We start from the raw sequence: 280248 nt of genomic DNA, 5'->3' as shown, positions 1-280248 counted from the left end.
TTTTAATTCACATTTTTCATACAAATATTATATCATTGAAATGTTCAAGTTATGACGGTCTCAAATATGTTTTCAAAATTGAAATCGGTTAGAAACTCACTGAGATACATCAATTTCAATAGAGCGCACTTCCTCACCTCAATGCGTCCTCTAACTTCAAAGCCCTCTATTTCAGCGAATTTCTGTCGAATCAGAAAAATTCAAACGGATTCTGAATCCTCCTTATATTTTCTGACAAAAACCAATACAAATTTTTTCTTATTTTTATATCCTAGAATCCCTTTTTCCCAGTTTGTATCCCGATATTCATATGGCACTAGACATAAGCCAGACACCCTACTAAGTTGTTTTCCGGTGACTGGTGTCTCCAGGTGACTCCTAGCAACTCCCCTCTATAAGGGGAAGAGGGGCTCTTTTCCTATTTCTAAGAGCAGGGCACTTATGGATTTACATGTGCTCTTTTTCCCCTCCGTAAGAGGATTTTTGTTGTTAGATTTTATGTGGGCCAGGTCACACTGACCAGACTGGAATAATTGAGTTAAGTTTTGAGACTGCTAGATTAATTTTCCATGTCAAATGTTTATATAAATGTGTTGAGCAAATTAAGAGCTCTATTTTTGTAGTTGACAACTTTTTGATAACTCCGCCCACTTTTGAGATAAGGGGTGTTGAAGTTATACGCACTACCTACCAGTAACACCCCGTATCTCAAAAGTGGGCGGAGCTATTGAAAAGTTGTCAACTACAAAAATAGAGCTCTAATCTTGGTTAGTATACATACGAAATATTAAATTTGTTGGGATTAGGAATTTTGGAGTGGAGCAATAGAGATTTGTGTGAGCTCTTGTGTGATTGACGTCAGTAGTTAGAAATAATCCTTTTCCTCGTTTTTCTTCGTAGTTTTATTCATTTTGTCCATTTTCAAATTTAAGATTAGAAAAAATTTGTGTGACTAGTAATTTTTCTTTTAAAAAACCAATAATTTTCTTTTTTTGTAATTGTAAGAAGTGTGTCTCACTAGTCAGCGCCACTAACAAGTAAGTGGTGATATCCTGTATCTTCACACTATTGGAAACGCTATATCTTAAAAGTGGGCGGAGCTAGAAAAAAGTTTTCAACTTCAAAAATGTAGCCCGTGTCTTGTTTAGTATACAGTATACATACCAAAAATTACGGTTAGGGAGCTGAAACGGGCGGCGCTAGACACTTCTTCCCGGACATGAGGCTCGGCTCCCCTTGTTGACCGAGCCTCTAACTCCCTCACGCTATAATAACCGCTATAACTCCTCAGGGTGGTGTCCTATCAAAAAGTTGTCAACTACAAAAATGTAGCCCGTGTTTTGTTTAGTAAACACACCAAATACTGGAATAATGGGGTAAAAACGGGCGGTGTGGCACCAACACTCCTGAACGGGCTGTGGCTCCCCCTTTCTTCATACTGCTCATTACATTCCCTCACTTCCCTATGCCATTATTCATCACGGTAGTGTCCTACAAAAAAGTTGTTAACTAAAAAAATGTAGCCCGTGTCTTGTACAATATACACACCGAAAACTGGGATAATAGGGTAAAAACGGGCGGTGTGACACCGATACTCCGGAACACACGGCGACTCCCCCTTTGTCACCCTGTCTTCCCTTGTCCCTCACTTCGCTATTCCATAACTCCTCAGGGAAATGTTTTACAAAAAAGTTGTTAACTAGAAAAATGTAGCGCGTATTTTGTTTAGTATGTGTGCCATAAATTAAAGAGATTCAACAAAAAATAGCAGCGGGATACCCTTCCTGCCAAGCATACGGTGGTTCCTCCTTTGTCACCCAGTCTTCCCCGGTTTTTCACTTCGCTGTGTCATAACTCATCAGGGAGGTGTTCTATCAAAAAGTTGTCAACTACAAAAATATAGCCCGTGTCTTGTTTAGTAATCATACCAAAGGGGGGATAGAATCCTAAACTCCGCCCACCCAGCTCCTTAACTTCAATTCCTCTAACATCTCACTCATCGTCACATTCAAATTGTACCTTATTGTCGCCAAGCAACTCGGCAGAACCCCGCATCAGGCACGCAACATTTACCCGTTGAGCAACAGGCGCGCAACACTGCAGCATCAGGAACGCATCATTCAAACGCGCTTCGTTTTCTGAAACGTGTCGGCAGCACGTGTGCAGCAACTAGGATGCGGCAGCGTATCCGCAACACTGCAGCAACAGACCCGCTGCTCTCCAGCAGCACCTAGGCAACATTCAGCAAGTGCGCTCCATCTTTTCCAGTTACGAAAACTTATAGTTTTATTCACTTTTTTCCTATTTTTCTGTTTTTCATACAAATGTTTTCTCTGGATTTATTTTATGAAAATAATTCTCCCCGTTTATTGGAATAAAAATACGTGTGTCTATAGAAACAAAACAATCACATTTCAGCTTTCAACTGCTAAAAAGACAACATCACCGCCAGTCGAGCCTAATAGGATTTCAGGAAAAATGAAAAGGTGAGATTTTTTCAATACTCTATATACAGTGCGCGTCATAAATATGCGCCACCCCCCAAACTCGGTGTTTTCGGAGAAGCGAGTTATTTTTCTGAGAAATCGTTATTAAAATTGAATTCAGCGTATCAAAAAACCTATATTCCCAAGTTTTGAGAAAAAAATGTCGAAAAATACGTCCAGACCGCCAAAGAGTCGCTAAAATGGCCGCGTCATAAATATACGCCACCTCCCAAAAAATGAGAAATAGTTCAATTTTTTGCAATTTCATTTAAATTTTTTGTAGAAATTTGTTCATAAAACAGAATCTAACGATGTTTTTGAATACTTACTCGACAGTTCTCAAAAAACTCCCTGTGATATTTTGAAATTTCCGCACTTTTTGGCAATTTTCACGATTTTTGAGAAATTACCGTTATTTTCTGGTCTCGAAATAAAGTACCTGTCTGTATTTTAACATTTTGCAAACCTACAACACTCAATCTTCCTATTTCAACCTTATTTGAAGCCAGAAATTGATATTGCAGGTCTTAATTTAGTCGATTCAGGTAACTCGAGTCAACTAGGTCTGTAAGCATTGGAAGTTGTAGACTAGAAATGAGATTTCTGGCGAGCTGGAGGATCGAGTATTGGGTGAAACCGCACGAAACCCCTGCTTCCTAATTCAAATAACTCGAAAAATTCATAATTTAATTTGATTCGCCTCGGAGAAAACCCCTAGCTCTCCACAGGTTCATTGTAGTTGTCATGAAAGAACTCATCTAACTGAGACAGCTTATCTCACCTTGTCACTATGCTTATAAGCAAAATATGTCATTATTCACTTACTTTTAGTCAAATATGCTTGTTACCATAACAAATTGTGAGTCTGATAAGAATATACAGACGATTTCTAGGCCGAACAGGTGTGAAACAAGTTCATAGCACATGGCAGCTTCTCTTCTCATTTGAAAGGTTCTCAGTGGTCCTTACCAAGGGTAGATTTCAAGATATATAGGCAAATTGAAAGAAAATAATACAAAATTAAGGGTTTCGTGCGGTTTCACCCAATACTCGATCCTCCAGCTCGCCAGAAATCTCATTTCTAGTCTACAACTTCCAATGCTTACAGACCTAGTTGACTCGAGTTACCTGAATCGACTAAATTAAGACCTGGAATATCAATTTCTGGCTTCAAATAAGGTTGAAATAGGAAGATTGAGTGTTGTAGGCTTGCAAAATGTTAAAATACAGACAGGTACTTTATTTCGAGACCAGAAAATAACGGTAATTTCTCAAAAATCGTGAAAATTGCCAAAAAGTGCTGAAATTTCAAAATATCACAGGGAGTTTTTTGAGAACTGTCGAGTAAGTATTCAAAAACATCGTTAGATTCTGTTTTATGAACAAATTTCTACAAAAAATTTAAATGAAATTGCAAAAAATTGAACTATTTCTCATTTTTTGGGAGATGGCGTATATTTATGACGCGGCCATTTTAGCGACTCTTTGGCGGTCTGGACGTATTTTTCGACATTTTTTTCTCAAAACTTGGGAATTTAGGTTTTTTGATACGCTGAATTCAATTTTGATAACGATTTCTCAGAAAAATAACTCGCTTCTCCGAAAACACCGATTTTGGGGGGTGGCGCATATTTATGACGCGCACTGTATTGTCGCGACAAAAAAGTTCCGACATTTTTTACCGACGCGTGTTTGCGGACGTAGTGCTAAATTATTAAATTTTGCACTGAGTCCGCAAACACGCGTCGGTAAAAAATGTCGGAACTTTTTTATTTCGATAATAAGGTTTACGTCTTTTTTCAGAAATTTGAACGATAGGAAACGACGAGGATTTCAAAGCAAGCTGAATGCAACATCATCGAAAATTAATTCATAAATTGTACTATTTTTTCACATATGTATACATTTTCGTGAATTGTACTATGTTCAGATTTATGTACATCTATTATAGGTTGTAGTTGTATTTAAGTTTTGTAAATAAATGTAATTAAATAAATAGTAAACTGTCTTCGGTGCAAGAAACTATAGCAAAGGAGGCAGCGGCCTAATTTTAGCAGCGCCAGAGCAGCACAGCAGCAACCTTTCCGCAACACGTACGCTACAGTACCGCAGCACAACCGCATCAGGCACGCACTCTACGCTTGCCTGATGCTGGACTGCTGCGAGCCTGGTGCGGGTTTCTGCCGAGAAAGATCAAAAATCTCTTCCCCTCCAGTAGTCTCAAGACAAATTTGTAAGAAGAGAACCCATCTCATTCTCTTTTCTTTTCCTTACCCCCCCCCCCCCTTACACTCTATAAAATTGGCCCCCCTCCCCAGTTCTCTCCTTCATGAAGACACCACCAGCGACCTCCAACCAACCAAAAAGAAAAAAGAGACGCTTCTCTTGTCTCCTCTATACATTTCTTTCTTCTGGCGCCTCGCTCCCCTGTTCTCTGACTCTCTATGTCTCTTTCTCTCTCTCTCTCTCTCACTATGATGTCCCCTTGCGTCGTCCGACGTGGGTTTATATCGACTTCTTTTCTTTTTTTTATATATAGAATTGTTTTATTGTTGATAGATAAAGATAAGTTAAGGCTACAGTATGTTGTGTGCAGAAAACGCAAAAACGCGTCTAGGGCACGCCAGCTCCGCTATTACTGACTTGACATAAATTGTACTAGCGTTTCTCCAGTATTTGAAGCTCTAATCTTGTGAAAATTGATAGAAATACTAAATAAGAAATTCTAAACAAGAATATCTAAAAGTTGATCTATGTTAGGTGTATGGTTATTAAGATATGGGGTGTAGAAGTTGGGGGAACTCACCACTCTTCCAGTCTTAACTATTTCTTAATTACAATTACAATTTGTCATCGATTGTTCTTGAAAATTGGGTAATAGACTAATTTAAACATGCTGAACTAGAATATTATTATTTTAACATACGTTGCAGGTTTGGTTTTTGAGATATAGGACTTTAAAGCTTGTAGGGGGACACCCTACTGCTCTATTATTCACTTGACATAAGTTGTACTCCCATTCTCCCATTTCTCCAATATTTATAGGTTGAATCTTTTGAAAATCGAAAGGAATACTAAATAAGACATGCTGAACAAAAATATCTTCAAATTTAATATAAGTTCATAGCTTAGATTTTAAGATATAGAGATTTGAAGCCTGTGAAGTGTGCGGAATGGGCATTTAGTCAGTTTCTCGAACATTATCCGGTGAAAGTCTCTGAAAATTGGTAGGAATAGTAAAAAAGACATGTTGAACAAGAATATCATAAAATTGACATAGGTTTGTAGTGTTGTTTCTGAGATATAGAGCCTTCAAGGTGCCAAAATCAGGACACCATTCTTTGAACTCGACTTCCCATGGCGCATTTACATTGAAAATTGGTATATGAACTAATCAAGACATGCTGAACTAGAATAAAATGAATATTTTTTTGTATCGTTCCTCATTGAATAGTACCATCTGAACTTTTGTCAACCTATGTACAGTACCGGACAAAAAGGTATCAACTTTGGCTGTTTTCAGTGGAAAATGACCAACTTTGAAAGTGTGCCGTAGTAATTCTGATTGTCCCACCAAGAAAACTTTTAATGGATCATACAGATCAAGGGTAGTACTTCCTTTTTGTAATTGACAACTTTTTTGTACGGACACTCCCTAGCAGGTTACATACCAACAAAGTAACAGAGTGATTTTTGAGGTGTCGTCTTAAAATGACCATAACTCTCTAGGGAGCGTCCGTACAAAAAAGTTGTCAACTACAAAAATGGAGCTCTACTTTTGATCTATAAGATCTTGTTAAAATCTACTTGATGGGACAATCAGTATTACCATAACACACTCTCAAAGTTGGACCTTTTCAACTGAAAAAACCAAAACTTAATATACTTATGAGCGGTACTGTATGTAACTGCATTGTGAAGCATCTCCCTGAAAATAATCAGTAATTTTTATCAGTTTCCCGACTATTTACATAACCCCTCCGGTCTCGATGTGGTGAGAGTGTAGATTACTACATATCAACGGAAAATTCGATTTTCATGTCGGCAATTTGTTAGACGTTCTGAAAAGACATGAGTACGACATTTTATTAGTAAACGTTGAGTTATTGACTTGTAATCGGGTTACATTGACCACTCTTCTCAATATTTTCAATGTTTTTAAAACAAATTGATAAAGTTTTAATATATTTCCGTCTAAACCGTTCATTTTTTTTCCAATTTTCATGACCATTAGGCCAACACTTTTCGAGATACAACTGTTTGAACTTGTTGAGCCGATTATATTTGCATTCAGTTGGATATGTGATGACCTTTTGAGCGACTGATGATGAAACTTTGAAAATTTTTGTTCAGCACGTTTTGTTTAGTTTACGACAAAACGGCTATTTTGATACTGAGCATGCGCAGAAACCTGGAAAAATTGAAAAAAAAAAGTGAGAAGAATCGCTAAAATCGCAAAAATCAACTTTTCTCACTGAAAAACGCGTCGAAAGCGCGCCAGACGGTCCGAATTAAGACTGGCGCGCCTTTGTCGCGCCTTGAATGAAAAATCCGCGTCAAAGGGACGCCAGACTCCACAAAAACTTGTCTGGCGCCTTTACCGCGTTTTGAACCGAAAATTCCAACCGCGATTTCAATAGGAAAGGTTGGAAAAGTTCTCGTCAACATTATGTCTTGTTTACTACCTGTATTAACTAATTTCTAAAAATTTTTGCCACTAATTGGTTTTCGATGTTAGTAACCGATCGTCAACCTGTCTACGCTACCTTATGATATTCTTGTTACAGTCTGCTAATTAGTTAATTACCTTCGTGAAATTTATTGGAATTAGTATGTCACACCAAGAAAACTTTTGATGGATTAAACAGATCAAAAGTAGAGCTTCATTTTTGTAGTTGACAACTTTTTTGAACGGACACTCCCTAGAGAGTTATGGTCATTTTAAGACCATAGCTCAAAAATCTCTCTATTATATATTGCACTGAAAAAAGTCGATTTGAGGGAGAAATTACTTCGACGATATGTAACTTGCAGAGTTGCGCGGAATTCCGACTTCCGACTTCCGACTTCCGACTTCCGGGCATTTTTTCACTTCCGACTTCCGACTTCCGACTTCCGTTTTGAAAATTTTACTTCCGACTTCCGACTTCCGGATTTGGAGTTTCACTTCCGACTTCCGTCATTTCATAAGAGTGGAGATTAGGAAAAGTAAATTTCTCAGAAATACAAGGAAAAATGGTCTAAAAGGACAGAAAATAGGCTTTTCTTCAGCCAAAAACTAGTTTCTCACTGATTTTTGTGAATTTCATGATATTTTCTTTTGAAGTTTTTAAATATTTGCGAAGAAAATTACTTCCGACTTCCGGCTTCCGACTTCCGACTTCCGACTTCCGGGCATTTTTTCACTTCCGACTTCCGACTTCCGACTTCCGACTTCCGTTTTCAAAATTTTACTTCCGACTTCCGGATTTGGAATTTTACTTCCGACTTCCGACTTCCGACTTCCGGATTAGGAATTTTACTTCCGACTTCCGACTTCCGACTTCCGACTTCCGGATTTGAAAAAATCACTTCCGCGCAACTCTGGTAACTTGCTAGGGAGTATCCGTACAAAAAAGTTGTCAACTACAAAAATGAAGTTTTATCTTTGATCTGTTTGATCCATTAAAAATCTACGTGATGGGACAGTTAGTTTTACCGTAACACACTCTCAAAGTTGGGCGTTTTCAACTGAAAAAGGCAAAACTTAATATACTTTTGAGCGGTACTGTACATAGAACTCGCCGAGATCTACATTTTGGTATATTTTTCAGCTCAAAATATGGCGTTTTAAGCGAGTTATGCGCCGTCCTGGATTGCAAGTATTTACGCTGTCACATTACGATAAACGGTTAACTATTACTGTATTTTAGCGTGAACTGTGATGTCTGAGATACCATAACTAATGGTATCATAATTTGTTTACCGTGTCTTTTTTTCTGTCAATTATTTTAGGTTTCCTCGAACCGCCCATCTTTTTAACTACCATCAGTTAAGTTCTCTTCACCGATTAGTTCCCCCATTATGACGTTCTTATAACCTTCACTAAATTCTACCGATTCTCCTCCCTTCTTTTCTTTCTTTATTCAGTTTTCTCGGAGATTTTCACGTTTGATAATACAATAGACCATTGCTTCCCTTCCGAAAAGAAAAAGATTCAAAAAAAGAACAATTCTCTCTAAAGACACTCGTGATCGGTTGGGGGGACAGACGACCTAAAAAAGAGAAGACGTTTGCCAAAAGACATACTTGAAACCAAATTAAATAAATAATTTTCTTTTTTACCGTCTTGTGAAGGCAAGGATATTATAGGTTACCAAAAAACTTGCTGAAATAAGTTTTCAACACAAAAAACTGCGGGCTTAAAAACAACTCTCCTCTCCAGCACCCGTAGCTCCGCCCTCTTTCACCCACGCTTTCCTATTTTTGATATATACACCAAACAAACCCAGGGCTACATTTTTGTAGTTGACAACTTTTTGATAGGACACCTCCCTGATAAGATATAGCACAGCGAAGTGAGGAACCGGGGTAGACTGTATGAAAAAAAGGGATCAACCGCCCGTTCCGGAGTGTCGGTGTCTGACCTCTCTCTGTGTCTCTCTTTCTCTTTATAGTGGTTTTAACTAACCGAAACTTAATACTATATACTTTATTTAATAAAGATTTTCAGTCAGCTCTGCTGACCTTGTAGCTTAAAGGGATAGTGTAGCTAAAAGTCAGAGAGTCTTACTTTGCTATGCCATAACTCATCAGAATGGTGTCCTACAAAAAAGTTGACAACTACAAAAATGTAGCCCGTGTCTTGTTTGGTGTATATGCCAAAAATCGGGGTAATGGGTTAAACGGGTGGTGAGATACCCTTTCTGCCAAACATGCGGCGACTCCCCTATTGTGTCATTCTGTCTTCATCAGTCTTTTACTTCGCTATGCCATAACTCATTAGGAAGGTGTCCCACAAAAAAGTTGTCAACTACAAAAATGTAGCCCGTGTCTTGTTTAATATATATACCGAAAATTGTGATAATAGGATAAAAACGGGCGGTGTGGCACCGGCACTCCGGAACTGGTGGTGTCTCACTTTGTCATCCTGCTAGTGTGACGGGCTCTCCATTTTTTGTGTACATTGCTCTTTTTCTCTTTTTAAACTATTTCTAACATACCATCGACCTATCTATTCCAATTTTCAGTGTTCAAATGAACCGCGAGCACGTGAACCCATTCGGCGTCGTCCTCTCCACACCACGTCGTCAATACCAAGTGGGGCGTATCATCAACTCCAGCTTCCCCACCCCATGGCGTCCGTTCCTCGAAAACCGTGACAGCCCGATGAAGGCCCTGATGGCATGGGTTTATGATACCGAGCTGAAAATATTCCAACGGTCGGCGTACTTGGAGGATTATAGTCGAATGGTGGGGGAGACAATGGTCGGAGCGATTGGGGTGGATCAGGAGATTAAATCGCAACGAGTCGGATCATTTGGAATGATTCATCCGAGTAGTAAGTGCACATGCGCTCTATTGCATACTTTTCATGAAAAACGTGTTTAGACCCCGCCTTCCAACTGTCCCAACTCCTCTGCACCCTTATCCAATTCTGTCGGAAAACCGATCACACCGAGTTGGCCGATTGCATGCTCCATGCCACCTGTGGTATGATGGTCCTCCCTCCGCCCTATCGATCCGTACACCGGATCCGTGACGGTTATGACATAACGGAGCTGCGTCAAAGTACGGTATTCCGACTGCTCAAGTACATCTTCCCTGAGCCGTTTGACGACGGAAAGCACTATGTGACGACGGAACTCATGAAGTTTGGATATATGGTTGAGAGACAGGTGTTTTTGAGAGCGGAGGTGGAAACCGATTACCAGGAGTCGATTGATCATATTGTAATGCAGACGAAGAAGTTGAAGGAGGACGAGAACGTGTATTTGGATCAGATTGCTCGTGAGTTTTGGAAATGAGTTAAAAATGGGTGCAGGGTGGTGCGCCTGGCAAGGGAAATTGTAAAAATGTTATATGATTGGAAACCTGAAGACGTGAATTCTGGGAATTCTGAATCTGTTTTTAAAATTTTGGTATGTTGAAAACTCGCTGAGATATGGGGGAGTTTGTGCTTAACCTTGAAGGTAGAAAGGTAGAAAATATACTTTTCTTTTCGAATCTTATATGACTGAGAAGCTGAAGACGTGACGATTCTAAATCTGTTTTCTAAACTAAAATCCGTCGAAAAACTTCTTGTGCAGCGCACTTTTCTTTCAACGCAACTTTTCCCAAAACCCTTGTTCAGTTAGTTTTTGTTGATTAAAGAAAAGTTTGGAGCGCTATATCTCAAAAATGGGCGGAGCTACAAAAAAGTTGTCAACTACAAAAATGTAGCCCGTGTTTTGTTTAATATATGTACTAATAAATTAGAAGATGGGAGTAAAAGGGGGCGGAGCTACGGGTGCTCAAAGTTTTGTAGTGGTGAGTTGTCAATGGAGCGCGGTTGCAACCGTTTTTTGTGAAGTTTTCAGTGATTTCAACTAGCTTTTGGTTTTTTAAAGATTGAAAACTTATTTAAGCAACTTTTTTGTTAATATGCATATTAAAAACTAAAAAAATGGGGTAAACACGTAAAAACGGGCGGCGCGACACCCTTCCTCAAAACCTTGGGAGTCGGCTCACTTCCATATGTCATAACTCATCAGGGAGGTGTTCTACAAAAAAGTTGTCAACTACAAAAATGTAGCCCGTGTCTTGTTTAGTACTTTTACCAAAACTGGGATAATGGAATACAATGGGGACCCGTGACGGGATCTTAAAGTTGGACAATTTTTCAAAAAAAAATTTTTAAATTTAAAAAAAAATTTCCAGCCTACCCAATAGACCAGGAGCTCGTGGATCGTATGGAGGCTCAAGCATTTGCTCAACTTCGTGAAATGATCCGAAGGCAACATGAACATCATCAACAATATATGGCACGTATTCAGGCAGTGGCGCTGGTGGATGAGGAGGAAGAAGAAGAGGAGGAAGAGGAAGGAGATGAGGAAATGGAAGAAGAGGAATTGGAGGAGGGAGAAGTCGGCCCACAGTACTTTGATTATTGACTTAATTAATTATTGTCTTAATTACCTCTCCCCTAATTATCTCATCTATACGCACCCGGTCAATGTTTCAGTAGTGTTTTAGTACTTGCCTCTAGTCTAATCCCCCAGTTGTATCTCTATCGCTTCTCTTGTCTGACTTGAATTCAAAATGATATGTTCTTTATAAATTATTGTATCAATAAACTTTATCTTTCTAAATAGAGAATTTTCAGCTAGTGCGGTAGAGCGCGATAAAAAAATTGAAAGAAAAATTGGAGATTTGAAAAACTTCCAACTTCTCCGCTTTATAACTTCATAGGGTGGCGATCTAGTAAAAAGTTGTCAACTACAAAAATATAGAACATGAAATTCTAAATGTTTTTGCAGTGATCATTTTTTTGATAGCTCCGCCCACTTTTGAGATACAGCGGCTTGAAGTTGAGCGGCGCCTCGGACATCGACAAGAGAGAGAGAGAAGGTGAGGAAGGAGAGGCAGAGAAGCTAGAGTTTCTGCTTTCTCTGCGTCTCTTTCTTTCTGTTTTGATGTTTGATTTTATCGATTTCCTCCATTAAAATATACTTTTTCTGTGAGAAAAATTCATTATTCATGAGACAAACTTGAAAAAAAGATGCTATGAATTTTTTACATTTTCCTATAATTTTCTATGTAAAATGTTTATACAAGTGTATAAACAGGTTAAGAGCTTTATTTTTGTAGTTGCCAACTTTTTCATAGCTCCGCCCACTTTTGAGATATAAGCGCCTACGTGAAGGCTCCTAGCTGTCTGCTATCCCTCGTTCTTCAACTTTAAAGGCGCATATCTCAAAAGTGGGCGGAGCTATCAAAAAGTTGTCAACCACGAAAATGTAGCTCTACTTTTGATCTACATAATGGTAGTAATTTCTTAGCAATTGGAGTACAATCAGCAATGTTACAGAATCTCAAAGTCAAGCAGTTTTCTCAAATTTTGAAAAATCTCAAATTTTAAATCTTCTTTAACTCGCTTATTTTTTAACCAAATTTGCTGAAATTTATATTTTCAGAATCAACGTTTCAAGACGGTTTCAATGAAATACCTTATAACAACTGATAATTACAATTAAGTAATTGTTTATTAATTAAAAGGAAAACCGTCTTAAGAATCGAATCAAGTAATGAGACATTTTTTGGGAAAAAAGAAAAAAAAATTTAAAACCGATCGATTTTCCGATCGACCTCCAATCCTCCGAAACTCGCCGACTTCTTCGTTTTGTCCTTTGTGGATGGATTTGAACTTGCAATCGTTGTAACCGTCTGACTTCTCGTCGCCCGATCGATAATCGAATTCTGATCTGCACTCGACGAGCTGTAGCTTTGTTTGAATGTTCCACGCTGGTGATCCCCAACTTTCCTGCCCTGACCGAACAGTTCCAGGAACCCGCGACGCAGCTGGAAAATAAATTTGTGATCTACCGTTCTTACTGTAGAAATTACCTGAAAATCAGTGATAAACGAGAGGACTGGGTCGAGGATGCATCGAATGACTAGGAAGAGACGGATACATCCGAGGAGACGCATCATTTCAGAGTAGTTTCGTTGGAAGAGACATGGGTATGGGTTGAGGAACAGGCCGATGCACCTGGAAGATAGTTATTATAGTTTTTTAGAGAGGTAAAAAGAAATAAAAAATAAAAAATGGGGAAGAGGAATTGAACCAGGAGCCCCAAAACCGTTCGCTTGCCACACAGACTCCTTAACCAGTAGGCCACACGGCTGCTTGAAAACAAAGAGGGTGCAAGGCGTAGAGATGGCGGCGGGAACTAGGAACTCCACATCTTTTCTAATTCATAAAATGATTTACTTTGGTGGAAAGTTCTAGTCAATTCCAACACGCTCAACCCAAATTTTCTATTTGAAACCCTTGAAAACCCTCACCAAATCGCATAAGGAACGTTCAAAATCGCAAAAGTTCCCACATTCAACGCCAACTTCCACAACGGGAACCGCACCATCCGTATCCGTCCGCCACCGTCCTTCTCGCGTTTTTTGAATGAGTTACTAAAGTTTTGAGCTTTTCGTATGAAGAAACAAGTGATCACAAAGACAAGTATAGTGAAACAATAGACGGATGCTGTCATCAGGTTGCGAGATCTGGAATTTATTTTTGATTAGGAAAAAATCGAAATTTTAGGACATACCTATACATATTCCTGAGACAAGTCTCCGCTTTACACCCTGACCATGCGTTGAGGTCTGGAATTTTGACAAGAGCCGAGACGGCTAACGTGTAACTGACCATTAGTACGAGGATCGTCCAGCTGAAATTATTCAGTTTATTTGAAAAAGTGTCTCCACCTCTACGCCCTGCACCCCACTCGTTTCTAAGCGACCGCGTGGCCTACTGGTTAAGGAGTCGGGGCGGCAAGTGGACTGTTTTTGGGTTCTTGGTTCAATTCCCCCCTCGGCTATTTTCTTTTTTTCCTTTTTACATTCTTTTTACCTACCTAATAATCATCAAATTAACACATCTCCTCATGGTAAACCATTTTCTATAATGAAACGGCTTCCAGACAGCGAACAACTTCAATAAAGACAAAGAGCAATAGGAGACCATTGCCGACCAGAAACTTCCGATGAAGAACGACTCGATGACCACTACCATGTCTCGGCTGGAATTTTTAATTGTATTTTTCATTCTAAAAGTCGCTTATAAGACCCACTTGATATCATGCCACGTTAGCACATATGCACAAGTCACCAGAGCGGAGCAACATGTGAGAGCATCTCCGATTGCACGATTCATGAGGAGAGCGTAGCATTTTCGGGATACACGGCGCGCTTTTATGGCCTGGAATATATAAATGACAGAAATTGCAAGCAAAACTTTCAAAAATTATGAGAAAAATTAAAATTTCAAAAAAAAAATTTTTATTAAAAAATTTCTATTTTTCTATTTTAGTGAACGTTGAGATTCCGTTACGACCCCAGTTCTTATTTATGCTATAAAAAATTTATATATTCTTGTAGATCACATCTTGGGCTACATTTTTGTAGTGAACAACTTTTTTGTAGGACGTCACCCGCAGGAGTTACAGCCTCCCAAAAATCGTCGACTTACACAGTAATAGGAAAGGGGCGTGTCTTCCATAGCGTGTATCTCAAAAGTGGGCGGAGCTATCAAAAAATGGTCAATTACAAAAATGTAGCCCAGAATTTGTGTTATAAAATGATATAAAACTCAAAACAAAAAAACGCGAAATTAATTTATTAGGAATGTTTAAAGCTGGGTAGTTTAGATTTTTCAAAAAATTTCAAAAAAAAGTTTTTGCTTTCCGATAATCCTAACTTCTTCATTTTTCAATTTTTTCGATTTGAAATTAACATTTTCAAATTCAGCGTGTCAAGACGCTTCCAATGACTATAAGGGAGAGTGGAGACGCAGAGAAGGCAGACACTCTAGCTTCTCTGCGTCTCCCCTCCTTCCGCCGCCGCATCTGAAAGTTGCTTAACTTTAAAGACGGATATCTCAAAAGTGGGCGGAGCTATCAAAAAGTTGTCTACTACAAAAATGTAGCTCTACTTTTGATCTACATAATGGTAGTAATTTCTTAACAATTGGATTGCAATCAGCAATATTACAATATCTCAAAGTTTAGTAGTTTTCTTCAAATTTTGAAAAATCTCAAGTTTTAAATCTTCTATAACTCGCTTATTTTTTAACCAAATTTTCTGAAATTTATATTTTCTGAATCAGCGTTTCAAGACGGTTCTAATGACATACCTTATAACAACTGATAATAAAAATAATGGTGGCAATGGCTCCACAAATCGCCAGCGGCAGCATCGCCCACCCGTAGAACGTTCGGAACACATTCTCCACACGTAACGCTTGTCGTCTCTGGAATTTTTCAATTTTAAAATTATTTATTTCGAAGAATATAAGCTCCGCCCACAAAACAAGAAACCCCAGAGCCCGCCCCCAAAAATTTGACCTACACGAAAAAGATCGATGCGTTCGGGTGTGGTCAGATTGAAGAAGCAATCTGTTCGTTGATTTGCGCTCATGTCATCTGAATGAAATCAATCGATTGAATTTCTTGAGAGAATGAGAGAGAAGGGAGACGCAGACAGTCAGAGAGAGAGATAGAAACGTCTTCTGATGAGATGTATCTGATAAGGATAGGGGGGACATCATATGTTTTGCGATGTGTGTAAAAATAATTATAAAAATGGAAAGTGCGACCAAAAAACTGTATTTTTACAGTAAAACTAAAGAAGAGACGCTGAGAAACGAGAGTGTCTCGTTTCTCTGCGTCTCCTCTCTCCCCTGCCGCACTTCAAAATTGTCAAGCTTTGAGAGCGCATATCTCAAAATCCTGCAGAGCTACAAAAAAGTTGTCAACTACAAAAATGTAGAGCATAAAATTTTCAACATTTTCGTAGTTGACAACTTTTTGATAGCTCAGCCCACTTTTGGGATACAGTGGCTTGAAATCGCGCGATTTTGAAGTGCGGCGGCGGGGAAAAAGGGAAGACGCAGAGAAGCTAGAGTGTCTCGTTTCTCTGCGTCTCCCTTCATGTTTATAGTCGTTAGAACCGTTTAGACATTCTAAATTCAAAAAATTTAATTTTTATAAGATTTGAACAAAATCTGAGGAAGTTATTGTCGAAATAAAAAAGTTCCGACATTTTTTCCTCATCGGTGTTTGCGGACTTAGTGGAAAATTATCAAATTTTTATCAAATTTTCCACTAAGTCCGCAAACACCGATGAGGAAAAAATGTCGGAACTTTTTTATTTCGACAATATGATGGTTTGAAAAGTCCGAAAAATTCCAAAAAAATTATGAAAAATTGAAAAATGTCCAACTTCTCCGCCTTATAACTTTGTAGGGTGGCGTCCGAGAAAAAAGTTGTCAACTACTAAAATGTAGCCCTTGATGTGTTCTATAAGAATATACACATTTTAAATTGTGAAAAGCAAAACTGAGGGGAGGAGAGGATCTCCAACTTCCAGAAAAAAGTTTTAAGACAACAATTTTCAGAATTATGCCTGTTTTTGATCTTTCTAACGTACAAAAGACCATTCTGACTTGCTAATCAAAAACTTTCTCTTTTATTATCTCTTTTAATCTATCTCCCACACCAATCACGTCATTAACCCGTTATCCATTACCCTCCGACTTCTTATTAGTCATTAGTCTATGATCTTTCCAGAAACTTGAAAATTAGAATCAGAATTTTCATTCCTATGGTTTTCTACCTCTAGATCACTAAAAATCAAAAAAATTGGAAGAAATAAGAGAGAAAGAAAAAATGTTTGTGATCTCTCTGTCTTGTGCCCTTCTTCTCCCCGCTTGATTTGGTCTAATGTACTATTTTTAGAAATTTGGATAGTTTTTTGAATGTTTTTAACAAAAAAAAAACATCAAAACCATAAAAAATGAATTAAAAATATATTATTACAAAAAATTCAATGATTTGGAATAAAAAGCAAAACATCGGAAATTTACCTAATTCAAGATTCCGTCACGGACCTGTTTTCAAATTTTCTATTCAAATTATTATATGGTCGAATAGAGCAAGATTAGAGCTAAATTTTTGTAGTTGACTATTTTTTGATAGCTCCGCCCACTTTTGAGATATGAGCGAACATAAAACTATCATATCTCAATATTGGGAGGAGCTAGTAAAAAGTTTTTAACTACACAAATGTAGTCCTGGGATAGATCTAGACAATGGTATAAATTTTTCTGAAAACTGACAATTGGGGGCGGAGCTACAAAACGTCAAACTTCATCAATTCGCACTCTGGTGGTAACAGTGGGAGTTGACCGGCCCTGTTCCAACGAGTATATCTCAAAAGTGAAAGAAGCTATCAAAAAGTTGTCAACTACAAAAATATAGCCCGTGTCTTGTTTAGTATATATATATACCAAAAACTGGAATAATGGAATAAAAACGGGTGGTGTGGCACCGATACTCCGGACCAGGCGGCGGTACCCCTATGATCATCTTGTCTTCCCCCGTTCCTTACTGTGTTGTGCCATAACTCTTCAGGATGGTGTCCTACAAAAAAGTTGTCAACTACAAAAATGCAGCCCTAGAGTTGTTTGATATACTTACCAAAAATTAGAATGGTAAAACAAAACAGAGAGCCGTGACGGCATCTCAAAGTCGCGCGATTTTCAAGAATTTCTTGATCTTTGAAAAACAAGGTTTCATCAACAGAGGCAATACTAATATATCTAAAAATAGACATAGAACATTTTTAAATGTATAATAACACAAAAAAAAACAGAGAATGTAGATTTTGAAAAAAACGTGATAATAGGGGAAGGATTTAAGGCAAAGAGGGATGACGACGGAAAAAAAAGAAAAAACAACTGATTTATGAATGTGTGAAAATAAGAGAAACCAGGAGAAGGAAATAGAAGATGTTGCAATTCTAAAAAATTTAAAAATTTGAGAGGAAATTGTCAACAGAGCGCGATTGCAACATTCTAGAATCACAGATCGAGTAGGATCGAGGGGATGATAGGGAAGGGTGACAGGAATTTTCAGATTTTGAGGTTTAGGCTAAAAATCAAGGAAAAGTAGTATTTTTAGACCAATTTTTACCGTAAAAACCGAAAAATCAACCAAATATTCTTTTGGAATCCGATTTTTGGCAAAATTTGAGCTCTGGGGCTCCTTACCGTCTGGAATAACAGGAGGTGCCCTTCTAATAGAGTTCTTATACAAATGTCAAAGAGAATAAAAAAATTGGGCAAATATTATGGAACTGTCTTCTAACAATAACTCAAAACACGCAAAAACATTTTTTTTCTGAAAATTGAAAAAAAAACATGAAGGACAAGCAAACAAACACTACTCTAACCTACTACTGTTTATTTATTTAACGTTCAAGGTTTTTTAATGGACGACTACCACAAACCCCATGACCAAAAATGTGAGATTTTTATAGCGATGTGTAGATCAAATAAAGGGCTACATTTTTCTAGTTGACCATTTTTTGATAGCTCCTTTCACTTTTGAGATATACCCGTTGGAACAGTCAATTCCCAATGTTACCACCAGAGTGCGAATTCCTGAAGTTTGACGTTTTGTAGCTCCGGCCCCAATTGTTAGTTTTTAGATAAATGTATACCATTGTTTAGATCTATCCCAGGGCTACATTTTTGTAGTTGACCACTTTTTGATAGGACTTTATCCTGGGGAGTTATAGGACAATGAAAATTTTTTAAAAACATTTTTTAAAATCTTGCAGGGTCTAAGAGAACATATGTATGTATTTGGTGAACTTATGTTATTACGTAATTTAGAATTCTTTGGCGAATGAATATACGTGTTTTTGGGATGGTCACTTTTCTCTCGTTTTTATATAAAATAAAAACAAGAATAACACATTTGGGAAGACGATAAGGACGAGAATGTACTTGTGTTATGTATTAGGATGGAAACTTTGAAATACAGAGAGGAAGGAACTGGTAAATCTGAAAACAATTATTATCAGTATAGAGATCACGTCTAGAGGTACATTTTTGCAGTTGACCATTTTTAGGTAGCTCCGCCCACTTTTGAGATATGGGCCTTTAAAGATTGGTTCATGGAGTTTGAGGGGGAGGAAGGGGGAGGAGAGTGGGGCTTATATCTCAAAAGTGGGCGGAGCTATCAAAAAATGGTCAACTACAAAAATGTAGCCCTTAACTTGATTAAAATACACGTTCAATTTCTAGGTATTGGTTCTGTCTGGCACGGTGGTACGGACTCTCTAGCCCCGCCCATTACAGTTCAAAATAACACAGTCAAATAAGTCCTTGAATTGCAGGAAAAGTAGCAGACGCCCTTTTTTCTGCGAAACATGACTCATTTTAATCCGTAAAGTGTCTTAGTACCTTTTCAATAATCCTAAGGGGTTCCCTGAATACTTGACGAAGAAAAAAAGCGGGAGGAGTGGACTGGAGGACTAGAAAAGTGAATATGAAAAGGACGGGCTTTGAGATCCCGTCCTGATAATAAATCTTCAAAAAATGTTATATGGTTGTATAGATCAAGATTAGTGCTCCATTTTTGTAGTTGACAACTTTTTGATAGCTCCGCCCACTTTTGAGATATGAACCTTTGAAGTTCAGCGACTTCGAAGTACGGCGGGAAAAAGGAGACGCAGAGAAGCTAGAGTGTTTCGCTTCTCTACGTCTCTAATCTCTACCAAGTCATGCTTATAATGGTTGAAAGTGTCGTGTTCTTGAAAAAACTTAATTTAAAAATGAGAAAATCAGAATTGAAAGAGTTCTTGGAGATTGAAAATAAAATTTATAGAAAAAGCTTATTTTTTTGAAAATTTACAAGATTTTGTGTAACTCTTCAGGGAGGTGTCCTATCAAAAAATGGTCAACTACAAAAATGTAGCCCTTTTTATGATCTACATAATGGTTTATATTTCAAAATAAACTAACAATTCGGGGCCGAGTTACAAAAGGTTAAACTTCAGGAGTTCGCACTGAGAGGTTACTGGTGGTAGCTGTGATGGTTCTGTTCCAACAAGTATAACTCCTCAGGGAGGTGTCCTACAAAAATTTTTTCAACTACAACAATATAGCCTTTGTCTTGTTTAGTATACATTCCACAAATTGTAGTAATGGAACAAAAACGGGCGGTGTACCACGCGTCCTCCTTAACTTGTTGCAGCTCCCCTAGTCAAGCCACCCCTTACTTCATTATGCCATAACTCCTCAGGGAAGTGTCCTATCAAAAAGTGGTCAACTAAAAAAATGTAGTCCTTGTTATGATCTACATAATAGTCTATATTTCAAAATAAACTGACAATTCGGGGCGGAGTTACAAAAGGTCAATCTTCAGGAATTCGCATAAGGAGATTTCAAGTGGTGGTAGCTGTTCCAACAAGTATATCTCTTCAGGGAGGTGTTTTAGAAAAAAGTGGTTAACTACAAAAATGTAGCCCGTGTCTTGTTTAGTATACATACCAAAAGTTGAAATGATAAAACAAAATAAAGAGCAGTGACGGGGTCTCAAAGTGAGGCGATTTTAAGAATTCCATATAAAGAGGATGTTCTTCTCCAAACTAAGTAAGAACCTCTAAGAACCAAAACGAAACAAAAATCAGGTGGTCAAAACCGAATGTATGTGAGAAAGGAAGAAAAGAAGAATAAGAAATCAATTCGCCCCGTCGGAAACTTGTTTTTTTTCTTCTCATCCCTCCACACCGTCACGCCTGACGAGACGACGTCATTCCCCCCCTTCTGAAGGTCTCGTTCTTAATACAGTTGGTATACTCTTCTACTGTCTGGGTCTTACCTTGGTATCAGGTTGGAAAATCTAAAAATCTTACAACCTTCTTTGTTTCTTTTTTTGGTGTTTGGACTTTTCAAAACATTTTGAAAAAAAATTTTTTCAGAATTGTTTTTTTCAAATTTATGATCCCGTCACGGGTCCCCATTTTATTCCATTACCTCAATATTTGGTGTGTATACTGAACAAGACACGGGCTACATTTTTGTAGTTGACAGCTTTTTTGTAGGACACCTCCCTGATGAGTTATGGCACAACAAAGTAAGGGACCGTGGAAGGCTGAATGGAGCCACCGCCCATTCCGTAGTTTTGGTGCCACACCACCCGTTTTCACCCTATTACCCCAGTTTTTGGTATGTATACTAAACAAGACAAGGGCTACATTTTTGTAATTGAAAATTTTTTGATATGACACCTCCCTGATGAGTTATGGCATAGCGAAGTGAGGGATCAGGGAAGACAGGATTATCATAAGGGTGCCACCGCTCATTCCGTAGTTTCGGTGTCACACCGTCCGTTTTTGTTCCAATATCCCGATTTTTGGTATGTATACTAAACAAGACACGGGCTACATTTTTGTAGTTGACAACTTTTTTCTAGAACACCGCCCTGGGGAGATATATCTTGTTGGAACAGAACCAACACTTGTAACCTCCGACTGCGAATTCCTAAAGTTTGACGCGTAGTAGCTCCGCCCCAAATAGGCCGTTTTTAATGAAATGTACATTGTATTGTAGATCACAACAAGGGCTACATTTTTGTAGTTGTTAACTTTTTATTAACTCCGCCCACTTTTAAGATATAGCGTTCCCAATGTTGCGCGCTCCCCCACCTCCCGCCTATCTCCCAGTTCAAATTCCAGAAGTTTGTCATTTTGTAGCTCCGCCCCCAATTTTCAGTTTATTCTGAAATCTATATCATTATACAGATCTATCCCAGGGCTACATTTTTGTAGTTGAACATTTTTTATTAGCTCCGCCCACTTTTGAGATATGACAGTTTTAAGGTATGTGAAAGTAGATGTCATCAAGTAGGTGTCTGTAAAAAGAACGTCTTCTGAAAGTCATCTGGATTCCAGAATCGTTTTGAATTCTATATGTATAGATAGAGAAACTCCAGGACTACATTTTCATAGTTGACCATATTCGGATAGCTCCGCCCTCTTTTCAGACATGATAGTTTATTTTCAGAGGAGTTTCAGAGAAGGAATCGACGTCTTCTGAATGCCATCCAATTCTGAATGTCACCTGAATCACCTGAACATTACCTAATTGGTAAAAACACGATCTTTGATACTCTCGCTGTCTTCCCGTCTGTACTTTGTTATTATCGGGACGTCGTCGTTTTTAGGGAAGACGACGAAGACGTCACGATGTGTGAATTTTAAAAGATTGGAAGAGAGACAAGAATGCAATAAATAGAAATTCATTTCACAGAGAATAGGAAAATGAATTCCTCTATAGCGGGTAGGTAGCGGGGAGGGGGGTTAACTATTTCGGGGGGTTCACATAAATAAATAAGTTACAAAAAAGAAAGAGGCGGTTAGGAATGGAGGAGGTGTGACTCTTTGGTCGTTTTGATTTTCTATAAGGGGGAACTCCAAAAGGAAAAATGCTTACGGATCGAAGAAACGAGGGGATCGAACAAAAAACACACGGCAAACATCGAGAGAGAAAGAGACATATCACATTGAAAGGGGGAAACGGGTGCAGCTATAATTAGAGAAGGGGGGGGGGGGGCATTGACTGTAAATGGGGAAGGGATCGAAAATGGAAAGAAGTCGAGTATTTTCTGGAGCAAAAGAAGCGAGTAATTGAATGAAGACAAGTTATGATTGGAGAGCCGCGATCTGCTCGTATTGCTTGTCGGCGAGCTCACCAATGTGTTCCAGTTGTTGGCGCTGAAAATATGTATGAGTAATGTGTGAGACACTAAGGACCTACCAAGTCAACAATAGTCTTGCGGAGGAAAGCAGCTTCATCACTACTTCCACTTTCAGCAGGATAAGGAGCCGCTGCGGACTTGGAGGACTTCGAAGCCTTCCCCGACGCCGCCTGAATCTTCTCAGCCAACGCCTTCTCAACAGCACTGACAGATTCCACGAGATAGTCGTAGTACGCCTCCTCGTCGTTGAAGTTCTTGAACTGCTTCTTCGTCACCTTCGCCAACTCGGCGACCACTCGTTTTCTATCGCTAACCAATAGATTTGGTGTCGCTTCAACCTTCTCCAGAATGCTCATGTTGCGTTGGCGGAGCTCCTGCAAATCATCACAAATTTTCAGATTTTCACTGGCATAAACCTACATCATTCTTCTCCTGCAACTCCTTTACTTTGTCATCAGAAGACGTGCCTGGAGCGGCTGCGAGATCAACATTCGTCTTTTTGAGCTCGAAGACCTCCTTCTCCTCAACTGGAGCAGGAGTGTTCAACGGAATCTCAACGGCACGAGCCTTCTCCTCATCCAACGCCGCTCTAACCTCCGCCAACATCTGTCTCGCCTCATTCACCTGTTGCTGAGACTTTTCAAACTTCTCCTTCGTCTGAAGCAACTCTTCACTACGATCCGCGTCCTTCGCTCGGAGGTCCGCAACAATCTTCTCCTGGTCACGTTTGCTATAACGAAAATTCAACGAATTAGTATAATAATTAGAAACATTATCTACTTACCATGCGTGGAACTCGGCGATATCATTGTTGAGCTCCTTGACGAGCTCCTCCAATCGTTCGTACTTCTCCACCATCTGCTCCTTCTCCGACAACCAAACTTTCTTCTCCTCCTTCAACACCTCCATCTCCGAATCCTTCTTCTCATTGTCATGCTTCGCCTGGTTACTCAGAGCAAGTCGCGTGGCATTCAGAGTGTCTTCCTGCTTCGACGCCTCCTCCTTCAACTTCAGATTCTCGGCAGCCAGCCGACGAATACGATCCGTCTGATCAGCGATCTCATTGCTAGCCGATTCCAATCTCTGCTCAGCCATCACAACCACATCGGTAAGCTGTGTGATGCTCTCCTTCATCTTGGCGCTTCCAGCCTCACTCGCTTCAAGATTCAATCGATGTGCACGTGCCTGTTCGTCCAATTTCCCTTGAATCTCTCGAGCCTGTTGTTGAGCCGAACGGAGTTGTCCAGCACTGCGATTGCTCGCCGACTTGAGGTTGTTAACCTCCGTCTCGAGTTGTTGAGCCTTGGAACGAAGCGTTTGGGTGTCCTTGGTGTGATCCGCATCCTTGGCTTGAAGTTGAGCATTCGCAGCCTGAACCTGTCGGAACAACTCGGACTCACGCGCCTGGAGGGTTTGAACTTTCGAGCTAAGCGAGGCTCTTTGAGTTTGCTCATTCTTCTCTCTAATCTCAAGCGACGCCTTCTCCTTCTGCAATCTGTCATTCTTCTGTGACGCCTCCGACAATCTCTTCTGCAGTGCCTTCACCTCACTCGTCAATCCATTCTTCTGGACATCAGTATCACGGAATTGCGAGGAGAGCCATTGCACATAAGCCTCATCGAGATCCGCAAGAGACGAGAGACGAGCGAGCACCTTCTTCTGATCCAAATCCTTCACATTCACTGGTTTCGGCGACTTCTTCTTTGGAACATTCTCCTTGGGAGTCGTCTGTGGTGCCTGTTGTGGTGGTGACAATTGCTTCTGGACTTGTTGTTCTTGTGGAGCTTGTGGAGATGGTTTTGGAGCGGGAGACACCTTTGGAGATGCCGATTGAAGATTCGTTTGAACGGTAAGAGTGGCTGGCTTCTGCTGCTGAACTTTGTCGTCTTTTGGACTATCTGGAGAGTTCTTCTGCTGTTTCTTCGCGTCCTTCTTATTGTTCTTTCCCTTCTTCTTCTTTTCCGCTTCATCCAGGGCGGCCATCGCGGCGAGCGCTTCCTGGAAATAGAGAAATAGTCTTTTGAAATTCAGAATTTCGCTCAAAAAACCGCATTTTCTAGCGGCAAATTGCAGTTTTGACGACGAAAATCTACTTTTTCTTGATTTTCATCGTCGAAACTGCAATTTGACGCTAGAAAGTTCCGTTTTTTTCTCAATTTTTTCTCTCCTACCTTATCAAACGAATCGTCACCCATCTCGCGGCAATACAACAAGTAGAAGACAGCGAAGACTGTCATGCTGATCGCCATTCCGACGTACATCATAAATTCATTCATGTTGTCGCCCTGCTGTAAAAAATTCGCTGTCTATAAAGGTAAGGAGCAGTTATAAAGGACGAGAACAACGAGCAAACGAACGGTGATGGTGCAACTGCGCCCATCGCAAACGAGTTTTTTCTCGCTTTTCACAGTTTTTGACCTAAAACACTATGAAAAAATGCGAGAATAGGTCAAAAACTCTTAAACTCTGCGTTTCTCCCCGATACTCTCTCGTTTACGGTGGGGCGCAGTTGAAAGAAGCGATGGGCTGCTAATAAATGTGAATTGTGATGATTAAAATGATAATTCTCATCACTTCCGATGATTTCTCGCGAAAAAGATAGCGGAGACTCTCCTCTGATTGGATCGGTTTGCAGAAAAGAATGTACGGAGGCGCCCCGAGGAGATCATATTAAAAAAAATGTCGGAGAGATGGAAAAGTGCACGGAATCGAGGTCAAACACAGTGAGAGAGACAGCAAGACAGCGGTCTATCACACATACTCGAGTTTTTATTTGATGAATAGGCGGAAGGAGATTGAGGAGATACAGCTGATTTTTTCGTATTCTAATAAATTACTCGGGAGAGAAAAGTTAGATGAAGATATATCTATTATATTTGTAAAAAAGAGTAGATTTTAATGACATTTTCAGCTGGAACTCACTCTCGAGTGTCTTTCGGGGCATTATTGCGACGAGACATCGAATTTTGAAAGGACTTTTCAATTCCGTAAACTCAAACTCGAAAACCCATGTTTGTAACGGTGAAAAGTGTGCTTATCAACAGATTTCGTACGTTTTAAGCCGGAAATTGACAATTTTTGATGGGAATTCACTAGAAAAGAGGGTCTTGGCCACTTCCAGACATTCGGAACTCGAGAATCGTCGCCTCCGTTTGCAAAAACTGCAAAAACTAGAATTAGCTCAAATTCCGTGAAAATCTGTGCTTTCGGAGGATTTTTGTGAGCTTTTTTGCAACTAACCCGGGGATTTTTGAATTCCGCTGGTTGCCATACTAATGTATTGCATTTTAGTGCTCCCGGAGTGCTCAAAACTAGTGAAAACATGACTGAAACTCGAAAACACCTAATTTGTTCATGAGAAAAGACTAAATACCTGAAAACTCCATCTGGAAGCTGAAAAATAGCCTATCAGGGCTAAAAAACTCTATTTTTAACACAATTTCTCGTAAAATGTGATTTTCAGCGGACTTCGGACGTTTTAAGCCGGAAAATGGAGAAAAAAATGACGGATATGACTACTTAGACTAACAGAAACCAAACTTGGTGATTGAATACCTGAAAACTCCATCTAGAAGCTGAAAACTGATCAAACAGGGCTAAAAATCGACGAAATCTCTATTTTTAACACGATTTCTGAAAAATGTGCTATTCAACGGATTTTGCACGTTTTGAGCCGGAAATTGAACTTTTTCCGCGGCGAAATAGGAAAAAACGACGACAATGGGTACTTATACCAGCAGGAACCTTAGGAAGTGACTAAATACCTAAAAACTACATCTGGAAGCCGAAAAATAGCCTAATTTTCTTTATCGAAGCTAAAAAATCGGCGAAAACTGTATTTTTAACACGATTTCTGGAAAAATCTGCTTTTCAGCGGATTTCGCAGGTTTCAAGCCGGAAATTGAAAATGTTCGATGGCGAAATAGGAGAAAATGATCCCATAGACTAACAGAAAGCTAGCTTAAAAGACTAAATCCATGAAAACTCCATCTGGAAGCTGAAAAATAGCCTAAAATCGGTGAAAACTCTATTTTTAACACGATTTCGCGATTATTTCATTGCTAACTACAAAACCGGCGCCTGATGCGTCACCACTGTTCGTCAAAGTTGCAACATGTAGTGGGTGTGCCCCGTGAAATCATGCAAAGACTAAAACAACATCTACACAACATCAAGCATATCACAACGATATATTCAGGAACGTACCGATGAGCTCTGTGACTCAGTAACGCTACGAACGGTTTTTTGATGGAGAGCCGATATTTTCTCTTTCACAACTCCGTCCATTCCACAGAAGGGGCTAAAACTGTGTGACGTTTCGGCTGAGTTGGCTCCTTAGAATGAGGGAAAGGACCAAGAGACGGAAAAAAATGCGGATAGAAAAGAGGGTTAACCAGTGAAAGAGAGACAGCGAGCGCCGTCGCCACGTCGTTGTGTCGCGCCCACTCTCCTCAAGACCAATTCTCTCTCGAGACGCTGTGTCCAACAGGCGCCGGGCGCCCCCCTCTTTCTGGCTCTATTCAGTGGGAAATAGAAATAGTGTGTCGTGAAGAGATGCGCAGAGACACTACACATACTATTTGACCCTCCCTTCTTTTCTTCTCAGTGTCTCATTTAATTGCCACTAATTCTGCGTCTCTATGCGCGTGCGCTTGGAAAGCAAAAAGAGCCCAAGAGCCCCCGACGTCTTCTTGTTTATTCAGATGAGCCTTCATCAATATCTCCTCTTTTTGCGGTGGCTAATGAGAAAATTTCGAAAAAATAATGAAAAACAATGAAACTGGGCCTAAAATTGAGAAAAATGCGATGAAAAAAGTGCGAAAATGACCTTGAAACCTGGAAATTAGCGAGGGAACGGAAGAAAACAAAACATGAGAAATTAGAAATTCGCGGGCGGTCGGTATTGGTCAATTAATTGCAATTACCGGTGATTTTAGGAGAGAGAATTGGATTTTCTCACAGAATTGCATCATATTACCTGATTTTCGGGTGATTTTCAACTTGAAAATGTGTTTTTTTCAGCGAAAAATCAAAAAATCTCGTGGGGAAATCAGGAAAAAAACGTGGCAAAACTAATGATGACAATATTAAAGGCGCATGGAATTTCTGAGCGATGAGGGTCTCGGCACGAAAAACTTCTTACTGTAGGGAATTTTTTATATTTATGCGGCGGCTGTGTTTTTGAGTATTTTTTGTGTTCTCAAAAAGGAAAAAATTCTAGAAAATTCGAAATTTGTTCAAAAATTTACATTTTCAACAAATTTCAGCCTAAAACTGAAAAAAAACCTGCTTAATGACACAACAGTACTATTTAAAGGAACATTGAGCTCTCAGAGAAACGGGTCTCGACACGAAAATTCAGCTTCGTGGATTTTTTCTGCTGTTTTCAGCCGAATTTACCTATTTTAGGACTTTTCAGACGAAAAAAACCACAAAAAACTGCAAAAAGTCAAAAAAAAAAAGAGCAAAAATTGTAGTTCGTATCACTAAGGTGTCAATCAACAACGGAGGGAGCGCTGAGTTGTCAAGGAGATAGTGGGAAAATGTGGCGAAAATTGAAAATTTCGGGAGGGAAAAGGAGTAAAAGTGCCAATCAGGCGGGGAGAAAAGGGTGTGTGTGTGGATGACGTGGGTATTTATTTATTCAGAGGGCACGGGAAAAACAATAAAATACGTATTTTTCTTTTGAAAGTCGCGGTGCCGCGCAAAAATTTAAATAAAATGGTTTTTTTATACACAAAAAAACGGAAAAAGGGGTAAAATTCAAATAAAATCGATTTAAATATCGCCCAAATCTTCGATATAGTTTTGTCCACTCGCCGACTCGAAGCTCATATTGAAGTCGTCGGAGATCGGGCCGAGCGCTCCAACATCATCATAATCAAGCGTGTTGCGATCGGCGCGTCCATCCTTCTTCCGCTTCTGGCGAGTCTCCTTGTCGCTAATTGAGTGAATATTGGCACGCGCCATAGCCGTCTTCCACAACAGCGATTTCGCTCGGAGAATCGAGCGATCGCATGTCTCATTGACTCTTCTCAGCGTGCTCTCCTCATCCCTCTCATCAATCAATCGAATGATCCCCGCGTTCTGATCGATTCTCAATTGGACATGCCCCGCCTCCACCAATTCCAACAACGACAGCTGCAAGTCTGGCATAGTGGTAACCAAAGCCTCGCACATCGTCTCCATCTTAATCGTCGAGTACGGTCTCAAATATTGGATCACACATCTCTGACGGATTTTCGAGAAGAGCTCATCAACATTCCGGGATAAGAATGGATCCAGAAGAAGACGACTTCTAACACTTTTCATGATTTCAAAGCATTTTCCGAAACGACTCGAGCTATAAGCGTTGAGGAGCTCGATGAAAAGTGGCTCCGACTCCAGAAGCTTCCGAATCGTCGGTGTCGACGAGACCATCATCTTCAAACACTTTCGAGCCATCGTCGCCATGGAGCACAGTAGAATATAGATTCCCAAGTCAGAAGACGTGACGAACCACTTTTGTTGGAGACTCTCCACTTTAATCTGAAGAATCGTCTCAGCTACTTGATGGTATTTCTTGTGTTTCAACTTCAGAATCACTTGAGCTGCGAGACATTTCGCTAGCGCCGTTTCGATGAGTTGACGGTTCGTCAGAGAGGCGACCGCCGCGTTCGCGTCACGCTCCACCAGATATGTCGAGTTCTCACCGCGTGGTTGTTGAGCGTTCTGAAATTTGGAAATTGTGTGAATTATAGGCTTAAAATGGGCTTTTTTCAGATGAAAATGCGTTGATTGTAGGCATTTTCAGCTCAAAATTCATAGATTTTCGATCTGAAAATGGTATCTAGGCTATAAATGGGCGTGATTTCAATTTCAGTAAAATTCGAGACTATTTTGAGTTGAGTGTTCTGAAATTCGAAATTATAGAGTAAGTGGGCTGAGTTTGCAATTTTTTTTCATTTTATGCAATTTTTGCCGCAGCTTTGAGCAGTTTCTCAATGTTAAGAATGCAAAAGTGGGCGTGGCATGCGCTGATTTTAAGAAAGGGGCGGATCTTGAGATAGGCTTAAAATGGGCGTGGTTTTATCCAATTTTTCAGTTTTTCAGCTCAAAATTCATGGTTCTTCGCTCTGAAAACGGTATAAAGACTGTAAAATGTGAGAAAATCCGTCAAAACGCGTCAAAGGCACGCCAGATTGGACAAAATTTTTTCAGTGAAAATGTTCAAAACATCTAAATTTTTAATGAAAAATGTCTCAATTTTTCAAAAATTAGCTGTCTGGCGCACCTTTGACGCGTTTTGATTAGTTTTTCGAGATCTTAAAGATTCCAAGTCTCTGGCGCGCCTTTGACGTGCTTAGAGCGGAAATCAGCCTGAAAATGAGCGATTTTCACCAAATTTTCACATTTTGACACATTTCAGCCTATTTTAAGTGGATTTTGAGCGTTTTTCAGTCTGAAAACTGAAATTTTCAGCAAAAATCCCACCTTCTCCGCATCATCCGCATCCTTCAACGATCTATACGCGGTGGAGGTGATATTCTCGAGTTTCGCCCAATCGTTTGCACAAATCGAGACCTCGATCCAGTTGAGCCACATCTGGAAATATAAATTGTGTTAAAAATGGAGGAAAAAGGGTGAAAAAAGCAAAAAAAGCACAAAAATGCGATTTTGGACATTTTTTCGCTAAAAAGTGCAATTTTCGGGGGTTTTCACAGAAATTAACTCAAAAATAGGGTTTTTGAACAAAAAATCGAAAGAAATGGAGGATTTTAAGCATTTTTCAGCCAAAAACTTAAATTTTCAGCACTGCAGTTGCATTGCGTTGAAAATAGTTACAGTAAGAATGGGCAGATACAGTACTCCAATGTTATGGAATTCTAGGATCCGGCTACAGTAATCATACAGGATCGAATCCTAGGATCCCGCTACAGAATCCCATAGGATCGAATTCTAGGATCCGGGTACAGTAATCACATAGGATTGAATCCTAGGATCCGGCTACAGAATCCCATAGGATCGAATCCTCGGATCCGGCTACAGTAATCACATAGGATCGAATTCCAGGATCCAGCTATAGTACCCTATAGGATCGAATCCTAGGATCCGGCTACAGTACCCTATAGGATCGAATTCCAGGATCCGGCTACAGTATCCTATAGGATCAAAACCTAGGATCCGGCTACAGTATCCCATAGGATTGAATCCTAGGATCCGGGTACAGTAATCACATAGGATTGAATCCTAGGATCCGGCTACAGTATCCAGGATCGAATTCTACAAAACTCACATTAATAGAATGCTTCAACTGTGTACAATAGTCACGAATGCCTCTAGAATACAGTCTGAAAGCCTCTTCAACCTTTCCAGCACTAACAAAATGCTGAAAGAGGTCTTCCATAGCGCGTCTCGTCGATTCCTTGACTCCCTCATCCTTATGTCTCTTATATTCCGCCTGCAACTGATCCAACGTGATTTGCCACGCACCGCCCGTCTCCTCAATCCATTTGGCATCTCGAATTGGCAGCTGGAGATTCACACACTTTGTCTTCGATTTGTTATCTTTTGAGAGTTCTGTCTCCAGCTCATTGAAGAATGCCATGTAGTGAGTGATATCAGTTGTATGGGCTTTCAGATGGTTGATCAACACGATATAGGCGTCGGCACGAAGTGGTGGACAGTGTTTTGCGATGAATCGACCTCTGAAAGTGGGAAAAATTGGGGATTAAAGGGTCAAAAATGGTCAAAAACTGTCATTTTTCGCAAAAAACGTCGAAACGCGCCTAGAATCAGGATTTTTAACTGGCAATGGTACAAAAATCGTCAAAAGGAGCCAGAAAAACGAGATTTTCCCTCTAAAATTGGTCTTGGAGCGTTAAAAATCACTAAAAATTGCCCAGAATCAAGATTTTTAGCTGAAAATGGTCTCACAATAACGAAAATGCCAAAAACTTTTCAAAATTGGCTTTTTCAGCTGAACATGGTACCAAAATATCGAAACATGCCAGAAATTGAGATTTTTCTCAAAAATTGGTTGGAGAGCGTAAAAAATCACTCAAAATCGCCTAGTCGGCCGCGCCGCTCAAACACAAGTAAAACGCGTCAAAGGTGCGCCAGATTCGTTGAAATCTTCATATAAAAGAATCTTGGAAGCTTAAAAACGTCAAAAATGCAATCAAAGCGCGTCAAAGACGCGCCAGACAGCTCCTATGACGGATTTTTCTGGAGTTTTTCACGAAAAATAATGTTTTTTTGCAAATTTTCACTGAAAATGAGACATTTTCGAAATCTATCCATGTTCAGTCCTAGCTGGCGCGCCTTTGACGCGTTTTAAACAGATTTCATTCAAAGCGAGCAAATTTTTAACTCAAAACCGCTCGAAATCTCGCAAAAATTCGAAAAAACTCCAAATTTTCACGATTTTTTGTCAAAAACCACTCAAAAACTCGCTTTTCCCTCTACAAACCTGACAAAAAACGCGTTTCCATCATAAGAACACGCCAACGACTCCACATCCACAGCCGGCTCCTTCACCGTCAAATCGTACGTCTCATCGAAGTTCTCCTTGTCTCGTTTCTCCTCGAGACGTGTCACATGTGCTGAAAATCGATCATTTTTTGGAAAAATTGGTAAAAATCGGTCATTTTTAGCTTTAAAACAAGTAAAAACGCGTCAAAGGCGAGCCAGATTCTTTGAAATCAATAGAAAAATGTGAAAATTTGGTAAAAATCCGTCATTTTCAAGCAGATTTCCACTCTAAAACAAATTAAAACGCGTCAAAGGCGCGCCAGTTCAGTCTTATCTGGCGCGCGTTTGACGCGTTTTAGACGAAATATCGACTAATTTCTCTTGTTTTTTCTTGTTTTTTCCGAGATTTTGACAAAATTATTGAGATTTTGAAGTCATTTTTAGGCTAGTTTCCGCTCTAAAACAGGAAAAAACGCGTCAAATATGAAAATTTGTCAAAAATCAATCAATAAATGCCCACATTTAACCGCATCAAGCGGTACTGCATCGTGCTCAAAAACTGGTGGCGCTGGATCCTCGGCTCCGGCGATTTCACGTGTTACACTCGATGATTCGCCCGTCTGAAACTATTTATAGGTTAAGTAAGTGATAAAAATCGATAAAAATCCCTACCGGTGCTCCTGTATCCATTGGATCGTCGAATTCGGCGACGTTTGACATTTTTTATGCTGGAAAAAGTCAAAGTTAAGTTTTGCCTTGATTTTACCATGAAAACCAGCGATTTCAACGGTGAAAATGGGTGTTTTTTGAAATCAGAGAGTTTTTTAACCTATTGTAGCAAGAAAAATCACAAAAAAAGACAAAAAACGGCCGAGAACTCAATGGAAAACACTCAATAAATTGCTCAACGTTCGAAAAATACGTTCGCCTTGGAGCGCGTTTGCATCAATTTTTCTCTGCGTCTCCTCGTTTCCTACAGTGTCTCGCCAGGATTTAAATTATTTTTTATTTGTCATTGTTTCCCAGAGAATTTTTGTGGTTTCTAGGGTTCTCTGGGAGGATTTTTGTGGTTTTAGGTTTGAAAATCGATAATTTCACACCTTATTATGCAATTTCAAGTGAAATCATCATAAAATATGAAAAAAATTGCAGATGTCCAAGTCCGGCGAGGGATCCTCAATATTCGGAAAAATGAGTGGGTTTTTTGGGTTTTTAGAGGTTTTTATAGGTTTTTGGAGTCTCCAGAACCGTAGAAACAGGTTTAAAGGGCTCTAAAGCATTAGAAAATCCCCAAAACTCGATTTTTTCCCGCTCAAAAACTGAAAAATCGAATTTCCAGCCACCCGACCAGCGGGAAAGCGTCAAATCAAGCCAACCGCTATCCTCTACGCAACTCTTCACGAAAATCACAGTTCCGACGAAGAAGACGAGGATTTCGAGATGAAACCATCGGAAATCGGTGGAAAATCGAATACCGACGATTCCGACGAGGAGGGCTCATCAGAAGACGAAAATTCTGATGAACAGGAATCAGAAGACGAGGAAAATGAGGACGAGGAGCAAGAAGAAGCTCAGCGGACACCGTCTGTCGAAAAAGATTCAGTCGTCGTGTGCGGTGTGTGTGTCAATCAGCGGAATGTGGTCGTCGCTGGGGATTTTATGCAGTGTGATAAGTACGAGCTCGAAATAAGAATAAATATTTCAAAAAGTGTAGGAAAAACGAGAAAAAACCGTCCAAAACGCCCCAAAATGTGAAAATTTGGTAAAACTCTATCATTTCCAGACTGATTTTCGCTCAAGTGAAAACGCGTCAAAGGCGCGCCAGATTCCTTGAAATCCTCATATAGAGACTTGAAATCTTTAAAAACGTCAAAATTTCAATCGAAACGCGTCGACGGTGCGCCAGACTACTCAGGACCTCAAAAACGACGGATTTTTCTGAAATTTTTTGACAAAAAACGACGTTTTAGTATTCTTTTCACAAACAATTGAAACATTTTTATTAAAAAATTTTGATTTTTTTTTGATAATTTTCACTGAAAATTCCTAACTGGCTCGCCTTTGACGCGAATTTTTTCTGAAAACGCGTCCTTAGAAGAAGACGAATTTTTTGAAAGTTTTGACAAAAAATGACGTTTTTAGTTTTTCTCGGAAAATTCACTGAAAATTAGACATTTTCGAAATCTGGCGCGCCTTAGACGCGTTCTAGACAATGTTACGCTCTGGGGTCAGTGGAGGTCTGCTTAGACTAATTTTGGAGCGGCTTATTCATTCCTGACGCTGCTGGCGCGCCTTTGACGCGTTTTTACGCGCTTTAGGAGCTTGAAAACGACCGATTTTCACTAAATTTTCACACATTTCTATTGATTTCCAAGATTCTGGCGCGCCTTTGACACGTTTTTACTTGAGCGGAAATCAGCCTAAAAATTAACGATTTTTATCAAATTATCACACTCTGAAACGCGTCAAAGGCGCGCCAGATTTTGAAAATGTTTAATTTTCAGTGAAAATTCCAACAAAAAAAAACGATTTTTTATTGAAAAAAAGTTAAATTTCTACAATTTTCTGTAAAAAGACTAATGTTGTCACTTATCGCTGTCTGGCGCGCCTTAGACGCGTTTTTCTTAGTTTAGAGCAAAAAAGGCCCAATTTTTACCAGATTTTGTTAAATCTGGCGCGCCTTTGACGCGTTTTAGAGCAAAATATGACCGATTCCTGCCGAATTCCAGTAAATCTGGCGCGCCGTGGACGCTTTTTTCTTTGTTCAGAGCAAAAAACACTGATTTTTCCAAACTGGCGCGCCTTTAACGCGTTTTTACTAGTTTTTCAGCAAAAAATACCGATTTTTGTCAAATTTTTCAAACTTTCCATTTCCAGATGCGGCATCCACGTGAAAAGTTACTAAAAATCCCACATATCGCTGTCTGGCGCGCCTTGGGCGCGTTTTTGACGGAATGTTACAAAAAATTTCACGTTCTGGGGTGCCTTTGACGCGATTTGTACGGTTTTTTCTTGTTTTTTCCAAGATTTAGGGGAATTTATTCTGATTTTTAGAAAAAAATCAGCCTGAAAATGGCCGATTTTCACAACATTTTTACATTTTCCCATTTCCAGATGCGGAATCCACGTTCACGAGTCATGCTACGGTGGTCTCCCCGTTGCCGACCCGGAAGAGACCCGTTGGTTCTGTGAACCGTGTCAATACGGTCTCATCGAACCGCCTCACTGCGAGTTCTGTCCCTCCCGATTCGGCGCTTTCAAGCGTGCCGATATCCCGGGTCGATGGGCTCACGCGGTGTGCTCTCTCTATACTCACGGAGTGACGTGGAGTCAGGAGCACACGACGACAGGCGTTTCATGGGAGAATCTAGAAAATTCTGTGTTCGGAAGACGTGTCTGTACCGCGTGTTCTGATAAGATTGAGGCGAGATTCGGGGTGGCGTCGAGGTGTGAATCAGGAATGTGTAAAGAGTATATGCATGTGACTTGTGCTCAGAAGCTGGGGCTCTTGGTAGATGAGACGGATGAGTCAGATGACGTCATCGTCGCTGTCCCTCGCTACTTTTTCTGTAAGAAACACACGAATCAAGAGAATTTGAAGACGTTCCAACGGAGATTTGAGCAGTGGGAGAAGGCGGAGGGTCGACGGATTACGGTGCACCGCCGAAAGAAGGCGTTGAGTGGGGCGGAAGACGCGTTGAGGATTCAGATGAGGGAGACGTTGGAGGAGACGATTCGCGAGGAGGATAGGGGGAAAATGAATGGAAGTGTGGCGGGAGGGGAGAAGATTAAGCAGGTAGGGACTAAAAAGGGGAAAAAAGCTATAAAATTAAGGAAAAATCCAATTTTTTAGGTTTAAAATCACTATAAATAGATTAAAGTCGTGATTTTTGAGCGAAAAATCCATTTTTCAACATAAAAATCGCCAATTCCTAGAAAGGATCTTGATAGTAGCTCGCCACACTTCTTACAACTGCGCTCCACCGAAATACCCTTGAAAAACGCCTCTTTTTCTCTGAGTCTCTCAAATTCGCACACAATTTTTCTGGTTTCGGTAGAGCGCAGTTGTAAGAAGCGCGCCGTGCTAATAGATGAAAATCGGGGTTTTAGACCGAAAAATCGCTTAAAATCGATTAAAATCCTAGATTTTAGTGCGAAAATGCATTTTTGTGTTTAAAATCACAAAAAATTCAACTAAAATCACGATTTTTGAACAAAAAATCCAATTTTTCGGCTTGGAAATCGCCAATTTCTGATACTTAGAAGGTGCCGTGGGAAATATGTATGGAAAGAAGAGGAAATTGGCAGGAAAACACTTTTTTAAAGAATCTGGCGCGCCTTTGACGCGTTTTTACTTCTTGGTTTAGAGCGTAAAGTGATAAGAATCGGTCATTTTCACGCTGATTTCCGCTCTAAAACAGGAATTAAATACGCGTCAAAGGCGTGCCAGATTCTTTGAAATCAATAAAAATGTGAAAATTGAGTAAAATCGGTAATTTTCAGACGGATTTCCAAAAAAACTGGCGCACCTTTGGCGCGTTTTTGCTTTTCGAAGAAAAAACGAGATAAAACCGTCAAATTAGTAGATATAACGCATCAATGGTGCGCCAGACTTGGCGATTTCCAGTGATTTTTGACGCTCTCCGATCAGTTTTAGAGGAAAAACCTCATTTTTTGGCACTTTTTGACGATTTTTGACGTTCTAAGACCAATTTTAGCGGAGAAATATCTTTTTCTGGTACATTTTGACGAATTTTGACTCTCTAAGATCGATCTGGCGCGCCTTTGACGCGTTCTACGTCTACATTTTTCCAGGCTCGCCTTCTCAACTCGTCAACCGAGTTCTTCGATCGTTTCGAGACGAAAGCCGAGGATTCGGGACTGTCGAAAAAAGAGTTCCGTGATCCGTTCTACGATATTAAACTCACGAATGCATCACATGTTCCCATCGGATTCTCCAAAGAGTATATCGAGTGAGTTTGAGTCGGCTGGCGTGTCGTTGACGCGCTCTTTAACATTTTGAGATTTCCAACCGGTTTTTCGAAAGTCTGGCGTGTCGTTGACGCGTTTTTGAAAACAGCGGAATTTTTCAAGATTTTGACACATTCTGAACAAGTCTGGCGTGTCTTTGACGCGTTTTTGACCGATTTTAACTCATTTTGAGTGAATCTGGCGCACCATTGACGCGTTTTTGAGAAATGTGACATTTTGGAGATTTTGAGACATTCTGACCAGGCTGGCGTGTCTTTGACGCGTTTTTGACAGATTCCAACTCATTTTGAGTGAATCTGGCGCACCTTTGACGCGTTTTTAACCATTTTCATTGCAGTTTCATGCAAATCCGTGACTCTCAAATCATCCCAGAAGAGGAGGAAAAATTGCGAAAAGCCCGCGAACTTTTGGCTGAAACGAAAACAAGACAAGAGAAGAAATCGGCGTCGAAGCAACTATCCGATCGATTTCATTCGAATGAAGAACTCATTGAAAAGAAATTGGAATCCCTTGAGAAATTGCATTCACTGCTCGCGGAGCTCGGCGGTGACGGCGGTGTTTTGTCGCAATTTTTGTCGCGGAACAGTGTGGATTGCACCAGGAATTCGAGGAATTCTCCAGTGGTGTCCAAAAAAGAGAAAGAGCATTATACATGTGTCGTCTGCAAGAAAGCGACGGAACAACACAAACAGACACAATGTGATCAGTGTCATAAGAGTTATCATATCGGATGTCTGTCCCCACCGTTGACACGTCTTCCGAAACGAAATAATTTCGGATGGATCTGTCATGAATGTAATGAGTCGAGTGATGATGAGCCGGAGATTCCCATGGAGACGGAGGATGCGCCGAGAGCTTCGAGAAGTCGACGACCGCCAGCGAGACTTTCCGCCTTTTTGAGCCAATAATTGTTCGATTTATCGTGTTTTTTGTGTTTTTTCACCCCGATTTCCCCCTGCAAGTCCCCATTTCTGGCGTACCTTTGACGCATTTTCGATTCCCTTATATTCCTCATTTTCTCACTTTTTATGGACTTTTGATCCCATGTTCTGCCAATTTCCTGATTTTTGGTACGATTTTCCTCATTTTTTCTCTAAAATCGGTAAAAATGTCTCAAAATGTGCGAAACTCCTTTACTGGCGTGTCTTTGACGCGTTTTTGAATGAACACTCTGTTATACTATTTCCCGGAAGCCACGCCCCCTTTTTCCGCTCTTTTGAACCCGTTTTCTCTCAATTTTCTGATATTTGCCCCGATTTTCCGCTTTTTCCTCTAAAATCGGCTAAAATGTCTCAGGATATCTCACTTTCCCGATTATTTCCCCCATCTGGCGTACCTTTGACGCGTTTTCGAATTATTCGGTTTCTCTGAAGCCACGCCCCTTTTTTATCTCATTTTGTCACTTTTTACGATCTTTTGAATGCCCTCTTCTGTCAATTTCCTGATTTTCTCCCGATTTCTTGAAATTCTGGCGTACCTTTGACGCGTTTTCAAATCCTTTACTGATGTGAACCCACGCCTTCTTTTAGCTCATTTTACCCCATTTTCTATCACTTTTCCGATCATTCCCCAATCTGGCGTACCGTTGACGCGTTTTTGAGACAATAATTGTTGGATTTTTTGTGATTTTTACTCAATTTCACTCCTGAAATCTTCTTTTTTCATCTTTTTCTGTCAATTCCCTGGTTTTTGCCCCAATTTTCCGCTTTTTTTTTGGTACTTTTTCCTTTAAAATCAACTAAAATGCCTCAAAATGTGCAAAAAAAACCGTTTCTGGCGTACCTTTGACGCATTTCGAAGACCGAAAGTGAAAATTTCCGACTTAAACGCATTTTGAACCAGTCTGGCGCACCTTTGACGCGTTTTCGAATTCAAAAACTATAACACGATTCTCCTGAAGCCACGCCCCTTTTTACCTCATTTTTGTCATTTTCCCGGCCTTCCTTTTTTGTCAATTTTCTGAGTTTTCCCTATTCTGGCGTGCCTTCGACGCGTTTTTACCCCAAAACCCTCTATACCATTCGATAGTGCTGAAATTGGGGATTCTGGTATTAGCTCCAGAATCCTCAATTTTAGGCCACGCCCCTTTTTTTGCTCGTTTTGTGTCAATTTTAAACATTTTATTGTCTTAATTACGCCCGCACATCCAATTTTTACAAACAATTAAAACTCCGCCATTTTTCTATTCCTTTGATGCCACCACCACATCCATCAGCTCCACCTCCTCTTCTGATTTTTTGACGCCTTCTGAATCAGAATTCGTGACGGTGGGCGGAGCTTCCGAATGACACCCTCTGAACAGCGGTCCCGCATCGAAATCATCAATATCTTCCGGCAACTTTTTGTTTTTGGTCTCCGGTTGGAGGAGTACTAAGCCAGCCGCGATAAATGACATGATGCATATCACGATGGCTGGGGCGTCCTGGTTTATGGCCGTCTGGAATTGAAAATATGATGTCTGGCGTGCCGTTCGGCGCGTTTCCTTACCAGCCGATTCATATAAGGCGCTCCGATGGATCCCAACTCGCCGAGGAATGACACAACACCGCTGAACACGTTTCGGATGGTTGTTGGGGTGCCCTGAAGTATTAAATATTTCAAATTTCTGATTTGCCGCAATTACGCTCTATTGCTCACCTCAGAATACAGTAACGGCTGTGACGCCCATACTATAGAATTGGTGGATTTCGCAAGTAGAGGGAAGATCATCTTCCAATTGCCATGCATCGGTATCCAGACCGTACAAATCATAAAAACGGCGGTTAGGACCAACGAGCCGAAGGAGACGGTCTTACGGTCGAAAATGATGAGAAGGATGACGGATAGGAAACCGGCGGGAAGCTCGACGAGACCTGATAGGAAGTAGCCGGTGATCTCGTCTTCGGAAAGCTCGGTGGAGTAGAGGGAGAGTGCCCAGTAGGTACCGCTCATGACGATTCTGGAATAGGCACCATTGGATAGTGGGAGTCGCGGGCTACATTTTTGTAGTTAACCGTTTTTTGATAGCTCCGCCCACTTTTGAGATATAACGCTTTGAACGCTGGCGACTTGTGGGGGCAAGCGATCAGATCCGAGAACTTTGAGATCCAGTCTCAATTTCCCGTGTAATCCCAAACCCCACAATTTCAAAAATTGTCACATATACTAATCCGGTTTCGGGCTACATTTTTGTAGTTGACCGTTTTTTGGTAGCTCCGCCCACTTTTGAGATACGCGTCTTTAAAGATGGGCGGCTTAGAAGAAGGAGAGACGAAGATGGCGTTGACAGGCCCTAGTTTCTCTGCGCTCTCTTCAGTTAGAAACCTGAATTTAAGTTTGTTGAAAAGAGGAAGTTTGGACGGTTCTAAGGAATATAAAATTGATATGGTTTCAGTGAGAATTCTAAAATTTTCAGACTTGGAAAAAAAGGTTGTTTGATATTTTCGAAAAAAAGGTCAAATTTTGAGATTCCGTCACGACTTTCACTGTTACCTCACTATTTCAAGACTTGGCATGTACCCTAACCAGGGTTCGGGCTACATTTTTGCAGTTTACAACTTTTCGGTAGCTCCGCCCACTTTTGAGATACGCGTCTTTAAAGATGGGCGGCTTAGAAGGAGGAGAGGTGAAGAGGGCGTAGAGAAGCTCTCGTTTCTCCGCGCTATCATTAGTTAGAAAACAGAAATCAAGTTTGTTGAAAAGAGGAAGTTTGGACGGTTCTAAGGAATATAAAATTGATATGGTTTCAGTGAGAATTCTGAAAATTTCAGACTTTTCAAAAAATGAAAAAAAATTATTTCTAGAATTTTGAAAAAAAAAGGTCAAATTTTGAGGTTCCGTCACGACTTCCACTGTTACCCTACTATTTCAAGACTTGGCACATACACTAATCAGGGTTCGGGCTACATTTTTCTAGTTGACAATTTTTCGGTAGCTCCGCCCACTTTTAAGATATGAGCCTTTTTTCTAGACCGCTATCAGCCTCCCATTACAAGTAGACTGAGACAGGCATTTGAGATCCCGTCACGACTTCTGTTGCTAATCAATTATTTTGAGATTTGGTATGTATACTAATCAGGTTTTGGGCTATATTTTTCTAGTTGATCATTTTTTGGTAGCTCCGCCCATTTTTGAGATACACCTAATCAAAGTCAACCGACTCTAACAACCCCATGTGAGAAAGTGAAATCGGTATATCTCCGTTAGATTTAACTCTTCCAACTCAGAAATTTGTGGGTGAACTCACAATATATAAGAGTTGATTAGGACATGCACAAAAATCCTGGGAATAAACAAATCCCTGAATGTCCTTGTCTTTTCGCTAGTCTGCTGGTTTGCGGATCGACAATCGATAAGGCTGATCGTCTGCTTGTTGAATGTCACCGATTCGTTGATATATCTGGAATTTAGGGATTCTTGGATTCACAATGCCTCGAGGAATTGACTCACTTCTCAATCTTCCGATTATTCTGTTTCGTCAGTAACCAATGCAACGATTCCGGTGTGAACCAGTAAAACGGGATGGTCAGCAACCCCGGCACCGTCGCCATCAAATATAACATCCGCCAATTCTTGAAGAACATATAGAACACCCCAGCCAGCATGTAGCCCCCAACCCAGGAGATAGTGGTGAGCACCGGGATGAATGATCGGAACTCTACGGATACCGATTCCATGCAGAGCACGAATCCGGTCATGGAGAAACTGGTCGTGGTGACACCGGAGATGAAGCGGAAGAGCAAGAAGATCCAATAATTGGGGGCAATTACGCATATCAAATTAGCAATTACACTGATATACAAGGGGATCAAAAACAAGGGTCTTCGACCCAACAAATCCGATAGCTGACTGATAAACGGTGACACAACCATCCCGCCGACCAGGAATATCGATGTGGCGTGCTCCGCCATACCCTGGTGCTCACACACCAAATCGAAGTCACTGGTTATTGTAGACTTCTTGTCGAGCTCGTAGGCATAACTAGAAGAAGAAATTTGCTATCATAGAGAAGATCGTCGCTTACCTCGCCCCTGGCACTGCTAAACACTCTATTGTAGAGTTGTACTGCATATCCTTGACATGACAACTGTCACCGACGAGTGGGGAGAAGTACTGAAAGTTTGAGATACTGTGGGTTTTGTAGAGTAAGAAAAGGGCTATATTTTTGTAGTTGACGGTTTTTTGATAGCTCCGCCTACTTTTGAGATATAACGCTTTGAACGCAGTAGTGGGGGAGTTCCTTGGCTAGAGAGGAGGAGCTTCTCTGCGCTCTCTTCAGCTAGAAACTTGAAATTTAGTTTTTTGAAAAGAGGAAGTCCAGACGGTTCTAAAGAATATAAAATTGGTATGGTTTCAATAACAAATTCTGAAAATTTCAAACTTGGCAAGAAAAAGGCAAAAAAATCCTCACATGGGGTTGTTAAAGCCGGCCATCTTCAAAGCCGCATATCTCAAAAGTGGGCGGAGCTATCAAAAAGTGGTCAACTACAAAAATGTAGCACAAGACCTGTGCTAAACACTTACCGCACTATCCGGTGTCTCCCTATCCGGTAGATCACACAAAAAAGTCATGGATTTCGTGATGAATGGCATGATCATCATGTTCAACGCGAACAACATGTGAACTGACGTGGTGATGACGTAGGCGAGCATCTGAATGTGTTTAAATTTGATTATTTAAATTAAATTTGATTAATTACATTAAAAAATCGATAAAAAGAGATTTGACCTACCTGATACCTTCCATATTTACCAAACGCTGAGAGCACCTTGTCGGCGTCCAAATGGAGGTAGTTGATGGTGGCGGATATTGAGTTGGCACGTACCGGGGGAGGTGATGGTGACTCGTCGTTTGTCATTCTGAATTTGGGGAAAAATTGAGAAAAATTTTGGAAAAAAATCGGTTGAAATTGAAGGAAACTACTTCAGAACTAAAGAGTTTGAGTTTGAGAGCCCATTACAGTACCACTGACTGTCACAATGATTCCAAAAGTATATTCACTGTGTAGATCACGTTTAGGGCTACATTTTTGTAGTTGACAAGTTTTTTCTAGCTCCGCCCACTTTTGAGATACGAGGCTTTAAAGATGCTAGGAGGGTGAGAGAGAGAAAGTAGAGAAGCGAGAGTGTCTCGTTTCTCTACGTCTCTTTCTTGCAGAGATATCAAAAAGTGGTCAACTACAAAGTTATAGAGAATTTTATGCTGATCATTTTTGTAGCTGACAAATTTTTTCTAGCTCCGCCCACTTTGGAGATAAACCTCCTGGAAGCTGAACAACCCCCCCCCCCCCCCCATATAAGGAGGTAAGAGGGCGCGGCGACCCAAAACGCGTCAGATTTTGTGGTACACTAAAAACGGAGGAGGGAGCAGAAGTGTATACTTTATTTCTAAAAACATACAAAAAATACAAAAAAAACCTAAAATTACCGAAATTGGGCCACTTCTCTAGTAAGCTTGTCTCTTATGACCTATAAACGCGTCAACGGCGCGCCAGTTAGATATTTTAAATATTTTTTAGAATCGTTATGGCGGAGAGTAATTAAGTAATTAAAAATTCTCAAAAAACTATGGAAACCGTCATGAACGGCAATCTTATCTAGCTGACTTACATAAGCTAGTTATCTGGTGAAAACGCGTCAACGGCACGCCAGACGCTCTGTCATAGAACCTATCTAACCTATTCCAGTAGTTTCTAGAAAAAATTCAATAAAAAACAAAAAATCTGTCAAAATGAAAAAAAGTAGAAATTTGACAGACACTTCCTCCTCTCACAATTTTAAGTCGATATGATATATATGGAGAGAGTTTCAGAAATCGATGAGTTACAGACAACTAGACGATCTTTCTTTCCAATTGATAAGACAGACTTTACATATACAAGTGAGAGGAGCCCTGGCTATTTCTCCCTGATAAGACGTCAGTGAGACGATAAGGGAGGCGAATTTTGGTGAGAAGAGCGGTGCGGTTTAGGATGGTGCCAGGTAGTGGACGGGGTAGTAGGGTTGGAAGAAAAGGTGTTCGGGGGACTATGTCAGATATTGCCAGATAAATAATGTCAGAATGCCAAAAACTGAAAAATCTTGGTTAAAAGAGAGTAGAGCCTAGAGCCTGGAGCCTGGAACAAAGAGTCTGAACAAAGAACGCGGCCATTAGTGGAAATGGCTAGGAAGCATAGGAAACGTTTCTAAGCGGTCGGGAGAACAGATTTTCTAAATGAAAATCAAATGAACGAAAAGTAGAAGTTACAAGGATTCAGAATCTGTATTCAGATTCCTAATGCGTCAAAAACTGGCAGAGTTACGAGAGAACGGAGGTTGGTTGTAGCGGGATGATTGGAAGTTAGGAGGAATATCATGATGGCAGCGGCTTTAATTTGAATTGAGTTAAACGAAAAGGCTCTATTACAGTTTAGATGTCCTTTGAAAACTTGAACGTCCCAAAAAACACTTAGACGTCCCTTGAAACACTTAGACGTCCTTTGAAACATTTAAACATCCTTTCGGATCCCAAATATGTTCAAAAATGTTTAAACGTCCCAAAAAACATTTAAACGTCCCAAAAAATGTTTAGACGTCCCATTAAACATTAAAACGTCCCTTGAAGTCTGAAAATTTGGTTTTAAATAATTAGACGTCCCAAAAAACATTTAAACGTCCCAAAAAATGTTTAGTTGTCCCTTCAACACTAAAAGCCACTGAAAATGTTCAAGGGATGTCTAAACATTTTTTAGGACGTTTAAACGTTTTTTGGGACGTCTAAACTTTTGAAAGGACGTTTTAAAAAAATTAGAGTTTGAAAGGACGTTTAAGTGTTTCAAGGGACGTCTAAGTGTTTTAAGGGACGTTTTAGTTTTTAAAGGACATCTAAACTGTAATAGAGCCAACGAAAATTATACCGTTGGAAAGCTAAAAACATGAGGATTCAGAATCTGTATTCTGATTTTTTGTAAGTCAAAAACTGGCAGAGTTATGACACAACCAGTAAAGGGTGGCTTTGAAATTAGGAAGTGTGAAAAGGTACAATGGGGACGTCGGAAGTGATTTGAAATTTAGATGTGAAAAATGAAGAATATATCATTAGAAAGTAGAGTTTGTGAGGATTCTGAATTAGTTTTCAAAATTAGATTCTGACGAAAACTTGTTGAGATATGAGGGTTTGAACTTGAGGTACCTTTGGCTTACGATAGTGGAGTCGAAACAGATGCGGTTTTCGACGAAATGAGCTGGAATACAAATGCTCTATATTGACAAATATTATATGAAAAGAAAGCTGAATTTGTGAGGATTCTAAACCTGTATTCAGATTTTTAGTGTGTTAAAAACTGGCAGAGTTATAAGAAAATTAAGGGCACGGAGTTGCGATTAGTGGTTAGAAAGCGTATCAGGGACAAAGCGATTTTAATATGTCAAATGAAAAAATATACCATTGAAAAGCTGAAATTGTGAGGATTCAGAATCTGTATTCTGATTTTTTGTAAGTCAAAAACTGGCAGAGTTATGAGGGAAGAAAGAACGTGACAGTCAGCAGCTTCAATTTAAATCGAGTTAAACGAAAAAATATACCATTGGAAAGCTCAAGACTTGAAGATTCTGAATTAGTTCTCAAATTTTGATTTTGACCAAAACTCGGCGAGATATGACCCATTGATCTCAACACACTTTAGGCTTATGCTAGTGGAACTGAGACACCTGTGGTTTTCGACGTAGTGAGTCGGAATGCAAATGCGATCTACTGGCAAAAATTATATGAATAGAACGCTCAATCTATGAGGATTCAGAATCTCTTTTCAAATTTATTGTGCGTCAAAAACTGACTAAGTTACAAGAAAACTAAGGAAGGAAGCCGAGGCTTAACTATGTATGAAAACTTGGTAAGTTCTGAAATTTATCAAATAGCATTTAGACATTCTATATATAGCTGAAACTACGGAAATACTCCAAAAAACTCTCTCAAAATCGTTGTTTTTCAGGCACAAAGTACATCTAGTCTGTCTTATGACGCTTTTTGATATTATTCAAAACAGAAACATACGGAATCGATATGTTTACATATGCATGTGCCGTCTTATTTTTGTGAAAAGAATCGTGGTGAAGAAAATAACTGTCTTGTGACTGGATGCGATTTTTAAAAGTAAAGAAAAGCTCTCAGCCGGTTGGTTAACACTATAACAGGCACCTATCTTTCAAGGCGCATATCTCAAAAGTGGGCGGAGCTACCGAAAAGTTGTCAACTGCAAAAATGTAGCCCGAGACCTGATTAGTACATGTGCCAAGTCTTGGATTAGTGGGGTGACACGAAAAGACGTAGCGGATTCTCAAACCTTACCGATTTCAGTGGACACAGTTTTCAAAGCTACATATTCAGAGCTACACAAGAAATTCCTTTAAAAATCATTAAAATCAACTACAAAACATGGTAAAACGTGCTCTCACACACACCCACCAGTCTCCAAGAAAACTGTGGAAAGAGGCGAGGTTTGCAGAGAGTCGGTGTCACCTCTCGGTTCACTGTGATAAGAAGAGGAAATCATAAAAGTTGTCCTCATTTGACACTTTCTGATAAAGAGTTGACAAGAGAAACGGTGTTAAAGGGAATATGCACTTAAAGTACGAATGTCGCTAAGACCAAGGAACCTTGACCCTGCCTACAGGGCTCTTACAGTAAGACTGTTCCGACCTACAAAATCAGTCTTATAAAAAAGCGCTAAAGATCTCAGTGAATTTCCATGCAGTTTTTCTCAAACTTGACACATTTATAGAACTGATTACGCACTTTCCGATGAACCAATTGGATTTTCAATATTCGACCTACCGCCCGAGTTATAGCCTTTTACAGACAAATGGACACCAATTCCGGTTGTTTTACTTACCAATACTGGAATCGCCACATTTCTAATGTATCCAACTTCTTTCTCATCGTTGCATCCAGTTTGTAGTCCTTGCCACTGAATCCCATCCCTGATTTTCTATACTTTGATTGAAATTCTCAAATATTCGAGTGACTCACGTCATTTCTCCATCCCGTTTGTTGGTCCATCTGTGTGTTGCAGCCGTGTACTGTACCGGATAGTGCTGACCGACTGAAAATATGAAAAAAAAATAGTTTGTGAAATTGATCAGCTTGCAAGAAGAGGTAACTAAAAGATAAAAGGTAAAAGGTAAAGGTAGTACAAGGAGTAAAGACTGCAGAGTTGGATGGAATTCCGACTTCCGACTTCCGTCATTCCAAAACTGTGGAATTTACGAAAAGTACATATCGCAGAAATACATTGAAAAATGATCCTAAAAACTTTTTTTCCACCGATTTTCGCGAATTTTATGGTATTTTCTCTTGGATTTTATGAACTTTTGCGCGAAGACACATCATTTCAAAGCTCAACCAACATTTACGCCTTAATTATAGCCTCTTACCAATTTTTCTCAACATAACTTCTCTTCAAACTTCTTTTTTCTTCCATTCTCCAATGCCTCTCTACCTCGAAAACTACTATATAGTCCGTCCGGACGACCATTTCATGACAAGTTACATGGTGATGGATAACGGAACCGTCATCACACTGACCTACACCTTCTACTCGTGGCCTGTACTTTTCCCGAATTTAATCAATATTCTGGATATGATAGTTCAATTGGCAGCGATTCATTTTGTGTGGACTGGGAAAATGTTTAGGAAGGTAAGCTAGTACCGAGAACAAAGACAAAATTGTTTTAATTCCAGACAAAATTCTTCATGCTACTTCTCATCTTCTCCACCACAATCTCTTGGAGATCCTTCACTTTTATAATCTGTACCACGTTAGCGTCATCGATCGGAACTGGAGTGATCTACCGTATCACCACGTACATATCCCTCTACACGGACGCTATCACTGACTATTTCTCTATGCAAATGATATTTTTGATGTCTTTAAATAGATGTCTCAGTTTTACCAGGGATACCTGGAATTCTAGAATCTTCGGAGGGTCTCGGTATATTCTTACTGTAATTGGCAGTGGGGTACTGTCAATAATTAGTGCAATTAGTGGGTTAATTACCTCGAAAGTTTATCGACACTTTAATTATCAGTATGGATTTGTAGACTATGGGTATAGTGTGGGCATACGGGCGGTGAGGCGGTGGCTAAATTATTTAAATTATCTTTAAATTTCAGGAAATCAGCCGGCTATATTATACATTTCAAATTAGCTCTGTTTTCTGTTATGCTATTCTATATTATTATTTGAGAAAACAAAATAAATCGATCAGCAATCAATCGGCGAACACGAACCAGGGAGAGAAAAAGGTTTTCGTGCAGTTGTGTGTGGCGGTTGTTTTGGAGGTGGTGAGTAAAGAATTTTGAAAAATGATTAGTGTATTCTAAAAACTAAAGACGTGAGGATTCTGAATCTGTTTTCAAATTTTGATTTTGACAAAAACACAGCGAGATATGAGGTTTTGAAGTTTAGGTACTTTTGGCTTAAGAAAATGCAACAAGTGTGGTTGCAGTCTTAGACGTAATGGGTCAGGATGCAAGTGCGCCCTATTGACACAAATTATATGAATAGAAAGTTAAAGACATGAAGATTATGAATCTGTTCTCAAATTCCGAATCTGAGATAAACTTGCTGAGATATGACGCATTGAACTCAAGGTACTTTTGACTTATAATAGTGTAACTAAAGTGGCTGCTGTTTTGGTAGCTGTAAACTAAGATGGAAATATGCTCTAACGACCAAAATTATATGAGTAAAAAGCTGAAAACGTGAGTATTCTAAATTTATTTTCAGAATCAAATTCTGATAAAAACTTGCTGAAATATAAGGTTTTAAACTAAGGTTACTTTTGGCTAATGATTGTGCAACTACTGTGACTGAGTTCTTTGTCGTAGTGAGTGAAGATGCAAATGCGCTCTATCAACAATATTTTTAGGTAAAAAAAGCTGAAGACGTGAAGATTCTGAATCTGTTTTTAAAATTTGAATACGACTAAAACTTGCTGAGATATGCGGTTTTGAACTTAAGGTACTTTTGGCTTGTGAAATTGCAGCTTGCATGCCTGCAGTTTTTTAACGTAGTGAGTCAGGATGCAAATGCGCCCTATTGACAAAAATTTTATGAGTAAAAAGCTGAAAACGTGAGTATTCTAAATTTATTTTCAGAATCAAATTCTGATAAAAACTTGCTGAAATATAAGGTTTTAAACTAAGGTTACTTTTGGCTAATGATTGTGCAACTACTGTGACTGAGTTCTTTGTCGTAGTGAGTGAAGATGCAAATGTGATCTATCAACAATGTTTTTAGGTAAAAAAAAAGCTGAAAACGTGAAGATTCTGAATCTGTCTTTAAAATTTGAATACGACTAAAACTTGCTGAGATATGACGCATAGAATTTAGGGTACTTATGGCATTTGATAGTGAACCTGAGATGTCTGCGGTTTTCGATGTAAGTCAGTATAGAAATGGGCTCTAGTGACAAAAATTATATGAAAAAAAAGCTAAAAATGTGAGAATTCTGAATCTGTTTAAAAGTTTTGATTTTGATGAAAACACGGCGAGATATGACGCATTTAACTTAAAGCTCACAAAACCCATCACATCTCACCTAGATCTTGTCAAAATTGAAATTTGAAACCAGATTCAGAATTCTCACGTCTTCATCATTTCAACCTTACCATTCTCCACCAATTTATATTTCTTTCAGACCCTCTCAATCTTCTACGAATGCAACCTTCTCCTCGCCCGTCTCGATAGATCCCAAAAGACCAGTGGCTTTGGGAACGACACTCTTCAAGACACCGCAATGGGAATACTAAATGTCACTAATTATTTTCCAGAGATCTCATTACCGTTTCTTATGTTAATTAGTCATTATCGCGTGAGAGAGAGGATTTTGAACTTTATATCTCCCAGTGGTAGTACAGTAGTTGTCGGGAGGAGAGTCATGGAGACCAGGGTATAAAAAATAAAGATTCAGAATTCTTACGTCTTCAGCTCTTCACAAAATTTAACACAATTCTATCAAATTTGTGACAAAAAACTTGGATGAAAAATGAACTATTCATGTTTATAGAAATTTTGGTATTATTTTGTGGAGAAAAAAGGGAACACATAGTAATAGGTTTGTGTGAAATTGGGAGAAAATAACATGAAAAATGGGTGATTACATGAAAGAAATTATTAAAAACAGTGGAATAGAAGGTAAAGGTAAAAACTACAAAAAATTTAAATTGCCACGCGATGGCTCCGGGGGAAAACGAAGATGAAGAATCTGGAAAAAAGGTGAGAAAGACGTACCTAGTTTTGGCACTTTATGGCAAATGTGAGCTCCCCGCGAAATCCGGCCAGACCACCAAATGAAACCGATTCAATTCGTGGCTTCTGTCCAAAACAGTCGCAGTGACTCCATCAATCGATCGTTGAATATCCACACCGCCTCTAACAGTCCAAGGACGGTTCTCATGATTGACATAACTCCTCTTGAGCTCTCTATTCCTATTTATAAATTGTATACCATTCATCACAACTTGGTAATTAATAGGATTCATAGATGAATCCATGAAAATCACAAGTGATTTCAATTCGAAGCATCCTCCATTCATCCAATGTTTCAAGAAAAAATTGATGTCCTCGCTACTCAATTTCGAGTCTGACAGCACAATAGTCCGTGCGTTCATCGTTAATAAATGATCCAGATGAATCCAAAAACTTGGGTAAATGGAAAGGTGGATCACATTGAAATTAGGCATTTTAGTCGGGCGATAGTTCTCAGAAGGTTTCACAAAAAGTTGAAGACGTTCAGTGTAGTTGCATGCTTCCAGTATGTCATCAAGATCTTTATCGGTTTTAGGTTCGAAATTGCAGCACAAATGTTTAACTTGTTCATTTTGTGACGCCATAAGCCAACCCACCGCCCGTCTATGATCATTCTCTTTGTGCTCTTGTCCAAGGAGCAGTTTATGGATATCTCGATTGAAAACGTGGCGGATATAATCTCCAAGTATAGACATCCCGACCATACGATCCTCCCAATAGGTTTTCAGATACCCATTTTCATCCATCTCAACTGGAATTGTCTTTTCGAAATTTCCGATTCTTACTGCATCCAGTTTTCGGTCAACTTTGGTAATCTCTGAGACACTCAGAAGCCAATGTTTTTTGAAATTAATACGATATAATATGCAATCATCCCTACCAAAGTGTATCTCAATTTTTATACTTTTCGACGGACCTCTGTAGGAAGTCGCCATATTTCTTGATTTTTGAGAGCATAGGGAGAAGATTATTCTGGAAAAAAGCGGATGATTGAGGAAGTAAAAAAGAAAAAACCACTCACATTCCATGGGGCCCAAAATTGTCAAAAACTTTTTTGAGGGGTAGATAAGGGAGAGAGAACAGAGGGAACGATGACGTAGACATGGGGGAAATATGGAGGAATGACTAGCCTAAAGGAATCAATGGGTTCTCACAGTAATTAAACAGATGTGCCACCAGAAAATGTACAGTATGCCAGGGTACTCTTAATACAGAGTTTGCAGAGGATTCACACCGTTCTCTATCTCTCTTCTCTTGGCCAACCTGGGTTACTGTACATCTTCTGGTGGCACATCTGTTTAGTTACTGTGGGAAACCCCCCGCACTCTATTGATTCCTTTAGTCATTTCTTACTATTTCCCCTATGTCTTCCACGCCGTTCCCTCTGTTCTCTCTTCCTTATGTACCCCTCAAACAAGTTTTTGACAATTTAGGACCCCATGGAATGTAAGTGGTTTTATCTTTTTTATTTTCTCTATCACCCCGCTTTTTTCAGAATAAACTTCTCCCTATGCTCTCAAAAATCAAGAAATATGGCGATTTCCTACAGAGGACCCCCGAAAAATATAAAAATTGAAATACACTTTGGTAGGAAAGAGAAGAAGGATTGCATATTATATTCTTCAAATTTCGAAGAACATTGGCTTCTGAGTGTCTCAGAGATTAAAAAAGAAGACCAGGGACTGGCTACAGTAAGAATTGGAAATTTTGAAAAGAGAATTCCAGTTGAGATGGATGAAAATGGGTATCTGAAAACCTATTGGGAGGATCGTATGGTCGGGATGTCTATACTTGGAGATTATATCCGCCAAGTTTTCAATCGAGATATCCATAAATTGCTCCTTGCGCAGGAGCACAAAGAGAATGATCATAGACGGGCGGTGGGTTGGCTTATGGCGTCACAAAATGAACAAGTTAAACATTTGTGCTGCGTTTTCAAACCTAAAACCGATGAAGATCTCGATGATATATTGGAGACATGCAACTACACTGAACGTCTCTCACTTCATGTGAAACCTTCTGAGAACTATCGCCCGACTAAAATGCTTAATTTAAATGTGAGCCAACTCACCTTTTATCCAAGTTTTTGGATTCAACTGGATCATTTATTAACGATGAACGCGCGGACTATTGTACTGTCAGACTCGAAATTGAGTAGCGAGGACATCAATGTTTTCTTGAAGCATTGGATGAATGGAGGATGCTTCAAATTGAAATCACTTGTGATTTTAATGGATTCCTCTATGGATGCTATTAATTACCAAGTTGTGATGGATGGTATTCAATGTATACAAAGGAATAGAGAACTCAAGAGGAGTTATGTCAATCATGAGAACCGTCCATGGACTGTTAGAGGCGGTGTGGATATTCAACGATCGATTGATGGAGTCACTGCGACTGTCTTGGACAGAAGTCACGAATTGAATCGGTTTCATTTGGTGGTCTGGCCGGATTTCGCTGGAAATTGACACTTGACATGAAGTGTCAAAACTAGGTGCGTCTTCCTAACCCTTTTTCCAGATTCTTCATCTTCGTTTTCCCCGGAGTCGTTTCTATATTTTCAATGTTTTAGTAGTTTCTTTTATGTTATAATATTTCTAATCATTTTTTGACCCATTTTTCACGTTGTTTCCGAAATTTCCGATATCAATCTTCCTTAAATTTTTTTTTGAAAAATAAATGTTTATCAAATATAAATTAAATCGGTGAAACATTAGTAAAAATAAATAGTTTAGACTTTTAGACTCCTTGGAGTAAACAATATAAACAACATCCCCGCTCATCTCGATTTCTTTTCAAATACTCAATCGGTGTCTCCATGAGATCCTCTCCTCGTGGTGTCTCATAGTAAGTCTCAAAGAAAATGGTGTCGATGGAACAAGTGGGGGCTCCGGAGAGCTTGATGAGCACTTCCCGAAGTATTCTGGTCACCGTTCTCCAGTAGATTGTCTTCAGATGGCTCTCTTTCGAATGGAAGATGATCTCGCTGAGAATCGAGGCGAGTATGAAGGTCTTCTCCTTGATCATGTAGGTGTTGGGAGAGACGTCGAGCTCAGTGGCACAGGCTTGAAGGAAGCGGCTGAAATTGAAGGAAAATAATGTGAAATAAAAAAACCTTTAAAAATCGGTTAGAAACGGCAAGAACTACGAAAGACGCCTGCTCTGAACATTTGAGAGCGCGTCAAGGCTTCATTTTGAAATTTACAATTTCAAAATTGTATGCACTGTGTAGAACAAAACAAGGGCTACATTTTTGTAGTTGACAATTTTTTGATAACTCCGCCCACTTTTGAGATACAAGTCTTCAAAGATGGGCGGCTCACTTCAGAGTAGACGAGAGTGAGAGGAGTGAAGGAGGGCGCAGAGAAACGAGAGTGTCTGACTGTCTGCGTCTTCCTTCTTTTCCTCTGTCCAGCTTTAAACTTAAAGAAGTTTAGAAAAATATAAAATATGTGGTAAAATTTTAGAAAAAAGAGATTTTGAAACAAAAAAAAGTTGCAGTCTTACTTGAACTTGACATCTTTGAGGGCATACCGTAAAAGTGGGCGGAGCTACAAAAAAGTTGTTGACTACAAAAATGATTAGCGTAAATTCTCTACAACTTTGTAGTTGACCACTTTTTGATATATCTGGAAGAAAGAGACGCAGACAGTCAGCCTCACCCTTCCACCTCCTCACATGGGGTTGTAAAAGCCGCCCATCTTCAAAGCCGCATATCTCAAAAGTGGGCGGAGCTATCAAAAAGTGATCAACTACTAAAATGTAGCCCAGGATTTGTTTAATATGTTTGACAAAAATTGAAATAATGGGAAAAAGGGGAAAGCAAGGGCGGGAAGTTAAAGTTGGAAATTTTCAAAAATTTTGGAAATTTTGGAAATTTTGAAAACCAAGATTTTGTCATTTTTGAATGGATTTTGGTCAATTTTGTTTGACTTTATCAATAAATAACTGTTTTTAAACAATTTTTGGTCATTTTTCGCTTTGAAAACCTTATTTTCCCCACCAACTCACACCAATCTCTGCACATTATCCGTCTTTCCCATCTCCTGGACAATTTTCTGCTGCTTACTCGTCACCAATATCCTCAACATGCACAAGCTATCATAATAGTTGAACTTTTTCAAGTGTCCAATTAATATCCAGACTCCGCCCATCTCCACAAACACCTCCGGGCATTGAGCAACCATTTTGTATAGGATTCCGAGAACTAATCGATAAATTTCGTGGCGATTCAGTTTGTAAGACTTGTTGAGTAGATCAAGAAGGTGTCTACACGTCTGACGGTTCACGAAAATCGATAATTGATCTGAAGGACTCATTTGATCTACCGACGCCCCCATCACTTTCAGACAGCATCCCTCAATGTATCCAATCATCGTCCCCTCATCCATCACATACTCCATTGCTGTCTCGAAAATCCGGCGGTAATTCAAATTTTTGGTCATAAGGAATGAGAGGTTTTGGAACATTCTCCACACGTTGTGAATAGTTTCGGATTGCTCGAAATCTTGTTTGTACGTTGGCCAGTGGTCACAGATTGTGAAGAGAGTGTTGACTAGGTCGTGACGTTCGGAGACGGAGAGCATGTAGATGCGGGTGTCGCTGGAAATTGAAAATTAGTATACATACTAAACAAAACAAGGGCTATATTTTCTTAGTTGACTACTTTTCGATAGCTCCGCCCACTTTTGAGATATGCGGCTTTGAAGATGGGCGGCTTTTACAACCCCATGTGAGGAGGTGGAAGCGTGAGGCTAGTGTCTGACTGTCTGCGTCTCTTTCTTGCAGAGATATCAAAAAGTGGTCAACTACGAAGTTATAGAAAATTTTATGCTGATCATTTTTGTGGTTGACAACTTTTTTGTAGCTCCGCCCATTTTTGAGATATGCTAAGTTTAAGTAAGACTGCAACTTTATTTGTTTTAAAATCAAATTTTACTCAACATTTTCCCAATTTTAGCAGGTTTTATACTTTTCTGAACTCTTTAAGGTATGTTTTTATGGATTTTCAAGAATTTATTAACTCTGATCGACAAAAATTTTCGATTTGTGGAAATTTTCGAAATTTGTGTTTTTGTCGATTTTCGATAATTTTTTTGAATATTCATTTTTATCGACAATGATCGTTTGTCAAACAAAGGTGAATCATAATTGTCGACTTTTTGTCGATAATCGATAAAGAAAGCAAGATTTTCTCTCCAACTCTTGGAGACATTTTTGTCAATTTTCGATAATTACGATTGCCGACAAGAGAAGGTGACATTAAGTCGACATTTTGATACATATCGACTCGACTTTATTGATGATTTATCGACAGTGTCAACAAAAATCGACAAATTGTCGTTTTCTCCCAATTTTCTCTCAACTCACCGACACATAATTCTCAAACATTCAGTGACCAACTTGTGCAAACTCTGCCCATCCGGAAACTCCTTGATAACCCGACACAATGCATAAAAACATTCTCTAAGTGTCACCTCCGTCTCCCCGTCGTAATTCTCTACCAAAATGTCTGAAATCTTCTTTAAAATCGCAACTATCGCCGAATAATTCTTGGTAGTCGTGTAGTGGTGGATAGCTTCAATGGAGGCTCGCATCGTGGTGAAGGTGAGGAGTTTGACGTCGGGAAAATCCGGAAAGTCACGGTCTAATCCTAAAATTTTTGATGTTAGGTTGTAGATCAAATTAAAGGCTACATTTTTGTAGTTGACGATTTTTAGGTAGCTCCGCCCACTTTTGAGATACACTGTTAAAACGAAAGTCAACCTTTCTCTTCCTGTTGCCAATCTTTAGAAGCGCATATCTCAGAAGTGGGCGGAGCTATCAAAAAGTTGTCAATTACAAAAATGTAGCACTTGATTTGATCTACATTTTGCTAACAACATAAAAATGTTTTGACCCACCTATCAACCCGACTTGCTGTAGTGTCTTATGTGTCTCTAGCAGATTGGCAATCATATCAGGATTAGCAAAGTTTCCGGAACAATCGATAAATCGGAGGTCAGGGAGCACTTTGTGGCATGAAAGGAAATATTCGAGTAGGTTACGGAGACAGCAGAGACATCTGGAAAAGGGAAAAAATAGATTTTGAAAAAAGTCGATAACATTTTTTCAAAATTTTCAGACTCAGCTTATTGATAAATTTTTATACAAACTTATCAAAAAATCATTGTGTAGAGTGCCAAGACGCAAAGAAAGCAGACACTATAGCTTCTCTGCACTCTCTCCCTCTCCCCCTCTCTCTATCTCACTGTTAGAAAGTCGCGTTACTTTAAAAGCGCATACCTCAAAAGTGGGTGGGGCTACCAAAAAAGTGTTAACAACAAAAATGATCAGTATAAAATTCTGTACAACTTTGTAGCTAACCACTTTTTGATATCTCTGCAAGAAGGAGACGCAGACAGTTAGCCAGTCTCGCTTCTCTACTCCCTCTCTCCCCCTCCTTGCATTTTTAAAGACGCGTATCTCAAAAGTGGGCGGAGCTATCAAAAAATGGTCAACTACAAAAATGTAGCCCTTGTTTTTATCTACAAGATGTATAAAATTTTAATTAACAAAACTCACTCCCTACTCGACAAATCGAGTACTCTCAACTTCTTCAACTCAAACACCTCCTTCATATCAGTAACTTCTAATCCCCCGATGGCAAGGACCTCCAAATTGCTCAGATTTGATATTCCCTTCAAATCTTTCACATTTGAATTAGAAATATCCAAATTTCGAAGATTCGGGTAACACGTGCAGAGTGTGGTGAATTCCGTGGCGCTTAGCGGGCGACCAGCGATACCGAGGCTGATGAGAGAGGGGAGGAGTTTGGAGATCTGAAATATGGGGGCGTGGCTTCAGGAAAAAAAATCAACTCACGTTCTCCACCCATCCATCCAAATAGTCGTTTCCCGTTTGACTCAAATCCAAATGTTTCAACGATTTCCGCGACTCTTCATTGAGACATCGCTTCAGGAGTGCTTCGATTTTGAGAGTTGTTGAGGGTGCTGCAACAATTTATTTAGAATTAAAAACATAATAATCATATAATCCAAGTCAAGGGCTACATTTTTGTAGTTGACTGTTTTTTGATAGCTCCGCCCGCTTTTGAGATATGCGTCTTTGAAGTCGAGCGACTTAAATTGGAGGCGAGTGTCTCAAAAGTGGGTGGTATCTCAAAAGTGGGCGGAGCTAGCGAAAAGTAGCCAAACTTACGAAAATTGGCTGAAAACTAAGATATTCAAACAAGTAAATCTGGAAAATTCAGGAATTTTACTTAAATTTTATAGGACAATATTAAAAAATTAATAAATTTTTCAAAAAAATTAACTTTACAAAAAATCTCATAAATAACGGATTTTCTTTAAGGAAATGTGTACTTCAATGAAGAAAATCAATAAAATACGTTTTCATCAAAACAGAAATGAAGAGACGCAGAGAAACGAGACACTCTAGCTTCTCTGCGTCTCCTCACCCCTTACCTCACCTTCAGAGTGAGCCACCCATCTTTAAAAGCGCATATCTCAAAAGTGAAAGGAGATATCAAAAAAATAGTTAACTACAAAAATGATCAGCATAAAATTCTCTACAACTTAGTAGTTGACCACTTTTTGATATCTCTGCAAGAAAAAGACGCAGACAGTCAGGCACTCTGATTTCTCAAGTCCCTCTCTCTCACTCTTAGCATCTTTAAAGACGGATATCTCAAAAGTGGGCGGAGCTATCAAAAAATAGTAAACTACAAAAATGTAGCCCTTGGTTCAATCTACAAAATGAATATAATTTTGAAACTGGAAACTTTGAAATGAAGTCTTGACGAGCTTTCAAATTATCTTACCGGTAATCTGCTTTGGCTCCAAACACATCAAACTGCCCATCATCAACGACTCGAGATTGAGATTCTGGAGAATGAGAATCTCACTCCGTTGAACGACACAATGTCTCATATCCACTCTAGTCACATTCAACCTCGAGCATATCTCCTTCATTACACTCTTCGTGATCTCTATATCATAGATTCTACAGTACTCCTCGAATAACCGGTTGCTGATGACTGGGTCGAGTTGGTAGGCGGATGGTGGGAGGGTACCTGGAGATTCAATTATGGGGAGTAAAATCGATAATTATAGATAATTATAGATAATTATAAATACCTTCAAAAATAAAATCCATAACTTGAGAGCTGGTGAGGTCCAGTAGGGAAGGTACAGACATTTTGGGGAGACAGAGGTGACGGGGGTGAGAATACAGACTGACTGGCCAGAGGGTGTCCTGGTCTCCGTCACTGGCTATTTTCGTTGCGAGACCCATTTTATTGACTGTCCGCTGGCCTAATAGATTAAATGCCTCCTGGGAAACATGAAGAGATGCAATTGCGCTCTAATGACAAAATGTCAATCTTTGAGATTCCGTCACGTCTTACCATTTGATGTTTTTTTAAAAAAATTTATAACATAAAAACTAAACAAGACACGGGCTCCATTTTTGTAGTTGACCACTTTTTGATAGCTCCGCCCACTTTTGAGATATGGGCCTTCAACTGATGAAGTAGAGGATGAGAGAGGGGGAGGGAGTAGAGAAACCAGAGTGTCTGACTGTCTGCGTCTCTTTCTTGCAGAGATATCAAAAAGTTGTCAACTACAAAGTTATAGAGAATTTTACGCTGATCATTTTTGTAGTTTACATTTTTTCTATAGCTCCGCCCACTTTTGAGATATGCGCTTTTAAAGATGGGCACCTTAGAGGGAAAGGAAAAAAGGAGGGCGCAGAGAAGCTAGAGTGTCTCGTTTCTCTGCGTCTCTTACTATGTTAATCTACAAATTACGCAACCAGGAACACATATGTGTCTAGTCTTGTATCTTGCTCCTCTTGCTCCGCTTCACGCTACCATGACTTCAATTTTCAGAATGTGTGTGACCTCAACCTGCATATTTTCGTCTTTTGAGGAACAAAAGTGAGCAAGTTTCATTAGACATGGTCTAAATATACATGAAACGTGTAGTTTCTTGTTTTCATGAGGGAAACAATTTGAAATTTTTGTTGTTCGAAAAATGTTTTGAAACATCTCCAGGGACGGTTCCTGTTATTTCAGCGCCCCAATATTTGATATCTATATTAACCAAGTCTAGTGCTACATTTTTGTAGTTGACCACTTTTTGATAGCTCCGCCCACTTTTTTGAAATGCGCCTTTAAAGATGCTAGGAGGGTGAGAGAGGGAATAGTGAAGCGATAGTGTCTGACTGTCTGCGTCTCCAATTTGCAGAGATATCAAAAAGTGATCAATTACAAAGTTGTAGAGAATTTTACGCTGATCATTTTTGTAGTTGACCATTTTTTGAAAGCTCCACCCACTTTTGAGATATGCGTCCTCAAAGATGCTTAGGAGGAAGAGAGAGAGAGAGCAGAGAAACCAGAGTGTCTGACTGTCTGCGTCTCCAAAAAAAACTTTTTGAACTTCCTTATAATCAGCACCCCCATTCAGGAGGTGAGTAACCCCCTCGATTTCTATGGAACAATAACATGTGTGCATGTTGATCTAATCAGTCTCTCTTTTTTATTGTTATTATTCCCAGGGAGTTTTCTTGGAGAACTAGAATTCCTTGATTCTAGTCTAGTAAGAAAATGTTAAACGTGTGATATCAGAACCCGGCGGTGTCATAATTGTCACTGTCTTGAAGAAAAGAAGGGTTTTTGATTTTTTAAGGTCCCCTGGCCATTATATTGTCACTGTCTGAGTTTTCCTTTCAGATGTGATTTTGAAATTGAATCTTTGAACATTTATTTCTCAGCTCCTTTACCGTTTTCTGTTTTCTTCATAACCCTTGGTTTTCCAGCTTAAAATATGTCAGGTACCAACAATATCCCGATACTGGACTCCCTGTGGGCTACAATTGATAGGTAAGGGAACCTTTATGGTTCTTAAAAACCGGCATAATTCTTGAAATCCTGGAATTCCCAAGAATATATATTCCTATTTTCAAAAAATTCGATTCAAATTTACACCAGTCTAAACTTCCCCTCCATCAGACCTCTAATCTCATTTAAAATTCTTTTGTTTTCCCTCTTTTTATGTATTTTTATTATCTATTTTCACGAATCTCAAATGGGAGAAAGAATCCGAATCCCAGGACCCCTGTTTTCAATCAATTATTCATCCTCTCCTCTTTTCTTTCGTTTCCAAAAATTCTGTGTTCAGTCGACCGGATTCAGAAGACGATGACAATCTGTTTTGATGCTCCTGCTTCGAACAAACTTGATACACATAGGTGTCTCAGTGATGCCTACCATTCTGAAACGGGTGCGAAACATCTTGGTTTCAAAACGACTCTGTTTTCTAAGGTGTCCCAGTTTTGAAGTGTCCTAGTTTCCAAGTGTCTCAGCTTTGAAACGTCCCGGATTTTTGAAAAATAGTTTCTCAGCGTCTTTGTTTTGAGATGTTGTTTCGCCAGTTTTGAATCGTCTCGGTTTCAAAACGTCTCATTAGTTACAAAACAGGATAATATATGACATCATTTATTATCCAAACTCAACAAACTTCCGTAATCCAAATACTTCCTCCCCCAGGACTCAAATTTCTTCTTCTTCTTCTCCTGCTTCCCGCAAAAATTGTATTCATAGCTTATTTTTTCTTATTTCTTTTTTCTTATAATCTCAAAAATAGAATATTCTGTCTTAAAATTGTTTATTTACTGTAGTCTAGCACTTTCAGACAGGTGAAGTACATACTCTAACTTTGGTCTCAAGAATGAAAATATTTGTTTCTGTTTGAGGAAAGATGATTGGATATTCAAATTCACCCCGTTTTTACATTTTTTGAGATATTCCATCCAGTAAAAGGCTTATGGACACACTATCGTCTTCTAATTTATTTTGATTTTTCGCTATATCTTGTTAAGCGTTTCAGCCATTTCTCAGACACTTTTTACTTGAATTTCCTAAAACCCTGTTCAAGTACAGTCTATCAATTTCCCAGGGGTCCCATCAGTGATGCTGTGTTCTTCTCAGAACCTTATGTAAAAACAATTTAGTTCTCCTTTACTACTAATACTAGTTCCAGTTGTTTAATTTTTCATTTTCCTAAAATGTCAGACCCCGAATACTTCGAGTACGCCTATGACTATTCCCCCAACTACGATGAAAACGTCACATGGCCCCATTATTTTGAAACCATAGAGGAAGAGAATAAATGGCTGATTTTGATTTCAACTGTTGCATTATATTTGGAAAAAGCTAATTTAATATTATCAGCTATTGCTTTAACTTTCAGCTTGCTACATTTTGTGGTCATGATTCAGAAGAGGATGAGAACCTCTTCTATTAATATTCTGACAATTGGAATTTCCATTTGTGATATCATGGTGATCGGGTATACTGTAGGCATCTATATTTATGACATTTTCTATTGTGATAAGTGGTAAGTCAATATCAGCATTCTTGTCAAGCGCGTAACTTGGTTCAAATTGAGTTTTATTAGCTGAAAAATGGGCTCTGTTCCAAAATCGGAGGCCCATAAAAAAATCGGAGGCCCATGGCAGAATCGGAGGCCCATGGCAGAATCGGAGGCCCGTAAAAAAATCGGAGGCCCATGGCAGAATCGGAGGCCCATAAAAAAATAAGAGGCCCGTAGCAGAATCGGAGGCCCATGGCAGAATCGGAGGCCCATGGTAGATAGAGAATGTCATCGTTTATAAATGATGAAAAACTGCCTTATAAGCATCTGAAGTAGTGCAGAAGTCTGAAAACCATGTTGTAACTAAATGATGCGCAAAGCTGATTTTTATTTATTTTTTCATTCATTGCTAATTATAACAGATCTTTTTTAACACATTTATTTAATCAATAACATATATACAATTATTTACATGAAAAGAAATAATACATATTATACAAGTAAAAATACAATTATATACATGAAGTTATTCAGGTGTTTAAAAAAAGAGTACTCGGTTACATCTACAAACCCTATTACACGAAATTGAGTACCTAATTTGAAGTCCATGCGATGAGAATAAAATTTGTTCCAGTAATCGTTTAAAACTATCTACTAATAACCAACTTTCTTCTTTCTTCTATATCGAACAACCCGTTTTGGAACATTGAATTAAATACAAAGGCATGTAAACGAAAGCATACATTAAGGAATGTAGATTAAAACACTTACGTTCTCCTGCGGCCTGATACTAATATGTAAGGGGCGGCAAACTAGCACATTACTACAAAGTATTTCTAATTCGAATCTGAAAACAAATATTATTAGGTTATACGGAGACGGTGTACTTACCTATTCGAATAATAAGCTACTACTTGGATCTCGGAGCCTATCTCTAATTCTACCTCCTTAATAAATGTGCTGCTTGTTTTTTCGTTATCCTGGGGCAAAACCACTACCTAAAAAACATCGTCGCCTGAAAACCTAGAAATAATGTAACTTACTCTAGGTAACTTATTATCACTAAATGGGTAAAACTACGAGAGTTAACCTACTAAAACTCCTAGTTATAAAACTAAAAAACCACAAAGTAAACTCACTACTACTACTAAGAATTCCATATTTCATAGCCCCACTAACCCGCTCACAAGATCAAGACATGTTACAACAGGTCGCCCCACAACGACAAAGAAAACGAAAACATCCTCTTCGGGTTTCAAATCCCCTACAACTCCGAAGCCTCCAAAACTTCCAAAGATGCCCAAGGCACCCAAAATACAAACTGGCAAAGGCGGATAGTTGCTTCCCATTTTTTTTCCTTTAACATTTATTCACATAAATATTCGGGTAAATAAATGTGTTAAAAAAGATCTGTTATAATTAGCAATGAATGAAAAAATAAATAAAAATCAGCTTTGTGCATCATGTAGTTACAACATGGTTTTCAGACTTCTGCACTACTTCAGCTGCTTATAAGGCAGTTTTTCATCATTTATAAACGATGACATTCTCTATCTACCATGGGCCTCCGATTCTGCCATGGGCCTCCGATTCTGCTACGGGCCTCTTATTTTTTTATGGGCCTCCGATTCTGCCATGGGCCTCTGATTCTGCCATGGGCCTCCGATTTTTTTACGGGCCTCCGATTCTGCCATGGGCCTCCGATTTTTTTACGGGCCTCCGATTTTGGAACAGAGCCGAAAAATGTATCAAAATGAAGATCTCAACGAGTTCTATGTCTGTGACCTACTACAGGGTGGATGACTATTCGTTACTGTCCCACGGGCCAAAATAAAGTGGCAAAAACGCGAAAAATGCCAACCAGCTAGCTTGGTCCGCAGTAGATTAACGACTAGCCGATTTAGACCATTTTTAAACCGAAATTAATCAAATTTTGAAAATTTTCAAAGATCAAGAAGGATTCTGGAAGTTCTGAGCTATTGAAAGTGTTTAAATTTATTGCGAAAATGTTGAAATTGGAGTTTTTTCTCTCGAAAACCGTTTAAGCTTTGAAAATTGGCTTAAAAAACAACTTTACAGAAGTAAAATTTCTAGAAAATTCTCGCTGGCCAAACTTTCCGTTGGTTTTTTCAGTATTCTGCTATTTCTGGCGTTATTTTCGATAGTTTTTAGTGTTTTTCTATCAATATTTGCCGTTTTCTATCGAAATTATTGAAGAAATACAACAAAAATAATCCAAAATACCGTCAAAATTTGAAAAATCAACTTTTTCGAAGACGAATTTCTAGGCCACGGCCACCAATTTTCTTCGGCCTTCTCAATGACCAAACTTTCCGGCGCTCGCTCTCAGCGGGTTGTGGACCGAATTAAAAAATTCTTGAACTATGGAAATGAACTCGCCGAAACTCATACATTAAAATATGAAAACATCACAACAGACGACAATACGCCTTTAAACCCGTTTTTCTTTGAATTTTTCGGTTTTTGACTAAAAAAATGTGAAAAATGACATATTGCAGTGCTCGCTGAGATCTACATTTTTGTATATTTTTCAGCTCATAAAACTCAGTTTGAAGCGAGTTCGGCCCGCTTGACAAGTATGAATATCAGATGTTAGGCTTAGACTTTTGAAATTTTCCAGCTGGCCCAAATCCACTTATCTCAGCCAGTGGGTCCTCCTGGTCTTCGAGTTTCTCATCAACCTCCTGCTCCGCCTCTCCCCATGGCTAGGTCTAGCCATGGCTCTCATCCGTGCTACAGTAATACTATTCCCTTGGAACAATAAGATCAGCAGGCTTTCTAAAAAACCCACTGGCATCCTTACAACATCATTTTTATCATTTTTGAGTTTTCTAATAACTTCATTTCTAAAGGGGCGCTTTTCAATATTCAAAGACGGTTTATGGATTGCACCAAAAGGGTACGGTACATCTGCGTATCCTAATGTCCAGATGTCCGTTTTCAGATGCGGCTACCCTCCGAAATACAATCAAACGAAGTATATTGTGTTGGTTGGGCGGAAAGTGATATTCTCGGATTCAACATCCCAAAAGTTGTATGGTGTAGTGAATGGAGCTGCAAGTGTGATCCCAGCGGTACTGTACCCTGTGATAGCGATAGTTTTGTTGGTGCAGCTGTGGAAGAATGAGAAGAATCGAAATGAATTGTTTAGTCGACGAAAAAAAGAAAAGGATCACACCACGCAACTCGTTATCCTCATGACAATCACCTTCTTTATCTCCCAGCTCCCATTCGGCCTATCCATATGGCTCAGTCTCGTCTTCCCGTATCATTCAGTAATCTCATCGCTGTTAGATCATGGGAAGGAGATCACTTCTATCTTATTTACTATCAATGCCACGTGTCACTGTATAATATTTGCCACGTTGAGCGAACAGTATAGGGAAGTGGCCAAGGAGGTGTACTGTTGCAGAAGTCAGAAGGAAAACAAAATTAATTGATTAAATTCTCCGATTTTAATAAAATGCCTGTTCATAATATTTTGTGGCCGTTATAAATCCTGAATGTCAAGCCGGAAGGATTTTAGAATCTTGCAATTCAAAAAGCTGAAAATAACTGGAACCGGGGATCTCTAGATCTTATTACTTATGGACTAGCGTCCCCCGCCTCCCGACTCTTTAAAAAAAAGCATATATAAATTAGTGTCTGACAAGAAAAGTTCAAGAAGAGTCAAGTTGAACATTTTCTATAAATTTGGCCATAGATAATAACTCGGTCCACGTGAGCATTTGTGTGGTTTTACTTGCAGTTTTGGAATCCTCAGGGTCGAAATTATCTACGATCAATTTTAGAGAAACATGAACTTTTCTAGGTATTTTCGACCACGGGAAGTCCATTTCTGCAGTCAAAACCTGCTAAATGTCTCTGCGAACCGAGTTATGAGCTCTCAAATTTTTCCTGTGGATAAGCTTGTTCACATGGAATTCCAAATCGACGGTATATACTTCACTGGGCGGTTCCATTTGTGTTCCCCAGCGGTTAACCTGTGCTCGTACATTGCAAAAATATGAATATCTTGCGTGTCGATTCGGAATTCCACGTGAAAAAGCTTATCCATATTAAAAGTTTCAGAGCTGATAACTCGGCCCAGAGAGATATTTAGCAGGTTTTGACTGCAGAAATGGACTCCCCGTAGTCGAAAGTACCTATGACCTAATTTATAGGTCGTTTGAAAGTGGCGTCTCCAAAGACTTCCCTTGTGAGATCTCTAAAGTGAAAAAACGCCCGGAAATCGGAAATTGGAAGTCGGAAGTGATTTTTCTTATCCGGAAGTCGGAAGTCGGAATGATAAAAATGCCCGGAAGTCGGAAGTCGGAAGTCGGAAGTCGGAATTCCATGCAACTCTGGCGGTCACACTTCTGTTCAGCATGTTTTCAATAGAATATGAGACTTTCTGACCGAAATACGTAATGCGGAAGATACGAAAGCATTACGTTCTCCTCATTTCCGTTCATTCTTCTCGTGTTATACTCATTTCTATAGCCAATTAGTTTCTTCTTGTTAAGCAAGTCCTTTTAGCTTGCTGTAAGGACTTGCTACAATTTATTACTATTAACCTAAAACTTAAAAAAATCAAATTCTGTGTTCACTATATCTTTAGCAATGTGTCAGCCAATTTTTAACCGAACTAGGTTAAAAAACCCGTTTTCAATGCTTTTTGAACTCGAAATGAGTCTAAAAACACAATTTTTCCACATTTTCGGTAGGGAAAATCAATTATAAATGTCAAAAAGATCTGAGTTTTTCACGTTTTTGGTAACTTCTTTGTCTGAAAACGGTAGTTCACAACTTTTTGTCAAAAATCCCGTTATTTTCCTTCCAAGCTTGCGTAACTTGCTTAAAACTCAATATTGTGATCTGAAAATTATACCAAAATGTAGCTCTCAGCGAGTTCTATCTCTGTGACCTGTTACGGGCCGGCCTAAAATGGATTTTTGACAATTTTTTTGCGTTTTTGCAATTTTTTATGATTGCAAATGTGTATATTACTGGATATTTTTCCTTATTCACGGAATGCTTTAAAAACATAATTTTCCCCATTTTTCTTCAGTTTTTCTTCTTTTTTGACACTCTTTTTTGAATATTTCTACCTAAGGATGCCGAAAAATTGCAAAAATGGGAGAATTGAGATTTGTAAAGAAAATAATGTGAATAGCCGACCACCAGTTTCCCGCAGGTTCTAAGAATGTTATTTTCGTTTTTTAAGCACTTCCAAATATGTCATTCAGTTTCCTCATTCCTCATTTCTTAGTCCCCCCCCCCACGGTAAGTACTTTTTCGAAATGCATTCCTTTTTTGAAATGCACAACAATGATTCAATTAGGTGTTTACTACTACATCTCTTTTTCGAAATGGAGAACCTTGAAAAAAAAAACGAAAATGGGAAATACATTTCCTCCTCCTTTTCCACTTAATTTTTTATTCATGGCATTACTCTCCTTTTTCTCTTTTTTTTCATTTTATTGCGCTCCCCTGAGCTCAAGAGCCCCTAGATGAGGGAGTTTACCCCCCCCCCCCCCCCCATATATTATTATTCTTTTTTTATTTACCACTTTTGATATAATACTTGGAAAAAAAGAAGGGGAGATGGCTCATTAGACACGCGTTTGGGTTTCTTGATAGGTTTTTTTCCTTTTTTCCCGTTTTTTTTTGACAAAATTGGAGGATACCAAAATTTTTGACGCATTTTTCGTGTTTTTTTGTGTCAGTTACAGATGGGAATGCTTTTTAGTAATGCCAGAAAAATGAGCGATTTAGAAAAATGAGTTTGAGATCTCCGTCATTACTGATTTTCAGTCAAACTCCATCGAAATTCAAGTTTAAACTCTGAGATTCTGAGATTCCGTCACGGCTCTCCATTTAACTCTTTTGATTTTTATTTATGACATAAATATTAAACAAAACACGGGCTACATTTTTGTAGTTGATACCATTTTGATAGCTCCGCCCACTTTTGAGATATGCGCCTTTAAAGATGATAGGAGGGTGAGAAAGGGAGAAGAGAAGCGAGAGTCCTGACTGTCTGCGTCTCTTTCTTGCAGAGATATCAAAAAGTGGTCAACTACAAACTTATAGAGAATTTTACGCTGATCAGTTTTGTAGTTGACCATTTTTCGATAGCTCTGCCCACTTTTGAGATACGCGTCTTTAAAGTAATGAGGGCAGATAGCTAGATAAAGGATGAGGTGCAGTCCGCAGAGAAGCGAGAGTGTCTGTTTTCTCTGCGTCTCTCAGCTAGTAATGATTTTGACAAGTTTTGATCTATCTCCGCCCACTTTTGAGATATACTCCTTTAAAGTAGTGGTAATGCTAGAGTGAGAGTGAGGTGGAGAGCGCAGAGAAGTGAGAGTGTCTGGCTTATCTGCGTTTCTCTGATCTCACAAGAATTTTTACAAATGTGAATAATATTACGATTGAAATGGGTTTTTTAAAAACTATTTTGACACAAAAGTTATTTTATAGAAAAATTATAATCAAACACATTTCCGATCTAAAATTTTTTTTTCAATTTTTTTCGAAAATGATCTAAACCGATAATAATAATCATAAAATACAAACTCAAACTTTTCAAAATATCTGAAAAATGTTCTATGGTAATAGACGCAGAGAAATTAGACACTCTAGCTTCTCTGCGTCTCCGTACTCTCTAACCCTCTCCTCCTTCAGGCGCCTATCTATAAATGCTCATATCCCAAAAGTGGGCGGAGCTACAAAGAAGTTGCTAACTACAAAAATGATCAGCATAAAATTCTCTATTACTTTGTGGTTGACCACTTTTTGATATCTCTACAAGAAAGAGACGCAGACAGTCAGACACTCTGGTTTCTCGACTCCCTCTCTTTCTCCTCGTCTCTCAGCCACTTATTTTTAAAGGCGCATATCTCAAAAGTGGGCGGAGCTATCAAAAAGTGGTCAACTTCAAAAATGTAGCCCGTGTCTTGTTTAGTGGTCATGTTATAAATTGAAATAAAATGCATTAAATGGAAAGCCGTGACGGAATCTCAAAGTTTGAGATTGACTTTTGAAGGGTTTTGACTGTCTTTCCTAGTTTTCATGTTTAAAAAATCTTATTTTTTCTAATTTTTCAAATGTCTCGACTTCATTTCCATCCTTATTGCCTCCAGACAACCCACTTTTCATCCCGGAACCCATCTTCCTAGTCTGCCAGCCGACTTTATGACTCCCCAGCGTATTCTCTTTGGAAAAAAGTGTACCCATTTCTGTGTTGTTCATTTTCTCCACCAATGATAGTGTCGGTGTCGTAGTGTCATCCCCAACTCATTTCGCATTCATTTCATCGCAAAAAGGGGAGAAAACGAGACGGCTTAATGGGGGGAAGGGAGGTGTGTACTAAAATTGATTGAGAGTCATTGGCGGCGGAGCATAATTAGATGACTGATGAGATGCGGAGAGGTCATGTGTCTCCAGTGTCTTTGGGTCACAGAAATTGTGGTTTTTTTTTGTTGAAAGTGTACTTTGACAACGCCTTCTTGCTATCTCACATCGTCCCACCTTCCCAATTTTTATACAGTTTTGTAAATCATAACCAGGGCTACATTTTTGTAGTTGGAAGTTTTCTGATAGGTATTCACGTTCTTAAGATACAGGGCTTCAAAGTTGGGCGGCGGAGGGAGGAGACGCAGAGAAGCGCGAGTGTCTGTCTTCTCTGCGTCTCCCCCCTACACCTACTCTCTTCTCTCTTGACGCTTAACTTCAACGCAGCGTATCTCAAGATCCTGCAAAGCTATCGAAAAGTTGTCAACTAATGAAATGTAGGAAATTTTACGGTGATTATTTTTGTAGTTGAACATTTTTTGATAGCTTTGCAGGGTTTTGAGATATCAAAGTTCAAAGATAGGCGGCTCGGACAAAACAAGAGGAGACACAGAGAAACGAGACACTCTAGCTTTTTTCCTAAACTTTGACCGCCCGTATCTCAAAACCCTGCCTATCAAAAGACTTCCAACTACAAAAATGTAGCCCTAGTAATTCTCTACACAGTGAATATACCTTTAGGGTTGCTGTGTCAATACTATAACTTCCTTCAATTTCAACCATTTTTTTTCAAAATTTTCACCTTCCCAAAGCTTTAAACGCTTGTATCTCAAAATCCTGCTTTCCTATCGAAAAATTTCCAACTACATAAATGTAGCCCTGTTCATGATCTGCAAAATGAATATAATTTCTAAACTATTCCAGAATGACATCCCCAATACCAGACCCTCTCATCTTCAACTGCTCCGTCATGCTGCAACTCGCCAACTCCCATTTCCTCCAGTCGGTTCTCTACTTCAACCTATTCTGCTCTGCCGTCGCAGTCTTCTGTCTTATTCACACGTGGCTCTCAATCTGTCGCTATAAATTGATGCATTTCAATCTGAAACTCCTTATGAAGATCCATTGCGCCGCACTGCTCATCCACTGCGTCCCTCGACTCTTCCTTCATTTATTCGACCTCTACGCCTACTTTTTCGCGTCGAATTGTTATGAAATGCAGCCGGGATCTCTTCGTTGTTTCATTTTGAGATTTCCTTACATGTTTGGACTTATTTTAAGTAGCACCACCACTATTTTCCTTATGATTGAACGGGGATTCGCTACCTGTTACAGCCAGAATTATGAGCATGGCTATAAGCCGACTGGAATTGTTATAGGCTGTTGTCAGGTACCTTCTATTAGGAAAAAATCAATCAATAATAAAATAAATTTAGATTTTTTGCTCCTTGATACTTATGGCATCGGTATTCCATGAATATGACTTCAACGCCCCACATTATTATTGTTCGGTGAGAAAAACTCTTTTTTTTTTTTTAAACCATTTTTTCAGAGTATCTCTGTCAAATTCCCCCTTTGGGTTATAATCCCGGAAGTCTTAATTATTGTACTACAAATTGCTGCAAGAATTGGAAATCGATGTTTGTTGGGCCTGAATAAGGTTAGTTATGACAAGAAATTTTTTGATATTGTATATGGCAATAAAGATAAAGTCCAGGGCTACATTTTTGTAGTTTTCCGTTTTTTGATAACTCCGCCCACTTTTGAGATATACGCTTTTAAAGATGGGTGCGGAGAGACTGGGAGGATGCAGAGAAGCGAAAGTGTCTGACGGTCTACGTCTCTTTTTTTCTGATATATCAAAAAGTGGTCAACTACAAAGTTATACAGAATTTCATGCTGATCATTTTTGTAGTTCACATTTGTTTGATTGCTCCGCCCACTTTTGAGATATGCGTCTTTAAAGTAATGCGGGCAGATAGCTGGATAAAGGATGAGATGGAGGGCGCAGAGAAGCGAGAGTGTCTGGTTTCTCGGCGTCTCTCAGCTTGAAAACAATTTTTGAACGAATTCAAATGACTTGTAATGTAGTTTTGATACAGTTTCAGCATTTTAAAAAGGTATTACCGAAAATAATTTCAAAAAAACTTTGTTTTTGGAAAATTTTTTCGCTTTTTTCCCCAAAAATTAACTATTTCGTGCTGATTTCAGTAATTTTCAGACATAATTAATCCATTTTTTTCTACAAAAGTTGACCTTCTAGCTTCTCTGCGCGCTCTCTCTCTTACGATCTCTTTTTCTAGGCGCCTATTATTAAAGGCGTATATCTGAAAAGTGGGCGGAGCAACCAAAATATGGTCAACTGCAAAAATGTAGCCCGTGTCTTGTTTAATATATATATTAAACTTTGATACTCTGAAATTTATTGTTGATTGAGGATCATCGTTTTGAAAAGCTCCAATTTTCAAGACTTTCCAAAATTTTTCAATTTTTTAAAGGCGCATACCTCAAAAGTGGGCGGAGCTATCTGAAAACCGTCAACTACATAAATAAAGATTTAATCTTGCTCTATACAAATATATAAAAGTATATAGTGTACGATTACCCATTTCAATTTTTTCAGCGAATCCGTGAGCGTTCGGTCACCGCGACCCTCTCCAACCGGTACCAGCTGGAAGCCAACATGCGGAACATCCGTCTCCTCCAATCTTTTACCCTATGCGACCTATTCTTCGTCTTTACCTGCTTCACCCTTTCCGCACCCGTTCATTATTACAGTTCAGAGATGGAGAGGGCCACTTATCATGGGCTGGTGGAAGGTAAGGGGGGTTTCAGGGATTTTTCAGTAGGAGATTTGTGAAAAAATCATCTAAAACGGCCTAAAATAACCAAAAACTTGCCAAAAAAGTGCTTAAAATTGCCTAAAATCGCAAAAAAATCGCCTAAAGTATTCAAAACCGCCTAAAATTGCTTAAAATCGCTTAAAATCGTTTAAAATCGCTTAAAATGTCACTAAAAATTCCAAAACAACTTTTTTTTTGAAATTTTTTTTGGAAATAACACTTAAAAATGCTCAAGCTGTAACAAAAATAAACTAACAATAGTTCTAATCTGTTCAAAAACTGTCAAAACTATTACTACCTGAGCGACGCAGAGAAAACAGACACTCTCGCTTCTCTGCACCCTTCCTCTTTCTCTCTCTCGCCGTTTCCTAGGCGCCTGTCTTAAAAGACGCATATCTCAAAAGTGAAAAGAGATATCAAAAAATGGTCAACTACAAAAATGATCAGCGTAAAATTTTCTATAAGTTTGTAGTTGACCACCACATTTTGATATCTCTGCAAGAAAACGACGCAGACAGTCAGACACTACCGCTTCTCTACTCCCTCTCTGTCTCTCATCCATCCATCTTTAAAGACGCATATCTCAAAAGTGTGCGATGCTATCAAAAAATGGTCAACTGCAAAAATGTAGCCCTACTTTTATTCTATAAAACCGACTTAATTTCAAAATAATTAATCTGGTTCCTGCTTCAAAACATTACAATCTGAAAAATAATTCCAGTCGTCAACTTCGTCCCACTCTACTCCGTGGTAATGCCGCTCTACCTCTGGGTATTCCGCAAAAAGGTTGGTCTAATTATCGATTTGTTTTCTTATAAAACATTTGATCTACACTTCAGCACCGCGACATCGTGACCAACACCCTGCAGGCGTCTCTCACCACCTCATCCGACCACTATTTCAACGTGTTGAATCAACAATTGAGTGTACGCGAAGAGGGAGAAAAGAAACGGATACGAAACAAATTGAGAAAAAAGTGATGATAAGGAATTACGTGACTTTCAATTGGAAATAAAATTATTTAATTTATTTTTTATTTTTCGAACAAAATTTTTTTTCAAGTTTTTTTTTCAAAGCATGCCCACCAAGATAGCTGTAATCGGGGAAGGTGTTATCGGATGTTCTACAGCTCTTCAGCTATCCCTTGCACTCCCCGACGCTCAGATTACTGTACTTTTCGACCGCCCGTTTGGGGAGACGTGTAGTGCCGGCCCAGCCGGGTTGTTCCGTATCGATGATGAAGCTAATCGGTGAGTGTTCTTTCAGAGGGTGACATAGCCTCTGAAAATAAAAAAAAACGTTGAAAATAACATGAATCAATAGATCTAATTACGGGCTACATTTTTGTAGTTAGAAATTTTTTCGTAGCCCCGCCCATTTTTGAGATATGCGCCATTAAAGATGCTAGGAGGGAGAGAGAGGGAGTAGAGAAGCCAGAGTGTCTGACTGTCTGCGTCTCTTTCTTGCAGAGATATCAAAAAATGGTCAACTGCAAAGTTATAGAGGATTTTATGCTGATCATTTTTTTAATAAACATTTTTTTTTGTAGCTCCGCCCACTTTTGGGATATGCGTCTTTAAAGTTTGTTAACTTGAAAAGAGAGGGAGAGTAGACGCAGAGAAGCAGATTGCTGGTCAGAAACAACAAAAAAAAGTTGAATTCAATTGATAATAAAAAGAATTGACAAAATTTAATTTGAATTAATTGAAATTTGTTCAATTTAGTTAGAAAAGTAATAAAAAAATGAAACATTTAATAAAAAATAAGCGAATTTTGCCGATTATTGGATTTAGGGGTTCAAAAAAGAAATTGAGCAATTTTATAGGGAAACAATTTGATTTAAAAAATAATATCTAAACTTCCAATAATATAATAATAAAATCTACAAAAACCTTCTTAAAATATCAAAAATTTATTGAATTCGATCAAAAATAGGTATGAATCTGTAAAAAAAAATGTTGAAAATTGAAGAAGAGAGCGTCAAGACTACTTTTTATTTTAAAATTTCAATGTTTTCAGAGTATATTAAACAAAAAACGAGCTACATTTTTGTAGTTGACAACTTTTTGATAACGTTTCCCATTTTCGAGATATGCGCCTTTAAAGTCAGGCACCTCTAGAAGCAGGAGAGTAGGAGGGCCCAGAGAAGCGAGACTGTCTGACTGTCTGCTTCTCTTTCGTGCAGAGATATCAAAAAGTAGCCAACTACAAAGTTATAGAAAATTTCACGTTGATCATTTTAGTAGTTGACCACTTTTTGATAGCTCCGCCCATTTTTGAGATATGCGCCTTTAAAGATTCCTAGAGGTTTAGATGGCTAGAAACAAGAGCGAATATCTCCAAACTGGGCGGAGCTATCCAAAAACTTCCAACTAACAAAATGTAGCTTATATCCATTTCCAGCGCTTACGGCAAATCCACCTTCGCCTGGTTCGCCCATCTCCACCGTACCGAGAAAGGAGACGCGACGGGTGTGAAGCTCCTCTCCGGCCACATTCAATCAGACTCCCGGGAGCGTTTGGAGCAACAACAGAGGGCTTACGGAGATATTGTCTATAATTTCAGATTTTTGAATGATAGGGAGATTAATGACTTGTTCCCGAATCCGGCGCGGTGAGTTTTTGAAAAAAAAATTTTTTCGATTTTCAGAAATTTTTTTTAAAATTTCAGCCACTGCATCCACTACACCGCTTTTGCCTCAGAAGGCAACAAGTACGTACCCTACCTAAAATCTCGTTGTCTTTCCAATGGCGTCCAGTTCAAAGAGCAAAAAGTGAGCCCGGGGCTCGCGGAGCTCGCCGACTCCGGTTATGACGTCATAGTCAACTGTGGGGGCCTGAATGGTGGGGTCTTGGCTGGGGATGATGATACAGTATACCCGATAAGGGGCGTGGTTTTGGATGTGGACGCTCACTGGCACAAACACTTTAATTATAAGGACTTTATCACGTTTACCATTCCAAAGTGGGTGATTTTTTGAAAAAATAAAAAAAAAATTTTGGAATTTTAAAAATTTAGAGAAAATAGTGTGGTAATTGGCTCCGTTAAACAGGAAAATAGATTTGATCTACAAATTACGGATATCGATCGAAAAGACATTTTGGAGAGATATGTGGCATTGCATCCGGCGATGAGGGTGAGAAAAAGGGCGGGACTTTTTTTCAAAATTTTTTTTTGCAGGATCCAAAAATCATTGGCGAGTGGTCTGGACTGCGCCCCGGACGAAAATCGATTCGAATCGAGAAACAGATCAAAAAATCGGAAAAAACTGGCAAGGAGTATACGGTATGGAATTTTAGGATCGGGGTACTGTAGTTGGATCCAAGGTTCCGGGATCCAGGATATAGGATCGAGGGTACTGTAGCTTTAAAGAATCAGAGAAAAGGAAAGGAGGCGGGTAAGGATACTGTAATAAGATTGGAGTTACTGTAGCCTATCCTATGATCGGGGTTACTGTAGTTAGATTCTGGATCCTAAGATCGGGTCGGAGATCCTGGATCCTGGGATCCTAGGATCCCGGATCCGGTTACTGTAGCTTCATAGGATCAGATAGATAGAGGTGGGGTAAGGATACTGTAGTAAGATTGGGGTTAGTGTAGCTCTCCAAGGATCGGTGTGTAGGATCCGGGCTACTGTAGTTGGATCCTAGAATTCTAGGATCAGGTCGGAGATCCTGAATCCTGGATGTAGGATCGAGGGTACTGTAGCTTTAAAATATCGATTGGGAAGAAGGTTGGGGGTTACTGTAGTAAGATTAGCGTTACTGTAGGTCACTTAGGATCGGCGTCTAGGATCGGGTTACTGTAGTTGGATCCAGGATCCGGAAAAAATAAATGTTTTCCAGGTAATCTATCACTACGGACACGGCGGAAACGGCTTCACACTAGGCTGGGGGACCGCCGAGGAGGCCGTGAAGCTGGTGAAGCAGGCGATTCTGGATAGAAGAAGCAAATTGTAGATTTATAAGAACAATTTTTTTTTCTCGGAAAATTTTTTTGACTCAATAAATACATATACAATTTCTGTCTGGAAAAGGAGAAATATAAAAAACGACACAACTGAAAACTGAAAACAGGTGATTATATTTGTGTCCCCCCCTCCCCGACCAAAAAAATTTTTTTGAGTCATTTCAAAAAAAAATCTTTTATTTTTTCACTATGAATATTTTCTCAGTGAAACTTGCGACCAAGGAAGAAGTTTTGGATAGATCACGTAAGCGCGCCAACGTCACGCCAGCAATTATTGATTTTTTTTTAATTCAGAAGACACTGGAGACGTGAACATCATCTGGGTGTTTACATTCAACTCAAATCGGGATTCTACACTTTTCGAATTTTTTTTCGTCACCTTTTTATTATTGGTCTCTTTAATTATCACAATTATCGGGGTGTTTTGTATAAGTAGGTCGAAGTGAGTAGGCGTGAAGCCACGCCCCTTTTTTGCAATTTTGCCGCACACTTCGTTTTATTGTAGCTCGCCTCATCGAAACAACCGATTCATTGTGACCGCAGGTGTCTTATCGTGGTTGGAGTTATTGATTAGTAGATCACTGGTTTTTGGATTTCAGTTTTCCCGGGAAAACGAAAATTCCGAAAATTCGTCACAAATGCTGTTTTGGGCGGCACTTTTCAGATATCATTATATGTTTTTTGGTGTTCACTCATTGTTGTGTGTCACGGCGGAACGAGGGATGGCTACGGTGTTCTTGAGGTAATTAATTTTTAGTTTTCGGAAAAAAAAGCGGTTATTTGACGGAAAGCTGAAAATCTGAAAATTCGATTATTTAAATAAATTGGGTTAACCTTTGAGATCCCGTCTCCGCGCTCAATTTTAAGCCAACATTCTAGTTTTTGGTATGTATACTAAACAAGACATGGGCTACATTTTTGTAGTTGACAACTGTTTGTTAGCTCCGCCCACTTTTGAGATATGCGCCTTTAAAAATGAGTGGCTGAGAGACGAGGAGAAAGAGAGGGAGTAGAGAAACGAGAGTGTCTCACTGCCTGCGTCTCTTTCTTGCAGCGATATCAAAAAGTGGTCAATTTCAAAGTTGTAGAGAATTTTACGCTGATCATTTTTGTTGTTGATATCTTTTTTGTAGCCCCGCCCACTTTTGAGATATACGCCTTTAAAGATTGCTGTGAAGGAAGAGTGGTACTAATTCCTGGTTCATTACCCCAAGGGAGGCGTCTTAGGAAAAAGTTTTCAATTATTAAATAAAAATTAGTGACATATGTATGTGACATACTTGGTTATAAAATAATTACATATAAAACAGCTGAAAACAGGTTTTTCTCGAAAATTAAAAAATATTGGAATGTTTTTTTCAAAATTTTTTTCAAACCTTCAAAAACACCTATTTTAGTCTTTTTTTTTGTATAAGGTCATAGTTCTAACTGTAATTTTGCCGATTTTCGCTCAACAATGTAAAAAATTCACTGAAATAAAAAAGGGAAAAATTATTGTTTGCATTTTTAGTCAAAATCAACAAATTTCATCATTAAATAACTACATCCGCTATGACTTTATTATGTTAATCATCAATTATAAAGACTAAACAAAACAAGGATTACATTTTTGTAGTTGACCACTTTTTAATAGGACAGTTCCCTGAAAAGATTGGGTGCACATGACCTTCCAACCTTCTCGCTTCTAGAGCTGCATGACTTTAAAGGCGCATATCTTAATAGTGGGTGGAGCTATCAAAAAGTTTTCAATTACAAAAATGATCACCGTAAAGTTCTCTATAACTTTGTCGTTGACCACTTTTTGATATCTCAAGAAAGAGACGCAGACAGTTAGCCAGTCTCGCTTCTCTACTCCCTCTCTCACACCCAGCCTCACTTCCACCCATCTTTAAAGGCGCATATCTCAAAAGTGGGCGGAGCTATGAAAAAGTGGTCAATTACAAAAATGTAGACCATGTCTTGATTAGTATGTGTGCAAAGTATTGGAACGCTGTGGTAAAATCGTGTACCATGACGAGATCTCAAATTTTAAAAAATTCAAAAATTTCAATGTTTTTATTTTTTGTAATAACGATGCCAGCCTAACTCCCAAATCACTAATTTTTTGATATTATTATTATTATCTATATATCTATATACACAGATAATTACCAGACACTTTGTAATTAATAACTAATTACAGAGACTACGAAAACAAGCCCCGCCTCTGGATCGCCGTCACTCTCATCACCGCCAATTTTCTCATCTCCCTAACCTACGCCTTTCTCGCAGTCTTTCAACTAATTATGATGAAATTCGTGTTTACAGTATGCCTAGTGGTTACAGTATCCTCCATGGTAATTCTAGAGATAATTTATTTTTTAAATCGAAAACGACTGGCCGCTCTGGTCCGTCATGACAGCAATATAGTGTTCTACACTCTAAGTACTAAATATCAGTTACAAGAGAACGTGCAGAGTTGTAAAGTAGGTCAAAATTAATTAATTAACTTTTAATTGAGCTTATCTTAGCTTATCCGGCCCGCGCTCATCGCTGTTGGAGCCTTCATCATTTTTATGATTTTGACAGAGTGCCTACCGATTATTTTGGATTTTCCCGATGATGTCGAGCATTGGTGTAATCTGATTTTTGATACAATGGTTTATACGTGAGTTTTGCTTCTGGTTTTCAAGATTTCCAGTTCAAAGAATTAGGCTCCGCCCACTTTAGGCTCCCCACGGTTTTGACTCATTGCTGAGTAAGGTCTGGTTGCCTCTGGTGAACAAAGAAAGTGGGCGGAGTCTATTTTTTGTGAAAATGAGACATTTGTAATGATAATAATGAGACATTTGTGATGATAAATAACACTAAGTTTATGATTTTAATTTAAAATTAGGTTTTTGGAAAAAAATTAATTGAAAAAATTTTTTCGTAGAAATTTTTTAAATTCCAATGTTTGAAGATATGTGATAGTGATATGAATTGTATCAGCGTTTTGATATTTGTACCTTTATGTAGATGAAAACCAGTGCTACATTTTGGTAGTTGACCACTTTTTGATAGCTCCGCCCACTTTTGAGATATGCGTCTTTAGGTGGCTGAGAGACGAGGACTGAGAGAGGGAGTAGAGAAGCGCGAGTGTCTGACTGTCTGCGTCTCCTTCTTGCAGAGATATCAAAAAGTGGTCAACTACAAAAATGTGGAAAATGTAACGTTAATCATTTTTGTAGTTGACCATTTTTTGTTAGCTCCGCCCACTTTTGAGATATGCGGCTTCAAAGTTCGGCGGTGGGGTGACTGAAGGCACAACTGGGAGGAGACGCAGAGAAGCGCGAGTGTCTGATTTCTCTGCGTCTCTCATTTTGACGGTTTCAAGTACTTTTCTGTGTCATTTTATCTTTTATTTATCAATTTTCGCAAAGGAGACGCAGAGAACTCAGACACTCGCGCTTCTCTGCGTCTCCCCTCTCTCTCCTGTTGAAGCCGCCCATCTTTGAAACCTTGTATCTCAAAATCCTGCAACGCTATCAAAATTTTTTTAACAACAAAAATAATCACCGAAAACTTTTCTACATTTTATTAGTTGACACTTTTTTGATATCTCTGCAGGTTATTGAGATACGACGCGTTGAATATTAGCGCCAAGAAGGCGGAGAGAAGGGGAGGGGAGAGACGCAGAGAAGACAGACACTCGCGCTTCTCTGCGTCTTCCCTTAGCTTCAAACGCTTGTATCTCCTAACCCTGCACTTCTATCAAAAAACTTCCAACTACAAAAATGTAGCCCTGGTTTTGATCTACACGACCATTCTAAATTTAGAAAATTTCCGACAAGGACGGGATCTCAAAAAAACTTTTCAGAAACTCCCTGGTAGTCGTGCCCACCCTCTTCCTTCTTATGGATAGCTATCGGAAAGTGTTTATGCATTACTATCGGCAAATCAAGGAGTCAATTCATCCACCAACTCAGAATGCACATCGAAAACGATCGATATTTGTATTTTCGAAGAGAACCGCGAACGAAGGGGACGTCTATTTCGAGATGTTCAATAAAAGTGTCAGCCCTCAGATAATATCCAGGGAAACTACGTTTACATTGAAATAAATAATTGTTATTGAACTTTGTGCTTTAGACCATTGGGAACAAAGAATATCAGGAAATGACTAACCGTTCCGCATGACTAAACGGTCTTGGACCGAATCACATAGACGCGTCACCTCATTTCGTATCTCACTTCTTATTATTCACTTGGTATACTACAAGTCTCGTCTTAAATAGTGACAACGAAAAATTCCCAAAAATACAATTTCTTGTTTAAAAAGCAGAGAAAAATCCATCAAACCACCAAAAAATGAACAAGATTATCTAGTATGGCACTATTCAAGCGATTCCTGCGTATAATTGCAGGTAAGATTTTTTGAGGTAAAATTTTTATATGAGTGTTTAGATCATAACCAGGGCTACATTTTTGTAGTTGGAAGTTTTTTGATAGATATGCAGGATTAGGAGATACAAGCGTTTAAAGCTAGGGGAGACGCAGAGAAGCGCGAGTGTCTGCCTTCTCTGCGTCTCCCCTCTTTCCTTCTTGGCTCTAGTCTTCAACGGGTCGTATCTCAATAACCTATAGAGCTATCAAAAAGTTGTCAACTGAAAAAATATAGGAAATTTAACGGTGATTATTTTTGTAGTAAAAAGTGTTTTAATAGCTCTACCCACTTTGGAGATATGCGGCTTTAAAGTTTGGCGGTCTGGTGACTAAAGAGGAGACGCAGAGAAGCGCGAGTGTCTGGTTTCTCTGCGTCTCGTTTTTTCGAGGGGAAAAAAGTGGTCTTTAAATTGGTCAGACTTCATCAGTAGACTATAACTATTCGAAAAAAAAAATGAAATTTCATAGTAAAAATCATTGAATGAATTTTTTTGGATGAAATTTTATACATCGCATTTACTACATTTTAGTACAAATTATCACATTTTTATCTAAAATTTCTTTAATTATAACAGAAATTCTTAATTATAAAAGAAATGCCAGTGTTTTTCTGCAAAAACTCGGTAGTTTTACTCAAAATTGACTTAAAAAATATCAAAAAATTCCAAAAAATATATTTTTATTTTTGTCAACTTCCAAGCATTATCACAGACTACTTTTTGAAAAAAAATTGATTACATTTTATGTTTTTTATTAGATCAAATTCAGGGCTACATTTTTGTAGTTAAAAGTTTAGCGATAGCTCCGCCCATTTTTAAGATACCAGGTGCCGAATAAAGAGAGAGAAAGAGAGGCACCCACCGCACTTTGAAGGCGCATATCTCAAAAGTGGGCGGATCTATCAAAAAGTGGTCAACTACAAAAATGTAGCCCTTGCTTTGTTTAGTATACACAAAAATTTTCTTTGTTTCAGAGCCCACACCCCACCCAACTGGTACGAAAAAGATGGCGTCCCCCGCCCAATCCTCGGTCTCACTGAAGCATCCCTTGGCGTTATTTTAGTACTGATATACCTGCCAATGATCTCTGTGATGCTGGAAAAAGAGCAATTCAGCATGTCATGCTTCAAAATAATGAGTCTTCTGGCGATAGTCGACGTCTTCTCCATCCTCATCAACTGCATTATCACCGGGTGGCTCGCCTACCAAGGCGCCGTCTACTGTACCCACCCGAATTTGATCTACATCTCTGGAATGGCTGGAATGGGACTTTGGTGCTGTTCCTGTGTCATTGCAGTGACTCTGGTGACAAATCGGTTGTTGGATTTGATATTTCCTAGGATTGGAGCCATGATTTTTGATGGGAACAAGACATTTTTGGTGTTGGTGGTGTCAGTGCTCTATGGGTTGTACTTTGCAATTTTTAATACGCCCATTTTATTTACCTCCAAGTTTCATGCCTGGTTTTTTGATCCGATGATATTTGAGGATATGGAGAAGGAAGTATGTCAGAATGCTTGAAATCGCTGAAAATTAAAATTTAAAAAATGTATTTGAAAATTTACCAAATTTGAGATTGCGTGCTGACTCCATATTTTGTTCAATTTTCAAAAAATTTAGATTTCTAAATAAATCCTGTCGAGAACTACATTTTTTTTAGTTAAAAGGTTTTTTAATTGCTCCGCCCACTTTTGAGATGCAACGCGTTGGATATTAGCGCCACAAGTACCCAACTTTGACCGCCAATATCTCAAAACTGTGAATCGCTAGCAAAAAACTTTCAACTACAAAAATAATCACCGTAAAATTTCCTACATTTCATTAGTTGAAAACTTTTTGATAGCTCTGCAGGTTATTGAGATACGACCCGTTGAAGATAAGCGCCAAGAAGGAAGAGAGGGGAGACGCAGAGAAGACAGACACTCGCGCTTCTCTACGTCTCTCCTAGCTTTAAACGCTTGTATCTCCTAACCCTGCACTCTTATCAAAAAACTTCCAACTACAAAAATGTAGCCCTGGTTATGATCTACACACTCATATAAAAATTTTTACCTCAAAAATCTTACCTGCAATTATACGCAGGAATCGTTTGAATAGAGCCATACTCGATAATCTTGTTCATTTTTTGGTGGTTTAATGGATTTTTCTCTGCTTTTTAAACAAGAAATTGTATTTTTTGGGAATTTTTCGTTGTCACTATTTAAGACGAGACTTGTAGTATACCAAGTGAATAATAAGAAGTGGGTAGAGCTATTAAAACACTTTTCACTACAAAAATAATCACCGTTAAATTTCCTACATTTTTCAGTTGAAAACTTTCTGATAGCTCTGCAGGTTATTGAGATACGACGTCTTAAAGATAACCGCCATGAAATAGGAGAGAGGGGGGAGAGGGAGACGCAGAGAAACGAGACACTCTCGCTTCTCTGCGCCTCCTCTCCTCCTCTTCCCGCGGCGCCACAAGTACCCAGCTTTGACCGCTTTTATCTCAAAACCCTAAACTCCTATCAAAAAATTTCCAACTACAAAAATGTAGCCCTATATTTGATCTACACAGCCGTCTAGATTTTGAAAATATCGGACAAGAACCTGAGCCGTGACGGGATCTCAAACATCTCTAATTATCAAAAAAAATTCCCTTCCAGTACGCCAACATCCCTCACATTGTCAACAACTTTTTCGTTGTTGCCGCCACTTGTTTTCTCTACGGAATCTTCTGTTGGGCACTCTGTTCAAAACTAAAACACGTGGACACTGAATCCGAGTCTCGGAATGCGGTAAGCTACAGTAATCCTTTAAAGTAACCCAAAGAACGTTTTCAGAGCTCCCAAATCTTCCTGCAATCCGCTCTGATTTGTGCGGTTAACCTAGCCGCCGCTATCATTTATGTGATAATGAATTATATCGACATCCCGTTCTGGCTAATTCTCGTGGGGACACTTATGTGGCAATTGGGGAATTCCGCACCGGTTTTGATCTACTTGAGGTTTAATAGGACAATAAGAAATGGAATTTTGAGAAAGATCGGGGTGAAGAAGGTAGGTTTCTTGAGAAAAGAGAAAAGTTTTCGAATTTTTTTTCAGACCCCACAGAAACTCGTTCGTACAACAATTATAAGCACGTCACAAGTGGCTCCTGCCTAACTTGGTCTATCTATATATGTATCCCGGTAGATAAAGACAAAGGCTACATTTTTGTAGTTGACAACTTTTTGATAGCTCCGCCCACTTTCGACATGTGCGCCTTTAAATTTATCATTTTCAAGAGCGAACGCCATTATCACAGGAACTAAGTCCAGTGTCTGTTTGCTTCCGACTAATGAGATTTTTTCTCTATTCGCTGACGAATCTGTGTTTTGGTGTTGACTTTTTCTTGTTTCTCGATAAAAGTTTCTGTTTTTTTTTCATTTCTGTTTTCGACTTATCACTTCTTTTTTGTTTCTTGGTATTTCCTTGCCTATATACAGTTAATTTTATATTTAATGTGTAGATCAGAACCAGGGATACATTTTTGTACAATTGACAATTTCTTGATAGCGATTCACGGTTTAGAGATATGAAACCTCAAAGCTTGGAGACGCAGAGGAGCTAGAGTGTCTCGTTTCTCTGCGTCTCCTCCTCCATCTCTTGTCGGAGCAACCCATCTTTAAAGCCCCATATCTCCTAACCCGGCACTCCTATCAAAAAACTTCTAACTACAAAAATGTAGCCCTGGTTTTTGTCTACCAATTCGATTTTAAAATAATTTTCAGCGGCCGTACCCCTGAAGAATGGACGAAAAAAGATGGTGTCTCCTTAGGCCTCATATCTCTAAGCCCTATCAAAAAGCTACAAACTTCAAAAATGTAGCCTTGGTTTTTATCTACACAACCAATTTAATTTCGAAATAATTTTCAGCGCCCATACCCCTGAAGAATGGGCTAAAAGAGATGGTGTCTCCCGTCCAATCCTTGGTGTCACTGAAGCCTCTTTCCTGGCTATAGCTGATATGTTATCCATAGTAGTCGACTGTATTATCACCGGGTGGCTTGCCTACCAGGGCACCGTTTTCTGTTCCTATCCAATTCTGCTTTACTTCTCCAGAATGTCCGGAACAGGACTCTGGTGTTGTACTTGTGTGACTGCTTTCATATTGATTACCAATCGGTTATTTGATCTTCTCGTTCCTCGAGCCAGAATTTTCTTTTTCGAGGGAAACCGTACTTTTCTTGTAATTCTAGCAGCGATTCTCTATTCCTTGTACTTTGTATTCTGTAATCCTCCATGCATTTTCACTTCTAAATTTCATGCCTGGTTTTTTAACCCAATGATTTTCGAGGGAAGAGACATGGATTATGAGAACGTTCCTATGTATTTCAACAACATTCTGGTGGTATTCGTCACTTGTTGTCTCTATATTCTATTCTGTTTCGTATTGGGCGCAAAACTTAAAAATGTGTCGACAGGATCCGAGTCAAGGAGCGCGGTACCTACAGCAACCTCCACAGTAACCCAATTAGCCATTTCAGAGTATCCAAATCTTCTTCCAATCCGCCATGATATGCGCCTTTAACCTAATGGCTTCTTTGATTAGTGTAATCCCAGAGGGACCCTTTTGGTTTATCCTTCTTGGCCATTTTAGCTGGCAACTTCAAACTTCTGCACCGGCTTTCGTACATATATTTGACGTTTAATAAGACAATAAGGAATGACGTTTTGAAGAATTTGGGAATTAAGGTAAATTGTTGGTAACTTAAAAAAAAAGTAAGCAGTATGTAAAAGTAGAACAAGATAAGGGTTACATTTTTGTAGTTGAGAGTCTTTTGATAGGAGCAAAAAACTTCCAACTACAAAAATGTAGCCCGTAATCTGATCTGCGTACTTGTTATAAATTTAACATTATTTTTTCCTAACATTTTTCTTACAGAAAGGCCAGAAGCTAAGTACAGTGCGGAGGATACCCTGACATTGGCAACAACCAAAACTTGTTTTTTTTTCTGCACCAGAATCTCAGGAAATAATTTCAGTCTGGCTCCCACTAATTAATTTCTTTTCTTTGTTTACTAAGCTTTTGCTGACGAATCTGTTTTTCGGCGTCCACTATTTCATTTTTTCACTATTCTTCCAGGAAAAGTCGTAATCTCTATTCTCTTATTCTAAATTTGTGCGCCATTATTTTCCATTTTTCTAGCAAAAAGAGAAAGATTTTGGCACTTTTTGCACATTGTCTACATTTATTTTAAAAATAAGAAAAAATCCATCAAAATAATGAACCAGGTTATCCGATATGGCTCTGTTCAAGCGATTCCTATTTATAATTGCAGGTGAGTTTTGGTGTTAGAGATAGTCAAAATGGCTGAAATTTTATATTTTATTAGTAGATGGAAAGACGGGCTACATTTTTGTAGTTGGATTTTTTTTGGTAGCGATTCACGGTTTTGAGATATGAAGCCTCAAAATTCGGAGAGACGCAAACTGCTCTCGTAGCCTTAGGCCTCATATCTCTAAGCCCTATCAAAAAGTTACAAACTTCAAAAATGTAGCCTTGGTTTTTATCTACACAACCAATTTAATTTCAAAATAATTTTCAGCGCCCATACCCCTGAAGAATGGACCAAAAGAGATGGTGTCTCCCGTCCAATCCTTGGTATCACAGAAGCTTCCCTTGGCATCCTTATCAATATCTGTTACATTCCAATAATCTTTGTAATGCTTGAAAAAGAGCATTTCAAGATTTCCTGCTACAAAATCATGTCTTTCCTGGCAATAATTGATATGTTATCCATAGTTGTCGACTGTATTATCACCGGATGGCTTGCATACCAGGGCGCCGTATTCTGTTCCTATCCAACACTCATCTATTTCTCTGGAATGTCTGGTACAGGACTCTGGTGTTGTACTTGTGTGACTGCTCTCATATTGATTGTCAACCGGATATTTGATCTACTCGTTCCTCGAGCCAGAATTTTCTTTTTCGAAGGAAATCGTACTTTTCTTGTAATTCTGGGAGCAATTCTCTATACCATGTACTATGTATTCTGTAATACTCCGAGTCTTTTCACTTCTAAATTCCATTCCTGGTTTTTTACCCCGATGATTTTTGAGGGAAGAGACATGGATTATGAGAATGTTCCTATGTTTTTCAACAACATTGGAGTGGTATTCGTCACATGTATCCTCTATATTCTATTCTGTTTCGTATTGGGAGCAAAACTTAAAAATGTGTCGACAGGATCCGAGTCAAGAAGCGCGGTAAGTTGACCTAACCTACAGTAACCCACTGTGGCATTTCAGAGCATCCAAATCTTCTTCCAATCTGCTATGATATGCGCCTTTAATCTAATGGCCTCCTTAATTTATATCAGTATGAACTATATCGAAGTCCCTTTCTGGCTTATCATTCTTGGACAGTTCAGCTGGCAACTTGGGAATTCTGCACCGGTTTTTATTTATATGAAGTTTAATAAGACACTTAGGAATGGTGTTTTGAAGAATTTGGGGATAAAGGTACATTTTTGTAGTTGCCAGTTTTCAGATAGCTCCTCCCACTTTTGAGATATGCACCTCTAAAGTTCAGAAACTACAGCCTCTTCCCGCTTTCTTTAAAGGCGCACATTTAAAAAGTGGGTGGAGCTATCAAAAAACTGTTAATTGCAAACATGTAGCCCGTTTTCTTATCTACAAATTTGTTATAAATTCGACACACTTAATCCTAAAAGTGTTCTTACAGAAAGGCCGGAAGATGAGTATGGCGCGGAGGGGCACACTGACAACGTCCAAAATCCATTCGACACAAGTTACGACTATTTCATAAAGCTTGTTTTTTTTATGTGATCTGTGACTTCAAAAAAAAATTAATTTTTTTTTCACATAAGCTTGTTTTGCGTCTATCGAGTGAGAAATTTTTGCAGATTTGCGTTCTTTTTTTCTTTTCTCTGCTCATGATTTGAATAATAAATGCAATTTCAAAATATGGTACTATATAATCACTTTTTAAAGACCTGTATCTCAAGACAGACACTCGAGCTTCTCTGTGTATGTCACCAGACCGCCCAATTTTGAGGCCGCAAATCTCAAAAGTGACTGGAGCTATTAAAAAGTTTTCAACTACAAAAATAATGACCGAGAAATTTCCTACATTTCATTAGTTGACAACTTTTTGATAGCTCTGCAGCTTATTGAGATACGACGCGTTGAATATTAGCGCCAAGAAGGAAGAGAGGGGAGACGCAGAGAAGGCAGACACTCGCGCTTCTTTTTCTATTTAGTAGTTTAAAAATTAAAACATCTTCTCCGACTTCAACAGTTTGCGACGCCTTCAAGGTTGCTTATTTTCTCATAAGCTGGTTGTGATGGGGAATCTCACGGGATCTCCAAAATTCCCTGTTATTGACACAAATCAATAAGAATGTGAATAAAATATCTAAGTACACAACACATTTTTATAATAAATGCACTCATTATCATATCCAGCACTCCCTCTCTCGCCAGTTCTCCTAAAATTTATTTTCCTTATTTTCTCTCCACTGCAAAAAATGAAAATTCCCCTCTTTCTCCTTCTCCTACTCTCTTTTCTTGCGTCCGGATGTGAATTCGAAGTGGAGTACGACTATGAAACCGTTTCCCCAACGGACTGCTCAAGTTGCCCACCGTTTACAAGTCTCTTCTATTCTCATTGTAAGTTCTATTCTCGAAGTTTATAATCACGTCTCGGCTTCTGTTCTTGTCCAAAATTTTCGAAATCTAGATGGTCGTGTAGATCAAAACCAGGGCTACATTTTTGTAGTTGGAAGATTTTTGATAGGAGTGCAGGGTTAGGAGATACAAGCGTTTGAAGCTAAGGAGAGACGCAGAGAAGCGAGAATGTCTCGTTTCTCTGCGTCTCCCCCACACTCTTTCTTTTTCAACGCTCCGTATCTCAAGATCCTGCAAAGCTATCAAAAAGTTGTCAACTAATAAAATGTAGGAAATTTTTCGGTGATTATTTTTGTAGTTGAAAATTTTTTGATAACGCTGCACCGTTTTGAGATATGGGGCCTTAAAGAAGGACGGCTGCGACAGGGACGCAGGTCTCTCCAAAGTTTGAAGCTTCATATCTCAAAACTCTGCACTCCTATCAAAAAACTTTAAATTACAAAAATATAGCCTGAGTTTTGATCTACATTTTTATATAACCTGTTTTCCTAATGCCATTCAAATTTGCAGACGCCAACGCCTCCAACTCTGAGACCTACTACAAGATCTCCGATTGTGTCTACAACTACACCTGCCTCACAGTCCAGCAAAAAGAAAACTATGTGATTGTAAACGCGACGGAAGATATCAAAGTGGCCACCGGTTATTTTATGGTACGTATTAGGTCAACCGCGACGCAACACGCGACGCATTCCACATTCCAGCGCGTCCATCTCACCGACAAGCCCTATCCAGAGTACGGGGACCCGATCAACGTGTTTGATGCGCTCGGCTTCCAATGTATTGACTCAAAATGGTACGCCACTAAATTCCCATATGGATTATGGCATAATGGAGCCACTAGAAATATGTCGGCTGCTGATTTGGTGGGGATTAAGCTACCAATTCAAGCGATGAGCATTCTATGCAATTGATTTTCTGAAAGTCACAATAAAGATTTCAATTTCCCAACATTCTCTTTTTTTCAGCATTTATTTTCAGCATCAAAAAACGTCATTTCAAAACCGCTTTTCGAAAAAAGTTAACGCTTATCGCAAAATTTTATCGAAAATTTACGAAATTTTAATCTATGCTCGTTTGTGCGGTTTTCCGGGTTGGGAGAGAGAGAGGCTGGGGTGTCGTGGGCGCGTTTTGAAAAGGTCTACTTGTTTTTGAGGTACATGGAAAACGAATAGTGATTCAGAATGATTAGAATCTCAAATTTTTGAAATTCTAACCATTACAGACATAAAATGTTGAATGACAAATGTGATATATATTATCAGAACGAAAAAGTTTCAGAATTTTCATTTCTACAATAGAAACATGATCAAGACAACAACAAAAATTTGAAAGATGTCACATTTTCACCCTTTTTCAGGACGAAAATTGGTTTTTCCTATGTTTCACTTTTTTTTCGAAAACTGCATGAAAGTTGCTACAATTATGGGTAAAGTCCATTTGGAGGGAAAAAAATCAAAAAATGTATGAAAATTTTCATTTTATGAAATTTTTCAATTTTTCAAAAACCAGGTCACTTTGCAATAAAAATGCATTCCATGTGAATCATTATAACCTGAAATTTTAAAAAATATGACTTCAGCTCTCCTTCAAACCACAGTAATAAGCCAACTGGAGGCAATGCTGCCAGTTTCGAATTCTTTGAAAAATCAGGAGCTCCTCTTATCATCTCCCTGTCAAACCGTTTTCGAAACCGTGCTCTCTTCACGTCCCGGTTCTTTGTTTCGTGTCGGGGGAGAAGAGTGTGTCGTTTGCATCACCTTATCTTCGAGGTTTCGCAATCTTTTCATTTTTCATTCAAAATATTTCTGGAAATTGATAACTCGGTGAAAAATACAGACAAGGGGTAAATAATGCCAGGGTCAATCGTCAATCTCAAACCACGGAGAGCACACAAAAGAAATTTTGGTCGCTGGAAAAGAGAAGAAAAAGAGAAGAAAAAGAGAAAAAAGAGAAGAGAAAAGAGTCTATCTGATAACGAAAACGAAACTCGGTGTGGTTTGTAACAGTTGGTACACGGAAAAATGCGGAGTTTATGCTCGGAGAACAAGGAAAGTTGTAAAATTTCAATGTAGTTCATATAAGAGGAAGAATTTGGGAGTAGAGGAAAGATAACAGAGGTTTTTTTGGGTTTTTGTCATTTATTTAGTTTGTTACAGTCTTAGAACCCAGGACGTTTTAGAAAAGTTTCAAAAGTTGAGCCCGGGAGCCTTTTTCCAAACTTTTTATCCCGAAAATGGGTAAATTATGTTATCAACTGTTATTTTACTGTAGAATCGCCTTTTCGGCACAGTTTTTTAACATTTGAACTCATTTTTGTCATTTTTGCCATTTTTTCAATAGAAGTTGCAAAAAAAGTGAATTTCTTGCCTTCTAACCCGGATTTTCAGCCACAAATCCAATTTTCCGGTAAGAAATTTGCATTTCCAGTGAAAACTAATGAAAAACCCCAAAAATAGCAATCACAACTGTTTCTTTCTGTTTTTAAATTCTTTAAATATGCTAGTATCTTTGTTCACTTTGAAAATGCGTCTAAGGTGCGCCAGTATTCAAGAAGGTCAAAAACTTCAGAATAAAGAAACGCGCCAAAAGCACGCCAGTTGACAAGAATCCCATCAGAATCTCAGATTCCTTCAAAAAACGCGCCAAAGTCACCCCAGACTACTTCTAGCTCTCCTAGTTCACGATTCCTTTGATTCGAATAACGCGCCAACGACACCCCAGTCTCTTAATAAAACAGAACTTGTGTTTTGAACCACTTAACTCACATTTTTTTCTTTTTCTTCTTTTTTTTTCTGCTCAGCCCATCTCATTAGCCTGCCGGCTCCTCTTTTCTGCTCTTCTAGAATTGAAGAAGAAAAAGAAGAGAAATCCTTGAAAAAGAAGAGAAGACATCAAAAAACGGAGTTTATGCTCCCCGAGACGCGTGCTCTATGCTCCTATAAAAATGGAATGTAGGGGGGGAGGGTCACTCTCCATCTGAAATATGATATCTAGGAAAAATAGGTTTCGCAATTTCCCCTTTGTACGTATTTTGGTGGGTTTTGCATCATTAATTGATATCATTATTCGTTTCTCTAGTAGTGGTAGTATTTAGTATATAAGCTAGGTTCCAGGTTATCAGTACGCAGTCTAGTTTTGCCTGAAACCGTGCCGGATCTCAGTGGACTTATAGGACGTGACTAATATCATTGGAAAACTGGGAAAACGCTGATTCCAAATATATAGCTTGCTTTTCCCCTCGAGGTCTGGTGTTCGAGAAAAATGAGGTCAAATTTTACCTAACATTACATTACCTGAGCTTGTAAGGTAGAGAAACTTTAACCTTGGTTTTCTCGTATACCAGGCATCAAGGGGCAAAACTGAATATGTATTTGGAATCAGCGTTTTCCCAGCTTTTCAATGATATAGCTCTTGTCCTATTATTCTACGGTCATTACCATACCTCTTTACCATTACCTACCTTCCAATGGTAATGACTTGTCAGCGGTCCAAACTTTGACCTCGTTTTTTCTCGAATACCAGGCCTCGAGGGCAAAATCTGGTCATATATTTGGAATCAGCGTTTTCCCAGCTTTCAAATGATACAGGTCACCTTCTGGAAAAAAGGCGTCAAAGGCGCGCCAGACTGCATCCGTTTACTTAGCTTGGATTCTCACAGCTATAACAATGCCAATGCCAAAGTTCTGAAGACTGACAGAGTGAGATTTTTGATAAAACGCGTCTAAGTCACCCCAGACTACTACGACTCATTACCATTACCTTAGGCTAAAACCGTGCCCCTGCTCCCAGATCTTTGATTTTTTGATTCCGTGCTCTCCACAACTTTGGTCCAAAATGTGTACGTTGGTTTGGTTTTCCCTCCCTTATTTTCTATTTACTTCCCCTCCCATAGACCCTACACTTTTGTTTCAACAAACTAGAGATCTTTCGTGTGTACTCAAGGAAATGCCTCTCGATAAAATAAAAATTGAGGGGTGGGAGGGTGTCAACTGATAAAGATGGAGTCTCATTTCATTTTTCCCTTCCAATTTTTTCTGTTTCTTTGAGTTTTTTCTCTTTTCGGAGTTCTTTAATATAATTTTGTTTGATTTCAGGTAATGGGTCTGTTCAAGAAGAAGAAGGATGACTCGTCTTCGGAGGGGTGAGTATTTAAGGTTTTTTTTTCAGATTTGTGAGTTTTAGGCTCAGATTTGAGTAATATGGATAGTTAGCTGGGATTCTGACAATTCTGAATCTCTTTTTGGATTTCAATTAAGTCAAAAAGATAGCTGCGATTTTGAGGATTTTGAATCAGGTTTTAGATTCTTGGTAGCTGGAAAATGGACGGAGTTTCACACATTTTTGTATTTTGATCACAATTTCAGCGTTTTGAGCTTTTTAAATTGAAAATCGGCAAAGATTACCAGGTAAATATGATTCTAAGGATTCTGAAACTATGTTCAACTTTTATGTAGGTGAAAATTGAGCAAAGTTCATTACAGTTCATTTTGTAACTCCGTTCATTTTCATCTTAGGTAGATTTGGAGAGCAGATTCAGAATGCTCAGAATTTCAGCTTTCTGGTAATAGTAATTTGATATAAATTTATATACATATAAAGCTGAAGTTTCAGGGATTCTGAATCAGTTTTTAAATCTAATTTTTGTAGAAATTGAACCAAGTTACAGATCATCTTGTAACTCGGTTCATTTTGATCCCAGACAGATTTGGAAAGCAGATTCAGAACGCTCATAATTTCAGTTTTCAGGAACATAACAAACTGAAATTGAGCTATATATTCTTAGAACTGAGATTCTGAGGATTCTGAATAAGTTTTTAGATTTACGGTAGCTGGAAAATGGACTGAGTTATTTACACTTTTGTACTCCCTTCATTTTGATCTCAGACAAATTTGGAAAGAGATTTTGAGGATTCTGAATCTGTTTTCAAGTCTTATTTTGGGAGAAATTGAACCAAATTACAGAGAACCTTGTAACAGAGCACATTTTGATCTCAGACAGATTTGGAAAGCAGATTCAGAATGCTCACAAGTTCCGCTTTCATAATATATAAAACTAAAATTGAACCTGATTTTCTAAAAGCTGAGATTTAATTTAATTTGGTTCTGTATCATAATTCTAGGTAGCTCAAAACGGAGCCTGGTTACGGAACAGTTTGGATTCTGAATCTGCTTTCAAATCTTATTTAGGTAGAAATTGAATCAAGTTACAGATCATGTTGATTCATTTTTAATTTAAGATGTAACTATCAAAATGTATGCAAAATAGAGGTTTCTATAATAAATCGGTTTTTATAGCTCCACAAAAAAAGTCGAGGACCCACCACCGCCTAAGATCTCAATCTTCCAACTCTTCCGTTACACCAGCACACTGGATCGAATCATGTTGATAGTCGGAATCATTGTGTCATGTGCAACCGGTCTAGGTCTCCCGCTAATGTCTATTATTATGGTAGGTCTTCCAGAATAACAATTCCTACCGTTTGAGTTTCAGGGTAACGTCTCTCAAAACTTCGTAGAAATCGGCACGATCCTTCTGAACTCCACTGATCCCGCTGTCGTCAAGAAGGCCAAAGACGACTTCTCCCACGATGTCATCCAAAATTGTCTGCAATACGTGTATCTTGGCGCCGGAATCTTCGCCGCCGGCTTCATCCAAGCTTCCTGTTTCCTGGTGATCTGTGAGAATCTGTCAAATAGATTCCGTCGAGAATTCTTCTACTCAGTGATGCGCCATGAGATAGCGTGGTATGATAAGAATACATCAGGAACGTTATCGAACAAACTTTTTGAGTGAGTACACTATTATTTATGCTGAAAACTAATTTGAAGTGTTTTAGCAATCTGGAAAGAGTGCGTGAAGGTACTGGAGACAAAGTCGGTCTGGCGTTCCAGATGATGGCTCAGTTCATCGGAGGATTCGCGGTAGCCTTCACCTACGACTGGCTTCTCACTCTTATCATGATGTCTTTATCCCCATTCATGATGATTTGCGGGTTGTTCCTTGCTAAACTACTGGCAACCGCTGCTACCAAAGAAGCTAAGCAGTACGCCGTCGCTGGAGGAATCGCTGAGGAAGTGCTGACCTCTATCCGGACAGTGATAGCGTTCAATGGTCAGGAGTACGAGTGCAAGAGGTATGAGGATGCCTTGGCGCATGGTAAGAAGACAGGAATCAAGAAGTCGTTCTTGATCGGCGCCGGTCTCGCCTCGTTCTTCGTCATCATCTACGCCTCCTACTGCTTGGCGTTCTGGGTGGGAACCAACTATGTGTACAGTGGAAGGCTTCAAAGTGGAACAGTACTTACCGTCTTCTTCTCTGTTATGATGGGATCCATGGCGTTGGGACAAGCCGGACAGCAGTTCGCTACCATTGGAACGGCTCTTGGTGCAGCGGCTTCTCTCTACGAAGTTATTGACAGAGTTCCGGAAATCGATGCGTATTCTGAGAGAGGAGTGACTCCGGAGAAGGTTTCTGGAAGGATTAAGATCCAAAACCTGGAATTCACTTATCCCACTCGTCCGGATGTTCAGATTCTGAAGGATGTATCGTTGGAAGCTCAACCAGGGCAGACGATAGCGTTGGTAGGATCCTCTGGATGTGGAAAGTCTACAATTATTCAACTTCTTCAAAGATTCTATAACCCAGATGCCGGAAAGATTTATATCGATGATATCGCTATTGAGGACTTTAATATCAAGTATCTCAGACAGCTCGTAGGAGTAGTATCCCAGGAACCAAATCTTTTCAACACATCCATCGAGCAGAATATCAGATATGGAAGGGCTGATGTTGACTCGGAAGCGATCAACAGAGCATTGAAGGAAGCTAATGCATACGACTTTATCAAGACATTCCCAGAAGGTCTGAACACGTTGGTTGGAGATCGTGGAGTCCAGATGTCCGGAGGTCAGAAGCAGCGTATCGCTATTGCGAGAGCCCTGGTGAGAAACCCCAAGATTCTGTTGTTGGATGAAGCTACAAGTGCCCTGGACGCAGAATCGGAGAGTGTTGTGCAAGCAGCCTTGGAGAATGCGTCGCGTGGCAGGACTACTATAGTCATCGCCCATCGATTGTCCACAGTTCGGAATGCTGACAAGATTATTGTGATGAAAGGTGGAAAGATTATGGAAGTAGGAACACACGACACTTTAATCGAGCAGAAGGGTCTCTACCATGAACTTGTGCACGCTCAAGTCTTTGCTGATGTCGAAGACAAGCCGATGAAAAAGAAGGAGGTGGAACGAAGAATGTCTAGACAGACATCTGAAAGAAAGGGGTCAGTCCTCAAAACTCAGGAATCTCAAGTGGAAGGCCCTCCACCTGCCCCTGAACCCGCTGAGAAGGAAATCAAGCGCCTGAAAAAAGAGCTCGAGGAGGAAGGAGCCGTGAAAGCCAACCTTTTCAAAATTCTCAAGTACGCCCGACCGGAATGGATCTACATCTTCTTCGCCATCATCGCCGCTCTCATCCAAGGAGCCGTCATGCCAGCGTTCTCCCTATTCTTCTCCCAGATCATCAATGTCTTCTCAAATCCCGACAGAGAGCAAATGAAAAAAGATGGACACTTTTGGGCGCTCATGTTCTTGGTTCTTGCAGCGATTCAAGGAACATCAATGTTATTCCAGTGCGCCTTTTTCGGAGTGGCCGCCGAGGGACTCACCATGAGAGTCAGAAGCAAAGTCTACAGAAATGTGTTGAGACAAGATGCTACTTACTTCGATATGCCAAAACACTCCCCAGGACGTATCACGACTCGTCTGGCTACTGATGCTCCAAATGTGAAATCTGCAATCGACTACCGTCTGGGCTCAGTCTTCAACGCCATCGCTTCAATCGGAGGAGGTCTCGGAATCGCTTTCTACTATGGCTGGCAAATGGCTCTACTCGTCATGGCTATTTTCCCATTCATGGCTGTCGGTCAGGCACTTGTTATCAAGTATCATGGAGGAACCGCTACAAGTGACGCGAAGGAGATGGAGAACTCTGGAAAGACTGCGATGGAAGCTATTGAGAATATCCGGACGGTGCAAGCTCTGACACTCCAGACCAAGCTCTATAACATTTTCTGCTCCCATCTAGACTCCCCACATAATGGAAATGTGTCAAAAGCAGTCATCCGTGGTATAACCTATGGATTCGCGAATTCTATTCAATTCTTCACCTATGCTGCTGCCTTCCGGTTCGGACTCTTCCTGATCTTTGACAATAATGTCCACATGTCCCCGGAGAACGTGCTACGTGTCTTGTTCGCCATCTCATTTTCCTTCGGTACCATTGGATTCGCCGCCTCCTACTTCCCAGAATACATCAAAGCCACTTTCGCAGCAGGACTTATCTTCAACATGTTGGAGGAGGAGCCACGAATCGATGGGATGACTCCAAACGGTACCCGTCCCCAGTTGAGTGGAGAAGTCAAACTGAACAAGGTGTTCTTCCGTTATCCAGAACGTCCCGGAGTACCAATTCTTCAAGGATTAAATGTCCACGTGAAGCCTGGACAGACGCTGGCGTTGGTTGGACCGAGTGGATGTGGAAAGAGTACTGTAATCTCACTACTGGAACGACTCTATGACCCATTGGATGGCGCCGTTACAGTAGACAATAACGATTTGAGACAGATGAACCCGAAGCATTTGAGAAAACACATCGCCTTGGTGTCCCAGGAACCAATCTTGTTTGACACCTCGATCCGGGAGAATATCGTCTATGGACTGCAACCTGGAGAGTACACCGAGGCCGAGATCTCCATCGCTTGTCAGAAAGCCAACATCCACAACTTCATCTCAGAACTGCCAGATGGCTACGAGACACGAGTCGGAGAGAAGGGAACTCAGCTCTCCGGAGGTCAGAAGCAACGTATCGCCATCGCCCGTGCTCTCATCAGAAATCCCAAGATTCTGTTGTTGGATGAGGCGACGAGTGCGTTGGATACAGAATCCGAGAAGCAGGTGCAGGTGGCGTTGGATGCTGCGGCGAAGGATAGGACGTGTATTGTGGTGGCGCATCGGCTGTCGACTATTGTGAATGCCGGGTGTATTATGGTGGTGAAGAATGGACAGGTTGTGGAGCAAGGTTGGTTTTATTTAGTCTGAGATTTAGAATGAACGGGATTATGCTTGAAATCGCTGCTAAGCCTGAGCTTGAGACCTAAACGGAGCTTCAAATCGTGTTAAGCCTAAGCCTAAAGACTTTTTCAAGCCAGTACCTGAAAGTTAGTGAAACCTTTGCCTAAGAGTTTCATTGTGCTCCAAATTGAAGTACGCCTAAGCCTAAGAGCGTGATGATGCTCTGAATTGGGTTAAGCCTAAGCCTAAGGTTTTCCTTAAGCCTCAGCCAACAATCTTATGGTTAGGCTCAAGTTATAGTCAAACCTAATCCTAAACCCTTAACGGCGCTTTATATTGAATAAGCCTAAGCCTAAAGACTTTCTCAAGCCTCAACCGACAAATTTATGTTTAGGCTTAATTTCAAGCTAATTTTAAGCCTAAGACCTCAATTAACGGAACCCCAAAATGTGTTAAGCCTTAGCCTAAATCCTACCTCCCCCTTAAACCTTCATTATTCCAGGAACCCACAACGAACTAATGGCAAAACGTGGCGCCTACTTTGCCCTGACCCAAAAGCAGTCTTCCAATCAAGCCGGTGGTCAATTCGATACCGGAATGGCTGTGGAGGACGATGATGATGACAATGTCAAGTTCTAATGTTTTTTTGAAATAAAATTCCCATGATTTTTCCGAAATTCCTTTGTGATTAATATGATCTCGTGTTGTTTTTTTATGTGATTTTACTTTTTTTTTCTTTGAAAAATGTTGTATATTGTGAATAAATAGTTTATGTTTTTATTTCGACCTCCCAATTTTTCCCCTCTGATCTTATCATTCTCCAACTTCACTCTAGATCTTTATCATCAGAATCTCATCAGTTCTCAATTTGAAATGTCCAGTTCCCCAACAATGCCATGCCCGATGAACATGTCAAAGGATGATATTGAGCTAATACAACTCTTACAATACGGTAAAGTACCGTACACTCGTGGTCTTCTGGATATGCAGAAAGAAAGGCAGAGAGATTTTCTCACTCTGAAAAGAAATTGCAAGATGAGTGAGTTAGAATACTGGTTTTGAACCTTGAGTACTTGTTTCAGTGTTCGTGTATTATTATAACGAGAGAGACATAGACAATTCCGAGGGTTACCAAGTTTGCTGCGAAATCGCTCGAATCTGCAACATAAACAATATTTTTTATTATGAACCATTTTATAAGCAAGCGAGCTTATGAAAAATTGACTGTCTCATATTTTGTAGTTTCTCGATAGTTGATATAGCATTCGAGATAATATGGTTTCAGAACTGCATCATGTTCGCCGAAATTTCAAAAAACTTTAATATGATTGTGAAGATTGAGTGCAGGACTACATTTTTGTAGTTGAGCATTTTTGGCTAACACCGCAAGGTTTTGAGATGCGCGGCACTGAAGACGGTGCCTCCGCGCCTCGCTTCTGGGGTACCAATCTTTAAAGGCGCATATCTCAATACCTCACATCCCTATCAAAAAACGGTCAACTACAAAAATGTAGCCCTTGTCTTAATCTCCCCAACCCCCATCATAATTTCCAGACCGGGTTCTTCATCACATGTGGAGGTATTCTCCTTCTTCATATCATCGTTAGTGTCGGCGTCGGAGTTTTCATTTGTTGCCGTCGTAAGGGTAAGAGTGGTGGTGGCGGTCAACGTGCAAAAGGTGGAGAAGCTGGTGGCAAGAAGAACAAAAAATGAGATGGAAAATCGGAAAATCGAAAAATCTGATGACTAATTTATTCTTTGTCTTTTCTTTCACACTTATACACTATTCCCAATAAATGACGATCCGCGTCGAAGGCACGTAAGTTTACATTCTTCTAGCCTTTTCCTTTTTTTAAAAACAAACTTTTCTCTTTTCTTTTTTAATTTCTTTCTTTCCTCTGCCGTCATCTAATTCTCTTCTGCCCGTCCGCATCCCTCCGTGTGTCTCCTCGACACAAAATGTGTGTCGAACACACATTTCGTTCTCTAGTCACACACAAATAGCATGAGAAGAGCGGGGAGAGACTGATTTTCCTCTTCTTTTCGAAAACAACATCATATTTCTGCGAACTCGCACGTATTTTTTTTGCCGTTTTTGGGCAGTTGGCTGAAAACTAATTGTACATCGGTTTGATCTGTTAATCTTCGGGGATTTGACACGGGTTTTGTGGTCAGTATTAGTATCTGAGAGATTGATATAATTCACTAGATTTTTGAGCTGAAAACAGCTGAAGATTCAGAGGAGAACATGGAAACTTTAGAAAAAAATAAAGGTTTGAGGGTTGTTTACGAGCAATAGGCCGTACCATGAAAAAAAACTCTTATGAATGGGCGTAGGTCAGAAAAACAGCTGGAATAAAACATTTCTGAATCAGAAAATTAAAATTTTTTCAATAAGTTTTAAGTTTATTCCTCAATTGAAAAACTTAGACATTCTGAGTCAGAACTTCTGACATTTATTATTTTCATTTTTACTTGTGCCTAATAGTGAGAGTAACTACTGCCAGACTTGTCACGGGCCGGGCTGCTGGACCCGCTTTGAAAAATATTTTGAATAAATGCCCAATTTTTTTGGAAAAAGCTATTGTTTTTGACTAAAAATTTAAAATTCAATCAATAGGTGAATATGTATGATAGTTTAAGCACTTTTTTCAGAAAATTTTGTGAAAATGAATACCCATTTTTGAACTCGCGTCTGCCCAATTTTTGAAAAGTCGGAATTCTTGTTTTCTGTTACCAAACGTCAAGACGGTTTGCGCATAAATCACTGATATAATATATTTTCAGTAGCATTTTTCAGTTTTCAGTTTTCATTGGAACTTGCTACATTTGATGTTGAGTATTAGCGTTGACACCGAAGATGGGCATATTTTAGTTCAGCTTGTCTTTTTTAAATAGTTAACATTATTTTTAGACTACTTAGTTAGTAAATCTTTGAGAAATAACATTTTGATGTTGATCGAGACTCTTGGCACTTGAGTTTCTTCACTATTTCAGCGATTTTTAAAACTTGAGTTGAGAAAGTATTACCGACAACTTAGAGCCCTCATATCTTAGAATCGAAACAATCTGATAGCGTTTTTCACTATTTCAGCCAGTTTCCAGACTGTTTCATTTGTAAATTTGTTTTAAAAACTCTCTATTAGTCTGAGTGTTAACTTACAATTCCTCTCTTTTACTCCTCAAACATCATGTGTCTAGCCTCTCCAGTATTAGAGACGAGAGAGACATCGCATAGCGTGTTTTCCCAATCCCATGACTTCAAAAAAAGTGGGCGGAGTCTCAATTCTCATATATAAAAACTGGCGTCTCAGTTTCAGCCATATCATTGTTTTTCATTCCTCTCCAGTATGGCCGAACTCCCACCCCAAATCCCTGTAGTAACCCGACAATCTGACGGCTCCAAACTCCACGAGATCTCTGGTCACAAGTACAAAGCAGTGCTCCTCACCCAGCCAAGCTTCTGTTCCTACTGCAACAAGTTCATTTATGGCCTTGGAAAGCAGGGATATCAATGTCAACGTGAGTGATGGCTACAGTAATCTTCTAATGGGGCGTGACCTATATCATTAGAAAGCTGAGAAAACGCTGATCATAAATATATTTATTTAATTTTTGCCCTCGAAGCCTGGTATTCGAAAAAAAAACAAGGTTAAAGTTTACCATACCTTACATTACCTTAGCTTGTGGAAATGACTTATCAAACTTTGACCTCGTTTTTCTCTACTTTTGCAAAAACTGAATATATATTTGGAATCAGCGTTTTCTCAACTTTTCAATTATATAGATCACGGCCCGGTCATCTGAAGTCCTTCCCTAGTAAATGTGGCTACAGTAATCCAATCAAAATTAATGACTTTGCAGTCTGCGACGGTGTCGTCCATAAACGATGCCATTCGTCAGTTGTCGCGCGTTGCACGTGCGCTCCACAGGTAATCGATGCTCCGGAGCAACTTGCTTCAGACGACACCAACAATCACAACTTCTCAGCGCACTTCTATACGCTCCCAACATTCTGTGGACACTGTGGAAGTCTACTTTACGGATGCGTCCGACAAGGAGTCCGATGCACTGATTGCAGTGTGAACGTTCATCATCGGTGTCAGGAGAAGGCGATGCACAATTGTACCTGATATAATTTCCTTGCCTTCTGATCTTCTTCTGACATACATAATATTTGGTTTTTTTTACTTACTTGAATAAAACAACGAATTCTCAAAATGCAATTAAAAAAATTGGATTAACATTTGAAATCCCGTCTCTGCTCGGCAACGTTTCAGTTTTTTGTATGCATACTAAACAAGACATGGGCTACATTTTTCTAGTTGAGCATTTTTTGATAGCTCTGTTCACTTTTGAGATATGCGCCTTCAAAATGACGCAACTTTTCAACAGCGAGATAGAGAAGGGAGGAGAGCGAGAGAGCGCAGAGAAGCGAGAGTGTCTGTTTTCTTTGCGTCTCTCCTCCCACTCCCTACTTTAAATGGACATATCTCAAAAGTGGGAGGAGCTATCAAAAAATGCTCAATTACAAAAATATTGCTTTATTCTTTATCTACATAATGATGTAAAAATTAGAACGCTGAATCAAAATCCTACACAGCAAGACTGACCCAAAGTTTTTGAGTCTGTGAACTTGCTTATAATCAGCCTTCGAAGCTATCCTGTCCTACACCCTGAAAATTAAGAATGACGTTTCAAATTGCAATTTTTATATAAATCAAGAATCTGGCTCTATTTTTGTAGTGGATCACTTTTTGATAGCTCCGTCCCATGCGCCTTTAAATTCAGTTCCTTGTTTTTCCCCACAATTTTTCCAAAATCCAATCATTTTTGAGTGCCTCCTGAGTGCTCCGACCTATGATACCCAAAAGAAAAAAACAGCCTAATCCATCTTCTTTCATTTTTGGTCATCCCCCCTGCCAGTCACATCTCACCGAGCACCTCTCTTTTGATTTCTGATGTCCGCACCGCCACGCATAGATAATTGCATTGTTCACAAGGCGCTCGGCTCTAATTCAATTTGACACGGGATTCACTTGTGTAGTGGTGTCTAGGAGGGATAGAGGAGAAGATCACATGAAGGGGGCGGGGCCCCCTAAAGTGTGTGTATATAAAGGAACCTCAGGGAGGCCACACCCCCTTTCCAGTTTTCTTGAAAATCATGTCCGTCGACTCGCAGCCTCAAATGCCTATCGTCATCCGCCAATCGGATGGATCCAAGATCCATGAGATCGCTGGTCACAAGTTCAAGGCGATTGTTTTGACACAACCCACGTTCTGCTCATTTTGCACCAAGTTTATTTTTGGAGTTGGAAAGCAGGGATACAAGTGTTTGGGTAAGTTAGGAGACTTTGAGATTCCGTCATGGTCGGAGTTTTTTTGTCAAAATTTAAAATTCTTTATATGACTATACTGATCTTATCAAGGGCTACATTTTTGTAGTTGACAGCTTTTTGATAGCTCCGCCCACTTTTGAGATATGCGCCTCTTAAGTGGCGCGACTTTTCAACAGTGAGAAAGAGAGAGAGAGGAGAGGGAGAGAGCGCTGAGATGCGATAGTGTCTGATTTCTCTGCATGTTTTTCTTGCTTTTCTGTGTAATTTTATTTTTCGACTAAAATCATCCTAGGGAGACGCAGAGAAGTCAGACTTTCTCGTTTCTCTGCGTCTAATCTTTAGTGACCAGATCATCAAATTTTGGAGCCGCATATCTCAAAAGTGGGTGGAGTTATTAAAAAACGTTCAAATACAAAAATAATCACCGTAAAATTTGCTACACTTTATTAGTTGACAACTTTTTGATGGCTACTCTCACTTTTGAGATATGTGCATTTAAAGTAACGCGACTTTTCAACACTGAGATAGAGAGGGGTGGAAAGAGGAGGAGGCGCAGAGAAGCGAGAGAGTCTAGTTTCTTTGCGGATCTCTCTCCTCGCCTTAAAGGTACTTGTCCTTAAAGTGGTATATCTCAATAGTGGGCGGAGCTATCAAAAAGTGGTGAACTACAAAAATGTAGCCCTAGATTTGATCTTTATGATTATGTAAACGTTTTCCAATTCTGACCAAAACTCCGAGCGTGACGGGATCTCAAAGTTGGCTTCTAAATTTGGAATATTTTGAGTCAGAATAGAAGTCATGACGGGATCTCAAAGTTTCATCCAAACGTTTTCCTTCCAGGCTGCGAAACGGTCGTGCACAAACGTTGTCACTCCTTCATCTCGGCTCGCTGCACCTTTGGCCCATCCTCCCGTGCCCCACAGCTCCCGGAGCAGCCTCTCACCCATCGCACCCGCTCTGCGTCCGTCGACCCATCATCCAACAACCATCACTTCAACAAACACTTTTACACCCGTCCGACGTTCTGTGATCACTGCGGAAGCATGTTGTATGGTATTATGAAACAAGGGGTGCAGTGTGTGGATTGTCATGCAAATGTTCATTATCGGTGTCAGGAGAAGGCGTTGAGGAATTGTGGGATACAAGTGCAATGATAACTTGAATTTGTATATGATAATCAGTCATGTCTATTTTTGAAAATAAAGTACTCTTAATGTATTCGTTTTCGGAATTTGCATTTTCAGCGGAGGGGCAAACACTGTCACTGACCTACTACTAGACCTGTCCATGAAAGTTATTGCCTGAGACTATGAAACTATGCTAAAAGAACCTGCGACCCCCGAAAAAACCGCCAGCACTCTCACCCTCCCCGGCTCCCGTCAAAACTCCTCCGCACATCTTCAAGTCCAGCGGAGCACCTCTGTAGACGCACCCAGTACCACCAAACCACGTGTAACATATAAAGATGACGACCCCATCACCCAGTACTACCAGCGGAACCACTATACGGTGACTGGCGGGATTCAGGAGACATTCAACAAGTTGCCGAGGAATGTGTCGGCGAATAGGTTCAAAGTGGATAAGGCGTCGATTAGTCATAAGAGTTTTGGAAGGGACACCGCGGATACAGAGATGATGCAGATGTTGCCGCAGGAAAGACGTAAGTAAAAAAAATCTTGGGCTACATTTTTGTAGTTGACCAAATTTTAGTAGCTCCGCCCACTTTTGAGATACAGTTGTTTTAAGAAGACAGCTTGAAATCGGGTCACGTCTGACGAGGCACTTTGAGATCCTGTCACGACTTTTCTTATGATTCAACATTTTCAAAATTAAGTTGGTCTAAAAGAACATGTCAGGGGCTACATTTTCGCAGTTGAGCATTTTTTGATAGCTCCGCCCGCTTTTGAGATATGCGCCTTTAAAGAGATGCGACTTTTCAACACAGAGATAGAGAAGGGATGAGAGGAGGAGGCGCAGAGAAGCGAGAAGGTCTGCTTTCTCTGGGCCTCTGCGTCTCTCCTCCCACTTTAAAGGCGCATATCTCAAAAGTGGGCGGAGTTATCAAAAAGTGCTCAACTACAAAAATGCAGCCCTTGATAAGATATATACTGTCATATAAGAATTTTGATCAATTTTGAACAAAAACTGATAAAAATTTTCTAAAAACCACACAAACTCGTTAAAAGTCACAGAAACCACCGATTTTCTCCTGAAAAACCCTGAAAAGTGAAAAGAGACGCAGACAAATCAGACACTCTAGCTTCTCTGCGTCACGTCTTCCCCTCCAGAATGAGCCGCCCGACTTTAAAGGCGCATATCTCGAAAGTGGGCGGAGCTATCAAAAAACTGTAAATTACAAAAATATAACTCTATTCTTTATCTAGACAAAAAATTTAATTTCAAGAATTTCGGATTATGAAGAAAGTTGTGACGGGATCTCAAAGTTAAGCCTATTTTTACATACTTCGAAGTCGCTAAACTTTAAAGGCGCCTATCTCGAAAGTGGGCGGAGCTACAAAAAAGTTGTCAACTACAAAAATATATAGCTCGATTTTTTATCTACACAATCCATTGACAGAATTCGACAAATCCTTCTACTGGTTCGCCATGCATCGCAAAAAGTTCGGTTTTCGCTACATCGCCCTATTGTTTTTGGCGCTTGCCTACACTCTATTCGGAGCTACAGTATTCTATCTTATCGAGGGGTCCCATGAGAAATCGATACTTCGTGTGCGGGAGCAGAATCTGGATAAGGTGCTGGATCAGCTGGCGAAGGTGTTGTCAGAGGCAGTGAATGATCCGGAGCAGAGTTCGGAGCATCAAAGGATGAAAGATTTTATAAAAGAATCCTATATATCCCTCCAGAAACATGAAGAACAATACAAATGGAGCACATATTACCGCTTGGAAAACCCGGATAACCTGAAATGGTCGTTTTCCAGCGCCTTCTTTTTCAGTATGAATGTCTACACCACAACCGGTTATGGTATGTCAAAGTTTTCCGAAAATATGGAAATTTTTAAGTTTTCAGGTTCAATTTCAGCGCAGACATTCGGCGGCCAGTTGTTCACCATGCTATACGCATTCTGTTTCGTGCCGATGACCCTGGTGATTCTCAGAGACCTCGGACAAATGTTTCTGGTGAATTTCACGAAGTTGTATGCGCACGCGTTGACTTTTGTGAGGAGGATGAGGGGGAAGAGGGAGATTGACGAGGATGAGATGATACAGTTGCCCGTGAAGTATTGTATGGGGATATTGATAGGTAAGGAGGCGGATTTGATAGAATGAGAAAAATGAGGGAAAAAACGGATGACTTTGGGTTGGGGTCCGAGATTTAGGCTCCAAGATTTAGGCTTCTAGATTTAGGCTTCGAAATTCAGCCTTCAAAATTTAGGTTCCGAGGTTTAAGACTCCTGACTAATAGCTCTCGAAAAACTGCTCAAAATCATGCCCGGATTTTCAAAAATCACATTTTTTTACTCAAAAATAAGGAATCTTTGCTCAGAATTTGTAAAAAGTCGTCAAAATCCCCAATTTTTGACTTAGAAACAGAAAAAACACATGTCTGGTGTGTCTTCCTTCGAAGCGTTTATTTGTGTGAAATCTGCAAACGCGTCAAAGGTGCGCCAGTCGAGACGATTTTTCGGGTTCTGACAAGTTTTTTAACGTAAAATCCGCCATTTTTGCAAAAATTTGGGTCAAAAACCCATTTTGAAGGAATCAGGCTCTAAGATTCTAAAGTTCGAGTGTGGACAGTGCTGGAGTTGCAGCATCTGCCCAGGACAAGGGTTACATCTTCATCTTCCCACACACAAGCAAGAGAGAGCTTGTGATAGGAAAGATCAAGATGTCGTAATGTAGAGCGTGGGTGAGGAAGAAATAGTGTGGACAGTTCTGGAGTCCCAGCATCTGTTCATGACAAAGTTATATTCATACTCTCCCACACAAGCATAGAGAGCTTGGGCTGGAGAAGCTACAGATATATGAGATAACAATATAAGAATGATTGGAATATAGATGGAGGAGAAGGAAATAAGAATACACGATAATAATAATAAAAAGTAAATAAAATTAATAGAATTATTATAATCGAGTATAATATTCTCGTCCTTAGATTTAGAATTCCGGATTTAGGCTCGAAGATTTAGGCTCCGAGATTTAGACTCCAAAATTTAGGCTCCGTGATTCAGGCTTCGAGATTTGGGGCTTCCAGATCCCGGCTCCCAGATTCAATTCCCCTTATTCCAGCCTACCTGCTCCTCTGCACCACGTTCGTCTACCTCTATGACGCCATCATGGGTCCAGAATGGGACGACGGTCTCCCCTACTTCACCGCCTTCTACTTCTCATTCATCTCTCTCACCACAATCGGTCTCGGCGATGTTATGCCGAATAATGTGCCGGTAATGATAGGGGGAATTGAAGAGAACTGAGTCTATGTATTTCCAGTACGCGCCGCCCGTCTCTATCATCTTTTTCATCGGGATGGCTGTGACGAAAGTGGTGAATCGTGCCACGTTTATTGCCGTGGAGAACGGGGTGTTTGGTATAAAAACTTTCTCAAAAAGGAAGTTTTAAATCAGAAATTCAGGATTAATGACACTAGCGGAAACTAAAATCGATCAGGTGCTAACCAAAAACCCAGTTGAGGCGCGTACGGTAGCTCCAGTGAATCGTAGGAAGGCGTCGACGTCTTCTGGTTCTTCAGATGGCTCTTCCCAGTCTTCAGAGGGTCCTGGATTTGCATTGTATGACAATTCATCGACGGATAGTGTATCAGATGATGGGGTGAGTTGGAAAGGGTACTGTAGCATAGTCCAAGGATACTGTAGCATAGTTTAAGGATACTGTAGCAGAGGCTAAGGATATTGTAGTATATTCTAAGAGTACTGTATCATAGTCTAAGAATAGCTTACTAGGGAAGGTCGTGAAGTCCGTTTGGAGTTATAGGACGTGACCTATATCATTGGAAAACTGAATTCACGCTGATTCCAAATATATATCCCGTTTTCGCCTTGGAGGCCTGGAATTCGAGAAAAACAGGGTCAAAGTTCTGAAAAATGAAAAAGTAATACTTTTTTACACGCGAAAATTGCAAAAAAAAAGTGCACCAAAATGTTGCTTTTTTGCGATTTTGGCTGTTGAAAAGTTAAATAAATTTAGGACAATTTTCAGCGAAATTTCAGGATTTTCAATTATTTATTGGAGTTTTTGCTTTTGGATGAAAAATTTACGTTTTTTACCAAAAATAACTGAAAAATTTAGTTTTTGAACGAAAAAATGAGCTCCTGAGCCATTTTTAATCGATTGTCAGCTATTTCCAGTCTAATCTCTCATTCTCAAACCTATGTACATATGGATTAGAATATTTTGTCATTTTATCCGAACTTTGACCCCAGTTTTTTCGAAAACTATTCCACGAGGGCAAAAAGTGATGATTCTATTTTTCCGAGCTTTGACCTTGTTTTTCTCGAATACCAAGCCTCGAGGGCAAAAACTGAATATATATTTGAAATCAGCATTTTCTCAGCTTTCCAATGATATAGGTCACGTGCCATATCTCCCAACTGACCCTATGATCTTCCCTAGTAAGGATACTGTAGCATAAGCTATAGATACTGTAGCAGAGGCTATGGATACTGTAGCATAGTCTAAAAATACTGTAGCATAGTCTAAGGAAACTGTAGCATAGGGTATAGGTATAGTTTAAAGATACTGCTGTCATCGAACAGCTTAGACTACGGTATGCTCTCGGTTACTGTAGCGCGGTCACGATTAAGACTACTGTACTTTCCTTTCACACCGTCTCTTCCAGCTCATCAACCGCCGTCGCAACGAGATGATGAACACCTTCACCGTCCGCTCCATAGCCACCTTCATGCGATCCAACCATGACGTCTATGGTGGAGGATTCGGAAGGGTCCAACTGAGAAGAGGGGATCTCATGAATCATAATCATACCGTAACTGGAGGGACACATCGGGTTAGACCCGTTTAGATGTGTTTTTGTTATGTGGCATTGAATAAAGAAATTCACATTTACATAACAAAGAGCCGTTTCTCCTGGCCAGCGCTTCCCAGTTTTTCCAACTATTCCAGCTCACAGACATGATCGTTTTCTTCTTCTTCCTTCTCCTAACCTCCATCCGTGCTCAATCACCAACACCTACTGGCTACAGTAACCTCTGTCAGTCCTGTATGATTTTCCTGGAGCAACTGCCCGGATTCATGGAGAACTACTCGCCGGTGACAGGGATCGATGCGGTAAGATAGGTTCTTTGGAACTTTGGAATCTAAAAGCCAGATTCCTCCAAAAAAACTTGTTGAAAACGCGTTTTCGATCCAAGTGTTGCAAAAATGGCAAATTTTACGTTTAAAAACTTGTTAGATCTTCTATTAAAATCGTCTTAAAGAGCCCCAAATGCACACAAATGTTTAGTAATGCTCTAGAATGCTCTAGGATGCTCTAAAATTCACAAAAATGCACAAGAATGCTCTCGACTGCTTCAGAATGCTCTAGAATGCTCTGGAATGCTCTAGAATTCTCTAGAATTTACAAGAATGCTTTAAAATGCTTTAAAATTTACAAGTATGCTCCAGAATGCTCTAGAATGCTCTAGAATTCTCAAAAATTCTCAAGAATGCTCTGGAATGCTCTAGAATGCTCTAGAATGCTCTAGAATTCTCAAAAATGGTCAAAAAAGCTCAACGCGCACCAAAATGGGCCAAAATGTACCATATGACTTTTTTTCCCTTTTTTTTGTCCATATACCTCAAAACAACCATTTTGCGCATACGTGGCAAGTAGTAACATGAAAAAATGAACGTATTTCAAATTCCTGCGCCAATTTTCAGGAGTTTTGGATTATTAACAACGAAATTATGTCAATGCGAGGTAGCAAGAGCTCTAGGACTCCCGAATTCAACAATCTCAGAAAATTTTAACAAATTCTTATTCAACATATCTTATTTAGTATCTGAGCCAACAATTTGATTGACCAAATTTCAATTTTGGTCCTGCGAGATTCCTTTATTATTATTATCAAACTGTGCATCACTTTTAATTTTTTGGTGTTTCTGCGAACAAATTCTAGCTCAACATACCTTTTTTGGTATCTCAGCCAGTTTTCAGACAAATTGAGGCAGCAGTGTGAGAGAGGAGACACGCTCCGTCGCTCCAGTGCCAAATTTGAAACCGCGACGCGCACGCAACGCGACTCAAATATGCCACATCATATATACAGGCGAGTGTAGCATTGGCTATGGATACTGTAGCATAGGCAAAGGATACTGTACCCGCATCCCAACCAATCTCCTGTATTCCAGACCACCCTCTGCACCTCCCTCGCCCATCACATGCCATCCCTTGGCCAACCTTGCTTCAAACTCTTCGCAGAGTACTGGCCAGCCGGCACCAATGCAACCACTATTCAAATCTGTGACGCTCTTTATTTCTGTTAATTTTTAATTCCCCAAGGGCAATAAATCAGTTAATTACTTAATTACAATACATATCACAAACAGCGTTTCCAAAATCGATGAGTTGCGGGCGGAACGTGTCGAACATCGTTCCAATATTGAAGTCATTGACGAGGGCCATGCAACGTGGCTTGAGAGTTGCATGGAGTTGGAAACAGGCGAGATTCTGAAAATCGTGTTTAAAAAAAACTAAAACTAAGGGGTTCTTACCAGGTAAGCAGTGACTTCCGCCCAACTTTTCGGGACCTTCTCCTCCCAATTCTTGTTGCATGTGGAGCAAAACTGGCCCTGTGCCTCCTGGAGGTCCGTGGCGATGGTGAGCGTGATAAGACACAGGAAAATGATAGTGGAGGTCTTCATGATAAGTATAATAAGTATAGAATGAACTGATATGAAGTATAGGAGAGCAGAAGCTGCAGTTGCCAACAAATCTTCCCACCCACTCATTTGATATGCAACAAAATTTCCATATAGAAATTTCCATTTTTCACTGTGATCAACTGATCAAACATCCCCTACACCAATATGATAATGAAGTTCCCACACCCAACTTCTTATAAAAACCATCCCCAATACCTCAAGAAACCATCAAGCTGTCATGAAGCTCTTCTTCTTATTCCTCGTCTTCTTTGTCGCTACCGTATCCGCTGATGACAAATGCGGCATCTGCAAGGCCTCGGTGAAATCTATCAAGGATTCGAAGGAGTTGGCGTATACGGCGGAATTGACGACCGAGCAGATCGAGAATATCGTCAATAAACATGTTAAGGTGAGTTGGGGAGCGCGAATTTAGGATTTTAAATCTAAGAGACAGCATCTTGAAGTTGAGAAGCAGAATATCGGCTTTGGAACCTGGGAGCCTAAATCCGGAGTTCTGAATCTGAGGACGAAAATGTAGATTTTGGATTCTGAGGACCAGATAACGGGGTCCTAAATCTGAGGGCAGTAATTCAAGGCCTTAAATCTGAGAGCCTAAATCTAGGCGCCTAATTCTTGTAGCCTAAATCCGGAATTCTAAATCTGAGGGCACGAATCTGGACTTTGGAATCTGAGAGCCAAACTCCCCCAAAATGACTATAAATTATTAAAAATTGCCCTAAATATTTGCGAAAATGACGGATTTTATGTTTACAAACTTGCCAGAACAAGAAAAATCGTCTTATAAATGCGTCAAACATGTGTTTTTTCTGTTTTCGAGTCAAAAATGGGGAACTTTGACGATTTTTGAGCAAAAATCTTGGATTTTTATCCGAAAATCCACATTTTTAAAGTCTCCAAAATCTGAGAGTCTAAATCTAAGAGCCTAAATCTAGGAGCCTAAACCTAGGAGCCTAAATCTAGGAGTCTAAATCTAAGTACCGGAATCCAAGGTGTTTAAATCCAGGATTTTAGATCTCGGAGCCTAAATCTGGGTCACAGAATCAGCGCTCCCAAATCTAAGCACCGAAATTCGGAACCCTGCATCTCAGTATCAGAATCTAGGATCCTAAATCCCAGAACCTCAAATCTAAGTACCAAAATCTGAAATCTTATACCTAGAACCCAATCCTATTTTTTCCAGAAAAACTGTCACGCCCCCTCCATCTGCCAAAAACTCATCAAATCCCTCATCGAGATTGCCGATCAACTCGACGACGACCTCGATGCCACCCCAGCTCAGCTCTGCAAATTCGTCTATCAGTGTTAAAAGATTTTATTGTACTGTGCTGAATTTGAAATGAATAAATCTGTTAACAGTTAGAAAGTTAGTCAATACGTTTCGGCGCCGGCGGAAGTTGTCTCTCCTTGTCATTGTTCTAAAAAAAAAACGAATCTCGGATGGATCTTTTGACATTTTAGCTTACCGTATACTCGGAAAAGTATACATTCATTTCATTTTTCTTCCGTGGAGTTATCAAAAGCACAAGCATGGAGAGTACTGTAATCAGAACGAGGATTGTCTCACCACCAATGCTATTAGTGGCGTAGAGCTGGAAAATTTGATTTTGCTTAATTGAAAAAAAAAATCCTTATTGAAAAATCTAATGCTAGAAACCCTAAAACTCACATCCCGAACATTTCCATCAAACGAGTACTGTACAAAAAAGAGCAATGAGATAATGGGGACACGGATGAGAACAGGCATCACTTCCAGCAAATGGAGTTTGACAAGGAATCGGATGACATCGGTCAGAGCTGAGGTGAGTATACCGACTGATAGGAACAGGGGGAAGGCGGAAGCTGGAAAAGGGAGGAAAGGACATTTTGAAACCGACGGACATTTGGTGACTATGACATTTTGAAACCAAAAATTAATTTTTGTCACTGTAAGTTTTGTCAGTGTAACTCTTGTTTTTTTCACGAAATCGGTCAAATATGGTAAGAGTTGTGGTTTTTCACTTTTTTTGGCTGTCTGTGTGTCTATGCATCCGGAAAGTTTACAAAAAAGGGGAGTGGGGCATAATTTAACTTATTTCAACCCCCTAAACGTTCGAATTCCAAAAATATAAATTTCATGGGTCTTGACACGAAAATGATTGAGATATGGTAGGAAAAAACGACTGCTAGATGAGTTTTTGATCGGTCTGTTTGTGTGTCTTTCTATCCAAAAGAATAATTTCAAAATGAAGGAGAAAAACAAAATTATACTCATTCGAACCTCCTCCACTAGCTGATTCCAAAAATATAAGTTTCGTGGGGCTTGACACGAAAATGATTGAGATACGGTAGAATTATTGGAAATTAAATTTTCTATAATTTTCAAATAGTCTCTAAGGATCAAAATATCACCTCTGGGACTTTTCGTAACCGAGACATTTGGCAACTATGACATTTTGAAACCAAAAGTTTGGAAGCTTTTTAAAATGTCTAGTTTCAAAATGTCACTGTAAGTTTTGATCCTTGTAAGGTTTGGTCACTGTAACTCGGTTTCAAAACGTCTAAGCTCTCTAAACTTGAGAAAAACCACTTACAACTAACAACCCAATGCTGTGAACACTTATCCAACTCCTTAAAATACGCGGGGATCATAAAAATCGCCGACGCCAAGAAGAACAGCACCGGTATCACTATAATCACCGGCAGAATCCGCTTCTTCGGCATCAAGAAGCTCATCATAATCAGCAAGAGGCTCGAGATCAAATAAGTCGGTCCTGGAATAAGTGTCTTCTCGAAGAACATCACCTCGGCATGCCGGTTGATCTCCGCCTCCGCAAATGAGTTCACCGCCAGGCTCGCGCCGGAAATCAGACCGCACACAAGGACCTCTTGAATCAGTTTAAACGTTTTCAGGGTCTTCGTAAGAATCTCGATGGCGCTTGTGTTATTCTCAAAATTCTCGAATGCGATCTGATCGATGACTGTGTCTGGAGCCAATAGGATATCCGATTTGTCGAAAATGTGGGTGAGCCGGTCTTGCATTTGATCCGTCTTACTTCTGGCAAGCAAACTGAAGAGTGAGTCGTGGAATGTGCTGGAATTCTTAATTCTCGTTAATCCTTAGCCGCTTTTACCCACTAATAAGCCAAAAATCCCATAAAAATCATGAGGAATCCGAAGATTTCTAGACTATAGGTCATATCCAACGAGACTTCAGACGGGAGACGAACGAAGACGGTGGAGAGGGAACGGGACGCGGTGCGGACTGAAAATATAAGAAATTTTTATAACTTAAAATCGGAAGATAGACACTAACCTAGCTCTATCAGGACCAGTGAGTAGTGTTCGGGACAAAAATTCTCCCCACCCGATGAGTCATCATGAGATAAGATCTCCGAAAATGAAGGGATACACCGTGTCGGAGATAAGATCTATGGAGGGATACCCCGTAGCGGAGATTACAATCTCCGCGGTTATGATAAGTTATGATAAGTCATTATGATAATTAATTATGATAATTAATTATGATTATTAATTATGATTTTTTTGAATGAAATTTCAAATTTTTTCACAATTTATTAAAATTTTGCACATTTTTAGATTTTGGCTAGAAATTTCAGAAAAAGAAAACTTTTTACGCCTCAGGAAAAAAGTTTTTGCATTTTTGAAATTTTCACTTCATAATGCTCATGGCCTAGAAATCCAATTGTTAGGCCGAGTGCAATTGTAGGTATAATGCCCAGGTAAGTTCCTTCCAGTCGGGGATACTGTACATTATTGAAGAGACAGGAGAGACGACAGAGAAATGTACGAACGGGCACCGACACAAGATTTTTAAATTATTCTCGTGTAGGTGGTCGAGATTAAAATCTAACTCTTCACGTTGAAAAAAAAAAGACAAATCATTCAATGTCAAAAATCTGTTCGTGAGCCGACACAAGATTTTAAATGTTTCTTGTGTCGGAGGTCGAGATTAAAATCTAACTCTTCACGTTGAAAAAAAAAAAAGACAAATCATTCAATGTCAAAAAAAAAGACTGTTCGTGACCATGAAAATCTTTATTGCAAAAAAAACTTATTCAATCCAAAATTCTTGCATATCCTCTATTGAGGTCCACACATCGATTACACATTTTAAGAATCATTCGACCTTCTTCAAACGTCCAGACCAGCTTTCCAGCACAACACTTCATCACAGCTACATCCAGCTTCCCTTTTGACTTGTCAAGAACTCTGAGTGGTGTATCTGAAATATCAAGATGAATAAAAACTTTGCATACAGAAAACAAGTACCGTCAAAGCTAATTTCTCCAAATTGTTCTCGCGAAACCTTCTTTGGTTTTGTTGCACGAGTTCTCGAGACGGGAACTTTCTTGACAGGCGTTTCCAAGAGTTGTTTTCTACTCTTGAAGAGCTTCTTTATCATTGACACTGCAAAAGACAATAATTTTAAAGCAACTGGCGAATCGTTCTTACCTGAATCTTTTTGCGAGTCTGGAATCGATTCTCCGTCATGTTCAGAAACAAATTGGCTTGATGGAGGGGAATATTGGTCGAGAGGAAGCGGAATTTGCAAAGGCTGAACCGTCGGGAAAACAGTAGGACTTGGGTTCAGGAAATCCATGAGAGCAATAAAAACAGTCACCGGTTTGTATCGAGGAAAAAAAGCAAGAATGAAGCTTTTCATAACTTTACAGGAAACAATGCTGACGTCAGAAAGTGGGCGGAGCCAAAAGTGTATAAAAAATCTAATACACCAAAAATATAACTTTTTGCTGTATGCAGAATAATATGAATTCTCTGAGATCAATTAGAACCTATTCTGCGCATACAATGTGTACAAAGCCGTCAAGAAGATTCATATTTGAATTTCGAACGGACATGTCAAACAGCACCTCATTTATAATTCATTGTGAATAAAGTTCTCGTTATAAAAAATTTATTCTTTCACTATGGAAACACTCAATCAGTGAGGAAGCAGATTCAAATGAGAAAACATACAAAGAGTGCTGTATTTGAGCACATCTACTCATAGATCTACTTTTTTGTCCGGTGACGTTTTTCTCTATCAATTAACAATTTCATCTGATTGTCATACACATGTACATGTCCTCCACTTGTTTTATTCTTTCAATACTTGCTTTGACCCCATTGCGGTTTTCAATGTAGATGGTCTTCATTCGGTATAGTGGTCTGCAATATTGTAAACGGTTACTCTAGAGATTGTCTACTCATACTTTATGGGAATCTTACACTCGCAATCTTCATACACTGACATACCAGCCAAAAGTTTTTGCCATCGTAGACTGACGTAAAACTCTATTCTACGTAATTTGTCAAAGCAACCATCATACCATCTTCTCAAGAACTGATTCATATCTTCATTGGAGATTACCCCATACAGATGTATGTTGGCACAATTCATATCCAGTAAATTCCTCAATGTTCCTGGTATGATGATTTCATCCAAATCAAACACCCTCTCATAAACCAACTCGTCTAGAGTGTCCAAGTCTACAGATAATGCTTTTGAGACTTGAACACTCTCCAAAAATCGAGTCACACTGAAACTTTTGACAGGATTCTTCAAAGAGATTGAACATTTCTCAACGAATATGTTGGATAACCATTTGGTAACGTATTCAACTTCTTCTTGTTTTTCAAGATTAAGACTCAGTCTACCAATACTTTGGATAGAGCACAAATCCATCAATTGGTTTGCAATTTCAAATCCATCAAACAGAACGTTATTCGACCAGCGACAAAGACTGTTCTTTCTAGATCTTTCGTTCATTGCACCAACGCTTATGATACCCTTTACTTCTGGACACGCGTTGCGGTAAATGGTTATATCGAATTCATTATCGCTATCAAACTCTATTGACAACGAGTATTGTCGTCTTATTGCACTTTTGACATAGCCTGATGCTTTCTTTGAGCAAAATGATAATGCGACCCTGCAAAAACATCAAGTTTTTTCTGCTAAAAAATACAAACTTACATGTCATGTGGACTCATCTGCAGAAGAATATTTTTCAACACGAGGTATGGGAAGCACAAAAGTGGGAGAGGCATCGCAATGGTGTAAGATGTTGAACTCCACATAAAAAATCAAAGTCACAGACGTAAATGTGTTGTAGAACTGCTAAATGGCTAAAAATATATCTTTAACATCAGAGGCATATGGAAGCTGACAGTATCATACCGTTCGTTTGAATTATTTGAATAAATGTTTCACCTATCTCAGATCAGATCTATAGATATCCTGGCGCCCTCATTAGTGCACAAAAGAACGCTACGCACATGTCAATGATTGACACCTCCCTTCTCCCCCCTCAGGGACAATTAGGTCATTTAAAAGGAGGCTAATATGCGAAATCTTCATTTTTCCGTCAAGAAACTAGAAATGGAACCCGTTCCAAACAACTTTTTCTTTAAGATGTCGAACTCCACATAAAAAATCAAAGTCACAGATGAGTTGTGGAAATGGTAAATGACTGAAAATATAACTTTTACTTGAATCAGACGTTGTCAAGGAATAACAAATGTTGATCTAAAACTGTCATAGAACAAAAGTGAAGTACTATGAAATAGTAATGTTGCAAGTCTCTAAAAACAGCACATTCATATTCCTTTACCCCTAACTCTAGCAACACTCCAACACCACCGACCGGTAAATGAGTTGCCGCGGTGAGCGGTGACGAATGTTCGGTCTACCTAAACGGTGGTGAGTAAAACGAACCCCTTGCAAAGACTGTTCCATACTATTCTTTCTACAGAACAAGGACAGTTTTATGTTAAAAAAATGGGTATCTGAATAGATACCTATAATAATCCTAAATGAAACCACACTCAATGCGTTCAAATCAATTTCATTACTCCTTTCTTTTCCACTTTTTGTTATATTGCCAGAATAATTCCACCTTTTAAAAAATTATTTGAATACTGTTTTCACATATCTCTGATCGCATCTATAGATACCCCTCATTACAGGCGCCCTCCTAAGTGCGCACAAAGAAAGCGCTACGCACATGTCAGTGATTTATGACATTTTCTCCACTAGGTTTTTTTTTTCAGATGAATATTATTGAATCAACAAACTTTTCCGAGAAAAAACAAAGATATTCCCAGTGGATAGAATGTTGAAGCGACATCTCCAGATTATACGTCATCACATGTGAAAAGCTTACCAAATTATAAGTGTAAAAAATATACAACAAAAACTTTGGATGGTACCTTCTTCATAGTTCGCAACGTGGAATTGACACATATGGATGAGGAGAAGCAACACTTGATGGATAAAATAAAAACAAATGTGGAAGATGACGGAGAGACGCGAGAAGGGGAGCATGAGGAAAGAGAAACGCATGACAAATTTTCAAATTGCGCGCTGTCAATGTTTCCGCACCGGTTTTTCTTCTTCTCTCTCGTTTCCACACCGGTTTTCTTCTTCTCGACAAGGCGGAGCTTGGAAGCACAATAAATAAGACACAACAAGGAGGCGATTTCTTCATTCTAAGAAACACTACTGAATGCGTTTCGCCCGATTATGTATGATTATTTTTGAATTCTAATTTTATGTTTTTTTTTGCACTGGCGGTTTCGAACAATGGAGGTTGGAGGTTAGTTCTGGATCAGTTCCATTAAAAGAATAACAATATTTTACTAGACTTCAAAAAAAAACTTTTTCATGTTAGTAATAATGGACAAAGTAAATCCCGTAAAAAATATTTCATATAGGTGCACTCAGTTGCAAGAGTTTGGTGCACAATATCTCAATCTCATACTAAAGACTGGAATTAAAGCAATTTCTTTTTCTGCGCTTCAAGTCTTTCAAGTTCACTGTTATTCCAACTAAGACCTTTATTTCAGACATGTCCTCCTCTCAAAAGCTGTTCAATCACGTTCCAACTACCACCTTCGTCAAAACCGAGGATTCTGTCGATTCTGAGAATTTCCCAGTCAGGGCGATTCCATACACCAGAGAAGAGCTCTTTTCTCGGATGGAGTTCAGATGAAATCCCCGAGTTCCAAGGGTCATCGTCACCAATCAAATCAAAGAGGAGTCTCAAAACTCATTCGATGCCTTTGCGCCAAATGAGTTGTTGGATTCAGCTCCTGAAGTCACCCCAGCCATCGATGGACATCAAGAAGACCTCTTCAACTCAGAATTGGTAGAAAGAACACTTGAAATGTTCATGGATGCTGCGAGCAGAGGACAAACTCTCAATTTGGTATATTATTTTTTCTTTTTCATTAATTTTTTGACAAGACCAATTTATTGCTGAACACTCTCACTGATTTTTTCATTTAGACACTTTCAGTTTCTATCATTCAGTACTTGTTTTTTTTGTTTTGCAACTGTCAATTGATAAGTATCACTATCATTGAGTCATCCCTCCCCATATAATATTATTAAGAATAAGTGAATACACCATAATATTCATTCAATTTTACAACTTTAGCTATCAATAATTCATTTTTCAGAATCCGGATCCAGAAGAAGTCTTGACTGATGAGGACCTGTAGGAGGAAGATGCCTCAGCCAGGATACCGATCCGGATTATTATCCAGATACGCAAGAGCAGCGAGACCGTCCATCAGACTTCAGAATCCCACGTTCCGCCTCACGTGACCCACTCGATTTGGACTATTAAAAAATATTGAAATTTATAATTAAAATACATTCTGTATGTTTATAAATTTAATTTGAAAAACGATCTTATTTGCATCACTTCACCAGATTCTAACTAGCAATAAATTATTGTGAAAAGCAACAACTGTTAATTTTCTCACTGTTGAATTTTTAAAATTCATCCAAGACATTTCCACTTCTTCAGCCTACAATCCGCAGTGTACACCGGGAGAGGTCCGAATATTCATATTCGGAGGCATTTGCTACTAGAGAATGGAAATGTAGTTCCCATCTGGTTTGGATTCCTTCTTGGCTTGTCATTTTTTGGTTTGTCATTGACTTCTTTCTCCTTCACATGACTAATTGCGCTTTCGTGTTGTGATTGAAAACATTGATTGTGCAACAACGAGAGCGATCGAAATGTTCTAATTGGACAAAACACAGAGAAAATATTGCAAAATAATGATAAAAGCGTATGGCAAGAGAAGAATTCAAAAAAAAAGGAAAACGAGAACGATCCACGAATTCAACTCTACACTGCTCTGGAAAGAATTGCATCTGACCGTCTCATTTATTGTGGTAACGTGTATTTTTATAAAAAGCGAGAAAATGAACATCTTTCAGACACGGATTCTGTTATATTCCGTCAGGACAGAGGAACAGATTTACTCGGAGATTTGAAAGGAGAAAGTCTCAGAATGATGACCAACGAGATTGCATCGGGTTGTGAATTGGTAAAAGTGGTCACGATAGCATCAAAAGTATATGGAACACTGGGTAGAAGAACTGCCACAGGAGAAGAAGACTATTTCGTCAAGGCAAAAGGGGTGACTCTAAACTCGGAAACGGCCAAAAAAGTGAATTTTGATATGGTCCCCTTTCATACAGTCTTGTACGTTGGCAAGTTTCATTCTCTTTGTTCTCAAGCACGAGCAAGCAGATAGGGCAGAGCAACAGAAAGAGAAAGTAGCCTCTGTTTTTTTTTTACCGAAAATCACGCTGCCCCTTTTCCATCTTTTTCAAATCTTCTCCTATGGGCATGCATAAATAAAGAAGAGAAGAGGTCTACTGGCAGGGTTGAAAGAAGACGAAAACCGGAAGAATACGTGCAACAGAAAGTAAAAAAAGTAAATTTATTGCTTCAATGTTTTGAGATGCATGAATAATAAAGGAGAAGTTAAAACAAATGAGAAAAAAAAAACAAGAATGAACATTGAAGTTCGATGTGAAGCCAGGGTACGATTGCATCAAATCCACAATCGGCATGTCATCCGGATGGAACAGTGTGGACTTCACTGAAATTAATTAATAAGATTAATTATGCGAATACTACAACTCACTTTCGGTGACCATATAAAAACTTGGCTCTTTGTTTGTTCCCTGGAGACTTTTGACACCTTTTGATGCACCCAGAGCAGAGTAACGGCATCCATGGTCATAAGAAACCATCTTCAAACTAAAAAAATTGAAATTATATTTTCATATGGATAAAAGCAAGGTTACTTGATTCCCGAAGTATCGAGCAGGTAGTGGACACAGTTTCCAACGGTGATAACATTCTTGCTGAAAAACAAAATATAATGTTAGTACAGTTTGTTATGAACGTACTTCGAATATGCTGGTCCACTGAGCAAAAAACAGATAACAAGCAGAAGCAGAGAATAAAATATAATATAAAGGAATTATTAGAATTTCAAAATAATCAGAAAAAGGGTTTTGACGACCGCTCACATAGTCATCTTGGCACACATATCATCTTCAGCTTTCGAACGGAAGACATTTCTGAAATTAAAGATGTTCGTTGAATCGACATTGAATTTGAAAGAGTTCTATGCGCAGAAAAGAAGTGATAATCAGAGACAAAAACATAGATTCCGAGTGTCCGAAAGAATAAATGTGCAGCTGTTCTAAAAGAAAATTAATGCATTTACCCAATCAGCCAAAAACTCGACTTGCAGGTAGAAGAAAAAAACGTTACCTACTTTACTAACCCTAAAACATCCCAACACCACCGACCGGTAAATGAGTTGCCGCGGTGAGCGGTGACGAATGTCCGGTCTACCTTAACTGTGGTGAGTAAAACGAACCCCCCTTGCCGATATCATATACATTCTCAATGACTGGTAGCGAGTTAGGTCAACTATGTGAGCTCACTAGAGGAAAACACTCGTAGAGGAAACATTAGAAAAAAGAGCGGTCAGTCAATTTATGGCACATGTTAGCTACCGTGACACGGGTTTTTTTTTTGTCTGAACAGGAAAAAAAAACAGTTCATGATTTCCGTTGTCTAAAAAAAGAATACATCGAGATGGGTAAAACACTGAGACTTTTTAGAAATCTGTGCTATCAAAACTGTTACTCACCTTCAAAAAACAATTAGAAATAATCCAAGAATTCAAAAATAATCAATAATATAGTACATCGTCTCGACTCCTATTCAAAAAGAAGTCTGAATAATTATTTTTTGCACTCTAAAAAACAGAAGAATTAACCAACTCACCTAAGAATATTCCTCAATGCAAGAAGAATGAATGAGAAGATGAGCGGATGGTAGGATTGTCCAGTCTCCGTGTTCTCTGTTGTATCACGACGTTCCCGCCCACTCTCACTTTTTTTTTCACATATTGAAAATGTGTTCGATACATGTGGATGAGTATACGTCTCGTGTTCTCTGGGTCTCTCCAACTCTCTACTCTATACATCTATCAGTTCAAAGTGACTGTACATGTCTGTATCAAAATGAATGTTTAACATGTCGCTGACATCCAGATGCAAGACTGTATGGAAAAAAAACTTTCAATATTTATCACGCCGATACTGATAATTTCACACTGTATATACTGCATAGACTACAAATCCCATCTTATACACGATTACGAGTATTAATAAATTTCTTTTCAAAAATTATTTTCTTCACTACAAATAAAAATACAACTTTATAAAAAACTGTTAGTGTCTTAAATTCCAACTACGCACCCCCCACACCAAAAACAAAAACTTGGGATTACAACATAATCAGCTAGCGCAAACTATTTGCAATTCAATACACATTTCAATGTAATTCATTGCAAAATTCTGAACAACCTATAAACACCACAAAACTCGTATCATTTTCAAGAAAAATCATGACACGGCCCCTCATTTTAAACAAACCACCCCATTTTCAGACACCACGTATGTATTTTGTGCAATCCCATCAAATTTATAAGCTACCATACGTATAGTTTGTGGTACGTTCAGAACATAACTGTTAAGTTTGTCATTTGTATCTAACAAGTTATAAGCTACATCTGAATGCCCGGGAACACCATTTTTTTTTCACGACACAAACTTTTATTGTTCAACCATGTTCATAACCCCAGTCAAAGTGTCTTTTTTTTGCGGGAATTCACACATGGTCTCCCATTTTGATCTTCGCCAACCCGGGGGTCGGCATGTTTTATCGGAAAATCTCCGCGCCTCACATCAATGGACTTCTTTTCGATTCCTCTCTTGACTAATTTTTTTGTTCCCTGACACTACACTTTGCAAAACATTCTTATAACGACGATTGTATTTTTTCATAAGTTTTTTTCGATTTGCTCTCAAGTACATTTCAAGTCACTTTTTAGGACTGATTAAAGTAATGAAATGTTTTCTCGAGTAATGATTTGACTTCAGAGTTGTAAAAAATCTTTACCATCATCACTAAAAAATATTGACTGATGGATATCCTTTCCTCAAACACTTGAGACAATGTCAACGTAACATCCTTTACTTTTTGTGTCAGTAAGGGTACGACTTCTCAATGCTATGTCTTCGTGTTTTAATATTTGTGCAGGGAGGGTTCGTTTTACTCACCACAGTTAAGGTAGACCGGACATTCGTCACCGCTCACCGCGGCAACTCATTTACCGGTCGGTGGTGTTGGGATGTTTCAGGGTTAGTAAAGTAGGTAACGTTTTTTTCTTTCTTTCTTTTTTTAACACTTGTTAGGATAAAAAATCACAGTAATCAATGTTTATTGTTAATTATTAATAAGTCGTAAAGCGAATATAGATAGGTGACATAGAATGCGAACATTCGTTTATTCCTCACACAGTTAGCTCCCCCCACATACTGAAATGTTAGTATTATAATGTTTATTGGATTTTTCAGTATAAGTCTAGAAATTATTGAAAATAGACATCAATTTGATATAAGTACATGTGTATACTTCTTGATTATGTTTTTGATCTAATTACTTTTCACGACTTATTAATAATTAACAATAAACATTGATTACTGTGATTTTTTATCCTAACAAGTGTTAAAAAAAGAAAGAAAGAAAAAAACGTTACCTACTTTACTAACCCTGAAACATCCCAACACCACCGACCGGTAAATGAGTTGCCGCGGTGAGCGGTGACGAATGTCCGGTCTACCTTAACTGTGGTGAGTAAAACGAACCCTCCCTGCACAAATATTAAAACACGAAGACATAGCATTGAGAAGTCGTACCCTTACTGACACAAAAAGTAAAGGATGTTACGTTGACATTGTCTCAAGTGTTTGAGGAAAGGATATCCATCAGTCAATATTTTTTAGTGATGATGGTAAAGATTTTTTACAACTCTGAAGTCAAATCATTACTCGAGAAAACATTTCATTACTTTAATCAGTCCTAAAAAGTGACTTGAAATGTACTTGAGAGCAAATCGAAAAAAACTTATGAAAAAATACAATCGTCGTTATAAGAATGTTTTGCAAAGTGTAGTGTCAGGGAACAAAAAAATTAGTCAAGAGAGGAATCGAAAAGAAGTCCATTGATGTGAGGCGCGGAGATTTTCCGATAAAACATGCCGACCCCCGGGTTGGCGAAGATCAAAATGGGAGACCATGTGTGAATTCCCGCAAAAAAAAGACACTTTGACTGGGGTTATGAACATGGTTGAACAATAAAAGTTTGTGTCGTGAAAAAAAAATGGTGTTCCCGGGCATTCAGATGTAGCTTATAACTTGTTAGATACAAATGACAAACTTAACAGTTATGTTCTGAACGTACCACAAACTATACGTATGGTAGCTTATAAATTTGATGGGATTGCACAAAATACATACGTGGTGTCTGAAAATGGGGTGGTTTGTTTAAAATGAGGGGCCGTGTCATGATTTTTCTTGAAAATGATACGAGTTTTGTGGTGTTTATAGGTTGTTCAGAATTTTGCAATGAATTACATTGAAATGTGTATTGAATTGCAAATAGTTTGCGCTAGCTGATTATGTTGTAATCCCAAGTTTTTGTTTTTGGTGTGGGGGGTGCGTAGTTGGAATTTAAGACACTAACAGTTTTTTATAAAGTTGTATTTTTATTTGTAGTGAAGAAAATAATTTTTGAAAAGAAATTTATTAATACTCGTAATCGTGTATAAGATGGGATTTGTAGTCTATGCAGTATATACAGTGTGAAATTATCAGTATCGGCGTGATAAATATTGAAAGTTTTTTTTCCATACAGTCTTGCATCTGGATGTCAGCGACATGTTAAACATTCATTTTGATACAGACATGTACAGTCACTTTGAACTGATAGATGTATAGAGTAGAGAGTTGGAGAGACCCAGAGAACACGAGACGTATACTCATCCACATGTATCGAACACATTTTCAATATGTGAAAAAAAAAGTGAGAGTGGGCGGGAACGTCGTGATACAACAGAGAACACGGAGACTGGACAATCCTACCATCCGCTCATCTTCTCATTCATTCTTCTTGCATTGAGGAATATTCTTAGGTGAGTTGGTTAATTCTTCTGTTTTTTAGAGTGCAAAAAATAATTATTCAGACTTCTTTTTGAATAGGAGTCGAGACGATGTACTATATTATTGATTATTTTTGAATTCTTGGATTATTTCTAATTGTTTTTTGAAGGTGAGTAACAGTTTTGATAGCACAGATTTCTAAAAAGTCTCAGTGTTTTACCCATCTCGATGTATTCTTTTTTTAGACAACGGAAATCATGAACTGTTTTTTTTTCCTGTTCAGACAAAAAAAAAACCCGTGTCACGGTAGCTAACATGTGCCATAAATTGACTGACCGCTCTTTTTTCTAATGTTTCCTCTACGAGTGTTTTCCTCTAGTGAGCTCACATAGTTGACCTAACTCGCTACCAGTCATTGAGAATGTATATGATATCGGCAAGGGGGGTTCGTTTTACTCACCACAGTTAAGGTAGACCGGACATTCGTCACCGCTCACCGCGGCAACTCATTTACCGGTCGGTGGTGTTGGGATGTTTTAGGGTTAGTAAAGTAGGTAACGTTTTTTTCTTCTACCTGCAAGTCGAGTTTTTGGCTGATTGGGTAAATGCATTAATTTTCTTTTAGAACAGCTGCACATTTATTCTTTCGGACACTCGGAATCTATGTTTTTGTCTCTGATTATCACTTCTTTTCTGCGCATAGAACTCTTTCAAATTCAATGTCGATTCAACGAACATCTTTAATTTCAGAAATGTCTTCCGTTCGAAAGCTGAAGATGATATGTGTGCCAAGATGACTATGTGAGCGGTCGTCAAAACCCTTTTTCTGATTATTTTGAAATTCAATTAATTCCTTTATATTATATTTTATTCTCTGCTTCTGCTTGTTATCTGTTTTTTGCTCAGTGGACCAGCATATTCGAAGTACGTTCATAACAAACTGTACTAACATTATATTTTGTTTTTCAGCAAGAATGTTATCACCGTTGGAAACTGTGTCCACTACCTGCTCGATACTTCGGGAATCAAGTAACCTTGCTTTTATCCATATGAAAATATAATTTCAATTTTTTTAGTTTGAAGATGGTTTCTTATGACCATGGATGCCGTTACTCTGCTCTGGGTGCATCAAAAGGTGTCAAAAGTCTCCAGGGAACAAACAAAGAGCCAAGTTTTTATATGGTCACCGAAAGTGAGTTGTAGTATTCGCATAATTAATCTTATTAATTAATTTCAGTGAAGTCCACACTGTTCCATCCGGATGACATGCCGATTGTGGATTTGATGCAATCGTACCCTGGCTTCACATCGAACTTCAATGTTCATTCTTGTTTTTTTTTTCTCATTTGTTTTAACTTCTCCTTTATTATTCATGCATCTCAAAACATTGAAGCAATAAATTTACTTTTTTTACTTTCTGTTGCACGTATTCTTCCGGTTTTCGTCTTCTTTCAACCCTGCCAGTAGACCTCTTCTCTTCTTTATTTATGCATGCCCATAGGAGAAGATTTGAAAAAGATGGAAAAGGGGCAGCGTGATTTTCGGTAAAAAAAAAACAGAGGCTACTTTCTCTTTCTGTTGCTCTGCCCTATCTGCTTGCTCGTGCTTGAGAACAAAGAGAATGAAACTTGCCAACGTACAAGACTGTATGAAAGGGGACCATATCAAAATTCACTTTTTTGGCCGTTTCCGAGTTTAGAGTCACCCCTTTTGCCTTGACGAAATAGTCTTCTTCTCCTGTGGCAGTTCTTCTACCCAGTGTTCCATATACTTTTGATGCTATCGTGACCACTTTTACCAATTCACAACCCGATGCAATCTCGTTGGTCATCATTCTGAGACTTTCTCCTTTCAAATCTCCGAGTAAATCTGTTCCTCTGTCCTGACGGAATATAACAGAATCCGTGTCTGAAAGATGTTCATTTTCTCGCTTTTTATAAAAATACACGTTACCACAATAAATGAGACGGTCAGATGCAATTCTTTCCAGAGCAGTGTAGAGTTGAATTCGTGGATCGTTCTCGTTTTCCTTTTTTTTTGAATTCTTCTCTTGCCATACGCTTTTATCATTATTTTGCAATATTTTCTCTGTGTTTTGTCCAATTAGAACATTTCGATCGCTCTCGTTGTTGCACAATCAATGTTTTCAATCACAACACGAAAGCGCAATTAGTCATGTGAAGGAGAAAGAAGTCAATGACAAACCAAAAAATGACAAGCCAAGAAGGAATCCAAACCAGATGGGAACTACATTTCCATTCTCTAGTAGCAAATGCCTCCGAATATGAATATTCGGACCTCTCCCGGTGTACACTGCGGATTGTAGGCTGAAGAAGTGGAAATGTCTTGGATGAATTTTAAAAATTCAACAGTGAGAAAATTAACAGTTGTTGCTTTTCACAATAATTTATTGCTAGTTAGAATCTGGTGAAGTGATGCAAATAAGATCGTTTTTCAAATTAAATTTATAAACATACAGAATGTATTTTAATTATAAATTTCAATATTTTTTAATAGTCCAAATCGAGTGGGTCACGTGAGGCGGAACGTGGGATTCTGAAGTCTGATGGACGGTCTCGCTGCTCTTGCGTATCTGGATAATAATCCGGATCGGTATCCTGGCTGAGGCATCTTCCTCCTACAGGTCCTCATCAGTCAAGACTTCTTCTGGATCCGGATTCTGAAAAATGAATTATTGATAGCTAAAGTTGTAAAATTGAATGAATATTATGGTGTATTCACTTATTCTTAATAATATTATATGGGGAGGGATGACTCAATGATAGTGATACTTATCAATTGACAGTTGCAAAACAAAAAAAACAAGTACTGAATGATAGAAACTGAAAGTGTCTAAATGAAAAAATCAGTGAGAGTGTTCAGCAATAAATTGGTCTTGTCAAAAAATTAATGAAAAAGAAAAAATAATATACCAAATTGAGAGTTTGTCCTCTGCTCGCAGCATCCATGAACATTTCAAGTGTTCTTTCTACCAATTCTGAGTTGAAGAGGTCTTCTTGATGTCCATCGATGGCTGGGGTGACTTCAGGAGCTGAATCCAACAACTCATTTGGCGCAAAGGCATCGAATGAGTTTTGAGACTCCTCTTTGATTTGATTGGTGACGATGACCCTTGGAACTCGGGGATTTCATCTGAACTCCATCCGAGAAAAGAGCTCTTCTCTGGTGTATGGAATCGCCCTGACTGGGAAATTCTCAGAATCGACAGAATCCTCGGTTTTGACGAAGGTGGTAGTTGGAACGTGATTGAACAGCTTTTGAGAGGAGGACATGTCTGAAATAAAGGTCTTAGTTGGAATAACAGTGAACTTGAAAGACTTGAAGCGCAGAAAAAGAAATTGCTTTAATTCCAGTCTTTAGTATGAGATTGAGATATTGTGCACCAAACTCTTGCAACTGAGTGCACCTATATGAAATATTTTTTACGGGATTTACTTTGTCCATTATTACTAACATGAAAAAGTTTTTTTTTGAAGTCTAGTAAAATATTGTTATTCTTTTAATGGAACTGATCCAGAACTAACCTCCAACCTCCATTGTTCGAAACCGCCAGTGCAAAAAAAAACATAAAATTAGAATTCAAAAATAATCATACATAATCGGGCGAAACGCATTCAGTAGTGTTTCTTAGAATGAAGAAATCGCCTCCTTGTTGTGTCTTATTTATTGTGCTTCCAAGCTCCGCCTTGTCGAGAAGAAGAAAACCGGTGTGGAAACGAGAGAGAAGAAGAAAAACCGGTGCGGAAACATTGACAGCGCGCAATTTGAAAATTTGTCATGCGTTTCTCTTTCCTCATGCTCCCCTTCTCGCGTCTCTCCGTCATCTTCCACATTTGTTTTTATTTTATCCATCAAGTGTTGCTTCTCCTCATCCATATGTGTCAATTCCACGTTGCGAACTATGAAGAAGGTACCATCCAAAGTTTTTGTTGTATATTTTTTACACTTATAATTTGGTAAGCTTTTCACATGTGATGACGTATAATCTGGAGATGTCGCTTCAACATTCTATCCACTGGGAATATCTTTGTTTTTTCTCGGAAAAGTTTGTTGATTCAATAATATTCATCTGAAAAAAAAAACCTAGTGGAGAAAATGTCATAAATCACTGACATGTGCGTAGCGCTTTCTTTGTGCGCACTTAGGAGGGCGCCTGTAATGAGGGGTATCTATAGATGCGATCAGAGATATGTGAAAACAGTATTCAAATAATTTTTTAAAAGGTGGAATTATTCTGGCAATATACCAAAAAGTGGAAAAGAAAGGAGTAATGAAATTGATTTGAACGCATTGAGTGTGGTTTCATTTAGGATTATTATAGGTATCTATTCAGATACCCATTTTTTTAACATAAAACTGTCCTTGTTCTGTAGAAAGAATAGTATGGAACAGTCTTTGCAAGGGGTTCGTTTTACTCACCACCGTTTAGGTAGACCGAACATTCGTCACCGCTCACCGCGGCAACTCATTTACCGGTCGGTGGTGTTGGAGTGTTGCTAGAGTTAGGGGTAAAGGAATATGAATGTGCTGTTTTTAGAGACTTGCAACATTACTATTTCATAGTACTTCACTTTTGTTCTATGACAGTTTTAGATCAACATTTGTTATTCCTTGACAACGTCTGATTCAAGTAAAAGTTATATTTTCAGTCATTTACCATTTCCACAACTCATCTGTGACTTTGATTTTTTATGTGGAGTTCGACATCTTAAAGAAAAAGTTGTTTGGAACGGGTTCCATTTCTAGTTTCTTGACGGAAAAATGAAGATTTCGCATATTAGCCTCCTTTTAAATGACCTAATTGTCCCTGAGGGGGGAGAAGGGAGGTGTCAATCATTGACATGTGCGTAGCGTTCTTTTGTGCACTAATGAGGGCGCCAGGATATCTATAGATCTGATCTGAGATAGGTGAAACATTTATTCAAATAATTCAAACGAACGGTATGATACTGTCAGCTTCCATATGCCTCTGATGTTAAAGATATATTTTTAGCCATTTAGCAGTTCTACAACACATTTACGTCTGTGACTTTGATTTTTTATGTGGAGTTCAACATCTTACACCATTGCGATGCCTCTCCCACTTTTGTGCTTCCCATACCTCGTGTTGAAAAATATTCTTCTGCAGATGAGTCCACATGACATGTAAGTTTGTATTTTTTAGCAGAAAAAACTTGATGTTTTTGCAGGGTCGCATTATCATTTTGCTCAAAGAAAGCATCAGGCTATGTCAAAAGTGCAATAAGACGACAATACTCGTTGTCAATAGAGTTTGATAGCGATAATGAATTCGATATAACCATTTACCGCAACGCGTGTCCAGAAGTAAAGGGTATCATAAGCGTTGGTGCAATGAACGAAAGATCTAGAAAGAACAGTCTTTGTCGCTGGTCGAATAACGTTCTGTTTGATGGATTTGAAATTGCAAACCAATTGATGGATTTGTGCTCTATCCAAAGTATTGGTAGACTGAGTCTTAATCTTGAAAAACAAGAAGAAGTTGAATACGTTACCAAATGGTTATCCAACATATTCGTTGAGAAATGTTCAATCTCTTTGAAGAATCCTGTCAAAAGTTTCAGTGTGACTCGATTTTTGGAGAGTGTTCAAGTCTCAAAAGCATTATCTGTAGACTTGGACACTCTAGACGAGTTGGTTTATGAGAGGGTGTTTGATTTGGATGAAATCATCATACCAGGAACATTGAGGAATTTACTGGATATGAATTGTGCCAACATACATCTGTATGGGGTAATCTCCAATGAAGATATGAATCAGTTCTTGAGAAGATGGTATGATGGTTGCTTTGACAAATTACGTAGAATAGAGTTTTACGTCAGTCTACGATGGCAAAAACTTTTGGCTGGTATGTCAGTGTATGAAGATTGCGAGTGTAAGATTCCCATAAAGTATGAGTAGACAATCTCTAGAGTAACCGTTTACAATATTGCAGACCACTATACCGAATGAAGACCATCTACATTGAAAACCGCAATGGGGTCAAAGCAAGTATTGAAAGAATAAAACAAGTGGAGGACATGTACATGTGTATGACAATCAGATGAAATTGTTAATTGATAGAGAAAAACGTCACCGGACAAAAAAGTAGATCTATGAGTAGATGTGCTCAAATACAGCACTCTTTGTATGTTTTCTCATTTGAATCTGCTTCCTCACTTGTCGCATGTGCTGATTGAGTGTTTCCATAGTGAAAGAATAAATTTTTTATAACGAGAACTTTATTCACAATGAATTATAAATGAGGTGCTGTTTGACATGTCCGTTCGAAATTCAAATATGAATCTTCTTGACGGCTTTGTACACATTGTATGCGCAGAATAGGTTCTAATTGATCTCAGAGAATTCATATTATTCTGCATACAGCAAAAAGTTATATTTTTGGTGTATTAGATTTTTTATACACTTTTGGCTCCGCCCACTTTCTGACGTCAGCATTGTTTCCTGTAAAGTTATGAAAAGCTTCATTCTTGCTTTTTTTCCTCGATACAAACCGGTGACTGTTTTTATTGCTCTCATGGATTTCCTGAACCCAAGTCCTACTGTTTTCCCGACGGTTCAGCCTTTGCAAATTCCGCTTCCTCTCGACCAATATTCCCCTCCATCAAGCCAATTTGTTTCTGAACATGACGGAGAATCGATTCCAGACTCGCAAAAAGATTCAGGTAAGAACGATTCGCCAGTTGCTTTAAAATTATTGTCTTTTGCAGTGTCAATGATAAAGAAGCTCTTCAAGAGTAGAAAACAACTCTTGGAAACGCCTGTCAAGAAAGTTCCCGTCTCGAGAACTCGTGCAACAAAACCAAAGAAGGTTTCGCGAGAACAATTTGGAGAAATTAGCTTTGACGGTACTTGTTTTCTGTATGCAAAGTTTTTATTCATCTTGATATTTCAGATACACCACTCAGAGTTCTTGACAAGTCAAAAGGGAAGCTGGATGTAGCTGTGATGAAGTGTTGTGCTGGAAAGCTGGTCTGGACGTTTGAAGAAGGTCGAATGATTCTTAAAATGTGTAATCGATGTGTGGACCTCAATAGAGGATATGCAAGAATTTTGGATTGAATAAGTTTTTTTTGCAATAAAGATTTTCATGGTCACGAACAGTCTTTTTTTTTGACATTGAATGATTTGTCTTTTTTTTTTTTCAACGTGAAGAGTTAGATTTTAATCTCGACCTCCGACACAAGAAACATTTAAAATCTTGTGTCGGCTCACGAACAGATTTTTGACATTGAATGATTTGTCTTTTTTTTTTCAACGTGAAGAGTTAGATTTTAATCTCGACCACCTACACGAGAATAATTTAAAAATCTTGTGTCGGTGCCCGTTCGTACATTTCTCTGTCGTCTCTCCTGTCTCTTCAATAATGTACAGTATCCCCGACTGGAAGGAACTTACCTGGGCATTATACCTACAATTGCACTCGGCCTAACAATTGGATTTCTAGGCCATGAGCATTATGAAGTGAAAATTTCAAAAATGCAAAAACTTTTTTCCTGAGGCGTAAAAAGTTTTCTTTTTCTGAAATTTCTAGCCAAAATCTAAAAATGTGCAAAATTTTAATAAATTGTGAAAAAATTTGAAATTTCATTCAAAAAAATCATAATTAATAATCATAATTAATAATCATAATTAATTATCATAATGACTTATCATAACTTATCATAACCGCGGAGATTGTAATCTCCGCTACGGGGTATCCCTCCATAGATCTTATCTCCGACACGGTGTATCCCTTCATTTTCGGAGATCTTATCTCATGATGACTCATCGGGTGGGGAGAATTTTTGTCCCGAACACTACTCCAGTGCAGGCACCCGATGGAATTTTGGGACGGACTCGGCGATGGTGACAGTGGCGACGATACGGTAGATCTGAAGGTGTATTTTTTAAAGATTATGTATCTCTGCTAGTTTTCAACATATCGAAAACCGAAAAACAGATTCAGAATCCTCACGTCTTCAGCTTTCTAGCCATACAAGATTTCAAAATAAAAATGTATCTCCTACCGGTTCCCGTCAAAGTCAAGGGCTGTTGTCACACAGGACTTGAAAAGAGTGAAAAGCGCATCTCACAAACTCCCCTATATCTCAGCGAGTTTTTTACGTTTTAAAATTTTGAAAACAGATTCAGAATCCTCACGTTTTCAGCTTTCTAGCCATGCTACTTTTTATGGAAAATATTTGAAACTGGTATAGGTAGAAAGCTGAAAACGTGAGGATTCTGAATCTGTTTTAAAAATTGGTATCGGTCAAAGGTTGACCGGGGATACATCGGTTTTAAAGGGAAAGTTACAGGTTAAAACCCACAACTGTTGTCCACGAGAACTACACAAGACTAACAAAAAGATTTTTGAGAAAACTTATATTTCTAGCAAGCTGAAATTTTAAGGATTCTGGATTTGTGTTTAAATTTAATTTCTAGTTGCTTACCTCCGTAAAAATCTGCGACAAATAAATCATCATCTGCAACTGCGTCGGGAAATGCGACATGATGAAATAGCACAAACTATTCATCCCAATACACACGAGTACCATAATCCTTGGGCTGATAGTAGTCGTCGCGAACATGAACAACGCATTCATCACTATAGTAAGCTCTCCCTTTGGGATCTCCACATGCAGGAAGTCCGCTTTTTCCGCAACTTTCAGCGAGTCATCCTCGTTGTTCGGCAGACATTTCGAGTAGAAGAACTCATGGGTCCCGTTGTTTTCAGCCACCTCGTTCAGACTCATTTTCTTGGTTTCCAAGATGACACGAGACGCAAAATAGATGAAGAAGTAGACGATGCAGATAGGGAGAACGGTGGTACGGTAGTATGGGTAGCGGGCGCCTGGGAATGAAAATGGGCGGTGTCTAGGCGTCGGGGACTAACCTATATAAGTCATGACCTCCTCGAGATTCCAGAACATTCGCTGATTGTATATAGTGGCTTCAGCTTCAGAGGTGGATGGTTTGAGTGTGAGAAGGCGGTCATCCTCTTTACTTTTTGATTTAGATGTTGTTTGTTGTGGTGTACTCGAGTCCGATGACATTTTTATGAGGGAAAATAAAGGAATAAGAAAAACTTGAAAAAGAAGATACGTGGAATAACAAGGGGGGGGGTGAGGCGGGGTCACGTAGAAATTAAGAATTGCCAGTGGAGCAAACTTTCTGAAGATGATAACGGATGTGGAATGAAATGAATGAAACTGGGAAGGATTACAACTATCTAGAACGGGGTTTTAGGTACAAAACTGGTAACCAACCGCCCTAGGTCTGTTTCTGACCATTATCAGTGGAATTTCATCGTATTTCTGCCTATGTTTTGCTATTTTTTGTTAGTTCTGCATGGATACACACATTTTATTAAAAGTTCTGCAAAAAAACCAACAAAAAAACGATCAAAAACTGTTCAAATTCTAAAAACCTAAATTTTCACTTGTCCACGAGGAATACACAATACTAACCTTGTTTTTGTCCGTTTTCTGTGTTTTTTTTTCAAAATTTTATAACATTTTTACAATGAAAGCTTAGTTAAAATTGTATAATTGAAATTTTTGATATTAAAAACCGGATAATAGAACCCATTTCCAGTGACAGCATGCGTCAAACCTTCAACTTGACTTCCCAGGACTATCTATACCTATGCGGCGTCGCTTTTCTATGTGAGTTTTTGAAATTTAATTGTATATGTATATGACTGGAAAGTTGAACATGTGAGGATTCTAAATCAGTTTTCAAATTTCAAGTAGGTAGAAAGGTGGCGGAGTTACAAGACGATTAGTGCAGAGAATGAATTTTTAGCTATCCTAAGTCGCTATCCTATTTGCTATCTCCTTTTCTATGTGAGTTCCTGAAAAGTGTTGCATATGAATGAAAAGCTGAAACTATGAGGATTCTGAATCCGTTTTCAGATTTGAGATAGGTCAAAAGGGAGCTGAAATACGGGGCTCAATTCCGGGCTACTCGATTAAAAAAAAAATTTAAATTCTTTTTCAGCGCAAAAACCCAATCACCGGCATGGAATCCGCAAGCCTTCCTGATTTCCTCTTTGTGCTCAACCTGGTTCTTATTATAGTGAGTCAAAACTTCACATATTGAATTGTATATGTATATGACTGGAAAGTTGAACACGTGAGGATTCTAAATCAGTTTTCAAATTTGAGATAGGTAGAAAGGGGGCGGAGTTGCAAGAGATTTTGTATCGATGATGAATTTTCAGTTGTCCTAAGTCGCTATCATATCGGATGCACCCTAACGTTCCCCGGTGACATAGTCGTCGACCTCTCCGCCCCCACCCCCTTTCTAAACACCCCTCTGATAGCCTTCCGGTAATCCTTTATAAAATACATAGGTACCAGAGAATCTATCACAGGTTCCGTCGCAATAAGCGGTAATATCATGGCTTCAAGGGGTCCCGGCTCGAATTTGAAAACCGGAAAACCTAGAAGGACACCCGCTGGGAAAAATAACAAGAACACAGGAAACAGGGTTTGGGCGACCAGGGAACGGAATAGTTGATGCTGCATTTCGAGTGTCCGACGGGATTGGGACGGACGGAAATGGAAATGAATTTTGGTTTTGAGGAACACGGTGTGGAGTTTGAACCAGCAATATGTGATTATGGAGAAGCCAGAAGTCTGAAAATTTATGAGAATTCTTAAAGCAGGTGATGTTTTGACTCACTATAATAAGAACCAGGTTGAGCACGAAGAGGAAATCAGGAAGGCTAGCGGATTCCATGCCGGTGATTGGGTTTTTGCGCTGAAAATTTTTATTAAAAATTTCGTAGCTACCGTATCTCCGCCCCCTTAGGACCTATCTTAAATCTAAAAATGGATTCAGAATCCTCATAGTTTCAGCTATTCAGTCATATATCATAATCAATGCAATATCAAAAACTCACATAGAAAAGGAGATAGCGACTAGGTTAGCGACACTAATGGTCTTGTAACTCCGCCCCCGTTCTAACTATCTCAAATCTGAAAACTAATTCAGAATCCTCATGATCTCAGCTTTCTAATGATATACAACACTTTTTAGAAACTCACATAGAAAAGCGACGCCGCATAGGTATAGTCCTGGCAAGTCAAGTTGAAGGTTTGACGCATGCTGTCACTGGAAATGGGTTCTATTATTTAGCGGATTCTCTAAAGTTAAAAATTCAAAGTATTTAGTCAGCAAATATGCTCTATTGACAATGAGAAAAATAAAATTGACAGAGATAGGAGTCGTGTACTCCTCGTGGACAAGAGGAAATTTTGGGATTTTGAAGTTGAGGTGGGTTTTGATGATTTCGGAGTTTTTTTAAAATCTAAATTTTCAATTATACAATTTTTTTCGTTTTCATAGAAAAAGCCAAAACAAAATATTAAAAATACCCAGAAAACGGCCAAAAAGAGGATTAGTATCGTGTACTCCTCGTGGACAAGTTGAAATTTTCGGATTTTGAAGTTGAGGCCGTGCTCCCTGAGGTTTTACGCATTTTGCAATAATTTTTTAGCAAAGAGCATAAAACGGGCAAAAAATCGACTGAAAATCAACAAAACCCCACAAAACACACTGTTGGAATAGCCTAAAACGCCTAAAAATTCGTTTCCATCCTTTGAGTTGTCCTCGAGGAGTACACACGTTAACCTTGATTTTGATTAATTTTTTACCGTTTTTTTCTATAAAAGAGTTAAAATTGTATAATTGGAAGTTTTGATCTAAAAACCTGAAAACCAGTCAAAAATCCGCCTACACTTCAAAACCCTGAAATTTCCACTTGTCCACGAGGAGTACACGTCTTGATATCTCAAATTGATATTCTCAATGGAGCGCACATAACCTACCTAATATACTCCTCCACCTCCTCATCCTCCCCTGCCAACCACACCGCCATAAACCACCAATCGAAAGTAACCATCAGAAATATGCCAATCATCACCAAAAAATACGGATAAGTGAACCATTGTAGCTTATGTGGCTTACAAACAGCAAGGTATCGGTACACGAAATGAAATGCCAGAAGATAGAGAGTCATCGCATACATAGCACAGTTGAGAGCTGGAAAATGTGTATGAAAATGGAAAAACCCCGCACAAAACGTTACCTAGATACCAAAAAGACACTTTTCTGGGTAATCCCAATGGATTCTCACTAAATATTATATAGGCTGCTTGATAGAAATGAAGTTTCGGTTGACTCGTGACATTGATCACTCCAAAAGCTACACCAAACACGCTGAAAATCAGCATAAGATACTTATAGCCTCCCAGTGCCTGGGGACTTCTTTGGAGGATCAGAAAGATAAGGATGGCATTGCACAACCAGGAAAGGAGAGGGAGTAAATAGGTGAATATTTGAGATATGATGGTGGAGAGCATGGAAAAAAATTAGAATAAGATTTTTGACTCGCTTTCATTGCTTCCCCCACAAGTCCCCCCGAGAACCTTCAAAATCACCTGTCTAGCAGATGATATACTTGATATTTATGTCTGTTTGAAATTATAAGGCATCGATCCACCAAATCAACCTAAAAAAAACCGCTGGGTTCATAAGATCACTTTTTCGGTAGAGCGCGCATGTGAGTATTTGGAGGGAAATGAAAATGATATTTAAAAAAAGATAAAAAAGACTTTAATGAATCTCTGAACGTAAAATCTATGTTGACGATGTTCTTGACATGAATAGGTGATAATTCGTCTGTAAAAAGTGATGTTGGATGTCCAGGGACACTCCTATACATCAATGTTTGTCCAGTTGTCTATTTCTTCCCATAGCCAACTTTCCCAGTGAGCATTCTACACAAGACAGGCAGTTCGGGGCACATTAATTGATTCTAAGATTTTGCACCCCAAAAATTTTGATGAATTCCAAATTTCTGCTGCTACGTCTTCCCGCCTTCCCTTTAAACAACATTTTAGCTCATTTCAATGTTTTTGAGATGTACATACAGGGCCGTGCAAACGTATATGAACTTTGGACATTTTCAGATGATTGAAATTGTCCAACTTTAGGAATGTGTTACGGTATCAATGGTTGTCCGACAAAGTAAAAATATTTATAGATCTTACAGAACAAAGGTAAAGCTTTATTTTTGTAGTTGACAACTTTTTTGTACGAACGCTCCCTAGAGAGTTACGGTCATTTTAAGTGGACAGCTCTAAAATCGCACCATTTTGCACTGAAATTGGTCAATTTTAAGCAGAAAAGACTTTGTCGATACATAACATGCTAGGGAATGTTCGTACAAAAAAGTTGTCAACTACAAAAATGGAGTTATTGACTTGTTCTGTTTGGTTTATACATAATTTTCTTTATGGGTCAATCATTCATACCGTAACACCCTCTCAAAGTTTGTCATGTTTGCTCGTTTGTATTGCGTCCCCCCGAGCCCCGAGAACCTTCAAAATCACCTGTCTAGCAGATAATATACTTGCATGTCTGATTAAAATAATGAGTTAAAAAATAAATTCTTCTTTATTTTGACAGGATCTATCAACCAAATGAGTTTTGTTAATGAGATCAATTACCGGTTGATCGAATTTTGTTGAGATGGAAGAGTTTTGACAGAGATGACCAGACGGAGGAATAAAGATTATCAGTAGAGAAGTTTAGATTGCAATTGAGAAAATGCTGATGAAATAATTCACTCGAACTTGTTTTTGATCCAGATATACGGTTCTTTATCGTTGACATCGAACTGGCGAAAGTAAGAGTGTTCCTTTACTTTATTTATTGACAATTTGTCGTCATTTCGATCTAAACAAATTAAAACGAAATCCAGAATCTCCTCATAACCGTCATCCTAAAAAATTAATTTAGTGTTTTCCATAAAAACAATGAAAACTCACTTTCCGCCTAATTGAAGGTTCCCAAGACTGTATACAATTCACAAGCTGGATTTGGGTTTTGACACTCTCAAATGGGTGGGTGCCTTGCCATAATTCCATTGCACTAATACCAATGGACCACAAATCAAACTTCACATCTGGAGTCAAGAAAGATCCAATAACATCCGGATGAGTATAAATCAAAGTGCCGCCGGAATATTTCTTTTTTGTAAAATCGATTGAAATTCCAAAATCTGATAGTTTCACTTCTCCATTTTCGTCCAAAAGCATGTTGGAAGGCTTGATGTCGGAATGAAGGAGATTCTGAAAAGAAAACATGTATTTTTCTGTTTTGTGATTGGTTTTTACTTGAGTGAGCAAAAACTCTATACCACAGATGGCTTTGTATATGATCATTCTAACCACTTGCTTTGGCAAAAGCTCATTCGGTTTAATCAACGACTCCACGCTCATTTTCATAGGCTCCAGAATGAGTTTCATTTCCTTCTGAAGTACTTTTCGAATTTTCAATGTATAGCGTTTTTTAACTCACTTCCGACAGAAGATAACCAAATATCTGAATGATGAATGGAGATTTCAAACTTTCCAAAATCTTTAATTCGGTCAGAAACATTTCTGAATGTTGTGGAAGTCCGGGAGCTCTATGAATCATTTTGATAGCAACCTTCTGTTTTTTCAGTTCATACAAAAAAACGCTTCCTGACGCTCCCGTGCCTAACTCTTTAATGAACGTGTAATCATTCCAGTCGTATTTGAATTCGTTGCATCCTGAAATACAGAATGTAAATGATGCGTATGTACACTTTCTTAAAATTAAGGTATTGTCCCAGTTCATGCTTGCAACTTTAAATAACAAACGCAAGCCGTGCGACACACCTGGAAGTTTCACAAAACCCGATTTTTCGATCTTATCTTGCATTCTCAGATTCAGTGGTGTTTCATCAGAATCTCCCTCTGTGTCATTTCGTTTCGGTTGTTCCTCTTTGTTTTCTATCATTTCTCCAAGGTTGAATTGATTGCGACGGGACTCGTCTGGGATTTATTTCGTACATTTTTTTTCTCTAATTCGAAATTTACCCATTCTCAGTGAATTCTCTCTGTTGTTTTGATTGGGATGCTATGGTTAATCTTCATAGAGATTTTCCCTCGAAAACTACAGTTTTCCCAAAGTTCACGTTTTGTTTTTCCGCAAGGTTCAAGTTTTTGAAATTTGAAATATAAAATTTTCATAATTTTACATTAGTGATTCTTTAAACTCGTAACCTTGCTTCTATATAAAAATTGATACCGTTCTGATCTAATTTGCTTTTCAAAAAAAAAAACTTCCAGCAAGAGTTTCAGCCCTCGACTACTACCTTCAAATTTCTAGCAAGTTTTTACTTGTTAGCTCTACGTAATATTTTCTATAAATAAACAGTTGAGCACCTTCCCAACATGGTCTGAAAAAGCAAGATGAGTGGCATGCTTTATTAAAATTATATTAAATATCAGAAGAATACAAAAAAGCAATTTAATTACAATAGTAAGTTCGCTTATGGGAATAAACAAAGTGTCCAGCATTCGGTTCATTGCTCTGAATTATGAACCATCCAATTTTTTGGTTCTCGACAGTGACTGTTGCAATTGATTTATCGCAGCGAGTGATATTATACCCATTTTTTATAATCTCCCCGAATGGGTAGTTGCACTTGTCTTGGAATTTGTATGCATGGATGACGGGGTTTCTGAAAAGATTCTAAAATAATAAATTCTAAATTAATTTTTTGAGTAGATTTTTTGTTAGTGGGCGGAGTTATCAAAAGTGCTCAACTACTAAAATATAGCTCTATTATTTATCTACACAACCTGACCATGTTTGATGGTTATCCCATTAAAAAGACTCACATAATCATTAAATGTCTGCTATCGATTTCTCTCGCACTGAGATTAATTACAGGATCTGTAATCCATGAGTCGATATCCAGAATTTCGTTAGCTTCAATCATAATACGATTCCATTTCGGTGTCCAGCCACCTTTCCACTTCTCTACCAAGTCTTTGAAATGAAAATTTGAAAAGTTCGATCTCAGGAGATAATTGGCATTAGATCTCAAATCGAAAACCTGTTCCCACTTGACCCAAAACGAATATCCAATTTCTAGATACTCTGGAATGTTGTGGAAAGAGTTGAGATCGAATTGAAAGGTCTCGTTAGTAGGTTTCAAAGATATCTTTAGCTCTTTCGTGGCATTTTGACGTTCTAGAATTGAAATCGCAAGTTTTTGATCTACTTCTTGACTGATATCACTATCAATTTCAAAACTTGTAAGCGAGCAGTGGCATTCCATGATTCTATCGATGTCTTCTGTCCCAAAACAATTATAATTGATGGCAAGAGATGTTGCTGGGACCGAGAACAAATCGGACAGGTAAGAGACCCATGTTAATGTAGCAGAACTGGCAGAACTATTCAAATGGTGAACTGTTAGTAAATATTCCGAAACGTATGGTTTAGTGCTGAAAACAATTTTTTGTTGAAAAAAAACTCTATTAATAATGAGAAAAACAAAGTTTTAAAACAATGACGGGCGTTACTTTTTTTTTCTTTCTAATTTTTATCATGCATATCAGTCAGACCTGGAGTTACATGCTTGTAGTTGATCACTTTTTGATAGCACTTTTGAGATATGCGCCTTAAAAGATCAGACTTGTCACGGGCCGGGCCAAAATCAGGAAAAATCTCGGCCCGGCCCGTAGCCCGGCCCGGCCCGCTCGGCCGGTTTTGAAACATGTTTTGAAAACATTTTGAGTTTTTGAATTTTTTTTGGAAATTTTTGGAGATTTTTTGAACTTTTTTGAAAAAAGTATAGTTTTCGAATAAACATTTAAATATGAATCAAAATATGAATATGTATGATAATTTAAGCATTTTTACTCTTTTTTTTCGAAAATTTCCAGGCCGGGCCAGGCCGGCCCGATTTTTGACAATTCTGTTAAAGATGTTACATCCAGATTATCTGCTGCCTCTTCCCCCTCGCCCTCTCTCCCCTCACTATGGCCGCCCATCTTCAAAAACACGCGTATCTTAAAAGTAGGCGGAGCTATCCAAAAATTGTCAACTACAAAAATGAAGCTTATGAAGTCATCTACACAGCCAACTAAAAATATTTGAACTCCGAAAAATATGGGACATTCAAATTCAAACTCACAACGGATACCATTCGGCATGACCGATCGTACGACGATTTGGTTTCCAGTCCCCATTAATATACAGATCATTTTTAACATTCTTATAGTTATTCAAATGTTCTGACTCTTCCAATTTTTTCAATACAAAAACCAACTCTTGCGTCAGCGATGGATAGAATTTGATTCGAATTTTGCAAGAAGTCAAAAATTCCACATGGAATTTCTCAATTTGTTTCTTCAGTTTAGTCGAATTTCGGAATTGCATGCACCGATTTTTACATCGATTACTGCATACTGATAGAGATACTCTGAAATCAAAAGTTTATAACAATAATTTAACTGAAACTTACATCTCAAAAACATTGAAATGAGCTAAAATTTTGTTTAAAGGGAGGGCGGGGAGACGTAGCAGCGGAAATTTGGAATTCATCAATTTTTTTGGGGTGCAAAATCTTAAAATCAATAAATGTGCCCCGAACCGCCTGTCTTGTGTAGAATGCTCACTGGGAAAGTTGGCTATGGGAAGAAATGGACAACTGGACAAACATTGATGTATAGGAGTGTCCCTGGACACCCAACATCACTTTTTACAGACGAATTATCTGCTATTCATGTCGAGAACATCGTCAATACCCATTTTGGTTCCTGAGATCAAGTCTTGATTTTGAAAAAATGTCTTTAATGATGCCTTTTTGAATATAAGTTCTCGATTTTTTAGTCAAAAGTTCCTACTTTCGTGTATCTCAGATCCCCGGAACCCATTTTTCATCACCATCATAATTTCCTCATGTTCTCTCTCATTCATGCGTAAAAGAATTCATATCATCACAATAATTTCACACAAAACTAGAATTCCCATGAGAGTGTCTAGTCTACTTCCTCAAGTACAGGAACCACTGAGTTGATCTCTGGTTATGATATTTTGTTCCTTTTCGTTGATCTCTCAAAGCATTTCTCTTCGTGATCTGATCAAGAAGCGGTGAGGCGTAAACTGAAATTCAAAGATGAGGGCATAGAGACTTTGAGACCACTTCTTAGTTTTTTAAGGTAAAAAATTGTCATTTTCGGCTAAAACTTGATTTTCAGCTTCAACATAAAACTCAATTTTCAGCGCAGATTCCTAAAAACTAATTTTCAGCAGAAAAATCGGGTCTCCAACTCAAAAAAAAACATTTCTGGGCTTTTTTTTACTCAAAATTGACATTTTCCATCTGAAATCCCCATTTTAACCCAAAAACTGGAGGGTTCCAGCTATTTTAAATCTGAAAATACACATATCTCATCTGTGTTCAGCATGAAATTCTGATTTTGCATAAAAAAACCGATTTCTTGTCATTTTTCGGGACTCAAAATGCAGTTTCTGAATCAAGAACGTAATTTTGGCTAATTTAAAGGGATTGGCTCTATTCCAGTTTAGATGTCCTTTGAAAACTTGAACGTCCCAAAAAACACTTAGACGTCCCTTGAAACACTTAGACGTCCCTTGAAACATTTGAACGTCCTTTCGGATCCCAAATATGTTAAAAAATGTTTAAACGTCCCAAAAAACATTTAGACGTACCAAAAAATGTTTAGACGTCCCATTAAATATTGAGACGTCCCTTGAAGTCCGAAAATTTGGTTTTAAATAATTAGACGTCCCAGGAAACATTTAGACGTCCCAAAAAACGTTTAAACGTCCCAAAAAATGTTTAGACGTCCCTTCAACACTAAAAGCCACTGAAAGTGTTCAAGGGACGTCTAAATATTTTTTGGGACGGTTAAATGTTTTTTGGGACGTCTAATTGTTTTTTGGGACGTTTAAATCTTCAGAACTATATTTTGGGATTTCAAGGGACGTCTAAACATTTTATGGGACGTTTAAACGTTTTTTGGGACGTCTGAACTTTTGAAAGGACGTTTAAAAAAAATAAGAGTTTGAAAGGACGTCTAAGTGTTTCGAGGGACGTCTAAGTGTTTCAAGGGACGTTTAAGTGTTTTAAGGGACGCTTGAGTTTTTGAAGGACATCTAAACTGGAATAGAGCCAAGGGATTTTATATGATTTTTCAGTTTAAAACGGGACATTTTTAACTGGATAACTCAGAACTTCTTAATTTTTCATTTTTTAACCATTTTTAACTTTAAAAAAATGGTTTATGGCTCAAAAATCCTTCATTTTTAACGCTAATACCGAGCAATGCCTAAAATTATTCAGGCTTGAAACCATGATGGGGTTATTCACCTCCGGAAAAAACATTTTTTCCGGAGGTGAATAACCCCATAAGGCCTTTAAGCCTTGAATTAAGCCCCGCCCCCTTTAAGCTTAAAGTTTAAATCTGAAAGCCTTTAAGCCTAAAATCATCCAAATGGCAAGGCTAAATCACAAGCTCAACATATGCTTTGCCTACTACGTCCTATGAACTCGTTATCTTTTATTTTTTCTTTCCATCTCACCCAACCAGAACATTATAACATCACTATGTTTTTCGAACCATGAAACCCCTCCCTTGACACCAACATTTCACATTTTCAGCCAACACCCATGTTCACCAAACTCACCTTCTCTCTCATCTCCTGCTACTTCAACGCCCTGCTAGCCATCCTTGGCAATTCCCTCCTAATCTCATTAATCATCCGAAAGAGTCCTCGATCCATGGGCAACTATAAATACCTTATGCTTTTATTCTCAAGTTTTGGTGTGGTATTTGCTATCATTGATGTCACAAATCAACCTATGCTTCACTTTTTCAATGGCGCTTATATAATCTTCAGTAGGAATGTGTTAGGGTTGCCGAGAAGGATTAGTTTTTGGTATATCGGTAAGTGACACCTCCGTGTACTCCTCGTGGACAAAATAGAACAAAAAAATTACAGCCTTGAATTGTGCCTGCTACGGGATGATCATGCTTCTGCTAGTCTATCACTTTGTCTATCGCTATCTTGCTGTATGTAAGCCACACCGCTTGGAATTGTTCTCTTGGCCGTATTACAACATTCTTATTATAATTTTTGTGGTTGTTAGCCTGGAATGGTGGATCGTTGCTATATTTGTGGCAGGGGAGAATCCAGAGGTAGAAGGGCATATCCAGGAGACAATGGCTGAAAACTATGGGTTGAATGATGTCAAGGATTATACATATGCAAGTTCCTGGTTCTATGTAAGTCAGAATTTTGTTGAAATTGTTTGAAATCCAAAAATTTTATAATAATTTTAGAGAATCGATAGAATCACCGGCCAAGAGTATGCTAGTATCCCTGATTTCTTGTTTTTAGCAAATCTAGGAGTTATTATTGTGAGTTTTATTTTTTTTTGTTGCTAAATTACCTAAATTGTGGTTACAGACCTCCGGCTTCTCTACCATCATCTACTGCTGGCTCCGTCTCCGTCGGGAGCTCATCCAATCCGCACGGGAGCTCCAATCGATATCCCAACGGACGCTAGAAATGCAGCGGCAACTCTTCCACTCCCTAATCGCCCAAACCCTTTTCCCAGTGTTCCTAATGTTTATCCCGGCTGGAATTCTGTTATGCTTCCCGATTCTTAAAATGAATATGGGACCGGTAGAAGTTGTGATCCTTCCGCTGATCACTACTCAACCGTTCATGGATGCCATTGTACCAATGTGTTTTATTAAGGATTACCGGATGGCTATTTTGAATTTTGTGAGGAGAAACAAGAATCGAGCGAAAGTTCACACGGCATCGGATTTGGTCGAGGATCGGTCGGCAACTAATTCTAGAGTGTTTTCATTGAGAGCGTAATTAGTTTTGTACATAAACAAATATTCAATCAATTTTTTTCATTTATACTGGATCATTTCAAACCAGGAAATTCCTTCCAGTTCTCACCAGTTCATTCTCACGCTTTTTTTACGCATAGAACTCGTATTATCAGAACTCCCAGGCCAAATTAATCAAGTCCTGAGTTGATCTCTAAGTTTGAAAAGTTCTTGTTACTGGAGATAAACTCTGATAAGGCGGAACCAAGTACGTGGGAAATGAAGTAAATACACTTTACATTTATAAAAACCAGAGAGACCCTGAATTCAAATATGTTTTCTTTCAAATGCTCAACATGACCTTCTCCCTCATTACCTGCTTCATTAAACCTTCTTTATCTCTATGTGCTAACATTTTACTAATCGTTCTCATCATCCGAAAGAGCTCTCGATCCATGGGTAATTACAAAAACCTAATGCTTACATTTTCTGTATTCGGTGTCGTTTTTATTATCCTTGATGTTACCAATCAACTAACGCTCCACTTTTTTGATGGTGCCTATATTATATTCAGTAGGAATCAGTTAGGCTTGCCGAGAAATATTAGTTTTTGGTATATCGGTAAGCCACTCATCGGAATTATTCACTTAACTCAAATTTAAGCTCTATATTGTGCCTGTTACGGTATGATCATGCTCCTTCTAGTCTATCACTTTGTCTATCGCTATCTTGCTGTATGTAAGCCACACCGCTTGGAATTGTTCTCCTGGCCGTATTGCAACATTCTTATTATAATTTTTCTGGTTGTTAGCCTAGAATGGTGGATTGTTGCTATATTTGTGGCAGGGGAGAATCCAGAGGTAGAGGGTCATATCCAGGAGACGATGGCTGAAAACTATGGGTTAAATGATGTCAAGGATTATACAGTAGCGAGCATAAGTGAGCACCCCTTCATACTTTTATATGTAACTCTGTTGAATCGTGTCCGTTTTGCATAAACTTTTTTTTGAAAGAAAGCCAAAGTATTCAGCAATAAGAAAATAAGTTTTTTAAAAAAAATTTTCATCACTGATTTTATCGATAATCGGTTTTCCTGATATTGATTTGAAAGTTCGAAAAAAAACTTTTTATTTTTCTCTTGAAGTTATTGAGTTTTTTGTTTCAAAATGTTGGAAAACACTCGAATAAACAAAAAATTATGTTGAATCGACTTCTCAACTCCTAAGTATCGTGCTAAAGCTCCAGAAGTCAAAAGTAGTGCCTTCGGGGAAATCATCATAACTCATCAAAAAATTTTCAAAATTTTTTGAAACATGTACCAAAATACGTATCTTGAGTTTTTCTACAAACCAACATTAAAAAATTACAATTTTAGAAAAAATAATTTTTCAAATTTTTTTCACTCAAAAATAATTTTATTCTCATTTTTTCTCAATTTCCGTTATTTTCTGGCTATAAAACGTACATACGTTACAAAAACTGTATGCAAAGTGTTTTATCACAAATAACAAAACACATGTATGTATTCCTTGTTCGTGTTATAGCCAGAAAATAACGGAAATTGAGAAAAAATGAGAATAAAATAATTTTTGAGTGAAAAAAATTTGAAAAATTATTTTTTCTAAAATTGTAATTTTTTAATGTTGGTTTGTAGAAAAACTCAAGATACGTATTTTGGTACATGTTTCAAAAAATTTTGAAAATTTTTTGATGAGTTATGATGATTTCCCCGAAGGCACTACTTTTGACTTCTGGAGCTCTAGCACGATTCTCAGGAGTTGAGAAGCCGATTCAACATAATTTTTTGTTTATTCGAGTGTTTTCCAACATTTTTAAACTAAAAACTCAATATCTCCAAGAGAAAAATAAAAAGTTTTTTTTCGAATTTTCAAATCAAGATCAGGAAAAATCGATTATCGAAAAAATCAGCAAACGCAAATTTTTCAAAAAACATATTTTCTTATTGCTGAATACTTTGGCTTTCTTTCAAAAAAAGTTTATGCAAAACGGACACGATTCAACAGAGTTACATATAAAAGTATGAAGGGGTGCTCACTTATGCTCGCTACTGTACATATGCAAGTTCCTGGTTCTATGTAGGTCACAAGTTAATTGGTGGCTTAATTATGTGTAGTTTCAGAGAATAAATAGAATCACCGGCCAAGAATATGCTAGTATCCGTGATTTCTTGTTTTTAGCGAATCTAGGAGTTATTATTGTGAGTTTTGATATACTATTTCCTTATGACAGTATTACCTTAATTTTGGTTACAGACCTCTGGGTTCTTTACCATCATCTACTGCTGGCTCCGTCTCCGTCGGGAGCTCATTCAATCCGCGCGGGAGCTTCAATCAATATCCCAACGGACGCTAGAAATGCAGCGGCAACTCTTCCACTCCCTAATCGCCCAAACCCTATTCCCAGTATTCCTAATGTTCATCCCGGCTGGAATTCTGTTATGCTTCCCGATTCTTAAAATGAATATGGGACCGGTAGAAGTTGTGATCCTCCCGCTGATCACTACTCAACCATTCATGGATGCCTTTGTACCAATGTATTTCATTAAGGATTATCGCATGGCTATATTGAATTTTGTGAGGAGAAACAAGAATCGAGTTCATACAGCTTCGGATTTATCGGCTACTAATTCAAAAGTGTTTTCATTAAGAACTTGAATAAAAAAATTATTCATAAATCCATCATCCATTTTTTCTACTCATCGAGAAGAAATGTTGACCAAGAAACTCGATATCCAGAATTTTATCCGTATCCGCTCTAGAATAGCGATAGATTTTAGACTCTGTTCCAGTTCCAGTTTCCGGAAGTTCTTTAAGTTCCCATGTCTTGAGACGGGGTGCACTAAAACCAGGAGCGTAGATTTTGCATGATTCGAACTGCGGAAGAGAAATTAGCTTCTGAAAATAGTAAATTGCCCAACTAATTATAATTTGAACTTCTTACATTTCTAATAACGTCTGCTTGTTCCATTGTGAAATCCTTTAGTTCCACTTCAAAATGTTTCAAATGATAGTAATGCTTTAATTGATTGCAATCTAGTTTTATATAATCCGAGAGGTCCGCGTGAGTCGCTTGCTTCCACTGATCCAGCTCATAAATGCTGTCAGCCCAATTCGAAACGCATCTTTTTGTATGATGTCCGATAAATATATCTTCTAAGAATCCCGGTTCCATAAGTTCCAAAATTTTTGGACAATCGGTCTTCTTACTTATCAAAATGGCAATGTGACGTGCAAGGACCCGATTTTTTGAAAAATATTTAGCCAGAGTGTTGAGAAAATCCAACGGAGCGTCTTTTTCTAGGTCAATAGTCAGATGTTGGGTCCGAATGTTCAGGAAGCGAAGGGAAAACGACATATCTTGTAGAGCAGTCTCAATGAATCCAGTGCTCTCTTTTTGATCCGGTTTTCCTGGTCGCCGAATAACACAACTGTTGCTAGTGTCCTTTTGGTACTCGACACATTTTTTGTCATTTAATTTGACACAAAGAGAATTTCCACCCAGAGATACGCTTATTTGATTATACATGACCACTTGGTTGCCGATAATCTGCTTCATCCGCTTGCACACACGTCTCATGTTTATTCTGAAATATGTTGAGAATTGAGGTGTGTGTCACCGAGTTACTATGGAGATATGGGACGTGACTTATATCATTGGAAAGCTGAAAAAATGCTGATTTTGAATATATACATAAATATTCAGTTTTTGCCCTTGAGGTCTGGTATTCAAGAAAAGCGAGGTCAAAGTTTTACATGAAATGATAGATTATTACCTTTGTGATACGCGAAAATCTTTGTTCTGGAAACATAATCGAATTTTATTGAACAAAATTTCAAACATAAAAAATATATTACTCAAATCCTTCTAACTATATGAAAACTCCTCCAAATCTTAAGGTATTAATATAATTTTGAAGGTCTTGACTTGGTTTTTTGTATAAACTACATTTCAAGGTACTTGGAGCCCTAAGCCTCAAGCATTAGGCCTAAAAAGGCAATAATTTTTTACTTTTCCAAACTTTAACCTTGTTTTTCTCAAATATCAGGCCTTAAGGGTTCAAGCTGAATATATTTTTGAAATCAGCGTTTTCTCAGCTTTTCAATGATGTAAATCAGTAAGATATAAACGACTCACTTCGCTTTACAATTCAGATTTTTCAGAATCATATCATGAATTTCCGCTGGCAGCTGTGGAAACGTGTGGTGTGGTGGGTCAGTGCTCCAATCATGCTCGAAATCCAGCTCTCCATTGTAGAACCGGCAGTACCAATACTCGAAGTCATAGTAACTCATCGCATCGTCTCCGATTTTTTCACAGAAATTTCGGTAGGATTGGAAGACAGGCTTCTTGTGGAGTGCCTCGTAGAGAATGCAGGATTTCAGGAAGTGTGGGTCGTGTTTGAAGGAGTCAGGGAGGGGAGCCATGACGATTCTGGAAATGGAATCTCATTAAGGAAGGTCATGGAGTCGGCCTAGAGTTATAGGTCATGACAAATATCATTCGAAAGCTGAGAAAATTTTTTGATTTAAACATATATTCAGTTTTTGCCCTTGAAGCCTGGTATTCAAGAAAAACAAGGTTAAAGTTGGCGGAAAATAGATAATTATTACTTTTTTAGGCCCATAGCTTGAGGCTTAAGGCTTCAAGTACCTTCAAACGTAGTTTATATGAAAAACCGAGTCAATATCGTCATAATTATATTAAATTTTGATTAAATTTTCAAAGAATAAGGAGGATTTGAAGAAAAAACGCAGTAGTCATTTTTATTCAAAAAATTTCCTATAGACTTTTGATCCTAAGGCTGCACCAAAGACACAAATTTTGTGCCTATCTATCTGTCAGTGTTTCCGAAAGTCTAAATGTCTAGAAATCCCAAAATTTGGTTTGCTTGCAGAAAGTTACAAACATTTGAAAATTATAACGAAAAAAAATGCAAAAATTTGTCGCGTGTCACAATGTGTCCTTTTTGTTGAATTTTGACCTCGTTTTTTTTTGGAAACCGGGCATCGAGGGCAAAAACTGAATATACATTTCGAATCAGCCTTTTCTCAGCTTTCCAATGATTTATGCCACGTACTGAATAAAATTGAGAATCAAGGAGTCAGGTTACGACCAGAGACACGTTTGCTACGAAATGAGGCAAACGGGGGAATCATACGTTGAGTGGTAGAAGAGAGACGCAGGAGGAGGAAAACTGCATTGGTCAAACATATTTACACAATGGTCACTGGCAGACGGCAGGTAATCCGTTTGCCAGTGACCATTGGTAATCTCTAATAAGAACCGTCTTTTCGAATTAGAACAGTATAAGAATGGTTTCGATACAACTCTATTTAAGTACATACAGTACCGTACAGTAAGAAATAAAATTTGGTCTTTTTCAGTTGAAAATGACCAGAGGGTATAACGGTATCTGATTGGCCAACAAAGTAAATTATGTACAAATTATACAGAATAAAAATAGAGCCTCATTTTTGTAGTTGACAACATTTTTTGTACGGACACTCCCAATAGAAGAGTGAAAATTGATACTAGCATGTTCATCTTATTTATATAGCCTGTGAATGCAAAAGGATACCAATTAGAGGTCGTTCACCCGTAAAAAGGAGGAGACATCTCTGCCCCATCAGCTGTCTTTGCCACTAATCCTGCCTCCGAGCGTTGTCTAGATAGAAATGAAAGAGAAAGGGAGGAGACGCAGCATAAGAAACATTGTGAAAGGTTGATATTGTTCGAATTAGGCTAAATAATAATCGAAAACAAGTCTTTAAAACAAAAAAACCGATGAAAATGGGTAAAAATTGATGAAAGTATGGAAAAATCGACGATTATTGAATTGATTATTGAACTCCTAACCGCCCAACCACCAACCAATAACTCTACCAATATCAACATTCTCATTAAACGACATTGTAGCAATAGAAACAGTTGGAGGGGTACTATATTGTCAGAGTTAGGGTAAAAGAGTTTGAAAGAAGAAAGAACCACTGAAAATAGGTGAAAATTAGTAAAAATTGGTGAAAATTGGTGAAAGTATGAAGAAAATCGACGAAAACTAAATACTTCCTTTGGTGGTGAGCAAACGCGCTCCGCTGGACACCTGTTATTTCAAAAAATGTTTTTCATTGGTTTCCGTCGGTTTTCAGCATTTTTTTACCAGAGTTGCAAGATTCCGGGCCGGGCCGGTCGGCCCGGATTTGAATTTTTGAACTTTTTTCACTACAAATTTTTGTCCAAAAATTTATTTTCTGAAAATTTTTCATATTTTTCCTCAAGTATATTTTTCAAAAACCTTCGAAACCTACAAAAAATTGTTCTTAAGAAATATTTTTTCAAAAAAATCGGAAAATTTTCGAAAAAAAAAATTTGAATTTTTTTCAGTACTGAACTTCCGGGCCCACCGGGCCGGGCCGGAGAAATTTTAATTTCGGCCCGGCCCGGCCCGTTGTAAGTCTGCTTTTTACTCACGCTTTCCCCAAAAATTGTTATGACATGCTTGAGTGTTGCGAAAAATTTTCAGATTTTAAGTTTATGAGAGTTCTGGGTTACGGTTAACCGCCACTATGCCGCCCCCTTGCCCTTTCTTGTCACCTTTTGAGAAGTGTGCCTGCTCTTGGCTCCGAGTATGTCTGCTTTTAAAAAGATGACTGCTATCTGGCCACTTGCTCAAAATTCTGCGTCTCCTCTCTCTCTTTCTCTTAATCCGTTGCTAAGCTCCTGAGTCTTCTCTATTCCATTCTTCCATTTTTTTCCTTTTCCATCGATGGAGCTACTCGACCTACCGGATGACATGCTCTCAGAGATTTCTGAAAAACTTGACCTTCGTGGAGTGTAAGTATACATTAAGAACTACTTCCAGATCCATGTTCATCCAATTTCAGCTCAAACTTCCGAAAAGTGCATCCCCGTCTTCGCAAACTCCCAACCATCACCAATAACTTCTTGGAAATCTCAATTATAAAGGAAGATGACTCGATTTCCGTGAATTTTGAGTCAGATTGGGAACGCCAAGGGATATTATACAAAAAAACTGGAGATGGTTGTTTGGTTAACCAGAAGACGCTCGTTGGCGAGGATTTTCTGGAGATTGCTCTCCAGGATTTTGCAATAAGTCTACGTTATCAAAAAGGCAAATTGAGAGAGTTCGTAGTGGAGGACGATGATAATAATGAAGTCGTTAAAAAAGTCTCCACTATTCTGAAGTCACGAGTCAAGCCACTGGCCACAAAGAATTTCGTGTTGCGAGTACCCAACTCAAATGAGGTATCCAACTTCCTCCCGTACTTGGATGCAACCTCTCTTAGGGATATTTGCCTGAACTGCAAAGAAAGGGACATCCCACTTCGATTCGAGGAATTTGAGCATTTGGAGCAATGGAAGACCGCGGAACACTTTTGTTGTACGGTCTATCTTGGGGATTCCGAAGTTCTCTCACGTTTGATTCATTTGGATACTGTAGACGTTCATGTGCACAATCTTTATATGAAGGACCTACTCCCTCTAAGAGATGTTAGTAGCCTACAAAAACTTTTGATATATTTCAATTGATTCCGGTTCCAGGTCATTCTCAACGATGTCTCCAAATTCAGCATCTTCACTGTAAACTATACAAATTTCGCTGAAGAAGAGGAGTTTGTAAACTTGGTAAAAATGGAGAAGGATAAATGGCCTACTGTATGTTTCACACACCGAGAGAGATTGGAGACGACTGAACCTTCCCCACAGAAATTTCAGGCTGTTTCATTACAGCAAGATCTTCTTTAACTTGGTCTTTTTTTGAATATTAATAAAGATCACGATCATTTTACATTGTGCTCAAAATTTGTGACCTGTATCCATGCAACCCTCGAATTTACTACAAAATGGTCAACTACGAAAATGTAGAGAATTTCATACGCTACATTTTTGTAGTTGATAACTTTTCGATAAATCCGCCCATTTTTGAGATATGCGCCTTTAAAGATAGGTGGCAGAGTGACGAGAAGTGAGAGTCAGAGTAGAGAAACCAGAGTGTCGAACTGTCTGCGTCTCCTTCTTGCAGGCAGAGATATCTAAAAGTGGTTGATTGCAATGTAGTAGAGCATTTTATGCTGATAATTTTTGTAGTTGACAACTTTTTGATAGCTCTGCCCAGTTTTCAGCTAGGGGTTCTTAAAGCTAATCAGTTTGCTGCCGGCCTTCAACGTGAGAGAGTGTTGAGAACGCAGAGAGGTTGTCTTCTCCTCATGCCTTCTGTGTCCCTTTTTATAGTAACAAGGAGAGGTTCTACTAATTCGAAATATCTTTTTGAACAATCTTCCAATTATAGTCTTGTGACTCCTCGAATTCTTGTGACTGCGGGAAGGTCACTGTCTCGTGGTCTTGGTGCTGATTTTTTGAGTGGAGACCATTCTCTACACCTTATTCGTCCGTGCCAGGCACCAGATTATCTCAAGGGGAAGCTAGAGCCGGAGAGCACTCTCTCAATACTCTACGTTTCCTTGGTTACCCAAACCTTCCTTCTCTTTCGAGTTGTCTTGTTGTCACAAACGCTTCGAGCTCTCGTCTGATCGATATTTGTCTCTCTCTTGTGCTACACCACACAACCAGACGTCGTCGTCACACAAGCCCCTCAGCAGAAATGTCCCTGCTCAACCTACCTAATGATCTTCTATTAGAAATCTCCGGGAAACTCAATCTCCGTGGAATGTAAGTGCATACAGTACCGCTGAAAAAGTCATGAACTTTGCCTGTGGTCAGTGGAAAATGACTAAGTTTGAGAGTGTGTATTTCGGTGTTACCTAATTGTCCGACAAACTAATTTTTGTATGGGATGGACAGATCAAAAATAGGGCAAAATTTTTGTAGTTGGCCATTTTTTGTAGGGACACTACCTTGAAAAATACAGCGTGTCAAAGTGAAACGCTCCAAAATTCACAGGGAGATATGGCTTCGACAACCTCTAACTTTCATAATAGTGTCACTACGAAAAAGTGGTCAACTACAAAAATAATGAGCTATTTTTGCTCTTTCCAACACATACAAAATAAATTTCGTCGGGCAACCAGGTGACACCGAAATACACTTGGTCATTTTCTACTGAAAATCGCCAAAGTTGGTAACCTTTAGAACGGTACTTCCATTTTTTTTTTCAATTTCAGCTCAAACTTCCGAAAAGTCAACCCTCAACTCCGTTCACTTCTCACATCGCTCCCACCAACTAAAAACTTCTCCTGTATCACCGTCGCTATTGAACAAGAAGTCATGACTACTATATTCGAGTCAAGAGGAGCTCATCATGAGGCGGTAGCATACATGAAAAGAGATGATGGTTGTCAGGTTAACGGGAAACTGTTTCCTGGACAAGATTTCGTGGATTTTTATATCAGAGATTTAGAAATTAACCTGCGTTACCAAAAGGGAGTATTGGATGATTTCATAGTTATCCAAGAAGACGGTGCTAATGACTCAGCTGGAAAAGTCTCCAATATTTTGGAATCACGAGTCAGACCATTGGCCACAAGATCTTTATTAATGCAATTGACCAATTCAAATCAGGTATCTCAGTTCCTATCACACCTGGATGTAAGCTCTCTGGAGAGGATTCATATTAACGGAAAAGAAAGGTACATCCCGTTTCGATTCGAGGAGTTTGAGCATCTGGAGCAATGGAGGGCCGCGAAATCATTCTATAGTACTGTCTATCATGAGAATTCCCAAGTTTTCTCTCATCTGTTACATTTCAAAAAGGCTGAAATTAGTGTGGACAATCTCTTCATGAGGGACTTGCTTGCCGTGCGAGATGTAAGTTTGTAGATAAAAATCCCAAGACATTAATGTGTATTCCAGGCCATTCTCAGCTCTCGACTCAACGAGTTCACTGTACACTATGTCAATTTTGCTGAGGAAGAGGAGTTTAAGGATTTGTTGGAGGTGGAGACTGACCAGTGGCCTCGTGTCCACTTCAAAGTCCGAAGAAGGTTTTCGATGACCAGGATGAGCATGTGTTTAACACCATTTCAATGAAACGCAACCGTCGTTCCGTTTGATTTTTTCATTTGCAATTTTTTTTGATTAATAAAGAACATGACAAGTTATTTAAGCAAGGATAATTACTAAATCTAAATTGGAAACCTGGGTTACTGTGACCTTCAATTTACAAAACAACAGTCAACGGGTAACTTGAGTAACCTCATTCTCTGGAAACGTTAGAATTTAAAAAATGCATACTTGTCAAGTCCCAAAGGCCGGATAATTAGCGTCAAAACTCAAAATTCAAAGTTTCTCGAAAATAGTCCAACTTTCGACTATGATCCAGAATATGCAGAAATTCTGAAAAATCATCAAATTTTTTACATTTTCAATAAAAGATTGAAAAAATTTGGTTCATTTTAGGAAGCCGAGCCTTGACGGGCCTTCTCGGGCCTTGCCGGGTCGGGCTGGGCCTTGACAAGTATAAAAATGATCATCATAAAACTTTCAACGAGCCGGGCCGCGCTGATTTGAGATTTTTCACCGGCCTGACCAGGGCGGCCCGGGTTACAGTACAAAAATTTGAAAATTTCAATTTTTTGCAAAAAATCGAATTTTGAACTATATTTCTAAATATAGATAGAATCTCAGGCCTACGTGAGATTTTTGACAATTTTTGACAAAAATTTCAAAACAATTTCGAAGCAATTTGTAAAAAATTATGCACATTTTTTGGTTCCGGGGTGAGATTTTGCAAGTCTGATCAACATAAGAATTAGAGGATGGCGAATGGCACCAAAACTGGCTAATTGCATAGTGTTTCCCGCATTTGGGGGAGACAAGGGACATCTGCTCGTGCATAATAAGAGGGACGGATTTTCTCCATCAGCTTTCCCCCCCTCTTCCTCTGAGTATACCCCTTTTCTCAACACAAGAGCTGAAGTAACGAAAAGATCCTTTATTACTCAAAGTAAACTTTTCAAATCAAACCACAAAAAAGTCTGAAGAAGTATCTTCAACATATTGAACATATTCAGAATCAAGTCGTTCAAAACGAATCATGAAGAAATTAACGGAGACTACCAGATAGTCATTAGAGTTTGGAATTTTGTAGTAGGCGTGTTCTGGCAGTCCTGCACCTACATCTACATTCAGCATTTGTCCAATTGAATCCAATCCAGGGAACTCAGAATACTCAAATGAGATATCGATAAGTGAGTGGGTCTTGTTGAGGAGTATCTGTAAGGTAAGACGGTAAAATAGTTGTTTTTTCTACTCTACCAAAACTTACATCTCTCAGCATGAACAAATCCTTCAAATACACTTTCTCCGCCCTAACGATGACTGTTTGAAAATGAAGAAAATGATGGAGACTCGAGGTGTCTTGAATCCAGAAATCAGAAAACAATAAAGGCGCAGACTTCCACGGTGTTAGATGTTCAAACTCCTCGGGTTTTAACGGCACATGTGGTTTATCCTGACCCTGCTCAAGTTGAAACAATTGAATAGCTTCCAAAACATTTGGGTCCACAAAAGGGAGAATGATGAGCGCTTCACTTTGATTGTTCACAATCAGCTCCAGATTTTTAACTGGTAGTGGTTTAGAACGGGATTTTAGAATTGTTGCGATCTCTTCTCCACCTGAAGTTTGTTTTTCCGCATTTAGAATAAGTGTAGGCAATGGAGATTTCTGGTAGGATAGGGCCAACTTGAAGTCTCGACCGAACATCTTCACAAAATCTTCTCCAATGATTTCTTTGTTGCCATTATAATTGATTTTGGCATTTTCCGTCTTGTACATATTATCGTATTCTGTTCCATTTTGTGATGTATAACTCACTTCAACGCCATATTGGTGTGTTTCTATGCCAAGGTGTCTGAAGTTATGTGTCGGCGGATACGTATCGAGAAGAGATCGAAGGTGGCGATTCACTTTTCGGAAGTTGGAGCTGAAAAGTGGTGAGTTACAAGGAATAGGGCAATAATATACTTACATTCCGCGAAAATCCAACCTATCGGTTATATCCAGCAATAGTTCATCGGGTAGGTGGAGTAGACTCATTTGAACAGAAAATGCTCAGAATAAGAAAGAGAAGAGCAACTGGAGTATTGAATAGAATGTTTACCGCATTTGGCTTGAGATGGGACATCTGCTCACAACAAGAGACACAAAGAGAAATAGAGAAATAGAGAAGCGGAACCAATGTCCCTCTCTTAAGCTTCCCCCTTTTCTCAGCGCTAGAGCTCAATTATCATGTGCTCTACCGAAATCGGCCGTATTTGTGTCCCCCAGCAATATACGTTCCAAAAAAGAGTATATCTTGCGTATACTATTTACCGATTTTGAATTCCATGTGAAAAAAAAACTAAAGTTTGAGAGCTTATAACTCGGTTCGCAGAGACATTTAGCAGGTTTTGGCTGCAGAAATGGACTCTTCGTAGTCGAAAGTACCTATAATCAAATTTATTGGTCGTTTAGAGAAACCGCGTCAGAGGCGCGCCAGATGGTGTAGAGAACCTTGAGAAAACGGAGACGCAGAGACGTGCAAACGCGCTCCGCTAGACAACAACAATTTTCATTTTTCTTTCGTTGTTTTCTTATTTATTTTTCGCCTGTTTTGATTATTTTACGACTCATTTTCGATTTAAAACTTGATTTTTTACAGAAAATGAATTTGCTCGACCTGCCTGATGATAATCTGCTGGAGATTGCTGGGAAATTGGACCTTCGTGGAATGTTTGTTGATTTTAATACGATTTTTTGGTGTTTTTATTCTTGAAGTGGATTTGGTATATTCTAAGTAGGGTTTTTAGAAAAATAATCGGTTTTTTTTCGGGGAAAAATTAATTTTGATCAGTTTTTCCCGTTTAAAAAAACAAAACCCGATTCTCTTCGGTTTTAATCGGTTAAGACACCGGTTTTTCTTCGATTTTTCGATTTTTACCGATTTTCACCGGGTTTTTCTGAACGTTTAAACAATGCGGCGGTTTGCCACGTTTTTATCATATTTTGCGGGTGGCAACCGAATGAAATCTGTTTTTTTTTTCAAAACGCGATCGAAAAAAATCGATTTTCACCGGTTTTTGTTTGGTTTAATTTAAAGTCAAATAAATAAGTTTATATCGATCTTACAAAGGAAGTATATGACGGACCTAGTTAAACTTTTTCAATAAATTTGACCGCAGGTAATGTGGACCTTGAGAATTCGAAAACTGCAATAAAAATATGCTAAATGGTCACGTGATTTCGTTATGACCCGTCAAACAAGTTTCGATAGACTATTAGTGAAAAGCTTAACCACATAAAAAAATTGAAAAGTTTGACGGGTCATAACTCGGTTCACGTGAGCATTTAGCAGATTTTTATTGCAGTTTTCGAATTCTCAAGGTCAATTTGCGGTCGAATTTATAGAAAAAGTTCAACTCTATCCGTCATATACAAAATCTGTCAAATCACATTGAGTGCTGCCCAACTATATCTGAATTATAGATTTTTTTCTTCAACGTTCAAAGTTTCTCTAATTTCAGCTCAATCCTCCGCAAAGTGAATCAACGACTTCGGAACGTTCTCGACCTACGTCCACCAACTAATAACTTCACCAAAATCACTATTGAAGGATTCATTTATTATCCACGAACACAAGTGATATATGAGTCAGCGACTGGAACAGAAACAATTATGTATGATGACAAGGATCAGGCTGGACGAGACTTCGAACTGAATATTCGATATCAAAAGCGTGTAGTGGATGAGTTTTCCATCAATTTCCAAGACGCGGAGGATCCCGTGGCTAAGAAAATTCACGAAACTCTAAAATCTCGAAACAAAATGCTCCAAGTAAAAAAGATTTTCTTACGAGGCAATTTTCAACGAGGCCTGTTCGAAATTCTTCAGTTTTTGGATCCAACTTCTCTGAAAACAATTGCGACGTTTATGAGTGAAGGAGATGAAATCCAACAGTTTGATGATAATTGTGTGCAGCTGGAGCAGTGGCGTAGTGCCGAAGAGTTTACCAGTAATATCATGATAGAAAGCTCGGCGTGTTTTAACAAATTGTTAAACTTTCGGGAAGTCAATATTTGGGCGAATGAAATTCGTTTGGAGGATGTGCTTTTGTTGCGAAAGGTAAGCGATTTTTTAATTTCACAGTCATTCTCTTTCATTTTCAGCCGTCCCTTTCCAATCCATTCTTCGAATGTTTTTCCTTCCATATCACCGTGTTTCCCGAACTAGATGCATTTCTGCGTCTGTTAGGAAGCTCGTTAGCAGATCTAACAAATTGTAGATTTATGGCAAAGTACTTCCGAATCCCCAACTCGTCGGATGTTCTCTTAATCCGTTTCTCTCGAAATTGTTGCACTTTTTGTAGAATGGCCGAGGCAGAGAGATATGCCGGATGGGAATTAATTGAGGATATTGGAACAGTTGAATTTTTTCAGAGATAATTGCGTTTATGTTCTAAATAGATAATTATGATTATGTTATTTTGAGCAATAAAGACTGTCTCTATAAATATTTGAATTATTATTAAAAGGTACTGAAAAATCCTGTGGTCTACCTACCTCTCATAGGTTGAGCTCAGCAAACGCGCTCTGCTAGACGGGCATTTCCCACATTTTTAATGGATTTCACGGCTTTTTGTATTCTTAACGAATGCACTTTTTCAGAAAATGAATCTTCTCGACCTGCCTGATGATAATCTGCTGGAGATCGCTGGAAAATTGGATCTTCGTGGGATGTGAGTCGGTTTTTTCAAATGTTTGAAGTGAATTTGGATATTCCTAGTCAAATATTAAGAGTTTTCATATTTGTACATGGTGCCAAAATTCAAATTTTCGACTATCATTCGGAATTAGAAGAAATTCTGAAAAATTATAAAAAATGTTCACATTTTTGATGAAAAATTGAAAAAATTGTTTGAAAAATTGATATTTTTTGAAGCCTTGTCTTCGGGCCGCACCGGTCCTTCAAAAAATTTCCAAACCCCGGGCCATTGGGCCTTGACAAGTATGGTTTATTTCGATTTCAGACAAAATCGGAAAACATAATTTTACATTGTCTGCTTCCCAACAATATCTGAATCATGTTCTTTCCCGTATAATCAGTGATATTTGATTTCAGCTCAATCCTCCGCAAAGTGAATCAACGACTTCGGAACGTTCTCGACCTACGTCCACCAACTAATAACTTCACCAAAATCTCTGTTGAAGGAATCACTTATTATCCACGAACACAAGTGATATATGAGTCAGCGACTGGAACAGAAACAATTATGTATGATGACAAGGATCAGGTTGGACGAGACTTCGAACTGAATATTCGATATCAAAAGCGTGTAGTGGATGAGTTTTCCATCAATTTCCAAGACGCGGAGGATCCAGTGGCTAAGAAAATTCACGAAACTCTAAAATCTCGAAACAAAATGCTCCAAGTAAAAAAGATTTTCTTACGAGGCAATTTTCAACGAGGCCTGTCCGAAATTCTTCAGTTTTTGGATCCAACTTCTCTGAAAACAATTGCGACGTTTATGAGTGAAGGAGATGAAATCCAACAGTTTGATGATAATTGTGTGCAGCTGGAGCAGTGGCGTAGTGCCGAAGAGTTTACCAGTAATATCATGATAGAAAGCTCGGCGTGTTTTAGCAAATTGTTAAACTTTCGGGAAGTCAATATTTGGGCGAATGAAATTTGTTTGGAGGATGTGCTTTTGTTGCGAAAGGTAAGCGATTTTTTAATTTCACAGTCATTCTCTTTCTTTTTCAGCCGTCCCTTTCCAATTCATTCTTCGAATGTTTTTCCTTCCATATCACCGTGTTTCCCGAATTTGATGAATTTCTGCGTCTGTTGGGAGTCCCCCCAGCAGATCAAACAAATAGTAGATTTATCGCAAAGTACTTCCGAATCCCCAACTCGTCGGATGTTCTCTTAATCCGTTTCGCTCGAAATCTTTGCTCTTTTTCTAGATGTGCCGAGGCAGAGAGATATGCCGGGTGGGAATTAATTGAGGATATTGGGACAGTGGAATTTTTTCAGAGATAATTGCTTGTTAATTTTTTAAATAATTATGATAATGTTATTTTGAGCAATAAAGTCTGTCTTGATGAATATTTGAATTATTATTAAAAGGTACTAGAAAAGCCTGTGGTCTACCTACCTCTCATAGCCGAAGCTCAGCAAACGCGCTCTGCTAGACAGGGACATTTCAGACATTTTTGATGGATTTTAGAACTTAACGAATGCACTTTTTCAGAAAATGAATCTTCTCGGCCTGCCTGATGATAATCTGCTGGAGATCGCTGGGAAATTGGATCTTCGTGGCATGTGAGTCGGTTTTTTCAAATGTTTGAAGTGAATTTGGTATATTCCTAGTCAAATATTAAGGGTTTTCATACTTGTACATGGTGCCAAAATTCAAATTTTCGACTATCATTCGGAATTAGAAGAAATTCTGAAAAATTATAAAAAATGTTAACATTTTTGATGAAAAATTGAAAAATTATTTTAAAAATTGATATTTTTAAAGCCGTGTCTTCGGGCCGCACCGGTCCTTCAAAAAATTTCCAAACCCCGGACCATTGGGCCTTGACAAGTATGGTTTATTTCGATTTCAGACAAAATCGGAAAACATAATTTTACATTGTCTGCTTCCCAACAATATCTGAATCATGTTCTTTCCCGTATAATCAGAGTTATTTGATTTCAGCTCAATCCTCCGCAAAGTGAATCAACGACTTCGAAACCTTCTCGACCTACGTCCACCAACTAATAACTTCACCAAAATCACTATTGAAGGATTCATTTATTATCCACGAACACAAGTGATATATGAGTCAGCGACTGGAACAGAAACAATTATGTATGATGACAAGGATCAGGCTGGACGAGACTTCGAACTGAATATTCGATATCAAAAGCGTGTAGTGGATGAGTTTTCCATCAATTTCCAAGACGCGGAGGATCCCGTGGCTAAGAAAATTCACGAAACTCTAAAATCTCGAAACAAAATGCTCCAAGTAAAAAAGATTTTCTTACGAGGCAATTTTCAACGAGGCCTGTTCGAAATTCTTCAGTTTTTGGATCCAACTTCTCTGAAAACAATTGCGACGTTTATGAGTGAAGGAGATGAAATCCAACAGTTTGATGATAATTGTGTGCAGCTGGAGCAGTGGCGTAGTGCCGAAGAGTTTACCAGTAATATCATGATAGAAAGCTCGGCGTGTTTTAACAAATTGTTAAACTTTCGGGAAGTCAATATTTGGGCGAATGAAATTCGTTTGGAGGATGTGCTTTTGTTGCGAAAGGTAAGCGATTTTTTAATTTCACAGTCATTCTCTTTCATTTTCAGCCGTCCCTTTCCAATCCATTCTTCGAATGTTTTTCCTTCCATATCACCGTGTTTCCCGAACTAGATGCATTTCTGCGTCTGTTAGGAAGCTCGTTAGCAGATCTAACAAATTGTAGATTTATGGCAAAGTACTTCCGAATCCCCAACTCGTCGGATGTTCTCTTAATCCGTTTCTCTCGAAATTGTTGCACTTTTTGTAGAATGGCCGAGGCAGAGAGATATGCCGGATGGGAATTAATTGAGGATATTGGAACAGTTGAATTTTTTCAGAGATAATTGCGTTTATGTTCTAAATAGATAATTATGATTATGTTATTTTGAGCAATAAAGACTGTCTCTATAAATATTTGAATTATTATTAAAAGGTACTGAAAAATCCTGTGGTCTACCTACCTCTCATAGGTTGAGCTCAGCAAACGCGCTCTGCTAGACGGGCATTTCCCACATTTTTAATGGATTTCACGGCTTTTTGTATTCTTAACGAATGCACTTTTTCAGAAAATGAATCTTCTCGACCTGCCTGATGATAATCTGCTGGAGATCGCTGGAAAATTGGATCTTCGTGGGATGTGAGTCGGTTTTTTCAAATGTTTGAAGTGAATTTGGATATTCCTAGTCAAATATTAAGAGTTTTCATATTTGTACATGGTGCCAAAATTCAAATTTTCGACTATCATTCGGAATTAGAAGAAATTCTGAAAAATTATAAAAAATGTTCACATTTTTGATGAAAAATTGAAAAAATTGTTTGAAAAATTGATATTTTTTGAAGCCTTGTCTTCGGGCCGCACCGGTCCTTCAAAAAATTTCCAAACCCCGGGCCATTGGGCCTTGACAAGTATGGTTTATTTCGATTTCAGACAAAATCGGAAAACATAATTTTACATTGTCTGCTTCCCAACAATATCTGAATCATGTTCTTTCCCGTATAATCAGTGATATTTGATTTCAGCTCAATCCTCCGCAAAGTGAATCAACGACTTCGGAACGTTCTCGACCTACGTCCACCAACTAATAACTTCACCAAAATCTCTGTTGAAGGAATCACTTATTATCCACGAACACAAGTGATATATGAGTCAGCGACTGGAACAGAAACAATTATGTATGATGACAAGGATCAGGTTGGACGAGACTTCGAACTGAATATTCGATATCAAAAGCGTGTAGTGGATGAGTTTTCCATCAATTTCCAAGACGCGGAGGATCCAGTGGCTAAGAAAATTCACGAAACTCTAAAATCTCGAAACAAAATGCTCCAAGTAAAAAAGATTTTCTTACGAGGCAATTTTCAACGAGGCCTGTCCGAAATTCTTCAGTTTTTGGATCCAACTTCTCTGAAAACAATTGCGACGTTTATGAGTGAAGGAGATGAAATCCAACAGTTTGATGATAATTGTGTGCAGCTGGAGCAGTGGCGTAGTGCCGAAGAGTTTACCAGTAATATCATGATAGAAAGCTCGGCGTGTTTTAGCAAATTGTTAAACTTTCGGGAAGTCAATATTTGGGCGAATGAAATTTGTTTGGAGGATGTGCTTTTGTTGCGAAAGGTAAGCGATTTTTTAATTTCACAGTCATTCTCTTTCTTTTTCAGCCGTCCCTTTCCAATTCATTCTTCGAATGTTTTTCCTTCCATATCACCGTGTTTCCCGAATTTGATGAATTTCTGCGTCTGTTGGGAGTCCCCCCAGCAGATCAAACAAATAGTAGATTTATCGCAAAGTACTTCCGAATCCCCAACTCGTCGGATGTTCTCTTAATCCGTTTCGCTCGAAATCTTTGCTCTTTTTCTAGATGTGCCGAGGCAGAGAGATATGCCGGGTGGGAATTAATTGAGGATATTGGGACAGTGGAATTTTTTCAGAGATAATTGCTTGTTAATTTTTTAAATAATTATGATAATGTTATTTTGAGCAATAAAGTCTGTCTTGATGAATATTTGAATTATTATTAAAAGGTACTAGAAAAGCCTGTGGTCTACCTACCTCTCATAGCCGAAGCTCAGCAAACGCGCTCTGCTAGACAGGGACATTTCAGACATTTTTGATGGATTTTAGAACTTAACGAATGCACTTTTTCAGAAAATGAATCTTCTCGGCCTGCCTGATGATAATCTGCTGGAGATCGCTGGGAAATTGGATCTTCGTGGCATGTGAGTCGGTTTTTTCAAATGTTTGAAGTGAATTTGGTATATTCCTAGTCAAATATTAAGGGTTTTCATACTTGTACATGGTGCCAAAATTCAAATTTTCGACTATCATTCGGAATTAGAAGAAATTCTGAAAAATTATAAAAAATGTTAACATTTTTGATGAAAAATTGAAAAATTATTTTAAAAATTGATATTTTTAAAGCCGTGTCTTCGGGCCGCACCGGTCCTTCAAAAAATTTCCAAACCCCGGACCATTGGGCCTTGACAAGTATGGTTTATTTCGATTTCAGACAAAATCGGAAAACATAATTTTACATTGTCTGCTTCCCAACAATATCTGAATCATGTTCTTTCCCGTATAATCAGAGTTATTTGATTTCAGCTCAATCCTCCGCAAAGTGAATCAACGACTTCGAAACCTTCTCGACCTACGTCCACCAACTAATAACTTCACCAAAATCTCTATTGGAGGAAGAATTTATCATCCACGAACACAAGTGATATACGAGTCAGCGACTGGATCAGAAACAATTCTGTATGATGACAGGGATCAGGCTGGACGAGACTTCGAAGTGAATATTCGGTATCAAAAGGGTGTAGTGGATGAGTTTTCCATCAATTTTGAACACGCGGAGGATCCAGTGGCTAAGAAAATTCTCAAAACTCTAAAATCTCGAAACAAAATGCTCCAAGTTAAAAAGATTTTCTTACGAGGCAATTTTCAACGAGGCCTGTTCAAAATTCTTCAGTTTTTGGATCCAACTTCTCTGAAAACAATTGCGACTTTTATGAGTGAAGGAGATGAAATCCAACAGTTCGATGATAATTGTTTGCAGCTGGAGCAGTGGCGTAGTGCCGAAGAGTTTACCAGTAATATCATGATAGAAAGCTCGGCGTGTTTTAGAAAATTGTTACACTTTCGGGAAGTCAATATTTGGGCGAATGAAATTCGTTTGGAGGATGTGCTTTTGTTGCGAAAGGTAAGAGATTTTTTAATTTCACAGTCATTCTCTTTCTTTTTCAGCCGTCCCTTTTATGATGAACGATGTTCTCAGTGGGGACGTGCTCGACTTGTATTCTCAGGAAACCTCCGTAAACCTCAAACTTGGGTAATTAAACCTTTATTAAAAGATAAAAGATAAGCTCTCGCCTCTGCTTTTATACTGGGCAGAGGCGGAGCCAAACAGAAAGTGTGTGGGTGAAGGAATTCAATTAAAACAGATAGAAAGAATGATTCACGACTAAAAGCCTATGAATCATATCTGATGGGAGCGGGGAAAAGAAAGTGGGAGATGTACAAAGTACAATCGAGCACACCTTTCCAATCCATTCTTCGAATGTTTTTCCTTCCATACCACCGTGTTTCCCGAATTTGATGAATTTCTTCGTCTGTTGGGAGTCCCCCCAGCAGATCAAACAAATAGTAGATTTATGGCAAAATACTTCCGAATCCCCAACTCGTCGGATGTTCTCTTAATCCGTTTCGCTCGAAATTGTTGCACTTTTTGTAGACGTGCCGAAGCAGAGAGATATGCCGGGTGGGAATTAATTGAGGATATTGGAACAGTTGAATTTTTTCAGAGATAATTGCGTTTATTTTCTAAATACATAATTATGATGATCTTGTTATGAGCAATAAAGACTGTCTCGATATACATTTGAACTATTATTAAAAGGTATTGAAAAAGCCTGTGGTCTACCAAGCTCTTATATCCTGAGCTCAGCAAACGCGCTCTACAAGACAGGCACATTTCAACACTGAACAATATGTGTTGAAATTTCTCATCCTTAACAAGAGAGTAAACACTGATAACATAAATGTGGCGTGATACAGTGTAATAGTTTTTTGTCAACAATTTTTGGTCACCAATTTCAAAAAATGAGTTTACTCGACCTGCATGATGATGACCTGTTGGAGATTGCTGGAAAATTGGATCTTCGTGGAATGTGAGTTGGTTTTGGGGTATAATTATCTTAATTGTTCATTTTCAGTTCAAACCTCCGAAAAGTAAACCAACGACTCCGAAACCTCATAGAGACTCGTCCACCAACCCATGACTTTTCTAGTGTCACGATTACAGCGGATGATGACTTGAAAGTGGTATATGATTCTGGAACACCAGCTGGACAGGAGACAATTTCATACAGTAATCTTAACCAAAATTGTCTCGTCAACCAGAAGAGACTTGTCGGACAGGACTATCGTGAGATTTTTTGTCGAGACTTTGAACTGAACATTCGCTATCAAAAAGGTGTGCTGGATAGGCTTTGTGTAGTTGAAGGAAACAATTGTCTGGGTTTAAAAAGGATCTGCGAAATCCTACAATCACGAGATACAAATCTTCCAGTGAAGTTTCTAAGGATTTTTTGTGACTTTCAACGACAAGTCTTTCAAATTCTATCGGCTGTGGAGCCACTCACTCTGAAATCAATTCATATTCTTTTATTTCGTGATAGTACACAACAACTGGATGAGTATGAGCGCCTGGAACAATGGCGTAGTGCTGAAGAATTGGATGGCAATGTTAATGTGGACAGCTCAACGCATTTCAGACGATTGCTTCATTTTCGGAAAGTCACCGTTTGTGTGGAGCGACTTTTTTTGAAGGATCTAATTGTGTTGAGAGATGTAAGCGAATTTAAAATCCTCAAAATCAGATTTATCTTCATTTTTCCTTTATCCAGGCATTCCTCAGAAATCCACGCCATCAAAAATTCAAGTCCTACTTCCCTCAATTTCCCGAGTTGCAAGAATTTATGGATTTGCTAGGAATGGAAAAGGATTCAGGGGATCTAGAAGAGGATTCACTTTCAAAAATGTATTTTCGAATTCCCAACTCGTCAGATGTTCTAGCAATCGGTATTTGTCTCAATTTGTTCAAGTTCAGAAGACTTGTTGTCGCAGAGAAGTATGCAGGAAAGGATGTAATTGAGGATATTGGTGAAGTTGGATTCTTTCAGAGATAATTGCTTGTATTTATAAATTAGGATCCGTATTCATTTTCTATAATTTTGATAATCTTATTTTAGCAATAAAATATATTTAAAACCCTATTTCGATCACAAAATCACTCACATTTAGCTCAAAATGGCTCGAAATAGTTCAAAATCGGCTCAAAACTACAGAAAATTGGCTCGAAGTCCCACAAAATTGGTTCAGCTTACCTCGAAATTCGGTAAAAATCAGACTAGCAAGATTCCGGGCCGGCCAGGCCGGCCCGGTTTTGGCTCGGCCCGGTTTTGACCCGGCCCGGTCGGCCCGGATTTGAATTTTTGAACTTTTTTCACTACAAATTTTTGTCCAAAAATGTATTTTCTGAAAATTTTTCATATTTTTCCTCAAGTATATTTTTCAACAACCTTCGAAACCTACAAAAAATTGTTCTTAAGAAATATTTTTCAAAAAAAAATCGGGAAATTTTCGATCAAAATTTTCAAAAAACGCTTCCATAGGAAATTTTTGTTTAGATCTAGTTTTTGTAGAAAAAAATTCCATTTGTTTTGATGACTCCTTCATATAGAAAACGAGATTCTGCTGAAATTAAAACCCAATGGCCTAGTTTTTGAAATGGCCTAGATTTGAGGAAGTGCACGAAGGAGCTCAGCTTTTTCGTGTAATTTAACTAGGGAAAGATCCCGATTTATGGGTCGAGACACATATCACTAAAACGGCAATTTCGCACTGATTTCAGATCTGTATTTACAATTTTTCAGAACGATTCTGTGAAAAAAGTTATACATGTTTTTGTGAGATCTCAGTAATAAAAATGGAAAAGTTACGAAAATCGTCCAAAAAGCTAATTCAGTGGGATTGAAATGAACCATAGTTCGCTTCAAACGACAGGGGAACATTTTCAGTCGTTTTTTTTTCGACGAATTCTGAAGTTTTTTGGTGGCCAACCCATGGGCGAAAATTAGACCACTTTGTTTTTTTATTTTTATCTCAAAAACTGTTCTTGTGTGATTGTAAATGTAAATAGGAGTTAACAACAATTCATTTATCAGATTGTCTCCTAGATGTCTTAAAATTGTTATTAGAATCGAGGTGAATTGAATATTAAAATGCACTTTTTACGCCTCTTTTCACCGAAGAACAGATGAACGCAGCTGAATTGTCAAATTTTAGATGTTTTCCACTTGAAACTTTCCGGTTTCATAACCTAAATCTCTTTTTCGAACAATTGTTGACCTATCCTCCATTTTTAGATTCCAAACGAACACTTTTCATAAAACTCCCTCTGCAGTTTATTAACCTCATTTTTCTGTGCCGCGGTGTTGCATCTTTCTGATTCCTTAGCCCCGCCCATTTTTCCGCGCACCATGGGGCGAAAATTTGTCAACGGGAAATGTAGCAAAAAAATCACCGTGAGTAATTCCAACCGGAAATCTGAAAATGTCTCCGTCTCTCATTTCCACACACTCTTTTCTCACTGTCTCAGTGGAGCGCATTTTCTATTCTCATCATTTTCAGATTTTTCAAGAAAAGGAGCTGGCAGCGAGGACGCTTTCGAGGTAATTCTTAATGAAAAATGACTGAAATTTATGATATTTTTTCAGTCGAATGGACGAGTCGGATGGAGGACACCAAGAAACGGTGGAATCGGAGTCAAAAAGGGTTTCACCGATAAAAAATTGAGAAAAATTATAATTTAGTATTATTTCAGAAGCGATGGATGGATTCGGATGGGTTTGAGGAGACGGAGGAGGCGACGAAATGCCGGGAAAATAGGAAAAACCACTGAGAATTCAGAGATTTGAATGCAATTTGAGGTTTTTCAGAGCGGAAAAATGAAAATTCATCGATATTTTTGACTGGAAAAAGCTGGAAAATTGGAATTTTTGGCTATTCGATGACTTTTTGGTGTTTTTTGAGAAATTTTACATCGAATCGTCAAAAAATTCCAATTTCCCGGTTGTTTCAGTCAAAATATCGATAAATTTTCAATTTTCCGCTCTAAAAACCCTTCAAATTGCATCCAAATCTCTGAAATTTCAGTTTTTTGTCTTTTCCCGGCATTTCGATACATTAATTATCGTCTCCGACGTCGAATCTGTATTCTTCTCGAATTCATTCGAATCAAATCGCTTATTCGATCTTCAGAAATCTAAATGTTTTTTTGTTTCAGGGACCCTCCACGTCTTCGGCGCCAACTGCCACTTCCAATGATGCTCCGACTGCTGCTGCTGCTGCCAAAACTGCAGAGGTGAGAATGAGAATGACTAACTGAGCTGCTCGGAAAAAAATGAAAATTGAATAATTTGAGCAAAAATCCCTTACTGTAAAAACACCTTCATTCGGGAAATTGCAGGCTGAGAAAGTTAAAAATCACATCTTTAATATGGTCTATTCCGGGTTTTCTGTCTTCTTTCTCATTTTGACTTTACCATTTTCAAGTTCATTTTTGTGTTGTATCCCATTATTTTGTTGATGAATAATTTGTAAGCAACTCGAAACTCCTATTTTCTTCGCTGGTAAACTAACGGGAGTTATTCTCTCCTATCTGCAAAATAATGTGAAACTTGAGAAAAATACTGTCACTAAAACCAAATTTTTCGAATTTCCATTCTAAAAAAATTCCCAAAATACACATTTTTCTCATAAAAATCATCTGAAAATCATCTTATTTTTGAAATTTTTAGCTAAACACCATTTGATTCGTTTCTATTTCAAAAAATCTTTCTATTCTAAGAATTCGAACGAGAAAATGTGGTTTTTCACAGGGTCATAGAATGCCCATATGAAGCAACTGCGCTCCAAAAAAATTAGCGTTAAATTAGCGCGAAATTCAAAAAATTCATCCAAAAAAATTTTTTTTGTGTATTAAAAATTTGTATTTTTCTCTTTTTTAATGAATTCGATATTTTTTGTGCAAAGTTTTCTCGAAAATAGCGAGAAAAATGGAAGAAAAGCTAGCTTCATTCGAAAAATTTGACTCCCTATCGTTCGTCTTACTGTACCCACGTTATACAAAGGCCGCATTATGCTGATCGGCGACTCAATTGGCAACGTGCAAGTTGTGTGCAAACGCGCTTCACTGAGCTTCCGGTTTCGCGCGAAAATAATTGGAAAAAATGGAATATTTTGAGTTAAAAACCTAATTTCTGACAATTTTCAACTCAAAAACCAGAATTCTAAGCTAAAAATCAAGATTTTCATACATTTCTGAACTTTTTCCCTGAAAAAACAACTCAAAAACACCAATTTTCGGTATTTTCCTATCATCTTGACTCAAATTCAGTAACCGCGCTCCACCGAAACCCGAGAAGAGACTATGACGATCGAAGAGACGCAGAGAGCGAGAGCGATGGGTTTTGGTAACGAGGAAGCACTGATTTCCAAGTTTTTCTCATTTTAAGCATAAAATCACATTTTTTTCGAATATTTCACATAAAAATTAGCTGAAAATCAATATTTTAATCTGAAAACTGTGATTTTAAGTCTGAAAATAGGCATTTTCCATCGAAAAAGTGAGTAACACGGTGATTTTTTCGCTACATTAAATTTGGGTTTATCTTCCATATTTTTGCTTCTGCTCAAAATCATTTAAATTTGGCACAAAACAATTCAACATTTGCTCAAAATCAATCAAAATTGGCACATTCTGAGTCGACATTCTCTGGCGCTCCTTTGACGCCTTCCATGTTTTCAAGTATACGTATTTTTCATGAATAGATGATATCTTTTTTGTTTTTCTCTATTTCCAAGAAACTCAAAATTTATAATTACATATATATCACGATAACAAAAGAAACACCCACCTATTAGTCCCTATGGAGCCAAAAACTCGAGCTGTTTTCTTTTTTTCTTCGTTTCGTTCACGCCCGCCACTCGACAACTCATTACGCCGTCTATCTACCACAAATGATTCTCTGGTTGAGTCGAGCGATGATATCGATTTTTCGATATCTTTATCGAATTCTGCTCTATTCAGTGTTGTGTTTCTCGAATAAACCAGAGTTGGTTGAAAAAGATTTGATAGATATTCCAGAGTTTATTGTTCGGGGATTCATACGGAAAATGGATTTGAAGGAGAGGTGAGTAGTCATTTTCCAAATATCCCGATTTTTTAAAACCTGAAAAAATAAGGCTCTATTCCAGTTTAGATGTCCTTTGAAAACTCTAACATCCCAAACATAATTATACGTCACTTAAAACCATACTTGCAAACCGGGCCGCCGCTTAACTCGCTTCAAACTCAATATTATTATCTGAAAAATATATCAAAATGTAGATCTCGACGAGTTCTATCTTCGCGACGCACTACTGGCCGGATCTCTATTTGTTATTGTGCCGCGGGCCGGGAAAAAGTGCCAAAAAACTCAAAAAATGGCCCAAAAAAGCCATTCTAGCCCTGCCCGCGGCACATTAACGAATAGCCATCCGGCCCGTAGTGGGTCACGGACATTGAACTCGTCGAGATCTACATTTTGGTATATTTTTCAGCTCATAATATTGAGTTTGAAGCGAGTCACGTGCCGGCCCGTGTCGGCCCGTTTCGGCCGGGTTGACAAGTATGCTTAAAACATTTATACGTCCCTCAAAACATTTTAACGTTCTTTGAGGTTCCAACAGCGCTTGGAAATGTTTAAACGTCCCTTAAAATCCCAAAAAGTGGTTTAGACTGGAATAGAGCCAATAATAATTACAGAATTATTATCCGAACGAAATCCTCTTCTCTCCGTGATATTGATGACATGGTTCCTTTAAAAGTGGATGGAATTGTTCTGAAATCTACACCGTCTGAAATCTCTCTCAGCTTCGAGGGATCTCTCAAATTTATATTTTCTGGAAATAATCGATTGCAGGAAGCCATGACGCAACTGTTGATAGTCTTAAACCACCCCAAACTTGACTTGAGAAGTATTCGATTCGACTTCTTTCGAGAGGACACCGATGAGCAGATCATGGATATCTTCTCCACTAGACTGACATTTGGTATCTGTGTAAAACTACTTCATTTCGAGAATTGCAGTTTTCAAAACCTTCTAACGTTATTGGAACATACCACTCCAAAAATTCTTAATGAGATTTGGATAACTGGGCGGATTCACAGACAGTATAACCCGGATACTATTGATAGAATTTTCCAATTGGAGCAGTGGAAGAAAGCCAAAACTTTGGTGATTACTGGAGGCTTGTTTGGCAGTATGGAGCACTTTAGTCATTTCGAGGAGTTGGCTCTATATATATCTGGATTTACTCTACAGAAAAACTGGGCAGATACAATTGTGATTAGACAGGTGAGTGGGGACTTCCGGCGCAAATCGCTTTAAACTCAATAATATGAGCTGAAAAATGTATCAAAATGTAGAACTCGGTAAGCTTTATGCGTGTGGCATACTACCAAGCCAAAAATCTTTGCGAACAGACAAAAATTTACCGAGTTAAAGAATTTCGAAATGTTTATTTCGAAATGCTTCGAAAATCGGAAATTCACTAATACTACCGAAACCCACTCAAGGGACCTTCGAAACTTATATTTTTAGAATCAGCAAGTCAAGACGGTTCGAATGAGTATAATCATGGCTATATTTGATGTTTTGGGTCTTGAGTGGAATTTAAAGGCGCATAGAGTAGGTAAAAATTGATTTTTTTCGGAATATAGGCATGATTATACTCGAATGAAAGCTCTTGGCTCCCTGAATATGGATAACTAAATTTCAGTTACGGTAGTGTGGGTCTCACCACGAAAATTCTTGTCTTGCTGATTCCAGAAACATAAGTCTCAAGGGTCCCTTACGGTAGTTTTAGAGAAATTCAGATTTTCGAAAATTTTCGAAAACCTGTAACTTTGTTAGATTTTAATGGTCTTCAATGTTTTTTGGCTTGAAATTTGTAGAATTTTCCAATTTTTCTATGAAAAAATGTTTCTATGAAAAATAAATGCGATACCTTTTGAATATCCCTTTTCGACTATATCGCTGCTCTAAAGGCGGATGGCGGAAAGCAAAACTCAGTTCAATCCTGATAACCAACAAACCGGCATATCCGTACTAAAATCGGTTTTTTAAAAAACAATTTTGCTTTTTTTCCCTTCAGTCCATCCTTGGGCGATTAACCAGTAAACCAGTGACATAGAGCTCATTAAGACCTAAATTTTGGTCTATTTTTCAGTTTTTCATCTTTAAAATAGTATATTTTTCCAGATCCTCCGTCAATTCAGCAATCTCAAAAAAATGGAGTTTTTCACATTCCCGAATCGCCTTCAATGCCATGAAATTTGTGAACTTTTCGAGGCTGAACAGATCAGTGATCGGAAGTACATTCGTCGGAACACTGATTCTGAATCCGAGGACTATTTCTCAATTAAAAATTTCAACGCAGAGAAAGGACATTTCAAAATTAAGAGAGTCGTGAAGAAGTCCAATGAGGAGGAGAACGAGATGTTGAGATTGATTTGATAAATTTATTTAGTAAAATTGTATTGAAAGATAAAATTCAATAAATAAATCTTGGCACCACCGGGGTATTCGGTACATGAACATTAACACTTGGTAACGGTGACCTCACCGATCTCTCCGATACCAACCAAGGCAGTAGACACTTCAACATTCTTAGCGATCGTCTCCACACTTGCTCCTCCACAAAATTCTTGATAGTCCGCCGGTAATCCCTAACAATCACCAGTACAGCTATCGGGTCAAGGATCGGATAAAACACAAATGCGAATTGAATGATAAAGTCGATTTTATGCAAGTTTGCCATGAGAATCGGTGCCAGGAGCATAGTGGCTAACGGGAGGTACAGTAGGAGGACAGGGATGAGGGTCTGGACAACCAAGGCTCGGAAGAATTGCTTCTGCATGTCCAGGGTACGACGGGATACCGCCCGTTTTTTGATGGTGATCTCTCGCCAGGTATGGTATCCACAATAGGTCACAATGGCGCAGGAGATCAACTAAAAATAACGAATTTCTTTTGTACTCCTCTCGGACAAGAACTCACCACGATCTTTAAAAGAATAATAGCCAACACAATAGACTTCCCGCAAAACGTTGTCTCAAAAGCCGTGGAGACGTGATACTTGATGCCAATGAAGACAGTGACATCCGGGTCCACACTATAGAAATCGATTAGATCATCCATATCCACTTCACAAACGCTGTCAGAGGTGTTTCCTAGGAACAAGGTTGCGAAGTACCACTCGAGACCGAAAATTACGAAGATCGCGATCCAGATGAAGAATTTGGGCATCTCGAATTGACGCAGCCAGTTTTGATTGCTAAAAACGTTTTGGTTTTTTAGGGGGGAGCGGGGCTTAGGGTATACGGTAGCCACTTACTTGCAAACCGCCATGTAACGATAGAAGAAATGGATGGCGAGGAGAGAGATGATGATGCCGGAGCAAGCGAAATTCACCACTAGATACAAAATATGAATTGGTATCTATTAGTGATAATTAGTGACTTACTATTAAAATGCTTGGCCACCGTCTTGGGAAGATGAAGGGGGTTTGTACTGAAGAAGAGGAACTCGCCGTTGTTGACAAGGATCATCTGGAAGGAAGTTGGTTGCGAAATGGGGAATATAAGACGTTTAAGAACCGGGACGTTTTGCAAATTACGTAGTTAACGGGGAGAACGTGAGAGATCAAAGAAATCAAAGATCTCCCACTATCAGAAGGTCCGATTTAGAGGTGACTAGTTTCTTGGTTTCAAAGCGTCATAGTTTTGAAATGTCCCGGTTTCGAAACGTCGTAATGTACATTTCTTGGTTTAAAACTAGTTCATCTACACATTGGTCTGTTTTTAGCAATTTTGAACAGCTAGTTTTGGAAATATCAGTCTCAGACTATAGTGCGGTTGGGTTAATTTATTGATCAATCTGAAACCTGACATTTTAAAACTTGGTTTCAAAACGTCTCGGTTTCAGAACATCATGTTGTTGCATTTATTCGTTTAGAACTATGTGATTTACACCCTGACCAAGTTCCAGCTATTTTTAACGGGTTGTTTTGGAGATACCTGTCTCAGACTATGGCTACCAGCTGACTTAGCCTTGACATTTCAAAATTTGATTTCGAAATGTCCCGGTTTCAGAACGTGCTAGACTATCTCATCACTATTTCTATCAATTTTCAGCAATTTTAACGATTCCTCTTGCCTACAAACCACTTACCGGTTGATTCAACACATCGACTGTCGAGAAAACCAGCTCAAAAATGGAGAAACTCAGCATAAGATAAACATAAGACCCCAGCTGTTTTGTAGTCTTCTTTCGTATCATATACATCAGAATATTATTGATTAGTACAGAGAGACAGAAGCCAGCGTAGGTACTGACTTGTTGGATTGAGATTTTCATGGTTTTTGGCTCGAAAAAATGGGAAAAATGAGGGAAAATAAAAAGATTGAGATTGAGGAGAATGAATGATGTGATGTCGAGGTTTGTTGTTGCTCGCTGCCTTCCTTCGGCTCGTGATTTCGAGAGTTGGAGCACTTATAATTAGTACTTCTCTCCCGATACATAATTAGTGGGTTGTTGAGAGCCCGAGCTCTCAAACTTTTGAGCATTGCTCAAAATAGGAGAGAGATGTTATACTTTTAGGGAGAATGGAAATGCAAAGGGCAGGTTTTGCAAGGAATTTGGGTGTACATATGTACTAAAATGGAAGAGGGAAAGACCGGGGATGTGTCTTTGTAGTTTTGTTGATTTGAATGAAAAAGGGCTCCCTAAATTAGACCGCTCAAATTCTGGCTCCCCAATTCGAGCTTCTAGATTTGGCTTCCAGATTTCAGATCTTACTAGGCAAGGCCATGGAGTCAGTGCGGAGATATGGGACGTGACCTGTATCATTGGAAAGCGGAGATTACGCTGATTCCAAATATATATTCAGTTTTTTTCCTTTGATGCCTGGTATTCGAGAAAAACGAGGCCAAAGTTCCTAACGTGTGGATTTGATTCCGGTTTCAATAATAACACACGAATCAGATTTCAGATCTCAGAATCCTTGCTGCTTCCTTATTTTGAATCGTTGATTCCGGCTCCTAGATTTCAGATTTTGACTTTCAGATTCCGGTTACGGGATCTTAGATTGATATTCTTCAATTCCAGTTCCTATCTCATACACTCTTTTTTCCACATTCTGGAATCCCAGATCCTGGTTTCTGGTTTCAAAACCTTGTCTCAGAAATTCTATCCCCCCATTTCCTTTTCATTTTCGATCAGTTCATTCAGACCACTTTACGTATTTAACCTAATTTGCGGTCCTCTGCTTGTCTTTATTTTTCCCCAATTCTTCACTCAATGTCACTGACACAACCGAATGACGAGTAAGTTGTTCATATTCATTTGACATTCTGATGATTTTTTTCAGCTCCGACCTCCTTAAATACACCATTCCCAACTATGGTTTGTCAGATAGGTGGGAATGGCTACAGTATCTAAATCGACTGGTCGCTCTTATATCTTGTATAGCTCTTCACTGTTATATTCTCGTTAGATTATCAATTATGAAGAAGCTGAGTGATTATCAAATCCTAATTATAATCCAGTCATCAATTAATATCATGGCATGTCTATTCGAGTTGATATTAAACGAAGTACAAACTCAAAACCTTCAAATTATAAAAATCGGGCATCCTTTTTGGAACTTTTCCTTAAACCAAACATTACTCTATACCATATTCATGGCCCTATTCTCTAATGCCACCCAGGACTTTCTCATGCTTTTCAATCTACATAGAATGGTTCTTATCAAAAAAGGGAACATATTAAGGATGTACGCGCTAGCAATACCTCTAATGCTCTTTGGCACAGGTGCAGATGTTCAAGACTCGTATTCCTTGGTTATGAAGGGTCAGGACATCAACTTATTCTATAAATATGGCCAACTCCCGGTTATAACTCTTGTCATAGTGTTTTGTTATGTAAAACTCAACCGCGAATTCTCTAAGATCACTACATCCGAGAAGACTAGGAAGTTGCAACAGAAGTTGTCAACAAGTGTCATGTTGCAAATAGTTATTCTTGGAATTGTTTCTTTTATTGTTAATTTTATACCATGGCTATTCAAGAAGTACGGGGACCCGTCTTACTACAATCAGCACATTGTGATGTATATTATTGTGTCTTTGGTGATTACTGAGTGGTACCTGCTGATATCTGCAATTCTTATAGCATGGTCGATCACTGGATTTTTTCATAACTAAAGTGTAGATAAATGAAGTTTATAGAAGAACATACGGCATTGCGAAATCTCCAGCAACACATAAACTTTTGTGCTAAATCTAATTAACAGCTCAGCCCACCTCACCTGATAATTTGATTTATGAATGCAATACTCATGTGTACATTTTCTTTACTTGTTCCATACTTTTTGATATTTGTTTTTATATAAGCCAACATGTCGCTGGATCTCGAGGAAATAGAAATGTGAGTTTATGTTTTCAAAAAAAGGAGATTCAATCTTTAAAACGACGCTGTTTCTCGCTTTAATTTCTACCTACAAAAAATTAAAATAAAGATTCAGAATCCTTAGAAAAATAGCTTTTTAGTCATATATTTTTTGTTCTGGAATTGCAATCCTACTCCGTGTATTTCTCGTGGACAACTACTGACTATGAGTCAGGTTTGAATATCCTGTAACTCGGTCTATTTTCCACTAACAGAAAGTTTGAGTACAGTTTCAAAATCCTCAAAACAATTGCTTTTCAGTCATTCGAATTTTTATTTTTTTATTTTTTTTCAAAATTCAGATCCCGATCCGTGTACTCCTCGTGGACAATGAATCTCTATCGATTGTCCACGAGGAGTACACGATTCTAATTCCAAACATCTAGATGAAACTTGCATAGTTGGATAGCTGAAGTTTCAAATATTCTAAACTTGATTTCAAAACTGTCGTGAACATTTTATAAGCCGTCCATGTGGAGTTATGAAAGGTTGAAGTTTGTCAGTGTAAACTTACACTGACCAACGTTGGTCACTGTAACATTGTACACTGACCAACTTCTCCTGTATATAACTCTTCAGGGAGGTGTCCTACAAAAAAGTTGTCAACTACAAAAATGTAGCACGGGTCTTATTTAGTATACGTACCAAATTTGAATAACTGTGACATCTGCTGGTACCCCCGTTGCCCCTTCTTTGCCCCCTTACCTGCCTCAATATATTCTAACTAAATTTTTTGGAGCCAGCTTTCTCATAGTTACAGTAATACCTATTTTGATAGTCAAAAACCCAAGAATTCAAAATCTTTCAAAAACATTTTCATAGCTTTGAACCTTTCCAACTTTTCAGCGACAAACACCAATTCACCCTTGCCAACTGTGGCTTATCAGACTTCCATGAGTACTTACAATACATCAATCGATTTGTATCCCAATTCATGTGTATCTGGCTTCACCTCTCTATAATTTGCCGGCTATTCGTTGTGAACAATTTCAGAGTCAAAAGTGACTATCAGATACTGATTATAGCACAGTCAGCCATCAATATTGCGGCGTGTGCGTTTGATGTTATAGTTAATGAGGTATAAAAAGAATTTTCAGATTTTCAGATCATAAAAGTTTTTTTGTTCCAGATCCAAACCCAAAACGGATGGTATATAAAAATCGGTCACCCATTCTGGCAGCTCTCCATGAATGAGAGGTTGTTCTATATCATTGGGTTGACAGTGTTCTCCACTAGTTCTCAGGATATTCTCATGCTTTTCAACTTGCATAGACTATTTATTATCAAAAAGTAAGATTTTCACTAAAATTATGTAATTATATACCTTAATTGTGTACTGCAGAAAAAGTCTGGTAATCTTGTATGCGATTGCAATCCCTTTAATGCTTATTGGGCCAATTGGAGATGCTTATACCGCTGTTCCGGTTATCATGGTAGGTTACTGTAAAGCAGAAGAAGAGAGGATTCTGAACATGTTTTCAAAATTTGAATTGGATAGGAATGGAAGAAGATACAGAGCTTTCTGCACAAAACTGTATGCCCTGTATCTTGCTTCAATTTCTACCTACAAAAAATTAAATTATAGATTCAAAATCCTTTGAAAAATATTTTTTTAGTCATATAATTTTTCTTTTAAAATTCTAATCCTGCCCCGTGTACTCCACGTGGACAACTGAGTCAAGCTAGATTAGAATTGAGAGCCGTCCTACATAATGTCCTGTAACTCGGTCAATTTTCTACTTACAAAAATGTTGATAACAGTTTTAGAATCCTCGTAACGTCAGCTTTCTAGTTATGTAAATAATTTTTCAAAATCTTTAATTTTACTTTTTTTTCAACCAGAAATGAACCACCTTCCATTTTTCCAGGCCGGCCGTGACAATGACCTATTCTTTAAGCAAAGTCAGATTGTTGGCATTGCTGTAATCATTATTATATGTTATGTCAAATTAAACAAGGAGTTTGCCACAAATCCCAGTTTCTCTGAAAAAACCAAAAGATTACAGCAGAAATTGAGTTGGAGTATATTGATGCAGGTAAGGGGTGGACAAGTTTACCAAATTTGGTATGTATACTGAATAAGACCCGTGCTACATTTTTGCAGTTGAACATTTTTTGATAGGACCCCTCCTTGAAAACTTATATACAGTAGAAGTTGGTCAATGTACATTGTTACAGTGACCAACGTTGGTCAGTGTAAGTTTACACTGACAAACTTCAATTTTTCATAACTCCAGATGGATGGCTCATAAAATGGCCGAATTTGGTGTGCATACTGAATAAGATCTGGGCTGCATTTTTGTAGTTGACAATTTTTTGTTAAGACCGCTCACTGTCGAGGTATAGCGTATGGGACCACGGTAGTGACGTCACTCCCACCAATTATGGCATAACTTCTTACAGTGAAGTTCTACCAAAAAGTGGTCAACTACAAAAATCTAGCCCTATACCTGTTCTATACACCCAACATGTTTTCAAATAGTATGCACTCCGTCCAGTACAAAGGACATTGATCACAACCCACGCAACACCTTAGTAGTACCTTTTCTCTAGCCTTCACGTGCGGAAACTCAATTTGTTCTCAATGGACAAAGTTCATGCTACCTGATAGCAAAAATTGATAGTGTTGCATAATTTTATCAGTGACAAAGTATAAAATATTTATTTATTTATTTTAGCTCACCCTTCTCTGCGTCATCCTTTTCATCCTTAAAATTCTACCATGGGCTATCGAAAATCTAGTTGACTATAGCATATATGAAAGATATGAAGTGACGTTTATAATTGTAAGTTGTTAGTTAATTGTCCTAATTACCCAATTAACTTTTTTAATCCAGTACGCCCTCGTAATCACCCAGTGGTACTCCTTCCTCTCCGCTGTTTTCATCGCTTGGTCTATCGCCGGATTCTTCAAGAATCCGACACCTCCAACGACAAAACAACACTCGGATTCGAAAATTTTCCAGGTGGAGCCGCAAAGGAAGCAATCGGTGAAAACGGCGTTTGTGTAGTGGGAGATGATAAGGAAATACTTGTTCTGTGTATGTACATAAAATGGTTGAATTATTTTTGGTCTTCCGGATTTCAGATTTTAGATTCTGACAATGAGATGTTGCCGTTGAGATCCGAGATCTGGGCTCCCAGTATTTCAGATTCGTGCCCTCAGATATATAGGCTTTTGGCCATCTGACCTTTGGACATTTGGTTCTGTGGGCTATGAGCCACCCATTTGGAGTTATGAAAAATTGAAGTTTGTCAGTGTAAACTTACACTGACCAACTTTGGTCACTGTAACAATGTACACTGACCAACTTCTACTGTATATAACTCTCCAGGGAGATGTCCTACAAAAAAGTTGTCAACTACAAAAATGTAGCACGGGTCTTTTTCAGTGTACATACCGGATTTTGTTAACTTGTGACACCTTCTAGGATCTTTTTAGCTAGGCTGTAAGCTTCTGGGCCTTCAGGTCCTTGGCCTGCTGACTAATTCAAGTGTTTGTGCCTGTTACCACCGAACATTTTAATATGTGATTTTTAGTCTCCTTTTAAACATTTTTTACAGTTTCCAGAAACTTCCTTTATCAAATATCAAATTTCCAGCAAAAGTATCAAAAATAACAATTTCATAGCACTAACAAACCCGTAAACAACAGAATTACACGAAAATTTCCGTGAAAAAACGAAATGATAAGAATATGACAAACAATCAAACATCTCCGAACTGAAAATATTTCACTGAAAAACGAGACGTGTCTCCTTTGCCACACCGAAACGCTCTTTGTGCTCATCGAACAAGTCGGACAGCTCCTCCATATATCTCGCATGGATTTGATCAACCACTTCCTGAGCTGGCGTAATGCTCTTTGTGACTGGAATGGGTTTTCCTACTACCACATTGACAGAGGTGTTGATGGGTAGGAGTCCTAGAGCCATTTGGAAATATCCTCTTCCGTAGATCAGCGGGAGCGAGATTCCGATCTTTGACTTTCCCCACTCTTGCATTTTCCTGAGCATGGAACCTTCTGGATTATCGACTTGTTTGTAGATATCATTCTCTCCGAATGCGTAAACTGGCACTAAATGTGCTCCAGTCTTAATTGCCTCTCTTACAAATCCCTTTCGATTTGCCAGTGTCAATGTGTGCTTCCCTGGATGAGCTTCGAGTGCCTCGGCTGCTCCACCGACTACTATCACGACGGCGCGTCCCTTCTCTTCAGAATTCAACACGTATTCTATGGATTCCTTGGAACTTTCGATCATCCCGATGCTCATTAGGATTTCCCTGCGGAACATTGCGGTGAAGTTGCCGGGAAGTGTGCAGATTGAGAAGCGGATTCCTTTGAACTGAAAAAATTTAGTTGGAATGTTTAGAATATAAAAAATATGGAACAGTTGAGAAGGGGATTTCAAAAAGGTCAAAAACTTTTAGTAATGGTCACAAATTAGTCGGGTTGCGGGAACGCGTTGTAACTCGATTCATTTTTAACATAGAAAAAATTGAAAATAGATTCTGAATCTTTATAATTTCAGCTACCTAAAAATATAAGTTTCAATTTAACAATCCAAATTTGAAAATTGTACTCCTCGTGGACAACAGACAACAGCACCAGGCTTACGGTTGGTGCACAGAAGGTACACATGTAAGTACATCCGTTCAATTTTGATTGACACAAAATAAAAGGATATTTGTAATTTCAGCTATAACGTATTGTCTGAAAATTTTGAATTATGAGACGTGTACTCCTCGTGGACAACGCCTGCTTTGAAAAAATCCTAGGCAATTTGTCCACGAAGAGTACACTGCTCAGAATTCAATTTCTCTATTCAAAATTTAAATTTTCAGGAAGCTGTCTTCAAAATTTCTTCAAAATTCTGAATCTATTTTCAAACTCGTTGTAAGTCAAAATTAAGCCGAGATACTGAACTTTGAGTCAAGGGACTTTGAGCCCCTGTAAACTTGTCCACGAGGAGTACAAGGCCCAGAATTTGAATATTTAAACAAAATTTAGATTTTTACGAAGCTGAAATCTTCAGAACTTTGAATCTGTTTTTAAATTTGGTGTAAGTCAAAATTGAGCCAAGATACAGGACTTAGATCTACACCAAGTCTTAAAATTGGTTTGGATTCTTGGAATCGTCATGAACTTTCAAGATATAATCCATAAACATACCACTTGTGACACATTGCATCCATTAAACCCGAAACATGACCAGGCACCAACTCCAAGGATTCCATGCGGGTGGTAGCCGAATAGGTAGTTCTAAACATTTATTATACTTTTCAGAAATTCCTTTACAATAAGAGTTACCTGCTTCTCATCCAACTCTGCGGTTTTATGAAGTCTAATAGGAAAATAGTCAGCGAACCATCTATGCAGTGACATCCTTCTAAACCAGTTATCCCTGTAGCCACCTCTTCTCGGTGCATTCCGGTCATAGTAATACCATGCAGCATACACGACAAGGAATACCCATTGACCAGTGAAGAATAGAACGAATGGCGCCAACTGGCATAGACAACAGAACGGGTAGATCACGACGAACCAGACGAGGACGGCGAAGTAGGCACGTTGACGTTCCCATGGGGAGAAGATGTTCACCCATTTTACGTTGGTAAGGTTCTTGTGGATTTGGTAGTTTAGCATTCTGTAATTAGGCTATGTGGTAATTAGGCAATAGAGAATAAACGGGAGATGAATAGTCATAACCATCATAGACTACTAGACTACACCGTTAGCGAGCGTTTTGAGCGCTACATTGATTTTTGTCAGTGTAAATACTTAAAATTGATAAGATAAGACAACAGGGTAACCCCAATCGTCTCCTTTTATTGGCGCACAACTTCAACGAAATTACTTTATGTATAGAGTACCGCCCATCTCCGCTCCGTAGATCGTTCACGTGAAGAACTTTGGTCTGGGGGGGGAGGGAAGGTGTTGGGTCAGGGGTTACTTCTGTAAAGGGTACACGGTGTAGTCTGACAATTTGGTCAGTTGGAAGGGGGGAGAGGGGTAGTAGACAATAATGATGATGTAAAGTTCAAAAAATGGGCGATCATGGGGAGTGATTCATGTACAATTTTTGAAAGTTTGAATGACATACATGATTTCGCAATATGGAAAGTGATAGGAACAGGCCTTTATGAGTGATTTCAATTGGGTAGCCTCATTAGGAGCAGATGAATTAGGAGCAGGGAATAGATGAAGAATGATACCATACAGGAGGTATATCCTTCCAGATTCAAAAATGAGGTTTCTGTTTTTAAAAATCATGGCAGAGGTGCTCCCCTATATGACCATTGCTCACAACATATGACTAATCATGCGACTACGCTGTTGTTGCGGCTCCTGGGGTAAATCTAGTAGGTTATGGTATGAGTCATAGAAATTTCTAGAAAGCAGAGAAGAAATAAAACTCAGATCATCCCAAAGCTGGCTTCAAGCATGTCATACGTAATATTTATCCAATTACTTTTCCATAGTACCCTGATATTTCATAGCCCGTTTCAGAACACTGTCCCCATCAGCAACACACTTATCAATTGTAGAATGTACAGTAATCAACACAATGCCTTTATTTTTGTGGTCTACCAGTGTTTGGTACAAGCCATAGTTACTTGAAGTAAAATTTCTTATCCAGAAGTCAGAAATCTGAAGTCGACAGTCGAAATTCCATACAACTCTAGTACAATAATAGTTTTTGCCAGTTTTCACCCAATCCTCTCTTCATTGGGTCAATCAAAGATTTCAAGATCCCTTCCATTCCAAAACTCTGCTGAAACTATTACATGATAATTATTTTGTTGTTGTTATTTATTCCGTTTTTTGCTCTTTTATGCCCATAAGTTGTGTATGTCACCAAAATATATACTTGAGAGAAAGAGAAAAATCAAGCAACATGACATGTTGAACATGTACATCACACGAATTCCAAGAAATAAGAAAAGATTTTTCCGATTCCATGGATCTGAACTTCAAACTTGTTTCAAATGAATCTGAAATAGAACAAATTGCCGGAAATACTATGACACTAAGTTGTGAAGCGACCGGAGACATTAAAGATTAACGATTTTTGTAATCGTCATTAATTCTTAGGAATTTTAGAAGGAAAGTTTGTATATTGTCTATTGAGGTGACCCAATGTTCTTTCATAGTCCTCCAAGATCCCTTGATTATCCTAGAAATATCTCCATTTCCATGTGACGTCCCTCACCTCTTTCTCGAAGAACTTCACATGAGTATAACCAGCAATTATAAACCAAATCCCTAGTCTAGAATAGTGTCCCCCTCAAACATCCTTACCAAAACCCATACCACAACATATATACACCTCAAAAATCAACTCAACGAGATGACTTTGAATTTTAACCTCAATAGATCCGATATAGATAATGTTTTGGGTGATTCATCCACGACGACGTCTTGTGAAATCAGAAGACCAGACTTTTCAGACCCTGTTCCAAGCCTTTGCTCTGGTTTAGATACAAAAAGTGAAGATTCTCATCTTTTTCACATGATTCCTCATTTTATGAAAGTTATTGTTTATTCATCATAATGCTCTACCTAATTGACTATTACACCACTCCAGTTACTCGAAGGACCAAATCTTCATTTTATGACATTCTTAGTTTCTACTGTATAGTATTACTAACCAGGACTGGATTCACTACAAGCGTTGCATTGGTATTACGTGTAACCGATGAATTCACAACTACAAAACTTGTGGAATCAGGACCTCAGTATGTGTTAGTTCAAGTGTGTATGTACCTGGACTGGATTGGGGATGACTTCTCGATGGTGATGATATTCTTGATGGCTCTTAATAGATGTCTTCATTTCGCGGCGAAGGATGTTAGTCAGAGAATTTTTGGGAAGTAAGTTTAGCTTAATCGGATTGTGAAGGAACAGAGCTGCAAAAAACGTTATTTCCCCTGCTGATAGGGTCTGTAACACTTTCTTTGTCGAGAAATCAATTGTTAGGCTTTGTGGTTATGAAGTACTACTTTCATCATACGTTAGATGCTTACAAGGGCACAATTTGACCGATGGCGTGTCCAAATTTCTTTGATATGTAATTAGCATTCTCGTTCTCTAGTATCTTGTCTGGGCAAAGACAAAATATATTATTCCTCTTCCCCAATCCCAAGCAGGCCATGTCCAGAAATCTCATTATTGATAAAGATATATTAAAAATAGCACTTGGTACGAATACGTTAGTATGCCCTCCTAAATTTGACATGTTTCATCAAATGACAATCGGTTGTGATCCAGACCCAGAATCAGTATTATTATTCTTGATACCAGTTACTATCAAAATTCTTGGTGTGATAATTATTGTCCTCTTCCTCATCAACTACTATTCCATCCCAATAACTCAACGCACCAAATCCCCATTCTATGACATTCTCGGCTTCTACTGTGTCGTCTTGATGAGTAGAACAGCATTCTCCACTACTGTCGTCCTGGTGCTTCGTTTGATTGATGAGTTCATCAATAGAATGGACAAATTCGAAGAATCTGGAATACAATTTTTACTGACTCAAGTTTGTATGTACACGGACAGGATTGGAGATGACTTCTCGATGGTGATGATATTCCTGATGGCTTTTAATAGATGTCTACATTTTGCTGCGAAGGATGTTAGTCAGCGGATTTTTGGGAAGTAAGTTTAGCAAGAGACAGAGGAAAGGCTAACATGGAGGCTTGAATCTTAAAACGATGTTCCAATTAGATATTAGCTGTATTGTGTAAGCAATTCCAGCTATCTTCATTGATTCGATGTTCGTAAATGAAAGTTCACGTTGAGTCCATGTTAAAAATCAAGAAAAAACAAAAAAGTCCCAAAACGACTAAAAACTCGAAAAATGAGAGTCTGGCGTGCATTTGACGCGTTGGAAATTTTCTGTATTCACTCAAAAATGACTGAAAACCTCAAAAAAGTCTTGACAATACCATAAAATCAAAAAAATGGGACGTTTTGATGCGTTTGAATATTAAAAATCAAGAAAAACACAGTCTGGTGCGCCCTGAACGCGTCTGAAACTAAAAAAATATCATATTTTCGAATTCTCCGCTTCAGAATTCGCAGTCGCCTACCGTAAACCGTCTCATTCTGTAATTCCACTTCCGTTAAAATTTTAAACCTAAAAATCGCAATATCTATGTCAATTCTTGTTGTGACTCACCAAACTTCTTGAATTACCATGCTCAAAGACCAATATTTTTGACACCAGAATAGCAACTCTGATAATCTCTGATACACTCTTAGACAGCAAGTCCCTTCCAGCAATTACCTTGGCAAAAACCTCTAAAACGGTTTCCCCAAAATTAAAAATTCAGCCCCCTTCCCCCTCTCTCAAAACATATTTACAACCAATTTTTTCTTCATTCAAATCTAGTCTTCTGAACAACATTTTATTCCAAATGCTGTCATTTTTCCTTTTTTGAAATCTAAGACTACACTACTATCAAAGTACAAAGCTACACATTTAAAAGGACTCATTTTTTCCTATAATCTTTTCAAAAAACCTTTTAAATTTTAAAAGTTGTGTGTTAAATTGATCCCTTATATTTGTATTTATATTTTATCTCAATTTTCAAAATAAAAAATCAATGCCGGTATATTTCCAAAACGTTGATCCCTACAACATTGGAATTGATATGGGTATCAGTGACCAAGATGGGAAGCGATGGGAGTTCCGACCCAGCCAGAGTCCTAAAGACGATATGGACTCCTCATACTCTACCCCTCTAATTATCTATAACATTATTCAAGTCTCTGTAATCTCCGTTCATTTTCTATTCCTACTCTTCAACTTCGGCTCGGCATCCCTTATCCATGTACGATCCACGTTCTTCGACTTGGTCACTATTTTCTCGTCCGTTTTGTCCGCTCGAACACTCATGACATTTCTATTCTTTGTGTTTCTCGCTATTAGAAAAAAGGAAGGAAGCATAACTGGGTATATGAATGTGTTCATGCAAGTGACTCTATATGGAAACTTCATCGGTGACTACTTCTCGCAGTCAATGCTGGCATTGATGGCTTGCAATCGATATCTGTCCGTTTGCAGTTCGGAGAAGGTGTTTAATGGAGTCATGGGGAGCAGGTTGGTTTGGGGATAGGGGGTGTTAACCATGATGGTTGGAAAGATGGTTTTAGATATACAGTGTCAGTAGGGTGTCAGTACAAATACAGATTACTATAGTCGGAAATAACCTACGTTCTATCTCGGACATAGGCTACCAAGGTCTGAAGTTGAAATATCCTGATAGTTGGTTAAAAGAAGCCCGCAAACTGAGGCCCCAGGGCTCATGGCCACAGGTCAAGTACTCTTGAAAGATCAAAAGTCAGAAGATGCGTGAAACTTACGAGGGAAAGCCTCCAAGTGACCCTGAAGTTATGGGTCGTGACCTATATCGTTGGAAAGCTGAGAAAACGCTGATTCCAAATATGTAGTCAGTTTTTGCGCTTGAGGCCTGGTATTCTAGAAAAACAAGGTAATGGTTTTGACAAGTATTGACACTTTAGGGGTTGAGGTAAAATCATAAAGTAGAGCTATTCAATGGTTTCTAAGGAGAAAGGAAAAACTAAAAACCAAAAAACGGAAAGGCTGACGTTTTGAAAGTTCCTCAGGTCGAACTTCTCAACATAAAAATGCCAAAATGACCGAAAGATCAAATTTCCAACTTTTAAAAAATTTTGAAATGTGCCAAAACACAAATCACCCTAATTAACAAGCGCATGAGATTTGACCTTAGCGCCAAAATATTTGGAATCCTCGTTCTGTGTTTGATATCGATACCAGTATCTATAGATCTTGGGATATCTATTTAATACTATTCAGAATTTCTTCTAGATCCTGGGCGTATAGGACTCCTAGATATCTCAAAAATGGTGAAGAGGTACTTTAGAACCTGCTGAGCTGGAAAATATCAACAAAAAATCTATTGAAATCCGCCGATTTTTGACCAAAGCTGGGTATCAGATGAGCTTTCTGCTGATTTTTCGGTTTTCTGATCTTAAAAACCGTAATTTTCGGATATAATGAGTTCCTGTTGCCTTTTTACATGGTTTCTGCAATTTTACAATTTTACAGTAGCTTAAAGATTAATTTCATTTCAAATATTTCTCTTGAAATGTTGTTAGATTCCTCTCTTCCTGATGTGTACCCAAAAAGTACCCAAATTACATTCCACACCAACATATCCATTAATTCCGATATTTTCCGCCAACATTAACCGCGTAAAAATGGCACAAAAAGCCCAAATGCACACTATAATTAAGCATCCACCCACAAATTTTGTAACTCCCCCTTTCTCACTCATTTTTTCCTTCAATCTCACTTCAACTCAATGCCGTTTTCCTATATCGCTGAGCTCCCCGAGTTTTTGAAGATGTCCGGTCTGGATACTCTTCCACCTGGGATTCCAAATAATACCGATTCCATCTACCTCTTCCCCCCAAAAACCATAATGTTCAACGGTGCGAAACTTCTGGAAATCTTCCTCTACATTGGTTTCTCCTACGAATTTTTTCAATCCTTCTACTACGTTCACTCCCTATTCTGTGTGGTTGCCTATCAGTCGGTAGTCTTGTCCGCGTTGACAATCATATCAATGTTATCATTGGTATTGGCGTGGCAGGTGGAGAAGTGGCCTGTTGTTATGCAAGTCGCCTTGTATTGTGATACTATCACAGGATTTTTCTCGATGATGATGTTGTATCCGTTGATGTGTAATCAAATGCTGAGTAGGATGTATGAGGATATATGGAGACGCTCGTTTACTAAGTTAGTGGTACGGGAGACGGATCTCAAGATCAGAAGCGGGACCTCAGACTCGGACCTAGGACTCGAGACCGGGAGCCTAGAAGCTTAGACTAGAAGCTTAAGCTAGGAGCTTAAGCTAGGAGCTTAAGCTAGGAGCCGAGGCTAATTGTAAGAGCTATAACTAGAAGCGGATAGGCGCTGATACAAGGATTCGAGCCACGAAGCTGGGACTAAAGACCAAAACTAGGATCTTAGGCTAGGAGCCAAGGCTAGGACTTTTGGCTAGGAGCTTAGGCTAGGAGCTGGGACCAGAAATTGAACCATTTTGCGCAATTTTTGAAAACGGCATGTGATAGATCATAGTCGAAAGTATTAATGTGCAAAGTTTCAGCCAATTCTCAACCCTGATATGAAAAAGGCTCCCATGTAAGAGAAAAAGTTTGGAGCCAAGGTTAAACACTGAGAATAGAAACTGTGGTTAGGAGTCGAGGGTTGAAGCCAAGGCTAAAATCTTGAGACTGAGTGCTGATACCAGGAACCAAAGCTCGGAGCCAAGACTAGTAACAGAGACTGAGAGCCGAAGCTTGGAGGCAAGGCTACGAGCTTATAGCCAAAGCTAGCAGCCTAGACCTACACACCAGACTCCCCTCCCCCCTCAACTATAACAATTCCTATTCCAGAACCCGCATCATCTGCCTCGTCGCCCTGTGCGCCTCCCTATCCTGCATCGCCGCTGTCATCCTCATCCAAACCTCCGAAATGCAACGATTCTACATCCGCAAAATTGGGTTCGTGGATAGCGGACGGCAAGGCTACCAAATGCTTATTAACCGCATATTCTATATATTTCCGTTTGGCTCTATAGTTTGCTATATCGTGTTGTATTTCCATATTAGGAGAATGACTCAACAAGTGATGTCAAGAAGAACCGCGGAGAATGGGAAGCAGCGAGTTTTTGTGCAACTTTTCATCACGGTCATGTTTTATGGGGTGAGTCAAGTCTTGAGGGACTATAACCACGTGATATTTCAGATTATGTGCGCCTTATTCGAGTTCATAAACTTCACAGAGTACCCCAATGTTCAAGATAAAATAAATCTAGTAGCAATTCTGAATATCATCAACTACCTTCCCGAGATATCCCTACCTCTATTGTTACTGGTGTCCAATACAGAGATGAGACGCCGGATTTCAAATCTTTTGGCGCCCAGATCAAACCAACCGTCGAGATCTAACGCCTCCGTTAATCAGGGTGTATGACTCCTTGTTTCTTGTTATTTTTGCTTATTAAATGTTATTTTTGTCTTGTAATCATAAAAAAGTTTATTTTTTATGTTTTACAAAGCCCAACTTGAAAGCATGCCACCTCTGGTGACTCTCCTATAAACAACAACTGTATAATCCTCCAAAAATTTGGGCTCAAGTAGTCATAACACTCCTTGGTGACATCGATAGGTAACGTAGAGGGGAGAGCTGGGCTTTGAGTCAACGATTGCGCATAAAAAAGAGATTAAGTTGAGTTAGACGATCGGAATAGGAGGAATAAGTTAGGTTGCAGCGTTGAAAAATTTTTCTGGTGAAGAATCGGAGAGGAGTTTTCAGAGATAACGATAATTTAGAAGCAGGAGGAGGAGTGTACACTATAGAAACGAGTGAACACTATAGAACAAGAGCTATACCATTTTGAAAAAAATAATTCTTATCCCATGGCCCACCAAAAAGTAGTATTTCAGAAACGCCTTGGAACATCGCAGCAGCAGAAGACCAGTCGTCTCATTGGAATGGATATGGATATCATACTTGCAAATTTACGGCCTGGCCCGGCTTCAAAAAAGGTACCTATTTTTTAACAAATTTTTTGAATTTTTTTTTGAAATTTTACATTAAAAATTTCAATTTTTTGATGCATAACTATCGTTTGATTGAATTCTGAAGTATAGTCAAAAGTTCGACATTTTTGGGAAAAAATTCAAAAAAATTCAAATTTTTGTTCACATTTTCACTTCAAATTTGTCAGCCGGGCCTTGGAAATTCTCGTCACGGCCCGGTGCCAGTATGATGGATATGAAATTGGCAACTCCGTTACTTCATCAACCAAGCATTCGATACCTTCTTGGAGACCTGGCGGATTACCGATGAACTGCATGTACTGGTTGCCGGCATACAACAATAATGGATGTTTCAATATGTCTGGTCCTCGATTTTGTTGGAAATTGAACAAACCCCCAGAGTTAGTGAACTTCTGTCGGAGAGATGTTATACCGTGAGATATATAAACCTAAACGTGAAACCCTAGTCACGTGCCCCGATTATTCTTGTATTCATTTCCCAAAAGAAATCAGTTTCAATAAAAATCCGCCGATCTGTCATCCATACACCAGAAATATGAGTGAGTGTTTAGTTTGAAAATAATCAAAAATATCAGTGTGTTTCAGGTGACAAGAAAAAACCTGATGAAAAAACCGAAAAAAATAAACCTGTCGTTCAAGAAGAAGCTTCATCGAACATAGTCAGACCATCATTTCTTGCACTTGACTCAGTAACACAAAATACAGTTGATCCAGTTGTTCAGGAAGAAGTAAAGAACGATATAGTACCCGATACAATCCGATCTTCATTTCTTGAGACAGATAACTTATCTGTAATGAATAAAAATGATCCAGTGGATCGGGAGGAAGTTAAGAAGGATGCTGTATTGGATCAAGAGAAAGTGAGAAGTAACGAGGAACCAGTTACTAAAAAAGCAAAACTGTCCAAGTCTAAATTGTCATTATCGGAAAAATTGAGCAAACGAGGGAAAAAATCTGGATTAATAACTTTTCCTGGTAAGCGCATTCACCTGGAAATAGAACGATTTTCTGACTATAGGTCCTGGTGAGAACAAACTCGTGAATTTTTTGTGGTTAGAAAAAAAGAAATAATCTTTGATATTAACATTATGAGAGGGTCATAGCTTGCCAAGTTGTTAAACATTTTATCAGACCTGCAAAAATAATGTTCTACCCTCATTTTTCTAATATTGAGTTGTTAAAAAAACGCTGTTTACACGAAATGTATTAAAAACAAATAGGAATAGATAGAATTTCACGAGATTTCTCGAAAAATAGAACTACGTTCCCACGCGTTTGGTTTTTAGGAGATATGAGAGTTGCACAGTACTCCTGTAAAGTAATGTATCTCATTATTTTATTCGTTACAGGCACAGAAGAAACGAAAATCGACTTCACTGAATTCGTTCACGTCAAAAATCTTGGATGTGGTTTGACAAGCTCTGTTGATATGTACAATTACAAGGAAAAAACCTTGGCACTAAAAAAAGTCAGTCGGGTCGATAATGTTCAAAACATCAATTGTTTCCTCAAAGAACTAAAAGTGTTCAAAAGGATGAAAAAAGAAATGGCGAGCTCCAAATTTTTGATTGAATCGTATGGTTACTTTTTTGTAGAGGTTAGTTAAAAATTCTTGGAAATAGAAAGACTAAAATCTTTGCAGACGAACATGTTCCTGGTCTTAGAATTTATGGATACGTCATTGGAGAGTCTTCTTGCGAGAAATGAGGCGATTCCTGGTCCGGTTGTCCGGAATGTGTGTGTTTCAATTCAATCCGCTTTGGACTCTCTTTTGAAAATAGTAATACTTTATTCTTGCAGTTTTCCTTCTAGAAGCATACAGTACCAGCCAAAAAGATACCGTTTTTGACTTTTCCACTGGAAAATGATTAATGATTTGAGAGTGTACAGGGTGCGGCAGAATTACCCGCACAAAAGTTTGACGACGTAAAGCAAGGCGATTGGTGCAATTCTGGTTTGCGTATTATTTAAATTTTTGTTAATTACATTATTTTTTATCAGTCTGCCAAAATTCAGATCGATCGGTTTTGTTTTAGGTAAATGGCACCGCCGAGTAGACATCGCTCTTCCATTTTGAACCTTATCAAAGAAGGAGTCCTACCGGTTGACATCATTAAACGGCTCGTAGTCCTAAGTAAAACCGTGTATGACTTGATTTCTCGTTTCAAAAAGCTCGGCACGTTCTTGGATAGACGTGGGAGAGAGAGAAAAGCAACTGTTGTCACTCCAGATCGGATCAAAGCTGTGAACCAGGGAATCGGAAGAATCGCACATCGGAGCATCAGAAAGATGGCGAAAGGTATGAAAATTAGTCGGCGTTTGTTGGGAAGGATTGTCAAAGACAAGCTGAAGCTTATCTGTTATCGTGAAAGAAAAGCGGCCATTCTCTCGGAAGCTACAACCAAGAAACGGCTCGAAAGATCGAAAAAGCTCCTTCAGCGCACGCTCAATGGTGAACACTTGGTTACAGTGTTCTTTGACGAGAAGCTGTTCACGGTACAGGCTGAATTCAATCCTCAAAATCATCGAATACTTGCTGAGACATCTGAGGAAGATTTTGCCAACGGAAAGGCGATTCATCAAGGCTCTCACCCCGCTAGTGTGATGGTTTTTGGAGCAGTGTGTGCTGATGGCAAGTCACCATTGCTTTTTGTTGATCAAGGAGTCAAAATCAACAAAAAGTCAACATTTCGCAGGTTTTAGAAAAGACATTTCTTCCCTGGGTTCTGAAGCACTTCAATGGACGTCACTGAGAGTTCTAACAAGACGGTGCTCTCGCACACACAGCCAAGTTGTCGCAACAGTGGTGTGAAACCCATTTGCCTGCATTCATACCGAAGGACGAATGGCCTCCGTCCTCGCCAGACCTCAATCCTTTGGACTATTCCATCTGGGGGTTTTGCAAAACAAGGTCAACGCTAAACCCCACTCAAGTATCGAGGCCCTGAAGAAAACCCTAGTCAAGGAATGGGACGCTTTGTCGCCAGATTACCTGCGTGCAACCATCGATGCCTACCCTAGACGTCTTCGTGCTGTCATCGAAAAAAGAGGAGGTCGGATGGAACAAGATTAGTTGATAATTGTTGTTATGATTATGAATAAACTTTTTGTTGATTCCCATGGTTTTCTGACTTTTCATTTTTTAGATATAGCACTTAGAGCTTGTGCGGGTAATTCTGCCGCACCCTGTATCAGTGGATTTTCCGTAATTTTAACTTCTTTTAATTTTGCAGATCAAATTTAACTATTTTTTAATACGAACTCTCTCTCTCTGGAGAAGTGTGATCATTTTTAGTGGACACCTCAAAAATCGCGCTTTTCTACACTGAAGTGGACCGTATTGAGAGAAAAATTGCTTAGTTATTACTTTAACTGGCTTAAGGGTGCAGGTATAAAAAAGTAGTCAACTACAAAAATAGAGCTCTACCCGTGATCTATAAATACCCTAAAACTTGAAATGATGGACAATCAGTTATACGATGACACACTCTCGAAGACGGTCACGTTCAGTTGAAAAAGACAAAACGTGATTTTTTTGGCAGAAACTGGAGATAGTTGTCTGAACCTAAAATGCCGCACCTAACAACTTTATTTTCCAGAAAATTGTCCATTGTGATGTGAAGCTAGCAAACACATTGGTGAATGTAAAGGGTGATATCAAAGTCACTGATTTCGGGTTTTCTATGATTCTCGATGACGAAGACAGCACTCATGGAGGGACTCTCATAAACAATCACCCAGATCTAATGGGAAAGATTAAAAAGCCAAACATAGTCTACGACATCTGGAGTCTCGGTATATGTCTCTTCGAACTACACGAAGGACATCACCCCTTTGAGGCAACAAACGGTCAATTCGAGCTGTCTTTGAAACACAATACCTGGCTTCCAAAACTGAGTCGTCAAGTAAGAGCTTTTCTGATAGAAACAACCGGGTTTTCAATTCACAAAATTCACCAAAACCGTTTTTCTAGAACGAGTTGTCTACCATTCTGTCCGACTTCTTGGAAAAATCAATGAACAGACAACAACAGGACTTGATCACCCTGGACTTTATCGGAAACCATCCATACATCAAAAACTCGTTTGAAACTGAAAGTGCCGGAAGACAGTGGTTATGTGATATCCTACGACAATAATCAAAGAAGAATTATTGTAAAATAAATGGGATTGAATGATTTACCAGTCGAATGAATGATTTTTTGAGAATTAAGGGCGTACCAAGGTCAACTGTAATTATTTCTATAGAATAATATATGTATGTCTCTCTGATTAGGGCCTCCGGTGACCGTGGAGTTATGGGACGTGAACAGTTTCATTTGAAAGCTGAGAAAACGCTATTTCAAATATATATTCAGTTTTTGCCCTCGAGGCCTGGTATTTGAGAAAAAGGAGGTCAAAGTTGAGATAGACACACTTTATTTGTAGTTCGGTAGAGCTCTTACAACTGCGCTTCACCGAAATGCTCTTGAAAGTTGTCTTTTTTTCTCTGGGTGTCTCAATTTTGCACAAAATTTTCTTTGGTTTTGGTAGAGCGCGGTTGTGAAAAGCGTGCCATTCTAACACCATTCTGAGATAAAATTGTTCGCTTTTTTTTTTCAATTTTCGCATGTCGAAAAAATGATGATTCTACGTATTTCAAAATTTTGACCTTGTTTTTCTCGAGTACCAGGCCACGAGTACAAACACTGAATATATGTTTGGAATCAGCGTTTTCTCACAGCTTTCCAATGATACATATAGGTCAAATCCCATTACTCTACGTTGACCTGGAGGCCTTCCCTAGTAAGAGTTCATTTTCATATTGAAAGAATTTTTGGCTCTGTTCCAGTTTAGATATCCTTTGAAAACTCGAACGTCCCAAAAAACACTTACATGGAATGTATTTTGACTGCCCCCTTTTTTTACTTAATCGAGACGTGTCTATAGGATGAATTCTTTGATCAGACTGAAAAAATACTTTGAAAAATGTCAAAAAGTTTGGACACTTCTTTTAGGTCCTCAAACTCATCTTTGAAAACACGGGATTTTGGTCTAATTGGGTTCGAGAATCGTGAGTACACTGCTCGACATAGGTATACAGCCAATTCATTTTTCAAATTTTTTTCATAAATGAGAAAGTCTTCCATGGAATCTCAAATGCGGAAAAATACTGCTTTGGAGGCATAAAATTATGCAATAGAAGAAATTAGATCCCTCTCTATACTTTTCGAAAAAATTGATTTTGTGTGAAAAACAGTTTTTTTCGACGCGACATAAGTATACAGCCAGTACCTGAAAAATGGCGTAGAAGTTCAAAATTGTGTCAAATTACCAATAATCATACTTACAGTCCAATAGTGTCTGTTTTGATGCACTTTTTGACATTTCAAATTAAGAAATTTAAAAAATTTTGAGCACAGCATGGAGAAAAATGCAAAAAAGCTTGTAACGCATTTATGAATTTATTATCACCCTGACATTTTTTGTTAGCAATAAAAAAACTACAGGATTTATCTGGAATTATGTTTTGAACCTGTTTTAAGAACTTCTATCACTCGATGAAATAAAGATTTGTGGTCTTTTATTACTAATTCTTTGTTTTTCATGTATGCTATCTCACTTTGGTCCAATTATAACAATCGGAGGTGAGATTCACGTTGGTCCAGTATAATTTTACAATTTTAGGGTTCTTCATGAACATTTATTCCACATCTTACCGGGATAAAACTTGCTTACTCGATGTCTGGAGAGGCGTCAGTGAAAGAAACTAGCTGCCAACAAATACAGATAAACGACAAGATAAGTATGAGCAAAAAAGGAGTCTTGAAAGGTTAAAACATTATTGTAATTCAAGAAATCTATGGCGTAGTAGGTGCTTCAAATCTATAGATCCATAAAAATTTTGTTATTCGGTTGTTTAACCCAGGACTCCGTTTTCAAATTTACATCCCAATTTTCTTAACAAAAATGTCATACCTGGTCTCAAGTAAGCAAGTTTTATCCCGGTAAGATGTGGAATAAATGTTCATGAAGAACCCTAAAATTGTAAAATTATACTGGACCAACGTGAATCTCACTTCCGATTGTTATAATTGGACCAAAGTGAGATAGCATACATGAAAAACAAAGAATTAGTAATAAAAGACCACAAATCTTTATTTCATCGAGTGATAGAAGTTCTTAAAACAGGTTCAAAACATAATTCCAGATAAATCCTGTAGTTTTTTTATTGCTAACAAAAAATGTCAGGGTGATAATAAATTCATAAATGCGTTACAAGCTTTTTTGCATTTTTCTCCATGCTGTGCTCAAAATTTTTTAAATTTCTTAATTTGAAATGTCAAAAAGTGCATCAAAACAGACACTATTGGACTGTAAGTATGATTATTGGTAATTTGACACAGTTTTGATCTTCTACGCCATTTTTCAGGTACTGGCTGTATACTTATGTCGCGTCGAAAAAACTGTTTTTCACAAAAAATCAATTTTTTCGAAAAGTATAGAGAGGGATCTAATTTCTTCTATCGCATAATTTTATACCTCCAGAGCAGTATTTTTCTGCATTTCAGATTCCATGGAAGACTTTCTCATTTATGAAAAAAATTTGAAAAATGAAGTGGCTGTATACTTATGTCGAGCAGTGTTTAAGTTCACAAAAAATGAATCTTTATTAAAATAAATCGCTAGTTTTTGTCATGAATGACTTGATTTACTTTCTCGGAAAGTTTCAAAATGTAACAGCCGAAACCGGGACGAGAGCGATTGTAGTTTGCGTGATTTATTTGAGAAATTGAGTTTATATTTAATGGATGACAATTCAAAATACCTATCTTTTGAGCTATCAGAAAACCTTGCACGATCATTTTGAAAAAAGTTAATCAAGAAAAACCGTCGGCCCGGTTGACAAGTATGCGGAAAATATTAAAATAGTTCAATCTATGCCATCTACTTGTATTTCATTGATGCAGATTTTTAGAGGAAGACGTTTGCAAGTGTGAATGAACATGTTTTCATGTTGCAATAAAATGTTTGAATTGCGTCAGCTGGATAAGAAGTGCACATCCGAAATTATTGGAGATTTGACGACTGGAATTCTCAGCAAATTCTGTGTTGACGTCGCAGAGGTGGTTGGAGAATTGATCGACGCAGACTCGAATTTGAAAGGGTTTTAAGCAAAAAATTGCTAGTATCAGTAAGAAAAATTGTTATATTTTCGTATAACAAAGTGCCCAAAACTGTGGAAAAAACTTCAAAATTCCTCGGAAACAATGTTTTCCTCGTGAAGTACATCCGTTGATTTTTCTGGGGCCACTGTCCTCTTGTATCGGAAACAGTCGTTTTTTTCAAAACTTGTCGGAATTCGAAAACCGAAAAAAAATTACAACTTTTCCGGTTGTCATAACATTCGTTGATTTTTTCCTGATTTCCGCATCAACACGTCGATTTTTTAGCACGACACGCTTCTTGCGACCGCGCTCTACCGGAACCGAAAAAAATTGTGTGCGAAATTGAGACATTTAGAGAAAAGAAACATTTTTCAAGAGGATTTCGGTGGAGCGCAGTTGTGAGAACTGTGTCGAGCTACACGGCCGGGATTTTACTACTCGTGGCCTAGAAAAATCAGTGACTTCGGCCACCGTGACCTTAAGCATTGCAAACTTCCGGAGCAAAAAAACGGTGTTTTTGGTCATTGTTTCGGAATTTTTTTGATGCTGGGTTGTAAAAAATTGATGAAATATCACAGAAAACCGAAAAATTACGAAAATAATCACGGATTGCGCTATAGGTGACCAAAAACACGTACTGTGCAGATATTGCTCAATTTCAGGCTCAGAATTTTTGTTGGAAAAGCGAGAGTAACACAGAAACATCGCCAGTCACGTCCGATTCGTAAAAATATGCTAAAATTCTCGGATTTGATTTCTAACGTTTCGAGAAAATGGGAAATCCTCGAAAAACTCGAAAAAACACACTTCAAACTTAAATTTCTCAAAGATGCTCTCCTTAAAATTTTTAAAAATTTACCAGAACGTGCACAGCGACGTGCTCTACAATATTTCATGTTCAGAAATGGGGGTTCATGAACTCAATTTCGAGATATAAGACAAAAACATGCAAAAAATGGGCCAAAAACAGCTAAAAATGACTTTTCTCGAAGATGCTCTCCTCGAATTTTGAAAAATTTTGCCAAAAGTTCCGCCTTTGCATTCTTCACGTTTTGACATGTTCAAAAGAGAAAAATTGAAAAATGTCAAAAATCGGCTCCAAATCCTTCATAATTTCGTCGTTTTGTGACTAAAAAAATCGGAGCAGGATAGAAAGATAAACCAGACGCAATTTGACGTTTTCTGTAAAAAATATAATATTCGCTAATGTTATTTTTCAAAGAAAATGAACGATTTTAAAACTTAGAGGAGTTTTTGCCCAGAATGTGAATTGAGTTGGTCAGACATCGAAATTTCGCATTTCCTCACGTCGACAAAGCCTTCTTCTATCTTCTGGTAAATTTTTTCGCTTTTTAATATACATTTAGTATTTTTCTGCGTCAAATTTCTGAAAAACTCGCCAAAAAATCTGAATTTTTCATGCGATTACGGTACGCAGTCTGCACACACCGTGACGCAATCTTTGCAGAAAATTTGGCTGCGTACGTAAGCGCTTACTGCGTAACTCGTCGCACAATTTTCTAGGCCACGAGTAGTAAAATCCCGGCCGTGGCTAATAATTATAAAGTAAACAACCATTATGACATTCACACGGCCTCCAGCGGAGGTCCTCTCAATCCACTGCGCACAGCACTTTGAGAGGGCCTCTGCAGAATGCAGTGCATTCATTGATTTTTTCCACTATTTTCGCTTCAGACATTACCCACACACCGAAAGATTTGTCTAACCGCTCACACTTAGTCTGGTCACAATCGATGCACATTTGTAGGGCGTCCTCAGTATGATTTTCCCAATACTACGACTTCCCTATCTTGTTCTAAACAAAATTTTAGATCATCTCAATGTTTTTGAATTGTAAGTTTGTTTTTTTTTCAATCTAAACACTCCGCGGTCGAAAAAATCTATTCCCGTCGTGAAAACAGATTCCGTTCCCATGAGAGGGTCAGTAACCATAGCATTGTTTTTTTTTTCAATTTTTAAAAACTAATTCTAAATAAAGTCATAGTGAGTTTATAGCAAGCAGATACTAAAGTTTTTACGGTAATTTCAAAATTTTAGAAAGCGGAGGACACAAATTAAAAATCTCAATTTTTTAGACAACAAAATTGATTTTCCCCATGTCTGGATTCTTCGCATTTACAAATTTGGGAAGTTGTTTGAAAAATTTCAATTTCTAGATTGCAAACAGGGACAAACTATTTATTATGTCCATGCGTGTTAAGAGAAAAATTTGTTCCGATTTTTTTATCAGAGAATCGGTGGAATTCGGATAACTTCGGAAAAGTGATAAAATGTTCTAGAAAATAATTTTAAAACTGGAATTTTTACGTTTTTCAGAATATCCAATTTTAAAACATTTTTATTCAATACTAAGAATACAATCCCTTTGTCAAATTTTTGTTTAACTTTAAAAGCTTTTTTACCAGTAAAAACATACAACACTTTTTCGTCGATTCTCCGTAATTCACCGACCTTTTTCGGAGAATTATTTGTTGGATAATATACACTAATAAATCAGAGAATTAGAATATTTGATTCTCCAACTCCGAACAAGCCTAGTGCCCTCTCAAAACTTCATGCAATGTGCTCAAACCGTAGCACGTGTATAAAAATAGGTAAAAAGTAAAACCATTTATTCTTCATCTTATTTTTAGAGTGTCTCTATCAGTATGCAGTAATCGATGTAAATGGAGATGCAAGCAATTTCGAAGCACTAAAGAACAAATTACGACATTTCACTTGGAATTTCTTTCTACCAAGGGAACGACATTTCTTAATTTCTATCCATCGCTAGAACAGCAATTGGTTTTTGAATTAAAGAAGTTGGAAGAATTGCAAAATTTGAATAATTATTTATGCATTGCAAACAATTTGTATGTTACGAGAGACTGGAGTCCATGTGTTTTTCCTACCGGAAGGGATCGATGGTTCCCGTTGTAAGTTTTGGAATTGTAGTGTTTTGAGCAATTTTAGCATGTGCTCCAATGATAAAAATTTCTCAGAATTTCCTGAAGCATTTGAATCTGAAAAAAAAGACTTCAGTCCTCCATTAATGTTGACTTAAGGAATATGTGATACAAAGTTTGAAGTTTTTACAACTATTATTTTAATTTCAGTATAATTAGTTCTATTTTCAGTTGTTCCTACCTATCAAAATACCATCAAACTGTGTACTATTCAACTGATTTGGCTGCCTCGACTCTAACTTGGGTTAGATTTCTATCCGAGTTATTCTCTGCTCAACCAACATCTCTATCTCTCACTTTTAACTGTTTCAATACGGAAGAAATTGATAGAATCATGGATTGCCACTGCTCGGTTACAAATTTTGAAATTAACAGTGATAGCAATCAAGAAGTAGATCAAAAACTTGCGATTTCAATTCTAGAACGTCAAAATGCCACGAAAGAGTTAAAGATCTCTTTGAAACCTACTAACGAGACCTTTCAATTCGATCTCAATTCATTCCGCAACATTCCAGAGTTTCTAGAAATTGGACATTCATTTTGGGTCAAGTGGGAACAGGTTCTCGATCTGAGATCTAATGCCAATTATATTCTGAGATCGAACTTTTTGAATATTCATTTCAAAGACTTGGTAGAGAAGTGGAAGGGTGGCTGGACACCGAAATGGAATCGGATTATGATTGAATCAAACGAAATTCTGGATATCGACTCATGGATTACAGATCCAGTAATTAATCTCGGTCAAGAAGATTTGGGAAACATCAGAAATTTAATAAGACAGTAAGTTTTTTGTTTTGATGTAAGATCCTGGAACAATGCAATGAACTGATAATCAATTAAGCATTTTCCACTGCTTTTGTTTGCTGGGAAACAAAAATAGGATAGTGATGCATCAGCAAAAGCTCATTACTATCTTGATACGGATTTTCGGCTACAGTGCTGGAAAACTGCGTACTCGCAGACTACTCTAATCTAAAACAAAGACATTCACTCATGAAATGTAATATAATAATTGATTTTAAAGAAACCAAATAATGCATGCGTATAAATTCCACTTCAAAGAGAGATACCCATACGGAGATATAGTAAAAACCGGATATCACATAACTCGTCAGGACAAATCAATCGCAACGGTTACCGTGGAGAATAATAAAATCGGATGGTTCATTCTTCAATCTGCTGAACCTGATGACGTATTCATGGTTTATTCACATTTGAGAACTTATCAATGTAATGATCCACCGGGGCGCCCGGTAGTTTCTTATTTCCCCGCTCGTGGGACACCGCTGTCATAGGGGACGGTAGTAGTATGATTTGTTATCGTGCCCCCCCCCCACTCGGCGCCCCTGGCCTATTACACTAAAAACACCAGGGCGACGATCGCGAAAGGGTGGAAAAAGATAGAAGGGGGAGGGGACCCTCGATTTCAAAACTTCGCGCCAATTTTCAAATTTCAAAACTTCGCGCGAAGTTTTGAAATCGAGGGTCCCCTCCCCCTTCTATCTTTTTCCACCCCCTCGCGATCCTCGCCCTGGTGTTTTTAGTGTAATAGGCCAGGGGGCGCCGAGTGGGGGGGGGGGGCTCGATAACAAATCATACTACTGACGGTCTGTTAAAGATTTTACAATAGTTGTGTAGATCAGAATAATAATTACATTTTTGTAGTTGTCATTTTTCCAAAATCTCGCTCAAATCAACGAAACATTGAACTGTATCAAAAGCGTGAGAACCTATGGGAACTCCTCTCAACTCCAGAAATGTAGCCCTTTTTCTGATCTACACATCAGCACAAATTATCGGTTTGAAAACACGCGTGTTTTCGAACCGATAACAATATTAGGATTTTCAACATAAACCGATTCGCGGCTAGCTACCACTGAAAATTATTCTGTTTTTTTAATTTACTGCATACCTAATAAAGAATTCATTTTTTTACACCACGTTCACATTTTTTAAATAACAAAGCAATGCCAAACTGTTAAGTGATGATAATGGAAAAATCATAATGGATCCCGTTGCAGTAGCAAAACACCTGTTATATAATTGGTCTCTCCCACTTTTTGAAAGCTCTATCTTCGTTCAAGATATTGACATTTGACTAGACTGGAAGTCCGGAGTTCCCGGAAATTGTCATCCAGAACTTGTAAATTAAGTCCCCGCTATCTTTATATTAACATCTATCGTCGGTTTTTTTGATTCTCAGCTTTCACCATTCTTCTCCAGAAAGCATATATCGTCCCTAAATCAATCCTAATGACTTTCGAAAGTTCTTTGTGTGTAGTATGATCATCTCCCAGCTGTGTTCTCCTGATCTCAATGTCAGTGATGCGCAGCGAAGCCGCAAATGGTACACTTTCAAAAATCATTGCCCGTGGAGAGGGTTTCACGGAAAAAGGTCATTTGAAATCGGGGAGGGGAGGGAAGTGTAGTTTGATGCAAGACATGAACATATTCAAACTGAAATTAACACTACACTGACCAAGTTTAACCCTTCATAACTGTCTAGGAAGACGTCTTGCAAAAAGTTGTCAACTACAAAATTGAAGCTCTAGGTTTGATTCACACAATCATACAAAAATTGGAGAATTGAGATAGTGCGGGACAGTTCTAAAGATACAGGTTTTCAGGATATCAGTTTTTTGACCTATTTCAGATTTTTTCAGATTCTTTTTTTTAGATTTCCAATTTCCAATTCACCATCTTAACTATTTCGAAATGTGGCGCATTCAACTACAAACACCTAATGTATTGACCTCCGATTGGACTTTTGATCATGCAAATTACCATTTCTCCCATTTCGGATTCTATACCATGAAAGATTTGGTATTCAGTTTGTTACCTATCATCCTGTCCTGAGAGGACAATCTTAATTTCAAAATGCGCACAGATATACAATGTTTACGTGGGATTGCCATCATATTGGTATTACTTTTCCATCTTTTTCCGAAACTGTTTGTAAATGGATTCCTGGGAGTTGATATGTAAGTTCTCTTACTCTTTTGTAGATTGTTCTAACATTGCAACTTCAGATTTTTTGTGATTTCCGGATTTCTAATGGCGAAGAACCTTACCAACCGGGAACTAAAGAGTTTCAATGATTTTCTAGTGTTTTATTATAAAAGGTTTGTCTGTTTGGTACCTTTCTAAAATTGAAATCAGTTTCAGATTCAGGCGGATCCTCCCATTATACTATTTGGTTGTGTTTGTGACTGTTGTAATGGTCCATCTGTATCTGGGAGATTACTTATGGGAGAATAATAATAGATACTCATTGGCTTCCTTGTTTCTGGTCACCAATCAATTGGTTATTCATGATCAGATGGATTATTTCAATGAGGTAATAGTGATAGGTTGACAGGGATAAGGGCGGTGGCCCCAGTTTCAAAACGTCCGATCCCATAACACCCAATACTTGCAGTTTCTCGCCAAATCCTCTTCCGTTAACGCCTTCCTCCATCTATGGTCATTATCCGTCGAAATGCAATTCTACCTAATTGTACCATTCATTTTTTACGGACTACAACTGCTCAAGCACAACTATTTGAAATTGGCAGCAGTATCTCTTATAGCAGAATTCGGTTTTATAGCTTTCTCTCTGGTAGTCAAACCATTTGCATTCAATTTCATGTTTCTTCGGTTATGGCAATTCTCCGCGGGGTTTGCTGTGTTGTTTTGGAGCAAGATTGAGGAAAATTTGAAGAAAAAACAGAAGAAAGAGGAGAAAAATAGATCTGATTTTCCTAAAAATGATATTTTCACAGTTTCCTTATCTATAATTGCTCTCTGCTTCCTCCCCAAAGAAATCAATGCTCTGTACCTCCGCCCATTGGTTACCCTGGCTACTGCTTGTGTGATAGCTTGCGATTCTCAGGTTAACCTAAACCCATCTATTCTTTTATGTCATAAAAATAATTTTACAGATCTTGTCCTCCAGAATATTGTCCTATATTGGAGATATCTCCTATGTGATGTATCTGGTGCACTGGCCGTTGATAGCAATGTTTTCGGCAAATGGACCTGTTTTTGGGATAGGTCGGCACTTGACGTTTCCTTTTCTGTAAGTACCTCAAGAATATTTCAGTGTTAATCTTGGTCTCCTCTATAACTCTCCACCAACTCTTCGAGAAAAAGTATTTGCTCATGAGCTGGAAATCCCTTGTCCCTCTAGTTTTCACACTAGTTATGGGGAACGTCTGCCTCCAAAAAAGTGTTCGAATGGATAGTTTCTGGAATGTCACCTATTCAGTGGATGTTCAACATTTGCTGATTGCAAATCGAGCACAGCTACCGTATTCCTGGAAGTATGAAGAAAAAAGAGAGGAGTGTATCGAGGAGACACCAGTGGAGTCGTTTGCAGATGGGAAGATATTGGGATATGGATCTTGTGTGGTTAGTGGAAATCTTAGAAGCTATTGGATGGTATCATAATTTCTATTATAATTTTTCAGCCTGGTAACGGAACCTTGTCTATTCTGGTAGCGGGTAACAGCTGGGCAATGAACTTCCGGAATCCAATACGAGCACAGTTTAACTATAACTACTCAAGCTTCCGGTATTGCTCTGTTTCGGGTATTCCTAAGCACCCTTCTCCTTTTAAATTTCCACAAATTACAGCAAGCTACGGTCTCATTGCTGAAGACTTCTGGTATTCCCAAAAGAACCTTGAAGCTTTGAAGCAACTAGTTGGGAGGTTCAAGCCCGATGTACTCTTCCTCATAGCAATGCACCCGTACCTCCTGCAATCCTCTTTTCAAGAAAACGACAAATATCTCAGGGAAATTAATGAGAATATCAATTATTATGAGAAATACGCGAAAACTATCTATATCCTCGGTTCCCACCCGCTATACCCATCGAATCTACTCACCTCGTTCTTGAATGCAATCGTAGATCACAAGGATGACATTGAAGATTTACATCTGAATCGGAGGGAAGCGGATCGTCAAATGAGGAATGTGAAGAAAAGATTCAACATGGTGAAATGCACCAGGTGTCATGTGAGTTATAAGGACCTTACCTCAGCACGACCCTTTTCCTGTTACAGTTCTTCGACTTGAGTCACGTCTTCATGGAGGACGACAAGTATCTAACTTTTGACCGGGACCGAATGATAGGCTATGTGGATAACTCCGCCCATTTGACTGGTGCCGGGATGAAGATGTGTGAGCCAGTGTTGAAGAGGGTTGCAGAGGAGATCATGAAGAAGTCGGAAGTTTGAATGAAATGGGGATTTAGAAAATCGTGCTCTTTGAATATCTGCATAATGAAACCTTTTTACTATTTGTGTGTACCACATCTCATTTCTCGTCGTTATTGAATTCCCTAGGCGGTTCCAATTTGTTTTTTTTCTATATCCTACCATATCATCTGTTGTTATCAATAGACGGCACTTCCTTACCTACACAATAAAAACATGTTTATATCTTATCAATTTCATTGTACATGTTTATGCTCAGTTTTTTTTCAAAACATACTTATAAACCTTGTTATCACTCCCTCAGTTTCCATACTAATCATGAATCGCTTCTCTGTCTTTGTCCTACTTCTCTGTATCCGAATGGTGTATTCCGAGTACCACTCAACATACTGCTCATTTTGTGTAACCCTAGCCACCTCAGCGCTCGCAGAGAACCTGGAAAGTCTTAAAAAATTTATGGAGATGAAAGCGGTAAGTTATGTTTTATCTATAGAGCGCACTTACCCATCCTTGTTATAGCATCGACTCTGCTCCACCATATTTTTACCTCTCTATGGCAGCCAGGAGTGTTATGATTACTTGAGCCCAAATTTTTGGAGAATAATACAGTTGTTGTTTATAGGGGAGACACCAGAGGCGGCATGCTTTAAAGTGGGGATTTGTACATAAAAATAAACGTTTTTATTATAACAAGACAAAAATATAAATATAAAATAAAAACAACAAGAAATAAGGAGTCATACCTCCTAATTAACCAACGCGTTAGATCTCGACGGTTGGTTTGATCTAGGCGCCAAAAGATTGAAATTTGGCATCGCATTACTGTATTCGACACAAGTAACAATAGAGGTAGAGATAGCATTATGTCTGTAAAATGAAACTTTTTTGCTATGTCTACCATATCCCATTTCTTATCGGTTTTGAATTCCATAGTTCTTAGGAGATTGTGTTTTCTCAGAGTTTTTTCATTTGCTCTACTCAATAAAGTTTCCATATCTTATCTATGTGTTTTTCAAACAGGACACAGACATCAGAAGTAATGTTCTGAGAAAGTCGAACTCATTAAAAATTTGACTTTTTTGCGATTATTCGACCGTGAGAAGAAAATAACTTGTCTACATTGAATTTGTTTTTGTGGTTTTTTTTTCAAACTACTAATAAGTCTAGAAATTTTTTCTCACATGTGAAATCCACAACATACAAATGTATATTGGAAAACCGGCGCGTAACTCGCTTTAATCGTAATATTATGAGCTGAAAAATATACGAAAATGTAGATCTCGACGAGTTCCATACCCCTGACTTATTACAGGCCGAATTGCTATTTGTTAATGTATTAGCCGAGCAAATTCGTTACAACTGCGCCCCGCCGCAAACGAGAGAGTATCGGCGAGAGACGCAGATTTTTTTCTCGCGCTGACAATTATTTTCACAGTTTTTGACCGATTTTCACTATTTTTCGAAAGTTTTTATGTAATTTGTTTTTAATAACAGCGAAAATAGGTCAAAAATGGTAAAAATATTTGTTCGCGCGAGAAAAAATTCTGCGTCTCTCACCGATACTCTCTCGTTTGCGGTGGGGCGCAGTTGTAAGAGGGGGTGGGCCGCTAATACCGCGGGACGGGGAAAAAGCCAAAAAACGCAAAATTTGCAAAAAGTGACATTCTAGCACGGTCCAACGACCCCCTATCCGGCCCGTAGTATGTCACGGAGATAGAACTCACCAAGATCTTCATTTTGGTATATTTTTCAGCTCATAATATTGAGTTTGAAAAGAGTTACACGCCGGCTCATGCAATAATGGTTCAAGGCTTTTATTTTATACCCATATTGCACACAAATGCACCGGAATGCTCAAGAATGCTCTCGAATGCTCAAAAATGCTTACCATGTTCTAAAAACCGGTAAACATTTTAGTAGTGAGCAACCTCTTGGTAGGTCAGCAGCGTTTCCAAGTATGGGCGGTACAAAGTAATAGAAATAGAATTTAAAATTATTTATTGTACAGAAATTATTAGAAATACAACTAGGTCTCCGCTGACTTCACCATCGTCCCCGTCGCAGATACCCGATTTTTCCTTAAAAATACAATCTGGAAAGTGTCGAGCAACCATTTCTGATAAGGGTCGTAATACAGGAACAGTATAACTATACAAGCAGTCGGACTGTTTTTAGACATTACATCCACAAAATAAGTGAGCTCGGGAACCTGCCAATGGAATAAAGTGGCCATGTTGGATACGGTAAATGGGATTGAGGTGAAGCAGGTGTCAATGAGCACTTGTAGAAGAGTACGACGATTGAATTTCAGATGCATTCTTCTGGTTTTTTCTGATTGATGAGTCATCCGTCTTGATAATAAGTGGTAGGCCAGGTGGGCGCTGAGAATACTTGCAATTGCCAAGGCGAGAAGGTAGCACAAATAGAAAATTAGGGAGTTTTTCAGTTTTTTAGGATCTGGAGATATAAACACGATAACATTAGAATCATCGAGACAGTCCGGATAGTAGGGGGCGATCTGAAACAGAGCAAAAAACATTTTTTCAAATTTAGATTCTAGTCTACTGACGTCGTCGTCACCTACCTGCCTCGTCATCGGCTTCACAGCTGACTGGTCAGGAACCTTGAGACCATAGAGAACAGTGGCGGGGAATAGAAACGCGGTGACGTATACCAAGAATTCGAGAATTTTACGAATAACAGATTTGTCTCCTTTGTACATGTTGAGAATTCCAAGGATTCGGTTGCAGAAGATGAGGAGGCAGGAGGCGGAGGCTACTGGAAGTTTTTAGGATTATGGTTTAGATGATGATGTAGAGCATGTTAAGAGCTATATTTTTGTAGTTGGAAGTTTTTTGATAGAGGCGCTTGATTTTGAGATGTGCGGCTTTGAAGATGTGCGACTCTCTAAAATCTCCGTGTCTCTCTAAGCTTTGAGGCTTCATAACTCAAAAGTGGGTGGCGCTATCAAAAAACTGTTAACTACAAAAATAATAACCGGGAAATTTCCAACATTTTATTAATTGATAACATTTTGATAGCTCTGCAGGATCATGAGATAGGGAGTTGCAGAGAAGACAGACAATCGCGCTTCTCTGCGTCTCCCCTCCCCCTTTCTGCTAACTTTAAACGCTTGTATCTCAGAATCTAGTACTGCTATCAAAAAATGTTCAACTACAAAATTGTAGCCCGTGTCTTGTTTTATAACATTATTTACAAAAGTTTTAGCCTACTCACCAAAATACACTACATACATTCCAACAAACAGGACTTCAATATCCACTATCCCCACCAGTATCCCCTCCACTCTTGTTATCTTCGATGGGACAAAAGTATAGAAATTTATAAGAACAAAACTGCACAGCCATTGACAGGTTATCCTTAAAATCTCCGATAATGTAACAATCGCGCCCCACCGAACTACTACTTACGCCACGGCGTGAAACAATAGAAACCACTTGAGAGAGCCGAAACTTTTGGGCGATTTGTAGAGAATCACATAGAATACAAAAGGATAGGCAAATGAGAATATACTGAATAGTACTTGCCGGATAATTATATAAATCCACGGGTCCTCGTTCCAAATCGATTTCGTGGTGGTCGAGGTGGACATTTTTTGAAAAAATGAGACGAAAAAGGTTTCGTGAGAAAACGAAAAAGAAGAAAAATGAGCAATGAGAGCTCATTATAAGGAGCTATAGGGTTCAGTGAGCTGGAAAAGTTGAAAAAAGATGGGAGTACATATGACAGTCTGCTGTTAGACAGAATCAGAAACTATGTATAACTTTAAAAAACGTGAAAAGTAGTAGAAAAACCCAAGGTGGCTTCAAAATCTCAAAATTTGGGTTTTTAGGCCATCAAACCCACGGTGGCATAAAATCCCTAAAAATTGGTATTTCTAGGCCATCAAACTCATAGTGGCCTCATTATGGGGATTTCTAGGCCATCAAACCCACGGTGGCCTAAAAACCTCAAAAATGGGATTGCTAGGCCATCAAACCCACGGTGGCCTAAAATTCCTAAAAATTGGGATTTCTTGGCCATCAAACCCGAGGTGGCCTAAAATTCCTAAAAATTGGGATTTCTTGGCCATCAAACCCACGGTGGCCTAAAAATCTCAAAATTTGGGTTTTTAGGCCATCACAGCCAAAATGGCCTAAAAATCTAAAATTTTGGATTTCTAGACCATATTCTTTTTTACATACACGTCCTTGCTTCCTCCCCCTACAAACTACACTCTCTTGCAACAACTTGTCCTCGTCTTCCCCCCCTGAAGACAGTCCCCCTCGATCAAAGCGTCCTAACATCAAAAAGAGAAAGAGAAGAAATCAAGAAAGCGTATCGAGACAGGGAGAGGAATCAAAGGCTAATTCTACAGTAATCCTTTTTAGGTGGAAAAACACAGTAATCCTATCAGGATTTGAGGAGTTATTGCACCCTGAAATGATGTGACATGTTGACCTCAAGCCGATCATCTGGTAATAGGATTTCACCAGGGGTATGAATACATATACTGGAGGTCTGAGACTGGAAACTTATTTTTGACATCATATCATTTGGTTACAGTATCTACAGTAGGTTACAGTATGTTCTAGAATATTATTTAAAAAAATTTGGGAATGCCAAGTGATTGATGACTAGTTTATGAAGATTGTTGCTTCCTCTCCTCCCTTATCAATTCTAATTGAATTTTCCGTTTCAAAAAAACTTAATTTTTCCTTCCCGAACATGATTACAATGATTAGATACACAAACTTTTTATCACTATGTTTTTTATTTGTTTAAGAACGTCACTCTTCTTTTAAAATAATAACAATGATCATTCTCTTTTTGTCCCCTTGTTTTCTAAGAAACAGTGATAATAGTTACTTATTGACCTTGGAGGAAAATTGATTTTTTTTCTTTCTCAGGGAAATATCTGTGATTTTTTTGTCATCTGAATTTTTTAAAGTCTATTCTTCAAAATTCCGTCACAGGTATTCCAATTTTTCTCACTTTTTGATATATGTATACATATTTGCAATTTCCCTTCTTAGGGAGTTATACGGTGTTTAAAACTTTTTCTCATTTTTACACCCCTCCACAGTCTTTTTGGATTTGATAGCCTAGAAATTTATATTTCAAGGTTTTTAGGCCACCTTGGGTATGATTACCGAAATTAATATCAAAAAAGTTATTTACAAAGTGTTTTTTCTTTGAATTGTTAAAATTGTTAATTAAAACTTTTGCGTTACGTTTTTTTTGCGTTATTGTGTTCTATCTATAGTTCTATTGTTATAATTTTTAATATCAATAAGAAAATGACATGTTCAGTGATCAACAACTAGTTACTTTTTGCCAAAATATATATTTTCGGAAAAATCTGAACAAAAAATCTGAAATTTTGAAAATTATAGTGATCTTCTTAAAAGACTCGTAACTCAAAAGGGGGCGGAGCTATCAAAAAGTGATCAACTACAAAAATGTAGCCCCAAACATGATTTGTATAAAAATGAAATACTGAATGGCTGCGCTCAAAAAGGACGTTGTGACGGAATGTTAAATATCTTCATTTTGAAGTTGTTAGAACAGAGGTTGGTCACAAGAGGTTAACTTAGAGCGATATGGGATTTTGGAATGCGAAAAAAAAATAATAAAAATAAGCTGTTTGGGGCAGCCTGTAGTAGATAGAGGTGTTACTTCACTATGCCATAACTCATCAGGGAAGGCTCCTACCAAAAAGTTGTTAACTACAAAGATGTAGCTCATGTCTTGTTTAGTAAACATACCAAAAATTGGGGTGATGAGACAAAACCGTGTGGCGTGACACCCCCTTCTTCCTGAAGGCTCTCCTAGTCATCCTACCTCCCACGCTCCTTTACTTCACTATGTCATAACTCATCAGGGAAATGTCTTACAAAAAAGTTGTCAACTACAAAAATGTAGCCCATGTCTTGTTTAGTATACATATCAAATATTGGTATATTATGACGGAAAGGAAATTTAGGACGGAAGCTCAATTACAAACGGTTTCGGTCAGAGAACAAAAACATTGACACCTTTGTTGTAAAACATATTTGTACGAAGTTTTCCTAATACTAATTGATAACAAAACAGACAGGTTCAGGTGTTTAATCATATCTTCTTTTTCTCTCCAATTTCTTTTGTGTCATTGAAAGTTACCCCCTCCCCCCTCTCCGTCTAACTTATCACCGTGATATTTTTAGAGTGTCAACTGAAGATACCGATCAATCTTCTTTCTCATCGTCATCATACTTTTTTTTCTTTTTCACAGTTTTTTTGGTCGACAAGTGGTTGTGAATGACCAGCGAGGTGTGTGTAATATCTTTTTTCTGATTTGACGATTTTCATGATCTCAAAATTCGAATCTTCCAGCAGACCCATCACTTTCCTAGAGGCAGCGTTCCGAAGCACACGACAGTTCTCGAGGAGATCCATGAGGAGCGAGACAGTTTGCCGGATGAGGAGAACAATTTGGAGAGTCCGAATAATTCCGAACGAAAAAACGCGGTGACGGATGGAGAGTCGCCGAACGTGTCGCCGGAACATCAGAAGTTGGAGGACCCGTTGGCATGGGTGGATGAGGAGGATGATGATAGACCGAGGACGTGAGTTTAAGTTTATTGGATTAAGCTGGAGTAGGTGGACATTTTTGTAGTTGACAACTTTTTTGTAGGACTCCTTCCTGGGCAGTTAAAAAGGGTTGAAGTTTGTCAGTGTATAGTGTTATCCTGACAAACTTCAACTATTCACAACTTTTCAGGGACGGCTCCTACTTAATAGTTGTCAACTTCAAAAATGTAGCCCGTGTCTTGTTTAGTATACATACCAAAATATGTGATAATTGAACAAAAACGGGCGGTGTGGCACCGAAACTACGGAATGGGTGGCGGCACCCCTATGATCACCCTGTCTTCCCCGGTCTCTCACTTCGCGGTGCCATAACTCGTCAGAGTGGTGTTCTACAAAAATGTTGTCAATTACAAAAATGTAGCCCCTGTCTTGTTTGATGTATATGCCAAAAATCGGGCTTTTCTGCGTCTCCCCACCCCCTCTGCAAGCTCTAACTTCAAACACTTGTATCTCAAAACCCTGCATAGCTATCAAAAAACTTTTAACAACAAAAATAATCACCGTGAAATTTCCTACATTTCATTAGTTGACAACGTTTTGATAGCTCTGCAGGATTCTGAGATACGATGTGTTAAAGATAAGGATTATGCGTGAGGGAGACGCAGAGAAGCTAGAGTGTCTGCTTTCTCTGCGTTCGTTCTACTCCCAAGTAAACTCACAAAGTTATAGGCGGAGCATAAGCGTGAGCAATGCAGATCTCGAAGAACGGCACCGTATGGATAGTATATCAGATGCTGACAAAGCCCAATTAAGTAACCATAGATACACAAGACACTCCTCCATAGACCGTGGGAATGTGATAAACCAACAACAAAAGGAGGACCCGATAGAGAAGTATTACGAGAGGAACAACTACACAGTCACCGGACGGGATCGTGATTTTTATAACAAGTTGCCAAGTCACCTACAACATCGATTGAGTAACCATGGTGATGCGGTGAGTAGGTACAGTAGTCCTGGCGCCTTGGGACAGCCAGTGGTGCCCACGTTGCGGAGATTCGATAAATCGATGTATTGGTTCGCGTTTCATCGGAAGCAGATTGGATTCCGTCATATTTGTGTGGTGATTTTGGTTCTGTTGTACACATTGTTGGGTGCCGCGTTGTTCTGGTCAGTGGAGAGTCGGCATGAGAAATCGGTGAGCTTAAAATAATTTTAGCAAAAAATTCTAAAAATTTTGAACATTTTGAGCCAAAATTCAGTTCTCTTGCTCAAAAACTAGCCGAGAAACATTTCGAAAATTATTGAAATTCCAAACTACCGTAACCCGGTTAGCTTCACTCCATTTTTTATGAAAATTAGATTTTTAGAATCAGCGTGTGGAACCTTGGAAAAATGTTTGCTTTTGACACCCCATGGGCCATATTTTCAAAATTCTTAGAACCTAGTCATGATTATACTCCTTTGAAAGATCTCGACGAGTCTATTCTAAAAAATCAAGTTTCATGGAAATCAGAGCAAAACTGACAGAGTTATGGTAGTTTAGGTTTTCAAAAAATTTTGCGAGTCTGAGGTTTCGAGATCCGAAAAGTTGAAAATCTGAAAACTTACTAGACCGAAGGTCCGCACGGTTGTAAATCAGAAGTGCTGACACCCGGCTACAGTACTACCGATCCAAATTTGATCCTCTTTCCAGAAAACCCTTCTCCACGTCCACAATCTCGAGGAGCTACTCACCAAGCTCGCAGAAAATGTCACTGAATCAGTGAATGATGAGAACACCACCACAAATGTAGCGGAGATGAAAATTTATATAAGAGTAGGTCCTAACTTTTTTTGTAAATAAATAAATAAAGTTTTCGGTGTTTAGGAAGCCTACATAGAACTGATGAAGCTGGAAGGTCAATACAAGGGGAGCACCTATTACAAGTTGGAGGACCAGGGCAATAATTGGAAGTGGACTTTCGAAAGCGCGTTCTTCTTTAGTATGAATGTCTATACCACTACTGGTTACGGTAGGTCCTTCCTAAGTTCCAAAAATCCAAAAAATCTCAACATTTCCAGGCTCAATCGCCCCGGAATCCACGCTTGGCCAATTCTTGGTCTGTCTCTACGGCTTCATATTTGTGCCAGTCACCCTGGTAGTGCTCCGTGACCTCGGACAGTTCTTCCTGGTACATTTAACAAAATTATACGCGTTGGGTAGCCAGAAATTCCGGGAACTCAATGGAGATAAGCATGTGGACGAGGATGAAGTCATACAGCTCCCTATAAAAGCGTGTCTCCTCTTGCTAGCCGCTTATCTCGGTCTGTGCACTGTTTTCATATACTTCTATGATGAGTTGAGTGGGAGTGAGCCGGGATCTGGAATGTCAATGTTCCTATGCTTCTACTTCTCATTCATATCACTTTCGACTATTGGTCTGGGAGATGTGATGCCGAATAATGCAACGGTAAGAAATCTCAGTGTTTTCGTAAAAATTCCATAAGATTTTAGTTCTCTCCTATCATCTCGATCATGTTCTTCTTCGGTATGGCTGTCACCAAAGTTGTCAATAGAAATACATTTATTGCGGTGGAAAATGGAATTTTTGGTGAGTTAACAAAGAAAATATCAAATTTTTGGAACTCCGGACTTTTTCAGCTTTCAGAAAAGTATAATCATGCCTAGGCTTGAAAATTTTTTATTTTATGGGATTTTGGGACCAAAATAGTGGTCAAAATGGTCAAAACAAAAATTATCTAGAAATATGTCATGATTATACTTTTCTGGACCGTCTTGACGCGCAGAATCCAAATTTTTTAGTTAAAATCAATATGGACCAAAACTGGTCAAGTTACTTGAAGAATACGATTTTTTTTGAAATTTTGAAACCTGTAAATCTAGATTTTGGGGTTATGGTAAGTCTGAAACCCTAGAATTCGACTGGAATTAAAAAAGAACAGCTAATTTTCAAAGTTTTTTTCCTAATAAAGACTCTGAAACACTGTCTGATTTAGAATATAGCTGATGATTATGAAAAAATCGTTTCAAGCGATTTTTCAATTGTTTTTATGTCTAAACTGCTGAAAATTGGCTGAAATACTGAATAACTAAACTCAAATACCATATTATCTTGTAATTGACAAAAACTGGCCTAAATATGATAATGATACTAAAAATGAGCCCAATTATAGAATTTGTGTCATTTTCCCTGTTTGATAATAGTCCTTTTTTTAAACATCGAATCCTTCCACGTCACTTTCGAAAACTTTTGACCTTACTTATCAAATTTTAGTTATAATCTGTCACGTTGCTTAAAACTACATTCTCGTAATTCAATTCCAGGTACCCTCACACTCGTGGAGAACAAACTAGACGGAGTGGTGACACGTGCCTCCGCAAAACCGGAAGACAAACCGCCATCGCCAAAGGTGCAGAGGGCGTTCAGTATGGACGCCGATTCGGTGGCTCAGGTACTTCAACTATTACATGACAAGCTCAAGGAAATTAAAATTAAAAACAAAAAGTTCCAGGCCGACGAGACGCCGAACGAGATTCTCAACAACTTCACCGTCCGCTCCATTGCCACTTTCATGAAGTCCAACGCCGATATCTATGGCGGAGGATTCGGCAGGGTGCAACTGAGAAGAGGGGATCTGATGAATACGGATAGTCAGAATCAGAATCAGAATCAGAATCAGGCGACGGTGAATAGTGTGTCACAGTTGAGGAATAGGAGACCCTCACAGAATATCAATAATAATGTTTAGTGGGGAGAGAGGGGGAATTGAATTATTTTTTATTAGTTTTAGACTCTTGTACATATATAATATGCAGAATGGATGAATAAAGTATTTTTGGCTTTTTTTTTAATTTTACACTGACCATAGTCTTACAGTGACCGTTGAGTTACATAGTGATAAGGCCACCTTGGGTTTGATCGTCTAAAAAACTCAAAATTTGGGTTTCTAGGCCATCAAACCCAAGGTGGCCTAAAAAACTCAAAATTTGGGTTTCTAGGCCATCAAACCCAAGGTGGCCTAAAAACCTCAAAATTTGGGTTTTTAGGCCATCAAACCTAAGGTGGCCTAAAAACCTCAAAATTTGGGTTTTTAGGCCATCAAACCCAAGGTGGCCTAAAAACCTTAAAATTGGGATTTCAAAGACCAACCTAGACCGTTCTGGACCAGTTTATTTGTCAAAATTATTTATTTTAAAGATCTTCGAAATATTTATGTACAATATTTATCACAAAACACAAAACATATTTAAAAAATATCATTAGCCGCTCCTTCTCTTCCTTGACTCATCCCTCTTTGACAATATACCAAATCAACTTTTTTTTCTTTTTTTCAAAGATTTTTTTCTTTTTTTCTTACACAGCAGAACACACTGCACAAATCATTACTATAAAAATATCACTTTAAAAAAAATAATTTTTATTCCACTTCCGCTTTATGCCGAGGGGGATACTTCTTCGCTGATTGATCTTGTGATATTCGATTATTATTATTTAAGTCATGTTTTTTGTCATGATATATATTTTATGCATATAAATAGAAAGCGGACGTCGTAAGAATTCTGAATATGTTTGAAACTTTGTTCTACGATGGAACCTAACGGAGATACGCGAGTTTTAGCCTTCTGTCACACGACAAGTCATGTAACTCGGTTATTTTTTTATCTATTCGAAATTTGAAAAGAAATTCAGAATCCTCATGAAAGCAGCCTTTTAGACATATAAATTTAAATTGAGAAAATGAAAATCGCAACCGTAAACTCCTCGTGGACAATCACCTCCTGTATCTGCTCCTTGGCTCCCAAACTAAAAGTTCTGTATCTCGGTTCAATTTTTTCTTACATCAAATTTAAAAAGAGATTCAGAATCTTCATGAAATCATCTATCTAGAAATATAAATTTCGATTGAAAAAATAGAATCCGCAACCGTGTACTTCTCGTGGGCAATCTTTGTTGTCGTTTGGACCCCCAGGGCTCCCGAACTAAAAGTCCTGTAACTCGGTTCATTTTTTACGTACATTAAATTCGAAAACGAATTCAGAATTCTTTTAAAATCAGCTTTCTAGAAATATAAACTTCTATTGAAAAAATGAAAATCGCAACCGTGTACTCCTTGAGGACAATTACTTCCTAGGCTCCCCAACTAAAAGTCCTGTATCTCGGTTTATTTTTTCTACATAACTTTGGTATTTAGCTTTCAATTCATGTTTTTTTTAATATTCAATTGAAACATATTTGCAGTTCTCTCACAGAATGGTCCTTTCCTTCGAGCAAGTTTCCGACATCTCCTACACAATCGCCGTGATCTTCTGTGTCTCCTGCAACATTCTCCTTCTCTATCTAGTCTACACGAAAAGCCCAAAACACGTTGGCACCTACAAGTACCTTATGACATTTTTCGCTATAAACGGAATCCTCCATTCGATTTTCGACTTTATCACAAAACCGATTTTCATAATGTTGGAGGGAAACGAGTATCATGGGAATATTTTGGTGTATTTTGTGTTGAATAAGAGGTTCCCGTCGAAATGGTGGGCTGTGTTGGCGACAGGTACATAAGTTATAGAAAAATAGATTGAAAATCTCCGAAAAAAACAAAAAAGAAATTTCTAGAAATCTACGGCTTCTTTCTGGCAGTGATCTTTGTGATTTTCGCGGTTCATTTTATATTCCGGTATTGGACAATTACTAAGTGAGTGTCAAATTGAAATTTTTATATGACTAGATAGCTTAAGACTTGAGGTATATTTTTGTAGTTGACAACTTTTTGACAGCTCCGCCCACTTTTGAGATATGCGCCTTTAAAGATGGCTACTGAGAGACGAGGAGTGAGAGAGGGAGTAGAGAAACGAGAGTGTCTGACTGTCTGCGTCTCCTTCTTGAAGAGATATCAAAAAGTGATTAACTACAAAGTTGTAGAAAATTTTACGCTGATCATTTTTGTAGTTGGCAACTTTTTGATAGCTCATCCCACTTTTGAGATATGCGCCTTTAAAGATGGGCGGCTTAACCTGAAGGTGAGGAGGGGAGAGGCGACGCAGAGAAACTAGACAGTCTGATTTCTCTTCGTCTCCTCTCTCTTCTTCTTGATAAATATATGTTTTACAAAGAAAAAATACAGAGTGTCTAAGAGAGGAGACGCAGAGAAACGAGACTATCTGACTTCTCTGCGCCCTCCACCCTCTCTCTCTCCCCGCGTTTCCAGCTACCCAACTTTAATGACCCATATCTCGAATGTGGGCGGAGCTATCAAAAAGTGGTCAACTACAAAAATGTAGCCCTATCCACACCCTACAATTTCAAAGTAAATTCAAAACATTTTTCACCTCCAGAAATCCAAAAATCCGGTTCTTCAACTTCCCCTACTTCATCTTCTGGATCCTCCTCTCCTATTATTTCGGTGTTGAATACTCGGCGATTCTTCATATTGAATTTTCAGAGAGACCCGAAAAAACTGAATTTATACGGTATATTCCAAATATAAAATTTTTAAAAATTCAAGTCGAATTTCAGCCAAAAAATGCTGGACGACTTCGGTCACAGTATGAGTGAGGTGACCTACATGGCCGCTCGGTTCGTCAAGTACTCTGAGGAGGAAGGCGTTTTGAGAGTCGATTGGAGACAAATCGCCTTCTATTTTGCAGCTGTGAAAACTATGATTTTAAGTTTTATCATTTTGATCTACTGCGGCATTGCCATCACGAAATCAATACGGAGGGATTTGAAGGCCTTGGCGTCGAAGGAGAGGTTGAAGTTGGAGTTGAACTTGTTTATGGCGCTGATTGTGCAGGTAGGAGGAGTGGAGTTTCGAATTTAGTATGGCAGCGTAGATCTGAAATCGGGCTATATTTTTGTAGTTGGAAGTTTTTTGATAGGAATGTAGGGTGTTGAGATATGGGGCTTGAAAGATGAGCGGCTGCAACAGGAGAGGGAGAGGGGGAGGAGACGCAGAGAAACGAGACACTCTAGCTTCTCTGCGTCTCCCTTCCCTCCTCGCCTAGCTTCAAACGCTTATATCTCAAAACCCTGAATTTCTATCAAAAAACTTTCAACTACAAAAATGTAGCCCTGGTTCTGTTCTATAAATACATATAAGCAAATTTTAAAAATTTCTAGACAGTCATCCCGCTCCTCATGATATACTGCCCGTTCCTTCTCATGTGGAACTTCCCCATCTTCCTCGGCATCGAGACCGCCCGTCTCACTGGAATCGGAGTGGCACTGTATCCAGGAATCGACCCTCTTGCTATCATTTTCATCGTCGCTAATTATAGACGAGCTCTGTTAAACCCGTTTAGAAGACTTGTGCTCCGCCAAAATGTCAGTTATACTGTAAGAGAAATCTCGTCGACGAGTCGGTCGGGTCTCGGAGCTAAAGTTGGTCCAACTAACTGACTTTTTTTGTATTTTTGTACATTGTGGAACAAATAAAATCATCAGGGAAAATAGCAACATCATAAAAGTTTTTATCAATTGACGCTTACTTATCAGCACGTCAGAAGAGTGTTCCCAATAGACTCCACGAAGACTTTGATGTCTTATCAGGTAACTTTTTGCTAAAGAGTGTAGGGTAAGCAAAAAAACGGTAGAAATGAAAAAATTGTGGTTTTAGCGAATTTTCAAATACACGGGATTTCAGATCCCGTCATAAGCTCCCAATGTTTCAAATTTTAGTACGTATACTAAACAAGACACGGGCTACATTTTTGTAGTTGACAACTTTTTGATAGCTTCGCCCATTTTCAAGATATGCGCTTTTAAAGTCATAAGCCAAGAAGACGGCTGACAACTTTTTGATAGGACCCTTCCCTGGGGAGATATCATTGACTTTTACAGATTTCTGGGGTAGTGCTGCGTTTAGGACGTAACACGGGAGATTTTTTTTCTGCAAACAATATATTTTGCTGACTTTTATTTAGTAAAAACGCAATTCTAGTAGAATGAAAAAGAGGAGACGCAGAGAAACAAGACACTCTAGCTTCTCTCCCTCACTTTCTTCTCTAGTTAAGCCCGCTCATCTTTAAAGGCTCATATCTCAAAAGTGGGGGGAGCTATCAAAAAGTGATCAACTACAAAAATGTAGCCCCAAACATGATTTGTATAAAAATGAAATACTGAATGACTGCGCTCGAAAAGGACGTTGTGACGGGATGTTAAATATCTTCATTTTGAGGTTGTTTGAACACAGGGTGGTCACAAGAGGTTAACTTCAAACGGTCATATCTCTGTGAGGAGTCGTCTTACAAAAAAGTTGTCAACTACAAAAATGTAGTCCTTGTGTTGTTTAGTATATATACCAAACCTCAAAAAAATGAGGTGTTACAAGGAGCCGTGACGGGACCCCAAAATTTGCACCTCTCCGCCACTCGCTGATGAAAATTTTTGATCGAATTGAACCCTGATCTCCGTGAGATACATTGTAGCGGGAAAACGCGATCCAATTAGTCATAAAGATCATCCCATCCATTTAAAACATCCCTTTCTCCTCTACCTCCTGCTACACTTTATCGCCGCAGCAGCAGCCCCCGAAAAACATTGCGTGTGTTCTGTGGTCAGGGTAACATGCCATACAGAAAACAGAACACTCAACAAAAAGTAAAAATGACAGGAGGTATAAACAAATTATTGGGTTTTATTGGCTCCAAAGAACTCAAACTTCAATAAATTTTCAGGCACAGTTTAAGATAGCTGTGAAAAGATATAGATACTGTAGGGCTACTGTAGCTGTGAGTCCCCCGCGCCAACGTCACCCCAGGCTTCCAACGAATCAATGATCACATCACTTGCTGCAATTCCAGAAGAATACAATCAGACCTACCTCTCTCTCTCTTATCATCCGGAAGAGGAAATGCAGGAAACCAATGTTCTGATCAGTGTATCATCAAAGTATCTAAGTACACGATAGAAGTCGTAGCTGACCAACCACGACCCTTGGACACCGTTTTAGTTTCTGATTACTGACTCACACTGTCTTACGTAGAATAGTGAAAAGGAACGAGGCTACAAGGATACAGTGGTCAGACAATTGGTAGCGGAAGGGAGGTGGAGAGGAGGGATTGTATAAATAGAGGGGATGGGAGGTTTTGGAAGAGCAGTTTTCTTGGTTTCGGTTGTTTTTTGGAAGTTTTTTTTTTAAATTTACCATGAAAAAACTTATATGAACTTATATAATTATGGAAAGTTTAAAATTTTGAGTTAGAATCTTTGTTATTTTAAAATAGGCTAGTTGAAGGCCCGGGAACTTGACGCCAAAGTTCAAAATTCAAGTTTTTTTTGGATTTTTTGAGTTGTTTTTTTGTGAAAAACTCGAATTTTCGACTATCATTCAGCATTAGTGAAAATTCTGAAAAAAAAATTTTTAAGTTCACTTTTTGAATCGGTACCTTTACGAGCCTTGACAAGTACGGAAGATTTCAAATTTGCGGATTTTTTCGAATTTTTTGAAAAAATAACGAAATTTTCGATTTTGACAAAATCTGTAATTCTAGAAATCTCGACTTCTGGAGCCTTATATATCGGAAATTTCAGTTTTTTTGCATGTGAATATCCGGACATGTAGAACTCCGTTAATCCGGAACTTTTTAAGAAATTTTTTTTATTCATTACGATGCCGTTAATAATTATCAGGTTCTCGAGAAAAAGTTTCGAAACATCTTGGTTCCATAGCGTCCTTCACACATTCTCCTCACACCACATTGTAGCCTGAGCACTGAGCAAAAAAACCCGCGTCTCTATTTACTCATTTACCTTCCTTTACTTGTTCTTCGTACCCCCTTTTTCAAAAAAAAACTTGTGTTTGAACAAGCTCCGCCCCCCCCCCCCTCTCCAAGAAGTTGTTTACCATCTGTAGAAATCATGCCACCAGCAACAAGGTGGTGCTGGAATTTCAGAGGCAGGAGACCGTATAAATACCAACGGTGTCTTATTTTTGCACCATTCCTTCTTTAGATAGGCTTAGGACCTTTGGGCTTTGGACTCTTAGGCTTAGAACCTCAGGGTTTTGGATTCTTAGGCTTAGGATCTTTGGGCTTTGGACTCTTAGGCTTAGAACCTCAGGGTTTTGGATTCTTAGGCTTAGGATCTTTGGGCTTTGGACTCTTAGGCTTAGAACCTCAGGGTTTCGGACTCTTAGGCTTAGAACCCTAACGTTTCGGATTCTTAGGCTTGGGACTCTTAGGCTTTGGACCCTCAGACTTCGAACCGTATCGGACCTTGCCACCTTCCACTTCCTTTCGTTACCCCTCATCCACCCCTCCCTAATTTCCCTATTCTTCCAGATCATCCCATCCAAAATGACCCAAATAAAAGTGGACGCCCTCATCACCAAACAATTCCTTGCTGCGGACCTCAACGAGATCCGTGCAATGCAAGAGGAAAGCAAAAAACATGCGCCACGAACTGAAATTGTCTGGAGGAATGTGTTTCTGTTCATAGCTCTCCACATCGGCGCTCTCATCGGTTTATACCAGCTACTGTTTCAAGCCAAATGGGCGACACTTGCCTGGGGTGAGTCTTTCTTGAAATTTTGGGCCTATGTCTCGTTTTTTAGTATTCCTGCTGCACACGCTTGGCAGCATGGGAGTCACTGGCGGAGCCCACCGACTATGGGCTCATCGCTCGTATAAAGCGAGATTCCCAATGAGAGTCTTCCTGATGCTCATCAACTCGATCGCATTCCAAAATGATATTATTGAATGGGCCAGGGACCACCGTTGCCATCACAAGTGGACGGACACTGATGCGGACCCGCATAGTACCAACCGGGGAATGTTCTTTGCCCATATGGGATGGTTGTTGGTGAAGAAGCATGAGCAGTTGAAGGTCCAAGGAGCCAAGTTGGATTTGAGTGATTTGTATGCGGATCCGGTGTTGATGTTTCAGAGAAAGTGAGTTTGGAGCCCTGCATATCGCTTTTTTTTTCTACTTAACTCAAATCTGAAAATAGTTTTGGAAAGCTCATGATTCAAGCTATCTAGTGATATAACTTTTGTACTTCTAATCACATTTTATAGTCGTGTACTCCTCGTGGACAAGTGGTATGACGATTTTGAGATGACTAGAGCGCGTTTTCTTATGGTCAAAATTCTTAAACTTGGGAATAAAATAGCATAGTTGGAAAGCTCAAATGATGAGCATTCTGAACCTGTATTCAGAATTTGAAAAACAAGATCTTCACCGTGTATTCCTCGTGGACAAGCATTCGACCTACCTTCCTATGCATTGTCCACGAGGAGTACACGGAGTGATATTGAGTTTCGAAAAAAAATTAATTTATATGGTCAGAAAGCTGAAATTTCGACAATTTTGACAGTGTCTCCAAATTTGAAGTAGGTTAAAAATTAAGTGAGATACATTAGTAGAGAGATAATTTTTCAAATTAAAAAAAAAAGTTTTTTTCAAAGACCTGTATCTCCGCCAATTTGTTTCCTAGAGAAAATTTGAGAACAGATTCAGAATCCTCACGTCTTCAGCTATCCATTCACGTAAAATTCAATGTCAATATTGATCTTAGCTCGTGTATTCCTCGTGGACAAGCCTGTTGCCTCCGTTGCCCAGATTGTCCACGAGGAGTACACGATGAAGGTCTATAATAATTCGAAAAAATTTTGAAAAAAATTTATATAATCAGGTAGCTGAACTTAAGGGGATTCTGAATCTAAATTAAATTTTTTGGTAGGACTGTAACTGAGGCTGCTGAGTCAGGACGTATCTCCACTCATTTTCAACTTTTTCAGAATTTTCAAATATATTGAGAATCCTCATGTCTTCAGCTATCTAGGTTATGGTTGCGGATGCTATAGAAACACGATTTCAGTTTTTTCGTTATCAACTATAATTTTTTGGTCATTCATGTCCGGTACTCCACTCCATTTTGCTAATACCACGTGCCTCCTAGAGCAATTCTAATTCCGTGTTTTTTTTTCAAAATTAAGTCACATTGTAGTCTAGTCTCTCCCAAAACAAAAGTTATTTCAGAAACTACCTCCCACTGGTCGGCATCTTTTGCTTCGCCCTTCCCACCTTCATCCCCGTCGCCTTCTGGGGAGAATCCGCATTCATCTCGTTCTACACGGCGGCTCTCTTCCGCTACTGCTTCACGCTCCACGCCACATGGTGCATCAACAGTGTCTCGCATTGGATCGGCTGGCAACCATACGATCATCAAGCGTCTTCAGTCGACAATCTTTGGACGTCGGTGGCGGCAGTCGGGGAGGGAGGACACAACTACCATCACACGTTCCCACAGGACTATCGGACATCGGAGCACGCCGGGTTTTTGAATTGGACCCGTGTTCTTATTGATACAGGAGCCGCGTTGGGGTTGGTGTATGACAGGAAGACGACAGCGGAGGAGGTTATTCAAAGGCAATGCAAGAATTATGGATGTGAGGCGGAGCGGGTGAAGATGTTGCAGAAATTGGGATAAATTTTTACATTCTTTTTGTTGAAACTTTATTAAATGATCTCTCATTCTCCTGTATTATAAATATACAATCTTCTTGTATTTATCCGTGACTTTGGCGCCGTCTCCTCTGGATCCTCCTCCCAAGTCTGCTCATAGCGATCAGCGGTCTGCACACTTGCCACCTTGATCTGGGACGTCGTCTGAGTAGCGCTGTTCCTCATTCTCGCGCGCTCATCGAATTTCTCGTTTAGCATCTTTTTTCTGGAATTTTTACAATTTTTTTGGTGGGGAGGGGGTTTCAAGCCTTCAAATTGAGTTTTATGAGCCCAAAATATAACAAATTGTAGGTCTCAGCGAGTTCTATACCCGTGACCTACTACAGGCCGGATGAGGAATTGTTAAGATGCGTCAGTGCTACGGGAAAAGCGTCAGAAGTCTATAAAATGCCAAAACTTGGCTGAATTCGGTAGAAAACAGCTGATTTAGTAATTTTTGTATACTGTATGAACACTTTTTTGCTATTCGCCTTTAAGCTACAGTAAGAATTTGCACTGCTAAACCGTCAGCAATCCCTTGGGTCATTTAGGTGCGCAGGGGCCAGTGTCCGACCCGTAGGAGGTCACGGACATAGAACTCGTCGAGATCTACAATTTGGTATATTTTTCAGATAATAATATTGAGTTTGAAGCGAGTTACGAGCCGGACCGTTTCGACCTGGTTTGCGAGTATGGTGAAATATCTCAATTTCTAGACATTTTTACAGGAATTAAGTACAATTTTTGGAATCAGCATGTCTGAAAATGTCTGGACTCTGATTTTTATAAAAATCCGAAGAATTCGCCGTGTACTCCTCGTGGACAAAAACATTTTGACATGTACACGGAAAACTCACTGCAAATATTCTGGATTTATCTGAAAGTTCTGAAAGTTAGGGCATAGGTATTTTCAAACACGCTGATTTCAAAATTTTGAAAATCGCACTTATTTCCTGTGCAATTTTCAAGAAAATGGGATATTTCTCTCCGAATTTAGTCAAAAAGACCCCAGACTCACTGATGATTACTCATAAACCGCATCAACAACTTATTGCCCATCTCCATGTTCTCCGAGTATTTTGTAGCGACATCTCCTTCGGTGCGCATGGTTTTCTTCTTGGAAGGGTCGATGGACCCGAGTTCAGACACCCCGATGGACTTTTTGCGGCTCTCCTCGGCTGCCACCGATAGTGTTGTCTTAAAGTCGTTCTCAATCCTTTGAACGATTTGATTAAAAAGATATTCCAACTGCATTTGTATCACGTTAATACACATCGACACCACTGAAAGTCCTCCTAAGATAAACACAATCCCACCCACTGCCACGGAATGGTTCGGCGTGAAATCCCCAAAGCCAATAGTGGTCATGGAGATGAAGAAGAAGTAGACGGACTCGAAAAGGGTCCAATTCTCAAAATAGGCAAAGTAGGCGACGCATTGAGTCATCCAGAAAAAGAGAACGATGATGACGAGGAGTAAGGGGATGGGTCGGGTGCCATCGGCGTTGGGAGGTGGAGTCGAGGTTTCCATTAGAGGCGTTTTGTCGATGGAGCCCTGGAAATTAATGACGCGTCACAGCGGCCTTTGGTATGTACACTAAACATGACTCGGGCTACATTTTTGTAGTTGACAACTTTTTTGTAGCTCCGCCCACTTTTGAGATATGCGCCTTTAACGATGGGCGTATAAGAGGAGCGAGATGAAGAGGGCTTACAAAGGCTCTCATTTCTCTGCGCTCTCTGATATGAAAAACTTGAAACTTAGATTTTTGAAAAGAAAAAGTCTAGACGGTTCTAAAGATAGTAAATTTGACATAGTTTTAACAAAAAAATCTGGAATTTAAGCTTTTTAAAAAGGCAAAAAAAAATTTCAAAAAAAATCTGTTTTAAAGATTTTATGGCTTTCCTTTTAACTCCAATCATTTAAGATTTGTCATATATACTAAACAAGACTAGAGCTACATTTTTGTAGTTGACCATTTCTTGATAGCTCCGCCCACTTTTGAGATACGCGTCTTTAAAGTTGGGCGGCCAGGGGGAGAGAGCGAGGGGGAAGAGGCTGCAGAGAAGTTAGAGTGTCTGTCTTCTCTGCGTCTTTCACTTTTTAGTCTGTGTTGTTTTTTTTGTGATTTTAGTAATAAATTCAGCAATTTTCACCCATTTAAAAAATTTTCAGGTTAAACTTGTCTATTTAGCAGCTGTGCGCTCTTATGATTAACATCTTTAAAGGCGCATATCTCAAAAGTGGGTGGAGCTATCAAAAAGTAGTCAACTACAAAAATGTAGCTCTAGTCTTGTTTAGTATTTGTGCAAAGTATTGGGAATGCTGGGACATACCGTAACGGGATACTGAAAGTTTGGAAATTTTCAGAAAAATGTTTTTCAAAAAACAATTTTGAACACCTCAAGGATTTTCAGACTCACAATATCTACAGTACCCTATAAGAATAACAGTCCTTGTTATGACTACAGTATCCTTTCTTAGTTTACTAAAGTACTACAGTACCCCTCTCCTGTTACTACAGTAATCACTCCTATCCCTACAGTACACCTTCCCTGAAATCCAATCGCGCCCCACCGATAATCCCTGAAAATCCGTTTTACATTTCTCCAACGACCCTTGCAATCACCCCCAATAAAAATCCCAATTGTCAGCCAGCGCCTGCAATTAAAATGAGTCCCCTTGTCAAATTTCCCGTCAGCTGTTGCTTGTCATTTTACACCTACAACAATTTGTCAGAAAACATAAATATGTTGAACATTCGGATATTAAATATGATGGGTTGTGATGGGAAGACAGGTGTCTTTTAGTGGATTTCATAATAACCGAGATTTTTGATCTACTAGAAAGGTTGGAATTCTCTAGTGAGGAAGTGAGGTCAAACTGATTGTCACAATCAGAGAGCTAGGCTCATTAATTATTCGTTCGCTGATCCATCGGGCTCACCGAGCCCGCGGCAGTTGTCCTTTGAGCTTTGGGAGCTCTGGGAGCTCCAGGAGCTCTCGGAGCCCGTTATCAAGAAAAAGGTGTCAATAAATTTCTCACCTCCTCCAAACTCTGCACTTTTCGCCGCCATCGCAATTTCGTCCGCAGCTTTTGAACCCACGGGCGGCCGATGTTTTGCCAAAAGTCTATAAAACTCTTGGTACATTTTTCAAAAACTCAAAAAGAAAACTCACGATCCACAAAATAGAACAGCATATTACCCCAATCATTCAAGATATTGATGACTATGGGGATGCCAATCATTGCATACAACATGGTACATACACGACCCCATAGAGTGACGGCGGCCAGGTCTCCGTAGCCTGGAAAACATATTTTTTAATTGCTAGATAGCTGAAGACGTGAGGATTCTGAATCTGTTTTCAGATTTTCTCTAGTTCAAAAATTGACCGAGATGCAGGAGATTGAATAAAACAAAATTTCAAGAAAATAATTTTTAAACGAAAACTAACGTATCTCGGCTCATTTCGGTCCTAGATACTATTTAAAAAGAGTTTCAGAATCCCCTTGGGTTCAACTACTCGAATAAATAAATTTTTCAAAATTTCTTCAAAATTATTATAGACCATCATCGTGTACTCCCCGTGGACAATCGGGGCAACAATTTCAACGGACGCAACCGGCTTGTCCACGTGGAGTACACGAGCTAAGAGCCATATTGGTATTGAATTTTATGTGAATAGAAAGCTGAAGGCGTGAGGATTTTGAATCTGTTCTCAGGTTTCTTCTAGGAAAAAAATTGGCCGAGATACAAGACTTTGAAAAATTCCAAAAAAAATTAAATTTAAAAAAAATTTTAACTGACCAAACTAAAACTTATGTATCTGGCTTCATTTTGACCGTGGATTAAATGTAAAAACAGATTCAGAATCCTCAAAATCTCAGCTTTCTGACCATATAGTTTTTTTTGAAATTGTGGAGCCCCATATTATATAATACCCCGTCTACTCCTTGTGGACAACCATTGCAGTGAACCACTTCTCCACGAGGAGTACATGAGCTAAGTAATGATATTATTGAAATTGAATTTTATGTGAATAGAAAGCTGAAGACGTGAGAATTCTGAATCTGTTTCCAGATTTTTTCTAGAAAAAAAATTGGTCGAGATACAGGACTTTGAATTTGAACTACTTTTTTTTAAATTTGAAATTTCTTTTAAAACTAAAACTAATGTATCTGGCTTCATTTTGACCGTAGAAAAGATAAATAAATAAAATCTGAAAACAAATTCAAAATCCTCAAAATCTTAGCTTTTATACCATATTGTTTTTTCTTAAATTTCTGAAGCCCTGTATCATACATATAATACCCCGTGTACTCCTCGTGGACAACCATTGCAGTAAACCATATGTCCACGAGGAGTACACGAGTAAAAATCAAAATTTTATAATAAACTATATATCACTAGAAAGCTTAGTTTATGAGGATTTTGAATATGTTTTCAAATTTAAGACACGCCCAAAAATAACTGAGATACGGTAATTTTACTGTGCCACCCCACCAGTCCTTCGCCAAGAATCGCTGTATCTCGCGTCATTTTTAACTTACAAAAAATTTGAAAACAGATTCAGAATCCTTAGAATTTCAGTTTAAAAAAAACTCACCAATAGTAGTATAAATGGTGCCCGCATAGTACAAGCCTCCCCAAATATCCCATCTCGTCGTCATTTTGCTATCTATCGTAATCCCCATCGCCGCATCGTACTCCGACAACACTCTTCTCAGTTTTGTCTCCGAGAATTCTGATGAGTTGGCACCACCAGCACTATGATACATTACCTAAATCCTTAATTCCATTTATCGATTGATTCTCTCAAGTAGATCAAACCTGCAACCGGTGCACAAAGACCTGTTTTGCAGCGATACTCGTCCGGAGTACCCGCATGTTCTCCTCGTTTTTTGTCGATTTCTCGTGCTCCGCCTCGCAGAGCATGAATAGACCGGCACCCAGGAAACTGTACACGATGAGGACACCTATCTTTGCCAGATGGTGAAGATGGTATCGCTCATAGTTGACAGCCACCAGGTTCCAGAACATGCTGAAAAATAGGAAAAAAAATTGATGAATTTTAAGCAAAAATTTTGGTTTTTCCGGTTCTAAAAAACAAAAAAACCAGAATTTTCATCAAATACTGTCTTTAATCAACATTTTTTGTCTCAAACCACCATAACCCGCTGAAAACGCGTCCAAGGCGCGCCAGTCTCAAGAAATGAACATATGTTTCAATATAATAGAAAAAAGCGCCAACGACACCCCAGGCAGCCACAAAATGCAAAAAAGTGTTTTTCAGACCTTTTGAATATTACGAATTCTTATTTTATTAAAAAAGGCGTCCAAGGCGCGCCAGACACTCCTGAAATTGAAATTTGATTCAAAATTCCAATTTTTTCTACTTAATTTTATTTGGAAAACGCGTCCAAGACTGACTCAGGATGAAATTCTTCATTTTCAGAGCTAAAACTCATAAAAATCAGATTTTCTAAAAAAGCGCCAAAGACACGCCAGCCAACCTCAAAATGCTAATTTAAGCGTTTTTCGAACCTTTTGAACATCCCGAACTCTAATTTTCAGGAAAACGCGCCCAAGGCGCGCCAGACACTCCTGAAGTTTTATCCAAAATTTTGATCGAAAATTCCATGTTTTTCATTTTAAAAAAATTAATTGTTTTGATTTTGACAACGCGTCCAAGGCGCACCAGACTCCAAAAATGAACATTTTCGCTAAAAATCTTCATTTTCAGACCTAAAACTCCTAAAAACTGAAAATTTCTGAAAAAGCGTCTAAGACACGCCAGACAACTTCAAAATGCAAATTTAAGCGTTTTCAGACCTTTTGAACATCCCGAATTCTAATTTTCAGGAAAAACGCGCCCAAGGCGCGCCAGATAACCTCAAAATACAACAGAAGAAACGGTTTTTTTCAGCGTTTTTCAAACCTTTTGAACATTTCAAAATCTAATTTTCGGGAAAAACGCGGCAACGGCACGCCAGACACTCTAAATATTGCGTGTGGAGCTATTTTTCTAGAAAAAATAGTTTTCAAACTATTTTTGGGGCTGAAAACGCGCCAAAGTCACGCCATGGAAAAACGACTTACAACATTTTCCAGAAAGCAAATATCCAGATAATTGGGAGAGGGGACTAATAATAGATATTTCTAGAAGTGAAAATCAATAAATATAGGTGTCGGGTCGTGTGTGAAGAAAACAAAAACTGCTCGAAATGATGTGCACAGTCAGTAAAGTTGAAAAAGAGAACCCGAATGTATGAAATGTGATATCGGTGATATATCTGTCGGGGGTCGGGCCAGAACTGCACTTTTTTTTCTGTGAGACTGAATTTCTGATCTCAGGGGAGAGAGAGCAAGAATTGAAGCACAAAAATTCTGCTTAGTTTCAATTTTTGTTCTTATGTGAGAAGGCGGAAGTCTTACAAAATAAGCATTTTGAAATTTTGAAACACAATTTTTAATCCAGTCTAGATTTCATAACCATCCGCCTAGAGTATATCAGTTTGAAATTTTTTTAAAATGTTTTTAGAGGAAAGCTACCAGTTTTTACCAGAAAACAACGCAATTTCATACAAATTCAACTATTTCTAGGACCTTTTTACAACAAAATTAGACAAAAATCATTCTCTAAAAACTTTCCGCTTTCCTTATTTCGCTCAAGAGCAAAAAATATTGCGTCCTAGGTGCCCCAGACCAGTTGAAACCCTAAATTTTGAAAATCCCGTATTTTACATTAAAAGCGCGTCGAAAGTACGCCAGATATGCCAAAAATTGTCCCAAAACTCTTATTTTCAATCTAGATTTCTAATTTTCGAATTTTCTGTAATTTTTTGAATTTGTTTCGCGAAAAAGTCAAATTTTCGACTATGATTCAGAATTAGAGGAATTCTTTTAAAAAATTCTGAAAAATCATCAAAATGTTCAGATTTGCGATGAAAAATTGAAAACAAGCATGGTTGAAACCCTAAATTTTTGAAAATCCCGTATTTTACATTAAGAACGCGTCAAAGGTACGCCAGATATGCCAAAACTTGTCCCAAAACTCCTATTTTCAATCTAGAATTATCAAACAGGAAGAGGCGTCGAAGGCGCGCCAGAGTCAAAAGGTAGAACTTCAAAAACAGAATATGAAGTTTGTTAGCGCCCAAGGCACCCCAGCCTACCATGTTTCTCTATTTTCCATGGGAAGGCTTGAAAGCGCCAAAAACACGCCAGACAATCAAAAATTCTTTTTTTTTTTGGAAAACTTTTGCCTAAAAACTTACCGCTCTTTGGCAAAAAAGTTGGGCATATTTGAAGATTGAGACTCAAAATGAAAAATAAATCATATTTTTCATTTCATCTCATCAATTCACACCCACCCGTACCTCCAGGTGTTCACCACATTTCTTATTTCTCGAAATCATTTTTCAAAAAACAAAAAAACTCACACTTATCGCACTTTCTTAAGAAATCTTCAGCTTGGTTATTCCAGCGAAATTTCCATCGAAAATTTTCAAAAATCGAATAGAGGTCCGGGGGATCAAACAAAAATGTCTCCAGACTCTCCGAGGGGAACCAACTGCTCCTCTATCTCTATCTATCTTTCTCTGCGTCTCTCACTCTGGATATACTATTTTGTGGGTATTTTATCACTCTTTTATCCTTTGACCATTTGATTTTTGTTGAGTAGTGGGATAGGGGGATGAGGTTTGACGAGGGGGGTGTTCTCGGGGGCACAGAGATAAACAACATGTTCAGAAATGTTTTGACAAGGATACAATTTATTTGGGGAATAGTGGTATTAGAAATAAATAAATAAACGTATGAAATACCATAAATCCTCTAATAGAACGGCACCAACTTCAGCAGGCTATAACTTTTCTCAAAAAACTCCAATATTTTCAAAATGGTTGATTTGAAATCCATTTCAATGCCGCTCCATTAGAGGTTCTTGGAAAATCCAACATAGATCGAGTTACCGGTAAATCTTTAAAAACGGGAAAAACAATTGAGTACTAATGATTTCCTTTTTGATTGATTAACGTGAGAAATCCGGTAGGGGTAGCTTTTTCGACTTTCTGCTGGCACATTCTGAAATATTTTTAAAGTTAAATTTTGTAATCTTTGGGATATGCCTATTTTTTTAAGATTTGGTACGCATACCAAACAAGACTAGGACTACATTTTTGTAGTTGACAACTTTTTTGTAATACACTTCCCTGATGAGTTATAGCATAGTGAAGTAAGAAAGCGTGTGAGGTAGGTTGACTAGGAGAGCCTCCAGGGGGAAGACTGTCACATCGCCCGGTTTTGTCCCATCACCCCAGTTTTTGGTATGTATACTAAACAAAACATGGGCTACAATTTTGTAGTTGACAACTTTTTGTATGTCGTCTTCCTAGACAGTTATGAAGGGTCCAAGTTGGTCAGTGTATAGTTTCAGCCGTTTCAATACAAAATTTCGCGTTTAAAAGAAGCAAAACCACTGTTTTTGCTGAATTTCAGCCGATTTTTGTCATATTTTGACCGTTTCAATTGGATTTTTAGCTAATTTCAAAATCTGGCTGTTTCCAGCCAACTTTCAGCCGTTTTTATAAAAATTTCGCGTTTTTAAAGAAAATAAACATTTTAGCCAATTTTCAGTGAAATTTCGGTCATTTTCTTTAGATTCAGACTATTTCCAGCTGATTTGGACCATTTTTTAGCCGTTAACACCACTAAACAAAGTTGGGCTGTGTAATTTTACACTGACCAAAAAATTCAACATTTCATAACTTACCAGGGAGGTGCCCTACTAAAAAGTTGTCAACTACAAAAATGTAGCCTTAGTCTTGATTAGTATAGCCAGAAAACATGAAGACTGTTGGATTTTTCCGGAAGGCGTGACGGGATCTCAAACTCTTTGGTTAGTGTATTGTGTTTCACTGACCAAAGTTGGGTTTACACCTACCAACTTCAACCTTTCATAATTTATCAGGGAAATGTCCAATCAAAAAGTTGTCAAATACAAAAATGTAGCCCTGGTCTTGTTTAGTATACATTTCAAAAATTGTAGTAATAGGACAAAAATGGACGGCGTGACAGTTTTCCTCCTGAAAACTCTCCTGGACATCCTACCTCACACGCTCCCGTCTTTCACTTCGCCATAACTTATTAGGGAGGTGCCCTACAAAAAAGTGGTCAACTACAAAAATGTAGTCCTTGTCTTGTTTAGCATGCATAAGTTCTCACCTCTCTCCGCCACTCTACTTATCACCAAATACATCAGCGACACCGTCACAATGCCCAATGCCACCAGGATCAGCAGGCTCAATATGATATTAGTCCGAGTGAAGCACACTTCTGATGACGTCACCGTTCGAAGTTTTCTGGATTTGTCAGATGTTTTGTCGCCGAGTTCTGATTCTGGGAGGTCTTGCACGTTGACAGATGGCGCCGCTACATCAAAATCTGCCAGCAACTTGTTCTTATTCGATGCGACATCCCTCCGTATCAGTCGGTTCATTCTGAAATTTCCAACATACGAAATAAAACCCCTAGAAAACCAATTAGACTTACGTAGCCGCCGGAATCTTGCTCATTTTATCTTTTTCTTCTCCCACTTCTTCCTCCAACTCATCATCCAAAAGTCGCTATTGGTATAGTCGCTTGAGGAGAACTTTGCCGACTTCTGAAGTCTGGTGTCATTTGGAGGTCTTGGGAATCCAGGGGGTATGTTTTCATCGGACACTTTTCGGCTGGTCATGACGTCGAGAGATTCGGGTTTTCCAGAGGAAGAGGCCTTGCAAGTTGGAGTCACACACGGTGTCTCCGCCGACTCCTTCATCTCCACTCTTATCATACAACTGAAGAATACCGTCGGTTTATCCGCAAACTTGAACACACTCGACATCTGTCCAGCCTCCAGTTCATTCTCCTTATACTCCAACTCTTTCAGTATAAACGGGTCCAAGGAGCACCCCTGTTCATCGACCAACTTTTGTCCAAACCCTTGGCCGTCATCGACGACACACGAGTGGACGGTCATACAGTACATCTCCTTGTTGCTACCGTCGCAAAACCATTTATGGTAGACCTGGTCGCCTACTGTAGCGTGAGATAGCGGGGCGCCTGTGGAGCTCTCCATGAGGACCTCGTACTTGCACACGGGCGCCGAGGCTTCGTCTTGTTGTTGGATGCTTTGAGGGAGCTCGGATGCTGGCTGCATACTCACATCCAATGCGTTTGTCACTGTCCTTTCCGACTCGGTGTACTGGCACTGTACGTGATAACTCCGATCCGTCTGGGTTAGGAAGACAGGGTGGAACATCAATATGACAATTGTATCCAGTAAAATCCCTCTTGGATTCATCATTCGCTTCCGGCGGATCCCACAATCGGAATCCACCGGGATCACTATCTCAACTGAATTTGCCGTGGAATTCCCACGGATTCTGCATTCCGACTTGTGGAAGAATCCCTTGGCGTAGAGGTTCCCTAGGAATGGCTGCAGGGTTTTCATGGTGATACGAATGTGACGGATGTCGCAGATCACTTCGGGTTCTCCTGGAACACGTAATAGGTTTCATGAGAGAAGGGAGTTATGGACTTACCAACAATCCCATTTTGTATCCGTGGGACTTGAGCGGAATCCGTGAAGTGGTTGCATAGAATAACAGAAAATATAAGAAGAAAGGGTAGCATTCTGAAAAAAAGCTAAAGAATGAGGCATGAAGTTTAATGTAGCGGAATGACGGTCAGTTATCACGGTCAATAGAAAGGGGACGGAGAAAATCGGGACATTGTGTACCAACAAAGAGTTTTTTTTTAATATCCCGTCACGGCTTCCAGGAAAATCCAATCGCGCCAAAATTTTCAGGATAGACTAAACAAGACAAGTGCTACATAATTGTAGTCGACAACTTTTTTGCAGGAGCCCTCCCTGATAAGTTATGAAAGGTTGAATTTGGTCAGTGTAATATTGCACTGCCCAACTTCGGTCAGTGTAGCACTATACATTGACCAACTTCCACCCTTCATAACTGTCTAGACAGTAATCCTACAAAAAAGTTGTAAACTACAAAAATGTAGCCCTAGCTTTGTTTAATATACATATTAAAAACTGTAGTAATAGGACAAAAATGGGCGGTGTGACACTTGACACCCCCTTCCTCCTGAAGGCTCTCCTGGTTAGACTACCTCTCAGGCTCCCTTATTTCACTATGTCATAACTCCTCAGGGAAACGTCTCAGAAAAAAGTTGTTAATTACAAAAATGTAGCCCATGTTTCGTTTAGTATGCATAGCAAAAATAAATAAGTTGGGGGAATAGGGAAGGCTATGGCACTACTTGGCATTTTTCATGAAAAATTGAAAAACTGATCGATTTTTTTGGTTTTTTTTCCCATTTTTAGAACATATAAAACAGTGTCTCTACGAAATAAAATTTAACAAAATTGCATTTTTCAATCAATTTTCTAACAAAATTAGTAAATTGCTGGTCACCGTCAAGTAAAGCCACCGATCACCAAAAATATTATACCAATGCCAGAAATTTCTCGCCAAATCTTTTCAATTCCAAACACTCTACCCCCAAAACTTCATGCCAATTAGCTATATTACCACCTACTACTATGGCTAACTGACCGGATACTCGTTCTATTCCGTAACGACCTTCGAGACGACTTGGGTGCTAATTAAGGCTGGCGGATGATTTATTCATCACTACCGTCCCCCCCCTTTAGGTGGGGGACGGTAGTGGCTAGTTTTGAGGGTCTCGACAGGAAAAATTGGAAAAGAAGTTTATATATTTGGAAAGCTGAGGAAACAAGGATTCTGAATCAGTTTTCAGATTCTGGTAATGTCGAAAATGGAAGGAGTTACATAGCATACTGTAACTCAGTCAAATTTTGAGCGATCGGAAATTTGAAACCTGATTCAGAATCCTCATTTCCTTAGCTTTCTAGTCATAGTCGATTTTTTTGAATTTTAAATTTCTAAGGGTAATTTTAGACCAAAAATACAAAAAAATGAAGAAAAAGGCCAACTGGTAGGATTAGAAGAAAAGTGTCAAATAGACATCCGTCGGCAGGCAGCAGAGGAACGAAACTTTTTTATGGTCATCGGATTTGGATTAGTTCGGAGAAAAGGGGGGATGGCTTTGTACTTTTGGAATATCTGGGACAGAAAAAAATGGTGGCATAGTTTGGTGGTCTAGTGACTCGAAAATTGGGAAAAAAATGGCCTAGAAAATGAAGAAATTCCCAGAATTTTTTTGTGGCCTAGAATTCCGGAGAGGTGGCCTAGGAACCCCGAAAATTTCTCGAATGGCCTAGAAATGCAAGTTTTGGCTGCCTCGGTCGCAGCCTAAGAGTTTTGAGTATTTGGTTTCCTACGCCATCTATCAAGGATTCTAGGCCACTACTCAAAATTTGGGGTATTTGGATTTCTAGGTCATCTCAGAGGAGGGATTTTTTGTCATCATCCAAAATTCTGACTGTTTGGTTTTCTAGGCCATTTTTCTATGAATTCTAGGTCACAATCCGAAATCCTTGCGCATTTGGATTCAGAGATTCCAAACCACTATCTAAAACTCCGGGAGTTTTGGTTCCTAGGCAATATTTTTGGGATTTTAGGCCACAATTAGAAAATTACAGAGCTATGGTTTCCTTGACCATCTTAGAGGGGGTTCTAGGATACGATTCGAAACTCCGGAAATTTGTATTCTTAGGCCATCTCTTAGGAATTCTAGGTCACCAGGCAAAATTAAGGATGTTTGGGATCCTAGGCCATCTCCTAGGGATTCTAGGACACAATTCAAAATTACAGGGCTGAGGGTTTCTAGGCCAGGTCTCATAGATTATACCTCAATTTTTTAAAATTCCGGGTATTCGGGTTTCAAGGCTTCTAGGTCACTATCCAAACTACCGGGAGTTTGTATTCTTAGATCATCTATCAGGGATTCTAGGCCACAATTCAAAATTCTAGGAATACGAATTCCTAGGCCATATCTCAAAGATTATAAGCCCCCTCATAACTACTACAAGGTCAAAAACGAAAAGTAACAAAAGATAAGAAATGAAAAGGCGGCATGCCCATCACTACCACCAAAAAAACAGGAAACATGGGAACCAGCTAGCCAAGAAGACGACACGAAACGAACGGATAGTCGGAAAATGATACGCATAGAAAACGAATAAATGAAAGGAAACGAAGATGCTGCTAATGATGGCAAATGAAATGAATGATGACGTGAAACTAGGCGGATTGGAGGGCAATTAACACACGATTTCACTAATTAGGACGGCAGGCTTAGTTTCCTCTTAGTTTCCCGCTAGGATTTCTACAAGTGGCCATGTAATTAGTCGCCGTCCGGATGAGTTGTGCAATCGATGTACTTGAGGAAGGACATGTTGAAAAAAGTGAAATTATTTTATATGTAACAATTTTTCTGGAGTGGACATGTTTCCGGCGATCTCTGGTCTTTTTTCTTTAAGGGATTTTTCAATATAATGCTCATTATAACTTTATTCAGTGATCCAAGTAAAAATCACTTCTTCTTCTTAAAAACGATTTCATAATTCTCGCCGGTCTCGCCACCACAGACACCTGGGCATATGGAGTCTCTGACCGGGTAGAGAGCGGCGTAGAGAGGACGGTAGACCCAGCTCATAGCGGTCGTGAAGCCGGTGACACATTGGGCGAGTGGCAGGAAGGAGAAGTAGGCGGGGCAGTAGTTGTACTGAAATATTGGGATGTTGAAGGGATAGAGTTGGTCAGTGTAACTTTACACCATACTTGCAAACCGGGCCGACGGGTAACTCGCTTCAATCCCAATATTATGAGCTGAAAAATATGCCAAAATGTAGGTCTCAGCGAGTTCAATGTCCGTGACCTACTACAGGCCGGATGGCTATTCGTTAATGTGCCGCGGGCCGGGCTGGAAAAAGACTTTTTTGGCCATTTTCGCGTTTTTTGGCATTTTTCCCAGCCCCGTGGCATCATAGCAAATAGCCATCCGGCCCGTAGTGGGTCACGGACATTGAACTCGCTGAGACCTACATTTTGGCATATTTTTCAGCTCATAATATTGAGATTGAAGCGAGTTACCCGTCGGCCCAGTTTGCAAGTATGGTTTACACTGACCAAAAATTTTTAGGATTACAAATCCTGTATCTCGGTTTAGTTTTGACATATTAGAAATGTTTTTAATGATTAAAAATCCTTAAAACGTCAGCTTTTTAGTGATATAAGATTTTTTTGAAAATGTTCTAAAATATTGTTAACAGAGGGCATTTTCATTACTAGTAGTGTCTGATGTGTGAATTTTGACAGGCGCAGAAGCAAAAATAACAGATTAATTTATATGTCTAGAAAGCTAAAATTCTGCAAATGTCGAAAATGGAAGGAGTTACATAGCACACTGTAACTCAGTCCGATTTTGAGCGATCAGAAAATTGAAACCTGATTCAAAATCCTCATTTCCTGAGCTTCCTAGTAATATGAAAATGTGTTGGTGAATTTTTTGATTTCTGAGGGTAATTTAAGACAAAGTCTTGGGGATCAGTGTCCGACAGCTTGAAACTTTCATAACTCGGCACAAAGTTGACTTACAAAAAAAAGCAAAAAAATCTGAAAACTTATTCAGAATTGCCTTCAGAATTGCCTAAGAATTGTAAATGTACGCGTTATTTTTGGCTTATACGGTATTCTAGCACAAGCTCTATGAAAATGCGCTCTGCTGACAATATTTTCTAGCGAATTTCATATCACTGAAAAGCTGACGTTTTCAGGATTTTTAATACAGAATATTTGTCAGCTACAAAAATGATTTACATAAAATTTCCAACATTTTCGTAGTTTTTAACTTTTCGATAGCTTCGCCCCATTCTTCAGATATGAGGCATTAAATTCAGGGTAGCGAAAACTCTCTGCGTCTATTCCCGTTGCTCTCTCTCCCCTCCTGCAGGCCACCATCTTTAAAGGCGCGTATCTCAAAAGCGGGTGGAGCTATCAAAAAATGGTTAACTATGATAACGTAGCCCTGAAATTGGTCTACACAAATATGTACAAATGTTTAAGCAGTGACTAAAACTGACTTCGTGACGGGCTTTCAAAGTTAGCCAATTTTGAAGGTTAAGGAACTTTTAAAACATTTTTTAATCCCCACTAGACCCTCTCCTACCTGAAAATACATCTCGGTCACCGAGATCAACGTCTCCACATCATTCGGCAACACGACTCCATACACCAATTGCCCGCAGTAGTTACAGGTGTAGTTGTCATAAAATCCGGACGCATTTCCGATAAGGAATAGGAAGAAGATGGTTTTGAGGCAGCGGTTCATGTTTTAGAGACCTATGGAAAGGTAAGAGCTGGAAGGGGGTATAAGAGGGGAATCTCATAACAATAGGCGCGGTATTGATATGGAAATTTTTATTCTTCAATTTTCAAAAAAAAAATTTCTTTTGAAAATGTTTGAATATAACAATAAGAATGATCTTTACTCCTCCACCTTCACCACCCTCACAAACGGCGCCGGCTCCTCCGATGTCAAAAACGGGAATGGCAGATTTGTGAGCACTGTGATAACGCTCACGATAATAAAGAGCCGGGACCATCCAACAGTATCCCCTTCACTAGATGTCAGCCACCCCACTACAATCGGTGCTCCGAAATGGATCAAGTAGGCGCAGAAGGAGATGACGGTGATGGCGAAGTGGACGTGTTGACGGCAACGCTAAAATCAGATTTTTGTGTACAACAGAGCGCATTTACGATATCCCTACCAACTGAATACACTTGACATTTCCCACGATATTCAATCCGGACGAGGTGATAGCAAAGGTGTACGCAAATTGAGCAACTCGTCGATTTGATGTCATTGCCATGAGGACTAGCCCGAGGACGACACTAGCCTGGGAGACCACGGCGCAGAAAGTGAAGCGCGTCTGAAAAAGGGATACATCTTGAAAATGGGGGGAGCTATCAAAAAGTTGTCAACTACAAAATAATTTACAGAAAATTCTGCACATTTTTGTAGTTGACAACTTTTTGATAGCTTCACTTACTTTTGAGATACAACGTTTCAAAGTCTGAGAAAAGTGAACGAGAAAAATTATGTTCAAAGCATGAAAATACACGTTCAAACAGTTATAACTCAAAATCTGGAAAAGCTACTAGAATTTTGTCAACTACAAAAATAATCTGCAGGAAATTATGCATATTTTTGCAGTTTTCAACTTTTTGATAGCTCCGCTCATTCTTTAGATATGAGCCGTTAAAGTCAGGGTAGCGAAAAGAGAGACGCAGCGAAGGCAGACACTCTAGCTTCTCTGGGTCTCGACTCCCTCTAGAAGAAGCAGTTTATCTTTACAGGCGCATATCTTAAAAGTGGGCGGAGCTATCAAAAAATGGTGAACTATGAAAATCTAGACCTGAAACTGGTCTACACAAATATATACAAATATTTTAGTTGTGAATAAAACTGACTTTGTGACAAGTTTTCAAAGTTGGCCAATTTTATTTTTTTTATAATGAGCCGCCTATCTTTAAAGGCGTATAACTCAAAAATGGGCGGAGCTATCAAAAAGTCTTATACTACAAAAATATAGGAAATTTTATGTAAATTATTTTTGTAGTTGACAAAATTTTAGTATGTTCCTCAGATTTTGAGTTATAATTCTTTGAAGACTTTTTTTTTCTTGTTTCGAACCTGTTTTTCTCCGTTTTTTCCAGCTCACCTTCTCCGACAAATGATCCATCTTATCCGAAATCCGTCCCGCCGCAAACTTCACAACAGCACTCAATATAAACGGCAACGCTGTCGCGAAGCCCGTCTCCTTCACATCAAAATGGAGTACATCTTTCAAATAAGTGGGTCCATACAAAGTGAGTATAGTAAACCCAAAATTGCCACCGAAAACCGAAAGCCACGCGGCAAGAACAGTGACGTCACTACATATTGCCCAATAGGGGACACCCTCTTGGACGGGCGTCTCCAATTTGCCACTTTCGATTCGTTTCAATTCCTTCTCCGACACATTTCGATGAATCCTAGGAGAATCTGTGTAGAAAGTGAAGAAAATTGTGTAGATCAAAAGAGTGGCCGCGCCGAATATGTAGTAAATGGATCGCCATCCGAGATATGGAGTCTCACAAAGAATTCCAGAGATGGGCATACAAATTATCATGCTTAACTGGAAGGCGCACGACAGGATGGCTAGAAATGTGCCGGTCTCGTTGCGGGGCGCCCAGACTCCTGGGATCACACCGACCACGGTGAACAAGATGGAGATCCCTAATCCTTGAAGTACCCGACACAATATTACGGCGTAGTAGTTGAAATCGGCGGCTAGCGGGAAAAATATGGAGCCGACGGCTGAAATGACACCGGAGACTGTGAGAACCACGCGGATACCGAGGGCATCGATAAGGGGGACCGAGGGGATGAGGCCTATGACTGCGCCGATGGCTGTGGAGGAGAAGATGAAGGATTTGTGAGTGGGAGATGACATCCAGTGGGAGTCTGGAACGATTATATTGAAATTTAAGTATGTTAATCGTGATCAGCTCGTCAAGACGGTTCGAATGAGTATAATCATGGCATGGTTGGGTCCCACCACGAAACTACGGTGTGCGCCTTTAAAAGTGATTACTGTAGTTTTCGTGGTGAGACCCAACTTGCTTCAACCCATGGCATGATTATACTCATTTAAAGCGTCTTGACGAGCTGATCACGTCTAACAAACTTAAATTTCAATCCAAGCAGAAATTAGAAAAAACACGATAATTTTAATTTTTTGAATTTCTGAATTATAAAGTGTCACGTTTCTCTAATTGCTGCTTAGATTTTTTAAATTTAAGTTTGTTGGGCGTGATCAGCTCGTCAAGACGCTTTGAATGAGTATAATTATGAAATGGTTTGATGCAAGTTGGGTCCCACCACGAAACTACGGTATGCACCTTTAAAAGTGACTACTGTAATTTTCGTGGTGAGACCCAACTTGCTTCAAACCATGCCATGATTATACTCATTCGACGCGTCTTGACGAGCTGATTTTGAATATTTGGGTTTCTAGGCAGTCTGGACTCACCACTCCGATTCAGCGCCTGATGTCTCTCCACCAAGTCGCCCATACAAATCACAGTGAAATTAAATGTGATCGAGTTCATTTGTGGTAGAGTTAGACATAATAACCTGGAATTTTTATTTTTATGTGATCTGTCATTCTCAGTAACCAGGAACTTACAGTAACACCATAATATACAAGCGAGTTTTGTGACCGAATACGAATTTCGAAACTTTTCGTTTTTTCTTCTTCTTCTCATACTCATAGATGACGTCTTCTTCTGGATTAGAATCGGGAGAAATCGATAGCTGGGAAAATGAAGAAGAAGACGATGACATTCTCGGTAGACGAATGTAGGAGAATGCCATTTTTATTTATATTTATTTTTTCTCGGTGGAGAAAAAATTTTGGGAACAATTGAAAATGTTTTGAATTGTTTGTACAATATATGTACAATTGTTGGGGAGAACGGGCCGTGCACACTTACACCCTTTTATTACTGTGAAAAGTGGAAAAACGGAGAAAAATAGGTTCGAAACAAGAAAAAATACATTGGGTGTCTTCAAACAGTTATAACTCGAAATCTGAAAAAGCCACTAAAATTTCGTCAACTACCAAAATAATCTACATAAAATTTCCTACATTTTTGTAGTTTGAAACTTTTTGATAGCTCCGCCCATTCTTGAGATATAACGCTTTAAAGTCAGAAGACAAACACTCTAGCTTCTCTGCGTCTCGTCTCCCCCAATCTTTAAAGGCGCATATCTCAAAAGTGGGCGGAGCTATCAAAAAATGATTAACTATGAAAATGTAGCCCTGCAATTGGTCTACACAAATATATACAAATATTTTAGCTATAACTAAAACTGACTTAGTGACAGACTCTCAAACTTAAAATATCATCTTTATTTTTTCAAAAATTAATTTTTTGATTGAGTCACGTCAATATAAAACCGTGCCCTATATCTATTTTTGAGAATTTTCTAAAAACAAATTTTAGCTGTTTTTCAGTTTCAGTTCCAATTTGGAAATTCCAAATAATTCCGCACAATGTGTAAGTTTTTATCATTCTTTGGGCCAAAATGCTTCAATTTTCCAGATATAATCACTGCAATCTTCGTAACAATCATCAGCACCATCACATCATCAGGTGCCCGGGATGTTAATGGTAAGCAACCGTGCTCTATTGGTACCAGTTCATCCAAAAAAATTTCCAGACACCTGGTCCATCTCCGTGGATCGAATGCGTATGATAGCTAGGATCACCAATGGGATATACCTTCAGAGAGGATTGATAGATGGCACTATTCCTGTAGATGAGCTCATAGCGGAGCTATTGGGTATTCAGTCGGTAGATCAAATGTTGAAAGTGGACACCAGGAAGGTTATTAGGGTGTTTGAAAGGTTGAACAGCACCAATGACACCTCTCTCAAAGATCTTCATCTCATGATCACCCTGCTAACCCAAACACCTACAGTACCCCTTGCCATCAAACACTCCTTAGGGTTCCCCAATGGCTACCGAGACCTGTTGACTCTCCAGGAGGATTTCAAGGATCCATGGATTCTGGAGGTCGTGCGCACCAGATCCCTATCGTATTCCATGGCAAAGCTAGAGAAATTGGGGATTGCGTTGAAGAATATTAGTTGGATGTTGGAAGTGACAAAGGAGGAGAGGGAGATGTTGAGTGCGCTGGTGAAGAACCCTCCGGAATTCAAAGCGCCGCTTAGTAAACTGGTCGTTACTGGTCTCCAGATCACCTCGAACTTCCAAGAGGCTCAAAATGCTCTTAGAGCTCTCCGCAACATTTTATTCTCTATGAAACACTCGAGAAGTCTAGAATCAGATGCTTTAACTCACTTACTGGACCCATTCCGTCATTCAGAGGTACTAGGTCTAGCTACTCAAGGTGTTGTGTCAATGAAGCAAGTACTCGATAAAAAATCCAGATTTCAAGAGGTCATCCCTTATTTGGAAGTCGTCAAAGAGAAAATTCGGAATAGCTCTTTGTCCCAGAAGGATCTTAGCAACCTGAAGGCTCTGGCAGCGCTTCAGACCTCTCTGGAAGCTATGTATCAGTCACTGGAGACTTGGAGGGATAGCTTAACTGATTCCAACTCATCTACCCTCAACAACTACACCACACTATTCGAAAATGCCAAAAATGTCACTGGGATCCCGCTGAACTTCACTGAAATCTCCGATTCCCTTGATCAGCTTATCCAGGAGACTTCAAATGAGACTACTAGAGAACAGCTGGAAGATCTGGAAGCAGTTGTCAATGAAATGAACACAATTGGATTGAACTTTTCGAAATACTCGAAAAATTTCGAGGAGACAAATGAAACGATGCAAGCACTGAATCTGTTCTTTGAGAGTTATGAGAGCAAAGTGTACGAACCGATTTTGGCAAGCAGGAATAGTGATTAGTGAGTTTTTGAATGTATGGATGGATAGAGAAGGGGATGCGCTACATTTTTGTAGTTGACCTTTTTTCGATAGCTCCGCCCACTTTTGAGATATGCACCTTTAAAGATGAGACAAAACCGAAGGAAACACACTGAAAAGTAGGTACCTGTCTTTAAACAGTTATAATTCAAAATCTACAAAAGCTACTAAAATTTTGTCAACTACTAAAATAATCTACATGAAATTTCCTACTTTTTCGTAGTTTTAAACCTTTTGCTGGCTCCGCCCATTTTTGAGATTTAGCGTTTCAAAGTCAGACACTCTAGCTTCACTGCGTCTCGACTCCCCCTTACGGAATGAACCGCTCATCTTTAAAGGCGCATATCTCAAAAGTGGGCGGAGCTATCAAAAAACGGTCAACTACAAAAATGTAGCCCGAGACTTTTTATATACATCCATATACAGTTTTCTTATTTTCCGGTTACCAAAATATATTTTTTCAGCACTGTCATGTTCAGCCTTATTGGAGTAGGTGTGGCGATGTTCATTATCGTCTTCATACTGGGATTGTGCTATTTGTGGAGAGCGGATAAGGAGATTAAGATGGATGAGGAGAAACAGAAAAAGAAGAATAAGAAATCGATAAACGGAGCGAGTAGATCAAATTCAGAAGTGTCACCGTTGACGGCAGGGGTCTCCAGTGGAAGTAAGACAACGACGTCGAGTTCGACAACGGGATAAGAAGAAATTGAATTTTAAAATTGAGAAAAGTTAAATAAAGTGTTTAAAAATGTGAAAAATGATTGAATAAAAATGTGGAAAAATTAAAGCATTTTTAAAACATTGTCGTGATGTTAATTTTAATTTTTTATGTAAAATTTTTATATAGGTGTACAGAACAGGTTTATAGTTATATTTTCATAGTTTGCCATTTTTTGATAGCTCCGCCCACTTTTGAGATATGCGTCTTTAAAGTCGCCGAAGGGTGAGACGAGACGCAGAGAAGCGAGAGCAGCTGCCTTCTCTGCGTCTCCTTTCTCGCGACTCTGATTTTGAAACGTTGTATCTCAAGAATGGGCGGAGCTATCAAAAAGTGGGCAATTTCAAAAATATAGGAAATTTTATGTAGATTATTTTGGTAGTTGACAAAATTTCAGTAGCTTTTTCAGATTTTGAGTTATAACTGTTTGAAGTCATCACACCCAACGAGTTTTTTCTTGTTTTGAACCGTAATAAAAGAACTTTTTGTAAGCATTGCACATTGTAAGACTTTAAAAGAAGGGAGACGCAGACATTCAGACACTCTAGCTTTTCTGCGTCTCCTCTCTCTTTTGCCTCATCATCGGAATGCCCGCCCAACTTTGACCGTGTATATCTCAAAAGTGGGCGGAGATATCAAAAAGTTGTCAACTACAAAAATGTAGCCCTTGTCTTGTATAATATTCATACCAAAAATCAGGGTAGTAGCGTTGTACCTGAAACTGTGACGGGATCTCAAGTACAGTTTCTAATGAAAATCGGTCCCCTTTTATAAATTGACAGTTGCCGCTCGGTCCCCCTCGGTCTGTTCTTGACAGATTGCTTATTTTCTTATTTTCCTCTTTTCTTCTTCATTCTTATCGCCTTCCCACCATCTCTCCTCCATAACTAATTACATATACAACTGACACCTCCCCCTCCGTTCCGTTGTTGACCCAAATACTATTTTTTATATTTTATTTTATGTACAAGATGAAATCCAACGCCCCTATGTGTCTCAAAAGATGTTTGGTTTTTGTTTTATTTTAGAATATTGCCTTCTCGACGAGAAAGAACCAAAAAAAGAAATAAATGGTGTCTCGAATTTCCTGCTCTGCACCCCCTTTTTCTATTTCAATTGAGCAAATTGCTATGTGTTTTGACAGCCCCTTTGACTTTTTATGTATTTTGTTTTACCCAGATTGGATATGGTTGCGAAACGTCCCCCCCCCCCCCCATTGTTTTTGTGCACACCACCGGAAGTGTTTTTCTAATTAGACACTGGACCAGGACACCCCAGGGGGACACCCCAGGGTGTCTTATTAGAATTTGTGTGAGAGGTGCAGTTATTAGTCGACTTGGGTGAAAAATTCCTTTTTTTCCCAAGAATTGTTTTTGGGAATCGAATTTTTTTCGTCTCATTCAAACCGCGATTTCTCTAAATTTTGTAAATGAAAATGTCTGAAAATTTGCTGAAATACTAAAGAAGACATGCTGAACAAGAATATCACAAAATTAATCTAAGTTGATAGTGCTGCTTTGGAGATATAGGGGTTCGAAGTAGGTGTAAACTTAAAGGAAGCAGTGGGTGGTCGCTATGGCTTAAGTTGTGATTTCTTGATTTCTCCACCGCTAAAAATCTCTGAAAATCGGCTGTAATACCAAACAAGGCATTTTATATTCAAATATTACAGTATTTTATCAACTATCCGCAACTATTTTAGCTTATATCCCTCATCAAGGTTAACTACGCGATGCTACTTTGCACTAAGCCAGCAGAAATTAGAAATTTACATTTATTCAATTTTCTTAAACATTTCTTTGTCAAATCGTCCGAAAATTGGCTGAAATACCAAACAAGATATGCTGAACAAGAATATCACAAAATTATAATAGATTTGCAATTCTGACTCAGGAGATATGGTGGTTAACATGGTGGTTAACCGTGGAGGACCTACTCTGTGATGTTAGAACAGCGTGCACCCGGTTGTAAACGTATTTTCTCCAAACTTTTCCGTCGAATTATCTGAAAATTAATTTAATGAGGCATTTCAAACAAGAATAACACACAATTTTTTAAAATGTGTTACCAGTTTTTGAGATTCTGAGAGAAAAACGGTAATAGCGAAAATCATGATTTTTGTGAAATTTTGAAATTTTTCGCAGGAACTCAAAACCAGTAATACCAACCTGGACTAATTTTGTGATATTCTTGTTTACCATGTCTTCTTTAGTATTTCAGCTAATTTTCAGACGTTTCCACTTCTAAATTCCAAAGAAACTTCGATTTTAACGATGCGCCTGGTCTCTTCTAACCATAGTGCCCACTTCAAACTGCCATATCTCAAAAGCATCACTATTAACCTAGACTAAATTTGTGATATTCTTGTTCACCATATCTTCTTTAGTATTTCAGCCAAGTTTCAGACATTTTCAGACATTTCCAGCAGCAAATTTTAGAACTAATCTTGATAAGCCTAGCTAGACCGGATCCCAGCCGATTTTTTTGGATTTTTTCCGTTCTTTTGGCTACCCGATACTAAAAGCACTAAAAGTAAGTACCCAGTGGTGTGTAGCAATATAAGAATTGAGTATATGTGTGGATCCACCCCAACTCTTCACACTAGATCCGAGTGTGTAAAGTGATTCCTACTACTCTCACCCACTTCTCCCCCTCCGGAACCCTCAATTTCAATTCTTAGTGTGTATCGAATATATATTCGGTTTCCCCCTCTTTTATTATTATTTTTAAATTTTCAGGGGGAAGTTAGAAGCCACTTTCCAGGAGGTCCCCGTATATCAAATTTCTTAAAATTTTCCCTTCCTGGATTTATGATTTATTAGACATTTTCAAATTCTCTATATTTTAGTATGTATAAGTATACAATTTTTATTCCGTCATTTTCCCTTGAAGTACTAAATAGTGGGCTATCAAGTTACCCCCCCCCCCCCACCTTATACTCCGTGAGAACTTTCCCTCCTCCTCTCTCCCCAAATTCCCCGCACATTCCTATACGCCCTTCGTACCCTTATCGCTCGCCGGCTTCCGTGGCGCAATAGGCAGCGCGTTCGGCTGTTAACCGAAAGGTTGGTGGTTCGAGCCCACCCGGGAGTGAAACTTTTTTTGCTTCTCTTTTCGCAGCGGAGGGAATTAATTTGACCGCTCCGGAGGGTCCCTTGGGGCGTTTTTGCCGTTTTGCACAAACATAAAGGGTGATGTGACAGAAGTATTTGTCACACATAATTTGCATATTCCCCCCCCCCTTTCTTCTTGCTCCCTCAAGCTGCCTTCTTGCACCCTTTTTGGAGGACGTGTTTATTCAAAAAGAACAGACCTTCGATCTTTAGATCCGTTTTATAGAATTTGAAAAGTTTATAGGTCATTTCAGACTGGAAGAATACATTTTTGATAACTTTGGTCAAAAATAACGGGAGAAGAGGATAGGTGATTCAGAATAGGTATCCGTTCTTGTTAAGGCTATAGCTCTCCAGGATGGGGTTGTAGAAAAAAGTTGTCAACTGCAAAAATGTAACCCTGCTTTTTGTCTATTTAATGGTACAAGCTTTGTAAAAGTTGAACCATATTTGACTTCACACCAACCATTTGATCGGGCACCTTAACTACTACTTGTAGATACACCTTGTTTTTGCCATCCCATAACTTTTTAGGTTCGGCTCTTATAAAAAAGTTGTAAACTACAAAAATATAGTTCTAGTCTTGTTCTATTCAAAAAACCCAAATTTTCAAGAATCGAACCGCAAGCAACTTCAGACCACTTAGTCAAAGTTGGCCGATTTTCTCTAATTTTCGAAAAGTTTTTTTCGGAGTTTATTGTAACAGATAACCAAAACCAGGAGTTCTCGTTTGTAGCTTTACTATTAAAGTCGTTATTTTTTAAGCTAAGAATCTGCGTCAAAACTGCAAAAGGGCGGAGCTAACGACTCCGCCCCCTTTTTTCTCCCGCCCGTTTGAAGAGTGAAGAGTCTCTTACACCCATTTTACCACCACGCATCACTAATTGCCTCAAATCGTCTCCATCTTATATTTTTTCTTCTTCCCTCCTCCTTGGGTTAAGCAGACAGATGGGCGGTCTGGTCTCTCTTTATGACTTTAGCTCTTTCTCTCACTTGCAAAAGCTGTGTGAACGGCGGCGTTTTTGCAGCAGAATAAAGGAAATCTAAGAAGAAAAAGAGAGGGAGAGTGTCCAAATTTCGTTATTTTTGTTGTTTACACGACGCTCGGACACAACTTTTTTGACCCCCCAATGTCGTTTGATCTGTGCTGTTGGGGGCGGCTGGACACACTTTTTTTTATACATGTCTCTTGGATTAAGTTTAGCACCAGCAGCTGCACAGCTCTGTGATAGCAACAAAGTGATAAATGTTTAGTGTCCCCCTTTTCATTGTGTCCCAACCCATTTCTATTAAAAATGCATCGTCTTTTCGTCTTCTTTTCGGGTTTCTTTCCACTCATTCTTTATTACTTTCTCTGCGTCTTATGGTCTCCTACACTATTTTTTTGTGGGGAAAGAAAATGCAACATTTCTTGGAATTGGGGAGTTCTTTGGGGTTGAGTTTTTGGGGTTATGAAACTTTCCGCATAAAATTGAAGTTATACGATCAGAAATCTGAAATGATAACTTCTAAAATGTTGTAACTCACTCGATTTTTGACAAATCTGAAATCTAACAACAGATTTGGAATTTTCATAGTTTCAGCTTTCTTTTAATATAATTTTTGTTTAACTTATTGTAAATCGTGGTAAAGTTCTGAAGCTCCTCCGTATACAAGTAGTCTCAACTGGAAAAGTTGTATCTCGGTTCATTTTTGACCAATTTAAAATCTAAAAACGGATTCGAAATTCTCATAATACTAGCTTTGTACTCATATAAATTTTGTGTGAAGAATTTTGAGTCTTGGTATGTTTTTGAGCGTCTAAACGAGGCTAAGTCGTACTTTCTCCAAATTGTTTTTTATTGAAAATGGTCATATTAACTCTGTTGTACGATGTTTAATCATTCTGAATTTAATATATTCTTATAGAACAAGTCTAGGGCTCCATTTTTGTAGTTGACAACTTGTTTGTATGACACCTTCCTAGACAGTTATGAAGGGTTGAGCTTGGTCAGTGTATAGTGTTACACTGACTAAAGTTGGGCAGTGTAAGTTTACACTGACAAACTTCAATCTTTCATAACTCATCAGGGAGGGCTCCAACTGAAAAATTGTCAACTACAAAAATGTAGCCCTAGTCTCGTTTAGTACACACAAAATAACTTAAATTAACCGGATTAGCAATACACCATTACCGCCGGACCCTGCGCTGCCTATGAGCCTCTAGTCCCACCTCTCAACTGTCATAACTCAAAAGTGGGCGGAGCTACCAAAAAGAGGTCAACTACAAAAATATAGCTCAGTTCTTGTTTAGTATACATACAAAAAACTAGGGTAGTAGCGTTCTACCTGGAGCTGTGACGCGATCTCAAATATATATGCACACTTAAATTGAGGGTAGTGGGTTACCGTGACGGGCTCTCAAAATCTCTCAAATAAACACCAATTTTAATCATAATTTTTCTTCTAGAAGTCACTTTCCCTTCCTTCACCCCCTAACCAATACTCATAACACACAACAGCATAATAATAAGAATAACAACTCAGAATAATAATCCGTTGTTTTTCCACTCACTCCTTCCCCCCTTCTATGACCCGCGAGGCGCCAAAAATAAACAAATTTGTGCCACTTTTTTCCGTCAAAGAAGTGTGTGTATATCTTCTCTTCTTTAAAAGGGAGCTCCCTTCGCCTAATTAGCTCAATTTCCTGTGTCTTCGTCTTCCTTCTTCGGCGGCTCCCCCCCTCTTGGTATCGTTTTTCGTTATTCTCCATTCTCATTTTTTTCCACTGACTCAGATTCGAACGAGAAATGCAAAAATTCAGAGATTCTCATCTATTTCCAATCTTCATTCAGTGATTTATGGTATTGGGCTCCTTTCTTTTTGGACTCTTTTCCATTCCCATCTTATTTTATTTCATTTCTATTCTTTTTGGTCGGAAGGCGCTTGGAACTGCAGGAGCTCTCAGAATTTCTTTAAAACCCCTTCCAGATAGCTAAAATCTGACAATGGATTTAGAATCCTCAGCATTCTAGGCGTATACGATTTTTCAGCATACCGTCTTTGTTTTTTATCTTAAAATACCTTACCCTGAAAAACCACATGCTGATATTTTTCTGACCCTTATGAGTCGATTCTTCTGGAAATTGGAAAATATATTGAATAAATATGTCAAGATTTTACAATTTTTGTTCATTTCCGACTTCTCATATTGATATTCCTGAGTTTACACTACAATCTAGAAAGCATACCGCAATGTTCTTGTTTTTTTTCGAATTTTTTCGAATATCTGAAAATCACTGTAATTCAGCTATGAGACCCGAAAAACTTATACAACCAAAACCACCGGATTCTGAAAATATGAGTTTTATGGGTCTCGTAGCGAAACTGACTGGGTTACTGTAGTTTTAGTGATTTCTGGTATCCCACGTCCATTGAAACTGGCAAAATCTTGTTCAGTTTTTTCTTTAGTCCTGCATGACATTTTGAGCCGTAAATTTTAGAAAAATCTCCGTTTTCCTGTTTCTTTCCACAAATCTCCAATTTCTAGACGCAAACCATGACCACTGTCACCTGTTCGCCAAGCCTCGCCGACATCCGTGCTCTCCAAGCGGATAATCTCGACCGTCTCCGTGACTCTCTTCAACAGATCAACATCCGCGATGTCGTTCCACTTCTTGTCGCCAGAAATGTTCTCAGATCTTATGAAATGGGCGCGTTGTATGCAAAGGTATAGAATTTCTGTGATTGTATTCATGATTCATAATTGATATGGATTGCAGGGCTCCGACGAGCAAGTCGATGCACTCATCGATCTTCTAAAGACAAAGAATCACTGGGTTGGACCACTCACCGATGCACTCATCAGAAATGGAAAGGCACCGATTGCCAAGATTCTTCTCGAACTTCAGAATGGAAAATGATCAATTTTTGTTGATTTTTCTTTAACTATTGCACATTCCCTTCCTAATAAATCTGATGTTTGCACTTTGATTTTTTGAATTAGTTCTTTGTGATCAATTATGTATATTCAACTAATTAGAATATGCAAATCGTTATCTATAAAACTAGTGGAATCCGCTGAGAATCATACTGAAAATGACTCGTTTTCCTCTTCTCCTCGGTATTCTCATTGGAATCGTTGGTGTCGTTTATTCTCAGGATGAGTTGATTAGTGGTGGATCAAATCTTGTCAATTTATCTGTGCATTTCCCGCAATTGCGGTCACCTGTTCGTCATGGACTTTCCCTCCTTCAACAGGACTTACGTGAGTTTTTTCTGTTCTTGAACTCGTTCATTGAACACTGTTCCAGCAGCCTGTCTACAATGTGGTGATTATCCATCAAGTTTTATTTCAAATGGAGTCAATACAACATACATGTAAGTGTTGCATTTGCTGCTATGAACCGAAATAGTTCAATACGTAATTTTCTTTTTTGCAGTAAGAACATTGTTAACGGTTGCATAGAATATACTATTGTCTGCTCGAATGTAAATGGCGATTGTCCAACCGGTCCGTCATACTATGATATTCAAAGAAGAACACCAATTAAGTTAACATGGTTCACAAACCTGACGGTAAACTGCATTGGTAATAATGAACTAGAATATAATAATACGTGAGTGGAGCCTTATAGTATTTGTATTATTCTTAACTGTTTATAGAAAAATACAAGGTATAGGATGTTACACAGAGTGTATAATTGCCATTGAGCCAACATATAACTCAACAACAACAACAACGACCACTTCTAAACCTACAACTACTGAGGAGCCAACGACTACTGTTGAGCCAACCACCACCGTGAAGCCAACGACGACTGTAGAACCAACCACCACTGCCGAGCCTACAACTACTGTTGAGCCCACCACAACCATCGAACCCACTACCACCATCGAGCCAACTACAACAATCGAGCTCACGACTACAGTTGAACCCACGACTACTGTTGAGCCTCCGACTACTGTACAGCCAACGACGACTATGGAGCCCACGACTACAATTGAACCAACCACCACAGTTGAACCTACGACTACCATCGAACCAACAACAACTGTCGAGCCAACAACCACCGTCGAGCCTACGACTACAGTTGAACCCACGACTACTGTAGAGCCCACGACTACCATCGAACCCACTACCACCGTCGAGCCAACTACAACTATCGAGCCCACCACTACAGTTGAACCCACGACTACTATAGAGCCTACGACTTCCGTCGAACCCACGACTACTATGGAGCGCACGACCACCGCTGAGCCAACTACAACTATCGAGCCCACGACTACTGTAGAACCCACCACTACTGTGGAGCCCACAACTACAGTTGAACCCACAACTACTATGGAGCCCACGACCACCGCCGAGCCTACGACTACTCTAGAGCCTACTACAACTGTGGAGCCCACGACTACTGTAGAACCCACGACTTCTATGGAGCCAACAACTACAGTTGAGCCAACAACTACTGTAGAACCCACGACCACTCCCGAACCTTCTACCTCCACCGAGCCTTGCGTCACTACGGAGGCACCTACAACCACCCCGAAACCAACTACTCGTGCCAACCGTGGATGTCATGTTCCTGGAGCCGAGAAGAAGTAATTCTTTAAATTCCGTTTAAATTTGAAATCATGTTAAAAGCATACATGAGGAATTGTATTGATTCATTGCTATATTGAAATGAATAAATGTTCTGGCAATCTATTTTAGGGAAGGAAGGGGGTGGCTGGAACATAGCACTCCATATTTGACTGACTTTCTCGATATACCAAAACTTCTGAAACGTGTAAAAGATATTAATAAAAAACATGGTGAATCTGAATATATAAAAACATTGAATTCATGTCTTGGCCCCAAGGGCAATCTAAAAATCTGAGCATTTCTCAGTAATTAACCAGTCTGAAAATTAACTTGAAAACTAAACAAGACGTGCTGAACGCGATTATGGTAGAATTTTATAGATATAGGTACAAATTTTAAGAAAATTAATAACATTTCTAAATATTTTTCTATTTTTTTTATCTTTAAAAAATCTTTATTCGAATCGAAAAAATCTTTATTCGACATCGAATAAGAAACATTCTTGTATATAGAAGACAAATGGACGTTTTCTGGACTGCATTTCAGTTTCATTTCTTAAAATACAAAATATCCTCGAAAAAAATTTCACATGAGCTTAAAAAAGCCCAAAAAGTAAAAAAGTAAAGAAATCTTACTAAAACTAGCTAAAATATCTATATTTCTTAAAAAGTCACCGGTCAAAGTGTTTGAAAATTGACTGCGGTACTAAACAAGACACGCTGAACCATTTTTTTTCAAAGTTTCGTTTTGCAACGTTAAATTATCTTGCTTCAAGACCCAGTGTTTGCTTAAGACGGTTCCCTGTTTTATGTTCTTTTCTAGTTTCATATAGATGTTGATCCAAAAGTTCAATAGATCGCACTTCCCTCTATCCCAAAACTGTACCTGATCTTTTCATCTCTCCCTCGATTTTAGATCGACTAAAGTATACCCCTCTACATATTCCAAATCAACCACCAAAGCACTCATTTCACTTGCAAATCGACCCAAAATCAGAAAAAATTGAGGCAATATAAGCCACGAAATTTCCATCATTCCATTAACAAATTATATGAGTTCTCAACTACTCTTCTCACTGGTCCTTCTTCAAGTAACTGCTCTCGGAGCTCTCGGTCAGCTCTGCAGACAATGTCCCAACGTTACAGATGTTGAGAACGAAAATGTCAAGTTGATCTTCAAGTAAGTGCCTAATCAAGGTAATTAAGGCAAATATATGATTGTTTTCCAGCAACACGATCAATGCGGATGGCTGCAAAGAGGTCACCATGACATGCATTGCTGTTAAACCAGATTGCCCGGCTAGAGCTAGAATTATGACCAAGGATACCAAAGAAGTTCTCAAGTCTATCGTGGATGAGGGGGGTACAGTTGCTGATTTTGGCGCGATTGTGTGCAAACAACAGTCCTCTACGTTAGCCGAATACAATTATAATGAAAAGTGAGTCACGAGCCACGTTTACTATAGGTGCAGTATCTTATTCTTCAGGCGGAACGTTGAATTCACCTGCGTACCACTTTGCGAAAAAGATGAAGACGATGGTGCGGTGACCATCGAGAAGACCACTGAAGATTTTACGACTACTGTGGAGCCTACGACTACTGTAGAGCCCACCACAACCATAGAACCCACAACCACAGTCGAGCCAACCACCACTGTAGAACCCACCACAACTGTTGAGCCCACAACCACAGTGGAGCCGACGACTACTGTTGAGCCCACAACAACCGTTGAACCAACAACCACTGTAGAGCCAACTACCACTGTAGAGCCTACGACTACTGTAGAACCCACGACTACCGTCGAACCCACGACCACTATCGAACCCACGTCCACCATTGAGTCCACGACCACCGTCGAGCCAACCACCACCGTTGAGCCTACGACTACTGCAGAACCGACGACTACTGTGGAGCCCACGACCACTCTCGAACCTTCTACCTCCACCGAGCCTTGCGTCACTACGGAGGCACCTACCACCACCCCGAAACCCACGACACGTGCCAACCGTGGATGTCATGTTCCTGGAGCCGAGAAGAAGTAATTCTTTAAATTCCGTTTAAATTTGAAATCATGTTAAAAGCATACATGAGGAATTGTATCGATTCATTGTATTATTAAAATGAATAAATGTTCTGGAAATCTATTTTAGGGTAACGTTGGGATGTGGGGAAGGAAGTGGCTGGAACACATATGTCGAGGACCTTTTCTCAGGAATTCTATAAATTCTAAAAAATAGCTGAAATCTTACTAAAATATTGAAGAGAACATGGTGAACAAGAATATAGCAGTTTCAGTTTAGCTTTGACACTTCGTTTTCAAGGTTTATAGCTTGTGGAGCATCCGTGAAGTATTAACCGATCAAAGATGGCTGTAACACTGAACAAGACATGCTGAACCCGATTATGAAAATTTCTCAAGAAAATTGATAATAGTTTTATGAAAGTTTCCTCCCACAGACAAAAAGTTTGTTTATTTCGAAAAAACACTCTTCATTCTAAACTTCTGAAACTGACAAAACTAGTAAGCAAAACACGCTGAACAACATTATAAAACCATTTTCAAACTAACATTAAGTTACTTGAGACATTTTGATATACATATCTGAAAAAGTAAAGCAATCTTACTGTAACTAACTAAAATGTCTATTTTTTTTAGAAACTCACATGTCAATATGCTTGAAAATTGGCTGAAATACTAAAAAAAGGCAAGCTGATCTCAAATATCACAAAAAATGCAGCACTTTGTGCGTTGTTAATCAAGAAATCGGTCCATCGCAGCTACAAGCGCCCATTCCCATAATTCATCGCCCATAATCCCTGAAATCTGGAAAGAAGGCACGCTGAACAAGAATATCACACAATTTTACTGAAAATCCGTGATTATTTTAACTTCTAGCGATATTTCTTAGCACTACACCTGTAGCAATCAGTAATTCAAATTTATTCAATTTTCTCGAACATTTCTCTGTCAAATTGTCTGCAAACTGGCTGAAATAATAAACAACACATGCTGAACAAGAATCACACGTTTTTCTTTAAAGAGTTTCGTGTTTGTTTCAGTGTTTGCTTAAAAGACGTTTCTGGTCTCCTCTTCTGTATGTCTTCTTTGCACGATAGAGCGCACTTACCCCCCCCCCCCCCCCCCCCAATTCCTCAAACTGTACCTGATCTTTGCATCTTTCCCACGATTTTGCAAAAGACTAAAGTATACCCCTCTGTATATTCAAATCAACCACCGATGCACTCATTTCACTTGCAAATCGACCCAAAATCAGAAAAAATGGAGGCAATATAAGCGGCAAGAATTCCCTCATTTCATCAACAAATCATGAGTTCTCAACTACTCTTCTCACTGGTCCTTCTCCAAGTAACTGCTCTCGGAGCTCTCGGTCAGCTCTGCACCCAATGTCCCAACGTTGTAAATGTTGTGAACGAAAATGTCAAGTTGATCTTCAAGTAAGTGCCTAATCAAGGTAATTAAGGCAAACCTATAATTGTTTTCCAGCAACACGATCAATGCAGATGGCTGCAAAGAGGTCACCATGACATGCATAGCTGTTAAACCAGATTGCGCGGCTAGAGCTAGAATTATGACCAAGGATACCAAAGTAATTCTCAACACTGCCACGGATTATGAGGGTACAGTTGCTGGTTTTGGCGCGATTGTGTGCAAACAACAGTCCTCTACGTCAGCCGATTACAATTATAATGGAACGTGAGTCACGAGCCACGTTTACTGTAGGTACAGTATCTTATTCTTCAGCTGGAACGTTGAATTCACTTGCAAAGATCTTTGCGAAGGTACTGGAGGATCTGGAGGCGGTGGTGCGGTGACCATCGAGGAGACCACTGAGGATCCCACTACCAAGATGCCGGCTGAACGCGGATGCAAGGTTCAGAAATAATTTTTTGATGTGTTACATGGGAATCAATAAATGAATGTTTATTTCAAGAATGTGTTCAAAAAGCTCATAGTTGTCAAGGCCGGGCTTCAAAAAATGTCCCTTTTTTCCAATTTTTTTTTTTGAAATTTTTGAAATTTTTCATCGAAAATGTGACTATTTTTGATGAATTTTCAGAATTTCTTGTAATTCTGAAAGAGATTTTGCCGAAAATGGAAGGAAAGCTGAACGAAGAGACTGAGGAAAAAACAAAACAAACTGGAATTGATTCTAAATTCAAATTTTAGCTCAGATGATGAAATAATAGCAAAAATGAATCTGAAAGAAGAAATTAAAGCTGAAAAAAATTATATTTTCGATAAAAATCCAAAAAGAATCGTCGAAAAAGCACTTTTTAAAACCATTTTCTCACCGATTGCTTTCAAATGCACCGCCCATTCAAAAGTCCGCATTCTGACGTGACGGTGTTTGCGTACAATGCATAACACCTGACGACAGGGGGCATTTTCATTTCAGACGACATTTTATCAGCGATTAAAGCTGAAAATTATTGGATTTTCGCAGTATTTTTGATCTGAAAATTGAAACTAGGCTTTCAAGAATGTATTGGAGTATAAAATTCTAGAAAAATCAGCGAAAAATCGTTTGAAATCGGGTTAAAACCAAAATTTGTCAAAAATGCAGTGAATTTCTCACACTATTATGCAAAACGAAAAAATTTCAAAAATTTAAACACCAAAAATTCATCGGGAATATTTGATTATAGCGTATTTAGTCGGGGAGGGGAAGCTTGAAAAATTTCAAAAAAAAAGCGTTAAAATGCTAATATAGATTAGAGAAAAGAGGGGAAAAGGGGCGGGGCTTAACAAATTGGGAACAACAAAAAATGACAGAAAAATAACAAAAAACAGAGAAACAAAGAGATTTAAGATCTCAAAACGTAGAGAGTATCGTTGATGGCGTTGAGCCATGAGGATAGATGGTCGGACGAATCGGCGGCGAGGATCACGCTGAAATTGCAAAAAATTGAAAATTTGGCTGGAAAATCGTTGAAAAATGGGGTTTTTGAGAGAAAAATTTAGAAAAACCGCTCAAAATCTTATAAAAATGCCGAAAATAGAATATTATAAACTAAAAAACTTTTTATTATAAACTAAAAACATCGAAATGTTTGGAATTTGTTGGAACATGACTGAAAATTGGTTCAAAATACTCAAAAAACGCTCAAAAACCAGTCAAAATAGTCGTTTTCAGCTCAAAAAGTGCGAAAAATGCACTTAAAATCGCCAAAAACCTCTTAAACGGTGATTTTCAGCCTAAAACTATCCAAAAAAAGCTGGAAATCACTGGAATTTCCTGTAAAATTATCAAAAAATGCCAGAAAATCAGCTAAACCTACTGAAAATAGGCTGAAATTTGCTAAAAACACCAATTTTGGAACAGTTTTTCACTTTTTCGCCCGATTTTTCGGCAAAAAATGTTGTACTTTCAGCCAAAAAACTCAGATTTTCAGCTCAAAATCTCGATTTTCCAGCAAAAAATCTTGGATTTTCAGCTAAAAATCTCGATTTTCCAGCCAAAAAAACCTTTTTTCCTTCAAAATTCAAGTTTTCTGCTTCAGAAACATCAAAAACTGAGATTTTCAGCCAAAAAACCACTTTTTCCTTCAAAACTCAGAAAATAAATCGGAAAAAATCGGTTAAATTTAACCATATCAGTGGTGGTCCTCCTTATATCAATTTGGCTGAAATTTGCTGAAAATCACAATATCCTCCGATTTTCAGCCAAAAATCAGGATTTTCAGCTAAAAGTGTTGTTTTTTCAGCCAAAAAACTCAGATTTTCAGTTTTTTCAAGTCGTTTTTCATGTTTATAGGCTTGAAAATCCCATTTTTCAGGGTAAAAACCCCGATTTTAAGCTCAAAATCTCGATTTTTCAGCTTAAAATCAATAAAAATTCAAGTTATCCTCTCCAGAATCCTCTCCATACCGTCTCTTCTCCAGGAGACTCGGATCATGATCAATCAACAGCTCGATATGAAACTCGTGTTCCGCTCCTCCCGTCTTCTCTCTCATCGTCTCCTCAATCGATTGATTCGTACATTTGGTCAAATCAATCTGTGATAACGGTGATTTCTCCGTCATTTCATCCGTCGGCGTGCTCCAAAAGAACACGATTCCTCTATGGAGCATCGCCCAGTACCGGTGCCATGTCGGGAGTCCTCTAGACGCCCCCTGGATCACTGGGTCATGGAAAAGATGCAAATAACCACGGAACTCGACATCTATTGCCTCCGGGAGGGATGAGCAATGGGAATTCAATTTGACAGTACCCTCGAGGGGATAGATGACGTCATCTAGATAGAATTGACGGTCTCCGCCCGCGGAATCACGGTCGAGTGTCAGTTTTCCGCAGAGTTTGAATTCACACTCTGGAGACGCGTTGGCGGAGGGAAGAGAGATTGAGGTCTTGTTTAGTTGTTGAGTATTTGGGATAGTAGTGGTGGTGAGAGTTGGACGACGATGGGCAGCTGAAAATGGGAAAAAGTGAATTTATTTGGGAAAAAAATCAGACTTGTCACGGGCCGGGCCGGGCCGGGCCGAAATCAGGAAAAATCTCGGCCCGGCCCGGCCCGTGGCCCGGCTCGCTCGGCCCGTTTTGAAACATTTTTTCAAAACATTTTGTGTTTTCGAACTTTTTTCTTGGAAATTTTTTGAACTTTTTTGAAAAAAGTATAGTTTTCGAATAAACATTTAAAATTGCATCAAAATGTGAATACGTATGATAATTTAAGCATTTTTACTCTTTTTTTTTTCGAAAAATTACAAAAAAAATTGGTAAAAATGGGTACCCATTTTTGAATCCGGGCCGACCGGGCCGGGCCGGGCCAAGAGAAATTTCGGCCCGGCCCGGCCCGGCCCGATTTTTGACAAGTCTGAAAAAAATTGAAAAAATCAAACTTTTGATTATCACGACACGCTTCTTACAACTGCGCTCTACCGAAATTCCCTTGAAAAATGTCTCTTTTTCTCTGAGTCTCTCAATTTCGCATTCAATTTGCTTCGGTTTCGGTAGAGCGCAGTTGTAAGAAGCGTTAATAGAAAATTTTGGGATTTATTAGGGAAAAATGAAAAAAAAAAGCAGATTTTGCGGATTGTAGAGCGGAAAAAAAAAAGATTTTTATCGAAATTTTCAATTTTTCAACTTGAAAAATACTTTTTTGATGAACTTTAGTGATGAAAAGCCGATTTTTCAGCGATTTTCAGCTTTTTAATTGACTTGAAATCGAAAAATTGCGATTTTCACTAAATATCAATTGAAAAATAGCATTTTAATGGGGATTCTTTGCAATTTCAGACGAAAAACCAAAATTTGACAAAAATTTCAACTTTTCAGTTTGGAAAACACATTTTTGAATGGATTTTCTAGGCGAAAAGCCGATTTTCAATGATGTTCAACTGAAAATTGGATAAAAAAATGAAGATTTCCAATTATTGAGACAAAAGAACGATTTTCACCAAAGTTCGCACATTTTTCCGTCGAAAGATGCAGAAATGTTCAACTTTTATTTCAAAAATCACCGAAAAAGCAGAATTTTTCAAAGTTTTAGCATTTTTTACAGGAAAATCAAAATTTTGAAGAAAAATTGAAGAAAAAGTCTGATTTTTCGTCATTTTTAGGTGAAAAAACCAATTTTCCTCCTAAAAATCATGAATTTTCATGTTTCAAAATGCTCAAAATTCAAAAATTTTGGTCAAAATTGATGAAAAAACTCTGAAAAATGGAATATTTTGCCATTTTCCGGCTGAAAAAACTAATTTTTTAACTGAAATTCTATTAAAAATACCGAAAAACGGAATTTTTTAAAACATTTTCTGGCTAAAAAAAACCAATTTTACAATAATGAACACATTTTCCACCAAAAATTCATCAAAATCCCCATTTTTCTCTTCCAAAACTCGTACCATGACTCGGAACGAACAAATTCCTGACTTTTTCCGCAAGGAACGCGGCGCAGTTCCTCTCCGGTGGCTTGTATTCGGGAACTTTCTGCAAAAATTGAATTAAAATCAATTTTCTTTTTTTTTTTGCTTTTTGCGCTCTACTGAACTATTAGCTCGGCACAGTTCTACCAGAATTCCCTTCTCTTTTTCTCTGCGTCTCTCAATTTCTCACACTATTTCTATTTGCTTGGGTTTCGGTAGAGCGCGATTCTAGGAAGTGTGCACGGCACGGTTCTTACAACTGCGCTCTACCGAAACCGAAGAAAATTGTGTGTGAGATTGAGAGACGCAGAGAAAAAGAGTCATTTCTCACGGGGACTTCGGTGGAGCGCAGTTGTAAGAAGCGTGTCGTGCTAATATTTCAAATTTCAATAGAGCGCACTTGTAGTCAGTACAGTACCATCATATAAATCTCGACACCAATCACAAAATCGACGGGAAGATTTGAAAAATGCAAGTGTTCACCGAATTGAATCGTATTCAGACGGGTTTGAAACTGTGCGAGAAGAGTGACGACACCTGTCGCCTCGACTTCGGTACGGCATTTCAAGACTACTATGAACGCGAATGAGCTGCCTGGAAAGTTATAAATTCTTGTGATTTTTTAGTGGAAAATTGGGTTTTTTCACCTAAAAAACCCTAAAAATCTGAATTTTTCTTCAATTTTTGGCCCAAAAATGGAGTTTTTCTATCAAAAAAGTGATAGAAATTCGACAAATCCTGGGTTTTCCCGGGATTTTTGAGATAAAAAGTGAGTTTTTTTTATGAATTCGGATTATCCAAAATCAGCTGGAAAACAGGATTTTTATCTCAAAAATCATCGGAAACCCCAGATTTTTCGAGTTTTTATCATTTTTTTTGAAAGAAAAACCGTTGTTTTGGACAAAAAATTGAAGAAAAATTCAGTTTTTGAGAATTTTTTGGTGAAAAACCAAGTAAAACATCAAAATTTTCAATTTTTCAGCTGGAAAAATACTTTTAAAAGCTTTTTTCATAGATTTTCGAGACGAAAAAACCGATGTTTTAGTGATTTTCAGCAGAAAATTGACTTAAAATTGAAAAATTGCAATTTTCCCGGCTGAAAAATGAAAAAAAACGTTCGATTTTTCTGAAACAAAAAGCGGAAATCAGCTGAAAAACACAATTTTTATCTCAAAAATCATCGGAAAACCCAGATTTTTCGAATTTTTATCATTCTTCTGATAAAAAATGTATTTTTGCGAAAAAAAATTCAGATTTTTTGAAATTTTTAGAAGAAAAACCAATTTTTCTCTGAAAAATCATGATTTTTCATATTTAAAAATGGGAAAACCGCTCGAACTTCACACTTTTTTGACGCATTCTGCCAAAAATTGATGAAAAAAAATACACTGAAATTCTGATTAAAAATTGAAAAATTGCAGTTTTCCAGTAAAAAATCCTGATTTTCAGTCAAAAAATTTCAGATTTTTCTCAAAAAATAAAGTTTTTTTCCCAATTTCTTCCCTTCTCCCTTACGCGAATGAAAGTTCTTATTAATCTGCAACGATATATTCGAAATGACCATCGTCGACTTAAACTGTCTATTAATTGGTGGTGGCGGGTGTCGAACGACAGCAAGTGCCTGAAGACGTCGGATCTCTTCCAATTGTAATTTCAGACGTTCACGACAACAGAGAAGAACGCGTTGAGACGAGAGTTCCTGAACGACGACACGAGATTTTTTCGCTTCGAGAAGCGAGATTTCAGCGAGTTGGATGTGATGACGTGTTTTATCGATTGATTCGAGAAGACAAGAAATTTGACGACGCGAATCATTCGCGTGGTCGACAGCCGAGAAGTTGCTGATCGAACTGACGAACGAGTTCTGAAAACAGTTATTGGAATCTGGGGTGTCGGTGGCGCGTTTTTGCTGAGCAAAATTTGCTCAAAATTGCGATTTTTGAGCCCAAAATCCCAAAAATGTAGAGGTTTTTTGAAAGATTTTCAGAAGTTTCGAAGAAATTGGAAGCAACGGGCTGGGGTGTCGGTGGCGCGTTTTCAAGTGATTTGAGAGTTTTGGGACGGGCTGGGTTGACGTTGCCGCGTTTTTTTCTCGAAATTATGGAAAAATTTTTGAGCTCTATTTAAATTAAACGAAATTTTAGACGTTTTCTCATCGATTTTTGGGCTGAAAATGCAATTTTTAGCAAATTGAAGCGATGGGCTGGGGTGACGTTGGCGCGTTTTTGCTCAAAATTGAGATTCTTGAGCCAAAATTCGAATTTCAGACGTTTTCTTATCGATTTTCAGTGATTTTTGAAGAAATTGGAAGCAACTGGCTGGGTGGACGTTGCCGCGTTTTTGAAAAGACGAAATTAGGATTTTGAGGTTTTTTGGTGATTTTTGAGCTCTAAATTCGAATTTTTAAAGTTTTTGAAGGAATTGAAACAACTTTCGAGCTGAAAGTGTAATTTTTAGCAAAAAGATGGGCTGGCGTGACGTTGGCGCGTTTTTGTTCAAATTTTCAACCCAAAATCTAAATTTTTAAGCATTTTCGGTGATTTTTCAGCTTAAAATTCGAATTTGACGCGGAGGTGAAAAATGCGGTTTTGAGCGGTTTTTGGGGGTTTTGTAACGATTTTCAGCAGTTTTCAAGCTCTTCAAATCGCTATAAGGCTGAAAATTACAGAAATTCAACAAAAACCGCGTGAAAATCAGGAAAATCGAGCTAAAAACTTTTAAGGAACCTGGAAAATGATCGATACTTTTATTCAAAATTGACAGAAAAATAAAATTTCCGAAAATCTCTGAATTTTAGGCGATTTCACTAGATTTTGGGGTATTTTAGCTCGATTTTTCGCATTTTTTGAGCCAAAAATCTCTGAAAATCTACGTTTTTCAGCCGATTTCTGCCAATGTAAACCGATTTTAGGGTATTTCAGCCAATTTCAGCCGATTTAACCGATTTTAGGATATTTTTTACTCGATTTTGACCGATTTTGGACGTTTTCAGCCAATTTCAGCCGATTTTCAGCCAATTTCCGCCAATTTCAGCCGATTTTAGACGATTTCAACCAATCCTAGCCGATTTTAACCGATTTTAGCCAATTTTGACCAGTTTTAGCCGATTTCAGCCAATTTCAGCCATTTTCAGTCGATTTCCGCCTATACCCGCCAATTTCAGCCAATTTTAGGCGATTTTAACCGATTTCAGCTGATTTTAGGGTATTTCAGCCAATTCCACCCGATTTTTGCCGATTTTAGGCGATAGCAGCCGATATCAGCCAATTTCCGCCAATTACAGCCAATTTCAGCAAATTTTAATCGATTTTTCGCATTTTCCCCTCATTTTTAGGGTATTTTCCCCTAATTTTTCGCATTTTCCGTGTCATTTCCTACCTGAAACTGCGCTTCATCTTCTCCACCCCGTCTCATCCCCCCTCCTCCTCTATTCATCGTTCCAAACGGTGTGGACGTGGCCAACGCGGCGGGCGGCATCTGTTGTTTGACCACTTTATGTGGTCCCTCTGTCTCGGTCACTCGGTATTCTGTGACCGGTTGGCCGGCGTACGGGGTGAAAAGAGATGGGGAACTCGTGAATTTCGGGGAAGCGGAGGAATCTAAAGTGGGGAAAACTGAATCCGGAGCGATATTCTCCTTATCAGACAAATAATCCGGCTCATCGAATGTTCGATCGGCTGTTTTCGATTCTTCGTCGAGCTCCATAGGTTCTTCAGAATCCTCTGAATCCCCTAACGTCGATTCAGAATCCTCCGACACCTCCTTTGCCCAAAAATCTTCCAATCCCCGTGTATTCATCACTTGAATCGAGCAATCTTTCTTAATAAACGGCTCCAACTCCTTTTTCAGCGCCATTTTCCGAATATTCGCCGGAAAAAGCGACTCAGGCGCACTTGACGCCAATGGAGAGCTCTTGAAAACCACCGCCTGAGTGCCACGTCGAGAATTCTGATGACGTTGTGCCAATGGCGACGTCTTCATGGTTATTGGCGCAGGAGCCGTGCGCTCGAGCTTATTCAAATCGAGAGCTTTCGGTGGGGCCGCCCGTTTTTCAGCGGATGACGGACGCTTTGGAGTGGAGATTTGGGGAGTTTTGAAGTTTACGGCCGGTGGGATTTCGTGGAATTTCGGTGGTGGTGGCGCCGGCTTTTTGAAGTGATCTTCTGGAAAAATTTTTTTCAAAAATTGTTTTTTTCAAAAAAAAAATCGATAATTTTGTGTCTTTCCGAGGGATTTTAGCTGAAAAATATGTGAAAAGTGCTGATTTTGATGTCTGGAAGGATGAAAAACGACATTTTTCAACAACTGGCGCGCCTTTGACGCGTTAGGCACGCCAAGATGGAGCCGGCTTTTTTCCAAAAAATCGATGATTTTGAGAAACTGGCGTGCCTTTGACGCGATTTTTGCATCCAAAACTTGATTTGGAAGTCCCTATTCAAGAAGCTAGGTCAAAAAATCAGAAAAAGTTGGTTAAAAAACGCGTCAAAGGCGCGCCAGATGCATTTTTGTGTGGAAAATGAGAAAATTTTCGATTTTCTTGCTCTGTGATCTGAAAAATCGTGATTTTTACCTAATTTTGATCTGAAAACCTTGAAAAAATCGTCAAAAGTCGGTAAGAATTGCCCGAACGCGTCAAAGGCGCGCCAGATGCATTTTTGTGTTGAAAAATGTGAAAATGCTCGGTTTTTTGTCGTTCTTCAAGCTTCTACGAGCATTTTACACACATTTTTCAGCTAAAATCCCTCAAAAAGCTGAAAATTGGAGTAAAAAGCAGCAAAAATTAACAAATTTGCGTCTGGCGCGCCATCAGCGCGTCTTTTTTCAGCCAAAAATTGGAAATTTGTCAATTTTTGCGGTTTTCACACCAAATTTTCAGCTTTTTGAGGAATTTTAGGTGAGAAATAAGTGAAAAATGCTGAAAGAAGCTTGAAAAATGACAAAAACTGAATATTTTTACATTTTTCCACACAAAAATGCATCTGGCGCGCCATCACGACTTTTCTGATGACAGAGTTGGAAAAATATTGAAAAGGCGCTCAAGGCGCGCCAGCCCGACCAAATCTATGTTTGTACAACGAAAAACGACGTATTTTTCACACAAAAAAGTCAATGGAACACATCGATATACATTGTGAAACGTGTCTTTCCCTTTTTTTCAAAGAAAATTCCAACTGGCGCGCCTTTGACGCGTTTTCTACTGAACTTTCGTGGCTATGGCAATTTTATCAATTTTGACGATTTTTCCAGGTTTTCAGTGGAAAAATAGGTGAAAATCACGATTTTCTCCTTTCACACCTTCTGGTCGAGCGCACTGATCGAACGCGGCGACAAGATCACGAATTCTGCCACGTGGCACCGCTTTTCGCCACGTCGCCTCCACGTCGACGGACACTGGCGTCTCTTGACGGCTGCTGATCGGTGAGAAATCGGAATAGAGCGAGTTGCGAGCGGCGGTGTAAGATGTCCAGCGATAGCACTAAAAAAAATTATTTTTTTCCAAAAATTTCCAATATTTTGTTGTCATACTCGACTGGAACCTATTGGTAGTGGTGTCGGTGGCATTGATTTAATTTCCGGCGCCTCCGAATCGTCCATTTTTTCGTTAGAATCGGTTTGTAAGTGGGTGAAAATGCGGTGAGAAAATGATTTATTTATTCAAAAATTCCCACTTCGCGCGCTGCCGGCTTACTGTCCTCGCGGCGGGAACCACGCGAAAGTTTTAGCGCGTGCGCCTTTAAATTTGCGAGGGAGTTTGAATTTGGTGTTTTAATCGTTTGGTATTAGGAGAGAGAATTATCGCATTTGTTGCGACTAAACACATAAAATAGATAGAAGAATGATAAGATAAGGGGGTTGCCGGTCATATATTGCATATATTGCACAAAAATAATCGTTAGACTCGTCTTTTTTCTAGGTTTTTTCAATTTTTCAGCGAGAAAAACTATTAAACTATTTTTTTCAGTGAAAACTAAGGAAAAATGACCGTTGACAAGGTTAAATTGGTTATTGGTGAGTTAGAAATTGATTTTTTGGGGAAAACCGGTTTTCTGAGGTTTCTGCATGCTCCCCATGCTTTAGGCTTGTCTATTTGTGTATCTGTTTGTCCCGATGTCCAAATTTTCCTGTCTGTCCAACCTTCCTCATGTCCGGATGTCCCTATTCTAATTTCCAGATTCCGATGGGGTCAGTGATGACGTCAGAGCCATCTCCCTGGCCCTCCAACACCCCAAAGCTGAAATTCTTGCGTTCACCGCAGTCCACGGCTGTGTTACTGTAGATCAAGCGTGTGCAAACATCAAAAGAACAATTCGAGCTAATGAGGGCGCCCAAAATTTCTCGAAAATTCCCGTGTACAAGGGAGCGGCCAAGTCGATTCTCTCGTTGCCCAAAGACGACACTGTCTCCACTTTTTTCGGAGACGATGGCATCGGGGATAAGCCGGACGAGTTCCCGAAAGTCGAGCAGTCTGACGTTGAGGGAGAGGGAAAGCATGCCGCGTTGGCGATGATCGATATTTTTAGGGAGAATCGGGATGCTACTTTGGTGTGAGTTGATTGAAGAGGGAGAGGATGGATTCTAGGATGTACATGAAGACTAATGTAGCGACGCCAAGAAACGTCCAATTGTGACAAAACTATTATAATTGTGTAGACCAAGTCACGGGCTACATTTTTGCAGTTGACCATTTCTTGATAGCACCCTTCCCTGAGGAGATAGAGCCGAGGAAAGAGAGGAAGGCACATGCTAGAGAGGGCGCACCGACTTCCATAGCCTATTTCTCCTTAGGGAAGTGTCCTACAAAAAAGTTGTCAACTATGAAAATGTAGCCCTTGTCTTATTTAGTATTCATGGCCAAATCTGAAATCAAGGTATTGGTGCCGTGACAAGATCTTAAAATTTCGATTAAAATTTTTTTAAAAGTCGAATTTTGAAAATTTTGCCGGATTCTCAGATTTTGATTGGAGAGGCAATTTTAATATTATTTGTCTTGTTAAACATTTCAAGGGCTACATTTTCCGAGGTAAACTTTTTTCGCCAAAACGTGTCCCTGGAAAGTTACGACCCGGAGAACACAGGTGACCTCCCAGTACCCGGCTCCCAGTTTGAAATACGCGCCGACAGCGCGACAGCGAAGTGTCCTATCAAAAAATTGTCAACTACAAAAATGTAGCTCTTGATTTGTTTAGTATATGTACCAAAAACTGGGATACTGGGATCGGGGAGCACATAGAAATTTTTTAAAATTTGAAAATTCCAGAACAATCGGCCCGCTAACCAACGTCGCAATTGCTCTCCAACTATGCGAGGAGTTTGCAACGTACCCATCGAGAATGGTGATAATGGGCGGGAACTATTACGCAGTGGGAAATGTGGATGGAGGTAAGACTCTCGAGACGAGACTCAACGAGACTAGACGAGACCGAGACCGAGACTCAACGAGACCTCACCAATTTCCAGGTTCCTCCGCCGAATACAACTTCCACGGCGATCCGGAAGCCGCGAGCATCGTCCTCCGTCGCATGAAGTGTCCCATCACCATCGTCCCATGGGAGGCCTTCTACTTCGAGTCGAAAGTTCATAACGAGTCGGTCAACTTCTCCGCCCACCTCAAATATGACACCCCGCTAGCCGGGTATCTCTCATTGGCTACTAGTATTGGTGGGTTCTTATGGAAAAAAGTTTCAAAAATTCAATTTTTTAAATTCTATATATTACAGGACGCATAAAATGCGAACAAAACGGTCGCCAATATTCGTACTGCGACGAAATCGCTGTCGCCACGGCTATCGACGAGGAGAAAATTGCTACTAAATCCCAGTACCTGTACGTGGATGTGGAGTTGAATGGGACGAAGACCAGGGGACAGGTTGTGGTGGACTGGACAGAGCAGTTGTGGTCCAATGAGGAGGCGCCGAATACGGTAGGTCACGTTTTAGACTTTTTAAGTTTTTGATATGTTATAGAACAAGTCTTTGGCTTCATTTTTGTAGTTGACCACTTTTTGATAAGACACTTCTCTAAGGAGTTATGCACAGTTTTAAGAAAATACCAAAAAAAAATTGTTAATTTTTTTTCTCACTTTGCAACGGCATAACTTTTTCAGTTTTTATTCTGGTTTATCAAAATTTCAGTATGTTATTAAACGTGTCTCGGGCTACATTTTTGTTGTTGATCACTTTTTGATAGCTCCGCCCACTTTTGAGATACGCGCCATCAAAAATGCCGAACAGATAGAAGGAGCGTAGCCACCCTAAAGGCGCGTATCTCAAAAGTGGGCGGAGCTACCTAAAAGTGGTCAACTACAAAAATGTAGCCGAAGACTTGATGATCTATAACGTACTATGAGTTTAATAAGCTAGATCAAAAACTGAAAAAGTGACATTTGAAAGATGTGAAAAAAAAAAATTTCTGAAAATTAAAAAAAAAAATTTTTAGAGCATTTTTCCAGATCAAATAAAATTTAAAATCAAGTCAAATTTATGTTCATTAAAACCGCTAAGACTTGTTAAATTTAAAACTTTAAGTTTTATTTAGCTTGGACAATAATTCAGCGAGTTACGGTCCCCAGAAAAACTTTTTTTTTTGATTTCAAGAAAATTTTTCAAATTTTTCAAACCCTCATAACTTTGTCCATTTTTCACATATTTCGATGAATTTCAGCTCAAAATGTGCACGATTTTCTTTTTTTCAGCACACCCACCGTCGCGTCAAATTCGTCACCTCCTACGACGTGCACACCGTCGACAAGTGGCTTCATGCCGCCACATCTGGCAGCGGGCAATTCTAGGCCGTGATTTTTAATATATTGTGGGAAAATCAAAAATTTATTGATATCTATGTTGTAATATAATAAAATGTGAGATATTTCTTTTTCATTTTTCTTGCAGGATCCTCATTTTTCTTTTAAATGCTGATATCTACCTGCCTCTTGCTAGCCTCTACTATCCGCCACGTGGCACCCAGGTTCCTCGAATCAACTGGATGTGACCTGGACCTTTGTTTAGCTGAAATTACAATTTTAAAGCAGGAAATATCTAAAAATTCGCAAAATCCTGAAAACCAATGCCTAGCCGTCGCTTCCTGCCTGTCTAATCTCCACTGCCACCCTGGGGAGAGGGAGAAATTGGTGGACGTCGTTATGGAGACTTGTCAGGGACTCATGATGAAGAAAAATATGGAATCTGGATGCCAGAAAATGTTAAATGAGCTAATTAGCCAGGTGGTAGGAGAAGGAGCCCAAGGTACCAAGGAGATACTGAAGTTGTGTGGGGAGTTGGAGGTAAGTGGGGGAGGAATGGGTTTTAGGAAAATTTTTTACTTAAAATAACTTATATATCTGTATAGATCAAGTCTCGGGCTACATTTTTGTAGTTGACCATTTTTTGATAGCTCCGCCCACTTTTGAGATACACGCCCTTAAAGATGGGAGGCTGAGAGACGGAGAGGGCGCAGAGAAGCCAGTGTGTCTGACTATCTCCGTCTCCTCCTTGCAGAGATATCAAAAAGTAGTCAACTACAAAGTTATAGAGAATTTTATGTTGATCAGTTTTGTAGTTGATTATTTTTTGATTGGACCATTCCCTGAGAAGTAATAAGCCTATAAGCGAGAGAAAACTGATTGCCTTGGTGCCCTGAGCACTTTAAAGGCGCATATCTCAAAAGTAGGCGGAGCTACCAAAAAATTGTCTTTGAAAATGTTGTCCTTGTCTTGTTTAGTACAGACTTGTCAAAAATCGGGCCGGCCCGGGCCGGGCCGAGATTTTTCTTGACCGGGCCGGGCCGGGCCGAAATTCCTCTTGGCCCGGCCCAGCCCGGTCGGCCCGGATTCAAAAATGGGTACCTATTTTTACCAATTTTTTTTTGAAATTTTTCGAAAAAAAAGAGTAAAAATGCTTAAATTATCATACATATTCACATTTTGATTCAATTTTAAATGTTTACTCGAAAACTATACTTTTTTCAAAAAATTTCAAAAAATTTCCAAAATTTTCCAAAAAAACATCAAATTTTCAAAAATGTTTCAAAACTGTTTCAAAACGGGCCGAGCGGGCCGGGCCGGGCTACGGGCCGGGCCGGGCCGGGCCGGGCCGAGATTTTTCCTGATTTTGGCCCGGCCCGGCCCGGCCCGGCCCGGCCCGTGACAAGTCTGGTTTAGTATGCATGAAAAAATTTAAATTTCAAAAACCAAAATTGGTGTGGTGACGGGATTTTAAAATTTCAGCAAAAAAATGATTTTTTTGAAAAATACTTTTTTTTGGAAAAACTTGTTAAAATTTCAAATTTTAACAAAAAATATTGTTCAGTTTATATTTTTCTGATAGTAAAAACCCAATTTAGACTTTTTCTCGCCAAAATGCGTCCCTGTAAAGTTACGGCATGGAGAACACATGTGACTTTCCAGTACTCTCGCAGTTACGAGGTACACGCGCCGATAGCGCGCCAGCGAAGTGTCCCATCGAAAAGTTGTCAACTACGAAAATGAATTCCTTGTCTCGTTTAATATTTACACGAATTTTAGAAACTGGGGGATAAAATTGGGTACTGTAGCACCATTAAGAGATTCGGGGTAGCCTGAAACCCAGTAAACTAAGTTTGAGCGCTTGTTTCGATACGAAATTTTAGCCCAATCATTAAAACTTTTATATCACTATCAAGACCTTGTCTAAACCTACATTTTTGCTGTTGACCACTTTTTTGTAGGACACCTCACTAACGTGCTACCGGATGTCAAAGCCACCCATCTCCAAGTGGGCAGCGCGCGTCAAGCAGTAACGAGCTACACGCGCTGACAGCGCGCCAGGCAGGTGTCCTATAAAAAAGTTGGCAACTACAAAAATGTAGCCAAAGACTTTTTCTATAGTATGCTATAATTTTAGGGCAATATAATGCAAAACTGAATCCAGGACGGTATCTCATATCTCAAAATCAGTAAAATTTCAAACAAACTATAATTCTGCTTGTTCCCAACCGATTCTATTGATTTCTAGCTCAAAATAACGCAAATTTTTCATTTTTTAATAATTTCAGAATTGCAAATTGTTCACTTCATCCCAAAAACAAACCATCCCTCATTCCTGCAACTTGCTCCACTTCGAAACCGATCCCTTATCCCACTGCTTCCAGTTTTTGAAGGATCCCCAAAACATTCCTACAGATGAATGCTTGAAAGGACGCAATTTTTTCGATTTTTCTAGAATTTCAGTTTGTGGGGAAGATAAGGTGAGAAACATTGTTTTATTCGAAAAATATTATAAAAATTAAGGGCACTATGCGAACCTGCACCCGGGAAATCATAAGAAGAAGGTGTGGTGTTGATGCGATGAGGAGTCACGAGATACATCAAGCAGTGTTGGCTGAGATTTATAGATGTTGAATAAACAATCTATATCAAATTGTAGAGAATTTCAAGGCCTACATGTTTGTAGTTAACAACTTTTTGATAGCTCCACCCACTTTTGAGCTATGCGTATTTATAGTCAGGTTGGTATAATAGATATAAAGAGGGAGTGCGCAGAGAAGCTAGCCTGTCTGACTTCTCTGCGTCTCCCCTCTTTGAAGGCCGATCTTCTTAAAAGGCGCATATCTCAAAAGTGGGCGAAGCTATCAAAAAGTTGTCAACTACAAAAATGTAGCCCTCGTTTTGATTTGTATACATACAAATTTTCAGATTTCGGGATTTACAGGAGACAAAGTCCCAAACATTGCTCAAAACATAGTTGACATCATTGTTGAAACATTGTCTCGTTTCTTTCTGCACCTGGAAACTTAATTATCAATTTTTTTCTTTATAATTGCGGCGACCTACTTATCGGGAATAAACTCTTCTCGAAGACGGGAGCTACTAATCAATAAACTCCATCCGGAACTGATGCACATGAGCTCTGTGGTGAAGAACCTGGAAGAGATTGAGGTCTTGGGGGTTCTTGTCTTCTTACTAGGGAAGGTCAGGGAGTCAGTTTGGAGATATAGGACGTTGTTATATATCATTGGAAAGCAGAGAAAACGCTGATTTCAAATATATACTTAGTTTTTTCCCTCGAGGCCAGGTATTCGAGAAAACCCAGGTCAAATTTTCAACTCGTTTTTCTCGAATAGCAGATCTCAAGGGCAAAATTTGGATAGATATTTGAAGTCAGCGTTTTCCCAGCTTTCCAATGATAAATAACAATATGACTTACCACAACTCTGTCCCAATATCAATAATCTGCGGACTCGTCGCAAAATACAAAACGATAGTCTTCGCGAAATTCGGTGTGAATAGAACAAACGAGAAGAACGCGCACTTGAAAATTATCAAATCCGTGGGAGTATTCAGTTTTGAGTTCCGAGTCTTCCGAAACGTGAAATAAGGAACCGAAATATCTTTGGGTAGCTGTTTGATCAGATGGATGAATGTGAGGAGGTAGAGGACGGAGCTCAGAAGAAAGCAGGCCGTGGAGATTATGATGTCCTGCAGGGCGTCTAGCTTCATAAACTCCGGGTTTGCTCTTATCAGAATCCCTCCTATTGGGGACGGTACCAATGAAAAATTATTGTTCCCTAGGTAAAATAGTGGACCTAGTATCACAGAAGGCGCCAGCCATTCTGATATGTATATAGCAAAAATGAGAGACGGGCACCAGAACTAAAAAAAAATGAAATGTTGATAAAGTTGATAGAGCAGGTGACACGAGCACGGGGCAGATACCTTAAAATGATTTCTGAATCTGAATATTTCGGAGCATCGATTGATGGCCACTACAGTGTACCCGAGAAACATCGCGTTCTTAATCAAGGTTTGAAAAAAGTAGAGAAATTGTGGGAACCAGTGGTCTGTGACCACTTCGAATAGGTTGTGGATTCGATATTTACGTGGGCGAGCGATAAATTCCACGTAGAGGAACATAAGGACGTCGGTTATAGCCTAAATTTTCTATAACTTTGATCATTTTTTGATAGGAAGCAGTGCTGGCTTTAGATGTGGAATAAACAATTTATACCACATTGTAGAGATTTTCAAGGGCTACATTTTTGCAGTTGACAACTGTTTAGTAGGACACCTCGCTAGTGGGCAGCGCGCGCGGCCCCAACCGCCACCCTTTAATCGCTCACAACTCCGCAAGGACATGTCCCAACAAAAAGTGGTCAACTACAAAAATGTAGCCGGAGACATTTTCTTTACAACTATACTTAATTTATATTGATAGCAGATATTCCTGATAAGTTATAAAACACCAACTTTGGTCAGTGTACCACTATACAATGACTTGTTCTTAGGTTATTGTAACTCACTGAATTTTTGGAATTTTTGTCCGACCCAAAGAACACTTAAATTTTTAAATTATTCAAAAATTTCCTAAACGGCATGGCATAACTTTCTCACCTTTTATTCTAGCTTATTAAAACTATAATATGTTATTAAACATGCCTCGGGCTACATCTTTGTAGTTGACCACATTTTGGTAGAACCCCTCCCTAACCTGCTACCAGTGGTTGAAGGTGTCTTACTCCAAACGGGAAGTGCACGCCAGTAGGAAGTATGTCTACTTCAACCGCCGGCAGCACGCTAGGGAGGTGTCCCACCAAAAAATGGTCAACTACAAAAATGTAGCCCGAGACATTTTCTATACAACCGTACTACATGTTTCTAGAATTTAGACTTACATGCAACCTAACAATCAGGAAAAACGAGGACTTAAACTCCTTATTCCGCAACTTGTGTATGATATACAGTAGCCGCCAATAAATAATCATGGATAACCAGCAAATTGGGGAAAAAATTAAGTGACTAATTGGGACTAATTGAACATTTAGAGAGAATTGCATTTTCTTTTTGTGCTTTCGGAGAAATGAAGAAGTGGTGAGATGTGTATGAGACGCTTACTAGTGGAGAGGAGACAGGTGGTTTAGATAAAAAGTAAATTGGAAAAAGGTTTTTGTTGTCAGTAAATGTATATGGTTGAAATCGGGTTTTCTCTGAAATTTCGCTGTTTAAATGTCTGAAAATCTGAAAAAAAAAGAGACCTGCTGGACAGCAGTGTGTGATATCGAAATCGAGATAAACCGAGGGACGATTTAAAAAATTGCGCCAAAGAGAGCACTGTTCGGGATTTCGTCTCTGGGACATTTCGCAACTAGACAACATTTCGAAACCGGTTTCGAAACGTCCGATTTCGGGAATAAAAGTACGGAGAAATATTTGAAATTCTCAAAGGCTACAATGAAAAGAATAGTTAGAATATTATATGGACTTCATATATCAAAGACACTGGCAGAATATAAAATCCAGTAATACCTTTTCAACGGATAAAACTATTTTGGTAAGCCATTAGATCGGGTCAGAAATTAATCACAATACTTAAAGGCGTATTGTGGTCAGTTTTGATATTTTTATATCATAATGTATGCGTTACGGCGAGTCCATTTTCATACTTCAAGAATTTTTTAATTCAGTGCACAACCCGATTGAAACGAACGCCAGATAGTTTGGTCAGTGAAATGGCCGAAGAAGATTGGGGGCCGTGACCTAGAAATTCGACGTTGAAAAAAACATTTGACTTAGGTTAAGAGTACTTTTTCAGTATGCTGTTATTTTTAACGTGACATCAATATTTGTCGTTTTCTGTAGAATTTATTGAAGAATACAACAAAAATGATTGAAAATACCGTCAAAATTGAAACAAACCAAAGTCGAATTTCTAGGTCACGGCCCCCAATCTTCTTCGGCCATTCCACAGGCCAAACTTTCGCTCGCTTTCAGTGGGTTGTGCACTGAATTAAAACATTCTTGAAGTATGAAAATCAACTCGCCGAAACGCATACATTATGATATAAAACTATCATAACTGACCATAATACGCCTTTAACAGATATCTCTTGTACACTTGTAATCAGTATTCTAAAGTTTATAAATCTCGCGTCAAAATTTAAACTTGCTATCCACTTAAATGCCAAGAACGCGTTCACTTCTTTGAAATTCAGAAACTTTTTAAAGACTATAAGATCTATATGCTTCTTCTCTCGACAAGTCGAACCTGTAACCGATGGAATGGTGTTGAGCCAAATCAGCTTCAATTTACAAAACTGGAAAACGTTATGTTTCCAAAATGGCGAGTGTTGCATCCAAATGCTAATATGGTTACATCATACTACTAATCAGATATAATGTTTCGGAGGCTGGGGACATACCAATCATTTTTGTTCAGCATCCCTTTTGATTTTTGACCACATAAGTTCAGCCTCGGAACTTTCATCTGATAACCTTTTAACATGAATAAAATACAAATAAACTTCATATTTGTATGTAAGTCCAAAGCAGGTGATAAAAAAGAAGCACGAAAACTGAAAAAAGAAATGCAAGAACTTCTCAAAAACGATAAAATTTAAATGTTTGGCCAACGAGATTGTCTAACTCTTCTGGAAATATTTCCAAAAAACTATCCGTTTCTCTGATCCATATAAGATCACTTTTTCTGAATACAATCGTGTTTGACATCCGATTTACGTAATATAATATCTCTCTTACGTACAACAGGTGAAATAGATTGAAATAGGCTAAGAACACAACTCACACTCAGTTTCCAATCGATGGATAGTGAAAACGGAACTAGCCAATTGGATTATTGCGACAATGTAGGTGGGAATGACTACTACAGTTGCATATTTCAGAATGATTTTGCGAAATTCATTTGGTTAATTTCCTTCGTTCTATTTCTACCGTTCGTCTCTCATCTTGTATTTCTACTATACTCATACGTCTACAATCTCAATAGAGAAAGAGACAGAGTAACTGCAGTATTTCAAATCATTGATCATTTTCACTTTATCCTCAAAATGTACTATGTTTTTTATTATGCATCTATTCTTGGGGCAATTGTTCGAGATTTATTAGGAGGATTCACATCGCTTATTACACTTTGGTTCGGTTTCTTCTTCTTGTTCATTATTCCAATTACTTATGAAGTGAATCAAACTCTTCTGTCGCTACTGGCTATTCAGCGGTTTCTCATTTACTTCTTTCCCAGAACAGAAAAATACTTGAATTTTTCCGAGGTTACAATGAAAAGGCTAGTTCGGACGCTATACGGATTAGCTACATCATTCATGCTCTTAGTATGGACGCTCAAGTATATAAATGAATCTGTTGCAAATAATTTGCAATTGGTAATGGCTTCCCACATAAGTTACATAACGAAAATAATCTCAACAAATATTTTAGGCATATTTCTTATTTCTAAACGTTCTGGTAGTTTTCTCCTCGCTTTTATACGTCCCCATCGTAATTAGTATTCGAAAGTTTACA

At 38.8% G+C, this 280248-nt stretch overlaps 65 protein-coding genes across 65 annotated transcripts in view; 42 read left to right on the top strand and 23 right to left on the bottom strand.

Moving 5' to 3' along the window:
* Positions 1-9722: 9722 nt before the first annotated feature.
* Positions 9723-11617, top strand: GCK72_021836 (uncharacterized protein; the record flags this gene model as incomplete). The annotated part of the gene is made up of 3 exons (XM_003090198.2): positions 9723-10026; positions 10077-10475; positions 11385-11617. The coding sequence occupies 3 exons, from the start codon at positions 9723-9725 to the stop codon at positions 11615-11617; spliced, it is 936 nt and encodes a 311-aa protein (XP_003090246.2).
* Positions 11618-12785: 1168 nt separating this feature from the next.
* On the bottom strand, positions 12786-15641 carry GCK72_021835 (uncharacterized protein; the record flags this gene model as incomplete). Its single annotated transcript, XM_053734524.1, has 8 exons — positions 12786-13025; positions 13071-13215; positions 13512-13727; positions 13775-13894; positions 14081-14245; positions 14297-14424; positions 15358-15474; positions 15573-15641. The coding sequence occupies 8 exons, from the start codon at positions 15639-15641 to the stop codon at positions 12786-12788; spliced, it is 1200 nt and encodes a 399-aa protein (XP_053583437.1).
* Positions 15642-22715: 7074 nt separating this feature from the next.
* GCK72_021834 (uncharacterized protein) lies at positions 22716-25047 on the bottom strand (the record flags this gene model as incomplete). Its single annotated transcript, XM_003089351.2, has 5 exons — positions 22716-22787; positions 22831-23145; positions 23192-23501; positions 23556-24769; positions 24943-25047. The coding sequence occupies 5 exons, from the start codon at positions 25045-25047 to the stop codon at positions 22716-22718; spliced, it is 2016 nt and encodes a 671-aa protein (XP_003089399.2).
* A 3502-nt stretch (positions 25048-28549) lies between these two features.
* On the bottom strand, positions 28550-32944 carry GCK72_021833 (uncharacterized protein; the record flags this gene model as incomplete). Its single annotated transcript, XM_053734523.1, has 6 exons — positions 28550-29482; positions 30245-30355; positions 31047-31458; positions 32223-32355; positions 32745-32844; positions 32897-32944. 6 exons carry the CDS (start codon positions 32942-32944, stop codon positions 28550-28552), a joined length of 1737 nt encoding a protein of 578 aa, XP_053583436.1.
* Positions 32945-33376: 432 nt separating this feature from the next.
* GCK72_021832 (uncharacterized protein) lies at positions 33377-38124 on the top strand (the record flags this gene model as incomplete). The annotated part of the gene is made up of 5 exons (XM_053734522.1): positions 33377-33419; positions 33564-33897; positions 35339-36020; positions 37040-37197; positions 37554-38124. 5 exons carry the CDS (start codon positions 33377-33379, stop codon positions 38122-38124), a joined length of 1788 nt encoding a protein of 595 aa, XP_053583435.1.
* A 1274-nt stretch (positions 38125-39398) lies between these two features.
* GCK72_021831 (uncharacterized protein) lies at positions 39399-43053 on the bottom strand (the record flags this gene model as incomplete). The annotated part of the gene is made up of 8 exons (XM_053734521.1): positions 39399-39653; positions 39704-39796; positions 39854-40154; positions 41442-41594; positions 41645-42175; positions 42219-42307; positions 42719-42847; positions 42928-43053. The coding sequence occupies 8 exons, from the start codon at positions 43051-43053 to the stop codon at positions 39399-39401; spliced, it is 1677 nt and encodes a 558-aa protein (XP_053583434.1).
* Positions 43054-47658: 4605 nt separating this feature from the next.
* GCK72_021830 (uncharacterized protein) lies at positions 47659-48534 on the top strand (the record flags this gene model as incomplete). Its single annotated transcript, XM_053734520.1, has 3 exons — positions 47659-47868; positions 47913-48302; positions 48346-48534. The coding sequence occupies 3 exons, from the start codon at positions 47659-47661 to the stop codon at positions 48532-48534; spliced, it is 789 nt and encodes a 262-aa protein (XP_053583433.1).
* Positions 48535-53224: 4690 nt separating this feature from the next.
* On the bottom strand, positions 53225-58684 carry GCK72_021829 (uncharacterized protein; the record flags this gene model as incomplete). Its single annotated transcript, XM_053734519.1, has 8 exons — positions 53225-53564; positions 54497-55087; positions 55856-56138; positions 56389-56549; positions 57050-57306; positions 57350-57477; positions 58308-58559; positions 58624-58684. The coding sequence occupies 8 exons, from the start codon at positions 58682-58684 to the stop codon at positions 53225-53227; spliced, it is 2073 nt and encodes a 690-aa protein (XP_053583432.1).
* A 6127-nt stretch (positions 58685-64811) lies between these two features.
* On the top strand, positions 64812-65321 carry GCK72_021828 (uncharacterized protein; the record flags this gene model as incomplete). Its single annotated transcript, XM_053734518.1, has 1 exon — positions 64812-65321. The coding sequence occupies one exon, from the start codon at positions 64812-64814 to the stop codon at positions 65319-65321; it is 510 nt and encodes a 169-aa protein (XP_053583431.1).
* A 4760-nt stretch (positions 65322-70081) lies between these two features.
* Positions 70082-72979, top strand: GCK72_021827 (uncharacterized protein; the record flags this gene model as incomplete). The annotated part of the gene is made up of 5 exons (XM_053734517.1): positions 70082-70546; positions 70593-70667; positions 71780-71975; positions 72721-72785; positions 72839-72979. 5 exons carry the CDS (start codon positions 70082-70084, stop codon positions 72977-72979), a joined length of 942 nt encoding a protein of 313 aa, XP_053583430.1.
* A 97-nt stretch (positions 72980-73076) lies between these two features.
* Positions 73077-75957, top strand: GCK72_021826 (uncharacterized protein; the record flags this gene model as incomplete). Its single annotated transcript, XM_003091581.2, has 6 exons — positions 73077-73249; positions 74403-74612; positions 74670-74963; positions 75018-75135; positions 75180-75284; positions 75844-75957. 6 exons carry the CDS (start codon positions 73077-73079, stop codon positions 75955-75957), a joined length of 1014 nt encoding a protein of 337 aa, XP_003091629.2.
* A 2565-nt stretch (positions 75958-78522) lies between these two features.
* GCK72_021825 (uncharacterized protein) lies at positions 78523-86609 on the top strand (the record flags this gene model as incomplete). The annotated part of the gene is made up of 6 exons (XM_053734516.1): positions 78523-78614; positions 81345-81873; positions 83016-83147; positions 83193-83356; positions 84267-84515; positions 85940-86609. The coding sequence occupies 6 exons, from the start codon at positions 78523-78525 to the stop codon at positions 86607-86609; spliced, it is 1836 nt and encodes a 611-aa protein (XP_053583429.1).
* Positions 86610-87883: 1274 nt separating this feature from the next.
* Positions 87884-88957, top strand: GCK72_021824 (uncharacterized protein; the record flags this gene model as incomplete). The annotated part of the gene is made up of 3 exons (XM_003091567.2): positions 87884-88025; positions 88554-88696; positions 88748-88957. 3 exons carry the CDS (start codon positions 87884-87886, stop codon positions 88955-88957), a joined length of 495 nt encoding a protein of 164 aa, XP_003091615.2.
* A 3186-nt stretch (positions 88958-92143) lies between these two features.
* GCK72_021823 (uncharacterized protein) lies at positions 92144-97751 on the top strand (the record flags this gene model as incomplete). Its single annotated transcript, XM_053734515.1, has 5 exons — positions 92144-92187; positions 93342-93495; positions 93538-93836; positions 93884-97119; positions 97615-97751. The coding sequence occupies 5 exons, from the start codon at positions 92144-92146 to the stop codon at positions 97749-97751; spliced, it is 3870 nt and encodes a 1289-aa protein (XP_053583428.1).
* Positions 97752-97985: 234 nt separating this feature from the next.
* On the top strand, positions 97986-98825 carry GCK72_021822 (uncharacterized protein; the record flags this gene model as incomplete). The annotated part of the gene is made up of 3 exons (XM_053734514.1): positions 97986-98151; positions 98195-98247; positions 98667-98825. The coding sequence occupies 3 exons, from the start codon at positions 97986-97988 to the stop codon at positions 98823-98825; spliced, it is 378 nt and encodes a 125-aa protein (XP_053583427.1).
* Positions 98826-100462: 1637 nt separating this feature from the next.
* Positions 100463-101245, top strand: GCK72_021821 (uncharacterized protein; the record flags this gene model as incomplete). The annotated part of the gene is made up of 2 exons (XM_053734513.1): positions 100463-100634; positions 100977-101245. The coding sequence occupies 2 exons, from the start codon at positions 100463-100465 to the stop codon at positions 101243-101245; spliced, it is 441 nt and encodes a 146-aa protein (XP_053583426.1).
* A 1031-nt stretch (positions 101246-102276) lies between these two features.
* On the top strand, positions 102277-103605 carry GCK72_021820 (uncharacterized protein; the record flags this gene model as incomplete). Its single annotated transcript, XM_003091585.2, has 2 exons — positions 102277-102451; positions 103292-103605. The coding sequence occupies 2 exons, from the start codon at positions 102277-102279 to the stop codon at positions 103603-103605; spliced, it is 489 nt and encodes a 162-aa protein (XP_003091633.2).
* A 163-nt stretch (positions 103606-103768) lies between these two features.
* GCK72_021818 (uncharacterized protein) lies at positions 103769-108452 on the top strand (the record flags this gene model as incomplete). Its single annotated transcript, XM_003091590.2, has 7 exons — positions 103769-104111; positions 105030-105437; positions 105483-105716; positions 106703-106857; positions 106904-107000; positions 107046-107242; positions 108270-108452. The coding sequence occupies 7 exons, from the start codon at positions 103769-103771 to the stop codon at positions 108450-108452; spliced, it is 1617 nt and encodes a 538-aa protein (XP_003091638.2).
* On the bottom strand, positions 107077-108407 carry GCK72_021819 (uncharacterized protein; the record flags this gene model as incomplete). The annotated part of the gene is made up of 2 exons (XM_053734512.1): positions 107077-107280; positions 108258-108407. The coding sequence occupies 2 exons, from the start codon at positions 108405-108407 to the stop codon at positions 107077-107079; spliced, it is 354 nt and encodes a 117-aa protein (XP_053583425.1).
* Positions 108453-108562: 110 nt separating the features above from the next.
* GCK72_021817 (uncharacterized protein) lies at positions 108563-109915 on the top strand (the record flags this gene model as incomplete). The annotated part of the gene is made up of 2 exons (XM_053734511.1): positions 108563-108718; positions 109781-109915. The coding sequence occupies 2 exons, from the start codon at positions 108563-108565 to the stop codon at positions 109913-109915; spliced, it is 291 nt and encodes a 96-aa protein (XP_053583424.1).
* Positions 109916-109952: 37 nt separating this feature from the next.
* Positions 109953-110293, bottom strand: GCK72_021816 (uncharacterized protein; the record flags this gene model as incomplete). Its single annotated transcript, XM_003089960.2, has 2 exons — positions 109953-110099; positions 110144-110293. The coding sequence occupies 2 exons, from the start codon at positions 110291-110293 to the stop codon at positions 109953-109955; spliced, it is 297 nt and encodes a 98-aa protein (XP_003090008.2).
* A 238-nt stretch (positions 110294-110531) lies between these two features.
* GCK72_021815 (uncharacterized protein) lies at positions 110532-111620 on the top strand (the record flags this gene model as incomplete). Its single annotated transcript, XM_053734510.1, has 2 exons — positions 110532-110702; positions 111495-111620. 2 exons carry the CDS (start codon positions 110532-110534, stop codon positions 111618-111620), a joined length of 297 nt encoding a protein of 98 aa, XP_053583423.1.
* A 58-nt stretch (positions 111621-111678) lies between these two features.
* Positions 111679-113490, bottom strand: GCK72_021814 (uncharacterized protein; the record flags this gene model as incomplete). Its single annotated transcript, XM_053734509.1, has 5 exons — positions 111679-111729; positions 111778-111903; positions 111981-112153; positions 112885-113384; positions 113429-113490. The coding sequence occupies 5 exons, from the start codon at positions 113488-113490 to the stop codon at positions 111679-111681; spliced, it is 912 nt and encodes a 303-aa protein (XP_053583422.1).
* Positions 113491-114369: 879 nt separating this feature from the next.
* On the bottom strand, positions 114370-114914 carry GCK72_021813 (uncharacterized protein; the record flags this gene model as incomplete). The annotated part of the gene is made up of 3 exons (XM_053734508.1): positions 114370-114536; positions 114584-114721; positions 114767-114914. The coding sequence occupies 3 exons, from the start codon at positions 114912-114914 to the stop codon at positions 114370-114372; spliced, it is 453 nt and encodes a 150-aa protein (XP_053583421.1).
* A 457-nt stretch (positions 114915-115371) lies between these two features.
* On the bottom strand, positions 115372-116365 carry GCK72_021812 (uncharacterized protein; the record flags this gene model as incomplete). Its single annotated transcript, XM_053734507.1, has 3 exons — positions 115372-115483; positions 115528-116247; positions 116292-116365. The coding sequence occupies 3 exons, from the start codon at positions 116363-116365 to the stop codon at positions 115372-115374; spliced, it is 906 nt and encodes a 301-aa protein (XP_053583420.1).
* A 13373-nt stretch (positions 116366-129738) lies between these two features.
* GCK72_021811 (uncharacterized protein) lies at positions 129739-130732 on the top strand (the record flags this gene model as incomplete). The annotated part of the gene is made up of 3 exons (XM_053734506.1): positions 129739-129812; positions 129857-130576; positions 130621-130732. The coding sequence occupies 3 exons, from the start codon at positions 129739-129741 to the stop codon at positions 130730-130732; spliced, it is 906 nt and encodes a 301-aa protein (XP_053583419.1).
* A 470-nt stretch (positions 130733-131202) lies between these two features.
* GCK72_021810 (uncharacterized protein) lies at positions 131203-131747 on the top strand (the record flags this gene model as incomplete). The annotated part of the gene is made up of 3 exons (XM_053734505.1): positions 131203-131350; positions 131396-131533; positions 131581-131747. 3 exons carry the CDS (start codon positions 131203-131205, stop codon positions 131745-131747), a joined length of 453 nt encoding a protein of 150 aa, XP_053583418.1.
* A 737-nt stretch (positions 131748-132484) lies between these two features.
* Positions 132485-133720, bottom strand: GCK72_021809 (uncharacterized protein; the record flags this gene model as incomplete). The annotated part of the gene is made up of 3 exons (XM_053734504.1): positions 132485-132559; positions 133118-133518; positions 133561-133720. The coding sequence occupies 3 exons, from the start codon at positions 133718-133720 to the stop codon at positions 132485-132487; spliced, it is 636 nt and encodes a 211-aa protein (XP_053583417.1).
* A 756-nt stretch (positions 133721-134476) lies between these two features.
* Positions 134477-137035, bottom strand: GCK72_021808 (uncharacterized protein; the record flags this gene model as incomplete). Its single annotated transcript, XM_053734503.1, has 6 exons — positions 134477-134520; positions 135178-135307; positions 135354-135431; positions 135719-135785; positions 136502-136715; positions 136762-137035. The coding sequence occupies 6 exons, from the start codon at positions 137033-137035 to the stop codon at positions 134477-134479; spliced, it is 807 nt and encodes a 268-aa protein (XP_053583416.1).
* A 1265-nt stretch (positions 137036-138300) lies between these two features.
* Positions 138301-141938, bottom strand: GCK72_021807 (uncharacterized protein; the record flags this gene model as incomplete). The annotated part of the gene is made up of 8 exons (XM_053734502.1): positions 138301-138459; positions 138506-138808; positions 138854-138991; positions 139038-139273; positions 139382-139537; positions 140024-140229; positions 140390-141001; positions 141694-141938. The coding sequence occupies 8 exons, from the start codon at positions 141936-141938 to the stop codon at positions 138301-138303; spliced, it is 2055 nt and encodes a 684-aa protein (XP_053583415.1).
* A 2257-nt stretch (positions 141939-144195) lies between these two features.
* Positions 144196-145415, top strand: GCK72_021806 (uncharacterized protein; the record flags this gene model as incomplete). The annotated part of the gene is made up of 4 exons (XM_003091806.2): positions 144196-144472; positions 144528-144811; positions 144869-144946; positions 144996-145415. The coding sequence occupies 4 exons, from the start codon at positions 144196-144198 to the stop codon at positions 145413-145415; spliced, it is 1059 nt and encodes a 352-aa protein (XP_003091854.2).
* A 6741-nt stretch (positions 145416-152156) lies between these two features.
* GCK72_021805 (uncharacterized protein) lies at positions 152157-153157 on the top strand (the record flags this gene model as incomplete). Its single annotated transcript, XM_053734501.1, has 3 exons — positions 152157-152224; positions 152275-152902; positions 152954-153157. The coding sequence occupies 3 exons, from the start codon at positions 152157-152159 to the stop codon at positions 153155-153157; spliced, it is 900 nt and encodes a 299-aa protein (XP_053583414.1).
* Positions 153158-154013: 856 nt separating this feature from the next.
* GCK72_021804 (uncharacterized protein) lies at positions 154014-155398 on the top strand (the record flags this gene model as incomplete). The annotated part of the gene is made up of 3 exons (XM_003091811.2): positions 154014-154081; positions 154534-155176; positions 155222-155398. 3 exons carry the CDS (start codon positions 154014-154016, stop codon positions 155396-155398), a joined length of 888 nt encoding a protein of 295 aa, XP_003091859.2.
* A 930-nt stretch (positions 155399-156328) lies between these two features.
* On the bottom strand, positions 156329-157406 carry GCK72_021803 (uncharacterized protein; the record flags this gene model as incomplete). Its single annotated transcript, XM_003091796.2, has 3 exons — positions 156329-156583; positions 156636-157293; positions 157339-157406. The coding sequence occupies 3 exons, from the start codon at positions 157404-157406 to the stop codon at positions 156329-156331; spliced, it is 981 nt and encodes a 326-aa protein (XP_003091844.2).
* A 607-nt stretch (positions 157407-158013) lies between these two features.
* GCK72_021802 (uncharacterized protein) lies at positions 158014-162966 on the top strand (the record flags this gene model as incomplete). Its single annotated transcript, XM_053734500.1, has 10 exons — positions 158014-158081; positions 158873-159182; positions 159240-159470; positions 160013-160083; positions 160467-160776; positions 160834-161064; positions 161596-161666; positions 162049-162358; positions 162416-162646; positions 162691-162966. 10 exons carry the CDS (start codon positions 158014-158016, stop codon positions 162964-162966), a joined length of 2109 nt encoding a protein of 702 aa, XP_053583413.1.
* Positions 162967-163191: 225 nt separating this feature from the next.
* Positions 163192-165881, top strand: GCK72_021801 (uncharacterized protein; the record flags this gene model as incomplete). Its single annotated transcript, XM_053734499.1, has 5 exons — positions 163192-163259; positions 163643-164240; positions 164772-164842; positions 165225-165822; positions 165867-165881. 5 exons carry the CDS (start codon positions 163192-163194, stop codon positions 165879-165881), a joined length of 1350 nt encoding a protein of 449 aa, XP_053583412.1.
* An 840-nt stretch (positions 165882-166721) lies between these two features.
* GCK72_021800 (uncharacterized protein) lies at positions 166722-167809 on the top strand (the record flags this gene model as incomplete). The annotated part of the gene is made up of 3 exons (XM_003091793.2): positions 166722-166789; positions 166835-167471; positions 167528-167809. 3 exons carry the CDS (start codon positions 166722-166724, stop codon positions 167807-167809), a joined length of 987 nt encoding a protein of 328 aa, XP_003091841.2.
* A 3895-nt stretch (positions 167810-171704) lies between these two features.
* Positions 171705-174244, top strand: GCK72_021799 (uncharacterized protein; the record flags this gene model as incomplete). The annotated part of the gene is made up of 4 exons (XM_053734498.1): positions 171705-171877; positions 172492-173083; positions 173330-173416; positions 173990-174244. 4 exons carry the CDS (start codon positions 171705-171707, stop codon positions 174242-174244), a joined length of 1107 nt encoding a protein of 368 aa, XP_053583411.1.
* Positions 174245-174281: 37 nt separating this feature from the next.
* Positions 174282-176146, bottom strand: GCK72_021798 (uncharacterized protein; the record flags this gene model as incomplete). The annotated part of the gene is made up of 5 exons (XM_053734497.1): positions 174282-174740; positions 174788-175064; positions 175125-175203; positions 175254-175338; positions 175961-176146. 5 exons carry the CDS (start codon positions 176144-176146, stop codon positions 174282-174284), a joined length of 1086 nt encoding a protein of 361 aa, XP_053583410.1.
* Positions 176147-177561: 1415 nt separating this feature from the next.
* On the top strand, positions 177562-177993 carry GCK72_021797 (uncharacterized protein; the record flags this gene model as incomplete). Its single annotated transcript, XM_003091815.2, has 1 exon — positions 177562-177993. The coding sequence occupies one exon, from the start codon at positions 177562-177564 to the stop codon at positions 177991-177993; it is 432 nt and encodes a 143-aa protein (XP_003091863.2).
* Positions 177994-178187: 194 nt separating this feature from the next.
* Positions 178188-181248, top strand: GCK72_021796 (uncharacterized protein; the record flags this gene model as incomplete). The annotated part of the gene is made up of 7 exons (XM_003091809.2): positions 178188-178216; positions 179084-179315; positions 179367-179527; positions 179580-179670; positions 180106-180273; positions 180916-181023; positions 181075-181248. The coding sequence occupies 7 exons, from the start codon at positions 178188-178190 to the stop codon at positions 181246-181248; spliced, it is 963 nt and encodes a 320-aa protein (XP_003091857.2).
* Positions 181249-181971: 723 nt separating this feature from the next.
* Positions 181972-183884, bottom strand: GCK72_021795 (uncharacterized protein; the record flags this gene model as incomplete). Its single annotated transcript, XM_003091792.2, has 3 exons — positions 181972-182583; positions 183411-183500; positions 183549-183884. The coding sequence occupies 3 exons, from the start codon at positions 183882-183884 to the stop codon at positions 181972-181974; spliced, it is 1038 nt and encodes a 345-aa protein (XP_003091840.2).
* A 1908-nt stretch (positions 183885-185792) lies between these two features.
* Positions 185793-186116, top strand: GCK72_021794 (uncharacterized protein; the record flags this gene model as incomplete). Its single annotated transcript, XM_003091813.2, has 1 exon — positions 185793-186116. The coding sequence occupies one exon, from the start codon at positions 185793-185795 to the stop codon at positions 186114-186116; it is 324 nt and encodes a 107-aa protein (XP_003091861.2).
* A 371-nt stretch (positions 186117-186487) lies between these two features.
* Positions 186488-186904, top strand: GCK72_021793 (uncharacterized protein; the record flags this gene model as incomplete). Its single annotated transcript, XM_003091808.2, has 1 exon — positions 186488-186904. The coding sequence occupies one exon, from the start codon at positions 186488-186490 to the stop codon at positions 186902-186904; it is 417 nt and encodes a 138-aa protein (XP_003091856.2).
* A 946-nt stretch (positions 186905-187850) lies between these two features.
* On the top strand, positions 187851-188363 carry GCK72_021792 (uncharacterized protein; the record flags this gene model as incomplete). Its single annotated transcript, XM_003091812.2, has 1 exon — positions 187851-188363. The coding sequence occupies one exon, from the start codon at positions 187851-187853 to the stop codon at positions 188361-188363; it is 513 nt and encodes a 170-aa protein (XP_003091860.2).
* Positions 188364-189593: 1230 nt separating this feature from the next.
* GCK72_021791 (uncharacterized protein) lies at positions 189594-191269 on the top strand (the record flags this gene model as incomplete). The annotated part of the gene is made up of 3 exons (XM_003091817.2): positions 189594-190030; positions 190690-190999; positions 191042-191269. The coding sequence occupies 3 exons, from the start codon at positions 189594-189596 to the stop codon at positions 191267-191269; spliced, it is 975 nt and encodes a 324-aa protein (XP_003091865.2).
* A 1125-nt stretch (positions 191270-192394) lies between these two features.
* Positions 192395-193671, top strand: GCK72_021790 (uncharacterized protein; the record flags this gene model as incomplete). Its single annotated transcript, XM_053734496.1, has 5 exons — positions 192395-192398; positions 192445-192834; positions 193209-193456; positions 193502-193594; positions 193660-193671. The coding sequence occupies 5 exons, from the start codon at positions 192395-192397 to the stop codon at positions 193669-193671; spliced, it is 747 nt and encodes a 248-aa protein (XP_053583409.1).
* Positions 193672-195542: 1871 nt separating this feature from the next.
* On the top strand, positions 195543-195997 carry GCK72_021789 (uncharacterized protein; the record flags this gene model as incomplete). Its single annotated transcript, XM_053734495.1, has 2 exons — positions 195543-195764; positions 195833-195997. 2 exons carry the CDS (start codon positions 195543-195545, stop codon positions 195995-195997), a joined length of 387 nt encoding a protein of 128 aa, XP_053583408.1.
* Positions 195998-200786: 4789 nt separating this feature from the next.
* On the top strand, positions 200787-203267 carry GCK72_021788 (uncharacterized protein; the record flags this gene model as incomplete). The annotated part of the gene is made up of 3 exons (XM_053734494.1): positions 200787-200860; positions 202144-202752; positions 202997-203267. 3 exons carry the CDS (start codon positions 200787-200789, stop codon positions 203265-203267), a joined length of 954 nt encoding a protein of 317 aa, XP_053583407.1.
* Positions 203268-204849: 1582 nt separating this feature from the next.
* GCK72_021787 (uncharacterized protein) lies at positions 204850-207190 on the top strand (the record flags this gene model as incomplete). Its single annotated transcript, XM_053734493.1, has 9 exons — positions 204850-204953; positions 205002-205094; positions 205144-205309; positions 205391-205843; positions 205893-206004; positions 206054-206361; positions 206421-206541; positions 206587-206969; positions 207017-207190. The coding sequence occupies 9 exons, from the start codon at positions 204850-204852 to the stop codon at positions 207188-207190; spliced, it is 1914 nt and encodes a 637-aa protein (XP_053583406.1).
* Positions 207191-209195: 2005 nt separating this feature from the next.
* Positions 209196-210425, bottom strand: GCK72_021786 (uncharacterized protein; the record flags this gene model as incomplete). Its single annotated transcript, XM_003095966.2, has 3 exons — positions 209196-209687; positions 209754-209947; positions 210407-210425. 3 exons carry the CDS (start codon positions 210423-210425, stop codon positions 209196-209198), a joined length of 705 nt encoding a protein of 234 aa, XP_003096014.2.
* A 12089-nt stretch (positions 210426-222514) lies between these two features.
* GCK72_021785 (uncharacterized protein) lies at positions 222515-226171 on the top strand (the record flags this gene model as incomplete). The annotated part of the gene is made up of 4 exons (XM_003095937.2): positions 222515-222630; positions 223907-224250; positions 224294-224630; positions 225721-226171. 4 exons carry the CDS (start codon positions 222515-222517, stop codon positions 226169-226171), a joined length of 1248 nt encoding a protein of 415 aa, XP_003095985.2.
* A 41-nt stretch (positions 226172-226212) lies between these two features.
* GCK72_021784 (uncharacterized protein) lies at positions 226213-231229 on the bottom strand (the record flags this gene model as incomplete). The annotated part of the gene is made up of 6 exons (XM_003095932.2): positions 226213-226411; positions 227204-227739; positions 229231-229316; positions 229365-229493; positions 230796-230970; positions 231020-231229. 6 exons carry the CDS (start codon positions 231227-231229, stop codon positions 226213-226215), a joined length of 1335 nt encoding a protein of 444 aa, XP_003095980.1.
* A 4199-nt stretch (positions 231230-235428) lies between these two features.
* Positions 235429-236866, bottom strand: GCK72_021783 (uncharacterized protein; the record flags this gene model as incomplete). The annotated part of the gene is made up of 4 exons (XM_053734492.1): positions 235429-235491; positions 235539-235689; positions 235786-236728; positions 236776-236866. 4 exons carry the CDS (start codon positions 236864-236866, stop codon positions 235429-235431), a joined length of 1248 nt encoding a protein of 415 aa, XP_053583405.1.
* Positions 236867-239710: 2844 nt separating this feature from the next.
* Positions 239711-241507, bottom strand: GCK72_021782 (uncharacterized protein; the record flags this gene model as incomplete). The annotated part of the gene is made up of 2 exons (XM_003095971.2): positions 239711-239902; positions 241346-241507. The coding sequence occupies 2 exons, from the start codon at positions 241505-241507 to the stop codon at positions 239711-239713; spliced, it is 354 nt and encodes a 117-aa protein (XP_003096019.2).
* A 156-nt stretch (positions 241508-241663) lies between these two features.
* Positions 241664-244570, bottom strand: GCK72_021781 (uncharacterized protein; the record flags this gene model as incomplete). The annotated part of the gene is made up of 5 exons (XM_003095972.2): positions 241664-241900; positions 241950-242111; positions 242904-243688; positions 244257-244360; positions 244413-244570. 5 exons carry the CDS (start codon positions 244568-244570, stop codon positions 241664-241666), a joined length of 1446 nt encoding a protein of 481 aa, XP_003096020.2.
* A 712-nt stretch (positions 244571-245282) lies between these two features.
* Positions 245283-247383, top strand: GCK72_021780 (uncharacterized protein; the record flags this gene model as incomplete). The annotated part of the gene is made up of 4 exons (XM_053734491.1): positions 245283-245286; positions 245332-245400; positions 245450-246662; positions 247146-247383. The coding sequence occupies 4 exons, from the start codon at positions 245283-245285 to the stop codon at positions 247381-247383; spliced, it is 1524 nt and encodes a 507-aa protein (XP_053583404.1).
* A 6670-nt stretch (positions 247384-254053) lies between these two features.
* GCK72_021779 (uncharacterized protein) lies at positions 254054-254417 on the top strand (the record flags this gene model as incomplete). The annotated part of the gene is made up of 2 exons (XM_003095946.2): positions 254054-254224; positions 254277-254417. 2 exons carry the CDS (start codon positions 254054-254056, stop codon positions 254415-254417), a joined length of 312 nt encoding a protein of 103 aa, XP_003095994.2.
* A 175-nt stretch (positions 254418-254592) lies between these two features.
* Positions 254593-256099, top strand: GCK72_021778 (uncharacterized protein; the record flags this gene model as incomplete). The annotated part of the gene is made up of 4 exons (XM_053734490.1): positions 254593-254761; positions 254808-254874; positions 254937-255113; positions 255160-256099. 4 exons carry the CDS (start codon positions 254593-254595, stop codon positions 256097-256099), a joined length of 1353 nt encoding a protein of 450 aa, XP_053583403.1.
* A 1030-nt stretch (positions 256100-257129) lies between these two features.
* Positions 257130-258120, top strand: GCK72_021777 (uncharacterized protein; the record flags this gene model as incomplete). The annotated part of the gene is made up of 3 exons (XM_053734489.1): positions 257130-257257; positions 257307-257516; positions 257565-258120. 3 exons carry the CDS (start codon positions 257130-257132, stop codon positions 258118-258120), a joined length of 894 nt encoding a protein of 297 aa, XP_053583402.1.
* Positions 258121-259406: 1286 nt separating this feature from the next.
* On the top strand, positions 259407-259983 carry GCK72_021776 (uncharacterized protein; the record flags this gene model as incomplete). Its single annotated transcript, XM_053734488.1, has 3 exons — positions 259407-259534; positions 259584-259793; positions 259842-259983. 3 exons carry the CDS (start codon positions 259407-259409, stop codon positions 259981-259983), a joined length of 480 nt encoding a protein of 159 aa, XP_053583401.1.
* A 922-nt stretch (positions 259984-260905) lies between these two features.
* GCK72_021775 (uncharacterized protein) lies at positions 260906-269561 on the bottom strand (the record flags this gene model as incomplete). The annotated part of the gene is made up of 8 exons (XM_053734487.1): positions 260906-260990; positions 261970-262510; positions 263946-264030; positions 264385-264560; positions 265482-265830; positions 267345-268129; positions 269262-269442; positions 269493-269561. The coding sequence occupies 8 exons, from the start codon at positions 269559-269561 to the stop codon at positions 260906-260908; spliced, it is 2271 nt and encodes a 756-aa protein (XP_053583400.1).
* Positions 269562-269944: 383 nt separating this feature from the next.
* GCK72_021774 (uncharacterized protein) lies at positions 269945-272754 on the top strand (the record flags this gene model as incomplete). The annotated part of the gene is made up of 6 exons (XM_003095951.2): positions 269945-269975; positions 270139-270511; positions 271225-271346; positions 271425-271625; positions 271685-271887; positions 272659-272754. 6 exons carry the CDS (start codon positions 269945-269947, stop codon positions 272752-272754), a joined length of 1026 nt encoding a protein of 341 aa, XP_003095999.2.
* A 2918-nt stretch (positions 272755-275672) lies between these two features.
* Positions 275673-276438, bottom strand: GCK72_021773 (uncharacterized protein; the record flags this gene model as incomplete). Its single annotated transcript, XM_003095965.2, has 3 exons — positions 275673-275724; positions 275773-275862; positions 276146-276438. The coding sequence occupies 3 exons, from the start codon at positions 276436-276438 to the stop codon at positions 275673-275675; spliced, it is 435 nt and encodes a 144-aa protein (XP_003096013.2).
* Positions 276439-280004: 3566 nt separating this feature from the next.
* The window catches only part of GCK72_021772 (uncharacterized protein), a gene marked incomplete at both ends in the record, with an annotated part of 694 nt that continues 450 nt past the window's right edge, over positions 280005-280248 (top strand). Inside the window, 2 exons of the mRNA XM_003095943.2 lie at positions 280005-280109; positions 280165-280248. The exon at positions 280165-280248 is cut by the window's right edge and continues 90 nt beyond it. Of these exons, the coding sequence (XP_003095991.2) occupies positions 280005-280109; positions 280165-280248 (189 nt within the window). The remainder of the gene's footprint in view (positions 280110-280164) is intronic.

The sequence above is a fragment of the Caenorhabditis remanei genome, chromosome V (genome assembly GCF_010183535.1).
Source record: "Caenorhabditis remanei strain PX506 chromosome V, whole genome shotgun sequence".
NCBI lineage: Eukaryota > Metazoa > Nematoda > Chromadorea > Rhabditida > Rhabditidae > Caenorhabditis > Caenorhabditis remanei.
Note: the sequence above shows the minus strand (reverse complement) of the source record. Positions and strands in the feature narration are given on the sequence as shown.